This window comes from Opisthocomus hoazin, chromosome Z (genome assembly GCF_030867145.1).
Source record: "Opisthocomus hoazin isolate bOpiHoa1 chromosome Z, bOpiHoa1.hap1, whole genome shotgun sequence".
Classification (NCBI taxonomy): Eukaryota; Metazoa; Chordata; class Aves; order Opisthocomiformes; family Opisthocomidae; genus Opisthocomus; species Opisthocomus hoazin.
The window spans coordinates 37,426,471-37,714,828 of record NC_134454.1 but is presented as its reverse complement, the minus strand read 5'-3'; positions in this window follow the sequence as shown (position 1 = coordinate 37,714,828).

Sequence of the window (288,358 nt, the reverse complement as noted above, 5' to 3'; positions counted from 1 at the left end):
AGCTCTATTGGTATTATTAAACACTGAGGCAAAAAAACTTGTTGAATGCCTCCATTTTGTCTCCATTCTTATTTGGCAGGTGATGATCTTCAACAAGTACAGGTCCTATGTTTTCTGTAGATCTCCTTTTTCTTTAATATACTTTAAAAGGACTTTCCTGTTGTCTGACAAAACACTGGCCAGTTTTGACTCCAGCTGATCTTTAGCTGTAAGTGTCTTCCCTCTGAATATATGAACCACAGTGCAGAGGACAGGGAAAAGAGCAAATTGCAGCAATAAGCAGAAAAGCAAGAGCAGAGTGTTGAAGTAAACTAGATAAGAGGAAGAAAGGAGCATTCTGTTGCCAGAAACTGCAAGCTCTTGGACAACACATGATCAGCAATTACATTAACTTGCTAGCACGTGATGTATCTGCAGATTGGTTAGAAACTTAGTGGGAAAGCTTGTGCAAATATCTGTCTTATTGGGATGGAAAGTTCCCAGGGGACTAACATCCAGGCAAAGATGTATAAATCACTGCCTGCAAAATAAACTTTTTCTCACTTGCACCACAAGTTGAGTCCATGCTGTAATATGCCACACCACAGCTCTGTAATCTTCCTGCAAAGTCTGGCATTGCTTCTAGAGATTGTCCAATTTCTTTTTCCTCTTGAGCTTTATGAGGAGTTCCCTGTTGAGCCAAGCTGGTCTTCTGCCTTACTTGCTTGACTTGCGACACACTGAAATTGCCTGTTCCTGCGCTTCTAAAAGGTGGTGCTTAAAAACTGACCAGCATTCATGGACTCCTAAGCCCTCAGAGAGAGATTCCCAGGGGACACTCTTCAGAAGCTCCCTGAGTAGTTCGAAGTTTGCTTTCTGGAAATCCAGAGTCGCAACTCTGATGACCTTTTTTGTCATTACACCGAAAATTTTAAACTCAACCATTTTATGATCGCTGTGGCCAAGACAGCCACCTACCAACACATCGCCCACAAGTCCTTCTCATTTCACAATTAACAAGTCTAGGAGGGCATCTTTCCTAGCTGGCCCACTGGGTACTTGTGACAAGAAGTTAGCTCCAATAGATTTGAAGCATTTTCCAGACTGGCTTGTCATAGCTATATGATATTGCTCGTTGATGTCTGGGAAGTTGAAGTCTTCCATAATAACCAGTGCTACAGATCCAGAGATTTCTTTAATTGCTTGTAGAACAACTCATTGTGCTACGATCTTGGCTGGGTGATCAGACTGCAAGGTCTCCATGTAAGTAACAGTTAAATGTAACAACCCAAGGCAGTTCCTCTGAATTCAGGTTCTGTAAAGGTGCATAATCCTTGCACCACAGACTATATCGCCTACAAGAGAAATGAATTACTCACTTTGTTAATTGTGAGAGTAAATGGCATTAATTATTTATATTGTAGCGGAGGACTGAGACACAAACTCTCCTGGAAGTCTGGGGTTTTACATTTAGTTTTGAATCCACATGCTGAAATTTAAGTTTCTATTGATACCTATAGGTAGTGAATTGGGCACTATAGCCAGAATCTCTGGTATTTGTGTGACAGTCACAATGTTTTGCAATGGAATGCAATTTAGAGAAATATTTAAAATATTTCATTAAAATATTCCTCTATAAAACCTTAGAAACTATGAAACTTTTTTAGGGAGTAAAAAATACTTGAAAATATGTGTGTAATTTCCCTCTTCTTTAAGGGAGTAGCTGTGGGTTTATAAACCTAAATTCTTACTAAATTCCCAGCTGGTGTAAACTGCATTGCTTAAGTGAATTGGCATACACTTTGTTTGAGCATATCTAAGTCATGGTTGGGAGCTGGCTTGATAAATTTGGTCCTGTATAGACTGAGTGATTTGGAGTCATGTTGGAATAATTGAGTGGCACAAATAATGAAGAATGTCCCTTGTCCAGCAACACATTTCATTGGTTGTGTGAAGCAGGCGTATGAATGTATTTCCACAGTGAGCAGGAATACTTGTCTGTATTTACTTCTAACCTGGAGATTGAAACCGTATCTCCAGCTTCTCTATTTTTCAGTTGATAGGCAGAGGAGTGATCTCATGCCTGGATATTTTTGTACGTTCTGTGCTGACCCATCTAAATAGCCATATATCTTTTAACTCTTTTACTTGTAGGTAAACTTGCGATGGTACTGAAAATGATCTACCCGTTAACATACCAACAAGTCTTCATAACAGAAAGACATGTGTTTTCTATTTAAAACTTTGCCTACTTCCATGGATGCATGTCACAATATTCAGACAACTGATGGCTTCTCTTTGTGTGAAGTTTTTAAGAAAACTAACATCTGAATTAAAATTTTTTGAAAGTCCAGCAGCATCAGTAGTAAAACTACCACCACAGCTCTTACTTTTCCATGTAATATACAGAAGCTAAAATATCTAAGCATGGGAAGTTGGTCCGTTGGTCCTTGAATGATTCCAATTCTTCATTGTGATTCTTTCCCGTTCCTCAAACCGGAGGATGGATGGTGCATTGAAAGGGAGGATGCATTGCTGGTGCTTTGTGCTACTTCTGTTCAGGATGAGTAATAAATCTGTAGTTCAGGGAACCACCTCTCTAGGAGAACCTGCTTCAGCAGGGCGGTTGGACTACATGATCCACAGAGGTCCCTACTACTCTGTTCTTCTGTGATTCTGGGAGTTTATTTGATTGCTTGTTTCCAAATACTGCTAAAACATACTGTGACTATGTATGCTTGTTGCAAATAATGACTGTAGAGTGAAAGCACAGGTCTTTGCAAAATAAAATTTTTAGGATTAGTTTCAAGATTTAATTCTGTAGATTTCCAAGGCAGGAAAAAATTTTTTTTCAAATTATTTAAGAAGCTTTAATTTAGTCTTACACTATGAGTTTGAATAACTCTGTTCCATTTGGTCTCTTAGGGAATGAAAACATTTTGCATAATAAAAATCGACACATTTCCATTTGAATTTCAAATGTGGTGAAAGGGAAAAAAGAATAGGTGTTGCTACATAAATGAGTAGCACATGTTTAAAAAAACTTGGTTGTTCCCGTGAGGAATCTACAACAGATACGGTCGACATTATGTCGTTCTTTTTGCTGCATGCATTATTCTTTTTTATGATTCATCTGCAGCTGGATTTTCACAGCTTTTCTTCAGCTGCATAAGACTGTGTGTCTTTCAATCACATGTGCCACAGAAGGAAGAAATTAGTTGCCCTCCTGATGTGTTCCTCTGTGTGTAACAGAGTGGAATAAACAGGGAAAGAATAAGAAGCTCTGCCTGCCCTATATCCAGAGTCTTAGTGGCCAGAATATTTGGCTAGGTATACAAGTATGAGCAAGCTAAAATTAAAATGGGATAAAGAATCATCAAGTAACTGTACACTATAGATGATTTTTGTTGATGATATTTTTCGGTTCACAGGTATCCTTTTTATTCTCCTGTTGCACAAATAAATGGTCCTTTTACACAACTGTTTTTGCAACACTCTCTGCTCAGGAAAGACAGTACACCTTCTGGAAACTCCCACCTGAGGTTAGACACAGTATGCCAGTACAAACCAGGTAACACAGCCTCCTGACCTGCATTAGTAGGAGCATTGTCTGTAGGTCAAGGGAGGTGATCTTTCCTTCTATTCAGCACAGAGAAGACACATCTGAGGTGCTGTGCCCAGTTCTGGGCTTCCCAGCACAAAAATATGGACTTGCTGGAGAGTAATCCATGCAAGGACTGTGAAGATGATGAATGAACTAGAGCACGTCTTTGATGAGGAGAGGCTGAGTGACCTGGGACTTTTCAGCCTGGAGAAAAGAAGGCTCAGGTGGGATATTGTCGAAGTGAATAAATACCTGAAGGGACAGTGCAAAGAAGATGGAACCAGGCTCTTTCCAGTGCTGCCGAGAGACAGTGGGCAAAAAATAAAAGACACTAAATTCTATTTAAATACAAGAAAAAACATTTTTGCCGTGAAAGTTGTCAGATCATGGGACAGGTTGCCCAGACAAATTGTGAGGTCTCCACCCTTGGGAGAAACTAAAAGGCCTTCTGGACAGTCCTGGGCAACCTGCCTATGCCAGAGTAGAGTTGAACTACATGATATTCAGAGGAGCCATTTTGTGATCCCGTGAATATGCAGGTCAGCTGACATCACCGAAATATAAATGAGAAGGGAGAACAGTGACTTTGCAGTACATTATCTGAGTGTGGAGCACACCCAGGCTGCTTTCTGGTACAAAATGTCTCAGAAGTATGCTGAACTTCATAATACAGGAAGGAGAATAAAAAACAGCATTAAGAAGAACTGAAAACTCGTAGTGCTTCCTGGGGTAGAATATCCTTTGTGAAAGTCTCTGCACTACAGTGATTGCACCTTCACAGTTTTTGTTTAGTCTTTATTTATTTATAAGATTGAATTGTGATAGGACATGAGGAACATCTAAAAGAGAAAAGAAAACAAAACAAATGAAAAAACAGGGAGGATAATAATTCTGAAATAGCTCTTTTTTTTCCTAGGTATGGTCTGTGATAGTTAAGAATTCAAATAACACATTTCAAATACTCCAGGACAGGGAATCTAATGCAAATGGATCCTTTTAATTTTAGTTCTGATATTTTCATGGCAACATCAGTGAAAGTCATGTGAAATAGACGCCTACTTAAAAGTAACAAGTTTTATAATGTGCTGTGTAATTATGAGAATGTCTTTGCAAGTGCCTGAATGAATAGAATTGAACTGTTCCTGAAAACTACAATTAAATCATATCTCTACAATTCACTTAACATCTTGATTTTTGTGAATTCTTTCAGAGAAAGGAAGATTCATGCACACAAGGAATTATTTGGGGGAGTGAAATATTGCTTATTTAAGTAATCATGCAATCCATTTATTAACTTTACAAAACTATTTCTTCTGTACAGCTTTCACATTTAGCCTGAATATGCTTAAAGAAGTCCTAAGTCAGCTAGAAAACCTCCTGGGTGTGTATTCTTCGGTCTCGTCTCTCTCTGAACAATGCACTCACTCGTTGCTAAAATACCTGTTCTCTTGCTTTCAGATCTTGGATTAAATTTTTTCCTTGTACTGGTTCAGTACAACTGGCAGCATTAGACCACTGCACCAGTTAAGTCAGCAGAATGAGAAGAGATGAGAGAACTAGGCTAAAATTTGTTACTCATTCTGTGCATAGCTTTTCAATGTGTAAAGTGAAAATGATTCTCACTTTTCTCAATACATCTGTGGCATTTTTAAATTGCACACCTTAATGGGCAAGACTGCTTCTTCATGTGATTTGGAATAGTTCTCCACAAAATAAGCTTCTGATGCATGTTTGAAATATAAGTCCAGGATGCTTCTTATACATCATTTGGAATTTGATTCGCACACCTACTTAGTTTTCTTATAGTTGTCCAGTGGTAAAATCATATCAAAAGGTCAAAAACCTGTGATGCTGTTGGCGAAATTTTATTAGGGTATTCATTGGACTAAAGATGTAGACTAGCAATTCTCAAGTATTTTCTAGATGCCTAAATTATGATTTTCCCACTTCTGTTATGAGAAGTAATTTTATGTTCATTCTGGACTGCTGCTCAGACCCCATTTTCACAAGTGACAATGGGAAGTAAGAACTAATTGCTGAATTAAAGGTGTAAGTTACTATGATCAGCAGATACCCATGAAAGAATATTAAGCTGGGAAGGTCATGCCTTTGAAGTCTGTATCAATGGGGAATATTGCTGGCTTAGAGCTAAGAAACACTTTTTGCCCCAAGGCTATGATCAAATGCTGAATCTATTCCAATAACTTTTTGTAAACAGCAAATATTTAGAAAATAAATATATCTTCTTGCATTTGTACTGTGCGGTTTCTCACACTTTAGGCAGCGCTTTTGGTGACCATTCTAAGACTGTTGATTTCAGGCCTCCTCCAGAAGCCATACGTATCATGAGTGATTTGGTGGGCCTTTAGTTGCAGAAGGTAAAAAAAAAGAGTTAATGTGGGGTAGGTGGTAGGAGAGGAAAATAATCCTTTTGTTTTGAAAGGAAAGAGTTGCCTCATCCCAAGGATATCATGATTAAGCATAACAACCCAGAAGTTGTTGAATGAAAATAAGAAGTTATTCCCAGCTATTGCAGGCAGCTGGAGTCTTGTAATGCATCTCCGCATGCTAGCAGTTTGTGGTCTTCAGCAGAGTTTAACAAGCGTTGTCTGAAGAGCTACCTAATGTTAGCAACCGCAAGGGCAGAAGAACTAACGAAATGACAGAAAGAGTCTTTAGCATTTAATTTGAAGTGGTGATAGTTCCCATAAAACTGCTGGAGCAGTTTGCATTTTTACTACCACATTGCTATACCACCATGCCTCAGTACTCTGTAGGAATTTAGAAGTTATTTGGAAAAATATAGAAGCAATAGTATTTTACAGACCCCCCCCCCCCCCCCCCCTTGATTTCTTTGGTTTTGCTCCAGGGCTTTCAGTAGCTCATGGTGAAAATACAGGAACAAATTTTCATTTATGTTTCATTAATATAAGTAGAATACATAGTCTAGTTTAAATTACTGTGATTACAGTGCTAAGTTTAGCATCTTTTAAGTATTGGTAGGAGAGTGAGACTGTAGATACACTTACTTGGTGAATAACTTCTAATGTATGCAGTCTCCAGGTCACAGGTGATTATTCAGCACTGAAGTTATTACCTCTTTCAAGGTGAGTATAAAGTAATCTAAAGCGGGGAACTAGAATATGACATTTTGTCAAGGCTCAGTACTGTGTCCCTTGCACATCCAATTTGGAGGATATCAGGTAATTTAACTAGGTAGATTCACTGAAGCTAAAAAGTTTAACACATCTAGCAGATTCAGTCTCAAAATACGCTTGCATCTACACAGATTGATTAGAGTCTGGTGGTATTTCTACGGGGTATGATTAACTCTAGTGTATTTCTCTTAAGGAAAGATTATACTATATTTTCTATAATATTCTTTCTGATTATGCAATGAAATGTTTCTCGGGGAGCTTTAGATTTCTGGCATACTCATTTGTCTCACAGCTAGGGATCAAAATTTATGAAGAACTCAGTGGAGTGAAATGCTGTGTATTACAGAAATATATGTACACTTGGGAGAAATAAAAAACAGGATGAGGAAAAGAGGTTTTTTGCCACTCTAAATCTTTAGATAACCGTGAAAAGGTGTTGTAGCCTAAGGTTACCTCTGTCTGGGAGTCCTGTCCCATAGGGGCTATATGACATTGACAGAAGACTCTACAAACAGTATGAAATCAGTTTTGCCATTTAAACTTGCTATGTAGTGGGAAGTTTGCATCTTAAAGACTACAAAGGAAAAACAGGAATGAGTGAACAAGTGGCTTTGATTTCTGAGCGCTAGACTGCTTATTTTCTGAATAGCTGAATAGTATGTTACAGTCCTTGGGTAGTGTACTATAGCATACACGAACTCATATCTTACTGATCTTCTGGAAAACATGTATCCATATTTGCCTAAGTGCAAAAATAATTCTTGAAGCTGCTTGGTAAAGCTGGAAACAAATTAGACATTTTTAACCATTATTAGTCTTCATCTGCACTGAAAATATGAATCTTGCATGTTGGTCTTCCTGCAGCCTATTGTTTCATTCAGTAAACAAATTAATTTCTAGCTGGAGTAGCAGCATTTTTTTTTAGACTAACTTCAATTAATTTTAATAAAAATGGGCTTACATTCTTCGCTGGCACAGACAGGAGTAATGCTGTCAGAGGCAGTGCAACAGGGTTGGTTAGTAAGTAGTGAACGCCTTGCCCATGGCTATCTTCTGTGCCACACAGCCCTGGTCAAACTGAATTAGAGGTCTGGTGACTTTATCCAAAGACCACCTAGAAAAGAGCAGTAAGACAAAACTTCATCAATGCAATGATTGCCCTTGGAGCAGAAGTTTAGTTCATTTCTCATTCATCTTCAGAGTGCCTGTGCCAAATCTACAGCTGCTGTTAATCAGTATAGCTGCACTGAGTTAAAAGTATAGTTAGGGGGATTTATGCCAGCTAAAGACACAGGCCTCCTGATATAACTTTTAGTGCATCAGATATTTGTGTAGGAGCTGGCTTGGCATCAGGAAATCAGTTTTTACTCGCAGATGATAACAGTGGCTAATGATACTGTACCTGGCCTTCAACTGAATTTTGGAGGATAAAAATGTAGATATAAAAAACAGGTTCCTCCACTACGTTTTCTGTTTTTTATTATGCCCATTTATTATGCTTATTTAGGTCATTTTCAACTAGTCATAATGAATCATATTTCATAGAGCTCTAGCTTTTGAAAAAAAACACAATATGATGCAGGAAAAGAGTTGGGCTCTCAATCTAGCTAGCCTCCAAAGTGACTTGCATGCCTCCTCTCTGTGACTGTACTACCAAAATAGGAAGAACATCCAGTCAATACCTTCATGTCCAAAGGATGGGATTTGGATGTCACTCTTCCGTGTTTATTTTGATAGTTTTATTCTTTCTGGAATGCCAGCATGCTTCTTTAGAAATTCAGAAGTTTCCTTAAGGGTTCAGACACTTTTAACCGTATAATTAGTAGCAATATAAATCATCAATAACAATCTCTCAATTCCTTTGTTTTCAAGGACTACTTGCACATACTATTCTTGCTTCTGCTGTCACCTTTTAAATAAAGTAAACATTTTTTACACACTGTTCAAAGACAACAGTGAGCTTCTGCAATGACAGTCATGTACACATACAGTGCAATTCCTTGAAAGGCTGTCCTTCAGGAATCAGCTTGGGGTAAAGGCATCTCTGGAAAAAGGTCAAAGGCAGGTAATAAGAGGTCAGATCATACTCTTCTGTATGTTGATGTGTATTTCCAATAGTTGGGTATTTGGAATAGTGTGTTTAAGAGTCTAGATATTATCTTTGTATCCATCTTTAATGAAATAATTTTTTTTAACTTGGTGTAAGCCATGACTCCTGCAAAGATGGAACACAATGTGTGTAAATAGATATGAACTATGTTTTTCTTTCTCACTTTTCCTCCCTAAGTTTTCTTTTCTATTTTCTCTCTGCACACAAATATAATAGAGTAATTAATCATATGATATTTTAGGTTTGACAGCTTTAGCCTTTTGAATATATTTATATCATCAGCCAGAGCTTCTTTATGCCACATCCTTTGGCTTCCTAAAGCTTTCCCAGTAATTCTTAGTGCCATCTACTATTCGCCTCAGACAGCGTCGTACAGCCACTCAGGAATGATTATCTATCTGGGAAATCAATAAAGTGAAGCTCTATTAATAACACACATTATAAGGCATATGTCAAAATGACTGTCATGTTCTCTGTGTGTAAGCTGTCTTAACACAGAGGAAGCTGTCAGAAACCCATTAGAAATAAATCATTCTGACACCATTGTTCTGCCTTTTCTAATAGCGGGGTGTCAGCACCTCAATATTTCCCTGTGTTAACAGACTGGGGAGGGGTGTGGGGGAAATAAAGTTCACCATTAGCAGCAAGAGATTTTCAAAGCTTGAGTTTTGGTAAGACATAAAATGAAAGCAACAGACCAACTTACTATCTCTTGCCCCAGGGTCGCTGTTACAGACTAGTGATTCAAACACATTGATATGAGAGGCATTTGGAAGCATACCTGTTTAGTTGCAGTGAGGGACTCTTGAAAAGATTCGTATCAGAATAAAATTGAAAATTACTGACAGAAATCACAGCAATTTAAATTAATCCCTATCCCTGGATGTTGTATGTGTGCTCACAAAACATGATGCCACAGGATCATACTGCATCTTGGGTAAGAGAAGCCTTCTCCTTCTGACCTTAGTAGCTGTATATCTTGATTTGAAAAAAACAGCTCCTTTCAATTTATACCTCCATCATCCATTTCATGGGATAATACAAGTGAAGTGTCATGATTTCCTGGTCTGCTCTGAATATTACTTGACTCTCACAGCAACCAGCTGCAATCAAGGGTACGGGATTTTTGAAAATAACACTTAAGAAGCGATCCAGGTTGCCCTGTAAAATAAGTACTACAGGTAAAGAGAAACGGAAGGAAAATAACTGTAGTGTTTTCAAGCATTCTTGGGGCTACATTTCACAGCAGATGGCTGTAGATTTTCAGATATGCCCTACTCTCTTTCCACTTTTGACATAGGTTTTCAAGAGTGAGTGATGTCCTATAATCCTTATGGAAGAAATCCTGTCATTTAGCCGTATCAGTTTACTTAATGTTGTGGGTTTGCATGGCAAGGTTTTGGTAGTGGGGGGGCTATAGGGGTGGTTTCTCTGAGAAGCTGCCAGAAACTTCCTCCATGTCTGATAGAGCCAGTGCCAGCTGGCTCTAAAACAGACCCGCTGCTGGCCAAGGCCAAGCCAATCAGCGATAGTGGTAGCACCTCTGGGATAACATATTTAAGAAGGGGAAAAAAACCTGTTTGGATACTGAAGTCGAGGGAGAGGAGTGAGACTACCTAAGGTCAGTGAAAAAGGAGGGGGAGGAGGTGTTCCAGGTGCTGGAGCAGAGATCTTTCCCCTGCAGCTTGTGATAAAGACCATGGTGAGGCAAGCTGTCCCGCTGCAGTCCATGGAGTTCCACAGTGGAGCAGATATCCACCTTTAGCCTGTGGAAGAGACCCCATGTTGGAGCAGATGTATGCCTGAAGGAAGCTGTGACCCTGTGGGAAGCCCGTGCTGAAGCAGGCTCCTGCCAGGACCTGTGGACGCATGGAGAGAGAGAAAGATGCCCACTCTGGAGCAGGTTTGCTGGCAGGGCTTGTGAACCCATGGGGGACCCTTGCTAGAGCAGCCTGTTCCTGAAGGACTGGACCCCGTGGGAAGGACCCACGCTGGGGCAGTTCGCGAAGAGCTGCAGCCCGTGAGAAGGGCTCACGTTGGAGAAGTCTGTGGAGAACTGTCTCCCATGACAGGGACCTCATGCTGGAGCAGGGGAAGAGTGTGAGGAGTCCTCCCCTGAGGAGGAAGGAGAAGCAGAGACGTGTGAAGAAGTGACCGCAACCCCCATTCCCCGTCCCACTGCACCACTTGGGGTGGAGGAGATAGAGAAAAGGGAGTGAAGTTGAGCCTGGGAAGAAGGGAGGGGTGGGGGGAAGGTGTTTTAAGATTTGATTTTATTTCTTATTGTCCTACTCTGTTCTGGTTGGGGATAAATTAAACTTTTTTCTTCTCCCCAAGTTCAGTCTGTTTTGTCCATGACAGTAATTGGTGAGTGATCTCTTCCTGTTCTTATCTTAACCCTTGAGCCTTTCATCATATTTGCTCTCCCCTGTCCAGTTGAGGAGAGGGAGTGATAGAGCGGTTTTGGTGGGTACCTGGCATTTATCCTGGCTAAATCACAACAATTATCTTATCACCAGACAAGGCACATGCAGGAAAAAAATAATTACCATTCAGGTCCTTGGGTAACTGAAACTTATGCATTCCCGCATAAAGCTTGTCCTGGGTTTGGCCAGGACAGTGTTAATTTTCACCGGAATCCAGCAAGGCACACAGCCGGGCGGGCTGACCCCACCTGGCCAAAGAGAGCAGGGTATTCCATACCATGTGCCTCATGATGGGTTCCGGGGGAGGGGGGGGGTGATGGGTTGCGGGGGGGGAGGGGAGGTGTGGCGGGGGGGGAGGGGAGGTGTGGCGGGGGGGGGGTGTGGCGCGGCGGGAACTCTCGCACAGATCTGGAGGGCTCAGCGGGGTTCGGTCCGAGGGAGAGGTTCTGTTCTGCGGGCTCTGTTCTGCTGGTTTGTTTTGTATATTCTCCTGTTTTTCGGTATCGTTGTTGTTCCTGTTGCCTTTGTTCGCTGTTCTGTTAAACTGCCCTTATCCCAACCCACCAGTTTCTGCCTGTTTCTTTCCGTTCTCCTCTGCACCCCGGCAGGGGGAGGGGCGGCCACGTGGCACTTTTGTTGCCGGCTGCAGCCGAACCAGAACAAAGCTGAATATATGCTCTCCATTCCTGTGGGAGAAAGATGGCTCCTTAGGCGCTTCCAAGAGAGAGACAGCTCTGTACAGAAGATCATATAGGAGATAACAACACCTGCCACCCCCACGTGGAGATCTCTTTTGCTAGGTAGATGTGTTTCCAGATGCCTGCCCACAGGACTTCACAATGTGAAGACAGAAGACAAAGCTGTTTCCAGTTTGTGCATGGAGGTCTCAAGTAACTGTGCGTCCCAGAACTTGAGCCACAGTGTTGTCCTGTCCCCACATTTGCTAAAATTACACATGGAGGTTTCAAGGACTTGAAGCAATTTATAAGAAGTTTATTTAAAGATCTGAGTGAGTCTGAGGTTTGAAACACTGTTGGGGATTTGGGGACTTCAACAGATTTTCGATGAAATGCAGAAAATAATTTGTTTCTACTGGGAGAATTTTGTGCAGGATTAACTGCTTTTAAGCTACTACAAGTACACGAATGACAGTTTCAGGTGTTACTAGCTACGAAATGCAAGAGACGCTGAAACCCCAGACTCCCTGAGACAGAGGACAATTGAAACAACGAAGAAAATTATACACCTGCGTCTACGTGCAAAAAATGTGAAAATTTACCTAGCAAGTAGCAACCATAGATGCTAGTGAAATAACAATGGCAATAGAGGAAATGTAACTCAAATTCAGAAGAAGAGTTTTGATAGGTCATTCAGTGAAATGCAGACTTATAGGGAGTTTAGCCCCCGAAGTTCTTGCCCTGCTGTCAACTTGCTGTTACCTTCTGTTTCTCTGTTGTGGTATAGACTACAAGATGAGCAACACTTTTCCAATGGGGTGCTGTGGCTTCTCTCCAGTGTATGAAGCTGACATGTTAGACATGGTCTGATGGCTTGGAAGTTCAGCGTGCATATTTTCTCAGCCCCTGAAGCAGAGAAAACCCTGTAACACTGCACAAAGGCAGGACAAATTTGCTTCTTGCTGAAATGAGAAGTAGGAGTGGGGGTGAGGAAGTTAATGACATACAAGCTTATTTCTGCATTCATATCTATCCTCCTCTGACTTACACATTTCTGTGCTTTTCCTTAGCAGCAACAAATAATGCATTCTGGGATACCACAAAAGAGCTTAGGTAAACTTTGGTTGGTTACCTCTTTGCACTTTATAAATCCTAACATAAAAGAAACTTTGAAGTTATGTGTATGACATAAATTTTGGGACCATAGGACTTCTTTCAGAAGGAATTTAATATTTAGTTACTGACTTTATATAGATTTTATGTATCTTTAACATGTTCTATCTCTGCTTGATAGAATGTTTACAGGTTTGATTTCTGTGCCTCTGAATATTTGAAGAAGCACTATTATTCCTTACAGGCAATAGCAAGTTCACAAATACCATGTATTTTTCCCATATCCCACAAGGATCTGTGAGAGATGAGAAGAAAAGCCTTTTTCTCCCTCTCCTTTTTTTACTTTTCCTCCTTTCTTCTTTTCTTTAGTTGCTGCATCTCATTAGTACTGTTGGTACAAAAAGACTTAATGTCATCACTGATATGGCAGATTAAAATCTATGAGCTATTTTTTCCTTCCACTGGATAACACTGAATAAAGAAAAGTTGTAGAAGCCTGACTAGTTAGGAATCTGCTCAAGGTTATTATTTACATTAGCTTTTCATAATTTCTTTTTTCTTCTTTTTTTACAAAGCAGAAGCTGTAGAGGTAGGAAAGGAATTCTGCTCCTGGCAACAAGGATTGCCCCACCACACAGGCAAACACTGCAGGGCATTGTTAAGAAAGGTAGCAGAAGAGCTGATGTGACAGATTCTAGGTGCAAGCAAGATGTAGCATCAGAGTTACAAACTTGAAGAAAATGTGAGGAATCATGTAATGGGTTGTATTTTCCATCAGGAAATAAGTTTTGTTCTTATGGTGAGAAGCATATCTTACTGTGTACAGAACTCCTATAAGTATGAATGGGACTGTTCGAAGTAAAATATTGCTTAGTTGAAGTAAAAGAGAACATTTTGTTACACACATCCTGGAACCTCGAGAAAATGTGGATTTGTTTGTTTATTTGTTACTTCTGTTACTTAAAAAATCTAAAATTATCATAAGACTTCTGCTTTTTAGAGCTTTGCTACAAAGAATAAAGCAAGGATCTATGCATTGCTTAGGAATGTTAACTGTGCTCTATTCCCAGGAGAGAGGTGCCGCTGGTGATGTTTAAGCTGAAGTCTTTAAAAGAAATACCACTTTGTGCAGATGTAGAAAGCAAAATGGAAAATGGAACAAAGCCTAAAGAAAGAATGTTAGCATCCTCACAGAAGAGAACAATAGAAAGAAAAAATGGAAGAGATGAATGACAGGCAAGCTGCGGCTGGCCAACAATGGGTAGGATGGCAAGTAAGCTGAATGTAGAAGGGCGTGAGCACTGACGTGTGTGGATGAACATGCCTGAGGTGATATTAACGGTTTGTTTGTTTGTCTGAAGCCTTAATTAACTGCCATAATTTTGGGGGAAGAAAACAAAATAAGTGGTCGTTTGGTCTATTTGATATTCCTTTTATGCAGTTTGTCATTGTGCCTTCAATACGATACTGGCATTTTGCAGTGTGTTACAGTTTGCAGGGGAAGGTGATAAGTTTTGTTATATCACCTGACAGAGTTGGAAAATAAACAAGCCTTCAGGCCCACTAGTGTGTTAAGTCTTCCATCAACATGTCTACTACGTCCTATTTTATTTATTTCTAGAAAACCAGCAAATGTGATTTGCCAACTATTATTAAAAACAAAACATATACAACATGTGTGTTTGCATTTGAAATAAACTTCTGAGAGTCTACATGCAGTTTGTTGCTTAAAATATGTTAAACAAGGGTAGTGAAAGAAAGGTATTTAGAAGAAAGAACTTGTATAAAACTGCTACATGAAGAGTGATAACTCTAGAAGTTCATTGTGCAGCTCTGTGGGAAATTTTGTGTATATTTCTTCTCCTGATATCACTAATACAAACACTATGAATTTTGTTAAAACATTTTTTTTAATTAGGAAGAAGACAGAAACAGTGATATACATATTTACATGTATGTTTGGATGACAAAGACTGTCAAGTGTTCCATACTAGATAATGCAAAACAGTTTTATGCTACTTGCTGAAGAGCCTATGTCAAAAGTACCCAGATCTTGCAATAAGGGTGTTTTAGATCTCTGCTTCTGTGATCCTGAGTCAACAAGAGAAAAACCTTGGTAGGATCTCACACACACACAAGCTCCCACTTACACAATCCAGCTTGCCAGCAGTAGTATGGCTTTGGTCTCATACAATAATGTTTTAGCTGTGGATCTCAGATGTTATTAAAAACATGCAAAGAATTGTTGAGTGTGTTGAACAGATGGAAAACCTGAAGTACTTGGATAAGGACTTATCCAAGCTCAGCAAAACCACATTAAAAATCAGGTATTTCCCACCAGTATTTAGAACCTGTTTTAACTCCAAATGGAAGAGTCTCATATTGCATAATTGACATCCTGACAATTAGTTGTGTAAAGTACATTATTAATATCGAACAATAAACCTGCTTTTGTCTATGTATTATTTTAAATCTACTTCCCTTCTTTTCTTAAGACTTCATATTTCAAGTTATTTTTTACTTAAAATATTACTACTTCAAGCCCTCCCTCCTGAAAAATATTGATCTGAAAAATGAATGATTCATGTGCCAACAGGTTTGATTTTTTCAAAGTGACTGAATTAGAGGAACAGGTGAGTTTTCTGAGTTATCAAAGAGTGATTAGGGATAATTCCATTGAAACCTGACAGATTCTTTTCTCCTGCAAATTGAAGTATTGTTGTCAATGTCCGAACAGCTCTTAGTTTTTAGGCTAAAATCATTCATAGATGTAAATTGGTGTAGCTCCAATGACAGTGATAGGGCTAAGCTGTTCCTGTATTGCCTTAGGATCTGGGACAACCAAGGTTGTTATGGAAGTAAACTATGTTTCAGAGCCTGAAAATTGTCAGGAAGTAGCCTTTAGTATACAGTACACTTAAGAAAGCAATGAGAATCTCAATGTGTACACACACTAAAAAAGAAATCTGGGAACAAATTCAAACCTTCAAAAACTACAAAAATTTTGAATGAAGACTGCCTGTGGAAATTTATTGTGCCTTCCTTGATGTATGCATGTGATGCAAAGCTAAAACATTTTGTTATCCCCACCCACTTGCGTACAGCTTCAGAACAAATGGTAGTAAAAACCCCTGGTTTGCTGTGCTACATTTTGTTCTTTTCCTCATCAGTCAGCGTGTGGTCAAAGTCTTGTTTTCCACACGTTGTTTAGATGCCCCCCGATGACAGATTTAGCCGTCTCCTCCTCGAATCTGAGTGCTTCAGGGATGAGCAGTCCATTTATATTCACAGTGCCCTTGGGAGGTCAGAGGGTGTTACAGCCATTTCAGGATCTCCATCTGAGACCATAGACCTTTATTTTTCTCTCTTTTCACAGCACTTTCACACTGTTTAGCATCTTTACCTCTGTTTGACTTCAGTTCAAAGGTGAGTGATTGGCTCGACCTCAAAATGGGACCCTGCTAATTCATACGGTGTGTTAGAAAACTGGGAAGGCAGATGGGACAGTTGCTGTGAATCATCGGTTGAAACAATTTGGTCAACATCGCTGAAGAAATCTAGAGGGGAGGGAGAGGGAAAGCCAGTTCTGTACAGCAACATCCTGTTGTCTTCACTGTGAAAGAGACTGTGTTCCCCTTCACCGGCTGGTAACCATGGTGCTGCTTTCCAAAAGAAAAAGTACGTTGTAAAAGTTTAACTGTATCCAGATGAGAGCTTAATATTTTATACAAGAGACATCAAATGCCTAATGTAGATGCCACTGACAGTTTTGTTGCAGGAATCACTCAAAATGGGTATTGGACAAAACCCACTACTTTGTTCATACCCTGATTTTTGTTTTGCCTACCTTTCTTATTAAGAGAAGGAGCTGTACTGGATTCCTTTTGAAATAGTATGTGGGATGGGTTGGCCAAGGATATGTTGTCCATCAGTCTGCTGGGTCCCCAGAAGCGATGTGAGATTCCCTCTTTGCATATGTACATGGAGGCTCTCATGGGAGAGGTTTACCAACAGATGTGACAAAACTATCACTGGTCCATAAGCTGGCCAGGTTCTGGGCTTAAGGTCAGGTAGGACTTTGTTTCTGAAAGCTGCCTTTAACATTTGACTGAGAGTTCTCACTGCTGTTTTATCACATTCTCATCCCAGGCACAGGCAGACACGTCTGTTACAATTAAATCAACACGGCTGCAACTGGAAAAGTAGTGGGAAAAAACTATGTAGCCCAGCACTTATAAACTCTTTATTATCTTACAACAGAGTTTTTTCAACAAGCAAACATAAAGGGAGAAAGAGTGAGAACTATTGTAGCAGACAAGATTACGCTAATTAAATTTAATTAATATACTTTGCACTGCAGCATTTAAAATTTGAACTAATTTAATAAATACATTATTCATGTCAGTTAGATGGAAATGAATAGGTAAATCAGTATGCCCTTCAGTTTCAAGAAAAGTATTAGATCTTTTACCAAATTATATGCCTAGCACAAAGGACATTGGGGAAAAATATTACATTTGCCAACATTTTTGTCCTCTCAAAAGTCCTCATGGTTAATAACTGCTTTTCTAGAGCAGTGTTACTCAACCTTTTATTACTGAAGAACCACTTCACCTTTAAAAAAACGATCTATAGATCTTTTCCCCAGTATTGTTTGGTAGCTGGAAGGAAAGGCAATTAGTAGATTATGTGGCATTTATGTATTCCAAATTCTCTTTTGTACAAAGATGTAATGTGCTGTTATGATTAAGCATGATGTAGCTAAGCCTCCTGATAATTAAAAAAATAGTGACCTTATATATGTGTTCAGAAACTCTTATCTATTGTCAACGTTCAGTACATATGTATATTTTCTTTTTGTTACTTTTCTTCCCAGTTCTTTCACAAGCTTTTTGGGAGGGGAAATAGTTATTTCACAAGGCCCTTTGGGAGACCACCAAAAGACAGAACAGTGTTTTTTTAGAGAGTTGATTTCTAGTCATTAAATTTACATGTGAATATGAATCTAAATATTGAATTTGGGTGGATTATTGATGTAATAGTCTACTGAAAAGAAAGTGTGCTAATATGTGTTAATACTGCATTCAAAACTAACCTAGATATTTAGGTCCAGTTCTTCGGTCAATAAAAGTGGCTAAATCCTGTTGTTTCAATGGTATTTATGAAGTAGATCTGGTCCATCAGATAATATCTTCTGTTGAAAGCTGGCAACTATGCCTATTCTATGTGCAATGCACGTGCTGTTTTGCATCTTTCAGTCCTGGCCTTTGCACTATTCAAAACAGTGGACATTTTGGCTGACTCTCTGCTTGTGCATTTAAGTTTCCTTCCAAGGAAAGCAGGGTACATGCACAAGGATCTCATCCAGCTGTGCAGCCAACATGTGGCCGTTATATATACACTGAAAATAGATTTCTAGGGCACTCCAAACCTCTATTGCACAGTGGATGCACCAACTCGAGCTTTGATCACTAAATTAATGATATTGGAAAAGTCTTCTCTGACTTGAAATTTGAAATATTTAACCCATAACACATTTCAGGGAACCATAGACTGGGAAGTATGTTTATGTTTCCTGAAATGTGAGTGCACGCCTCACCAGGCAATCTGAAATAAGAGAAAAGAACAATTGGGACAGAAGATTTGTATTTCTCTTGATTAACTCATGCCTGACAATGAAATGGACAATAGGAAATCTCTGTTCTGTGCTTTAATAAATCAGTCTTCTGGCTTCCAGAACAACTGTCAACTTAAGCTAAGCTAAGCAGTTTCAAAGTTATGGAGCCATGTAAAAATCAAAACATCTTCTCTTCTCAAATATCCCCTCTAGATCTTTGCCAGGTATTTTCAATACAGTGTGGAAGTGCCTGCAGTTAAGACCCACTAGCCAGAGTTATCTGGCAGTTGTGTGACCTGCTGTCCTGGTTTTGACTGGGGTATTTATTTTCTTCCTAGTAGCTAGTATAGTGCTATGTTTTGGATTTAGTATGAGAAGAACGTTGATAATAAAGAGATGTTTTAGTTATTGCTGAGCAGTGCTTACACAGACTCAAGGCCTTTTATGCTTCTCACACCACCTCACCAGTGAGCAGACTGGGCATGGAAAAGAGTTTGAGAGGGGACAAAGCTGGGACAGCTGACCTCAATTGACCAAAGGTATATTCCATGCCATATGACAGCAAGTGCATCTCATAAAGCAGGAGGAAGAAGGAAGAAGAGGATGGTCATTCAGAGTGATAGAATTTTGTTCCCCAGGGAACCACTACACACAATGGAGCCCTGCTTTCCCGGAGATGGCTAAACACCTGCCTGCTGATAACAGAATCACAGAATCACAGAATGGCAGGGGTTGGAAGGGACCTCTGTGGGTCATCTAGTCCAACCCCCCTGCCGAAGCAGGGTCACCTACAGTAGGCTGTACAGGATCTTGTCCAGGCGGGTCTTGAATATCTCCAGAGAAGGAGACTCCACAACCTCCCTGGGCAGCCTGTTCCAGTGCTCCGTCACCCTCAGAGGGAAAAAGTTCTTCCTCATGTTCAGACGGAACTTCCTGTGCCTCAGTTTGTGCCCATTGCCCCTTGTCCTGTCACTGGGCACCACTGAAAAGAGCTTGGCCCCATCCTCCTGACACCCACCCTTCAGATATTTGTAGGCATTTATAAGGTCCCCTCGCAGCCTTCTCTTCTTCAGGCTGAACAAGCCCAGTTCCCTCAACCTCTCCTCGTAGTGGAGATGCTCCAGTCCCCTCACCATTCTTGTAGCCCTCCGCTGGACTCTCTCCAGTAGCTCTTCATCTTTCTTGAACTGGGGAGCCCAGAACTAGACACAGTACTCCAGATGAGGCCTCACCAGGGCAGTGTAGAGGGGAAGGAGAACCTCCCTCGTCCTGCTGGCCACACTCTTCTTGATGCACCCCAGGATCCCATTGGCTTTCTTGGCAGCCAGGGCACACTGCTGGCTCATGGTTAACCTGTCGTCCACCAGGACACCCAGGTCCCTCTCCGCAGAGCTGCTCTCCAGCAGGTCCACCCCAAGCCTGTACTGGTGCATGAGGTTGTTCCTCCCCAGGTGCAGGACCCTGCACTTGCCCTTGTTGAACCTCATCAGGTTCCTCTCTGCCCAGCTTTCCAGCCTGTCCAGGTCACGCTGAATGGCAGCACAGCCTTCTGGTGTATCTACCACACCTCCCAGTTTGGTGTCGTCAGCAAACTTGCTGAGGGTACATTCTAACTCTTCATCCAGGTCATTGATGAAGAAGTTAAACAAGACTGGGCCCAGTACTGACCCCTGAGGGACACCACTTGTCACCAGCCTCGAACTAGACTCAGAGCCGCTGATGACAACCCTCTGAGTTCTGCCATTCAGCCAGTTCTCTATCCACTTCACTGACCACTCATCCAGCCCACACTTCCTCAGCTTCCCTAGGAGGATATCATGGGAGACTGTGTCGAAAGCCTTGCTGAAGTGAAGGTAGATAACATCCACGGCTCTCCCTTCGTCTACCCAGCCAGTCATGTCATCGTAGAAAGCTATCAGATTGGTCAGGCATGATTTCCCCTTGGTGAATCCATGCTGACTACTCCTGATAACCTTCTTTTCTTCCACTTGCTTCATGATGGCCTCCAGGATACGCTGCTCCATCACCTTACCCGGGATGGAGGTGAGGCTGACCGGCCTGTAGTTCCCTGGGTCCTCCTTCTTGCCCTTTTTGAAGATTGGAGTGACATTGGCCTTTCTCCAGTCCTCGCGCACCTCTCCTGTCCTCCAGGACCTCTCAAAGATGATGGAGAGTGGCTCAGCAATGACATCCGCCAGCTCCCTCAGCACTCGTGGGTGCATTCCATCGGGGCCCATGGATTTGTGGACATCCAGATCACTTAAGTGATCCCTCACACAGTCCTCCTCGACGAAGGGAAAGTCGTCCTTTTTGTAGGCTTCTTCTCATACCTCCAGGGCCTGGGATTCCTGAGGGCCAGTCTTAGCACTGAAGACTGAAGCAAAGAAGGCATTCATTAGCTCTGCCTTCTCCGCATCCTCCGTCACCAGGACACCCGCCTCATTCAGCAGCGGCCCCACGTTGTCCCTAGCCTTCCTTTTGCTGCTGATGTAGTTGAAGAAGCCCTTCTTGTTGTTTTTGACATCCCTTGCCATCTTCAATTCCAAGTGAGCCTTGGCCTTCCTCGTCGCATCCCTGCATGCTCTCACTACGTTTCTGTACTCTTCCCAAGTGGCCTGCCCCTCTTTCCACATTCCATGGACCTCTCTCTTCTGCCTGATCTCCGCTAGAAGCTCCTTGTTTAACCATGCAGGTCTCCTGCCTCCTTTGCTAAATTTCTTTCTCAGGGGGATGCGTTGCTCCTGTGCATGGAAGAAGTGTTGTTTAAAGAGCGACCAGCACTCATGGACCCCCCTGATGGAAAGTAGTGAATGAATTCCTTATTATGCTTTGCTCATGTGCATGTCTTTTTCTTTCTGTATCAAACAATTTTTATCTCAACCCATGAATTTTCTCACTTTTCCCCTCTGATTCTCTCCCCCATCCCACCAGAGTGGAGTGAGTAAGCAGCTGTGTGGTGCTTAGTTTCTGGCTGGGGCTAAAGCATCACACATGCGACAGCAGAACTTCTTGTAATGAAAAGCCAGCAGCAGAGCTCTCCGAGACAGGACTTGCAGAGCGCTCTCAAGTCCAGGGGTCAGAGTCAGGAAGGTGGATCAAGAGCATTCTGCTCATGTTTAATGTCTGTTCTGAATCTGTAAAGGATCTGTGTTTCTATTGCCTGTAGGATCAGATTTCTCACAGAGAAGACAAAATGTGGTGGGTGAATCAATAATACAAAAAAGTGAAAAACAGGAAAAAAATTCTGTAACTGTACCACAAACAATTACTTGACTATGATTTTATATAAACATATGATTATATGTATCTGTATTTACGCATATAGTTATACATACTATGGAGATATGGATTACGTCTAAAATACCACATTTTCCTTGAACTGTGTCCTGATAAAGTTATTTTTCAACATATATTTACAAGTTTACTTTAAAGAGTAAATAAAATTTTTTTTTAAAGCATATTTTAGGATAGAAAGATTCCACGTACCACTCTTCATAAATGCATCACCATTTGCCTTTCGTCTACTCCCCGTATTTTGACTATACCCACTAAAAAAGTCATGCATTTAAATTTAGCCTCCTAGATTATCTGACTGTGCTGAGGACTTTAGGATCAATTTCATGAAGCTGGATTAATATCACTCGAGTTTATCCATGGTTGCAAGCTGTACTAATACTTTGTAAATTCAGGCTAACTGCATTATAATGGCCACTTAAGTGACTTTATTTTTTTGCAGTATTTGTAGCAAGACCCTCGTTTTCCAATAACGTTTTTGTTCTTAGGCTCCCCAGTAACCAAAAATCTTGTATTTCTTATTGCCTCTTCTACATGTGTGTTTCCCCATGTGTTCTCTCTCTTGTTCTTGATGCAGTCCAAATTCATAATACAACACATGAAATCCCAAAGTAACAGTGTACAAACGTATCTATGCTGGTTCTATTATGGTAAGCAACTTTGTTGTTACACCTGTTTCCTCATCCTGCGTCTTGGAGGATACAGAGTTACCACAGGTCACTTTGAGACTGAGAGGTAATGTTGACATAAGAGGTATTTCATAGAATCATAGAATCGTAACATGGTTTGGGTTCGAAGGGACTTTATAGCTCATCAAGTTCCAACCCCCCAGCCACAGGTAGGGACACCTGCCACTGGACCAGGTTGTTCAAAGCCCCAACCAACCTAGCCTTGAACACTTCCAGGGACGGGACATGCACCACTTCTCTGGGCAACTTGTTCCAGTGCCTCACCACCCTCACAGTAAAGAATTTCCTTCTTATAGCTAATCTGAATCTTCCCTCTTTTAGTTTAAAACCATTGTCCCTTGTCTAAGCCCTACATGCCCTGACAAAAAGTCCAGAAATTAAAGTTATGTGATTATATGACCAAAACTTCATTTTCTGGTTGACAGAAGAACAGTATAGTTAAGTCTTGCTTACCCTCTGACTGGATTTGATAGACATAAAGATACGCTTATGCATCCTGAGACAACTTTAATTTTCTCAAAAAGTAAGTCAGGGTTTAAACATCAAGCTGAAGGAAAGCATTTATTTAATGCTTATCCATAGATAGTCATTTAAACATTTCAATACAATTCAGTAATTCTGGAAACGAGCAGTATTGCCACTACTGTTGGGAGCTGCAAACCAGCCTTTTTTCTTCAGGAAATAAGTCTGTGATTATGAGATCTGTCAGTGTCCTAGCACTCCCTTTGGGAGCCCTAGCTGGGACTGAGGGCTCTAAGCAGGATGCAAGCTTGATGAAGAACAATAACATCACATGGGTAATTCCTGTTTAGGAACCACTGCCCATATCAGACTACATAGAAACATTTCTAAAAACTGCCTACATACAACAGGCTGTCCACATGGAGATCAATCTCCATATTGATTGACAGATCTATTAATAGTGGATTTCATATGCTTTTTGTGTATAAGGCTGTATTTCTTTCATGAAACGTATAATAGTTTGAAATGTGCCTTTTAAAAATTGGAAGCCAGTAACAGTGAGGGAGCTGGTTTGTGCTGTAATGAATACATCTTCTTGACCGGTGAAATGTTCTCTATGAAAAAGACTGTTGGGAAAGTTCATAAATGATACATTCCATGCCCTCAGTTTATTACACATCAAATTTCATTCCTCATATAGCACAGATCTATAAAAGTTATTACAGCTGTTTGCCACATTAGAAAGGCACCCACTAATTATCTTTAATTAAGGCTTTTGTGAAGGTCTCTGTTTTAATATTGTATTAAAGAAAGATAAAAATACGTTCATCTCCTAACAACCTGCAGTTTATACTGACAGCTGAACACTGCTAGACAAACTATTAAAAAGTAAAAAAAATTCTAAAACAATTTGTTCTGGGGCTATTTAGCTTTTTTATCTGGTAAAAAAGAAATAATTTGTCTTGGTCTTTAATTTATCCTATCTCTTCCCCTAGTTTCACGTTGACTTTTTGTTTTGTTTTTTTTTTAATCTAACGGAAGAAATCTTTTAAGAACCACCTGGCATTCGTTTTTTTGAGCTACATGCCAACTGTCATGAAAATAATTGTAGCATTCTGAATAAGACAGCTGTTGCAGCATTGTTTTTCCCAAAATCATCTAACAATTACCGAGATATTATGATAGAGTCCATTAACTGCAGGAAGTTGTGTACTTCTTGATAATCTCCTTTTTAAGGCCATATGGTACTTAAAATCCTCTTTGCTTAAGCCACTAGACCCAGGCAGCAGAACTTTTTTTCCCAGTTCTTTTGTTTCATGTGATGATTGTTTAATGAAAGAGATATTAACAGCAGGGTCAGCAGGGACCAGAACACAGGACTCTTCCTTTCCAAATCACTGAGTTACACTCATGTCAGCATCTTTTCCCTGTGAGAAACCAATATTCTTTGCTGCACCAATGAAAATGCTTCAGTAGAAGGGGTTTTTTTTTCTTTTTGTGACTAAGCAGAGCAGTAAATCACTTCTTTTCTGGGATGAAGAGAGGGAATATTATCTGACAGTCAAGAAAAGACCATAGAAGGTGGAAAAGGAAGATCAATAAAACAGAGAATATGTCGTCTCTCTCAAGAAAATGTCCAAACCGCAGAAAGAGGCAATTTGTCTTTTCCTTTCACTTGTAAACCTGCGAGGGGTTTGCTTCCATCAACTTCTTTCTGTTCTACTAGGGTAAAAACAGTGGACACCACTTTAATCATCCTTCAGGAAAAAAAAAAAGACCCAGCACTTCATTGAAACAATCTTTTTCTTACTTTAAAACAATCTGTTTCCTATATGGCCCCTGCCAATCTTCTTTCCTGTAAGTTATAACGTGTATGAAGGACTAAGCCTGAGTGATGTCTTCCATATAGTCACAGCTAAATATAAAGTCAAGCATTTTCAAAGGCATTCCTATGACTCAGGACCCTCCAGTTCTTTTCAAAAATAATACTGGCAAATTTTAAAAAAGCCTTCTTTCGGCTTGTAACTGATATGTCAGATTTGAGTCAAAAGCCTTTAGAGTACTTCTCACGGCATTTAAGGTCCTAGAAGTTACCATATACAATGCCATTTTACATGCAGATGGGAATCTGAAATGGTCTCTAAACACTAAAGCCCATAAATACAGATTCAAGACTGAAGCTAGAGGTCATAGCATAACTCACTTTTTTGCCATATTTGAAGGATATTTTTTTCCACTCATGAAAAGAATGGTTTGTTTCTATGGGGTTTAGGCTTCCAATTCCACCTTCTGGACTTGCTTTAGTGCTTTTCAGAATTTTACTGAAGACTGACTGTGTGTCAGAACTATATGATAGAAAGAAAAAAGAATGGCATAAAAATACACAACTATTAAAAAAGCAAAATCACAATAAATAAAACAGCCAAGCTGCTCCAAAATTATTTTTTTCTGAAGAGCTGGTAAGCAATATTTTTAATATTGAAGGTTACTAATGATGATTAGATACGTGTTTGTCTGGTTCATAGTTTTGTAGATAGAAGTTCCTTCAGATTAACCCTTTGCTTTACCGCTAGTTAGGAACACTCTGCCCAGAAGCTGCACATGGCAAGCTGTGCATGGCTTAGCTAGCTGCAGAAGATTAATTGTGCCTTTCTGCATGTGCTTATGGACATGCCTCCTCATCACTCTCTACACTCATCACATCGTTCTCTATAACTGCCTGAAAGGAGGTTGTAGTGAGGCAGGTGTTGGTCTCTTCTCCCAGGTAACTAGCGATAGGACAAGAGGCAATGGCCTCAAGTTACATCAGGGGCTGTTTAGATAGGATATTAGGAAAAATGTCTTTACTGCAAGAGTGGTCAGACATTGGAACAGGCTGCCCAGGGAGGTGGTGGAGACCCCATCCCTGGAGGTGTTTAAAAAACGTGTAGATATGGCACTTCAGGAAATGGTTTAGTAGGCAAGGTGTTGTTTTTGTGTGGATGATTGGACTTGGTGATCTTAGAAGTCTTTTCTAACCTATGATTCTGTGATTGTGTGATTCTGCGATCACTGCAAATGCTGACACTCCGGCTAGTCACACTTGCACCTGACACCAGTTTGCTTCCTCCTGGAGGGCCACATAGACAAGCCTAGTGCCTTTCACTCATCTTGAATTTTATGGGGTCGTGCCCCACCAGCAAAAGGACATTTCTTGTCAGTTTCCTTCGTTATTTACTTCTTTCCTGGTAATAATTTAAGATATTCAGATACTTTATTTCCTTTTTCTTTCTGAATGAGGACTTTATATTCTGTGTGACACTAAAAGAAAAAAGAAGTCATTCTCTCAGACAGAATTATACAACGATTTGATTTTATTTTTGAATTGTTTTGCAGAGCATTATGATCACATAAGATATCTCTTTTGTGATTGCTAAATATTCAACACATGTCTACATCATTACAGTAACAAGATTATAGGTATTTGGTCAATGGCAGAGTGGAATAGACATAGTTTAGCAGATGTGTCCCATAGGAAATGAATAGCATCCCATTAAATCGTGCAATAACAGAATAGAGGTGCTAGTAGTCATCATTTTTTGTGGTGGATTATTGCCCAGTAGAACACATCATACTGCCTTCTTAAAGCAAATAGAGCTCCACATCTCCAGTAAGCATATGTGTGTACCTCACTAACAGAAGATATACGAGTGCACTGAGAGAGGAGTGCTCCCTGAAGAAACAGGAGGTTATTTTACTATAGTCCCTCTTTTCCATTAAGCACAATAATTAATAAAGTACCTAGACTGACATAACAACATTCAACAGCTGTTCTCTAACCTCTACAGAGCAGTAAAATGTGCATTACAATAAAATTAGGTATTAACATCAACACCTGCAGTTCCCTACTTTTTCACAATATAAAAAACCTGCAACAAGAAAGTAATTAGAAATGCAAATAGAAAACTGTGAGTGATACTCTGACTGTATATGAGTAATACAGGACAAATCATGAATGAGGCTGTGCTTAGGACAAATTTAGGACAAATGTTGGGGAAAAAAATGAAAGAGAAAAGAGACGGAAAAAGAGTGAAGAAAGCAAGTTTAAAAAATAAATTTTTAATGTCCTAAAACACCAAAGTATCAAAGTTCTCTTTAAACTACTCAATGGCTCATCTCCAAATTTCCAAAATTTATTTTCTTCTTTACAGTGAAGTTAATCTATTTTTGAATAAAAGTACTGTTTCTTAAATTACTACTCAATTGCTCTCTGAGAAATAATAAAAAAAATCTGTTGGAAATTAGTATGACTTTTTAAAATTTTCTTTTTGCTTTGGAAAAAGTTTAGGCCTTAGGTTGTAGATTTTCTATTTCAGTAAAGTCACTAACTACAGAATCAGCGTCAAGTAACCTCAAAAATTCATTTCAGTCCTTGGCTAAAATGTGTAATATTATTTTAGGTTTAATTAGTTAATATATTGGATTGTCATTTTTATTAAAACTTCATGCATTGTGACTGTAATAAATATCATTTGAGATAATAAATTAAATAAATGTGTCTCCATCTGTAGAAAACACTAAATGTATATGCTTTTAAGCATACAAATCTTCTGTGATAGAAACATATAATTGACGTAAGAGTAACTATCAGATGAGAGATAAAAGAATTGTTTGGACTCTAAACTTGTCTGACTGGGTGACTATACTGAACTGGGTCTCATCTTGCCTGGGTGCTTATGTATAGTTTTCGTTCGTATGCTCGGTGCCAAAGGTACGACCAGAGCCAGTGGGAATTTTTTGGATTGTGAGTGATTTTGTTTACTCATCTATTTGCTTTTTGTATTTTTCTGCAGTATGATTATTTCATCTGCAGTAACTAATCACCATAACAGTCATCCATATCTCATATAATTAGTTGCCTACCTTGTATTACTGATATTTCAGATATGGTGAAGAAACAGAACATACCTGAAAACTAGGGTTTGGAATAAGTTTTTTTTTCATTGTGATATGTATTTGGAGGCAGACATAGATAATATGCTTATACACAAAGTAAAGTCTGACTGGGAGTTAGATAACGCATACATTCACGCACAAAAGGAATTTCAGTTTTCTGAAAGCTCTGTATTCTTTGGTGATAGCCAAAAATTTTTACTTTTACTATTTATTTATTATTTTTTTAGAATAATCTCCTGAACAGATAAGGTATGCTTTAAAAGCACTGGTGTTCTATTGGAAGGAAAGAGCTCAAAATGTTTAGGAAAAATCTACAGAAATAGTGGGATTGTAATGGGAATAAAAGCAGAGCTGGTATGACAGTGAGGGAATTTTTTTATCACATGATACGTTTTTGAGCTTTTTTTTTTCTATGTGAGCAACCCACATTTCATAAAAAAAGAATCTACTGAAAGGCAGAGTTTAAAGTGATTGAAGATGGTGCACTATTGTAACGAATAGTGATGTAATGGTGTTACTACAGCACAAGTGCCTCTCTCCAAGTTCTTATCATTGATAGGTCTAACTTTTTCACCTCTGTAGTGGTTAATAGAAAAAAATCATCAAATTAAAGTTTTCCAAGGGATCTTTGTTCTGTTCACATCGATCATATAGCCATAAGTATTATTCTGTGTTTGAATTATTATAAGGACTTAATTGTGTATTGATGTCGTACTGAAAGCTTACACACGTGTACTCAGATTTGTTCGATTAGTTTCCTGCATTCAAGTTGATGGTTTGGTTTTATTTCTTTTTTTCTGTTGAGTCGAATTTATAGCCAGAGTGTCTGAAAGGTTGTTTCTGACTTGTGGCTAGAGACCAACTTGCGTCATGCTCTGAACTTTATTGACAGTGTATGTCAATGAGCAGAACCATTCTGAAGAGGTGCAGCTGACAGCTGCCGTTAGACTTTATCTGTATTTGCAAACAGTAGATGATATAATTATCTTTCATGAGCACAAAGGCCAATTTAAAGGAGAAAATATAAACCCCAACAATACAACATCTGAAATGTCTCTTTTTCAGACATGAAAGATAAAAGAATATGTTAGCCACTGAGAAGCTGAAGTATTTCATAGGTACTGTAGAGAGAGTGCATGTGAAAATACTTCAAAGAAGAAAAATGCATACAGCTATAAGATTTCTCATGTATGATTAGTACTCAGATCTGGGAATGATTTAATCATACTGTGAATCTAAAATAGTATCATGATTTTGATTTTCACATCATGCAGGTTTTCAAAGATGTTACATTGTTCGAAACAAGAATTTAATATGCGAGCTCCTTGACACAGCTCTGTTCAGGGTTGAGCTGCTGGTTTAAAAATTATGCTCATTATAGCTTCTGACTCATGAAAGCACCCTTGGATATATTTGGCTTAAGACTGTGACCCCTCTGGTCTGAAATTTTATAAAAAATTGCTTAATCTTCTATAATTTCTCTGTTGTATACAATTTTGCAATATTTTTAAAATGAATACTGAGAAGTAGACCTATGATAGTGCATGGCCAGGGTTGGTTTGTGAATGGACTTTTCAGCCTGCAATTATTTCTTTCTGTGAGTTTAATCATGTATCTATGTCTTCCCCATTATTGATGAAATAACTGATTGGAGCAATTTGCTATATTCACCCAGCTCCAGCATTTGCCGTAACAGACCCTGTAAGGCTAGCAATTTAAGTGCCAGCTAGAGTTTTTGGAGGTAGAACTATGTTCAGTATGCTTATTTATTTTTTTTTTCTTCTACACAGTCTTTTTCTGGTTGGTTCTGTCAAGAACTACTTGCTAGAAGATTAACTTTGCAAAGGTATTGAAGGTCTTTGTGATAGTGACCTTTTTATTAGGTGGGGAAAAAAAAGAAAAAGACTTACTATCATAGCACCTGACATTTTTAATTCCATCTTAGAGCTGATACCACAAAATGTTTTTCCTAATTTAAATGTTTTCTCACCAGGAAGAGATAAATTTGCATAATACAAGAGATGGGTTTCAGATGAGGATAGAGGAAGGAGAAGAAAAGGTGAGAACTAGGTTTTCAATTTTCAATGAATATGCTTTTCCTCAATTTTTAATGAAAAAAATATTCAGGACTGAAGTGCTTTTGGTGCCAGTTTTTGTATTTTTTGTGACTTTGAAAGGAATGGCAAGACACAAGGAATGTTGTATAAAGAAAGTCATTTAAGGGTGTAACTTCAATTCAGTGACTGTCTTCCCTCCTCTTGCAGCCATGGCTTTTTAGTACTGATTATTCTTTGTACTGCACTATTGAAATGAAGACCTACAAGACATATGGTTGCTAGGAGCGAATCATTTCAGTAATATTTATAGCAGAACTAGCAAAATTAATTCCTGTTTCAAAGGGATGTCTTTAAATGTCAAGGGCACTTTGATATGGTTGTGGGGTCTCAAGTACATTACAGTGTCATAAAATCATGTGGAGTTTTCATTCTGAGCTTTTCTATTTTTCCTTCCATACTGTACTGTGTCTGGCTGGGATGAAGTTAATTTTCTTCCAAGAAGCCTGTATGATGCTGTGTTTGGATTGTGACTGAAGCAGTGTTGATAATACACTGAAATTTTGGTTATTGTTGAACAGTCCCTGCACAGTGTCAGGATTTTCTTTTTCCACACTCTGTACCCACAGTGAGTAGGCTAGGGAGACACAAGAATTTGGGAGGGGACACACCTGGGACAGCTCACCCCAAGTCACCAAAGGGATATTCCACACTGTATGTTGTCAAGAAATGTGTGTTGAGCTAAGCAGTAAGAAAGAGAATGTATATCTTATTAAATAGCTTTCTTTTGTACAATGTATCATATTTGTTGAGTCTGTGGTGTGCCTCCCATGGGTAGACTGATGCCTAGCCAGTGCCTGAGCAAATGATGGCTAATTCCACTAAAGTCCACAGTTTCACACAGTGTTAACATTTGCTTTGCTCCAAAGAAATCTTTTCTCCAACACCTCAGACCAAGTAGACGAATGAATATCTTAATGTTGAGTTATAACAAGGTACTTGGCCTGGCTAGGATAGAATTAAATTTCTTTGCAAAAGCTCATATCATGCTGTGTTTTAAATTTTTGAACAAACCAGTATAGAAAACACACTAATGCTCTAACTTTTGTTGACAGTGTTTGCATCAAGGCCTTCTCTGTTTCTCACTCTACCCCACCAGTGAAGAGATTGGACATTGTGTGATAGACTGGGAGGGGACACAATTGGGCAGCTGACCCAAAGAGATATTCCATAACATAGTGTTATTCTCAGCAATAAAAGGGAAAAGAGGGGGCTTTAGGGGGATTAACCATCATTTGCTCAGGAACTGGCTGGGCACCAGTCTACCCATGGAGGTGGTAAGTGATTGCTTTTGCAACACTTGTTTTGTTTCATTTTATTCTCTCTTTTTCCACTTATCCTTCACTTATTAAACAATTTGTTTGTATGGTTTTTTGTTTGTTTGTTTTATCTTTACTTGCTTTTATTTTTACTTCCCTCTTCTCCATCCCAATGGGGATGGAGGGAGATGTGAGCAAGCAGCTGTGTGATGCTTAGCTGCCCACCAAGGCTTAACCACAACAAAAAATAATTCTTTATAATGTAAATACTCTATGAGAGATCCTTGACTTAAACATGAAACTGAAATTTATGAAAACGGGTGACTAGATGTTCATATGCAATTCTTAAAAAAAAAAGAAACAATGAATGATTTATTTAATTCTTCAGCTGATTAGAGTCACACAGGCAGGAGTAACTAAACCATTTTTATAACTACACAGAAAAAAAAATTTCCGGGAAGATAAAATGCAATTCAAAACAGAGAAAGAAATGAGCAGCTCAAGGAAATACTTTGACTTTTCCCCACTGTAGAAAGGATGACTAATGAGTGTTCAAGTCTGCTTCTGAAAACAGGTCATTCAGCTGCAGGTCTACAAAGTTTACATCATTTTTTATCTCTTCTTTATTTCATTTTGAGAATTTTAGATTCACAAATGTCTTGAAATATTCAACAAATGTAGAGTTGGTGCCTGCTATCGTACTGCTTGTCTGTATTACTTGTCTATGTTACTCATCTTTCTTTCCTCCTCTGGCGTCATCATTACTGCTGTACTTACTAGGGATCCATGCAGGAAATTAAAGTACCCTCAGATCTATAAGGGATTTGATGACTGCCAGGAAATGCAAGACCAGCTGGCAGAATGATAAATATGCATTGTTTTTAGGAAAACTGTTTTTTTAGGTTAATGTTTTTAGGAAAACCTATTTAGAATAATTTTTTTAGGAGAAATCATTTGGCTTGATATTTGATAATGTCAGGCTGTCACTGCTGACAATGTGAGTGGTAGCAAAACGTTGTGGGAGTGTGAAGTTCAGTTGGACATTAGAAGCATTCCAGCTTAGGCTGATAAAATTGATTTCCAGGCTCACAGTAGGCACAGATGCTTGATTAAATGTTTATAGACACAGTCTACAAATGTTAAATGGATTTTTGAAGCCAGTATATACAGATCTATTCAGGTCACAGACAGCTAATTTTTGCTCAGACTAGAGATTCAAGAGTGTTAAAGAGCAGCGGTTCCAAATCCTGCTTAACTAGGACAGCATGTTGGCTGAAAAAGTAAACGGAGCGTTAGGAATGCAAGGCTCTGTACCAAAGTCCATCAAGGATCTGAAGAAACACAGAAATGGCCAGAGATATCAATATTATATTTCAGTGGCTCCCATGTTACATCGTTAGGACTTTCCTGCCCTTTTGTCACCTGGAATGAGGAGTTTTTTCCAGTAAGAATGAGGCACAGCAGACCGTAAGATTCAGAGACTCATCAGAAATGGCATTTATTCTGTGACACAGTGAAAAGCTAGACCCCACATGTAAAGCTTACCCCCTCACTTTCTTTCTTTCTTTATCACTGCTAAATTAATAATTTACATTAAAACAATCACTGTTTTGTCCTTTCTTAGGTTTAATTGTGAAAGCTGTGCACTCATGATGTGTATGTTGCCCAGCATTATAAGTGAAGAAAAGGGCAAAGTGGATCAATTTTTTTACTTCAAATTTTGTAAATTATGTTAGGCAGTTTTTCAGATTCTCCAGTTCTTGATATCCTGGCATGTATTCAGACTTTTCCTACTACAAATATAACAATTCAAGTATTTTTATATGGATACCTTCTACCTGCTAAAACATAGCATTGCTGTCCTACAGCTTGGAGTTAATGGAAGAGGGTTTTTTGCTGACTCATTTAAGTTGCTTAAATCTTAAAAAGCATTTTGCTCTGAAACAAACAGGAATCTGTGTTATGTAGCATCAGAACCATGTCCCAGATAATCTTACTGACGAATAACTGCTACCAGTGCAGAAAACAAAGGTGAGGTTATTGTAATTGCGTTTAGAAAAAAGATCCATGTGAGAACACAAACAAAGCCACAAAAGTTGAAAATTTGGTCTTCAGATATTTTATCAGAGAATGTGAAGAAAAAAAAAATGTTACTGGATACCAGACTGGATTTGATAAAATATTGTTTTTTGCCTGGGACACAATCAAAATAATTTTAGAAATGATGCCTTATTATTCAACATAAAACAGTAGTCACAGAATTTGTCTTACCTTAGCATTTAAGCACATTGAACTGAAAGGGAACACATACAAAAAAAAAAAAATTAATAAATGACTACTCAGTCTTTGGGACATCTATTATTACGGATAATAATACATATATTACATAATATGCATAATATATGTAATATATATTTTTATGATTATAATAATATATAATTATATATTATAGAGATATATCTCCTTCATCTTCCTTACTCTCCCTATTCGATGACAGTTGTAGTTGCTGCCCTTCTAATCGCAATGCAGTAATTTTCTGTAACTCACTCTTAGACATGCCTAGTTTTGAAACTACAAAGCTATTAATATTGCACACTTGTAAGAATCAAAGGCTTTGCCTGCAAACTGGAGCATGCATGACTAAAGGTGGTGTTAAACAAACGTAAGTTGTTAAGAGAACGTAAGGGAAACACAAAAAACCCCAGAAATATAACTATTATGTAAAAACCATCTTATTCTGGAAGTGGCAAGAAATTGGTTTTAGAAGTCTTATAATGACAATAATCAGATGGATAGGTGATACAGGAAAGAAATGTCACACGAAAGATCATTACAAAAACAGGCCAGCTTGAAATATTTACAGGTTTCCAGATGCTAGAGGATTAAATGTTATGTCAGCATGCTACTGGGGTATTTGAGCTCTGGAGTGGTACCAACATGAAAGATGATCTCCTTTGTGCCTACTCATGTGCATAGGGTGACCTTTTAGTTTCACTTCTCCATTGTGCATTAAATGCTGAGAGTCTTAAAATGTGTGTCTGAAATTCTTAAAATTTTGGCTCATGAAAAATTAGAAAAGTTGACATGAGTTTGATTTTGGGCATTCATATGGGACTCTGGAAACTTAGTAAACCAAGAATAGACCAGTGGATTTTTTCCTATACTGTTTTGATAATCTGTTTATACTGTTCCTTCTTTGACATCTGAAGACAGTAATTCCACGCTCCTATTCTTTTTTCTCTATAAATTTTAGGCTCTTTGGTAGGCATGGTTTTTTATACAACTTCTTTCACATATAGTTTCTTGAATATGGCTATGGCACAAATAGTCTGTGTTCCCATTAATATATTTTATCAGTATCTGTTCTTAAGTACCTCTTATGTCATATAGAGAATGGACATGGGGCAAATCATTAACCTTCATTCACCTTGTCTGTTAAGCAGAATATACCTGATAAAGGGATACAGGGTGCTCAGGTGCTGGCTATATAACCTCCCACCACTTGCACAAAACTAATGACCAAGAGAAAACTAACAATATCTAATGTCTCAGTCATTTTAAGCCTTTGATTTACAGTGCTCATTAGGATAAGGACATTTTGTTTTTCTGGTGCAAGGTATAAGAAACCATGGAAATACAGCGGTCACAGAGAGCCTTTGGAATAACATAGCTGTCACTCAGCCCATGAATGTTAAGCTGCTGTACCTTTTTGGCTTTTCTTTTTACTGTCCGGTTGTGTCCTTTAGTACTACTGAGAGACATGGATTTATGGTGTTTTTTAATCTATTCCTTCATAGGAAGAAGAAATTTGCCAAGATAGTTTTTGTTTCTGTCCTTTATTTTTCATTATTCTCTGACTGCAACACCTATAGTTACTAAGCTGTTTTAGTCTGCTGTCTGTATGTCCTGAACCCAAAGAGTTCTTCTGTTTGCTGCTTTCCATAGGCTTTAGTATAGACTGTAATTTAGTCTAGTCTGGGAATTCTTCTGAGAGGGACTTGCTGCTTAATTTGGAATGGCAACCTCTGGTCCCAAACCAAGCGGTCTTTCCATTTCTAAGTGCTTGGTTCCCTCCTGCTATCTCAGGCTTTCATTTCTGTTTGTGCTTTTCATGTGAAAAGACCTTCAGTCTTTTAAAACATTACTTTCTTATAAGATGTTATATACCATAACTGAAGCTTTGCAAAGTCACTTTTACTAACATAGAAAATTGTTAAAATTTACGAGACAATTTGTAAAGCGATGAATGAAAAGGTATTTTGCTGTCTCTTGCTGTCTTGTCAGGTGCCTATTGCTTAGCTAAAAAATTGTAGCAATTGTACATCAGCTTTGTCCTGATGGCTGATGAAGTCAGACCATCTTGGTTTCATTTGCTTGCATTGATGGAGGCGCTGGACTTGAGCACTCTTTCTGTCTTACTGTCTTATAACACTGAATCAGCACTCTATGTTTTGAACACAAACTTCTCAGGGAACAATGTTTCAGTCATAAAAAGATGAATAGACAAACAAAACACTGACTTTATTCTGTTCAAACTGAACAATATCTGAACTGCTGTCTTTGGAGAACATATAGTTTTGGTCTGGAAACACAGAACCAGCTTTTCAGTCTTCTAATTTTAGAGACAGTACATTGCAAAGGTCTGCTTAACTTCCAGCAATCAAAACATTTTCATTAATATGGAAATTCCCTCAATATGGAAAATTACACCAATATGGAAAACAGGCCTTGCTTCTCTCTCAGCTCCTATTTCACACGCATATCTTTCGGATTTATTCTTTCTTGTATATTTAACTTTCATGTGCAGTTACAGACTATATAACAAACACCACTTGTTGAAGATAAATTCCCCCCACATGGGGGAATGCTGCCTGGACATAGATACAGGTTACTGTCGAAGGAAACTAACTTTAAAACCAAAAAAACCTGAGTAGATTTTTTTTTTTTAAATGGTACTCTTCCCTTTTTTCTTCCGGAAATCTTCTGAATTGTAACTCTCCCTCCTGCTTGTTTTTAGTTCTTGCTGAACTGTACATACTACAAATGCAGGATGAATTAGTGTAGCGTAATGCATGTAGCATGTTTACTTACATTGTTGTTTTGCTACAGCAATGGCTTTTATATCATTGTACAACTTCTTATTCAGTAGACTGTGGTATTTGCTTCCCTTCACCCATATTTGTGACTCAATAGCTTAACACACAATAGAGATTTACCAAAAAACATTTTGGTTTTCTTCTTTTTCCTCGAGAGATGAGATCCTAACTTAATATGATTTCTGCCTCTTTTACTTGCTCACTACCAAGAAAAACTTTCAATCTCTTTATATAGGTCCGTCTTTCAAAGCTTTAAAACTCATTTTAATCATAACATCATAGAATCAGAAGTTGGAAAAGACCTCTAAGATCATCAAGTCCAACCATCCATCCAACACCACCATGCCTACTAAACCATATCCCAAAGTGCCATATCTACAGGTTTTTTAAACACCTCCAGGTATGGTGACTCAACCACCTCCCTGGGCAGCCTGTTCCAATGTCTGACCACTCTTTCAGTAAAGAAATTTTTCCTAATATCTAACCTAAACCTCTCCTGATGCAACTTGAAGTCATTGCCTCTTGTCCTATCGCTAGTTACCTGGGAGAAGAGACCAACACCTGCCTCACTACAACCTCCTTTCAGGAAGTTGTAGAGACCGATAAGGTTTCCCCTCAGCCTCCTCTTCTCCAGACTAAAGAGCCCCAGTTCCTTCAGCTGCTCCTCATAAGACTTGTTCTCTAAACCCTTTACCAGCCTTGTTGCTCTTCTCTGGACACGCTCCAGCAACTCAATGTCTCTCTTGTTGTGAGGTGCCCAAAACTGAACATGGTACTTGAGATGCGGCCTTACCAGTGCCCAGTACATGGGCACGATCACCTCCTACTCCTGCTGGACACACTATTCGTGATACGAGCCAGGATGTCGTTGGCCTTCTTGGCACTGCTGGCTCATGTTCAGACAGCTCTCGACCAACACCCCGACAACTTCTTCCACCTGACATCTTCCCATCCACTCCTCCCCAAGCCTGTAGCATTGCATAGGGTTCTTGTGACCCAAGTGCAGGACCTGGCATTTGGCCTTATTGAATCTCATACCTCTGGCCTCACCCCATCGATCCAGTCTGTTCAGATCCCTCTGCAGAGCCTTTCCACCCTCAAGCAGATCGACACTCACACCCAGCTTGGTGTCATCTGCAAACTTACTGTGGGAGCACTCAATCTCCTCATCCAGATCATTGCTAAAGATGTGAAACAATATCAGACCCAAAACTGAGCCCTGGGGAACACCACTCGTGACTGGCTATCAGCTAGATTTAACTCCATTCACCACCGCTCTCTGCACTTGGCCATTCAGCCAGTTCTTTATCCAGCAGAGAGTACACTCATACAAACCATGGGCAGCTAGTTTCTCCAGGAGGGTGCAGTGGGAAATAGTGTCAAAAGCCTTACTAAAGTCCTGGTAGATGACATCCACAGCCTTTCCCTCGTCCACTGGGTGGGTCACCTGGTCATAGAAGGAGATCAGATTGGTCAAGCAGGACGTGCCTTTCTTGAAACCATGCTGGCTGGGACTGATCCTATGGTTGTCCTTCACACGCCCGGTGAGCGCACTCAGGATGAGTTGCTCCATAATCTTGCTGGTGCCGAGGTCAGGCTGACAGGCCTGTAGTTCCCAGGATTCTTCTTCTGTGTTACACTGGTGATCATCCAGTCATCTGGAACCTCGCCTGTTAGCTAGGACTGCTGATAGGTGATGGAGAGTGGCTTGGCCAGCTCCTCCGCCAGTTCCCTCAGCACTCTTTGGTGGATCCCATTAGGCCCCATAGACATGTAAGCATCCAGGTGGCATAGCAGGTCATTGACTGCTTCCTCCTGGACCATCAGAGGTTTATTCTGCTCTCCTTCCCTATCTTCTGGCACTGGGGGATGACTGGTAGATACACCAGAAGGCTGTGCTGCCATTCAGTGTGACCTGGACAGGCTGGAATGTTGGGCAGAGAGGAACCTGATGAGGTTCAACAAGGGCAAATGCAGGGTCCTGCACCTGGGGAGGAACAACCCCATGCATCAGTACAGGCTTGGGGCGGACCTGCTGCAGAGCAGCTGTGCGGAGAGGGACCTGGGTGTCCTAGTGGACGACAGGTTGACCATGAGCCAGCAGTGTGCCCTCATTGCCAAGAAGGCCAATGGTGTCCTGGGTTACATTAGGAAGAGTGTGGCCAGCAGGTCGAGGGAGGTTCTCCTTCGCCTCTACACTGCCCTAGTGAGGAGGCCTCATCTGGAGTACTGTGTTCAGTTCTGGGCTCCCCACTTCAAGAAAGATGAGGAACTACTGGAGAGAGTCCAGCGGAGGGCTACGAGGATGATGAGGGGACTGGAGCATCTGTCCTATGAAGAGAGGCTGAGGGAGCTGGGCTTGTTTAGCCTGAAGAAGAGAAGGCTGCGAGGGGACCTAATAAATGCCTATAAATATCTCCAGGGTGGGTGTCAGGAGGATGGGGCCAAACTCTTTTCAGTGGTGCCGAGAGACAGGACAAGGGGCAATGGGCACAAACTGAAGCACAGGAAGTTCCGTCTGAACATGAGGAAGAATTTCTTCCCTCTGAGGGTGACGGAGCGCTGGAACAGGCTGCCCAGGGAGGTTGTGGATTCTCCTTCTCTGGAGATATTTAAGACCCACCTGGACGCCGTGCTGTGCAGCCTGCTGTAGGTGACCCTGCTTCGGCAGGGGGTTGGACTAGATGACCCACGGAGGTCCCTTCCAACCCCTACCATTCTGTGATTCTGTGATACCCTGGAAATAACAAGTGTGACTATTAAGCATTGAAGTGAAGAAGGCTTTAAGTACCTTAGCCTTTTCCTCATCTTTGCTGGCAGTATTCCCCCTCACACCCAATAAGAGATGGAGACTCTCCTTGGCCCTCTTTTTGTTGTTGATGTATTTGTAAAAACACTTTTTATTGCCCCTTATAACCGTGGCCAGCCTGACTTCTACCTGGGCTTTTGCCTTTCTAATTTCATCTCTGCATGACCTAACTAGAACCCTGTACTCCTGTGGAGTTGCCTGCCCTTTCTTCCATAGTTGGTAGACCCTCATTTTTTTTCTGAATCCCAGCAAGAGCTCCCTGTTTAGCCAGGACTGTGGTCTTCCCTGTCGGTTTGACTTGCAGCACGTGGGGGACAGCCTGGTCCTGTGCCTTTAAGACTTTCTCCTTGAAGAAAGTACAGCCTGCCTGGACCCCTTTTCCCTTTGTGACTGTCTCCCAGGGGACCCTCTCGACCAGTGTCCTGAACAGGCCAAAGTCTGCCCTCTGAAAGCCCATGGTAGTGGTTTTGCTGGTCCCCCTTTTAACTTCACCTCAAACCAAGAACTCTGTCATTTCATGGTCGCTATGTCCAAGATGGCCTCTGACCACTCCGTCCCCCACCAGTCCTTCTCTGTTAGCAAACAGTAGGTCTAGTGAGGCACCTGCCCTTGTAGGCTAACTTACCAGCTGTGTCAGGAAGTTATCTTCCACACACTCCAGGAACCTCCTAGGCTGTTTCCTCTCTGCCGTGTTGCATTTCCAGCAGATGTCTGGTAAGTTTAAGTCCCTCATGAGAACAAGGGCTAGCAGTTGTGAGACTTCTGCCAGCTTCTTGTAGAAACATTCATCTGCCTTTTCATCCTGGTTGTGTGCTCTATAACCCACCCCCAGCAAGATGTCTGCCTTGTGAGCTTTCCCCCTCATCTTTACCTATAAGCATTAAATTTTCTCTTCACAGTCTTTGACCTCTGTAAAATCAAAGCTGTCCCCAACATACAGAGCCACCCCACTGCCTCTTTTTCTTCCCCTATCCCTTCTGAAGATCTTGTAGCCATCCATCGCAGTACTCCAGATATGAGAGTCATCCCACCACATTTCTGTGATGGCGACCAAGTCAGAGCTGTCCTGTTATACAGAGGCTTCCAGTTTCTCCTGTTTATTGCCCATGCTATGTGCATTGGTGCAGATGCACTTGAGCTGGGCTGTCGGTGTCACTTCTGGCACAGGCATGCGATGCCTGGGCTCATCTCTAGATGAGCCCGGCCAGCTCGTAGACAAGAATCCTTTTTCCCCTCTGAGACAGCTGGACTCCGTCTGTTGCCAGCAGGCCCAGTGCCGTGTAAACCTCACCATGATGAAAGAAACCAAAATTCCACTGACGGCACCAGTCTCTGAACCACCTGTTAATCAGGTGAGTTTTCCTGTCCCTTTCAGTGCTCTTCACTGTCACTGATGAGATTGAAGAGAACACCACCTGTGCCCCTGATCTTCCTTCAACCAGTCGCCTCAGTGCCCTGAAGTCCCTTTTGATGGCCTTGGGACTTCTTTTCATGATCTTATCACTGCCAACCTTCATTACCAACAGTGGGTAATAATCAGAGGGCCGCACCAGACCAGTGAGCTTCCTCGCAACATCCCTAACCCGGGCTCCAGGGAGGCAGCAGACTTCCCTGTGGGATGGGTCCAGTCGGCATATCGGGCCTTCTGTTCCCCTCAGAACGGAATCACCTATGACAATTACTCTCCTTTTTTCCTTAGCCGGGGCAGTCGTAGTATGTGGGGCTGACTTACTCATCCGAGGCAACCCCCTGAATGGACCTTCACCTGCATCCTCTTTTGCTGGTCCCTCACATTTCAAAGCCCTGTATCTGTTGCTTAAGGGCAACTGGGAAGGTGAGGGAGCCCAGGAGGGGATTCACTTGCTGTCCGAGCAGGGACCTGTTTCCATTCCACCCTGTCTCTTAGGTACCCTCTTTCTGCTTGGTGGCAAGAGGGTAGGGGGTTCTCTACTTCTTGTGCAGGTGCCTCCTAATGCCTTGGCCTCAGGGAGGGCAGGGAGTGGCTCCACCAGTCTATCCTTCTCTCTCAATTCCTGATTCTCTTTAACCTCTCCACTTCCTCCTTCAGCTCTGCCACTAGGATGAGCAGATCATTTACAAGGTCGCACCAAACACAGCTGTTGTCTCTGCTGTCCTCCGGTACGAATGCTAGGCTCAGGCACTCCCTGCAGCCAGAGACCTGGACAGCTGTGTGTTTGTGTGGGACCTCTGTCTGGGTCCCCACGCTCCTTCTAGCAATGGTGTTTCTGCAATTGGAAAATGAGAAGCTCTTTTCTTAGAAAGAACAACAGATTGGACACTCTGATGACTAGTTTTGTGTGTGTTTCAGGAGGCAAGGGGAATGTTCTCAAATTGCAAGAACTAAATGTATCTCTGTAAAAGGACAATGCCTTCAGTTTCAAAAGGTTCTTCATTTTCCATTGCACCACATAATGGAATCCTTTACAAACTTCTAGTAAAGCAACATTAATTAGGCTCCAAAGGAGTATATGAAAATGCCAGACATCAAAGTAGAAATATTAGCAAAGCAGTTAAATTCATGAACAGAGGCAGGAATAACTCTTAGCATAAAATATTATGTGTTTAACTCACTGACAGGAATTGCAGAAATGGGAGGTTTATTTTAGTTGAAGATGTGCCTTGGACAAATGATTCTACTAGTGAAGGCTAGAAATCATTCCATAAATCCCAAGAGAAAATATGTATTTTCTTTTTCCTCAGTTATTAAATTATTTTTATTGTATGTTTTTATAAAATGCTGTTGCTAACAATGAAGTGAAATTAAAGCATCTGCAGTATTGCAAAATTCAGCCAAAGTCAAATCCTAGTTTTACATAAACATGTTGAGCTCTAGAGGAGCATTGAAACTGTGCCTTTTTACACAAGATTCATGCTTAATATGCAATACCTGTATTACTTTTTTGTTTTTAAGGATCTGTAAATACTTCGCCATTACCAGTTATCCCACAATGATTTCTTAAGCAGACAGGACCTTAATAAGATCCATGCAGAATTTCAGTATGCTTTTGTCCCGTTTGGTTGCCTACAAAATTTATCTGTCTGACTTGCTGAGGGATACATATCTAGTACTGCTGCCATTCACATAGATTATATCCTTTAGAAGAATAAGATAAGTAGGAAAGTCACTCTGGATTCTGTCCACTTCACAAAAGCTTTCCTGTTTCAAGGTTATTGCTGAGTTGTGGTGGTCCCCTTCTGGCCATTATCAGGAACCCCTGTGTGAGTTCACCTCACCCATAGACCTACTTCTGTCAAAAAGGATACCTACACAAGTAATCCTTTGTGGAGCGTAAGTCTGAGGTGCATCTTTGCAGCTTAGAACTGCATAAGAATATTGAAAACTTAGAACTACATGGGAATACTGAAAACCAGAATCTGTCATAAAACTTTCTGTGACCACAGATTTGGATTAATAAAAATCTGCCTAGATGATGGTAAGCTCTGTTCGACTATCACCAAATACAATGTAAGGACAGGAAATGCAAATTCTGTCTGTGAATGCTCAGAACATTAAAACAAAATCGCACATTCATGGAATGGCTGCATTTGCAGACAGCTTTATACTGTGTACAACAACCCCCTGCTGAAGCAGAGTCATGGTGATCAGATTGTCCAGGATTGTGTTCAAACAGCTTTTGAATATCTCCAAGGATGAAGAATCCACAGTGTCTCTGGGCAACAATGTTCAGTCACTCTCACAGTGAAAAAATGCTTCTTGATGTTCATAGGAACTTTCCTGGATTTTTTTGCCTATTGCCTCTTGCCCTGTCGATAGACATCAGTGGAAAAGACAACGGTTTTGTCTTCTTTACTCCCATTTGTGAGGTATGTGTATCTCACAGATAAGATCCCCCTCAAGCCTTCTTTTCTGCAGGCTACACAGTCTGAAATCTCTCAGCCTTTTCGCATATGAGAGGTGCTGCAGTGCAACCTTAATCCTCATGGCCATATGCTGGAGTAGGAGGAAGGATCACCTCCCTCAGCCTGCTGGCAGCACCCTTCTAATGCACACCAGGATACTGTTAGCTTTCTTTGCTGCAAAGGCACATTACTGTGTCATGTTCAACTCGGTGTCTGCCAATCCTTTTCTGCAAAGATTCTTTCCAGCTGGTCTGACCCAGCCTGATCTGGTGCCTGGAGTCACTGCTTCCCAAGTGCAGGATTTTGCATTTCTCTTTGCTGAACTTCAAGAGGTTCCTGCCAGCCCATTTCTTCAGACTGTTGAGGACCCTCTGAATGACAGCAGAACTGTCTGATCTAGCAACCACTTCTCCAAATTTCTATTGTCAGTGAACTTGCCGAGGATACACTCTAACCCGCCTTCCATGTGATTCATGAAAATGTTAGGCATTACTGGCCCCAGTACCCTCCCCTGGGATGCACCCCAGATTATTAGCCTCTGGCTGGACTTTGTGCCATTGATCACTACCCTTTAAGCCCAACAGTTCATCCAGCTTCCAAGCCACCTCCATGCCCAGTTATCTATCCCATACTTCATCAACCGGTAACAAAGTTAAAGTAAAGAAGAATACAAGGAAAAACTTTTCACAGCAGTGGACCAAAGTCCACTTTTCGCAAGTGGAAGAAAAGAAGGTTATCAGGAGTAGTCAGCATGGATTCACCAAGGGGAAATCATGCCTGACCAATCTGATAGCTTTCTACGATGACATGACTGGCTGGGTAGACGAAGGGAGAGCCGTGGATGTTATCTACCTTGACTTCAGCAAGGCTTTCGACACAGTCTCCCATGATATCCTCCTAGGGAAGCTGAGGAAGTGTGGGCTGGATGAGTGGTCAGTGAAGTGGATAGAGAACTGGCTGAATGGCAGAACTCAGAGGGTTGTCATCAGCGGCTCTGAGTCTAGTTGGAGGCTGGTGACAAGTGGTGTCCCCCAGGGGTCAGTACTGGGCCCAGTCTTGTTTAACTTCTTCATCAATGACCTGGATGAAGAGTTAGAATGTACCCTCAGCAAGTTTGCTGACGACACCAAACTGGGAGGTGTGGTAGATACACCAGAAGGCTGTGCTGCCATTCAGCGTGACCTGGATAGGCTGGAAAGCTGGGCAGAGAGGAACCTGATGAGGTTCAACAAGGGCAAGTGCAGGGTCCTGCACCTGGGGAGGAACAACCTCATGCACCAGTACAGGCTTGGGGTGGACCTGCTGGAGAGCAGCTCTGCGGAGAGGGACCTGGGTGTCCTGGTGGACGACAGGTTAACCATGAGCCAGCAGTGTGCCCTGGCTGCCAAGAAAGCCAATGGGATCCTGGGGTGCATCAAGAAGAGCGTGGCCAGCAGGACGAGGGAGGTTCTCCTTCCCCTCTACACTGCCCTGGTGAGGCCTCATCTGGAGTACTGTGTCCAGTTCTGGGCTCCCCAGTTCAAGAAGGATGAAGAGCTACTGGAGAGAGTCCAGCGGAGGGCTACAAGGATGGTGAGGGGACTGGAGCATCTCCACTACGAGGAGAGGCTGAGGGAACTGGGCTTGTTCAGCCTGAAGAAGAGAAGGCTGCGAGGGGACCTTATAAATGCCTACAAATATCTGAAGGGTGGGTGTCAGGAGGATGGGGCCAAGCTCTTTTCAGTGGTGCCCAGTGACAGGAGAAGGGGCAACGGGCACAAACTGAGGCACAGGAAGTTCCGTCTGAACATGAGGAAGAACTTCTTCCCTCTGAGGGTGACAGAGCAGTGGAACAGGCTGCCCAGGGAGGCTGTGGATTCTCCTTCTCTGGAGATATTCAAGACCCGCCTGGACAAGATCCTGTACAGCCTACTGTGACCCTGCTTCGGCAGGGGGGTTGGACTAGATGACCCACAGAGGTCCCTTCCAACCCCTACTATTCTGTGATTCTGTGATTCTGTGACCATCTTTAATATTCTTACTTACTGAAATCTATTGTATCAAGAGATTAGAAGCTGGTATAAGGATTAACATGTTAATATATATAAAATGCGTAAATCAGCTTTTGGAAGCCTTTCTTTTCTGGCATTCTGAGGATTCATGGTTCTTAGCTAGAACTGTTCAGTATGATGAACAATTTTTAAAGCCATATGTCTGACTCTTGACATTTGCTTATTATGCAGAAGGTATGATATATTTCCCATGCAACAAACAGACATCAATAAAGTGTTCTCCCTCAAACAATGCAATTTAATAAGCCAGTTATATTGCATTAACTTGTGTGATTAACCTTTAAAAGTTCTAACAATGGGGCTTTAAATATGAGCTTTACATTGACAGGCACTTCATGGTAGGTTCTTTATGTAATTTAAGAGGGACTACATTGTCTAATGCACTTAAGTCCTTTGTGTGTTATGAGGAACATTAATGCATTTGGATAGAAATGTAAATTCCCGTCATTACCATACCTTTTTTTGGGGTGGGGTATTATTATTTAATTATTTTGCAAGAACAAAGTGACAGAATTTTCCAGTGTGGTGTTATTTATTTTGTTGTACTAAGGGTGGACAAGTGTTTGTATTCTAAAATTCAAATGTACAATTATTTTTCACTCAGGTATTTACTGGATTGAGACTGATTTGCCCATATTCATTTTCTCTTGATGAAGCACTTCTTTCTGAACAAAGCAATATGGCTTTGTCTGTTGAGAAGAACGTAATGTTCAGCTTAAAATCATTTAGTGCTTGTTGGCTTTGAAATTAAATTACCTATTGCACATGAGAGTGTTGTTCTTACACATATTAAGGAGAAAAATTTGAGACCATCAGAGATGCTTTTTATTTAAACTATGATTTTTCAAATGCATTTCTGTCATTGTTATGGTGATCAGTAGTGCTGCCACCTGGAACTTTACTTCATGTCTCATTTCTCATTTTTCTCAGAAATCCACATCTAAAGTTACATGAAGAAATTACTTAGGGGTATATATATTGAAAAATTTCCCTAGCCATCATAGGCTGTTAATAAAGAAAGAAAATACTGAAAAGCATGAACGGGGAGGTTCCAGTGGGAAGGCAATTTTGAAAGACAGAAAAAGCAGCATGTATCTTTAATATACTGATACATTTAAATCGAGCTATATGGTACTGGATCATTTGATTCTAATTCTTATGTGCTTGAAACTGACAATACTCATTGTTTTTTAGAAACGTTTTAGAAATTCCATTTCTGTTGTGCTATTCTTTCACTGAACAATCTGCCTCTCTCTTCAGGTTAAGAAAAAAAGAAGAGGGGGGAGCTTATATAACTATGTCCTCTTGCCTTATGCAAATGTTTAGAATAGCTTTGTGGAACTAGGGCTCAGAGTTCCTGGATTTCTTTCATGTAGAAACTAGATTATATGGAAACATTTTTCAAAAGGTTCTGTGATAGAACAGTATAGCAAATAGCTTTTTACCTATCGTACTCTCTTGTCAGTCTGTATTACCAGCAAGTATGACAGATTCCATCAGTTTGTGTCTACAAAACTGGATCTAGATTATTTTATGTTGCAAATTTGTTTTGCAATTAACCTGGCCAAATGCAAAATTGTATGGCAAAACTTCAATTCTCTGTTTTGTTGCATATACTAAAAATGTTCATTTTCTGCCTGGCATTGATGACCTTAAATCCAGATGGAAGAGTGATAGAAAATAATTTACAAAAGCATCATCTTTTCTTCTCCTGAAAAAAGAAAGTATCTTTGCTTCACTGTCTTTCTTTTCAAAGATTTTGACCCTCAGTATTATTTGAGGACATAGCCTAGCACTTGAGGAAATAGATGTAAAGTTTCCTGCTACCATAGGTACTGGAATGTTCACTTAATTGGAAGGCAGCAAGTATTCAGGGATGTCTGGATTCATGATATTCTGGAATATATCCATGTGGTGCTTTGTTTTGTTGCAGAAATAAATCAATGCTCATTTAATGCTTGCTCCAAACGCTACCAAAGTTAGTGTAACAATGATATTGATTTCAGTATTCTTTGAATGAGAACCTGCAACACCAAATTAGTCATAGAACCACACAAGATGACTGTGAATCTACCTTTGCTTGGGGTCCACTCTGTAGTGGCTAGAAATATCAGACCTCTGTTTGGAGTGAAGCAGTAATTTCAGTTTTTAAGTGGCCAAGCTTCAAAAGCAACTAAGTAATTACTAACTTTTCTTTTGAAGTGATTCACTGAAAGGAATATTTTACCTTTAAGAAGACAGTGTCTTCAGTCCAAGAAAGAAGCCAGTTAATTGACATTTCTTCTGTTTGTTTCTTTCCCCCCCCCCCCCCATCGTTTTCAAAAACTTTTCTTGCATTTTTGTGAAGCTGAACCTAGCTCTGGTAGACAAGTAGTAATCTCATGCAGTGAGAGTCAGTTTCATTTTTAATGCAATTAATGGATGACACCAAGAGTGTGTATATTTTCCTCCTAATGCAAGAGAGATCCAGCTACACGTTTGATCAGTTCTAGCCTTTCTTTGCCTCTGGCTCTGTGGAGATGAGAGGAGTAGTGGACCATGAAAAGAAGGAGGTGACACACCAGAAAATGACAAGATGTACACTATTTCCCTTGTCCCGCCTCTTGGCAAATGTCTATCAGGATAAGTAAATATGTGCAACTTCTATTAGCCCTTCAAATAGTCAGTTGACAGAGTTGAAAGTCTCTAAATCAACATAGCCTGCCCATTCTATCTTGAAGGTAAGAAAAAGTTCCCATTTAAAAGAAGATCAGCAGCCAGAACTGAGGGCTGTGGTCACCGTGCTGTTCCAAGATTTTGAATTTCATCTAGAAATTCACAGTCATCTGCCTACCTGCTCAAGAATCTGTATGAGCATCTGTCTCATGAACAAACACAGACTCCAATAAAAAAGTACATCTAAAATACATGCTAAAAGTTGAGTTCTTGGATGACTAGAAGTACAAATCTCTCTCTAATGTGACTGCAGATAGACCGACAGTTCTGTGAAATTAAATTTTCTTTTTACCTTTTAAAGCCTAAGAGGTGATGATACAGGTTTTCGTTATGCAGTTTTGCCATGGCACTTCAAAAAAATTCAAGAAAGCTTGTTTGGGAGGAAATGTTCATCAGTACAGTATAGATATGCACTGAATCTGTTTGATTGAGACGGATAATCTAGCTCTTATTAAACAGAAAAATCTAAAACTGCCTCTGATATGGAAGTTGTATTTCTTTAAACATCTCTCTGAAATCAGTTCCCTATTCTTGAAGACAAGAGTCTATAATAAACAGAATTGTTTTTCTCTAGAAAGTCCCTCTAGAATTTCCCCCAAAATCACATGCTACATGAGAATTTTATACAGATTTGACTATTTGCACTTTTACGTTTATTCTGTCCTTTTCACTCTTTGCACATTGTAGGCACATGCCGAACAACACATTTGTATTTATCTCCTTCTGATACAGTGGTGTTCAATCTTAGAAACATTGACATTTCTTGAGAAAAATGTAAACAAGGGGAAAGAAATTTTTTATAATGAGGGTGGTGAAATGCTGAAACAGGTTGCCCAGAACAGTGGTAGATTCCCCACGCCTGGAAACATTGAAGGTGAGGCTCTGAGCAAATTGTTCTAGTTGAAGATGTCACTGCTCACTGCAGGGGAATTGGACTAGATGACATTTACAAATCCCTTCCAATCCAAACTATTCTCTGATTCTGTGATTCTGTGTTAATCACTGTGAGTAAATAAACCAAAAGACAATGCAAATATGGTTCACTGTGCATGAAAGGTGCAAAAGCTTTGCATAAGACAGGCAACATGCAAGGGATATATCAAACTGATTCTTTACACACCGTGAAATTTCTTAATGTGTTGAAATTCTGTGGCAGGAATGTTAAGGATGCTCAGAACCCCAGATACTCTGGTGGTGAGGACTATCGGAATAGTTGGAATATTTGGATTATAATGTTTATTGGGAAAAAACAAGACTATTGCACAATAATACCTTCCTCATAGATGAAATGATGATGACAGTGTTCTCCAATTATTGTGTTCTAAATCAAAATGGTGAAGGAGTGAGAGACTTTTAAGATCATAAATATTAAGGTAGCTCTGTCTGAGTGGGATATGAACATTGCAAGGGGACAAGTGGTGCCAAAAATAAACTGATGATGACGTGCAGCTGAAATTGTTCAGTGTTTTGGATCAAGTTTATGTGTTTCTGGAGAGATTACTGCATTGATTAGCAGCACCTATTTCCGGGAGAGAGAGTAGCTGGTACTTGCTCAATAAAATATGCTTCTACTGTTGTTTCCATTTCTGCCAATGCCAGTAATCCTCTGCTATTCTAGCTTCTTAGAAAAAGCAATAAATTTGCTCATCTGAATTCAGCAGATATTAGGTTGTCACAGTTTAGGATTTCATTGTCAGCAGGGAACAGCTGATATATTGCTTTTATGAAGACATTAAGGAATCATTTTCTCTGCATCCTGATGGTTATACAATATTTTAACATATTCTTAGCAGAAAAGGACTTCTGAGACTCCAGTCTTGTGACTCCACCGAAAATTAATGTCAGGCTTGTACAGTTATTTCTTATTTGGAAATAATCAAGTTTTTTGTGGTTGTGTGTTTTTTGTTGTTGTTGTTTTGTTGTGGGGTTTTTTGTGGCCGATACTCAGTATGGGATTTTGAACCTGCAGTCTGAAGGAGTACAGTGAATTGTTGAATTCACTGAATAAGCTTGATTTCAGGCACTTTTAACTTTCCTAGCTGTCACCATTTGTTTGGTAACTTTCTGGATTTGATTTATGTATAGAGAGATGCTATGTAGAATTCTTGTAGAAAGTTACAAATCATTTGTAATGAGAGCAGTTCCATACAGAATGCACTGGACTTGCTTAATCCTGAAGTGGAAAAGAAGTGAGTAAACACAGTAAGGTTTTAGGCTAAAAAGGAGTAGAGTCCTATAGGAAAAATGTAAATAAAGTTATTGTCACGTTCTACACAGACTTCTTCAACAGTAAACTTTTAAGAACTTTAAAACTGAAAGCTTTGTTAAAAGAAATATCAGATACCCTTTTACGACCTTTGGCAAATTCTTGTTTCATCCAGGTCAATAAAATAATCTTTCCTTTCTAGTGCCAAGGTCCCAGCACTGATAATCTTTCCTTGAATGCTACTACACAAAAAAGACAAATATTCATGCATACCTGTCTGTTTGAGAACAGTGGATATTAGCTATCTAAACTATCTCTGCATAAATAATATCAAGAAAACCTGGGAGTAAGTAAACAAAAGTATTATTACAATAAGCTTGATAGCAGTTCATGTGATACAGAGACCAGCTGTATTATAGCAAAGTAGAATGTAAAATTATGACGTGTTAATATGATGACCTATTTTCACGGTGGCCCCTTTCATTTGCCGACAAAATATCAAAAAATTTCAGAAATAGGAAGGTTCATACCCCTTTGGAAAATGATGCTTAAAAATACTTCACATAAACTTGACATTTAGATTGTTGTAAAAATACACAATTACCACATAATTTTGAGTGAATATGTAACTAGTAAATTACATTGATAGGCAATACAAGCAACAAAACTTCTAGGGTGTATGTTACGACATAATTGGCTCTCCACAGAGCCTCCTCTAATTCAATTCATCTGCATGCTAATTATCTCATCAGAGGCTTTTACTTTACAGAACCATGACAGCAATGACTTAAATTATTAAAGAATAAATCTCAAAGTATCTTTTTTTTTTTCCTGTTGAAATACAACAAGTTAGTTGGGTTGTAGTCTCTGATGTATCTAAAGTGTTTTAAGGTATCCATTGAACTTAAATTAATATTTATTAGCTGGGTGGGTTCTTTTCTTCAGATTCCTTCACCTTTTCATTTCTAATTTTGAAGTCAGACTGTTGCTGAGGTTAACAGAAATCTGTTCAGCAGCTTTTTGTGGTTTTTTTTGGAAACAGTTCATATCTTTTCTAGAGTTCAGTATAATTTTGGTGCAGATGTATATCACACATAGTTGCATTTGAAACAAGTACACTTTCCATTTCTAAATATGCTGACATTGAGATAAGGTTGCTCTGTTCATTACTGCTACAGGGAGTACAAAAGGCACCTGAAAGATATATTCTGAAAGAGAAATAACTTATACTTCGTGTTAGTCATTAGTTGGACAATGCTAGCTGAGTAGAAAAAGAAACTACTCAAGGGAAAATTTTACACTGGAAAAAAAATATCCCTTTCCTGAAGGTTTAGCAAGAACCAGATATTATGATAGCAGAGCTTCACATAACTAAAGTTCAAGAAATAGAAAAGAAATTGTCAGTGCTGTGACAAGAAAGCATATGAGGCCCCAGAGTTAAATTCTTCAGTGCCTGCTTGCGAATTTTTGACATCCACCTGATTTTCTGAATTTTGGTGAGCTCAGACTCTTCTTCCAGTTGTGTAAGTTATGGAGTCAGGTAGCACAGCTGATTATATCATGGAGCTGTCACAGGTAAGAGACATCTAGTGTAGGCCTAGTTTTACCAATGGCATAAACCGGAATATGTCCTAAGGCAGACGCTTGTAATTTGCAACACAGACCAGTACTATTTTTCACAGGACAGTATTCACCTCCATGCCTAATTATGTGTCAAATTAACATTAATAGAGTTTCATTTCTGCTTTACTTTTTTCTTCAGTAAATTTGGGTTCCAGATGATGCTCACTATACATGACAAATTGTAGATGAAGTGTGCATGTGAGTGTGTACACACATGCAACATCTATGTAATACACTTACATTGTGAAAGGCCTAGATGAAAAACATAATGCTTAAGATGCTAGAATAAACTTCAGGAAAATAGTTTTCAATTTGGTAATTAGTTGTATCGAAACATTGCTGTGTGACAGGTTCCTTGTCTGCGTTATTCAGTTTAGCCAAACAAAGCGAATTTCAGAACCACCCAGAATCAAATATGAATTTGTTGCTGGAATTGATTATGTTGGTTTTGAACCCCAGACTCAACCTCCCTCCTTTCCCCAGTGGTCTCTACCACATTTTTCATCCATTTTCTCAAGCTGATTGAGAAAATATGCAGCCCAATATGACAGTACACTTTTCAAATACTTAAAATCTATGATCTCAGTAGGTTACTCTGAGTGCTACAAATTGCATAAGTCACTGTTCTTGTGTAGCGTGTACCTTAAAGAACACTTGTTGCATGAGCACATAGGCAGCACTTTCCCTGCAGTATTCTGAATAGAATCAAACAACTTTGGCCTTGGTTTTGGTTATATTTTTGTGGTGATTATTATTCTGCATGTATGTGATGTTGTGTCACTTTGAATTGTCAAAGGTTTTGGCAGTAATCAATTGATTTTCAGTTCTTTGCCTGAAAGGTTTACTAATTTAAAAAAAAAAAAAAAAGAAATTATAAGCTTTTTCCATTTCTTCATCTCCTTGTGGTGGTCTGAAAAATGGCATTTCCAGCAGCGCTCTTCTGGTTGCCGTAAAAGCCTTGTTTGATTTATGATAAATGTTAATTGCCTTCATTTAGCTTCCAGCCTGTCCAAGTAAGTGCTCTAGGACAGTAAATGCCACGCTCGTTGAAGCACACTGTGTTCAGAGTACTATCTATTAAACCCACTGTGGATTAAATGAAGCAGATAATATGTGATGAAATGTTTATTTTCTTCTTTTGGCTCACAAGACAAGTATGCATTACTGCATTACTAGATGTCTTGCCTGAAGGAAGAGAGTTCCTTTGCAATTGTGTGGCTCTAATGCACTGCTTTGTTTCCTTGCACTGCATATACATCACTTTTTTACTGGTGAGCAGGAAGACAAACACTTAGCTGGAGAAGAAATACATTTTCTCAGGGCAAAATATTATTGCAATCTGAGGTGAAGCAAACTAGGAAAGCATTAAATTCAAATGAAGAATGCACTTTTAAAGTCAACAGCAGTGCCCCAAAAGCAGAGAAACGATACTATCAATGTATTTTCAAACTCACTAAACACACCCAATACCCACTTAGAATTCTGAAAACTTACAATATGACCCTTTCAAGTTCTTTTTTTTTGTAAATATTTTACCTCAAGGGACTTGGCTTCAAGTAAATCCATCACAGAAAAGTATCAGCAGTGACACCTCCACTACTGCATTACATGGTGAAAGATTACAGGCTGTGATCATCGCAACTTCCTCACAGTGTCATTACCAGCACTGTCCCCCCCCCGCCAGCATCACGCAAACTCAGAGACATCATTTAACCTCGTGATTCCCTATAGGGTATTCTTAGAATATTTTAATTATCTTTTTTCTAAGGAAGGCACAGAATTTCAGTATCTGCATCTGTACCCCCATCTGCATCTGTACCTGCATCTGCGTCTGTGTGTATATCCATCTCTCAATCTCCCCTCATCTAATCTCTTCTCTCTCTCTCTCTCTATCATCTATCTATCTATCTATCTATCTATCTATCTATCTATCTATCTATCTATCTATCTATCTATCTATCTATCTATCTATCTATCTATCTATATCTGTATGTAATCTATATCTCATCTATATCTATCTATATCTAATCCACATAACTTCTACCTCTCTCATCTATATGTGCCTGTATATATACACATCTAACTATAGCATCTCTATTTCTCTATCTACCTCTATCTCTATCTCTATCTCATCTATTTATGCATGTATACATACATGTATCTATAGCATCTATATGCATATCTATGCATCTCTGTCTACATATTGCTGTATTTTCTTTTTCATTCTTGGACCACGTTCACACATTAAGTAAACGGGCGTTAGTGAAACACAGAGAAATTAGCAGTCAATACAAAAACAGACAAGTCAGTTTGGCAAGTATCTGTATGAGTGATTATAACACAAAAAGTATTATTTATTTCTACCCAAGAGATAAGATTGGTCCTTTTCTTAATCTATCTGTCATTTCTTCAAAATAAGCAAGTTAAAAGGAAACAATGGGATTTTAGTTGCTGAGTTTCATGTAGTTGGTGGTTCACCGCTGCTGTTCTCAAATTAGAAATGCTGAAAACTCAGGTCTCCATTTAAAAAATATGAAACATAAATGGAAACGACAAAAGACAAAAGTAAACAAACTGGATTCCTATATATGTATGTACAGAAGTCCTGGGTCTGGTGGGAGAAATTCAGTTGTAATGTACCTTGATTTTTGCATGCAGAATAAATATTTTTTTAAAATTTATTTTTTAGTATATTTCCCATTCTCCTTTTCTGCCTAAGGGTAATCCCCCAAAAAAACCCTCAACTCTTAAAGACTGTGGTATGTTTCACAATGCTATTGTCATGAAAGAAATAATTAAGAAGACTTTTTACCTAACTATTTAAAAAGCTTGTTGACATGATTAAAGATCCCTCTTTTTTTTTTTTTTTTTTTTTTTTTTAATTCAGAGGGGAATTAACTGCCACTTTGAAGCATATGGGATCTGAAATTTTGCATATGTACCTTTGCTCACTATATTCAGCTTTTCTCAATGTTCTCTCCACCTTTGCAGACTGATGTGTGTATTAGTATTCTTAGTTCCCATAATAAGGTAATTAATGATACAAACCTGTCTATGATCTTTTCTTGCAGTGTATCTTCTTTCTCTATGCAAGTGCATTCAAGACTTTTTACAAAAAAGAAAGGTCTTTTTTTCCCAGAAAGTGTTTTACCAAAAGCTAATTTTCCTCCTGTGCAAATTTAACACTCCAGTCAGTCTGTGCTCAGAGGTGCAAAATACTATGGAAGAGGTTAGAATGATAGATCGTGGTCTATGCCATAGTCATTATAGAATGTGCTTGAACACTTTGTAAATTTAGCAGCATTTTTCTGGCAAGCTAAAAAAAATCTATAGCACACCTTGTCTTTCAGAAAGTGAGACAGAATGTCGTCTGACTTTATCATTCGTAGGAAAAGAATGTTGTTACATTTTTTTAAATAGATATGTAATAGATCTTGTGTTTTATATTTTCTCTACCAGATGGTGCATACTAATACTGCAGTTGTTTCATTCTGTGCAAGAACATACATTTTATTGTGAGGTTTGGGTGTTTGTCTGTTTTTCACTTTTTTCAGTGAAAATATGTTTGATACAACATTAAAGTTATTATTTTTTAAAAAAGAGCATATATAATATAGCTCAAAATGCAGCTGTTTGTGTGATCTACTGCCCTCACAATAGGTGTTAATGACAAACCCCTGGCAGGATTTGATTGATGTGCTTTGGCATTTTCCTGTAAAATACACTACGTAAGATTTTCCAGCATTGAAATCCCACTGTTCAAGGTTTCGTTCAATTGAGATATCTAGATAAAGCCAACTCAATTCTCAGATGTAGTCAATAGTTTTAGAGAGCATAAGTTTATTTTTGAGCTTTGAGTCCTATTCCTCTAGTGCCTTATTATACAGCAAATGCGTTTCGCATAAATCAAGATTTTTCTTCATGTCTCTGACAAACACATAGTGCTATTGTTAAAACATGTTATTAAGTAAGACCAAAAGTCTTTTCACAGGATTCTTTTTTGTGTGTGTTTTCGCAACATTTGCATAATAAGATATATTGATTCATGGTTTTGGCTTTCTGTCTTACACTGACATTATATCAAAAACTTATCTACCTATGCTTCGCTTTAATCATACTTCAGCATACATGCTTAAGTGTCACCGTTTAGAGTAGGACAGCAAGAAAGTGAGTGGCAGAAGCTCTCTATTAGCCCCTACCCTCCCACCAGAGGAAGGGAAAAAGGAGGAAAAGGGGAGAGAGACTTACAAATTAAGTACTAAAACAGTTTTACTAATATTACTAATAATATTACTATTATTAATAATACTAGAAATAAGGCAAAATTTACATAAACTGAAACTGAGTTTCCCTGAGTTGGCTACTGTGGGCACTGGAGTCCCACCAGAATGTGCCAGGCAGTACCGTGAATTCCCAGACTGGACTCAGAAATGGACTGGAACTGGACTCAGGAATGCACGAATCGGAATCTGGATCAGGATTGCAGGCAGGAAAACAAGCAGTGTCCTCTTCAGAAGCCAGCTATGAACGAAGAGAGTGAGACTCTCATGATCCCCCAGCTTTAAATTGAGTGTGATGTGCATGGCCTGGAATATCTCTTTGGCCAATATCGAGTCCCCTGTTGTGTCCACCAGTCCCTGCAAGTGCAACGTTTTATGACTCCTCATTTGCGGGACGTAAGAGGTCTACCGATGACCTTAACCGCTACAGCAATAGTTGTAAGCAGGGGCCTTTTTCTGCATTCCACTACTACCATTAGCTCAGTAAAGCTGTAAACCTTAGGTGTTACTAGCTTTGGAGTGCACACTGTAAAATATGCAGCCGATTTCAGAAAAATGCAGTTACTGAGAAGAAATTAACTGAAAGCAAGATTAATTGAAAGAGAATCGGTTCTGTTTTAACGATAATCAAGACAGAAGACAACCTCACATTTGGTGTTTGAATGCCTTCTGACAGGTAGACTGAAAGGTAAAAGATTTTATTCAAATTTTAATATAAACTCAAAAGATAATGCATGAAATTAATATGAATAAAATTTGTTTTCGTGATCCTACTCTTTAGTAAGACTTATGCTTATCCTTATTAACTTGTCTTCTTTAAAAAGGACAAACTGGGAATATGTTTTACAGTATTTTTAATTTTATTTTTTACACAATTTTTAAGTTTTTCAGACCTTCATATTCTGGATTATTTTTGTGGCACATGAGAGTAGAATTGAGGTATGTTTTTAATTTCTGAAAGAAAAAATAAGAGGGAGAAATGTACTCTGCACACATTGATAGCTTTGTCATTACTGCACTGATCTGGATTTGAGTTTTTAGCTCAACCCATGCAGCACAAGTGTTCCTGTGTCCCAGTCACTAGAACTCAGATTCTTCTAGACTCCTTACCAGCCAGAAGATATTTTCATAATGAAACTGATGTGAAGTCTTGGCAAAAAAGACCTAATGTGATGAGGAGAAAATACAGCTCCTGTGAAAAGTTCCCAGGAGGTGTAGCAGCACTGCTTCTTAAAGAAAATAATTTTGATTACTTTGTGTACTTGGGTTTGGGTGACTGATTTTCAGGCTTTTAAATGTTAACAGCTAAAGAGAAGCATAAACAGTCTAGAACCTTGGAAGCTCTTGTAAAAATTTGTGGATGTGGATGGAAGGCATTTGGGAACCAAATCACAGGATTTGTACTGAGTTTTAGATAAATGATTTAGTTTCTCTCTGCATCCCAATTAAACATCTGTAATATTTGTCAAATTCTCTCACTTTTAATTTATGTGTTGTGTGATTAATGATACATATGACTGTGAAGTACTTCAGCACTATGGGAAGGGAGTGACAAATTTGTAGTGCCAAGCCTTACTATCAGAAAAAAGAAACAGCAGAAATTTCTTATCTGCCATGAGCTCTGGATTATAGAGTGACTCTGCAGAAGAATATCTCCCTCAATCTCAAAGCCAAATTTACCTACAACAATTAATTTCCTTTCATGTATACGCACATAATTCATGCTACGACCAGAAATCAGAGAAGGGAGGTTCTCAGGTATGTATGCATTGGATAGATTTTCTTTTCTAGAGAGCTGTCCTTTCATTTCCAGTGGTAGCTGAGTGGTACTGAACATGTGGGGTGAGCAAATCCAGTAATTTCTGTTCACTAGTGAGCAACTTAGAAATATAACTTTAAGAAATGAAGTAGCTATGCCTAGCTATGTACAAACTATAATCTCAGTTTTGCAGGATCTGGATTTTGGTGAACTGGCTTTCCATGATGGTACTGTTAATATTGTTCTTACTCTATACTATGAAACTATGGGGACTTACTTTTTTTTTTTTAATCCCATGACTCAGAAATTTTCTCCTTCCCAATTACTTTGTACATTAGCATGACACTACAAAGGACAAAATATCTCAACAAAATCAACAAATATTTTTTTATCTATCATGTAGGTACTGTCAGTGGAAGTCCGTTTATGCTCAGAGTTACTCCTTTTAGAAGGTAATTCTTTTTTTATACACACTTTCCTACATCCCAATTTATGTGACTGTAGGGCTTGGCATGTGCATTGGGGACAGATTAACATTTGAAAGATAAAATCTGGGAGATTGCTTCGAGATATGAAATCCAAATACTGGAATTCTATTTGTGCATCTCAAGATTTCTTTTGATTCCACTAAGTATTTAAGTTATCTGAAGGAATTCAGATAATAATTTTACAAAATTTAATGATTAAAAAGATAACTTTAAAATTGGATGCTAAATTAGAAATATTCATTTTTAGCAATCTGTGTTTTCTGTAAACTACATTCTTTCAGAAAGTTTGTACTATTACTATTATTACTATTTGCTTCACGCTACTGTAGCCATAGCTTATATGTTTATACAAGTTTGAATGACCATTCTATTTTATCTTGTGGCAATTGATTCCAGCCACTTGTTGTCTGTTTCCTATACCTCATTGTGCTTTCAGTAGTGTTTTTAAAGTGTTTTGACAAACAGGTGCTACTGTATGTAAACCAAACAAAGTTTGAAGGGATAACTGCTGTTATAGTTCGCACTGCAAATTTTATGAAAAAAATCTGTCTGAGGTAGATGGCCAGTAACATAGTTGCAAGCAAAGCCCACTTTCAAGAGGAATTCTTATAGTGCTTTTGCATAACATTTCAGTCTATAATGCTGACAAATAAAAACAGAGAAGCTCACTAAAGTCTAACAGTATAATGTATAGCTTGTACAAAAGTTTTACCTGATGAACAACACAAATATTAGTGTTGCAGCTAGCCAGACGTGTTTTCATATAAATGACTTATCTTTGGAAATTAACATATTCTGTTCCCTAATAAATATTTTCCACTTTTTATATAACTAGTGAAAGCTGGTATTTGGATGCTTTTTGAAACTGGAATTATCTGGTGTTTACCAAAAGACCAAATTTCTTGAAAATTACTATTTTGTGCCTACTTTGGAAAAACATGTGGGGTTTTGACCAGCTTATCAAGTGCTCATCTACACTGTAATCCTTGTAATAAGCAGGTAACTTCTATCTTTTAGAAGCAAACACTGTCCTAAAGTACATTTCATTTTCAAGGGGCTAGAAAATGTGATGACAATGCCAAATACTGCAAGCATAGTGCATATACATAAAATGACACAGGAATAAGAACAAACAGAATAAAAATACTTGCAGTTGTACTCAGGACAACATGCTTGCTGAACTGAATAGAAGTGTCATTTGTGGGATGTTCACAGATGAAACTATTTTTCATGCAGCCAAATCTGCATAAGAGTTGTACGCAACTGCTCCAATTGTCTTGTTTATTTTGTCACCAGCCATATTTTTTACCACTGTTATGGTCTGGCTTTGGCCGGCAACAAAAGCGCCACGCGGTCGCCCCCCCTGCCCCGCTGGGGTGTGGAGGAGAATGTGAAGAAACAGGCAAAACACTGGTGGGTCGGGATAAGGGCAGTTTAACGGAAGAGCAAACAAAGGGAACAGCAACAAAAAGGATACAGATAAGGAGAAAAAACAACACAAACCGCACAACCCACAGAGCCTCTCTCCCAGACCGGTGTCAGCTGCTACAGAGCCACGAGTGAGTTCCCGCTTCTCAACTCCCCCTCACCGGAACCCAGCATGACGGCACATGGTATAGAATACCCTACTCTGGCAAGGTGGGGTCAGCCCGCCCGGCTGTGTCCCTTCCTGAATTCCAGTGAAAATTAACCCTGTCCTGGCCGAACCCAGGACATTATTCCATACCATCTAAGTCATGCTCAGGTCCCCCATTGTCCAGTTGATCACCACCACTTCTCTTGTCTCCAGATATCATCACCTTAGTCTATGGATCATCACTCTAAAGTGTCCGTTGAGTTCATTTAATTCATGACTTTGGGCTCCATCTGTCGTAATGGTCTTCCGTGGCAGGAGAGGTGGTGTGTGGTGATGGGCGGTCACTTGCTGCATTCAGAGATCACAGCTGATGTATCTGGTGTGGCCCGTGCCCACAGTTTGCAGGAGATGTTGATCTTGATGAAATTGCTGGGTACTAGTTTCTGAAAACCAGGTCCAGTCCCATCATCGCTGTGCTCTGCTAGGTTTCATCAAAAAGTCCATCCTTCTTTAATCTGGATGATTCTTACTATGCTACTACTGGTATAACACATAACAATTATAACAGTGATAACAGACAGTGATAGGGTTATTCAACAATTAACTTTATACAATGTATTTATGGCCTATTCTCCCCCAAAATGAAATCCCTATGAGGTACACATTGGACATCCCCATCCTTCTGCATTACCCACCAGGTACACCCAGGTCCTTGAGCAAAAGCAATCCCATGGACGGGCTTGCCTTTGCCCGAGGCAGTACTAACCCTGACTGTCTTCCCTAAAATGTTCCGCATGTGCACTACAGGGACTTTATCCCCTTTTATGCGGCACTGAGGTTTTGACTGGGCAGGACCAGCCCGGTTGGTGGACCCTCAGGTGTTAACCAACCAGGTGGCCTTTGCTAAATCAGTATTCCAGTTCTTGAAAGTCCCACCGCCCATTGCTCTCAAAGTGGATTTTAGCAGCCCATTGTACCGTTCAATCTTCCCCGACGCTGGTGCATGGTAGGGGATGCGATACACCCACTCAATACTGTGTTCTTTGGCCCAGGTGTCTATGAGGCTGTAAAGAAAAAGAGTCCCGTTGTCTGACTCAGTTCTTTCGGTGGTGCCATGTCACCACAGGACTTGTTTTTCAAGGCCCAGGATGGTATTCCGGGTGGTGGCATGGGGCACAGGGTAGTTTTCCAGCCATCTGGTGGTGGCCTTCACCATTGTGAGCACATAGTGCTTGCCTTGGCGGGTTTGTGGCAGTGTGATGTAGTCAATCTGCCAAACCTCCCCATATATATAATTTAGTCATTCTCCTCCATACCCATGAGGCTTTACCCGCTTGTCTTGCTTGATTGGAGCGCATGTTTCACATTCATGGATATCCTGTGCAATGGTGTCCATGGTCAAGTCCACCCCTCAGTCACAAGCACATCTGTATGTCGCGTCTCTTCTTTGGTGACCCGAGGTGTCATGGGCCCACCGAGCTATAAAGACTTCACGCTTATGTTGCCAGTCCAGAGCCACCTGAGCCACTTCAATCTTGGCAGCCTGATCTACCTGCTGGTTGTTTTGATGTTCCACAGTGGCCAGACTCCTAGAGATTTGGGCGTCCACGTGACGGACTTTTACAGCCAACTGCTCCAGCCGGGCAGCAATATCTTGCCACAATGGGGCAGCCCAGATAGGTTTGCTTCTGCACTGCCAGTTGTTCTTCTTCCATTGCTGCAGCCACCCCCACAAGGCATTGGCCACCATCCAGGAGTTGGTGTAAAGATAGAGCACTGGCCACATCTCTCGACTGTCAATGTCTAAAGCCAGCTGGATGGCTTTCACCTCTGCAAACTGGCTGGACTCACGTTCTCCCTCGGCAGTTTCCACGACTTGTCGTGTAGGGCTCCATACAGCAGCCTTCCACCTTCACTGCTTCCCCACAATGCGACAGGACCCATCCGTGAACAGGGCATGCTCTTTCTTATATTCTGGCAGCTGGTTATACAGTGAGGCCTCTTCAGCATGTGTCACCTCCTCCTCTGGTGATGCTCCAAAATCTTTGCCTACTGCCCAGTCCATGATTACCTCCAGAATTACTGGGCGACTGGGGTTTCCCATTCGGGCGCACTGGGTGATCAGAGCGACCCACTTACTCCACGTAGCATCGGTGGCATGATGCGTAGAGGGGACCCTCTCTTTGAACATCCAGCCCAGGACCGGCAATCGTGGTGCTAGGAGGAGCTGTGCTTTAGTGCCGACCACTTCTGAAGCAGCTCGAACGCTTTCATATGCTGCCAGAATCTCTTTTTCAGTGGGAGTATAGCGGGCCTCGGATCCTTTGTATCCACAGCTCCAAAACCCCAGGGGTTGACCTCGAGTCTCCCCTGGTGCTTTCTGCCAGAGACTCCAGGTTGGGCCATTCTCCCCGGCTGCGGTGTAAAACACGTTTTTAACATCTCGCTCTGACCGGAATGGACCAAGGGCTACGGCATTAACTATCTCCCGTTTAATTTGTTCAAATGCCTGTCGTTTCTCAGGGCCCCATTCAAAATCATTCTTCTTCCGGGTCACGTGGTACAGAGGACTTACAACTTGGCTGTAATTTGCGATGTGCATCCTCCAAAAACCCACAACACCTAAGAAGGCCTGTGCTTCCTTTTTGCTGGTTGGTGGAGACATAGCTGCTATTTTGTTGATGACATCCATTGGGATTTGATGGCGCCCATCCTGCCATTTTATCCCCCAAAACTGGATCACTTGCGCAGGTCCCTTGACTTTACTTTTCTTAATGACGAAAGCGACTTTCAGAAGGATCTGAACTATTTTCTCCCCTTTCTCAAAAACTTCCTCTGCTGTGTCACCCCATACAATGATGTCATGGATGTACTGCAGATGTTCTGGAGCTTCACCCTTTTCCAGTGCAGTCTGGATTAGTCCATGGCAGATGGTGGGACTGTGTTTCCACTCCTGGGACAGTCGATTCCAGGTGTACTGGATGCCCCTCCAGGTGAAAGCAAACTGTGGCCTGCACTCTGCTGCCAAAGGGATGGAGAAGAATGCATTAGCGATGTCAATTGTCGCATACCACTTGGCTGCCTTTGACTCCAACTGATATTGAAGTTCTAACATGTCTGGCACGGCAGCACTCAGTGGTGGTGTGACTTCATTCAGGCCACGGTAGTCTATTGTCAGTCTCCACTCTCCAGTAGATTTTCTCACTGGCCATATGGGACTATTAAAGGGTGAGCGAGTTTTGCTGATCATTCCTTGCCTCTCCAGCTGGCGGATCAGCTGATGAATGGGTATAAATTAATGTCGTTTTGTGCAATATTGTCGCTGGTGCACTGTTCTGGTCGCGATTGGCACCTGTTGTTCTTCAACCCTCAGCAACCCCACAACGGAAGGATCCTCCGAGAGACCAGGCAAAATGGACAGCTATTTAATTTCTTCCGTCTCCAAAGCAGCTCTTCCAAAAGCCCACCGATACCCCTTTGGGTCCTTGAAATAGCCTCTGCTAAGATAGTCTATACCAAGGATGAACGGAGCCTTGGGGCCAGTCACAATGGGGTGCTTCTTCCACTCCTGCCCAGTGAGGCTCACTTCAGCCTCCAGTACACTTAGGTCTTGGGACACCCCTGTCACTTCCGAAATGCAAATGGACTCTGACCCTTGCAAATCTGATGGCATTAAAGTACACTGTGCACCAGTGTCCACTAGAGCTTTGTACTCTTGTGGATCTGACGTGCCAGGCCACTGAATCCACAACGTCCAATAAACGCGGTTGTCCCTTTCCTCCACCTGGCTGGAGGCAGGGCCCCTCTAATCCTGGTCTTAGAATTTTCTGCTCACCTGCTGTAAAAATGACTTGGAGGTCTCCTCCAGAGGATCAGAATCAAGATCAAACTGTCTACCTGGTCTGGAGAGCTGGCTACTGGAAACTGGAGTGACATTTTTCCTAACAGAATCCCCTTTTGTGATTGCTTTACCTCACAACTCATGCACTCGTGCCTCTAGACTTGAGGTAAGTTTTATATCCCAATTCCTCATGTCCTCTCCGTGGTCACGCAGGTAAAACCACAGGGTGCCCCGTGGTGTGTAGCTTCTGTACTCTCTCTCCTGAGCAGAGGAACGCTTGCCCCTAATAGCCGAGACACTGCCCGTACAGATGGCGAGTAGGAAATACTCGGTTCGAGTCACTGGACCTTCTGGGACAATTTCTCTATGGATGAAACGAGGGAGGAAGAGAAAATTTCCTCATATTGCTGGAGTCAGACAGCCACCTCATCCACTGTTGGTGCCTCTTCACCTTTCCAGTCTACCACTGCCAGTGAGTTGGCATATGAGGATGGTGCGCTCCGCACAAACTTACTGCACATGTGCCGGGTGCACTGAACTTCATCTGGGTCTGTGAGTACCGGCTCATCGTCTGGTTCATAGTAAACCAGCTCCCGCACAGCTAATTCCCTCAAGTACTGAATGCCCCTTTCCATATTGGTCCACTTGCCAGGACAGCACACAAAATCGTCACTGAAGGGGTACAGAATCACAGAATCACAGAATAGTAGGGTTTGGAAGGGACCTCTGTGGGTCATCTAGTCCAACCCTCCTGCCGAAGCAGGGTCACTTACAGCAGGCTGCACAGGATCTTTTCCAGGCGGGTCTTGAATATCTCCAGAGAAGGAGACTCCACAACCTCCCTGGGCAGCCTGTTCCAGTGCTCCGTCACCCTCAGAGGGAAGAAGTTCTTCCTCATGTTCAGACGGAACTTCCTGTGCCTCAGTTTATGCCCATTGACCCTTGTCCTGTCACTGGGCACCACTGAAAAGAGTCTGGCCCCATCCTCCTGACACCCACCCTTCAGATATTGATAAGCATTTATAAGGTCCTCTCTCAGCCTTCTCTTCTTCAGGCTGAAAAAGCCCAGCTCCCTCAGCCTCTCCTCATAGGGGAGACGTTCCAGTACCCTCATCATCCTTGTAACCCTCTGCTGGACTCTCTCCAGTAGCTCTTAATCTTTCTTGAAGTGGGGAGCCCAGAACCGGACACAGTACTCCATATGAGGCCTCACTAGGGCAGTGTAGGGGGGAAGGAGAACCTCCCTCGTCCTCCTGGCCACGCTCTTCTCGATGCACCCCAGGATCCACCGGGGCAACAGGGGCCTTCCCTGCGATTGTGGCAGTGGCTGTGGTGGTGCCGGTTCGGGGGTCTGTGACTGCCTGCTGGGCTGGAGGGGCTGCAGGGCCGGCTGGGGGGGCAGCGCCAGTCGCAGTGCCTGCTGCTTCATTTTCCCCCCTTTCCCCTTTAGGGCACTGAACAGTGTTGAACAGGGCAGCTCGGTAGGCATGGGCCAGACCCCAGGACATAGAGGTGATTTGTGTCTCTCTGGAGTTCCCAGGGTGGCAGCACAATTTTTGCAGATATTTTTCTAGTTTTCAGGATTCTGTAATTGCTCAGGGGTGATTTTCAAAGACACCGGGGGTGCCCACTGCCCTAGGTACTTGCCCATGCTGTCCCACATACCCAGCCACTCACAGCAATCCGGCCCCGGGGCAGATCTCTGCACGATGTTCTTAACTACTTGCTTAATCCTAAACAAAACCTGCAACCCTTTCAGGAGGCAGAACAATAGAAGCGTGCTGGCCTGATCATCCCAGGGGTACTCGAAGTTCTCAAAAGCCATTAGGACTAGCCTGGAGGAGAGAGGGGGAGTTACAGTGGGGGAAGGTATCCCCTTTGGTTTTCCCCACAGATTGGGTTTGATTGTTAGGAAATTCTAAGACATAGGATCCGAGGTACGGAAATGACCGCAGTGCCGCATGAAAATACAAGCCTAATTTCATGCACAGTGATTTTACCATGTCATAAGTCGATATCATACAATAATGCAAGATTGTCATCCTGATCCTTTTCCTCGAGGTAATGAACACCACCACAGGGAATACGTACACCAGGTACGGATTTACATACCACAGCCATTTGATCAAAGTCAGCAACATTTTTACCAGTGACTGTTTAACTAACACAGTGAATGCTTACAACAAAATCTAAGAAAGCTGTTTTAACACCTGCTGCTCAGCCCCACCCCAGGCGGAGTGCCAAATTTAATGTTATGGTTTGGCTGCGGCCGGCAACAAAAGCGCCACGCGGCTGCCCCTCCCCCCCCGGGCTGCGGAGGACAATGAGAAGAAGACAGGCAGAAACTGGTGGGTCAGGATAAGGGCAGTTTAACAGAACAGCAAACAAAAGGAACAGTAACAAAAAAGATACAGAAAAGGAGAAAACACAACACAAACCGCACAAGCCAGAGAGCCGCTCTCCCGGACCGCCTCGCACGCTCCCAAGACGCGAGTGAGTTCCCGCCACTCAGCTCCCCCCCACTGGAACCCAGCATGACGGCACATGGTATGGAATACCTGGCTCTGTTTGGCCAGGTGGGGTCAGCCCGCCCGGCTGTCTCTCTTCCTGGATTGCAGTGAAAATTAACCCTGTCCTGGCCGAACCCAGGACAACCAGGAATTCCAATAGCCACTGGTATGGAGACTACTGAGGATGCTTTAATTCAGGAGATCTAGGAGATCGTGTACTGGTAGAAGGATTGGGGACACACCATGCACTTTTACATAACTGCTGAGTAGATAAAGTACAGCCAAAGCCTTGCTTGCAAGTCTAATACTCTTTCATCACGCTACCTCTTCAGAAAAGGCATGAAAACTGAAGATCAGTGGGGACTTGTGTGTGGGCTATGAAATCCAGAACCCTGCTGCATCAATCACATTGCTCTGGAGTCCTCTACAGTGGAGTTCAGTGGAGTTTGGAAAGCAGCCACTTTCCCACTGCACCCAAGTTTTACATAACAACTTAATGTACGCAAGAAAGTGCCTGCAAACGTGGTTATGCAGAAATCCTCAAAATTCTTTGTGGGAAGTCAACAACGTGATGTGCCTCTGTGAAGTGCCTGTATATTCAAGCATGCCGTGTGATGAGTTAGAGATTTGGGTGTAGATAGGAGCTACCATCCTGTGGGGATCAAGCAGACATGGTGGAATGGCACATATAACTGGAGTGTTACAATGAAGGTGATGCCATGAACAGCTGGAGATGAAGGCTCAATAGCTGGAAGGCTACTAAGCAGGTATTCTTTATTACAGTGTCAAACACATGGGGAATCTTGCCTCCAAACGTGTATGGCAAACACTTTACCATTTCAGGTTAACTACAATCACAACATACATATTCATTATAAGTCTGAGAAATGCTTAGCATATTCATGACTTTTCCAAGACCTAAATAGCATATGCTAATGTCTTTCACACAAATCTGTTAGCGTCCCCGTGTGGTCATTAGGGCTCTTCAGATGAAGGCTTGTACTCTTCCTCACAGTGTCCACTGGTTGACCTTTATTTCTGTGCAAACTCCATTCTAAGATTACATATACCGTGTCCTTCCACATTGTTTTGCTCTGGTCTTGTTGCCCTTTTGGTGCATCTCTGTAGTCTGGTGCCTCTACCATCCCAAGGCCAAGCTGTCTAAATAACATTATTTAGGAGTCTCTCTATTCCAGACCTTTCCTGTTCCCCCCCAAAACAGCAAGTCAAGCTTGTCTAAGTAGCGTTATTTAGGACCCTCTTTATGTTAGAGCTTTCCTGTCTTCTCAAAACAGCAAGGATCTTCTTTAGTTTAATTACAATCACTCTAGTAAGTGGAAATTTTACATTTGCTGGTATCAAATGGATACAGGCTTATCAGGAAGAACATGCTGGGAAGACGAGGAGGGGGAGTTGCTCCTTATGTGAGAGCAGCTGGAGTGCATGAATCTCTGCACTCCAAAGTGGATGAGGAGGGATGGATGAGGAGCGAACTGAGAGCTGGGTTATGATTAAAGAGATGACAGGTATAGGGAGCATTATAGTGGGCGTCCTCTATAGGCCACCTGACCAAAAAGAACAAGTAGATAGGGCCCTCTACAGATAGGAGCAGCCTCACATTTGCAGACTATGGTCCTCATGGAGGTCTTCAACCAACGCAGTATCTGCCAGCAAGACAACACAGCGTGACATAAGCAATCCAAGCGGTTCATGGAGTGCATCAGTGACAACTTCCTGACCTGTGATAGAGGAGAGGAGGTCTGCTGGACTTCATACTCACCATCAAGCAGGCACCCGTTGGGAGCGTGAAGATCAAAAACATCCTTGGATGCAGTGATCATGAAATCAGCATCCTCCTGAAGAAATAAGCTGCTCATGGCTTGGACGGGTGTACACTTTGCTGGATAAAGAACTGGCTGAATGGCTGAGCCCAGAGAGTTGTGGTCAATCAAGTTAAACTCATTTGGTGGTCTGGTGTTCCCCAGCGCTCAGTGTTGGGTCCGGTCTTGTTTAACATCTTTATCAATGTTCTGGATGAGGGGATTGAGTGCTCCCTCCATAATTTTCCAGATGACACCAAGTTGGGTGGGAGTTTGATCTCCTTGAGGGTAGGGAGGCTCTGCAGATGGATCTGGACAGGTTGGATCAATGAACCGAGATCAGTTGTACGGCTTGTATCAGGAATAGTGTGGCCAGCAGGAGTAGGGAGGTGTTTGTGCTCCTGTACTCAGCACTGGTGAGGCAGCACCTCGAATACGGTGTTCAGTTTTGAGCCCCTCAGTACAAGAAGGACATAGAGGTGCTGGAGCATATCCAGAGAAGAGCAATGAAGCTGTTAATGGGTCTAGAGCAAAAGTCTTATGGGGAGTAATCGAGGGAACTGGGGCTGTTTAGTCTGGAGAAGAGGAGGCTGAGGGGAGACCTTATCACTCTCTACAACTACCTGAAAGGAGGCTGTAGTGAGGTAGGTGTTCGTTTCTTGTCCCAAGTAACTAGTTATAGGACAAGAGGCAATGACCTCAAGTTGCGTCAGGGGAGGTTTAAGTTAGATATTAGAAAAAATTTTTTTACTGAAAGGTGGTCAGACATTGGAATAGTCTGCCCAGGGAGGTGGTGGAGTCCACATCCCTGGAGGTGTTTAAAAAGCATGTAGATGTGGCACTTTGGGATATGTTTTGGCAGACTTGTTGCTCATGTATTGATGGTTGGACTTGATGACCTTAGAGGTCTTTTCCAGCCTTAATGATTCTATGATTTTATGAAATTATAAAAGCTAAAGCTCAGCTGGAGCTGAATGTGACCAAGGATGTCAAAGAAAACAAGAGGGGTTTCTATAAGCACACAGGCAACCAAGGAAGGCTAGGGAAAATGTGGGCTCATTGCTAAAAGGAACAAGGGACCTGGTTACACAGGACATGGAAAAATCTTTTGGAATCCCAGATCCCAGAGACTAAGGGAGAAGTCTGGAGCCAGGAAGATATACCCTTGGTGGAAGAGGATCAGGTCAGGGAAGACTTAAACAAAGACGTTATACTGGCAGCTGGGGAAGTGCCTGAAGTCTGGAGGAAAGCAAATGTCATGCCTATCTTCAAGAAGGGCAAGAAGCTGGATCCAGGAAATTACAGGCTGGTCAGCCTTACCACAATCCCTGGGAAAGTGACGGAGTAGCTAATCCTGCAAACCATTTCCAGACACGTCCACAACAGGAAAATCATCAGTAGTAGTCAGCATGGCTTCGCCAAGGGGAAGTCATGCTTGACCAACTCAATAAACAGTTACAATTAAATGACTGGCCTGGTAGATGAGGAAAGAGCAGTGGATCTTGTCTGCCTAGACCTGAGTAAGTCCTTTGACATTGTCTCCCAGAGAACTGGCTGAATGGCCGAACTCAGAGGGTTGTCATCAGCGGCGCTGAGTCTAGTAGGAGGCCTGTAACTAGTGGTGTCCCCCAAGGGTCAGTACTCGGCCCAGTCTTGTTCAACTTCTTCATCAATAACCTGGATGAAGAGTTAGAGTGTACCCTCAGCAAGTTTGCTGATGACACCAAACTGGGAGGAGTGGTGGATACACCAGAAGGCTGTGCTGCCATTCAGTGAGAACTGGATAGGCTGGAAAGCTGGGCAGAGAGGAACCTGATGAAGTTCAACAAGGGCAAGTGCAAGGTCCTGCACCTGAGGAGGAGCCTGCATCAACACAGGCTGGGGGTGGACCTGCTGCAGAGCAGCTCTGCAGAGAGTGACCTGGGAGTGCTGGTGGACGACAACTTAACCATGAGCCAGCAGTGTGCCCTTGTTGCCAAGAAGGCCAGGATCCTGAGGTGCATTAGGAGGACTGTGGCCAGCAGGTCAAGGGAGGTTCTCCTTCCCCTCTACTCTGCCCTAGTGAGGCTGCATCTGGAGTACTGTGTCCAGTTCTGGACTCTGCAGTTCAAGAAAGATGAGCTACTGGAGAGAGTCCAGCAGAGGGCTATGAGGATGATGAGGGAACTAGAGCATCTGTCCTGTGAGGAAAGGCTGAGGGAGTTGGGCTTATTCAGTCTGAAGAAGAGAAGACTGCGAGGGGACCTTGTAAATGCTGATAAGTATCTTAAGGGTGGGTGTCAGGAGGATGTGGCCAAACTCTTTTCAGTGGTGCCCAGCGACAGGACAAGGGGCAATGGGCACAAAGTGAAGCATAGGAAGTTCCATCTGAATATGAGGAAGAACTTCTTCCCTCTGAGGGTGACGGAGCACTGGAACAGGTTGCCCAGGAGGCTGTAGATTCTCCTCTGGAGATATTCAAGACCCTCCTGGACGCGGTGCTGTGCAGCCTGCTCTAGGTGACCCTGCCTCGGTGGGGGTATTTGACTAGATGACCCACAGAGGTCCCTTCCAACCTCTAACATTCTGTGATTCTATTATTCTGTGATAAGATCTGCACAGAGAAGTGGTTAGTGTGTGGTCTGGATAAACAGACAGTGAGGTGGACCGAGAAAGAGCTGAATGGCCAGGCCCAAAGGGTGGCCACATGTGGCACAATGTCTATTTTGAGGCCAATAAACAGCAGTGTACCCCAGAGGTCAGTACTGGCTCCATTCCCCATCGATATCTTCATTAATCATCTTGATGATGGGACAGAATGTACCCTGATCAAGTTTACAGATGACACAAAAGTGGGAGTAGTTGCTGATAAGCCAGATGACTGTGCTGCCAGCCAGAGGCACCTAGACTAGGTGAGGAAAAGGGCTGACAGGAACATTATGACGTTCAACAAGGGCAAGTGCAAAGTTCTACACTTACTATCTGCTGGGGCTGGTCCAACTCGAAAGCAGCTTTGCAAAAAAGGACCTGAGGGTCCTAGTGGACACCAAGTTGAACATGAGCCAATAAAGTGCCCTTGCTGCAAAGACAGCTAAAGGTATCCTGGGCTGTGTTAGGAGGGGTGTTGACAGCAGGTTGAGGCAGGTGGTCCTTCATCTCTAGTCAGATACCACTCCTAGAGTAATTCGTCGAGTTCTGAGGCCTCCATTAAAAAAGAGACATGGACATACTGGAGTGAGTCCAGGGAAGGGCCATGAGGATGATGAGACTAAAGTGCATCTCCTAAGAGGAAAGGCTGAGAGAGTTCCAGGGTTCAGCATGGAGAAGAGCAGGCTTGGTGAGGATACAAATACCTGAAAGGCAGGTTCAAAGAAGAAGTTAGGTTGTTTCCAGTGGCGCCCAGTCATAGGACAAGAGGCAATGGTCACAAACTGAAATACAGGATATTCCTCTTAAATATCACAGAACACTTTGACAGTGAGGGTGACCCAGTATTGGCACAGATTGCGCAGAGATGTTGTGGAGTCTCTGTCCTTGGAGATAATGCAAAAGCCATTTGGACACAGTCCTAGGCCACCAGTTCAAGGTGGTCATGCATGAACAGGTGGCTTGGACAAAATTACTTCTGGACAAAGTCCCTTCCAACCTCACCTGTTCTGTGATTCTGTGATTCTATGATTCTGTGACTTCATGATGATGGTTAGCAGCCTTGTAACAGCTGGGAATGTTTTCTGCTTCCAGCCTTTTTGAATTCTTTGCCCATTTTCCCCTTTCTGTGCTGGCATAAGTGTTTCTTTTCAAATGTCTTTTCTCCCTCTTTACTTCAGTCTCCTCCCTTGTCACTCCCCATCTTTTATTTGAAGAAATGTGACATCCTTAACACAGCCCTATTTCTATTGTCTTTGAAAACTTGGTTCTCTTTCTTAGCTTTCTTTCAAATAAATTTTTGTATAATATCTAATTAGCTTCTTTTCCTCCACCTGTTCACATTCCAGGTCAGCTTTTTCAAAAACATGTCTTCAGAACTGTGAATAGTATTCTATATGAGGTCTTAGCAAGAATTTGATCAGTAACTTCCAATAATACCCTCTTTCTGTGAGAATTAACTAATAAATTCTATATATGCCTGTTTTTAGGCACACCGTGTTGTTGACTTGTTCCTCTTACGATCACTCATAGTTTATTATAGTAAGTTTTCTTACTAATTCCTGAGAGTGTGCACTGTATTTTCTAGAACATATTTAATTCTGTCTTATTCCTCAACCTATCCTCAAGGCAATCATAATCTCATCCTCAAGGCAATTCAATTATTTCTGTGTCTGTGTTTCAGTATGACTCGGATCCTTTTCTGTACTGTGGATACTTTGTATAATCAGAAAATTTAATCAGCATGTGCCTCTTTTACTGAAAGCTTACTAAAGAAATTAAGCAAGACTGATTCCAAAGCAAGCCCTAAGGAGCTCTGCTTGTGAGTCTGTTTCACTCTTCTGACTACACTTTTCAGTGTTATTTTTATGTTCTCTTTTTTTTATGCAGACCCCTAGTCACTCTGCAATTCCTTAACTAGTGTCTTCTAATGTTTTCTTCAGTGTGTTTTACTGAAGATACTGAAAACACAGCTTTGGCTGGATTTCTTAGGCATATGCAGGTGCTGTGTATCTAAGAGTTAAACAAAATGAGGGTAGCTAGGCTTGTGACAACAAGCTAAGCTGACAGGACAGTAGGTGTATCCTAGCTGCTTGTTGGAACAAATAGGTACTTAGTAACTGAATTTCTCAAAGAAAAGCTCCAAGCCCACCTGCAAAATTATTATTCTGAGAATTAATTTCTCAATGGAGATAGTGCTTTCTCATGCAGTGACCTAGTGGAAACAGGAAAGAAGGGAAAATCACCCCTTGCTAATTGAGGAAGAAAGAATTTTCAGAGTTTTACAAGCAGAACAAGTGGAAATGTAAATGGTGATAACTGGTACCTAATTATTCCCAGTAGCACTTTTTGTATTCTCTGAGATGCATGCATGGAAAGAGACTGGAAACAAGACATGGTTACTTCATTTTGTCCTTTAAGTAAAGATGTAAGTAAAAATATCCCAAATACAATATAAAACACAGTTTAATGCTCTGCTCCTGAAGGGATATAATTTAACCTTGGAGTTTCATATAACAGAAGTATAAGGTTGATTTTTATATATCAGTTGTATCTTACTTCTCTTTTTCCTTGTCTCTGTGCCCAGGAAAAGAGTTTCTGCAGTCTTTTGAAATATATTTTAAAATAATTCATTCACATAGCATTTGGTCTTGTGGATGTTGATAAACCAGAAGAACTTACCCAGTGAATCAGTTCATGACATGTAAATAATCATTTATTTGTTTGCTGAAACTCAAACAGAAAGCCTAAGGATGACGGTCTCACATAGGATTTTGGTGTTAAACTGTAAACATGCCTATTCTGTTAACTGAAGGCCTGACAAAAATTGGTGTTCCTAAAGAATTTCCTTGTTAACCTCTACAATAGCATCTACAACTGAGTGATGCTTTGATTTTGCAAGGTATGAGGAAAGCAGTGGACACACAGCTCATTTCAGCAGAAGCATATGAGCACCCGCTGCTGTGTAACTCTAAAGGTAAAATCATTTCAGGTGGAGGGCCAATAGGAAGGCCATTAGTTTATCCTAAAGAGAAAGCTCAGACTAAAAAAGTTAAGAACTACATTTTTTAACAAGTACTTACATTAAAAAACTATTTAAACTCAAAACTGTACCACTGAAAGTTAACAGACACCTAGAAGGATTTTAGTACAAGCAGTCTTCCTGTCTGGGTACTTGACTTCCCTGGTGGTGTGACTTCCATTTTGTGAAGTGGTGATGTTTTGGCAATTCTTTTTGTTGCACATTTTTGAAAGAGGAAGGAGGCGGGAGAGAAAAGAACTCACTTTGTAGCAGCCACCTGTGCAAAGTGTAGAAACTCTTCTGCTTTGTGGGAAACTCTGACAGCATTATCTTCTCTGATTGATTAGAAACTGCTTAATCACAGAGTTAGAATAAATTATTTTTCTTATGTTTTTAAAATTATACCAAATTCATCTAAATAATTACTTCACATGAGAGAGAGAGAAAGAGGAATTAATTCACGATAGAAAATAGTCTTCCTCATATCATGTAAGTGGACAAACCCGATCTGATAGGTTCCCAAGAAAATGTTTAGGAAACTTGCATTTACTGATACCTCTCCTTATATATTTTTTCTTGACTTCTTTTTCCTTTTGCTATTAATGTTGTACTGAACTAATATACAGCAGTGATTACAGCCATGTGCCATATACTTTCTTTTTAATATTACAGAGAAGGAAGTACTTAAAAACTCAGAAGTGCACTCATAAGTTCTTTGATACAACCACAGTTGGGAAGATGTGAACATTTGTGGTAGGATTTGAGGTGATGTCTGGAAAACTAAGCGTATAAGCTAGGTAAAGGCAGCTATACGGTGCCTAAGGCTGTGACATTCGCGTTGTACAGTGCATCATTTTTTCTCCTATTCTCTTGATATTTTCACTGACCCTTTTCTTTAAAAGTAGTTAGCAAGGTACTTTTTCTGTTGTTCGCTGAAGTGAATATTTTTCCACTGTGGTGTTTTCAGATGCAAAGTGCTTTATCATGGCAAGGGATATTTTAAGCCTGATATTGCAGTCAGAGAGAAAGAAACAATGGGAGGTTAATGACTGCTGTTTCAAAGGTGGTGGTAATCACAGAAGTCAAGGTGGGAGGTGATTTCGTTTTTTCCAATGTATTATAGATATATCTTACTGGAATTTGGAGTCAGATGATAAGAAAAAAATGTCCTATTATTCTCTGAAAAAAGTGATTGAACTGCTCTGTCTTTCTGATGTAACAAATTATGCAGATGCTCTGCATTTTGTTTAAGGGCAAACTTTAACACAGAAACTGAATAATTGCCTATTTTGTCTTTCTGGAGTGTTGAAGAGCCGAGAAGAGATGAGAAATGTAGAAAGAAAAAGAAGATTACAGAGCAACAGAAATTAATGGGATAAATGTGGTCAGATTTTTTGCATATTTAGCTAAAAGTCAAGTCACTGAAAATTTAATACAATAATTTTAGGTCATCATCAGAAGGTGAAATGTACATTTACAACAGAATAAATGAAACTCTCTGGATAATATGATGTTTTCTTTCACTGTATAAACACACAAAAAATCTGCCTCTAACAGATGTAAGTTTTATATAAAATCATGAGTACTATTATTCTACAGAACACTATTACTGTGATAATACATGCACCTATAATCTCAAAAAGTTTAAGAGAGGGATTTTTTTAAAATTACTTCCTTAAATTTAGAAGTTTAATCAATAACAACACACCCTAAAAAAATGTGCTTTAAAAATCTGGTTATGAGTTGAGGAGAACAGTTTTGGTTGACTTAAACTTTGGTTGGCATCATTTTTTCAATGCTTCTTAAAGTTAGAAGAACATAATTCTTAGCTATAGAAGAGATTGAACAAAACTAAACCAGTTAAAAGTGTCTTATAAATATGGAGACAGCAATAGGTAACAAAAATGAATTTATCCAAGGTCATAACAAAAAGTTTCACAAGTATTAGTCTACAAGAGAAAACTGTCTGCTGTGGCGTTGATTAGAATGCACGAGTTTGGGCTAGTACATTTCTTACAGTTCTCAGTAGTGTCATGTAGTTCAGTACCATTGTTCAGACTAAGTTTCTGGATTGCTGTGGATGTGAACGTAAATGCCACTTAATATGGGCAAATAGCTTAATGCTGCTTTTTGTCAAACATGTTCTCGGAAAAACTTTTGACTGAACTGTTCAAAGACTGAGATATCCTACATCTCAACATGCAAGACCCTAAACAATTAGATTTTTATGCTTGTGCTCCACGTGTAAAAACAACTTCCAGTACTGAAGTATTTCAATTTGCTCATTTTGACTTTTTTTTCTTCCTTTTTTTAATGTAGTGAAGAAAACATCCTAAAGTAAACATTCAGAAAAGCTGTGTTTCATTTAACAAAAGGTTTGAAGACCTTGTCTGTTAAAGACAGCAGCATGGTTTTCCCGAGTCACCTTTTCTATACCTGTACTTTATTCCTTAGATCGTACTGAGCAGTAAGTGACTGCAAAGATAAGAAATTGATCAGATTTAGAGCCTGCCTCCTAGGTGGCAATGTGTGTGTGGAATGGGAATGACAGAAAAGAAAAATACACAATATGACAAGACATGAACTGAGATTGGACTCTGCGTAAAGAGATCTTGAAGTACAAAATCATAGGATCCACATGTAGTTGAGCCTTCCATTCTAGGATTGGGCTGCCAGTTTTACCTGTGTTTGCAAAACTCCAGCCCTTACTTACAGATACCTGAACAACTTTTTTTAGTCCCTGTATGGCAGTATCCTCCAAGCACAAACACAGTAATATTTGATGCTTTGAAAGTGAAGACTGTAGGGGTCTGTTCTGAGATGTGTCCTGTTTAGTGTCTTTACAGGAGACTTGGGAAAGTGACCGAATGCATTCTGTCACTTTTTCAGGTGACACTAAGTCTGCAGGGCTGAGGCTGGTTTGGTCGGGATCAGGGACATCTTTGGGGTACCTAACAGCACCCTGGGGTTTACAGGGAGAGGATCGAGGGGATGAGGATGGACTAGGGGGTGAGACTGCAGCTGAAACAGAAGAGGTTCAGACTACATATATTACAATCAACATGTGACTCTGAGAATAACTAAGAGGTGGAACAGATTGCACAGAGTGGCTGTGGACTCCCCATCTCTGGAGATTTTCGTGCTGCCTTTCAATAAATCCCTGTGCCTCCCCACCTGAGTTTGGGGTTCGCCCTGCTTGGAGCAGGGGATGACACACAAGATGTCCTGAGGCTCCCTCAAATCCACATGATACAGTGATTCTGTGTAGAAAAGAGACACTGCAAGAAACATTTGTGCCTTCAAACAACACTTCTGAAAAGGCTTTTATGGACTGTGTAATAATGAAGGCTTACTTTGACAGCAAAACAGGTCTGAATGCGCTATTTCTGTTTTCAGTCTTCCTTTGCTGTTTTTAATATTCTTTTAGGCACCTGTTCTGAACAGATGGGCTTCATCATAAGTGATTTGAGAAAGGCCTTTCAGTTCCATCAACATCCCTGTATATTTCCTATTATATTTCTTCCTTTTTCAGAAGCTGTTCCTTCTCCCAGCTGTGTAGGAGTTGCAGTTTGGCCATGGCCGGCAACAAAGGGCCACGTGGTTGCTCTGTCACCCCTCCGCCCCCCCCCCCCCGTTGGCGTGGAGAGGAAAATGGAAAGAGTAAAGCAAAAACTGGTGGGTTGGGATACGGTCAGTGTAACTGAACAGCAAACAAAGCGAACAGTAATAACAATAATACTGATAAGAAGAATATACAAAACAAACAGCAACTGCACAGAGCTACTCTCACCGCTCACTGCGCCCTCCCAAGCCGCGACTAAATCCACCCCACCTAAGCCAGCTCCCCCACCGGAACCCAGCATAACAGCACATGCTATGGTATAGCACGGTATACCCTGTTTTACTTGTCCAGTTTGCGTCAGCCCTCCAGTCTGTGTCCCCTCCTGGCTCCTGATGAAAATTAAACCTTTCCTGGCCAAACCCAGGACAATTATTCATCTTCCTCAACAGAAGAAATTTTAATCTTTTTTCACTCTGTTTTACAGTCTCTGAGTAATTCGTTGTTCTTTCATACAATTTTTCAAAAGAAAAGCAAGTAGGAAAAGGGTGTGAGGAGTATACACTCTTCTAATTTTTGTAGCCACATGGCTTTGAACAGAACCATAAAAATGTTTTCTGTTTGTTTTTCTTTCTGATAATTTCTGACTTTTTAGTTTCTTTTCTGCTGCTGCTAAGTGCTAAGGTGGTATATCCAGTGAACTATCCACAAAGGCACCAGGATCTCTTCCCAGAGTGGCCACAGCTGATCAGAGTGTATTTCAAGTAAACTTGTTTTCTCTCTCCTTTCTGTTTTACTTTGCATATAAGGGTACTGAGTTTCATATCTCATTTTCTGGCCCGACCCTCATGTTTTGCCTGTTTGGAAGAGTTTTTTCACTTATAAGCTTTGTCATATTACAGTTTGTTTCCTTTCTGGGATTTACAGAATAAGTTGGAATTGAAATGGGGGAAGGGAGAGAAGCAAAAAAACACCTTCTTGTGATATGTGGCTATATATTACTGCAGATTAGTAGCAATAACAACAGTAATAACAGTAACGTATCGTTCTGTGGTTAAGAGTTAAGAGTGTACCCTCAGCAAGTTTGCTGATGACACAAAACTGGGAGGGGCGGTGGATACACCAGAAGGCTGTGCTACCATCCAGCGAGACCTGGACAGGCTGGAGAGTTGGGCACAGAGGAACCTGATGAAGTTCAACAGAGGCAGGTGCAGGGTCCTGCACCTGGGGAGGAACAACCTCATGCACCAGTACAGGCTTGGGGTGGATGGGCTGGAGAGCAGCTGTGCGGAGATAGACCTGGGTGGGCTCGTGGATGACAAGTTGACCATGAGCCAGCAGTGTGCCCTGGCTGCCAAGAAGGCCAATGGGATTCTGAGGTGCATTAAGAAGACTGTGTCCAGTAGGTCGAGAGAGGGTCTACTCCCCCTCTACTCTGCCCTAGTGAGGCCCCTTCTGGAGTACTGCATTCAGTTCTGGACTCTGCAGTTCAAGAAAGATGAGGAGCTACTGGAGAGAGTCCAGTGGAGGGCTACGAGGATGATGAGGGGACTGGAGAATCTTTCCTATGAGGAAAGGCTGAGGGAGCTGGGCTTGTTCAGCCTGAAGAAGAGAAGGCTGAGAGGGGACCTTATAAATGCTTATAAATATCTGAAGGGTGGGTGTCAGAAGGATGGCCAAACTCTTTTCAGTGGCGCCCAGCAACAGGACAAGGGACAACAGACACGAAGTGAAACATAGGAAGTTCCATCTGAATATGAGGAAGAACTTCTTCCCTCTGAGGGTGATGGAGCACTGGCACAGGCTGCCCAGAGGGGTTGTGGATTCTCCTTCTCTGGAGATATTCAAGACCTGCCTGGACGTGGTGTTTTGCAGCCTGCTGTAGGTGACCCTGCTTTGACAGGGGTATTGGACTAGATGACCCACAGAGGTCCCTTCCAAACCGTAACATTCGGTGTGATTCTGTGTGTGCGAGATTAATCCTCTGTCGACTTTTTCTTCTTATTGTCCTCAAGGTCTCTCCTTAAGAAAGCTTTCTAAAAATCCAGGTGTATTCCATCAGACAGAACCTGTGAACTGTGACCTTTCTAACTTCTGCAAGGTACTCAAACATATTTGTGAGCTAGGACTTCCTTCTGTAAAAATCATGCTTACTCATACCCAATATATCACATTTATACATTCCTATTATTTATAGATTTTCTGCAACCATTTAAAAGGTTGGGAAATCTTTTCAGCTTCAGTAAAACACTGTGTTTTCCCCACCTGGAAGTTTCATTTTCAGTAATGTCTGGATCTTTGCTTAGATGAAAATTTTCAGCCACAACAAAATGGAAGAATTAACTTCTGTATAGAAAGGTAGTAATGAGATAACACTTCCTATCATGTATAGCTGCCTACGTTGTATCATTTAGAGAAAACAAACACAAAATATTTAGCTTTAAAGTACTATACTCCCTCAGCACACAAGGAAACTATTGCCAGTCTCTCTGCGCAAGGTTAATATGCTAAACCAACAGAAACATTCTGGAGTTTTCAGCCAGTTTTAAAGCAGTATCTTCAGTTAAGAAGCTAAAAATTAAATTTTTGTATATATATCCCTGTCACCATTTAGAGTAGGGCGACAATAAACAGAGCGGCAGATGCTCTCTGTTAACCCCTGCCCTCCCCACCACAGGAAGGGAAAAAGGAGGAAAAGGAAGAGAGACTCACAAATTGGAAATTAAAACACTTTTACTAATAACACTAATAATAACAGAAATCATGTGAAATATACATAACCAAGTTTCCCAAAGTTTCAAATTGTGAGGACTGGCGTCCCACCAGAAGCTGTCAGGCAGGCACCAGGAAGTCCCAGACTGGACTCAGCAGTGGACAGGAACCGGACTGAGGAACTCACGGAGCGGAATCTGGATTGCAGGCAGGAAAATAAGCAGGGTCCTCTTCAGAAGCCAGCTCTGGATGAAGAGAGTGAGACCCTTGTGATCCCCCAGGTTTAAAATGAGTATGACTCGTATGGCATGGAATACCTCTTTGGCCAATGTTGGGTCCCCTGTTGTGTCCACCAGTCCCTGCAAGTGCAATCCTTTACAACTCCTCATTTGCAGGACCTAAGAGGTCTGTTGCTGACCTTAGCTGCTATAGAAATAATTATAAACTTGGTGCTTTTTCTGCATTCCATTCCAACCATTAGCTCAGTAAAACTATAAGCACTAGCTGTTATCAGCTCTGGAGTGGACACTGTCTGAAGAACATGCAGCCAACTTCAGAAAAATGCAGTTACTTAGAAGAACATAGCTGAAAGGAAAATTCACTCAAAGACAATTTGTTCTGTTTAAACAAAAACCAGGACTTCCCCAAATAAGATTAAGTGATGACTGATAAACTCATTTTGCTACTGAAGTTGACCGCCAGATGACCAAATTTGCTTTGTACTTAAGAGACAAAATTGTGCCATGAATGGAAAATCAGAAGGCACTTTTGCCCTCGTTGTAACCCAAAAGAAAATCTGCTTTGCACTTGGCTGTTTCTGTGCATGTTAAGTATTCATGACCAGATTTACCCTTTATAGAAATACTCACTCATTTCATTATGCCATGGAATGGATTGCTTCCCCTGTTGAAAATAGTCATTATAACTTGATATCTCATCCAACCAAGTATCAAGTTTTCCCCCTTCCACACTTCTATAACTCTTTTTGTTTGCTGAGGATTTTTGAAAAATAAGTGTACGGTTGATACCTTACAGGATTAATTACAAGCTGCATTACAAAGTTATAGGTGCCTTACACCACGTCTGTTAGGTTTTCTGAGGTCAAACAACTATGTAGCAGATCACAGACTGCATATTAAAATCTGTCTTTTCACATGAAAGTGAGCAATGCCTTCCAAATATCCCTCATGACACTAATAATCTCTTTGACTATCTCCATGATCAATTAAGCCTAATGCTTTATTCTGGTGAGGCGCCTTCTGTGCCCACAGAGTTTACCACTTCCTCCCCGTTCTCAGAGAAGGGAACCCACAGTTCCTGTCTCTTGGTTCAGTGATGGGATATTACAGCAGGAAACAGAGGAGGAAACAGGAGGAAGAGAAGTCCAGACTAAGGTGGGTTTTCTCCCTTCCCTCCATTCTCAGATGCAAGGGTGCCGGTCACCACTCAGGGGACATTGCTAACCACACTCTCACTGACACAGAAGGAACAGAAAAACCCTAAGAATTCTCACAGTGAAGAGAAAGCAAAAACCACTAGGAATCTTCACTTTGAAGAGGAAACAATATGTTTCTACAACTTTTAGTTGCCCTAAAGACTTTGAGATCTGGAGCTATGGGAAAGTGAGGTTTGAGTTCTAACCTGGTTTTCACAGCAAGTGCATCTCATAAAGCAGGAGGAAGAAGGAAGAAGAGGATGGTCATTCAGAGTGATAGAATTTTGTTCTCCCGAGCAACCACTACACACAATGGAGCCCTGCTTTCCCGGAGATGGCTAAACACCTGCCTGCTGATCACAGAATCACAGAATCACAGAATGGTAGGGGTTGGAAGGGACCTCTGTGGGTCATCTAGTCCAACCCCTCTGCCGAAGCAGGGTCACCTACAGCAGGCTGCACAGGACCTTGTCCAGGCGGGTCTTGAATATCTCCAGAGAAGGAGACTCCACAACCTCCCTGGGCAGCCTGTTCCAGTGCTCTGTCACCCTCAGAGGGAAGAAGTTCTTCCTCATGTTCAGACGGAACTTCCTGTGCCTCAGTTTATGCCCATTGCCCCTTGTCCTGTCGCTGGGCACCACTGAAAAGAGCTTGGCCCCATCCTCCTGACACCCACCCTTCAGATATTTGTAGGCATTTATAAGGTCCCCTCGCAGCCTTCTCTTCTTCAGGCTGAACAAGCCCAGCTCCCTCAACCTCTCCTCGTAGGGGAGATGCTCCAGTCCCCTCACCATCCTCGTAGCCCTCCGCTGGACTCTCTCCAGTAGCTCTTCATCTTTCTTGAAGTGGGGAGCCCAGAACTGGACACGGTACTCCAGATGCAGCCTCACTAGGGCAGTGTAGAGGGGGAGGAGAACCTCCCTCGACCTTCTGACCACACTCTTCCTAATGCACCTCAGGATCCCGCTGGCTTTCTTGGCAGCTAGGGCACACTGCTGGCTCATGGTCAACCTGTCGTCCACTAGGACACCCAGATTCCTCTCCACAGAGCTGCTCTCCAGCAGCTGTGCCCCAAGCCTGTACTGATGCATGAGGTTGTTCCTCCTCAGGTGCAGGACCCTGCACTTGCCCTTGTTGAACTTCATCAGGTTCCTCTCTGCCCAACATCTCAGCCTGTCCAGGTCACGCTGAATGGCAGCACAGCCTTCTGGTGTATCTACCACTCCTCCCAGTTTTGTGTCATCAGCACATGTGCTGAGGATATACCCTAACTCTTCATCCAGGTCATTGATGAAGAAGTTGAATAAGTTGAATAAGAGTGGGCCAAGTACTGACCCCTGAGGGACACCACTAGTTACAGGCCTCCAACTAGACTCAGCGCCTCATCAGGTTCCTCTCTGCCCAGCTTTCCAGCCTATCCAGGTCACGCTGAATGGCAGCACAGCCTTCTGGTGTATCTACCACACCTCCCAGTTTGGTGTCGTCAGCAAACTTGCTGAGGGTACATTCTAACTCTTCATCCAGGTCATTGATGAAGAAGTTAAACACGACTGGGCCCAGTACTGACCCCTGAGGGACACCACTTGTCACCAGCCTCCAACTAGACTCAGAGCCGCTGATGACAACCCTCTGAGTTCTGCCATTCAGCCAGTTCTCTATCCACTTCACCGACCACTCATCCAGCCCACACTTCCTCAGCTTCCCTAGGAGGATATCATGGGAGACTGTGTCGAAAGCCTTGCTGAAGTCAAGGTAGACAACATCCACGGCTCTCCCTTCGTCTACTCAGCCAGTCATGTCGCCGTAGAAAGCTATCAGATTGGTCAGGCATGATTTCCCCTTGGTGAATCCATGCTGACTACTCCTGATAACCTTCTTTTCTTCCACTTGCTTCATGATGGCCTCCAGGATAAGCTGCTCCATCACCTTACCCGGGATGGAGGTGAGGCTGACCGGCCTGTAGTTCCCTGGGTCCTCCTTCTTGCCCTTTTTGAAGATTGGAGTGATATTGGCCTTTCTCCAGTCCTCGGGCACCTCTCCTGTCCTCCAGGACCTCTCAAAGATGATGGAGAGTGGCTCAGCAATGACATCCGCCAGCTCCCTCAGCACTCGTGGGTGCATTCCATCGGGGTCCATGGATTTGTGGGCATCCAGATTGCTTAAACGATCCCTCACACAGTCCTCCTCGACCAAGGGAAAGTCGTTCTCTTTGTAGGCTTCTTCTCTTACCTCCGGAGCCTGGGATTCCTGAGGGCCAGTCTTAGCACTGAAGACTGAAGCAAGGAAGGCATTCATTAGCTCTGCCTTCTCCGCATCCTCCGTCACCAGGACACCTGCCTCATTCAGCAGCGGCCCCACGTTGTCCCTAGCCTTCCTTTTGCTGCTGATGTAGTTGAAGAAGCCCTTCTTGTTGTTTTTGACATCCCTTGCCAGCTTCAATTCCAGGTGAGCCTTGGCCTTCCTCGTCGCATCCCTGCATGCTCTCACCACGTTTCTGTACTCTTCCCAAGTGGCCTGTGCCTCTTTCCACATTCCATGGACCTTTCTCTTCTGCCTGATCTCCGCTAGAAGCTCCTTGTTCAACATGCAGGTCTTCTGCCTCATTTGCTAAATTTCTTGCTCAGGGGGATGCATTGCTCCTGTGCATGGAAGAAGTGTTGTTTAAAGAGCAACCAGCACTCATGGACCCCCCTGCCTTCGAGAGCCCTGGCTCACGGGATTCCTCCCAGTAGCTCCTTGAAGAGGGCAAAGTCAGCCCTCCTGAGGTCCAGGGTTTTGATCCTGCTTATCGCCCTGCTTCCTCCACGCAGGATCCTGAACTCCACCATTTCATGGTCACTGCAGCCGAGTCTACCTCCAACCTTCACATCCTCCACCAGTCCCTCCTTGTTTGTTAACACGAGGTCCAGCAGAGCGCCTTTCCTTGTTGGTTCCTCCACCACTTGCATCAGAAAGTTATCATCGATGTTCTGTAGGAACCTCCTGGATTGCGCCTGCCTAGCTGTATGGTCTTCCCAGCTGATGTCAGCGTGGTTGAAGAACCACCTTGAGAACCAGGGCCTGTGACTGTGAGGCTGCTTGCAGCTGCCTGTAGAAGGCCTCATCAGCCTCCTCCTCCTGGTCAGGTGGCCTGTAGTATACACCCACCGTAATGTCACCCTTATGAGCCTGTCCCTTAATTCTAACCCACAAGCTCTCAACGTGTTCCTCATATCCCCCCAGGCCAAGCTCAATGCATTCCAGTTGCTCCCTCACATATAGAGCAACTCCCCCACCTCTCCTTGTTGGTCTGTCTTTCCTAAAGAGTCTGTAGCCATCTATGACAGCATGCCAGTCATGCGAGTTGTCCCACCACGTTTCTGTGATGGCGACCAAGTCGTAGCCGTCCTGCTGTATAATGGCTTCCAGCTCCTCCTGTTTATTGCCCATGCTATGTGCATTGGTGTAAACACACTTGACCTGGGCTGTCAATCTCACCCCTGGCCTTTGCACTCCAAGCCTAGGCTCATCCCTCGTGAGCTGGGCAAAATCCCCTTCCCCCGTCGAACCTAGTTTAAAGCCCTCTGGATGAGCCTGGCCAGCTCGTGGCCAAGAATTCTTTTTCCCCTTTGTGATAGCTGAGTTCCACTTGTTGCCAGCAGGCCCGGTGCTGTGTAAACCTCCCCATGATCAAAGAAGCCAAAATTTGACCGATGGCACCAGTCCCTGAGCCACCTGTTAAGCAGGTGAGTTTTCCTGCCCCTTTCAGTGCTGTTCCCTGCCACTGATGGGACGGAGGAAAACACCACCTGCACCCCTGATCCCTCAACCAATCGCCCCAGTGCCCTGAAGTCCCTTTTGATGGCCTTGGGACTTCTTTCTGCAATCTCGTCCCCTCCAACCTGCATTACCAAGAGGGTGTAGTAATCAGAAGGCCGCACCAGACCAGGGAGTTTCTTCGCAACATCCCTAACCCGGGCCCCAGGGAGGCAGCAGACTTCCCTGTGGGATGGGTCCGGTCGGCAGATCGGGCCCTCTGTTTCCTTCAGAAGGGAATCACCTATGACAATGACCCTCCTTTTTTTCTTAGCCAAGGCAGTCGTAATTCTTGGGGCTGTCTGACTCGTTCTAGGCAACCCCCTGGATGGAGCCTCACCTTCACCCACATCCTCTGTGGCCGGTCCCTCACATTCCAGAGCCCCATACCTGTTGCTTAAGGGCAACTGGGCAGGTGAGGGAGGCCAGGGGGAGAATCGCTTGCCTCCCCGATCAGGGACCTGTTTCCATTCCCCCCCATCTCTTAGGCCCCCTCTTTCTGCTTGGTAGCAAGAGGGTTGGGGGTTCTCTGCTGTCTGTGGAGCCTCCTCCTGCCGCCTCTGCCTCAGGGAGGCAGGGTGCGGCTCCACCAGCCGATCTCCCTCTCACACTCCCGGATGCTCCTCAGCCTCTCCACTTCCTCCTTCAGCTGTGCCACCAGGCTGAGCAGGTCATTCACCTGCTCGCACCAAACACAGCCGTTGTCTCTGCTGTCCTCTGGTATGAGCGCCAGGCTCAGGCACTCCCTGCAGCCAGAGACCTGGACACCCGCGTTCTTGCGTGGGGCCTCCGTCTGCGTCCCCACACTCCTTCGAGCAACAGCTTTACCACAGGTGGTAACCATGGCTAGAATATCTCCTGGAAGAGCGATGCCCACTACTTGAGTTGCCAGAAGGGGCAGCTGTACCCTGCCAGTCGCCTTCCCCGCTCGCCCTGCCTGAGTGAACTGCAGCGCAAACTGCTGCGCCACTCCCGGGCTGCTGCGCCGGCTCTGTTTGCCGGCTCTGTTTGCTGGCTCTGTTTGCCGGCTCTGTTTGCTGGCTCTGTTCGCCCGCGCTCCTGGTCGCTCGCGCTCCCTGGGAGCTGCTCTTATCCGTGAGGGGGTTTGGCCGCTGTCACACTCGACTCCGCCCCCGCTGAGTCAGAGCTGCCGCTCGTTGGCACTTCCTGCTTTCCCGCTGGGGGGGGGGGGGGGGGGGGGCTGGGGTCTCCTCTCTCTCTCTCAGTGCTTTTTGCCGCCTCGCCGCTGCGGTTTTGCCACCGGATTTTAACCATTTGCACAGGACTCACATTATGGCTCAGACACAAATTTCTGACTTGATGTAAATCCTGTGCACTCTAAGAAACCGTGAATCACCTCTGCTAGCATCTTGATTTTGCCTTCCCTTGCCTCCCCATAACCCTAGAGTACTTGCTTTGCACGTAAATGATTTGAGTGAGTTGTGTCATTTTGAACAGAAGGTACAAGCCTTGGTCATTGAAAAATGTTCAGAGTAACAATGCCAAGCAATTCCTTATGGACAGGGATATTGAATGCAATATATGCTTTTTTCACACCACACCAAATAGAAAAAAGTCAAATAATGCTTTTGTTTGTGTTGTTCTGTAACTTCTCTACCTGTGGCAGGTATTTTTCTTTTAGGATCGAAAATATATTTCCCTTACTCTGCTTATCAGTAGAGAAAACTTTAATCAGAGCCTTGACACAGATACACAAGTATCCTGAACTCTCCAGTGTCTGATTTTATGACATAAATATCCACCTCTAACAAGAATATCTCTTCAAAGTGAGGTTGTCCGTGTTTTCTGAAAAAAGTTTTACTGTTACTGCTGAATCACTATGAAAAATTAATCTAACAGAATCGCCCGGAAGATGGGTAGGCTGGGAAAATGTATTTCATTGCCACAATTTTTGAATGCTGCATTTCATTAATTTGGGACTGGGAAGATAGGTGAAGTCATGTGTATGTGTATGTCTACTTGCCTCTGTGCCTTCATATGCCTGAATTATAGAAATTAGCACGCTTTCAAAGGGATTACAGAGAAGAAGTTTTAGAAAGCACAAACTTACGTGAGACACTTGATAATTTGCTTATTTTAATGAAAGTGGAGAATTTTGTTTATATAAGCTCTAACAACATGTTAGTACTAATAGTTCAGGCATTGTATTTAATATTATTTATTTTGATTGAAACTCTTCAGAAATGCCCAGCACAAAAATAATATTTTCTTCTCTTTGAGTGTCTCAGTAGCAAACTAGGAACATGAACTTTCCAGGACCATCAAGCACAAGCCTCTGCAGCCCTCAACCTCCTTCTGTGATGTGTGCATATCTGCATGAAAAGCAGCCCTTCTCACATCCATTGTCAGACTGAGCTGGATCACACGCCAGATGGAGAAGTCTGAAGCACGGTTTGTTGCTAATTTTGCCCACCACAACAAAATGCTTTAGGGTAGTACGCAGGTATACGTATGGACAGATAAATTGTTTTATGTTTCCTCTTCTTATGTCTAAATTGAAGTTTACAAGAATCCAGCCCATTTTAATGATCAGACTGTTCATATCCATGATTTTATGCTGATTTGAGAGAAGGGTGGGGTATTTTGTCACGAATAGCAGCACCTTTTCTGGTTCAAATGGTGATCTGGTTCATTACTAAAGTAGTTTCTGTGGCATCTTTTCCTGAATGAAGTTTCCGCAGTCCTGGTCTTTCTGGCTTACCGAATAGGTGAATGGAGATTTTGTTTTTCCGAAGAACAACAGTCCAGCTTCATCCTTAAATATGGCAATGAGTAACTCCTTGTGCTGTAGCCCCAGCAGTCTATCTCTTTATGGCTTGACGTGCTCTAGCCTGCTGTAGACTTGACAGTCTGAAACCAAGAGAAACAAAGACATTATAGACAAGAAGATAACATATTTATATTTTTATGTTATTTTTTAAAATACAACCAATTTCTTGAGGTGGGTATTCCAGCAGAAATGTTTTAATTCAGTGACAGAGAATTATTGAAAGTATGATTGTACACTTTATGTGTGTACTCATCATAGAAATTTTGTTAACATTATAGAAAATGTAAAAGTAAATACTAATTTTTATACATAATTTTCATTCACAGATTTCAGAGAATTTTGCCAAACAAGTTAGTGTCACAGGAAAGTTAGCAACTTTTCTTAAGGTCATGGGAAAGGTTATTGGCAGAGTGAATGACTAAAGCAAACATCTTGACTGGTGCCCTGTTTAACTTTTTATATTGTTTCTCTTGCAGGAATTCACCTTGACTTCATCTGTCAAGAGGCATTTGCACATTCATTAGCTTAGTCTGAAATAAATCTTGAGTCAGAACTTCCACTCTATTAGTCTGCATAGCTCTTTTGACACTAGTAGAGATGTATTTTAAAAGACCATACATTATAGCACTGTTGCTTACAATTTTTAAAATACTGTCCTCTAATATGGGTATTGCCTGCTGTCTAACAGTTTCATTTGAAAATGAAATTTCAAAAATGACACTGGTGTGAGAAGCTTAAATGTTTAGCAAATTGATGCATCGCTTAGCAGACTTGGTTCTCAGCTAACGAATGATCCGTGTACTCATCCCTGAAATCAAGACTAAGGACACAACCTCTCAATTCATACAAACTTAACAGATATACCAAATCACTGTAAAAAATACATGTCAGAATGCTTAGATGCTTGTAGAAGTATCTAGCTGTGAGAGAGCTGTGTAGAAAAACAATACTTATGCATATGGGAGCCTGGAGAAAAATCAGAATGAGTTTTTTCAGTCCCTTGGAAGACTGTAATTCTGCTTGGTAAGTTATTTAGTAATTAAAAATCCAACTGTATTCAGCTTGTGTGGCAAGGTTTTGGTATTAGGGGGGGCTACAGGAGTGGCTTCTGTGAGAAGCTGATGGAAGCTTCTCCCTTATCTGATAGAGCCAATGCCAACCGTCTCCAGGAAGGACCAGCCGCTGGCCAAGGCCAAGCCCATCAGTGATGGTAGTAGTGCCTCTGTGATAACATATTTAAGAAGGGGAAAAAAAACTTTGCCACAGCAGCCAGAGAGAGGACTGAGAATGTGTGAGAGAAACAACTGTGCAAGCACCAAGATAAGTGAAGAAGGAGGGGGACAAGCTGTTCTAGGTGCCGGATCAGAGATTCCCCTGCAGTCTGTGGAAAAGACTATGGCGAGGCAGGCTGTTTCCGTACAGCCCATGGAGGTTCATAGTGGAGCAAATATCCACCTGCAGCCTGTGGAAGACCCCACGCCGGAGCAAGCAGATGCCCAGAGGAGGCTGGGACCCCTAGGAGAACCCATGCTGAATCAGGCTCCTGGCAGGACCTGTGGGCCTGTGCAGCGAGGAGCCCATGCTGGAGCAGGTTTGTTGGCAGGACTTGTGAACCCATGGGGGATCCAGGCAGGAGCAGTCAGTTTTTGAAGGACTGCACCCTGTGGGAAAGGACCCACACTGGAGCAGTTCGTGTAGAACTGAAGCCCATGGGAAGGACTCATGTTGGAGCAGTTCATGGAGAACTGCCTCCCATGTGTGGGACCCCATGATGGAGCAGCGAAGTGTGTGAGGAGTCATTCCCTGAGGAGCAAGAAGCATCACAGACAACGTGTGAGGAACTGACCCACAACCACCATTCCCCATCCTCCTGAGCCACTTGGGGGGGGGGAATGAGATGGAGAAAATTGGGAGTAAAGTTAAGCCTCGAAAGAAGGGAGGGGTGGGAGGAAGATGTTTTAAGATTTAGGTTTTTAACTCTCATTAACCTGCTCTGTTTTGATTGGTAATAAACTGAACTAATTTTCCCAAGTTGAGTCTGTTTTACCCATAACTGTAGTTGCTGAGTGATCTCTCCCTGCTGTTATCTCAACCCATAAGCCTTTTGTTGTATTTTCCCTCCCCTGTCCAGCTGAGGAGAGGGACTAATAAGGCAGCTTTGGCGGGCACCTGGCATCCATCCAGGGTCAACCCATCACACCAACTGACACACCAACCTTCCTGCAGTCAATATGTACCCACTATGAAAGTCAATGCAATTCGTGTGAGCAGAGCTGCCATCCCGAGTACTGCTGTGATCATAGCCTTTATTTTTAATGGAAGTAGAATTAACCGTATCCTATGCTTGGTGTATAATAGATTACCCTAGTGTAAAGGTCTGATGATATACTAAAGCTGCATTGCTCCAAAATGGGACAAAAAGGAGTCAGTAACACTGTTTCTTGACGTGAAATATGAGATAGTCACAGTCATGTTCAACAACTGTTTCAGCAGGGTGTGGTATGTTATAGAACATTATTAATTAATTTGATTTTTCCATTAAAATATCTCTGTTAAAAATTTAAATATAAATTAGATGGACAATTAGATTTATAAATAGAGAATCTTATTCAAATAAGTTTTTATGGGTTTGCGTGGAATCACCAAGGGGAAATCATGCTTGACCAAAATGACAGCTTTCCACGATGACATGACTGGCTGGACAGATGAGAGGAGAGCAGTGGATGCTCTCTACCTAGACTTCAGCAAGGCTTTTGACACAGTCTCTCATAACATCCTCCTCAAGAAGCTCAGGAAGTGTAGGCTGGATGAGTGGTTGGTGAGGTGGATTGAGAACTAGCTGAATGGCAGAACTCGGAGGGTTGTCATCAGCAGCGCTGAGTCTAGTTGGAGGCCTGTAACTAGTGGTGTCCCTCAGGGGTCAGTACTTGGCCCACTCTTATTCAACTTATTCAACTTCTTCATCAATGACCTGGATGAAGAGTTAGGGTATATCCTCAGCACATGTGCTGATGACACAAAACTGGGAGGAGTGGTAGATACACCAGAAGGCTGTGCTGCCATTCAGCGTGACCTGGACAGGCTGAGATGTTGGGCAGAGAGGAACCTGATGAAGTTCAACAAGGGCAAGTGCAGGGTCCTGCACCTGAGGAGGAACAACCTCATGCATCAGTACAGGCTTGGGGCACAGCTGCTGGAGAGCAGCTCTGTGGAGAGGGATCTGGGTGTCCTAGTGGACGACAGGTTGACCATGAGCCAGCAGTGTGCCCTAGCTGCCAAGAAAGCCAGCGGGATCCTGAGGTGCATTAGGAAGAGTGTGGTCAGAAGGTCGAGGGAGGTTCTCCTCCCCCTCTACACTGCCCTAGTGAGGCTGCATCTGGAGTACCGTGTCCAGTTCTGGGCTCCCCAATTCAAGAAAGATGAGGAACTCCTGGAGAGAGTCCAGCAGAGGGCTATGAGGATGATGAGGGGACTGAAGAATCTGTCCTGTGAGGAAAGGCTGAGGGAGTTGGACTTGTTCAGCCTGAAGAAGAGAAGGCTGAGAGGGGACCTAATATATACTTATAAATATCTGAAGGGTGGGTGTCAGGAGGATGTGGCCAAACTCTTTCCAGTGGTGCCCAGCGACAGGACAATGGGCACTGGGCACAAAGTGGAGCATAGGAAGTTCAGTCTGAAGATGAGGAAGAACTTTTTCCCTCTGAGGGTGATGGAGCACTGGAACAGGCTGCCCAGGGAGGTTGTGGAGTCTCCTTCTCTGGAGATATTCAACACCTGCCTAGACGCAGTCCTGTGCAACTTGGTCTAGGTGACCCTGCTTTGGCAGGGGAGGTGGACTAGATGATCCACAGAGGTCCCTTCCAACCCCTAACACTCTGAAATTCTGTGATTCTGTTTTGGTAGTGGGTAGCTCTGGGGGTGGCTTCTGTGAGAAGCTGATGGAAGCTTCCACCACATCTGATCAAGCCAGTGCTAGCTGGCTCTAAGACTGACCTGCCGCTGGCAAAGGCCAAGCCAGTCAGTGACTGTGGTAGCTCCTCTGTGATAACATATTTGAGACGGCAGTTAGAGAGAGGAATCGGCCCAAGTGAGAGAAACAACCCTGCAGACACCAATGTCAGTGAAAAAGGAGGGGGGAGAAGGTGTTCCAGGTGCCAGAGTACAGATCTTTCCCCTGCAGCCTGTGATGAAGACCATGGTGAGGCAAGCTGTCCTGCTGCAGACCATGGAGTTCCACAGTGGATCAGATATCCACCTTTAGCCTGTGGAAGATACCCCATGTTGGAGCAGATGTATGCCTGAAGGAAGCTGTGACCCTGTGGGAAGCCCATGTTGAAGGAGGCTTCTGCCAGGATCTGTGGACCCATGGAGAGAGAGAGAGATGCCCACTCTGGAGCAGGTTTGCTGGCAGGGCTTGTGATGCCATGGGGGACCCTTGCTAGAGCAGCCTGTTGCTGAAGTACTGCACCCTTTGGGAAGGGAACCACACTGGGGCAGTTCGTGAAGAGCTGCAGCCTGTGGGAAGGGCTCACTTTGGAGAAGTTTGTGGAGAACTATCTGTGAGAGGAACCTCATGCTGAAGCAGGGGAAGAGTGTGAGGAGTCTTCCCCCTGAGGGACAAGGAGCAGCAGACACAGCATGTGATGAATTGACCACAACCCTCATTCCCTGTACCCCTGTGCTGCTCAGGGCAGGGAGGCAGAGAAATGAGAGTGAAGTTCAGCCCAGGAAGAAAGGAGGGGTGGGTAGAAGGTGTTTTAACCTCTGCATTTGTTTCTCACTATCCTACACTGATTTGATTGCTGATGAATTAAACTCCCTTTTCTCCCCCAGTCCAGTCTGTTTTGTCCATGACAGTAACTGGTGAGTGATCTGTCCCTGTCCTTGTCTCGACCTTTGAACCTTTCATCATATTTCCTCTCCCCTGTCCGGTTGAGGAGAGAGAGTGATAGAGTGGTTTTGGTGGGTACCTGGCATTTATCCAGCCCAAACCAAAACAAAAGTTAATCCAGATTTTTGTTTATTACTGTTAAATAAGGTGTTTCAGATGGCCCTGGGTTGCTTTACTCAACCATATAATCAGAACTATAGTCTGCTCTTTTTGAAGGAACTAACTTGTTGCTCTATGACAGAATGAGACAACATGAGCAGCTCCTGTATTTTTTTTTATTTTCTTGTGTGGAGGTCTCTGCTAATTGGTGTTAAGAGCTCACTTGGTGAGAAATGGGGCCTTGCTGCTATTATGGCCAAGTGGAAAAGCTGGGTAACCTCCTGAACTTCTTTACCTGCCTTAATACCTTTGTTTTTTCCATTACCACAAGTAACTGTCTCTGCTGATGTTTTCACGTTACGCTGGGTGATATAAGAAGTTTTAAATCACTAACAACAAGTACTGCATGGACTAATGTCTACTCAGAGGTGATGGAGGTGCTGTGTATAGTATTGACCCTTTGTGTCAGGGAGGCAGAGAACTGTACATGAAAAAATGATGAAGACACTGAACACCTTGAAATAGATTTACCTTCAGTAATAAGCAGCAGTTGCAAAAGCAAGCCGATCCCATGTGAACCAGTTCAGTTCCTTCCTCTGCCCAAATTTTTGCCCTCCTTATCTGCTTTCAGAGATAATACCCAATTTTCTAGAAAGTTTCTCACTTTCATGGTTTAACCCAGCAGCCAGCAACTAGGATCAGACAGCCACCAGCTCACCCTTCCCCTTTCCCCCACCCAGTGGGCTGGGGAGGAGAAATGACAAAAGGTAAAACTTGTGGGTAGAGATAAAGACAACAAAGGAATCAATCATGCTGATAAATGCTGATAATACTAATGATACTAATAATGAATATTCAAAACAAGCTATACACAATACAGTTTTTTTCCTCACCATGTCATGACCAATTTGAAGACAGTCCCCAAGAGCAATTGTAGAACATGGAACTCACGGATTTTGTGGAACTCCCAAAAAAGATCAATATCCCAGAAAAGTTTGAACTCCTGGAAAAATAAGAGTGTTTTGGTTTCGGCTGATGCCAGCAACAAAAGCACCACGCGGCCGCCCCTCCCCCCGCCGCAGTGCGGAGGAGAATGAAAAGGAACAGGCAGAAAACTGGTGGGTCGGGATAAGGGCAGTTTAACAGAACAGCAAACAAAGGGAACAGCAACAACAACGATACAGATACGGAGAAAATACGACACAAACTTGCACAACAGACCCTCTCTCCCGGACAGGACCAGCACCGCAAACTCCCGAGCCGCGAGTGAGTTCCCCCTCCGCCGCCCCCCCCACCGGAACCCAGCGTGTGGCACATGTTATGTAATACCGGGTTCTGTTTGGCCAGGTGGGGTCAGCCCCTAACCCCTGGCCGTGCCCCTTCCTGGAGTCCGGTGAAAATTAACCCTGTCCTGGCCAAACCCAGGACAAGGAGGTAACAAAAGAGCATTCCTGCCCCCTGGCCAACCCCCATTTGTATACTGAGCATGACACCTACTGTACGGAAGATTTCGATCATCCAGTTTTGGTTAGCTGCCTGGCTGTCTTCCTCCCAGCTCCTGCATACTTGCTCATTAGCTGACTATGGGAAACTGAAAAAAGTCCTTGATTTCTTAGCAACAACTGAAAACATCACTGTATTATGAACCTTCATGTTGTATTGAATCAAAAACACAGCAGCTACTGTTAGAAAACTAAAATGAACTAAACTTTAACTAAATTTTACTAAATTAACAAAAATTAACTCTATCCCATCCAAAACCAGGACAGTCATAGCATGAAAATGAAAGCTATACACATTTACAATGACAGTAAATGTGGCTGTGGGAGAGGACATAAAAGGTATTTGTTTCTCAAAGCAGAAGGGAGATTGTTACTGGTAAAGTGAGTGAATAAAAATAATATTCAGGGAAATTGAGCTTCTCTTGTACCCCAAGCCTAAAAACAGATCTGAGGTATACTGTAGTTATTGCCATAACTGTAAATCAAGATGCCAAGATTTCTTTGCATAATCATAATCTATAGTGTTATACTTCATAACTATCCCCAACTACTGCTATCGCAGTCCAGATCAGGGGAAGGGCAAACTGCAGCCATATATGTAGGGTGCTTTTTCACGCAGTGCTTTTATTTGTTCAGCTAGATTAGGGATAATTAACTGCTCTATTGATAGTGGTAGTAGTGATAGAGATAGTAGACAGATGTAAAATTTTCTGGAAGGTTTTGTGAACTGTAATCAGGAGTGTGTCCAGGGCAATGAGAGTCTAGAACCATGATGTGGTTCTCCAAGTTGGACTACTTGATGGTTTGACAAGAGGATGATAGTGTACATTGGTGATAACTTAATTATTGCATTATTTCCCTGATGGACATCAGAAGATCACCATCATACAGACTGCATGACTGCTGTTATCCAAGCTAGCAAAAGTAAAGCAGAAATAAGGAATCAATAACTGTCTTTGGGAAGTAGCCTTCAGTTTGAACTCTTATTGTCAAAGGAGTTGCAACACGAGGAAAGAAGAAGAAAAAAGGGAGGGTAATTGTCATAGGTGATTCCCTTCTGATAGGAACACAGGGCCCGACATGTCGACCAGACCCATCCCACATGGAAGTCTGCTGCCTCCCTGGGGCTGGGGTTAGGGGTGTTGCTAGGGAGCTCCTTGGTCTGGTGCGGTCTTCTGATTATGTGTAATTGTGACTTTCTGTGTTCATGGAATGATTCTGCAAGGGTGAAGAAGTTTGCTAAAATTCTGTATTGGTGCTGCTAAAATTCTGTATTGGTGTACTCTGCAAAGTCAATTGTCTTAGGCATTTCAATACTAAGCCTGAAAAAATAAGCTCTTTGAGAGACGGCTTTTGACCTCTCCTTCCTCTAATGTCACCTAGAAATCACACAGAAATGTAAAAATTTTCAAGAAAAACGGTATCACTGAAAGAATGTGCTCCACAGAGTAGAAAACTTTGTCTCTAAATCTGAGCTATAATGTTCTCCTGCATAGTCAGAAAGTAGGAACCATCTGCAAGGACCTGAAAGAAGTACACAACACACACATCATCTTGTCAGATTCTGGGAGGAATGTCTGACAAAGGGTGTGCTGTGGTCTTCGGTGTGCAAGTAAAAAGCCCTTGAACTTCTTTTGTATGTGACTAATGATTTCAAAGCTGAATTGCAACCTAAACCTACTTGGATACCAAACTGAGCTGTGCATTGCAGGTAGTAAAACTTACTTCTTACATGCTACTGATCAAGTTACTTACATGTTACTGATTAAAAAGTTCAGAGACCAACTAAAATGGGAGAATGTGAAAAAAGCTGTTTTGTTCTGGATTTTGGACAGAACATGAATTTTTATAAATATATTTAATAATAATTTCTAAATTCAGTTATAGGTAATTCGTACTGAGAAAATCAAAAGGAATAATTTTTTCTTTTACAGGTTTCTGTTTATGAATCACAGAATCACAGAATCACAGAATAGTAGGGGTTGGAAGGGACCTTTGTGGGTCATCTAGTCCAACCCCCCTGCCGAAGCAGGGTCACTTACAGCAGGCTGCACAGGACCTTGTCCAGGCGGGTCTTGAATATCTCCAGAGAAGGAGACTCCACAACCTCCCTGGGCAGCCTGTTCCAGTGCTCCGTCACCCTCAGAGGGAAGAAGTTCTTCCTCATGTTCAGACGGAACTTCCTGTGCCTCAGTTTGTGCCCATTGACCCTTGTCCTGTCACTGGGCACCACTGAAAAGAGCTTGGCCCCATCCTCCTGACACCCACCCTTCAGATATTTATAAGCCTTTATTAGGTCCCCTCGCAGCCTGCTCTTCTTCAGGCTGAACAAGCCCAGCTAAATTTAATTTAATTTCTTAAATCTATTGATCAGATTTACTTCTATTAAACTCTTTATTTACTTACGATGTTAGAATAGCTCTATTTCACACAAACCGTCTTTCTAATAATGCTTAGGTTCAAAAGTACAGAATTACCAGGAAAGAAGCTTTACTTCTAAACCATAGGCTAAATCTATGATTTAGTGGGCTTTCCTCTCATCATAACAAGCAAATTTTCTCTTCTTAACTTTGCTGGCTGAATCTATGAATATATGAATCCTTCATTCTCATAGTATAAAATACCATTGGAGGGATTAAATGCTCTATGGAAAATCATTTTAGCTTTGTAGAAAGTTGTCCTTTGAAGTACATGTGTTTTCATGTGTGTCTTAACATTTTCTGCTTGTGTTAGTTAACAAATTTTAATTCTATTGATCTACTGAAAAATTATCTGACTGTATAAGTTCTGTTAACACAGAAGTTTCATAACATTTTGGGATAAATTAGTTATGTATGCAGAAGGTTTGTTGTGCGCCTCCCCAGGGACTCTCTAAAACTTCACTACTGATATAATTTGTATTCCGATAGGCTATTTTCTCTTAATTGTGAAATTCTGGTAAGTGTTACAACTTGAACTTTGATAGATACTGAGGAAGATGATGTGAAATATGGTCAGTTAAAGCTTCTTTAAAAACTACCTATTGCATGTGGTATTTTTGTAATTTCATATCAGTCAGCTGTATATGAGCTCTACCTAAACCAGAAAACAAGACTTCTCCAGATGTCTATGGGCAGCTGCAGATCTAATCTTTCAAGTCAACTGCAGATGCTTTATCACAAAATAAAAATCAAAGACATAGGTAGCCTTTGTTTTTGACCACTACCGTTAATTTTACTTTTGTTTTCTGTACTGTGGAATAGTTGTGATTTACAGTTAGTAGTCAGTAAAATGTATTTCTACATCAGTGGAAATCACTAGAAAGAACAAAGTGCATTACTTCCTGAGAAGATAAAGAGGTCCACAAGGCCAATTATCAGCTTCAATTGTCTCTAAAACAGATTTATATATATGTATGTTGCTCAAGTTTTGCACCAGCTCTTGATCTTACTGACGGTTAGTTTTACTAGTAATAGTACTACTACTGCGAATACTATTACTACAGCCTTTACTACTACTACTACTACTACTGCTACTGTTCTTGTTGTCATTGTTATAGATGTTTCTAAATTATTTGGCAGCATTTTAGAATAACACTTATACCAAATTCTGTTTCTAAGTTGTCTGCGGTTGGGAACTGAAGACAGGATTTTTTTGATTTTCTCAGACCTATCTCTAAATGAGTCAGGTGCTTTTTAAACTACAAGACAAATGATGCAAAATAAACTCATTTCTTTACATTCTTCCCACACATTAATTCCTGACATATTCCTTTACTTGTATGAGTTTTGTATTCTCTTGGAAAGATAGTAGTGACAACCCTTACATAGAGACATTTGAAGTACATATATGTCCTTGACAGATCCAGGAATAATGAAATTGAGGAAACTCTATTCTCAGGAGATGTTGCAGAACTGCTCTCTCAGCTTTATGGCCCATGATGTCCTTACTCTGTTAAAAGGAGAATCAAAGGGCAAATATTAAGATTACACACACTAACTGAAATGAGTGTTGAAACAAATTTAAACAAAACTATCCTAACCACAATTTAAAATCTTTGTTGCCAAAGCGTTAAGAGGAGCATGGTGTTCTCCTAAACATAAGTAGTTTATAAAGTTGTGGCTAACACCAGAACTCGGGTGTGGAATAGTTATATTCGGTTATTTTAAATTGCATTGTTTCTGTCATAGTAAATCAGTGGATGTGCGAAACAATCACTTGGCAGAAAAATTGTTTCAAATCCTGCTTGCCAGTGTTACCTTACTTACAGTGGTCTAGGCAGAAATTCTTCTGGCTTCTGTTGCTGTAACTCAGGGAAAGTTCTCCATTCCTCTGTTTTCACCTTCTCATGTTCGTTTGCTTCCGTTTTACCTGTATGCAGAAAGCAAAATTCAGATATTTGTACACATTTATAGATTAAATCCAGGGCCTTATTGAGAATTACCTTTCACATGACATCTGGCAAGGTTTTAATTGCTAACAGCCTAAGAGGAGATAATGTTCTACGGTTTATTCATTCTGAATATTTAAAGTCTCTGTAAAATTATAATTAGAAATTTGCAAAGAGTAAATCATTTTACACATATATCATTGCATTCATTAGTATGAGAATAAGTGAAGGAAATAGCTGCCACTATTCACCAAAACTTCTCTGCCAGAATTTTCTATTACTATATTACTGACTTCATTTAATTTAATCTGTTTAATGTACAATCAACCAAACAATAACCATGAAAGAAGATTCTGACTACTCTTTTTTAATAGCTGTCTTCTAGGGGAGAGTTTTCTTCAATGAATTTCTCTCAGTAATTGTTTAAAACATAAGCCATACTATTCCTAAAACAAAAATAAAACTTAGAGAAAACAAGAAAGACCTAATTTTTTCAAAGATCTAGTGACCACTTCACGGCAGACTTAGTAACAAATTTTTCTTCAGTCCTGGTACAACCCAAAGATCAGAAATGGTGTTTATTTTCTTAAGTATTGAGTACTAGATGTGGTCTCTGACAGTGGGATTTGTCTGTTTCGAATAACATAAGGATAGACTGACTGCCTTATTGCAAGTGTTTAGAATTGCTCTAACACAGAGTATATCTAGACAAGAGTAGAGGTGGGCATTACCTTATTTTTCATGTGGATAGCAAAGACACTTTCACTATCAATATTGCTTTCATTAATTATTAAAGCAACAAATCATCAAGGCCATGTTTCACAAACCTGTTGTGGATATTAGGTACCATCAGTCAGCAAAACTAACCTAATGAGAAATAGAAAGAGAAGTGGCTAAATACAGTGTTTTCAACATGCACATTTTTCTCTAAGCAAAGATAGATAGAAAGTGAGCACTCAGAATTATCATCTAGCTCAATTGGCAATCTTTGGTTTTGCACCATTTAGTTTGGCTGAGTATAGAAATGACAATGCCAATGCACTACATTTTTATTCCATAGTGAGTTGGTGTATATGAAATCACTTTTAGGAGTTTGCATATACTGCTGGTTTAATTTTTTCACTGAAATCTTCATGTGAGTTAAAATATTGAGTTCTTGTCCTTCCCAGTTTTATTGAGGCTAAATGGTTTCATTCAAACTGAGTATGCGATTAAGCGTGTAATGTTGCTTTCATTTCTGAAAGGAAGAAAATCGTGTAAAAGTAGATTATTCTCAAAATCAGAATTCAAAATCAGAAGTCTATACTGTAAATGACTAAATCACTTGAAAATCAAATATGTTACATAATATTAAAAACAAAACCAATTTGATTTTATTCGCTATTTAGAATATACAGTGACATATATATATAAATACAAACACAAATATGAACATAAATGTAAAAATAATTATGTTCCCCTTAGGTTAAAAAAATTTTACTTTTAGAAATCTGAGGTTATTGCCTTTTCCATAAATGTTTTTTCTTACAGAAAAAAACAAATTACCAGTATATATCACCTTTATTTTTATTCCAATAAACAATATCTTTCTCTTGCGACTTAAGAAGATGTGTTATGACTTGTGTCAGATGACCAGGAAGCAAAAATATTTCTAGAATACATTTGGCACTTCAGAAGAAGTAAAAAACGTTAGGTTTTCCATCCAGCAGGACAGAAATACCTCTGCTCACATTTCTTGTTAGGGTTTCTATAAAAAATTAAGTTTCTTCTGAAAAGAAAGTAAATTGTTAATACTGTCACTTCTGTTCAGGTGTTGCTCTGGTACACTAGATGTGAGAAATTAAACAGTATAGTTGAGAATGACTGGGCAATGACAGGTCGAAGATTTCTTCTCAGGTATTCTGATTCTTGACATATTTATTTTTTTAAAAATACTATTATTTTCAAATGACTCATATTTCTTCCAGGACAATAACATGTGACTAAGAAGTCTGATTCTTAAAAGAAACAGGTGGTTATAAAACTTTAAAGTTTGAAGAGATGAGATTTCTGAATACTTTACATCTCTTCAAATAATCAGATAAAAATAAATGTAAATATACTGGCTCATAGCTTTATGTGAAATAGTTTTGACTGTTAAGGAGCTGTTCTTAAGGATGAAATAAAAGCAAAAGCAAAGGCAAAGGTAAAAGAAAAACGCGAATTAAAAGGAAAATTGAAACAAAAAGCAAAAGGAGAAAGAAAATAAATTGCAGAAAGAAAATAAAACACAAAAAAAGAAAAAAGAAGAAAAAACAAAAAATAAAAGTAAAAAAGGACAAGAAAAAGAACAAAAGGAAAAGGAAATAGAAAAGTGAAAAGTAAAAACAAAAGGAAAAGTAAAAGCAGAAGAAAAATAAAGAGAAATAAAAAAGAAGAAAAAGAAGAAGAAAAAGAAGCAAAAAAACAAAAAGAAAAAGAAAAAAAAAGAAAAAGAAAAAGAAAAAGAAAAAGAAAAAGAAAAAGAAAAAGAAAAAAAGAAAAAGAAAAAGAAAAAGAAAAAGAAAAAGAAAAAGAAAAAGAAAAAAAACAAAAAAGAAAAAGAAAAAGAAAAACAAAAAAAGAAAAAGAAAAAGAAATAGGAGAAAAGAAAAAGAAAAAGAAAAAGAAAAAAGAAAAAGAAAAAAAAAGAGGAAGAAAAAGAAGAAGAAAAAGAAAAAAGAAAAAGAAAAAGAAAAAAAAAGAAAAAGAAAAAGAAAAAGAAAAAGAAAAAGAAAAAGAAAAAGAAAAAGAAAAAGAAAAAGAAAAGGAAAAAGAAAGAGAAAAAGAAAAAGAAAGAGAAAAAGAAAAGGAAAAGGAAAAAGAAAAAGAAAAAGAAAAAGAAAAAGAAAAAGAAAAAGCTTGGTCTCCTGCTTTGCTGTATTGTGGCCGCCATGTCTATTTTTAGAACGAGCCCTAATGACAGTTTCTTACCCATGAAAACATACAAAACTAGATTCATACTGAATAATTTTAAATAAGTAAGGAATCATAATATTGCTATCTGCTGCATGTAGAGTTCTCTTGTTGGAATAGAAGAGTATGTGGCAATGGATCCAGCAAATGACTTTGTTGCATGTAGGACAGGAAATACAAGAGTAGACATTCATGAAATACGTGTAATTCATGGTGTTTCAAGAATAACCAAAGGTCTGTTGCTGTTTTAATACAGGATTCCTGTTTGTACAAAGATTCTCACCTTGATGTGTATATTGAATATATTTTCTTTCTTTATAATGGCGATAATGTTCAATTTAGTCTAAGTTTTTAGCATAAGCATAGTCCTCAGTAGGAGAAATAGATTCTTTAAGTTGATTGAAGTCCTAGGTTTCACTGTCTTCCTGAGTTACGTATTACTGATGTGGTTTGTCTTTAAATTGCATGAGCAGTTCCCAAGGGAACACTTCTTTTTATAATTCACAATACTTTAGTAACAATAAGAAACTTATAAAGAGGAAGAAGACAGTCTGACTTTTTACATTCCTATTTGATCTGATGTGCCTGACTTAAGCGGCTTACTGAATTAATCTGCTAAACTAAGTGAGAAAATCTGGGTTTGAAACATTGGTCGTAGAGAGTGTAAACACTTCATAAAACCATTTTTTAATAGGCAGCAGCTCTTACCATTAGAGCGATTCTTCATGAAATGTACAGGCTAATTCTCCCATACGTGAGGCGCTCAAGTTAAATGTGGAAGACTGGTGTTCCCATGCTGTTGTCTCATCTTTGTAAGAACAGGTCTTACGAGGAGCGGCTGAGGGAGCTGGGGCTGTTTAGTCTGGAGAAAAGGAGGCTGAGGGTGGACCTTATTGCTCTCTACCACTACCTGAAAGGAGGTTGTAGTGAGGCAGGTGTTGGTCTCTTCTCCCAGGTAACTAGCGATAGTGTGAGAGGCAATGGCTTCAAGTTGCATCAGAGGAGGTTCACGTTAAATATTAGCATAAATTTCTTTACTGCAGAAGTGATCAGACATCAGAATAGGCTGTCCAGGGAGGTGGTGGAGTCCCCATTCCTGGAGGTGTTTAAAAAACGTGTCGATGTGGCACTTCAGGATGTGGTTTACTAGGCATGGTGTTGTTGGGCAGATGGTTGTACTCTATGATCTTAGAGGTTTTTTGCAACCTATGATTCTATGATCTTTTTGCTGGTTTTAACCATCATGACTTGTTTTTCATTTCTGCAAAAGCAAAACATCAAGAAATTTGTTTCAATTTGTTACCTCTGTGATTCTAGAAACCTTCACAGAATGTGAATTTCTCTGACTAGCTGTCCCCACAGCTATCCTCCCAAGTAAATCTGACATCCTTTGCTTTATAAAAAGAACCCGGATCTACTTCTGCCTGTCAATGTTCATTGTAAAATGGCTTTGAGACATATTGTTCCATTGACCTTTTTACTGCAGATAGTTTTTGGATCATTCCACAGCTTCTCTCCTCATAGAAATTTCCAGTTCTTTTTTCCATTATAACAACAGAAAAAAAGACTTTTTATCCCACTCAGATAAGTTTGCCCATATCATAAAAATTTAGTCATACCTGACTCTTCATAACTCTGCATGAGTATGAGGGTTGGGGTATGTATATACACAATTATTGCTGAACATGAAACAAGAAAGTCAGAGATTCCATGGCTGGATGAGATGTGTGTCAAAAAATGGTAAGCAGAATTCGTGAGTATTACGAAAAGTTTTGTGTCATGTTTGAAATTACAAGAAACAACTATTTATCTGATATTTTAAATGTACTAGATTGAAGTTCATTGGACTTTTTTTTCAATCGTATAGAAAGGTATGGATAATGCCAGGTCTTTGGAACTGGATATTACCAGAGACATGATCTTTAAGTTTGATCTTATATTGCAGCACTTCTGGTCATATGACTATGCACGAAATGGCATGTCTTTTATACCAAATTGCCTTCCTCCCTTTAAAGAAACAGAATGTCAGTAGCATATATCTGATACAAAGAGTGAAACAAAACACCTCTCATATGTCATCTTATGGGTTTTTTTTGTGTTGGAGACAGCTTCTTTGTATGGCTTATGATATGGCCTTTATGGTTAATTTTGTCAAAAACATGAGTTCAGTTTTCTTTGTCTTTCAGAATTCTGACCCTGATGCAATGTTATTCAGGTCTACTTTAGGCTCTTACAATTTATTTTGTGCAGGTTAATGTCTAAGCCTTCTTTATAGCATCAGATTTTCATAAATTCTTGTCAAAGCAACCTCTTTTTATTGTTTCCATGATTTGAACACTTTTTTTGGTTTTAATTTTCCCTACATACTGCACTTACCTATGGCATTACAGCACCTGTTGGTTAGTGCATTCTGACAAATGCTTAGCTTTTAGCATATATTCTTCTCATTGATTCCAGTCTTCTAGTTCTTTTGGTTAAGCTACTATTGAAGTTTTAACTTGCTGAAGTGGAAACTTAGGGAGTCATTTTCAGGATTGTTTTTCCAGATTTTTTGTTCCATCAACAACTACATATAACTTGATGGAACTGAGTTGAAGAGAGAAATCTTAGGGAATTTTCTGCCAAAAAAAGTTTAAAAATCTATCTTTTGTTCTATTGATGCCCTTTATCCATGTGTTCCAAGGCTAATTTAACAATAGAGTAAAAACACTGACACATCTAAATATAAAATTTAGATTTTCAGTATGACCCTGAAAATGCTGCACAAATCTCAGTCCGCAAAATACAAAATGTTCATCAATATCATCCCTCTGGCTGCCTCCAGCTTTTGTGACAGGCATACACTAGACTGTATAATCTCACCTGTGCTGAACAGTTTAGCACGTGTTTTCGTCCATGTGTGGCCTGACTAATTTGTACATGAGGTCTCATCTGGTAAAAGTGCAAACTGTAGCTGTCTCCCAAGAGCTTATTTAGAAAATCAAGCAAGGTCTGCCTGAGAAACTATCACTTCCCTCCTCAAAGGACATCCTAAACCATTATGAACAGTGTATTTATTTTACAAACGGTGGTGACAAAGAAAACTATTTCACAGTTCAGAGATATGGACTTTTTCTGCAGATGTTAATTGCTCCTGCCCTGCCAGCACAGGCTACCCGGGTGCCTTGCCAGGGTCGTGGCACCAAGGCTTAGCTAAATAGCTTGTCACAACCAGTTACCTTCTGTCTGTGTTGTCAAGCAAAAAATAATTTATAATTCTAACTGGTGCATACCCCACTTCCAATCTCTCTCCATATGACTGATCATGTCCAAACAAATATATACCCACCTCTGTAAAACTTTGACCGCTTACAGTCTGTTGGTTTCAATCTTTATTTTAACCTCTTTGCACAACACCAGGTCAGAATTGCAAGATGCAGTACAGACTGCCACAAAATGAGCCTATTCCTTGTCAAACCTTCTAGCGCTAATCATTTTGCCTTTGAATGATTATTATGTGTCTACAGTCTTTTTAATTCCCAAGCTACTGTTACTATATAATTTATTAACGTATCTCAGCAGCCAACAGTGTTACTGGCAATTTAAAACATTTTCTTGAATTGAGTCTTTTAAATGACTGTACTTATCTTAAGGTTGCTTGGTTTGTTGGTGAAATTGTTAGTAAGTCTTCATCTCTGTTAGATCACAACATAAGCACAGTGTATTACACACACTTTGCAAGGGATATTTCTTACAGAAAGTATGGTTTATAGCTATGTAATTATATTTCCTCTACTGTGGTACATTAATGATTTATCACTTAGTTTCAGATAGTTTAAAATCATAAAATCTCTCTGTACTATGTCTTCTTAACTTTTTTATTTTTCATAAAATTAGTCCACATCTCATTTAATGTCTTTGTAATTAAAATGGTTTGTGTTTATCATTTAGTTAGAAAAAAATCTTGAGATGTGAAGTACTACCTTGGTCTTGTCCAGAAGGATGATTTTTTGAAACATAACATAAACCAGCTGATGTCAGCTGCTCTCATGATGTTAACAGTATTCATTTCTTATCCTGGATTAAATGATTGGATGAAAGCAATTTAACAAGAAAGAATATAGAGACAAGAACCGTTATGCACAAAAGACTACTGTGAGATTTTGCACAGATTTGTGAGATTCAATATTGTTCATTTATGTCCTGAAATGATGGAAAATTGTAACCCACTCTAAGATTCATTTTGTCACTCTCCTCTCCTTTCCTGCACATCTTCTGCAGCTCCATCCCTAAAATTCTTCACTGGGGAGTCAACAGTCCCCAACACTAACACTAAAAAAAGTAGATCTCACTTCACACAGCTGTATTCAAATACTCAAAGAAAAATGTCAGTAAATAAAATCCCCTTTTGCTCAGTGGGACTTTTTCCATTAAAGATGTTCTGATTTCAAGAAAAAAAAGAATCAACGAGATCTGCTTGAAGTTTTGATTTGTTTCTTGCTGTGTTGACACCACAGTAATAGGTAGTATGACAGAAAGAAGTGAAGAGTAGATGAAAGGAAAAGTAAAGTAGCATAAATGTTTTTAAAGAGCCTGGAATTCACTCTTCACACAAAATGTTCTCTAACATACCAGAAAGCTGGGCCAGTATTTTACTTTTGCTTTTTTATCAGACTGTGACTTCAAGGTAACCTTTCCTAAGCAGACTCTTCTGAGTGAACTTGACATGTAACCAATGGCTAATTATCCTGTCCCACATATACACTGTGCTTGTCAATGGCATACATTATGCCTTTGATTTGTAAAAGCTTGAGAAACAAGTGCATAAAACCACCGTGTTGAGAAGGTTGACATTTGGGTTTTTTCTCTATCCATTTGCAAGGTTGGAGGAATTTAAAAAAACTGGAAGAAACAATGATGCATACTTCACTGGAAATTGATTGTGGTGGGCAGTGAATCACCTGTCTTCAGACACTGCTGCACTGCTGAAGAATGGATAACTTTATCAGTAATGCACTGGATTAGTATACAGGCATTCTGAGTGCAATTTCATTCTCTGCTTATTTCTAGTTCCTTAGGGAAGTATTGTAATCTCTGTCTCATTCACCCTTTTGTAAATTAGAAATAATATTATTTAATGTAGCTGGATGGAGGGGAATTCTGTAGTTGACTCAGACTTAGAAGTTTGTAGTGATTAGGTAGGAAATATTAGATAACCTGATAGCAGGGCACAGAGTAGCTCCAGAAAGTTTCAGGAAGAGACAAATACAGATGTTTGAAGCATCTACAACAGGAAAATATATTTAAAAATATTTTTTTTCTTGGAGAGCATCACATGCACTTATATTCCACTTTTTTCCTTCTTTTGGTTTCCTTACTCCTTTACTGCTTTTTTTTTTTCCAGCCCATCACTTCTTCTGTGTTTTTTATTAGTTTTCCTTTTCCACTGCCCACGTCTTTCACTCATTTGACTTCTCCTTTACCCAGCCAATTTCATGTCTGCAGTTATCAACTCTCAGCTCTACATTTGCCTTCTTCCTTCTCTGTATGTCCTTTTTCTTTTGTTATACCACTCTCTAATCTTCACAGTTTGCTCTACCGCCATGTTTGCTGATCCTGCACTTGTTTTTATATCACAGAGTATCTCTCAGAATTTGAATTACAGGAATATTCCAAGGCTGCTGTTTCAATGTGAGTTTCAGACTTTCCTCTGAATACTTGGAGAAGTCACTCTGAGCAAGGTGTATGCCATTTGTCTGATGTGGACATTGATCTCATTTGTGGTTTCAACAAAACAGTAAGATCCCTGCCGATGCATGTGTTTATCTTTATACATATTTAGTATTTTGTAGGATTGTACAACTAAGGGGAAAAAAGCTTAATTCAGAGAGAAGAATTATCTTTTTTAATACTTCCGAAGCTGCAAACCAAAACATGTTTTCAATGTCCAAATTGTTTTTGAGTTCTTTTAAGCAGCGTTAGAGAAACTACATTTTTATTCTTACCTGAAGTACTGCTCATACAGAATGAGACAGTAATTTTATAACCCAGCAAAAATAGGGAAATACAGTAGTCAAATAATTCAGATTCTTATCTCTCACAATAAGTGAAAAACAGCATATCCCAACCATGTTTTCATTCGTCTACAGTTTTATCCCTCCTTACTCTTTCCACAGAGCAGTGATATCCTACTCTATCTGTGTCATCCAGATGTGCAACCAAACAACTGCCCATGGCTTGTGAGATCTGAATGGTGAAAGATGTCTGAACATATCCTTCTCAGAGGAGACAATATAATATAGTGGACCAGAAATTTTAAATGGGAAAGAGATAGCCCTCATGTAATAGCTTGAATAGCATATTGCTGTGACTTGTGTTCTCAGAAAGACTCAGCAAAAGCATTGGGGTTTGGTGTGATAGCAGCCCAGTTAATTCCTTTCCGAAAAGACAGTTCACCTTCTCATAGCTTTCCTCATTTGTGTGCAAAGTCAAATAAAACAGTTTTCTTTATCTTACAGATCCTGCCCTTGTTCCATTAGTATATCATTCTATTACACAGCTAGCAGTCTGGAATCCAGAACTTTAGGACTTTAGTTTCTCATTGGGCCAAAATAATTGATTAGTCATTTCCTGGGGAAAAAAAAAGAAAGTCAGACTTCTTTTGTTTGTTTTGGGTTCTGGGTTTTTTGTTGTTTTATGTTTTTCTTTTTCTCTCCCTGCACACAATAAACATGAATGCATTTCTAAAATGCAGATGAAATTATTTGACTGCCACTTGAAAGAGAGCACAAAAATATATAGGATCTGGGGAAATGTTCCTTACCCACTAAAATTTCTATGTACTGCAGCTGCAATTTTGGCTGATTTCTATTCACTGCATGATCAGAACAAATCAGGTCCAAAAGTTGATCTGTCCTCCTTCGTTTAGTACATTCAAAACTAAAACTAACATATCATGTTTAATATCAATTTCCAAGCACTCAGTTTGCAAGACAACTCTTCTATGTGCTTGGGTTATCTGGAGGGATCTAGTTCAAATTTTGGGGTATAGTTTCCCGAAAACGAACTTGACTACCTTAGTTCCTTAACTTGATTTCACTCCATTCCACTTACAAAATGGGCTATGACAAGGCAGCTTTCTTTCTGAAAGAATGTAAGATTTCTGGAGGAAGAAATTGGTATTACCTCTGTGCTGTGATTTTTTTTAACCATGCATCTCAATGAGTGCTCTAACAGCAGGACCATTTGAATAGTAAGATCTTGGTAAAATTAGGCAACATCTGACCTTTGATTAAAGTATCAGTCTTAGTTTTAAAAAATGGCATTGGTACATTCACTCCAGGGATATATTCATTCCAAGTATTAAAAAAAAAGATGAAACAAATTAATTGGAATAGATGATACAAGCTGTAGTTACCAAACCGGTTAATGTAAAACCAAACTACAAATATTCATTCTTCGTAGTAATCTCAAATTAGAAACTGGCAAGTATATTCAAAATTACCTCTATTTTTACTCAATAATAATGAAGTTTACTCTACACTTTGCATGCAATAACAGAACTGGAATCCCATTGTTCAGATTGCCTAGCAGCTAAGAATGCTGCAGATACATTTAAAGGCTAGAATGAAGCAAACTCATTCAAATAGTAGAACGAAAATAACCTTGGTGATGACCAGTTAAGGATGCTGCTGACTAAAAGCAGTCATTGAACCTTGTTCTCAGACTTTTAATTATCACCTATGACAAACAAAATTATATTACTTAACCTTACAAAGCCTGAATGATTTGCCGTGTTCCATATATACATGCACATGTTCCTGTTTTCATGCTTCCTAGAGGGGAAACCATTACACAGCTCAGTATGTATTTTTCTCCATCTGTGTGAAAATCAACCTTTTATTTAGATATTATTAATGAGGGAATAAGGCCAAAAAGTATAAATAAACTATTTCTGCTGCTTTTATTTCCCAATCATCCTCATATTATTGCTAATTTCACACTAAACCCAAGGCATTTGCGAGTGCTGTGATGATCACTGACTTCTGCAGCAATCCCTTTGAAGCATCACTGGTTTTGATCACTTCAATCATAATTAGTGGATAAATAAATTGACCACAGCTGTGGACAGTTACTTGAGTGTATTGTCCAGATAGCACTACTGTGGAAGTGGTGTTGACAATTTAAATGTCTGGTTAAATTAGACATTTTTGATTAAGCACCTCTGTGCTACAAGATGCTGAAGCTATGATAATGACTGATTGAGAGAAACTGTGTTCCAGGATTAGGAAATCTTCTTAGCTTTTTCACACACTAAAAGGAGCAGTAATCTGCAGCAAAGCTGCCATATGGATATGTTGTGTTAATTATCATCTCTTTGATTTTTTTTTTTCCCCTCATAAGAAGCTCTGAGAAGAATTTGCTGGAACATTATTATATCGTCTGTGATCCTCTGAAAAAACACGAGACACAAGCAGTGGATGCAAGTTATAAGTTGCTTAAAGGGAGTGTCAGTGATTTACTACTGCTGAGATGTAGACCTATAACCTGTAAAACAGTATTATTGATTTAAGGCTTATCTCTTAACACCATGATATAGAAATCTTCGTAGACATACACATAAGATTTCAGAACACAGATAAGTAAAGCTAGAAAAATCCATTTTGGTGATCTCATCTGACAAGTCCTCAAGAGATATTAACACTTTTTCAGAGGTCAGTCACTGACGGATAAATGGCAACTTTGTGGTCTAGCCCCAGCCCGTGCAGTGCTTGAAGAAGCTCTTATCAAGCTGGACTTAGAGCATGCCTCTGTCTGAGTCACACTTCCACTTTGATTCTAGTTGATGTTTTGAAAGAGGAGGAAAAAGGGTTGGTGTAATCTGCATTAGTTATCCCTCTTCTATCTGTAATTCCTGTGTTCTAGTCCAAAACCAGGCAACATAATTGCATTGTTATTCTGTACCAGAGTATAAACATCACATTGGAGTTAGGTTAGAAAACCAGTATGCTTTATAAATATACAAAAAGTCCTTAAATTACAAATGAGACAACCACTTTCTTCAAGACACCATCTGTCCACCATTGCCACTTTATTGTATTGTAAATGTGCTCATGACAGAAAAAGAAGATGCAATATTTTTCCTTCCAAAAACTCCAGAAAAAATTATTAAATACTTCTTCATGCAGACCATTTGATCATGTTTTTTCCTTCATTATCATCTATGTGACTAAGCTAGGATCTGATATTACGGTGATGTAGTCTGGCATAATTTAACAGGCATTTTTTGGACCTATACTGCTTCACATTGCTGAAGTTCACAGCTTGTGCCCTTGTAGCTTCCTTAAGTTATTTTGCAGTTTCCAAAGTTCTCTAAGTTGGAAGAGACCTCTTATCTTTGCCAAAAATTCATAAAACTGTCTGGTGCTTTCCTGATCCATTCCTGTGAACACTGATCACTTTATATGTGTGATACTTGCAGCCTCAAGTAAAGAATGCTGGAAGGGTAAGTTTCAATTTCTTCAGTTACTGGAAATTTGTTGGACTGAATATATCAAAATAAAAAGATCATATAATCCAATCACTATCTCTGTGCACTGCTAAGGTCTTTATAAGCCTTCAGCAAGTCATATTTACTTTGACCCTGGGCAAATAAAAACAGCAAGTACAGTTTAACAAGAAAGCAGAATATGGTATTTCTTGTTGTTTTTATAGTACATTCGTAGAATCATAGAATCATATGTGCGAAAAGACCTCTAAGATCATTGAGTCCAACCACCCGCCCAACAACACCATGCCTACTAAACCATATCCTGAAACGTGACATCTATGCGTCTTTTAAACACCTCCAGGGATGGGGACTCCACCTCCTCCCTGGACAGCCTATTCCAATGCCTGACCACTCTTGCAGTAAAGAAAATTTTGCTGATATCTAATGCGAACCTCCCCTGATGCAACTTGAGGCCATTGCCTCTTGTCCTATTGCTAGTTACCTGGGAGAAGAGACAAATACCTGCCTCACTACAACCTCCTTTCAGGTAGTTGTAGAGAGCAATAAGGTCCGCCCTCAGCCTCCTCTTCTCCAGACTTAACAGCCCCAGCTCCCTCAGCCGCTCCCCATAAAACTTGTTCTCCAAACCCTTCACCAGCCTCTTTCCTCTTCTCTGGTCAAGCTCCAGCAACTCAGTGTCTTTCTTGTAGTGAGGGGCCCAAAACTGCACACAGTACTCAAGGTGTGGCCTCACCAGTGCCGAGTACAGGGACACGATCACCTCCCTATTGCTGCTGGCCACACTATTCCTGATACAAGCCAGGATGCTGTTGGCCTTCTTGGCCACCTGGGCACACTGCTGGCTCATGTTCAGCTGGCTGTCAGCCAGCACCCCAAGATCCTTTTCTGCCAGGCAGCTTTCCAGCCACTCCTCCCCAAGCCTGTAGCATTGCATGAGGTTGTTGTGACTGAAGTGCGGGAGCTGGCACTTGGCCTTGTTGAATCTCGTACAGTTGGCCTCGGCCCATCAATCCAGTCTGTCTAGATCCATCTGCAGAGCCTTACTTCCCTCAAGCGGATCGACACTCCCACCCTACTTGGTGTCATCTGCAAACTCAATCCCCTCATCCAGATCATTGGTGAAGATGTTAAACAAGACTAGACCCAACACCGAGCCCTGGGGAATACCATTTAAAACCGGCCACCAACTGAATTTAGTTCCATTCACCACCACTCTCTGCACTCGGCCCTTCAGCCAGTTCTTTATCCAGCGAAGGGTACACCCATCCAAACCATGGGCAGCTAGTTTCTCCAGGAGGATACTGTGGGGAACAGTCTCAAAGGCCGTTCTAAAGTCCAGGTAGGTGACACCCACAGCCTTTCCCTTGTGCACTAGGCAGTTCACCTGGTCATAGCAGGAGATCAGGTTGTTCAAGCAGGACCTGCCTTTCATGAACCCATGCTGGCTGGGCCTGATCCCCTGGTTGTCCTTCATATGCCTGCTGAGCGCACTCAGGATGAATGGCTCCATAATCTTCCCTGGCACCGAGGTCAGGCTGATATGCCTGTAGTTCCCAGGACCCTTCTTCTGGCCCTTCTTGTAGATGGGTGTTACATTGGTGATCCTCCAGTCATCCTGGACCTCCCTTGTTAGCCAGGACTGCTGATAGATGATGGAGAGTGACTTGCTCAGCTCCTCCGCCAGTTCCCTCAGCACTCTTTGGTGGATCCCATCAGGCCCCATAGACCTACAAGTGTCCAGATGGCATAGCAGGTCGTTAACTGCTTCCTCCTGGACCATCAGAGGTTTATTCTGCTCTCCTTCCCTAGTTTACAGCACTGGGGGATAATTACCCTGGGAATAACCAGTCTGACTATTAAACATTGAGGTAAAGAAGGCTTTAAGTACCTTAGATTTTTCTTCGTCCTTGGTGGCAGTATTCCCTTTCACATCCAATCAAGGATGGAGATTCTCCTTGGCCCTTTTTTTGTTCTTGATGTATTTGTAAAAACACTTTTTGTTCCTTACAAAAGTCACAAGCTAGAGTTCTAGCTGTGCTTTTACCTTACTGATTTCTTTCTGCATGACCTAACCAGACCCCTGTACTCCTTTGGAGTTTCCTGCCCTTTCTTCTGTAGTTGGTAGACCCTCTTTTTTTTCCTGAATCCCAGCAAGAGGTCCCCGTTCAACCAGGATAGTGGCGTTCCCCAGCAGTTTGTCTTGGGGCACATGGGGACAGCCTGGTGCCAATACACCGCCCCCGCTGGGGTGAGGAGGAGAATGGAAAGAAACAGGCAGAAACTGGTGGGTCGGAATAAGGGCAGTTTAACAGAACAGCAAACAAAGGGAACAGGAACAACAACGGTACAGATAAGGAGAAAACACAACACAAACCGCATGACCCACAGAGCCATTCTCCCGGACTGGTGCCCGCGCTCCCCAGCCGCGAGTCAGTTCCCACTGCCCAGATGCCCCCACCAGAACCCGGCATGACGGCACATGGTATGGAATATCCTGCTCTGTTTGGCCAGGTTGGGGTTGGGTCAGCCCACCCGGCTGTGCCCCTTCCTGCATTCTGGTGAAAATTAACCCTGTCCTGGCCGAAACCAGGACTTTATCCACCCCTTATTCCATACCATCTACATCATGCCCAGGTCCCCCATTGTCCAGTTGATCACCACCACTTCTCCTGTCTCCAGATATCATTCCCTTAGTCTATGGATCATCAGTCTAAAGTGTCCATTGAGTTCCTTTAATCCATGACTTTGGGCTCCATCTGTCGTAATGGTCTTCCGTGGCAGGAGAGGTGGTGTGTGGTGATGGGCGGTCACTTGCTGCATCCGCAGTTCACAGCTGATGAATCTGGTGTGGCCCGTGCCCACAGTCTGCAGGTTGGAGATGTCGATCTCGATGAAGTTGCTGGATGCCAGTTGTTGAAAAACAGTTCCAGTCCTATCATTGCTGTGCTCTGCTAGGTTTTCATCAAAAAGTCCATCCTACTTTAATCTGGATGATTCTTACTATGCTACTACTGGTATAACACATAACAATTATAACAGTGATAACAGACAGTGACAGGGTTATATAACAATTAACTTTATACGATTTATTTTTTTATGGACTATTCTAACCCAAAATCAAATCCCCATGAGGTACACATCGGACTTCCCCATCCTTCCGCATTACCCACCAGGTACACCCAGGTCCTTGAGCAAAAGCAATCCCGCGGACGGGCTTCCCTTTACCCGAGGCAGGACTGACCCAAACTGTCTTCCTTAACATGTTCCACATGTGCACTACAGGGACTTTATGCCCTTCTACAGGACGCTGAGTTTTTGACTGGGCAGGACCAGCCCGGTTGGTGGACCCTCAGGTGTTAACCAACCAGGTGGCCTTTGCTAAACGGGTATCCCAATTTTTGAAAGTCCCACGCCCCATTGCCCTCAAAGTGGTTTTTAGCAGCCCATTGTACCGTTCAGTCTTTCCCGAGGCTGGTGCACAGTAGGGGATGTGATACACCCACTCAATACTGTGCTCTTTGGCCCAGGTGTCTGTGAGGCTGTTGCGAAAGTGAGTCCCGTTGTCCGACACACTTCTTTGGGGAGTGCCATGTCGCCACAGGACTGGTTTTTCCAGGCCCAGGATGGTATTCCGGGCGGTGGCATGAGGCACAGGGTAGGTTTCCAGCCATCTGGTGGTGGCTTCCACCATTGTGAGCACATAGCGCTTGCCTTGGCGGGTTTGTGGCAGTGTGATGTAGTCAATCTGCCAAACCTCCCCATATTTATATTTTAGCCATCGTCCTCCATACCACTGAGGCTTTACCCGCTTGTCTTGCTTGATTGCAGTGCATGTTTCGCATTCATGGATAACCTGTGCAATGGTGTCCATGGTCAAATCCACCCCTTGGTCACGAGCCCATCGGTATGTCGCATATGTTCCTTGGTGGCCCGAGGTATCATGGGCCCACCGAGCTATAAAGAGTTCACCCTTATGTTGCCAGTCCAGATCCACCTCAGCCACTTCAATCTTAGCAGCCTGATCTACCTGGTGCTTGTTTTGATGTTCCTCAGTGGCCCGACCCTTAGGGATGTGGGCGTTCATATGACGGACTTTTACAACAAACTACTCCAACCGGGCAGCAATATCTTGCCACAGTGGGGCAGCCCAGATAGGTTTGCCTCTGCGCTGCCAGTTGTTCTTCTTCCATTGCTGCAGCCACCCCCACAAGGCATTGGCCACCACCCAGGAGTCGGTGTGAAGACAGAGCATCTCGAATGGTGATGTCTAAAGCCAGCTGGATGGCTTTCACATCTGCAAACTGGCTGCACTCATGTTCTCCCTCGGCAGTTTCCGCGACTTGTTGTGTAGGACTCCATACAGCAGCCTTCCACCTCTGCTGGGTCCCCACAATGCAACAGGAGCCATCCGTGAACAGGGCATACTCTTTCTTATGTTGTGGCAGCTGGTTATACAGTGGAGCCTCTTCAGCATGTCTCACCTCCTCCTCTGGTGATGCTCCAAAATCTTTGCCTTCTGGCCAGTCCATGATTACCTCCAAAAATCCTGGCTGACTGGGGTTTCCCTTTCAGGCCCGCTGCGTGATCAGTGTGACCCACTTACTCTACGTAGCATCGGTGGCATGATGCGTAGAGGGGACCCTCTCTTTGAACATCCAGCCCAGGACCGGCAATCGTGGTGCTAGGAGGAGCTGTGCTTCAGTGCTGACCACTTCTGAAGCAGCTCGAAAGCCTTCATATGTTGCCAGAATCTCTTTTTCAGTGGGAGTATAGCGGGCCTCAGATCCTTTGTATCCCTGGCTCCAAAACCCCAGGGGTCGACCTCGAGTCTCTCCTGGTGCTTTCTGCCAGAGACTCCAGGTTGGGCCATTGTCCCCGGCTGCGGTGTGGAGCATGTTTTGACATCTCACTCTGACCGGACTGGACCAAGGACCACTGCATGAACTGTCTCCCGTTTAATTTGTTCAAATGCCTGTTGTTGCTGAAGGCCCCATTCAAAATCATTCTTCTTCCGGGTCACGTGGTACAGAGGACTTAAAACTTGGCTGTAATTTGGGATGTGCATCCTCCAAAAACCCACAACACCTAAGAAGGCCTGTGCTTTGTTTTTGCTGGTTGGTTGAGACACAGCTGCCATTTTGTTAATGACATCCATTGGGACATGGTATTCTATTGTCAGTCTCCGCTCTCCAGTAGATTTTCTCACTGGCCATATGGGACTGTTGAAGGGTGAGAGAGTTTTGGTGATCACTTCTTGACTGTCCAGCTGGCGGATCAGCTGACGAACGGCTACAAAGGAGTGTCAGTTGGTGCAATGTTGTCGCCGGTGCACCGTTGTGGTCGCGATTGACACCTGTTGTTCTTCAACCCTCAGCAACCCCACAACGGAAGGATCCTCTGAGAGACCACGCAAATGGACAGCTGTTTAATTTCTTCCGTCTCCAAAGCAGCTATGCCAAAAGCCCACCGATACCTCTTTTAGGTCCTTGAAATAGCCTCTCCTAAGATAGTCTATACCAAGGATGCACAGAGCCTTGGGGCCAGTTACAATGGGGTGCTTCTGCCACTCCTGCCCAGTGAGGCTCACTTCAGCCTCCAATACACTCAGCTCTTGAGAACCCCCTGTCACTCCCGAAATGCAAATGGACTCTGACCCTTGCAAATCTGATGGCATTAAAGTACACTGTGCACCAGTGTCCACTAGAGCTTTATACTCTTGTGGATCTGACGTGCCAGGCCACTGAATCCACACTGTCCAATAAACGCGGTTGTCCCTTTCCTCCACCTGGCTGGAGGCAGGGCCCCTCTTGTCCTGGTCAGAGAATTTTCCGCTCACCTGTTGTAAAAATGACTTGGAAGTTCACTCCAGAGGATCGGAATCAAGATCAAACTGTCTACCTGGTCTGGAGAGCTGGCTGCTGTAAAGTGGAGGATATTTTTCCTAACAGAATCCGCTTTTGTGATTGTTTTACCTCGCAACTCACGCACTCGTGCCTCTAGACTTGAGGTGGGTTTTCCATCCCACTTCCTCATGTCCTCTCTGTGGTCACGCAGGTAAAACCACGGGGTGCCCCGTGGTGTATAGCCTCTGTATTCTCTCTCCTGAGCAGAAAATCGCCAGTCCCTAATAGCTGATATACTTGCCCATATAGGTGTGAAGTAAGTTATATTCTCTTTGATTTGCCACACCTCCCGAGACAGTTCCTCCACAGTTGAGACGAGGGAGAAAGAGAGACTTTCCTCATATTGCTGGAGTCGGATAGCCACCTCATCCACTGTTGGTGCCTCCTTACCTTTCCAGTTTACCACTGCCAGTGAGTTGGCATATGAGGATGGTGCGCTCTGCACAAACTTCCTCCACATAGAGGCTGTGCACTGGACTTCGTCCACTTTACTCCTTTCTTTCTTTTACCCTTTCTTTCCTTTAATGTTTTTTTCTTTCATTCTCATGTCCTCTCCCGCTGCCGTCCACTCCTGACCTTCGATTCCCTGCTTACTGAAGTAAAGTTTACAAAGTTGCACGTTATCTGTCTCTGTTTGCGACTTAATCTCAGCCTTGGGATCACGCTAAAACCTCCCCGACATCGGATCGGGACACCTTCCTGGACCCCTTTACCCTTCAGGACTTTGTTCCTGGGGACCCTCTCGACCAGTGTCCTGAACAGGCCAAAGTCTGTGCTCCGAAAGCCCATGGTGGTTGTTTTGCTGGCCCCCCTCTAAACTACATCTCAAACCAAGAACTCTGTCCTTTTAAGGTCGCTAAGCCCAAGACGACCTCTGACCACCACATCTCCCACCAGTCTTTTTCTGTTAGCAAACAGCAGGTTGCACTGCAACAGCGATGTACCTTCCCTTGTAGGCTCACTTACCAGCTGTGTCAGGAAGTTATCTTCTACACACTCCAGGAACCTCCTAGGCTGTTTCCTCTCTGCTGTGTTGTATTTCCAGCAGGTGTCTGGTAAGTTAAAGTCCCCCACAAGAACAAGGGCTAGCGATTGTGAGACTTCTGCTGGTCTCTTGTGTAAAACTTCATCTACCTCTTCATCCTGGTTGGATGCTCTATAACAGACCTCCAGCAGGATTTTTGCCTTGTGAGCTTTCCCCCTCATCTTTACCTATAAGCATTCAACCTTATCATCACAAGCGTTGAGCTCTATATAATCAAAGCAGTCCCTAACACACAGAGCCACCCCACTGCCTCTTTTATTCTTGGCCATCCCATCTGAAGAGCTTGTAGCCATCCATCACAGCAATCTAGTCATGAGAGTCATCCCACCACATTTCTGTGATGACGACCAAGTCATAGCCTTCCTGCTGTTCAGAGGCTTCCAGTTTCTCCTGTTTATTGCCCATGCTGAGTGCATTGGTGTAGATGCACTTGAGCTAGGCTGTCAGTCTCACCTCTGACACTGACATACGATGCCTGGGCTCATCGCTAGTGAACCTGGTTCTATCCCTTTCCCTCTTCGAACCTACTTTAAAGCCCTCTCAATGAGCCCTGCCAGCTCGTGGGCAAGAATCCTTTTTCCCCTTTGAGACAGCTGGACTCCGTCTGTTGCCAGCAGGCCCAGTGCTGTGTAAATCTCCCCATGATCAAAGAAACCAAAATTCCACTGACTGCACCAGTCTCTGAACCACCTGTTAATCAGGTGAGTTCTCCTGCCCCTTTCAGTGCTCTTCCCTGCCAGTGACGGGACTGAGGAGAACACCACCTGTGCCCCTGATCATCCTTCAACCAGTTGCCCCAGTGCCCTGAAGTCCCTTTTGATGGCCTTGGGACTTCTTTTCATGATCTTATCACTGCCAACCTTCATTACCAACAGCGGGAAACAATCAGAGGGCCGCACCAGACCAGGGAGCTTCTTAGCAACACCCCTAACCCAGGCCTCAGGGAGGCAGCAGACTTCGTGTGGAATGGGTCTGGTCAGCATATAATATGGTAGCTTGCTATGTCTGTCCGTATCAAATTCCAAATGTAATGAATTTCAGTTCCAAGAGTTGGATTTTTTTTGTTTCTTGTAATCTAAGCAATTAGGTATGTGTGTTTCAGTCAGAAGAAACCTCAGAAGAACATTATATTGTAGTAATTCAAAAGAAAAAAGAAAGAGGGGAAAAAAAAGATCAGTTAACATTGGAGTTCCTGACACCAAGAAGGGGAGAAATTCTTTCTCAAGCTTGAAACTGCATTTATGATGGTGCACTATTGATCATACATACAATCATGTAGTCTTTCTTCCTGAGATCTGCAAAATTAATCTTGCAAAATAGTTGACATGAATTAGGTGTTTGTTCGGATGTTTTCCTGGTGTGGTAGGAAGACTGATCCCATATTAGTATCAGACTTTACACACTGAAGTCTAACTGATACCTGCAGCCTTTTTCCATAGCTGGAGCAGTCCTGACAGTAGCACTGCTACTGTAGCAGGTAGCATTGCAAGCAAGAGACCAGTAATATTTTCACTGTTGTAGCTACAGCTCTTGCCTCAGTGGGTGCTGAAAGGGGGATATGGCTTCAGGATAAAAGTCCTAAAGCTCCAGGAAAGTAATGGAGAAGATGGTTGCAACAGCTTCAGTGCTGCCTTTCACTTCAGTCATGAACACCAATGTCTCCAAATGAAGCTAACAGCTTCTAAATGTTTTATGGAAAAATAAGACAGAAACTGACTTTTCCCCCTTTGCCTTTCTCTCTCCTTTAGCTTTGGAACTCCACTGCCCAAAAGCTTAAAAAGCATTTTAACAGCTACTGAGATCACTATACTGTTTCGGGTAGTCAGATACAGTCATCACTGAACAGTTACTTTGCCTTGATAATCTTTTCTTTGATGGCTAGATTATGACTACATAATTCCATTATGATTAAAACAGTATGTTCTTTGGAGTTAAGTACAGAAGTTCAGTGAAACTTCTATTCCCCACTTTATCTGCTGCTTCTTTTACCTGTCTATATGTTGTGTTTAGAGATTAGGAGGCTTTTTATATTTCTTGTAAATGGTTTTATAGCTGAGATAACCCAAATTAAAACCTATTCCTTCCCCAGCAAGCTCTCTCACATTATCAAAAAAATGCATGTGAATTTATGTCTTCAGATTCCTTTTAGTTCATATTTTCATACCTTAAGTGCAGCTTCAAGATGCCCTGTTTTAGTTAATGAGTTCTGCAGGCAGCATTTAACATTGCAGATTTACATAAGTTGTACTTTGTTGATATTTTGGTAAATGTTAAATGTTCTGATCCCATCTATCACTGAGACACAAAACCAATAAGGATAACCTACATTATTGTTGTTTGTCCAAGTATTCACTAATTACTATTAATTTGATTAGTACAGCAAATTAAAGCAGATAAGAGTCAGAGTTTATTCACAGCTAAATTACAGAAATCCGTGGGATATACAGTATTTGTGTTTTAATAAAGTCATGAATATTTGATGCTATGTGCTGGAAATACAGATGGATTCTTTGGCTTCATTGAAATCTAGCATTCATCTCATATTGTTTAATTTTTGAAGAATTTTATATCTGTGTGTCTGCAAATATCCACAGGTGTAAGCACGCAGTCTTGTTACTAATACAAGTTGTCGCGTTCCAATTAAGGTTTTGCCAGCACAAGGTTTCAGTGGTTGCGTGGTCCTTGGCCCCTGGTAGCAACCCAAAAATCAAGACAATGCACTCAGCCCCTTTCAAAGCCTATCTAACCTGGACTCTAGTCAGGCCTATGGCACTGTTCCCCACAGCACCCTCCCACAGTAACTAGCTGTTCATGGTTTGGATGGTTTGAATGAGTTGTTAGGTTGCTTAAATGATCACTCACAGGTTTTGCAAGAAAAGATTACGCTGAAAATTTAGAAAATGTGATCTTACAGAGTTCTTTGGCAAGATTCACTCTATTACTTATCATATGAATGGAATACAAGATCAAAAGAATTTTTGGGTGGAAAATGGTTTATACAGAATAAAAGAAACTGTAAGGGGTAAGGGAGACCCTCCTGTTGAGTCACTAGGTTCGGACTGGACCCCTTGCTCTGTAAACTCATCCTTAGAGAGCAGCTTAGGTGCGACTGGACCCTGAACTGGCCTTAGACCACATCAGTTTACGTCTAAGGAATGTTTTTAGTAGAAGTTCAGGGTGTGCTCACAGTTTAAAAAGAGAGAGAGTCACAGGAAGTTAGCAGTTACTAATCACTGGTTAACTTAACATTTACAAAGTGATTAGAAAGAATTTGCTATTACAATCACGTCAATAGAATATTATGTTTTGAATCGATTCACACACACACAGACACATGCAATCCTCAAACTTACCCTCAAGTTCAGTGAAATACTCACTTCAAACCAAATGATTTCTCAGTGGGCAAAGGTTGAGTCTCAAGCAGATCAGCCCAGGTAGTTCACGAGTTACTCTGAGAAGCGTCCCACTCAGAGGGCGTTACTGGGCACAGCCCGCTGTGGACCACATGAACTCAAAGGGCGTTCCTTGGCACCTCTTGTTTATAGGGTCTCAAGATGATTGATAGGCATCAGTAATTTTCCATCTTTGTCACAATCAACATGATGCAGACATCAACTATACAATTCCAGTAATACCCAGAACGTAGTTCTTCAGATAGTGGCAACTCCAGGCATCAGGACTTTCAGATGCGGTCAGGGTGCTCCTGATTGGCCAAACTCAATGCTCTTGTACAAAGAAAAGGAAAGTGCCAAGTCGTTTCAGTTCAGTGCACACCAGCTAACTATTCTTGCAGTGTAAACAAGAATACAATTTTAGCTGGTTCTGAGATTGTCAGGTGGGGGGGGGGTGGGATAGACCACTACACTTGGATGTGTGTACACTTCACTGGGTAAAAAACTGGCTGGATGGCTGAGCCCAGAGAGTTGTGGTGAATGGAGTTAAATCCAGTCAGTGGCTGATCATGAGCTGTGTACCCCAGGGTTCAGTTTTGGGGCCAGCCTTGTTTAATATCTTTGTCATTGATTTGGATGAGGGGATTGAGTGCTCCCTCAGTAAATTTGCAGATGACACCAAGTTGGGAGGGATTGTCAATCTGCTTCAGGGCAGGAAGGCTTTGCAGAGGGATCTGAACAGACTGAATCAATGGGACAAGTCCAACAGTATGAGATTCAACAAGACCCCAAGTGCCAGCTCCTGCATTTCACTCACAACAACCTCATGCAACGCTACAAGCTTGGAGAGGAGTGACTGGAAAGCTGCCTGGCAGAAAAGACCTTGGGGTGTTGGTTGACAGCCAGCTGAACATGAGCCAGCAGTGTGCCCAGGTGGCCAAGAAGGCCAACGGCATCCTGGCTTGTATCAGGAATAGTGTGGCCAGCAGCAATAGGGAGGTGATCGTGTCCCTGTACTCGGCACTGGTGAGGCCACACCTTGAGTACTGTGTGCAGTTTTGGGCCCCTCACTACAAGAAAGACACTGAGTTGCTGGAGCATGCCCAGAGAAGAGGAAAGAGGCTGGTGAAGGGTTTGGAGAACAAGTTTTATGGGGAGCGGCTGAGGGAGCTGGGGCTGTTAAGTCTGGAGAAGAGGAGGCTGAGGGCGGACCTTATTGCTCTCTACAACTACCTGAAAGGAGGTTTCAAGCTTATGGTACAGTAATTGCCTTCTCCACTCTGTGGGAAAACTACTGAAGTCAAACATACAGAGAAAAGAAAGCTGCAGAAAGTACTGAACATTACTGAGCTTCAGTGCAAGCTCTGTCTGCCCTTGCTGCTGTTCTCATTGGTATGTTACACGCACAGCATTCAGAGTGCTGGCTTTAAAAGATTTGAACAGAATAAACGTCATTACTAAATAAATCCTATTTCCAGCTACCTGAATGGAAGTTGTAGTGGGGCAGGTGTTGGTCTCTTCTCCCAGCTAACTAGCAAAAGTATGAGAGGCAATGACCTCAACTTGCAACAGGGGAAGATTAGAATGGGTATTAGGAAAAATTTCTTTACTGAAAGATTTGTGAAACATTGGAATATGCTTCCCAGGGAGGTGGTTGAGTCACCGTCCCTGGAGGTGTTCAAAAAACATGTAGATGTGGCACGTCAGGACATTGTTTAGTAGGCATGGTGGTGTTAGCTTGACGTTTGCACTTAATGATCTTGGAGGTCTTTTCCAACTTTAATGGTTCTCTGACTATTTTATGATAAAACCAATCCTAAATCTGCACCACAAGTCATGAGATAATTTGGTTTTATTATCACAAAATAAACTGCAATGTGGCCCTTGATGCTTGACTGTTCATCTTACAGGCTAGGAGCTGAGGCAACCTTAGATTTGGAACACTCCAGTGCGTGAAGTGCTGTTAAACTTCAGGCCAGACAAGTTCTTCATCTTAGAGTCTGTGTAATGTGAATTCCAAGTAATAACATTTAGGCTTCTGGTATCTGTTCTCAAATTCAGTACAAAATGCTTTCTAGGCTGTCTTTACATAATATGCTGGGGAAGTTAAGGATCTCCCAGGTTAATTCACAGTAGCCATACAGCAGTGCAGAGAGAAAACCCTCTGTCCAGACTGACAGCCCTTGCTGAGCCTTGTACCTCTAACTAAAGGCATTTCAAGCCCAAACATAAAGTAGAAGCCTGCAGTCTTTCTTTAAAATAACTTTTTACTTTTGGCTTGTTTGTTTTTGATGGATATGAGGAGAATGTAATACCACTCACTCTTTTCTGTACAAAAGCCAGAATTAATTATTTCTGCTGAAAGGAAGGGGGACATGCAAGTTTCAGTATCTCCTCAACTTGAGGGAAATCTAACCTGTAATCTTCCATTTCTAAAACATACTCGCTAGTGATATTTCAGGTGAGGAAACTGCTCTTACCCACTACATTCTCTTAAACCGAAAGCTAGAACAGGAAAGCTAGACCTTCACCTAGGTCCATTTTATGAGGCAATTGTCCTAACATCATATTTTTTACATTGGTGGAGGAGTAATTCTTGTTATCCCATGAAGGCTGGAAAAGAGAGACTGAGAGTTAAAACATTCTTTAGGCAATTCTTTGTCAGTCTCCTCTGATGGAAGGGAAGACCTTGATCCAAACTGCAGCTCTGAATTGGCTGCCAAGCAGACACTCTTTTGTTACTCACACAGGCAGAAGCTGACACAACGGCCCCTAGAGAGACCTGAACTTTTCTATTACCCTAATGAGAAAAGATGTCCTGAAGATACATCACTTTCAGCTTGGCTCCTTGTAGCTACTTGATGAATCTGGGAGGTCTTGACTTGTGAGCAGGTACCAGGAAATTCAAGGCTATGCAATAATGTGCTTCACCCAAGTTCAAAATCTATTATCAGATTACATGAACAGTAAGGAACATGCTGGGGGATTTTGTTTTACATCTTTCATTTACATTAATGAAAGCTGTGTGACTAAATCCCTGTGTTCAGCAATGAAATTCTATCCCTTAAATGAACATATTAGGAGAAATAAGGAATTAATTCAGAGTCTGAATGAAACTTTTGCAAGCTTATGGTGCAGTGATTGCCTTCTCCACTCTGCAGGAAAACTACTGAAGTCAAACATACAGAAAAATGTAAGCTGCAGAAAGTACTGAACATTACTGAGCTTCAGTCCAGGCTCTGTCTCCCCTTGCTGCTGTTCTCATTGGTATGTTACACGCACAGCATTCAGAGTGCTGGCTTTAAAAGATTTGAATAGAATAAATGTCATTACTAAATAAATCATATGCCAACAAGCTGCCAGGAAACGTTTATCACTCTTCTGGTAATGTTCAAAATAGTTACTGCACAATGATGAATCATGCCTTATATTGCACACATGTTGATCATAAACATTTATCAGACTTCTGGCAATTTCCACGATGTTGAAAAGACACTGCAGTTTGTTGCAGAGAATGTCTCTCTTCTACACAGCAGGTAGATTTCTTGACTTAAAGTACAAGCAAAACAGGTTTACCTAGCTTTCGGTGGGTTTGCCAGAAAGAAAGGGAAAATTGATCTGTTTTTGATATAGTGTACAAATGTAGAAATCTAGATATGTATTATTTTTACTGTATTCTGACAATAATATTTTATTGTCTGCTTATTTTTTTTAAACTTTGATTTTATATTTTCTGACGTTCCAAGTCATAAGGTTTTCATGGTATCAGTGCCACAGTAAACATCACGTGAATTCCTGCAGCTCTTATTTATGGGACTTTGAAGTTAATGAAGCCTTGGTTATGGTTTAAATGAGTACAGACACAGGCTGTAGTGTCTACTGTTATAGCAGATACATGCTTCAATTATTAATTTTGAAGCACATACATAGATCCCACCATACAAAGGTCATAGTAAACAGAATGAAGTACATTGCTGTCTGGTATATCAGTGTTACATTGATGACTATCACGATGGTTTATCTGTTTTGAGAAGGAAGAAATGTACCAGCTTGGAAAAAAAGCAAAAAAAATTTAAGCATTAAGATGCTTCTCTTCCCTTCCTCTACTACATCATGTAAAATGTAGCATGGGTTCTGAAATATAGTACTGAAAATTAAATAATGGCACAAATACACTTTTTACATTTTAGTGTTTTATATCTCGATGATTTTGTCCTCTAAGTTCTGATGTGTGCCAGGCATATAATGTTATGTTGCTGATGGGAAATGAAGGAACAACTTTGTGGCCTATGACAGAAGAAAATGAACTTTCATCCATTTTTATAGCCAGACTCATGCCCTATTCGTCAAATCATTCTTTCATTTTGATCTTGCCATCTGATCCAATGCTTGCTGCAATATTGCTATGATGGATCAGGAGCAGGGAGAATTCAAAGGCATCACCCTCTGAGGGCAAAATGGGACTAATAGTCTATATTTTCTCCAGTCTGAGAAGAAAGATAAAGCCTCCTCCCCATCCGTTGTTTTGATTAGAGCAGTGGGTTCAAGATGCTTTTCCCTTTAGGGATAAATTATTTTCTGTTTTTATATTCTGTGTAAACAAAACGGATTTAAGAACAGGACTACATTAGGAAAAAAAGCCCCAAAGTGCTCCGGTCTCACAATAAAAAATGATTGCACACAGTCTTATACGGGGCATAAATCAGAGAATTTTAGTATACTTCACCAGTGATTTTAAAGGGCTACATCGTAATACAAGATAATTTCCATTATTAATGAAGAATTACTAGCTGACAACTTATTTATGCAAAACTTAGCATTCTTATAAATGTCATTCTGAGAATTTCTCCCTCCTTCAGCAATAAGGGCCAGTTTTAAGACATTAGAAATGGAAATTTCAAGATGGATAAGGGTTTGTGGGGTATTTTTTATTCACTTAGCTGCTAAAACTTTTCACTTTGGGAGTGCTCTGGGCTGTTATGGAGAAGTCTCTTTTAATGAGGTATGTGCTTGTAATAAGATCGAAGGATTTTTCAGGAAATAAAATGAAACTGAGGTCTCACAAAGAATTAGCACTGAAAATAAAAACACCCCAAGAGTCCATCATCCAGTTACTAACCAACTCGTGAATTACCTCTGAAATCAGAGCATCCTTTATTGTACTATTTATAAAAATTAATCACTCTGGAACCAAGACTGTATAGTCACAGAATCACAGAATCACAGAATCACAGAATAGTAGGGGTTGGAAGGGACCTCCGTGGGTCATCTAGTCCAACCCCCCTGCCGAAGCAGGGTCACCTACAGTAGGCTGCACAGGTTCTTGTCCAGGCGGGTCTTGAATATCTCCAGAGAAGGAGACTCCACAACCTCCCTGGGCAGCCTGTTCCAGTGCTCCGTCACCCTCAGAGGGAAGAAGTTCTTCCTCATGTTCAGACGGAACTTCCTATGCTTCAGTTTGTGCCCATTGCCCCTTGTCCTGTCACTGGGCACCACTGAAAAGAGCTTGGCCCCATCCTCCTGACACCCACCCTTCAGATATTTGTAGGCATTTATAAGGTCCCCTCGCAGCCTTCTCTTCTGCAGGCTGAACAAGCCCAGTTCCCTCAACCTCTCCTCGTAGTGGAGATGCTCCAGTCCCCTCACCATCCTTGTAGCCCTCCGCTGGACTCTCTCCAGTAGCTCTTCATTTTTCTTGAAGTGGGGAGCCCAGAACTGGACACAGTACTCCAGATGAGGCCTCACCAGGGCAGTGTAGAGGGGAAGGAGAACCTCCCTCGTCCTGCTGGCCACACTCTTCTTGATGCACCCCAGGATCCCACTGGCTTTCTTGGCAGCCAGGGCACACTGCTGGCTCATGGTTAACCTGTCGTCCACCAGGACACCCAGGTCCCTCTCCGCAGAGCTGCTCTCCAGCAGGTCCACCCCAAGCCTGTACTGGTGCATGAGGTTGTTCCTCCCCAGGTGCAGGACCCTGCACTTGCCCTTGTTGAATCTCATCAGGTTCCTCTCTGCCCAGCTTTCCAGCCTATCCAGGTCACGCTGAATGGCAGCACAGCCTTCCGGTGTATCTACCACTGCTCCCAGTTTGGTGTCATCAGCAAACTTGCTGAGGGTACATTCTAACTCTTCATCCAGGTCGTTGATGAAGAAAAGTCAGTTCTATGACAGCGCTATGCAAAGTTTTACACAACAGTGTGACCATGTATTAGAAGTCTTTAGACTCAGAATAACCTTTACCTTCTGCAAAAGGAACTTCTTGCAGCAATGAGGTAAAATTACCATGTTCCCTTACTACTTTCCTATTCTAGTTACTATAGAAAGGAATGATTTAGTAATGGCTCTGGTAATGAGCCAAAATGCCTTTTAGAAAGTTACAAAAATACGTGCTAAGATTTACCTGCCACAGCTGAAAAGTGTAAGGTAATGGAACCTAAAGGGTTTCAGTGTGGAAAGAGCTCTCACACTTCCTCTTCAACAGGATGAAAGAAAGAAGACAGAAGGTTGTATTTTAGGAGCGACATTTTTTGTGTCTTCAAGGGTTTCAAGTTCCATATGAAGGATTTTTCCATACCTTTGTATTTTTTGTGTTACTTCATTTACTACAGCAGCCGCACTGAATATACATGGTAAAGTAAGTCAGTCATGCCGCAAAGGGCTTACAAGCTGAAAAGTATGAAGCAAAAGGCAAAGAGAAAGAACTGGTGTCTGTTATTGCAGGTCAAGAAATAAGGCCCAGATAAATTAGGAACAAGCCTTACAAATTACTTAGACAAAATCATCATGTATAAGAGTTAAACTGACTTTAGTAGAAAATAAGCACTTCTGAAAATACCTGCTACATGCTTTCCTGCACCTGAAGGAGGCTGGATCCTATTACCTATTGGCTTGCCAGGATTATATACAGGAAATATACACGTTGGCTCAGAGAACCATGTAAAAAATTCATGATTTGTGATACGTGCCATAAAAGTCACACGCAGAATTGCATAAAAAGACTGGGATGATTGCTAATCACATTCAGTTCAATCCCTAGTTGCATAAGGAATGCAGGCTAGCAGTCTTTATATGGACATTTATACACATCCTGAAAAAAACACTACAGAACAGAAGAATTCGCTTTGCAAAGAACTTGTAAAGTGGGGTTTCAGCCATCATCAAGACTGTGTTTCTTAGATGATCTTGTGCAGCTTGAAAATCAGCTATCTGAATTTCACCTTTATTCAGAGTATTAAATACCACCTCAGACTTAAGGGTTCTTTGTTTCTTTTTTCTTGGTTTTCTGCTTCATAACTCTGGTGTTAATTCAGTATAACCTAGCTGTGTTCACTGTATATCTGTATTAAGCTGCTCAGTAAGTGCTTCTTTTTTTTTCTGTATTTTACTAAATACTCTCGGCTTCTACATCAAAAAGTAGTTCATGAATGAGTTGCCATGGTGATTGCAGGGGTCTGGAAAATGTCAAGATACAATGTGTTGTGCATGTAAAGCTACAAATATGAAAACAAAACCAAAAGTAATTTTTTTGAGCACAATAGGGTAACAAAGTAACTACATGGTTATCTAGGTGAAACTGAAAAAGAGAACTACTTACCTTGTAACCGTTACAAAAGGTACACCATCTGTCAAACATAAAATAGTGAGCTCACATAGAACATTCAGAGTAAAAATATGCAGATATCAATTTTGACACTTCACATTGTCAAGTGTCCTGAAGGCCGTATGTCACCTCACACCTTAGCATTGCAGCCTCTGGGTACAAATGCATTTTTGTAGAACACTGCAGATATGGACAATATATTAGTCCAAAAAATTAGCATCTTCAAGTGACAGCTTGGGTCTTTTTATTTGTTCTTGCATGTACAGATTTACACACCATCACTTACACATACATAGATACAAAAGATACTTTGTCTCTGCTCAGTTCATCATGAAGTTGGAAGTGAGATGGAAGAGAGAAGGGGCAGATTGGAAATCGAATGAAAACTCTGCCTTAAAACTGGAGATCAACAGAGTTTATGGAGGTGCCTTCACAATGAGTTGATTAAGCTATTTAGAATATAAGGTAGATTCTGGATATTTAGGAAGATATTGATATTTCTAGAGAGGACAAATTTTCAATTGCTTCTTCAACTCTGCTTCTCCAAATGTACTGGTAGAGGCTCGGGGCAGACCTGCTGGAGAGCAGCTCTGCAGAGCGAGACCTGGGAGTACTGGTGAACAACCTTGTGCAGTGTGCCCTTGTTGCCAAGAAGGCCAGTGGTATCCTGGGATGTATTAAGAGGAGTGAGAAGTGTGGCCAGCAGGTCAAGGGAGCTCCACCCCCTCCACTCTGCCCTAGTGAGGCCCCATCTGGAGTACTGTGTCCAGTTCTGGGCTCCCCAGCTCAAGAAAGTTGAGTAACTACTGGAGAGAGTCCAGCGGAGTGCTATGAAGATGCTTAGGGAACTGGAGTATCTGTCCTACGAGGAAAGGCTGAGGGAGCAGGGCTTGTTTAGCCCGAAGAAGAGAAAGTTGAGAGGGAATCTTATAAATGCTTATAAATATCTTAAGGGTGGGTGTCAAGAGGAAGGGGCCAAACTCTTTACAGTGGTGCCCAGCGACAGGACAAGGGGCAATGGGCACAAACTGAAGCACGGGAATTTGCATCTGAACACAAGGAAGAACTTCTTTACCTTGAAAGTGAACAGTCTGCCCAGGGAGGTTGTGGAGTCTCCTTCTCTGGAGATATTCAAAACCTGCCTGGAAGTGGTCCTGTGCAACCTGCTCTAGGTGAGCCTGCTTTGACAGGGGGGTTGGACTAGATGATCCACAGAGATCCCTTCCAACCTCTACCCTTCTCTGATTCTGTGATGCTGTGAATATCTTTCTTTAGAGAATTTGCATCTGTCTGGGTAAGCCTAAAGAATAAAGTAAGCTTGCTTATGTGAGAAATGGATTTTCAGAACAGAGATAATATTTTAAGAAAACAAAACAGATAAATATCATTCAAAGAACAATTTATTTCTCCAGAGAACAGAAACAAGATTTTAGTTGTGAATTTCAACTTCTTATATAATGGCTCAATGTCCAGATGGACACCAGTGACGAGTGGAGTCCCTCAGGGGTCCGTACTGGGACCGGTGCTGTTCAATATATTCATCAATGACATGGACAGTGACATCGAGTGTACCCTCAGCAAGTTTGCAGATGACACCAAGGTGAGTGGTACGATCGAGACACCAGAAGGATGGGATGCCATCCAGAGGGACCTGGACAAGCTGGAGAGGTGGGCCTGTGTGAACCTCATGAGGTTCAACACGGCCAAGTGCAAGGTCCTGCACCTGGGTCGGGGTAATCGCCGCTGTCAATACAGGCTGGGGGATAAAAGGATCGAGAGTAGCTCTGCTGAGAGGGACTTGGGGGTACTGATAGACGAAAGGCTGGACATGAGCCGGCAATGTGCGCTGGCAGCCCAGAGGGCCAACCGTGTCCTGGACTGCATCAAGAGAAGCGCGTCAGTCACAGTCAGTATGGACACATCACCCTTGTTCATGTCCTTTAAACCTTCTTTAATTTTAAGGGCGTATCGGTCAGTCACAATATGAAGAGTATGTACACAAATATAGAAAAAGGTCACATATGATAGGGGGATCAGCAACATTAAAAGCAATAGGAAGAAAATCAAATCGACAGTGTGGAGAAACCCATACACAGTAAAGCAAATGTTGCAGATGAGGTGTTAACAACAAATATAACCTAGGTTTTTAAAGGTCTGTGTCGCAACACTTCATTTATATACACATTGATATCCTATTTCTAAACAATTTTGACATGCAAATACTTCTTTCATGGTGGCATAACTTTAACTGTTGTGCTAATACAGGAATAGTGTTCGGAAGAGGACTCTGGGTCTTACTCAGAGCATGACCTGATGACTGTGGGGAAACTTTCATTTTGTGCTTCTGAAGAACTGCTTTCTGTAAATGTCATACTGAGCTACTTGGGGAACTTTCTTCATATATAAAAGAATCCTTTAAAACATAACCATGGAGCTATGTAAAAAATGAATCAAGCAAAAGAAAGCAAGAAACTATTGTTAATGCTGAATTACTGTCTAATTCTATGTTTTTAAACATTAGTTTGCAGTGTGAACAATACAACTGAAGGTCTTCAAATAGCTTTATGTTTGTTAGTGGCACACAAGCAGTTTTTCAGAGGCTCGAGCTATGAACAGTGGTTTCTCCCTTTTATCCTGTATCGAGTACTGAGAAAATTACTTTCAATAGCATCAGGTTCTCAGGTCAGGCAGTTAACCTCTTACAACCTGTGTTGTCTGTGTATTGCTATTAGCTCCTACCACCTGTGTGCTGTTACGAGGTGTTTTCTTTTGATGAGCCTGTCTTTTATTTGCAATATGTTTACTTTATCTAAATGATCTGTTTTTTACATTTCAAACGATTGCATTCGATGGAAAAATATTACAATTTTTACTCAGTTCTCCCACCTGGGTCTGTTGAATGAAAAATCTTGCTATATTCACCAAAGATAATAAAAATAGCAATTGCAACATAGGAGATTATATTTTTTAGGCTGCATCTTAGAGCTCTAATTTTACTTTGTCTTCATCCCAAACTCCACTTTCTAATTGTCTCGTGAAAGGGGGGGTAAGGGGAGTCTGATAAGCGGCAAAAGGAGAGCCCTCCCATAGAGTCACGACATTCAAAGAAGATCCCCTTACTTTCCAAACTCTCTCTCAGAGGAAAGTCTAGGTGTGGCTGGATCAACTCCTAGTCCCAGACTTGGTCAACAGTGTATGTCTAAAGGGTTAAGTGTGTAGCCACTTCTCACGTTCAACTTGCCTGCCAGAGCCCTTCCAAGGACTTTCACTGAAACAGTTTTGCAAAGCTGAAGCAATAGGTAATTTATTCAAGCGACAGGTATCACAGATTCAGAACTGCCGTTGATAAATGCACTGTCTACAAAAGTTGATCTCAAAGTAATAGTTTAGTGCTTTAGTTAACAATGTGTTCCTGGGGATACGTCTGACAAAGTCAGAGGTGCGACTCTTACCAAAAAGGCGTCCCTTCTTGGGGCGAGAAGAGAGGTTCAGGCCCGTCGACCCATCCGTCAGGTGAAGTTCTTGCTTGGCTCCTCCTCCTAAAGAGAGTTTTCAAGTGCCAATTTTTATATGTTTGGAAATCTTTTTGCAAGGTGGGACGAAGTCAATTATTCATATCGATTGGCTCTTGGCATGGAATTTGATGTCGTCAGAAGCATGAGAAGTGGGACTCAGCAGTGTGTCACGCCTTCGGAGCGGGCATCTCGGTATGTGCATCTGGAGGCCATCTGTGCTTTATCTGAAGCAATCTTTGAAGCAATCTCTGGCTGCGCAGCCTTCGCAGCGCCCCACAGATCACTTGGTTTACAGTGGTGGTCTATCCCCCCTTTCTTTTGTCTGATAGATATGTACCAGTTAATTACTTCCTTTGTTAGCTCTTTGGTTCGGCTCTTGACACCTCGGTCGAGAGATGCCTCAGTCTGAGTTTGTCTTTGGTCTTGCATTTGACAAGTCCAGCAAGGCCATCGATTACACTAGTAACATTCACCATAGGAAGAAAAGAGTTTTAAGATCTGTCCATAGCAGCGGGAAAGAGCGCTTAATCAGCTATAAATTAGTTCTAGTCATTCACAAACATTTAGAGTAGGCTCATTATGTGGAAAGTAATCATAAAAAAGCTACTCTTTTTGCAGAATTTAATTTAGTTAGCAGAAACTACTATGAATGATATGCCAGAAAAGGCTGAGATAGTCCACTGTACAAAATGTTAGGCTATTTTTTCTCCTTTTAAGATTTTAAGGTTGACTGCCTAAGATGCCAAATTAAAGATAGTTAAGGGGGCGTGATTTTTCAGAAAGGGTCCATTACTGAAAGCTTACTGTTTCTCATGATGGATTTTCAGACTTCAGAGTACCACCGTAAACGACCTCTAAATACTTTGTTTTGACTGACTCTAGTTTATATTTCAAAGTGTAGTTTGTGAAGTTTTGTTAAGTTCCTGCAAAATATAATACCCGAGTATTTATACTCTTTGTCACAGATGGGAAAATGATGTTGCGTTTCCATGATTTTTCTAGTAGTTTTTAACAGGACTTTTGATTTCCATGGAACTGTAAGGAAAGAATCAAAGAAATATACTTTTAGCTTTAATAAAATATACTTTTGTCGGAGCGGGAACTCGGAAACAGTAGAAACAATAGAGTCCCAATGTGAGTAAGATCGTTCTTCTTTATTAGTCATCAAAACAGGGTATACATAGCAAAGCAATTACGGCTTCTAATTGGTTAGTTACTCTTCACTATATATAGTCAAAACTGCTGCAATTTGTGCAAAGCTTCATCTCTCGATGCGGAAGCAGCACTGTGGCAGGGAGCGTCACTGTGGCAGGAAGCGGCGACGTGGCCGGACGCAGCGCTGTGGCAGGAAGCGGTGACGTGGCCGGACTCAGCTAAGGCAGGAAGCAACAACGTGGCAGTCCCCCTGCTCCAGCGTTCCATGTTCACCACTCTACTTCTGTAGCAGTGTTCCGTGTTCGCTACTTTCAAGGTCTATCTCCGTTACCAAGCCTGGGTTGCTCAACAGCACCAAACTATGTCCCCTCTCGTCCAGCCAGGACTCCACAATTCCCCCTTTTTGTTTTTTGAGCAAGCCAGGTATAGTTGATGAGGTTGTTGATGATGATGAGAGCTGACATAATTTTGGTCTTCAGCTTGCTACCACTTTTTCAGAGGCTCACACAAACTACAATACTAACAGATATAAGAACACAAATGCTAATCGAAGACATAGAGATGTGAAGTGCATACCATAACCTGCTGGATATAAAGAAAGATCAAATTAACTTGAGAATGATACATACTGATGGTATCTCTGTTACCTGGCATATGGGTGTAGATTGATTTACTTGCATTCAATTTTCTTGCTGGATTTACTTGTATCCAATTTTCTTCCTGTGTGGACGGTGGGACTAAAGTACCGCTTGACCACAACATATCATTATTGTCAGTTGGAGGGGATGCATCTCACCGCATTAGGCGTCGAAATACCAGTGTATCAATAATATGAGCTCAGTAAATTTGCACTTGGGTTATAGGTATACATATCACATATACAAACATCCATAACATTTTTTATTGGCTATCCATATTAATCACCTAGGTTAAGATCAATATATCTAGAACTATGACTCATTAACTATATAGACTAAAATTAATGTACATAAAAGCATAAAGCTGCAAACATCACCACATCTATTCCCTGCTGCATCAAATGCTTCCGAAGTCTTGATATATCAGAGTCCAAATACAACAGTCAAAAGTCAAAAACCAGAAATAATCAATACCTGCAGAACTTACCAAACCAGAAGACACAAAACAGTTACTTTGTCCAGACAAATCCGTTAGATCACAGAAACCAAATAAATCCATCAGATCACAGAAATGCAAACAGTGTAACATAAAACCACACGTTCACGGTCGTGACCACACACACACACACAGGCACACCAAGTTTTCAGCATAAATCCAGATACTGCAAAGACAGGACTTACAATAATATTCAACATTTAACAGACAAATTCCCAAGCTTCAGTTTCAAGAAGAGTACTTTCTTTTCAATTCTGGATTAGAAAGGACACTTTCCCTTCTCGTCAGGGATATAGCTCAATGCTGTGAAGCTTTTACTATGACTAACAAGCAGGCAACAAGAAACAATACTGGAAGAGTGCCTTTGCCTTATTAATGGTTCGTGCTCAGAACTTTTTGGTCCAGTGATCAGAGGTTCTCCCTGAGAATCCCTCGGTGCTGGCTGGAGGTCCTGCAATCCCTCGGACCATTGAAGTTCAAGAGCAGCGTCCTACCTGGGTACCCAAAATCTATTACTAGAAAGCAGCAAAATAATTAACTTTCTAAAACTTAATGTTGGACTTCTAGAAAGCAGACATTCTTTACTGCAGTACTGAACGCACAGGGAATAGTTCTCCTCAAATGCATGTACCAAAAAGACCCTCCTATTAGATATTTATGCCATGCTAACATAAGTAATCATTACATTTCTGCGACGTACTTATTCTCCATTTCTCCCCCCCCCCTTTTTTTTTTTTTCTTTTTTAAAATATATTAATGTCTTTTGTACATGCATATTGGCACCTCTGGGCAGTTGTTGGGAGCCCTCAGGTGAAGGTTCATACTTTTCCTCATGGTGTCTGCTAATTGACCTTTGCTCTTGTGCAGATGCAGTTCTAAAATCACGTATACCGTGTCCTCCAAGATTGCTTCATTATACAAAAGCTGTTGTGGGAGATAATTGCCAAATATGCAAGGAATGTATTAATTGGAGTGGGTGGTGCACCCACTGCAGTCATCAGAGTACTTGCGTTTGCTGTAATTTTTTCAGTGTTTCCTGTGTAATTGGATCATCCAGAGTGGATCTCTTCTGCTTCCATGTCAGAGGTTGCTCCCTGAGAGTGAGCGTGGTCACCTCTGGCATCGGATTCTGTGTTACATTCTTTCAGCTCATGATATGGCTTCACATATTTTGCCGGTAACCATCGAGGGTCTGTTGAAAGAAGAACACACGCATACCCTCTTCCCCACGTTTTTAGTTCTACAGGACCTGTCCATTGTGATTCCCAAAATTCTTTATACCATACCTTTGGTCGAACTACAAATGGAGGGACCATCCCGAATTGACGGTCAGCTGCTGTTGTAAATAATTGATCATCGGAACGATTTAAAAAATTAAGTACATATAATGCTTTATCTAACTGTTCCTGTGGGGTAACACTGCCCATAGGACTCCCCCTTTTTTGTTTATTTAGCATAGCTTTAAGGGTCCCGTGGACACTTTCGACAATGGCTTGTGCAGTAGAACAATGTGGTATACCTGTAACATGTTGTATACTCCAGTTCTGTAGGAAAACAGAAATTGTCTGTGAAAAGTTCCTTTTCTCCCGTATGTGCCATGGCTACCAGAAATCCTGAGAAAGTATCCACACTAACATGTACACAATGCAGTCGACCAAATGTTGATATATGTGTAACGTCACTTTGCCACAACTCATCAGCTCGTAAACCGCTAGGGTTCACTCTTGCACACGATGGTACGGCTGTAATACATTGACAATCAGGGCATGCATGAACATTTTCTGTGGCTTGCCCCTGGGACAAAGCAAATTGTTTATGCAAGGAAGAGGCATTTTGATGAAAGAAGTCATGAGATAATCGGGCTTGCTCAAAACTGCGTGGCAGTACTTTTGCCATTGTCAATCTGTTTGCTACAGCTTTTCCTTCAGTTATTGGTCCTGGTAGAGTAGTATGTGACCATATATGCATTATAAAATATACATGTAAGCGATTTTTAAGTAGTGTAGCTTATTTTAATAGCAAGGAAAAAAGTTGTTTGTTATTGACCTCTTTTATCATTGCAACTTCGATGCGTTGAACAATACCCACAACGTATGCAGAATCTACGACAGCATTGAGTAGTTCAGTCGAAAACAATTCAAAGGCGTGCAAGGCCGCTGATAGCTTAACAATTTGTGTGGATCCTTCAACGACTAAAATAGATGATTGCCAATCTGATGAATCTGTTTGTTTCCACACAACTACAGCTTTATGTGTTTTTCCTTGATCCGTCCAGAAACACTGTTCGTGCTCCTTTAATAGGAACAGGAACACATTGGTTTTCTGGCTGCAATGAAATTTGAGAGAGGGAATGTAACAGCTTATGTTGTGGAAGGGTATAATGTATGTCATTCAAATAATCAGCTAGAGCGGCTTGCCCCGATAAGCATTCTCTGTTTAATACCACAAAGTCATCTTTAGCCAGCAGCAGGCAAACAGTATCAACTTGCTGACAGTGATTCCAGCCTTGTGCTATTAAGGACACTATCATGTCTACCTTTGTGGTAAATACTTTCATGGGAGTATGAGACAAAAAGATCCATTCCAGAGTCTTCAACTCCTGCGTGTTAACACACCACTGATCGAAAAGAGGATAAGGCTGGAAAACAAAACCCTCATAAATTATATACAAATTTGTTGGCAATTCGACATTAATTCCGGAGGTAAAGGTAGTTGCAATTTTATCTGAAACCTTTTGTAAAACAGTTTTTGCTTTTGTCATTGATCTTCAGGAAAATAATAAATCTGAGTCCCTTTTAACAGAGTAAATAGAGGGGACAAGTCTTCAGCCGTGAAGTCAATATTTTCACCTTTCAGCAGAGTGAATAACATCATCTGGATAGACCATCTGAACCCTGGAAAGATAATAAAGTCCAGCTGTTTGTTCACAAGGAGTTCTACTACAGTAATTGAATGGTATACATTTTTTCTAACCAAGTCCTTGAATGGCAGAAAGATGGTTCTCGCCGTGCCGCTTCTGGGCTGGCCGGAACGGGCTGGCACGATGGGATCGAGGGAAGGGGGCGAGGGGTGGGGTGGGGTGGGGGGGAACCGCGCCACCGGTTGCCCAGGGGGCGCCATGTACCCCACCAGGTGTAATGTTTGCTGACCCGTTCAATGCGGTGGCTGCTGGCATGGAGGTTGTACAGTGTCTGAGGGACTGTGCAGTTTTATGTTGGAATTCACCTTGTTTTGATCTCAGGTCGGGTACGCCAATTGCTGTAGAGGGACCCTGTTGTACACTTTTGGGGTGCCGGATTTTGCACCCCACTTCCCATTTCTGTGGATTTAAAAGATCGTCAGGTTCTGGCAGATTTACTTCCCACATTTCTCATGTTTGGTAGGAATTTTGTCGTACGTAGGGTTAAATTTCAACAGACTGCTGCTCTGTCCTTGCTTTTGAGATAAGGGTGGAGGAGTAGCAGCTGCTTCTAAGATAGTCTCTGTAAGTTTTAGAGCATTTAAAGCTGTATGCACTGATTTCCAAGTAATGATTTCCTCAGGGATTTTAAACTGCAAGACTTTGTTCTTTCAAACTTCACTGTAAAAGTATTTTGATGGAGCTTTCGCTCCTTTCTAGGTGACTGTCCCATCCTCCAGCGAGCTGGAGCGGCAGGGCAGACCTGATTCCTGCTCAGGGTCTGTTAGACCCAGCCCCTACGCACGGCTTTTTTCAGGTGGTACATTTGCAACAAAAGGACTTTTCTGAATGACTCAGGCCAGTTTTTTTTCTGCTAACACATCTTTTAACTCTTCATAAACCAAACGCCAAGTTGTTAATACTCGACTTGCATTCACATCACCCCTTGAAGTATGTTTAAAAGGTATCTCTCCTGACACCTTCCAAGTTAAATCATCAAAAACAAGTGGTGATTCCGTGGGCACTCCATTACTTCTAACAACAGCTCAAAAAACAGCAGCTAATTATCGCTGCTCTTTGTTGCCGACCTGCGTGCACAGAGTCCACGATTCTATGCCACACATCCAAGTCGAGCAACTAATCTGTTTTCCAATTTTTTACACTCGCTGGTATTGTGGTTATCTCGCTTATAGTTCACACCCCACTTCAGCTATCCCTCTCCACCGTACCCCCGACCTTCCCCTGGTTCCCAACCCCCCATTCCATGGAACAGCGCAAGGTGGGGCTGGAAGAGAAAACGGGTTATATGGGTTAGGGACTGGTGGCTCTGGCAGCAAAGTATCCGTAACCTTCTCATCTGTACAACGAGTCACTGAAGTCCTTGGAGATGGCGACGTAGGCGGAGGAAGTGGAGGATACCGTGGTATAGGATTCTGGGACATGGGACGATCGGAAGGGGCAGTGGCGGCGCCCGGCTGATCTGCGGGCCGTGGCACCTCAGTGCATCCCTCTCCGCGGCGCTGTGGCGGTGGTGGTGACGCAGGCGGTGGGGGTGGAAACCCCTGTGCCAGTGGGCCTTGCTGACCGTACTCCTTTTCTTGGACCGTAGGTTTCCCTGCCTCCACGGGCTGCCGACTCGGACCCCCTCCTTCTTTCACAGGTGGCATAGGGAGGCTAGGACCCTGAAACCGCAGAGTTGTCGCCAAGCAGGTCCCTCCCTTGGGTGTTAATGTAGCGAAAGCAAAAGTAACGGCTTAAGTCCTTTCTCCGTGCCGCAGCAACAGAAACTTCAAGGTAGCTGAGTCATATTGTAACCCTCTCACAGAGAGGATGAGTTGAAGGAGCTTAACCAGTGCTGACTCTTCCTATGTCAGTGTGGACCCCATCTCCTCCCCGACCCAATCAACTTCATGAGTTGCTTTGCTGTTGCGTCTATTCCTCTCTTAGAGAGCATACCGACGAGTAACTTTGCTGTAGCGTCCACCCCCATGCCTGCGGCTCCAGCCTCCACCTTAAATTGTGCCTGCGCCAGGCAGCACCAGTGGGCCCCTTTTCTCTGGGAGGCGGCCGTACGTGACTGCCTGCTTAGGCAGCACCACTCCCAGCCGACGTATCCCACTCCCTCCTTTCACTGCTTACCGCAGTCTTGGAGACCCGGCAGGGAAATCGCCCATCCTCTGCCGCAGAGAGGTTAATCCATAAATCATCAAACCATCCTTTGCTACCATTTGTCGGAGTGGGAACTCGGAAACAGTAGACACAATACAATCCCAATGTGAGTAAGATCATTCTTCTTTATTAGTCATCAAAACAGGGTATATATAGCAAAGCAATTACGGCTTCTAATTGGTTAGTTACTCTTAACTATATATAGTCAAAACTGCTGCAATTGGTGCAAAGCTTCATCTCTCGATGCTGAAGCAGCACTGTGGCAGGGAGCGTCACTGTGGCAGGAAGCGGCGACGTGGCCGGACGCAGCGCTGTGGCAGAAAGCGGTGACGTGGCCGGACTCAGCTAAGGCAGGAAGCAACAACGTGGCAGTACCCCTGCTCCAGCGTTCCGTGTTCACCACTCTACTTCTGTAGCAGTGTTCCGTGTTCGCTACTTTCAAGGTCTATCTCCGTTACCAAGCCTGGGTTGCTCAACAGCACCAAACTATGTCCCCTCTCGTCCAGCCAGGACTCCACACACTTTTCATCTCAACTAAGAACCAAAGCAATAACTTTAGAGCTTTTGCTACCTTTTTTGTACTAGTACTTCACACTTTTACATTAGATCATTATCTATGTAAGTACCAAAAAAATGCACAGTTTTTAAAGTTTAAAATATTCAGATCTCCTTTTTGGTTAGAAAAGCATGTTTAAATACTCAGCATGGTGGAAAATTTGGGCATTTTATTCAAATACATGTCACAGGATTGTGCTTTAAAAAACTGATTTGTATATGTGTTGAAGCACAATTTTCCACTATTGACATAGAGTCATGTGAATGTATCTAACTAAAAATATGAATGACACTAATACACATAAAATATCATTTGATCACATCTGGTTTTGGCTTCTACAGTATGAGAAAGATAATGACACATCAGAGAAACTCACCAGAGGACTTTCAAAGTTGCTGGGTGCCGGAGCACTGGATGAACAAGTGGAAACTGAAAGAGCATGGCTTTCTAAGTCTGGAACAAAAGAAGGTGAAAGAGAGCCTTTATGTAACGGGAAAATGTGGAAAGGATGAAGACTGGACTTTTCTTGGAGAAGTACAGCAGAAGGGCAAAATGCAACAGACACTGGTTGCAAGAATGTGAATTCAAATATCTTCTTTTTCTCTACGTGGGTAACACAACATCAGAGCAAGATGCCAGGGAGGTGGTGGAATTTTGCTGGAGATGTTCCAAACTCAGGTGGACAAGGCCTGAGCAACACCATCTCACTGGAATTTCACTGTGTAGGAGGTTGGCACAGATAACTTCAAGAGGTCATTTCCAACCTTCATTACTAGTATTCTATGTTTCTTCATAATGAAGGCTGCTGAAGGGTTTTACAAGAATTTGTAGCCTATTCAAAGGTGATGGGGCATATCCAAAGAAAAGCAACGAGACTGATGAAGGATCTGAGGAGCAAATATTGTGAGAAGTGGCTGAGGGAACTGGGATCATTTAGTCAGGAGAAGAGCAGGCTGAGGGGGGACCTTATCACTCTCTACAACTACCTGAAAGGAGGTTGTAGTGAGGCAGGTATTGGTCTCTTCTCCCAACTAACTAGAAACAGGATGAGAGGAAATGGCCTAAAGTTTTGTCAGGGGAGATTCACATTAGATATTAGGAAAATTTTCTTTACTGAGAGACTGGTCAGACATTGGAACAGGCTGCCCAGTGAGTGGTGGAGTCACCATCCCTGGAGGTGTTGAAAAAACTTTTATATATGTCACTTCAAGACATGGTTTAACAGACATGGTGGTGTTGGGTTGATGGTTGGACTTGATGATTTTTGAGGCCTTTTCCAGATTTAATGGTTCTTTGGTTCTATTCTGGTGAACTATTACAGTTCTGCATACAAAAATATTTTCTCTTTTCTATGATATGAGCTGGAAGTTCTTCCTAGGCATTGACGGCATAGAGTGTATTGCAAAGTATATGAATGTGTGTTTGTATATCTCTCTGTCTGTCTGTTTATCTGTCTATGTACCTGTCTATCTGTCTATCTATCCACACAATTATACATGCATTTCATGTTCTGGGCCTACACAATGTGACCATTAAGCAATACAGTCTTATTATCGTTAAAGTAATTGAGCACTTCTTATGACAGTCCAAATCCTTTAAAACAGTGAATGCTGTTTATTTTCTCTGGTTAATAAAAGAGGAAAATAGTTAGAATAGCATCCCGGTTTAGTCCATGTGCTTGTAGATTCTTAACTTTGGTTTGCAATGTGTAAACTTTCTGAGTGACAGATAATTAATCCATGAGGATCTCAGGCGTACTGATTCAGAAAAGGTATTTTGGCCTTCTAATGGATATTATTATGTTTTATTTTTAACATATGTATTTGAAAATTCTTGTGGTGTACCATGGAGCACATTTCCTCCTCAGGCTCGTACTCTGAATGGGCAAATTGTTTTAATATGCAAGCTACCATTCCAGTATATATCAACCATGGAAATGAAAAATGACTACATTATTTCAAATAGCCTGATACCTAGTAAAGTACAAATGGTTCAACAATTCGTCACTGACTGGAGAGGCGTATCTGGGTAATATTTATATTGGTACTATTAGAAAAGCTTAATGTGTCAACAGAGAAATCTTCAAGTCAATGTATATGTATATACATTTGAAAAAGAAAGAAAATATTATTTCTATGACTAATACTCTGCTGCTCTGGCCAATGGTATCCACACCTGGATCTACCAAATACTGAACAGAAAAACAACTTGCTGGAGGTATTTTTCTTCTTGATAAAATATGAGTAGTAAACACACACAAAAAATATTTATTAATGGTGCCATCTACTTAGTCTGGAACACTCATTTCAGAGTTTAATGGCAAATTACAGCAGTATTTTACTTTTCTAAAAGTTCACACAAGAAAGACTAAAAGTTTCTTATTACAGGGAAAAGTGAAAATAAACCTAAATTCCATCTTCATTTCCTCCATTAGCCAAGCACCAAGAGACTTGATTTCCAGCACAGTTCTTTCACTTAGCGGTTTCCGTCAGTGCTAGCTTTCCTGTGAATTAGACATGGCCACTCAAGAAGCACCATGACACTACTCTCTCAGAAAGCATTGTCACTCCTCCTACACAGAAAAAGTTCCAATGAATTTAGAGAAAATGTTTCTCTTAATCCATATTTCTCAGTCTATGATCTGGGGTTGACACAACAGCATTGTTTAATAGTAGTCTACTAGAAGGCAAAGAGGTCCTCAATTTTGAAATTTTACTTTAAAAAAAGTACCTGAGTTAGTGTTGCAACTCCCACTTCCTGCTAGACATACCTGTTGCCTGCAGCATTCTACTTTCTGAACTTTACTTATCTTCATTTAGTCAGTAAATTGAAGCCACTTTGTGTGGCTGACAACTGTGAGACTGTAATGGCCCGCCATGCTGTCCATTTGGGACTGTGATAAGAAAACAGAATGAAGACTTCCATAGGAAGTCCTATAGAAATTCCTTTCTGGGACAGTCATTGTTCTCCAAGACCTTTGTTTCCTGCCTGATGACTTTCAGGCAAAAAATTAAGGTACAATTTTTCATATATTAAGGCCAACTCCATGCTTCAACTTTTCAAACCCACTGCTTTACCTGTTGCACCTTTCTGCCACACTCTCAGTCAAATGACACTAGATTAATTTTAAAAGAGAGTTTGGTAGATAAAGCCTCCAAACCACCTACCTCAAAGTCTCTTTTAAAACAGATCTTCTCTGTCATCTTGAGGATGTACTGCAAAGAACTTCTAGGCTCCTTATTCCCTCCCTGAGGAAGAATAGACTATTTCTATTTTAGAAATACAGTGTTACTTAAAAAAGAAAGTCTAGGGAATTTTTTACCTAAATATTTTTGGTATATTTAAACAATGACAATGACATTTTCCACACCTCAAATATAAGCAAATAAATAACAACCAGCTGTTAGTAAAAAAAGGCACCTTAGCAATGAAAAGTGTTTAATAGCAGATCCAGGGTTTTTAAAAATAAGAGAATGCTATCAGAATCCCATCCCTCTGGACTCCATTTAAGGGTTCAGTTATTTCAAGAACATGCCATTTAATTTAGCCCCCTCACGACTCATTGTGGATGGAGATCAGACAGAACTTATGGAAGTGTCTTCACCTCTGAAAAAAAATGTGACCTTCTTGTACATAAAAGTTTGCATGAAAGATCTTTGAATATAATCCCCTATTTGTAAATGTACTGTCATGTACACTCACATTGTAGTTACTTTATTATCTGGAAATTTGTTGACAAATTTTCAGAACAGACAGGTACATCATATGGTATGATGGCTTATGTATATAGCATACTTAATATGCTATTATCTCCAAGTATATTTTTCAAGAATCTTCGAATCTGGTTTTCTGATGGGTAGAAAGAGATGAAGCATTACTTGAAAAGCCATTGAGATGATGTCTGAGCATACCAAAAAATGCAGGGGTCACCAGGTGCTGCCAAATGTGGAGCACAAATCTGATAAAATGATGAAATTATGAACTTAAAAATGAAAACTGAAGACCAGAGTTCCGAATTATAAGCATATTTTTGGAGAGTAAAACTTCGTACAGCAATATTGTTATGGTTTGGCTGCGGCCAGCAACAAAAGCACCACGTGGCCGCCCCTCCCCCGGCTGGGATGCGGAGGAGAATGGAAAGAAACAGGCAGAAACTGGTGAGTCGGGATAAGGGCAGTTTAACAGAACAGCAAACAAAAGGAACAGGAACAACAATGATATAGATAAGGAGAAAACACAACACAGACCGCACAACCCACAGAGCCGCTCTCCCGGACCGGACTGGTGCCGCGTGCTCCCGAGCCGTGAGAGAATTCCCGCCGCCCCGCTCCCTCCCACTAGAACCCAGCATGACGGCACATGGTATGGAATACCCTGCTCTGTTTAGCCAGGTGGGGTTAGCCCGCCAGGCTGTGTCCCTTCCTAGATTCTGGTGAAAATTAACCCTGTCCTGGCCGAACCCAGGACTAATATTCAAGTAAGAGCTGTCTTAGCTTTGTAATACAGGTTGGCTAAACAGAGGTTACTTTGTAGTCTTTCAGATGCAGTGGCCTCTGCAAAAAAAAAGCAAAAAAACAGTGATTTCTGCATCTTTATGCCATGTGTTTTTCTTCCACATCATAAGCATAGTGAGAAAAGGCTGCAGAATCTACACAGTATAGACTTTTATGATGCAGGGTTCGTGTACAGTATCTGTACATTGGCTTCCCTTCAGCTACTCCTGACTGATCAACACGAGTCCTGTCTGCAGTAATTTTTTTTTTTTTAAAGACAGAATAACTGAATCTTCCTCTTCATACTCACTGGCTGAAGGCTCATGAATCCATTTATCAACAGACTGACAAAATACTGACATATACACCAGACATAATTTGGCATTGGCCAGAAAATGTATCACATGATCAAGTGAGTCACTTTCACTTCTAACTTTTCTGATTCTTACTAGAGTCAAACTTCTTGATTTTTTTTTACCCTTTAAGGAATGCATTTTGCTTTTGATTTGGTTCTCTGTCTGGCACAGAAAAAGCTATCATGATCAAGAAGAAAGTACAGTCTGGGGACAGAAAATGAAATATTTTCTTATTAAATAGAAGAATTTTCAAAATAAAGTACTTTGAATGCAATCTTTTCAAGTACTTCTCGGTGATTAGATCCGTCCTCTAAGGAAAGTAAGGATATCTCCTCTGACTCTTTCCTGATATAAGTATTCCTCATCACATATATTTAAAAATCTATCTTTTTTCTTTTTTCTTTTTAATTTGTAATTGTCATTCTGATTTTAGCTATCTTCCCCAGATTAATCGTCTCACAAATTAAATACTTTTGTTGATCTTTTTTCTTTTATAGTTTTAAGAAATAATCTGCCTATGATTCAACAAATCCTCATGCAGAGTTATTTTCTGGACTATTTCTCACTGGCCACTCCTGCTGTCCATTATGTCTTATCAAATAAAAGGACCACAGTTCCAATCAGGAAGTTTGTACATTTCAGTAGACCAGATACCAAAGCCTGTACAGCCTACTCTTTTTAGTATCATGACACAAATTATCCGTATAGTTTCCGCACATGTACTTTCCTGTTTATAGCACTTACACATCAGATATGTAAACAGTAACCAGATGAGTAACAAAGATGTATAGATAATATTACAATTGTGAAGTTGTAGCACAAACATAGCAAGCTGTCCAGTTTTCTGCCTCTGCGGATGGGGTTTCCCTACTCGTGATTTTGATGAGGTCATGGCATTAGCGGGTTAGTGGATTGCAGGGCATCATCTGCTTTTTTCAGTTTTTTTTTCACTCTCCCCAGGATACCTTTGTTCTTCTGTCTGTGCACCTTATTCATATCTTTTCCTGTTATCATATGCCATTTGTTTATTCTCTTCTTACTTCACATGGCACTCACGTTATCAAAGATGCCATCTTACTGTGTTACTTTCCCCCTCCACCTCATTTGCCTGTGGACACTAGTCTATCACACAGAAAAGGCAGTCATCTTCTATTACTAATGTAACAAGAATATGGTAGTAGGGATACAAGGTTATGCCAAAAGGAAATTTATGGAATTCAAGTTTTTTCTGTGGAACAACCAGTCACAGGAGGGTAGTAACGCAAAATGAACTTTTTGTCCAGTTTAAACATGAAGTAGACCTGCTGAAAATTCAAGACTGAAATGGACTCTGTAGTTAGCTGAGAATTATCCCAAAATAGATGTCCTTACCTTTTATTGTTGTCATTGAAATCATTGTACATGTTCTGAGCTGTTCACAAGACCAGAACTGTTTTCTCCATGGTGTAGAAGAGAGGCTCACTCTCCAAGGACACCCAAAGCACTCAGCTACCCCCCAGAGAATCCCCACTGTAAAACTTATACATCATCAATACTCAAATCTTTATTCAAAACATGTCTTAGCCTTGACTACTGCATGAGACTTTAACCAAGCTGGATGGTCATGATGAGTCTGCTATTTATTGTATCATATACCCCGTTATTACCCTTCCCCCTTCATCAACTTTGGTGTCTGCAGGGCTGTTTGTCTCAATTTTCTTATTCCTTTCTACCACAGGTGCTGTACAGCTTTTTTCGCCCTTTCTTAAACCTGTTCTTGCAGAGGCACCACCAATACGGCTGAGGCGCCCACCTGTCCTCGGTGGTGGGTCTCTTTTGGTGCTGACTAGAACTATCTGGAACTGGCTATGTTCAGCACGGGCAACCCCTGGCCTCTCCGCACAAGGGCCACTCACACAGCCCCCAGCTGCCAGCACCTTGGCACCTAAATCCAATATAGGTTAATTGGTTACATGAAATAAAAAAAGGTGAAAAATTACTGTTCTAATTTTCAAGGATAGCAATATCATAATAAGCTTCTTTTTTTATCCATGGATGTTATAGCATGCTCTTAGGAAGGTGGCAGTATCATTTTCAGCATTACTAGTGACTAAGATAGCCAAAACACTGAAATACCAGACAGCAGGTGAGTAACATTGTTCTCTCGGCAAAGATTAGAGTTTCAGAAAAGATGGACAATGAATTAAGACAATGCTTCACCTACCTATTGTCAAAATGTTTAATTAATTGCCAGAAGGTTCTTCTAAGGCTTGGTAACTTTTCCCCTTTGATTTGTGCCAGAGCAGGTACATCTCCTGTCATTGCAGGAGATGATGCCACCATCAATACAGACGTGCACACTGAACAGATCTACTACCAGCTTAGGCAGTGCATAGCTCATCACATTCTTACTTGTTAACTGATGTGATTTAACCTTATAGAAGCCAACTGATTATGAATAGTATGGTCTTTCGTCTTCCCCCCCTCTTTCACACGGATGTACATGTGCACACTTACACACACAAAAGAATTGATAGCTATACACACCTTCAAACCCAAGTATTTTACATTATATTTGTTACATGAAAGTCTTTAATTCATAGGAAATAGCCCTGTGGCATACAAGGCAAAAGCAGAGTTCTTTTCTGTCGTGATTATTTTAAATGGGAATTGCTTTAGCTGTTTTTATGTATTTTTGTTATATAGAAATGATCTACATTAAGGTATCTAAGGAACTTTTTCTTACTTTGGAGAAAAATTTTGCAGCAGGTACAATTTTCGTACTGCTATATGTGGACAGTGAATTTGCTGTGAATTAAAGAAATGTAAGAAATTGTTTTTCTTGCTTGATTTCATAAGGCTTTGAAAAGGGAAGATTCCTAATTTTGTTTTCTGATCCTTCCCTGTGAGCCAGTTCCAGATGTCTACTGACAGTCCAAACCGCATGAGGTCTGTGAGACCACTCAAAAAAAAAAGTTACAGCCCCAAGCTATGCCATATGAGAAAGGAAGGCTTACTCACTTTTTATGTGTGTTCAAGATCTTTCAATTCATTTATTTTGGTGTTAGTTTCAGCCTGAATAATCCAAAAGCATACATGCATTGACTAAAGGTAGCATACTAAAGTTTTGTAGGCTGTTTTCTACCACACAGCAGTTGGGAAAGGGGAATAAACATATGAAGAGAAATAACCAATAGCTTCACGCAGGTATCAATACCCTCTTCCTCTAGTCAGGCCAAAGACATCTATCAGCCAAAGCTTAGTGTATGGGACTGAGTCCAGCAATCCACTTTCATTTGCCTTAATGGGAATCAGCTCATAAGAATTCTTGTATTTGTCCTTAGCACCCAGGACTGTGACAGGAAATATCCTAATGGAGACATCATAAATGGAAAGTTCTTACTGCATCCTATGTCACTTTGCTAGTACATGAAAAACATGGCATTTCTGGTCCTTATTATGGAACTTCAGATATGTGCCCAGTATTCTGTTAGTTTGAGAGCAGAGCTTAGTATATCTCTCCATATGTCCTCACTGAACATTCAGGACAGAAATTAACAGTGGGAAAAGAGTGACAAAACCAGACCCTGTAATGCTTTTACATTACAGTCATCCTGAAATGAAAATAGTTCAGTCTTCTTGTCAAAAGGCCAGATTCTGATATGCTTATGAGTATTAAATATCTGCTTGACTCTACAGGGAGACTTAATTTTATTGCAATGATTTTCTGCAATGATTATCTTCTATTTTGTTTGATGGATGACATTAAGCCCTTATAAAAAAAAAGGTAACGGAAATTTTTTAAAGTCTGAAGACGTGCAGCAAGTATACATATTCATCCAAAGACTATATTCATACTTGCATATCTAGAAACCGGTGGCTGCCTGGTCCTCCAGGTTCAGTCACGGCAAGAGGAGCTAAGTATTCCCACTGTATACAGTTAATAAAAGAGAAAGTCAGAGGAGCCAAATACATAGTGCATAAACCAGTATTTGTTTATCCATCTGCCTTATTTTGCTTCTCTATCCAGAGATTAAGGCATGTACACTTGCTACATTAAACATGCTAGAGGAACAGTTGCAAGTAGCTATCTTTTTCTAAGCATTGTTGATTTCTTTTTCTAATTAGAATTTGTGACAGTAATGTTCTGAATTAATGACAAAGAAATGAGCTGTAACACATAAAGTGCTCTGTTCCATCACCTACAACATGCTTTGGGAGAATTATTTGTATTATGTTTATGCTCATTTCTGCAAATAGCACAAACGTAACTGGGTGCAGTGATAATTAAAGAGTGAGGAAACTTACCTATTTGGGTCATGTGAGAAGAAAAGAAACTCTAAATTGCCCAACTTAAAAGTGTTTATACTTCATTTACTACCATATGATGTTGGCTAGGCATTGCATGTTCATATAGGGAAAGCAGGAATACTCTCAAAGTAAGCCATGTTTCTGCAGAAGGATTAAGCACATTGTGGGAGATAAGTATGTAAACAAGGGAATTGATTATAGTTGAGATTTATTTTTTAATTGTTTTTTTGTAGTTAAAAGACCAAATCTTTCTTTAAAGAACTATCTGGCACTTTGCAATCTCTGGCTAGTTCTTTGCCCTTCCTTTGATGGCAAAAACTTAGAATTAAAGCCAATTCCTGTGCAATCTTTTTGCCATGGCTTTAAGGTCTGAATGAAATGTACCTTGCCAGATGCTGAAGATAGTTATCCCTATTGGTTGTTTTGGTGATATTGGAACTGGAAGGGAAGCAGAGTCCTCTGTTGGAAGATACATATATTTTTGTTGCAAGTCCTTCTCAGTTGCCTAGGAACATTTTCTTTTTATATCCCTTGCTGAAGTGAAAGAGGAAATTCACCAAGTCAGCAACTGTTTATCCTTCTGAAAGCAAAAACTGTCAAACAGAAAGATTACAAAATGGGGGTTTTTTTGCTCAGAATTGTTAGCCACTAATCACATATGCCTAAGCAGATACCTTAAAATGAGGATGAGATACAAACTGCTGAAAATAAAATGATATTTTAGTGGAGAAATGTTACAAACTAAGACAGACGTATTGTTGACATTTGCTGATGCGCAGTTGGAAAGGAATTCGTGAGGCTAACTTCATGGCCCTTGAAATTCTGGAATGACAGTGAGTCTGTTGTCTTCTGACAGAATGAAAATCTAAGTTTTGCTGAAGACATTAATGCCTTGTGATTTCAGAAGTAACTTCACATTCGTAGAGAATAATGAGTGCTTTACACAGCTGAGTACAGGTTGGGAGTAGAAGCAGAAGTCTGGAAAATGAGAGGGAAGGTCCAGCCAACTGGCTTTATGCGAAGAAAGTATCAATAGATCTGTGGAAAAGTTACTGAAAAATACCATCCAAATACTTCCCTTTAGGCTGAGGAATAATAACATTTCCTTGTCTCTAAAAGTCATACCACATTAACAAAGTCAAATAATTTCAGAACATAAAGCCAAGGATTTTGCTGAATAAAATATTTCATTAACATATAAATTATTATACTGACCTTATCACTCCTTAGTGCTGAAGGCCCATTAAGGTGTATTTATGCCTTTGCCTACACCACACTTCCAAGTTAGAGAAGACAGACTTAGATCCAGCATGCTTGTCGACGTAATTACTGGGATTTAGGTCATACAGTTATCTCTGCCTTTGACTGTTACACTTAATACTGACCTCAAGAATAAGCACAAGAATGTCTTTGTACCACACCCTTCCACTGGGAAAGAGTACTTTAGACCCCAAGATTCAGAGTCTGGAGAAACTAATCACTGTAATCCGTTTCAATACAACTTATTACATGTAAGAATTAGTATTGCTGTTAGACCTTTCAGAGGCCTTCTTATTATACACATTAAATTTAGTGGAAATACGTTACCCTATATTTTCCTAGCATTAATACCCTTCTACAGTTTCTAGTAAAATTAAGTTATTTAACACTAAATGGCGGCACTATTTTTCTCTTTAGAAGAAATATGAAAGCTGTGTGTGTTCTAAATGGAGTTTTTGGTGGTGGAGGTAGGATGTTCTGAGTTTTTGCCATTCAGTATGAAATCTGTAATTTTATTGGAAAGACATCTACATTTTTAAACTCACTGAGTCTGGCTTTGCATCCACTCAGTATCCATTTACATTCTGATACACTGCCATCATTACACAGAAAAAAACCCACTTAGACTTCTTGAGCATAGATGACAGATTGCAGAAGCCAATCTTAATGAAATATGGAAGAAGTGCAAAATTATGATCTACCTTCCAAGCTGTCAGCTCTGGAATTATAGGAAAAGAGGATAGGAAACAGCTATTTATCCACTCTGATTTAGTAATGCTCTTCCTGTTTTGTACCTGTCTACACACTGTTGAGGATTAGCATATAGAGGGTAAATATGAAAAAACATTGCTAATCATTCCAAAATGATCCTTCTGAGGAAAAAAAAATTGCAAAACCAAAATAAACAATAATAAACCTGAAACTTTCCAGTTCTTGAAGGAATAAGGGAAAGTGGGTTCTCAACTCACTACTGTTCATGGAGCTACAAAAAATGACTGCTGCTATCTCCAGTTAATCACCAGAGCAGAAAGAAAGCAACAAAAGATTTATGCACCCAAAGAATCAATGACCTCTAGGAGTAGGTATGTATCACCTTATTAAAACCATAACAGCCCTTTCTGAACCATATATGTGAATCGCATGCTTTAGGGGATAGTTCTCCACATAAAACAGGGACTTCTATTGATCTATTGACTGTAAATACGTCTACAGAGGAGTGGTAAGAGTTGTTATGTGAGTGAATTGTGCACAGAATTATTATTCTTTTTAATATTTATTTTTCCCTGATTCATGTCTTCTCAGGTCTTCAGATTACACCTAAAATTAGTTTCCCTCATGAAGCAAATTTCAGCAACCTGTTCAAGATAACCTTTGATCAAATCCAGTGAAAATGATACTGAAACAGCTGGTAAAATTTGATCTTCTCTGTTGTCATTAGTTGCTGTTATTGTCTTACCTCTACCAAACACACGATCTGAAAATATGCTCTAATATTCTGCAGGATTGGCTCTGCATATCAATGTCACAGGTTTACGGGGAGAGAAATCAAACATCGTGAGGAAAAATGTCAAGGCACATTTTTGTTTGGAAAGCAGAATAATCAGTTCACAAAGTGGTTGGAGTATTGTAGATTCCAGTCTTTTGGGAAGTACTTAATGCACTTTGATCGATATGATGGATAAATGGTGTCCCTCCAGCATATCTTGGTGAAAAATTCTCAAGTGAAATAGAAGTTACGTTCTTTGACTATCCAGTAAGGCTTGCACTGCAATTTCTGAGATAAAAGAAAACCAAAAAACTTACCACCCTCCAACTCCCAAACCAAATCCAAACCAAACAACAAAGAAAAAAAAGCCACCAAAAAAACCCAAAACCAAAGCTATGAGCAGTATATGGCTTTTTTATTTCATTTTTGAATTTAAATTTAATTTAACCACTGAAGTTTGATTGATGGCTTCCAGTAGAAAAAATGATCATCAGCAGCTGTCACTGCAAACAGAAGAATTTAAAAGCAAACAAGCAGAAGTTAGGAAAGAAGTCTAGAGTATATTCCCTTAGGTAACAATTTGATCATTCATCCTAGAGACAAAATAATGTCCCAGGTTCACCTTTTATTATAAGAGCAAGCAGTAGTGAGGTACGAGGAAGAAAATATTACAAGCAAACTGCATATTAATGCCTTCCAATTGTGTTTAGAGTACCTTAGACAATATTTTAAAATACCTGCAAACTGCTACCAGCCCTGTTTTGACTCCCTCCACCACTTTATTTCTGGACTTTCCATTAACATTACTGAGATCATCCCCAGACCATGAGAGACCTGTGTTTATTTTTGCAGTCTAAATGTGATACATTTTCTCAGTCATATTTATTAGTTATTTCCACTTCCTGACCTTAGAATAGAAAAATTAAGAAACATGATTTAATACAGAAAACACAGATACTCAGAAGAGATAAAACTCCAGAAACTATTCAAAATCTTTTTTAGGATCATCGGCATTACAGGTTGAAAATAATTTGTATCTAAAAATATAATTCAGATCTCCTCTGTTCTGCTCAGAAAATCAGATAGTGTTGTTTATTGCCGCTCACATTAAATATTAACTGTTTTCTGCAACAAAACTAGACTAGGAGTAGCACAAACACAAACATTTTGTAAATTATTCATGTGTAAATTCATACATTACACCGAAAACCAGATATATGACAGAAGCTTTAAAAAGAATAATTTAAAGCTTTAAAAGAAAGGTTATTTTTTTTCTTTTTGAGCTTTCTTTTTTTTGGCAGATAACTCTTGAAAAGAAAGGTATTTTGTACCTGATTTACTTGTCTGGTTATATTTTAATGATTTCCTTAATGATTTTTATTTTTCAAAATTTCACTAACTCATTAACGAATTTTCAAACTGAAATGTGAAATTCCACCTCATTTAGGTCTATTTTGCTACTGACCAGTACCTGTTATTTTAATGTTTGCATCTTTTACTGGTCTGTATCTATATTACTTTCTTTGAGTCAATAAATCCTGCATTTAGCTTCACCCTAGTTCCTAATGAAAGTAAGTGATCTCTATTTATCAATGGGTAGGTAATAGGGATTTTAACAATATTTAGATGCATAACTTCTAAAGTGTTACAGAATTAAAAAAAAAGAGAATAGTTTAATTATCTACTTATCTTGTATTACCTTTGCTCATTTAGATATTTGAATGTCCTAATAATCTGGCCCTTCGAGTTTCCATTTAATCCACCCACTCAAGAGACATATATTTCTATGTTGGTTCCAAAAGAATTTGCACATGAAACCTAGAAATTAAACCATATATTCCATTTCTGATTGCTTAAGCTTTCCCAAGTTATTTTTTGACAATAATTTGTAATTCTCTCTTTATTTGAGTTTGTACCAAACACACATATCAGAAAATAGCAACACAATAGGGGTAGGAAAATGCAAGTAAATGTTACAGTGCTACAGAAGTGTATTGTTGACCACTAACCTCTGCAGTTTACTTTTGCCAGTCAAACAATGATCATAATACTGTATGAATGGCACACGGGGTTAAAACACATTTATATAAAGCTCTGAATATTATTTAAATGTATCTGCCAGCAACTTATTCTGAAAACTAGATCACTAAAAAACAGTCTAGAGATTAAAAAAAGGAGTTAGAAAGACACTCTGTAAAACCAGCAATAGAGGTTGAAATGTAGAATGTGATCATATCTTTTGGAGGCAGAGACTTGAAGTGATACAGCACTGGTTTGTGGCAAGTAGAGGCAATGGGCATCAGCCGTGCAGTAGGGGACCTACTACCAAAACCTGCACAAGAAAGCAAAATTTATTTTCATTTTCAAGATTGAGTACTTTTTATTCAGGAATGCTCTTGCATCTCCCCACAAACCAATGGATAATATCAATGAGTGGTAAGCAAAAACATAAAGTGATTTTAGGAAGAGGTGATTTCACTTAGAATGACCTGGGAACGAAGTCAGACTTTTGCTGCAGTCCACTCTTGCCTGTCTTCCGCCAATCTACCGCAACACTGTCAGAGAATGCAATTCTAGTTCTGCTGCGGAAAATGTGATTTTGGCATTCATCTTTGTCAGGCCAGAGTTCCAACACAAGTAAGCAGTGGGATACAGTAATAGTTTTTCAAGTTTTTGTCTTGTTCATCTCTTATTCATAGTGAGCACACACCTCAATAAAAGAAATTTCCAGAGAGGGATGGCCTAATGCATCTGAATTTATAACCTTAATTTGAAATTAGAGTGTGCCAAGCAGTGTATACCCAGACAAGTTCTGAGAAAACTTATTGGCGAACTCAAAATTTCTTTCCCACTTTCTAAGAAGATGAACTTAATAAAGTCTTGCAGAGCACTGAAAATATGTTTTAAAGAAGTGTAGGGAGAAGTTATTTGAAAAAAGGAAAAGATTTCAGGAAAAATCCGAAGCACTTTTCTACAGTAATTTAGGTGACTCATTCTCTTTTACAGACTGTGTTTCTATATTGCATTAGAGCTCTTGAAGAGAAGAAGTAGTTCCTAAGAGTACTCATATTAATGTCGTGCTGAGGCAATCTAGTTCAGCCAGACACTTTTGCCTCATGATAAACAACAAAATTTGGAAGAACTAAATGAATAGTATAATATAATATCACAGCACAGTATGAAATATAGTGTTTGGAGGTTTAGTGCTTTAGCGAGGAGACTTGAGGGGTAACCTTGTTGTCTACAACTTCTTTATGAGGGAGAAGATGTCTGGTAACAGGAAGTGAGGGAATGACTTAAAGCTGCTTCAGAGGAAGTTTAGGTTGCATATTATGAAAAAATTCTTCACTGAGGAGGTCGTGCATTGGAACAAGCTCCCCAGGGAAGTGATCATTGTCACAAGCTTGTTGGTGTTTAAGAGGTATTTTGACAATGCCCTTATATATGTGGTTTAACTTCTAAGTTGCCCTGTGTGGAACCAGGAGTTGGACTCAATGATGCTCATAAGTTCATTGCAAGTCAGGGTGTTCTATGATTCTACGATCTAATTTTTTGTTAAGGAATGACCTTCCTGCATAAAGCAGTTGTTTTTCACAAACTGATAAATGAAACTCTACTAGTAGACATTTTTCATTTGATACGTAACACAAGCAAATGCTCAAAAATTAAATTTAATTTTTAGTTTCTCTTTTTAACTTGTTTAGCTATAAGAGCAAAGACAATTCACCAAAAGAATTATGGATTTACTCCATTTTAGGGGAAAGAAAAAAAAATCCTTAGAGGTTTTAAATTTTTCAAAGCTTTTGGGAACTTTTATTTTTATTTGGAAATCTGCCTTCTGATTTCTGCAGAAAAAAAATACTTCATGAAATGCCTGTATACTTGTCATGCTTGTGAGGGATACTTAGTTCTTTCCTCAATATGTTAAAAATTATTACCAATAGGTGAGCTTTCTGTATCACCTCCATAACTGCAGTATATACATTACCAACGTTATATATGGGAAGTTTGAGTTTACTAAGCAGAATAATTTTTCTCAGTTTTTTTAATATCCTTTTTATCTGCTGCAAAGTAACAGTATATAATCCTTAAATTACTTTTTTTCAGAAAATATTTGTTTCTGGACCAGATAACCAAATTCCCTGTTAGTTTGAATCCATGTTACTCATAATATGACCTTTTTTAAGAAACCAAAGAATGCGTCTAGGAATAAAAAATCTAATAAAAGCAGACACGTATAATAAGACAAAATGTAAGTACTTCAATTCATGCCAAACTTTTTGTTCTCCCTGTATGAAATAATAGAACAATTTTTGTGAGTTTATGTCATATTTGAGATTATTTAACAATTGGATAATTCCCAAGTGGACCACAGTGAGCTCCTATGGCTGCTGTGCTACTGCATTTTTGTGTGCTCCTAAATCTGGCTTCCAACAGCAAATTCAAACGCATAAGAATAATTTTAACTTCTATACTATCACACTTCTCCACTACAAAGACTGACAGGAAGCTTGCTCCACTTTCAGCATAGAAAAAATTATTTTTTTGGAGGTTCTTCTAATTATTTTTATAGTAAGATGTGCTCATCAGGTGGATTTTGAAGAACATAACTTACATAAAACTATGTGCTTGTGGGTAACTAGTCGCTTGTAGCTACCTCAGAAATGTACTAATTACTAAACTGACCAAAATAAACACATTCACATGTCTACACCTTCACAGTAGCAAGAGGTTATTCTCAAAAATACTGTGATGACATAAACACGCTAGACTTCATCCTGAAGCATTACTGCTGCTTACAGCTGTCCTTCCCCTTTGCCTCAGGCAGGTAATCAACACTCACCTTCTTGGAGACATGAAAAACTGGAGATAAAGTATAGGAATATTCTTCATATGAATACTGTTTACTTATCAGGAAAAAAAGAGAAAAAAAAAAGAAAAAAACAAGAAAAAAAGAAAAAATAAAAGAAAAACCAAACATGATTCCTGTTCATTCAAGCCTCAAATATGCCATTTTAGTGAGTTCCTGACCAATATCTTCTCTCTCTTTCTGTTTTCTCTCAGGGCTGTACAACTTGTTCTCTAATATTTTTGCCTTCATAATATGGATTTTGATCTCAGGAACCATTGCCTTTCAGCCCTTGCCTTTTCAGTTTTCCAAGGAGAACGAAGTTTCTCAATCCTATTTTGGGTTGTGAAGGAAATAATCTGGTTTAAAAATAGCTCTTTGGTTAACTTTTAATTACTGGTACAGCTTTTTACTGTAGTCCTGAGCTGAGAAGGATGTTTTATTTTGTCTGAATGGACTTTCAGGCAAGCGTATTGGGTTAAGCTCCTGTTCAGTTCAAAGGTAACTTGACAGAGAAGAGTAGATCATTTCTGAAAATGTATTCTCCTTAATCACCACGAGAACCTCAGTAATGAAGTGAGGTTTTGGTGGTTCAGATACCAACATAAACCTGACACGAACACAGCTTGGGTGCTACAGTTTTTCAGGAGAAATGCCCTAATCCCATAGGACTATGCAAGCATCTAGTGTTTGATTGTCTAGGCTGAATATACCCTGATAAAAGCACATGCTTTATTCATAGCTAGTTTTTTAAAATGAGACTGTTTAATTGGTTCATAACAATTTTTTCTTCAATATAGTTAATTAAACAAAATAGCCTAGATAGCTATATCCACTGTCACAAGTGCAGTTCAGGAAATTGAGAGTTGCAGGTAACTTTTGAAAACAATCTGTCTCTTGAAAAAGGTAGACTGTGTAGTTTCTTTTGAAGCATAAATATCCTAATTAGACAGACTTAATAAGCAATCTTCCTAGGACATAGGCAAAGGCACACTGCAACATTTGAAGCTCAGTTATAACATTTTATGTACACTTTACAGCATGTTTACAATGCTGTTAAGTATTATATAGTACAACTTAAAACTCGTAAAATTAAATGTAAGTTCGAAATGGTTTTGTCACCTTTACAATTTTATTATGTTCTACATCAAATGAACTGTGCTTTTCACAGGTTTGTATAACATTTATAGCTATTAATTTGCCTTTCAAAAATTTATAGGATCTTGAAGGAAATCATGTATAGAAAAATGGCAATAATCCTATGCATAAAGCTGCCTCTCACCCCTGAAGTATAAGGTATACTTTGACAAAGAAACCACTGATGATTTTTCTTTGAATTTCGGCTTATCCATGGTGGTGATTATAGGTAAATACTTTCAAATCTCAAACTTTATCATGTTCATATTTAAACTTGATCTGTGATAAATGAGATTACTATTCTCACCATTGTTCAGGAAATTACTATGAAACAGTACTGCAGAAGAAAAACTTAAGAACCGAGAAAATACTGCAAAAACCAACACTGAAAATATCAGCACCACCACTAACAGTATTCAGTTAGTCCGTCTGTTTTAAAGACAAAAATTTTGTTCAAACTACTGTTGATGCTAAATTTAATGTTCATACACTTATATCTGTCTGCCTCTTTCCTCTTTCAGAACACACTAGTACATAAACATATAAACATTTTAAAGAAGCAAGTGGGTCTTTTGCAGAGACAATGAAATTTGATTAAATCACTATGTATATCAAAAATACTTCAATGTTTTTCTAGTCAGAGACCAGAACAATCCAATTAATTCTGACTTAGGTGTAATTCTGGTACTCAAACCCTATTTAGGACTGCAGTTTCATTCTTTATTTGTTTTCCCAGGCCCTCCCAGCCCACCCCACCCCTCACCTTCTGCCCAAAGAAACTACTAAAAATATCCTGATGCTTGAAATTCACAGAATTAAGAAGTACTTTGTGGAGATACCACTTAGGACAGGTTGAAAAACACTATCATAGCACTTTGTGCAACTGTTCTTCCTGTAACTCATGGGTTACAGGAATGTCATAAATAGACTTTGTACAGTCTATGGCATTTTATATTCTTAGAAAAGACATGAAGTACGTCTAGAAAACTTCTTCTGACTGTACATTTAGACATTGAACTAATCTCATAAATTTTCCATTAAAAAAATGACAAATTTAAAAGGCTTTAGAGAAAGAGCTTAAAGAATTATGTTTTTTTGTGAACTGATGCCTTTATTTTATAAATATACCTAATTTCAGTGATATTACATTCTGAGACAGTCATGTTACTTGCTTATTTATATCATAAAGCCTTGTCAGATGGAGCTAGTTGACAAAACTTCCATCAATTTAACTTTGTATTTCAGGTATTGAGTATCACCATAACCCACACATTTGAAACTTCAGTTCTGTGAAGTTACTGACCAACATCAAAGGGACAGCTCAACTTTTGGTAGTATTTTGATTTCTTAGTAGATTTTTTGGATCAAGAACCAAAAATAATTATTTCCAGTGCTAAAAATACACAATTTTCTCTCCTACTAAATGAATTAGAATTTCTGGATGGACAAAACTGGGACAGTTATTTCCAGCCTGAATACAGAATTAAACTGTATATAGACTCAGTAAAACAGTTTTTTGGGAACAGAAGGAGCAAGCCCTCCATGAACAGCAGAAGAAAAAGAATGAGATGCATACTAGTACGTAAAAAATGAATTTGCAACACCTTAAAAAAAAAAAAAGATACTACAGAATATATTTTGAAATAGAAATTATTTATATATATTATATAATGTTTCCATTATATTTAGCTGTGGGAATTCCAAAAACATGTGGCATGATTATACAGCCAGATACTCCAGAAACTCGTGAATCAAAATATGTGTTTCAATTTTACTGATATATTCTAGCATTTTAAGCTATTTTGTGTGACACCAGCTACCCATACATTCAGTGTGTGGATAAATGTAACTGGCCAGAAAAAAACAATTTAGAGCTTCTTTGAATCTCTAGGGACTAAAATTTGCCAGAAAATGCTAGATATTATGACTTTCAGTGTCTGAATAAGTGAGAATATCCCTTTCATTTTGAAATAATATATAGATTTCTGCGGGTCATTAATATGTATTCTGAAAGAACTGTCATTTTAAAATGATTTGGCCTAAAATATAAAAACATGCAAGAACAGGAGGAAGTAACAAAAATACTAGTGACTTATTTGTTTCCAAAACCAAAAATCCTACCATAGCTTCAAGAAGATCTGCAGTGCCAGTAAGAATGCATTATTGAAATGAGCAATAGAGGCTCGGATTTTATATTCCACAAAGATTAAACTGATGCACACTGGAAAATCACATAAATTTTGGAAATAAATGATACAGAAAAATTGACGGATAAAATAAAAAATTTTGAATATGAACACATTGCCTTAAACAGAAAGAACAACATCAAAAAAGATCATTATTAAAAATTACTTTTCTTTTTCATAAGGATGGTGAAGAAATTAAGAATAATTTAGGCTACTAGTATCGTAATGTCATTCAAGATCTGGTGTATAAAATTCTTACTCTATTGAACTTAGCATTTGTCTATGAGTTTAATAGCCATTACATTAAAGAAGGAAATGTATTTTGGATTAATTTCCTTAACTTTTGCTGATATAAGATGCTTGCAAAGAACTGACCTGAAGTGGGTGATTTTTTTGTTTCCTCAGGTTTCACACAGAATGATCAACCTACACTGTTTCTTCCACAGAAATGAATGAAAGTTTCCCTAAAAAGGGAAATCATAAATATTTTTTAATTTGTTTTTATGATTTGTTCATGCACCTGTGTTAGGAAACATTTCCATGGTTTACCTCTCCCTTTCCTTTGTGCAATAGGGTTTTATTGAAGAGATATTGAAGAGACTCCCATTTGTGTTTTCTGATCAGGATCCTGGATTACAACCCAATAATTGTACATTTTGTCCCTGGTTCTGGGTTAAATCTAAAGATTTGTACCTGGCTTCCACAGCTTTTATCATCCTTCTGGACTCTGCTTTTTTCAGGTCTTGTTTCTACAAACTCAGAGTGCTCTGCTTACACAGTATTTTCCATGATGTTAAATGGTTTTTTGCTAGTCCAAAGCAAGCAGATACATGCATACGGGTAGATGTCAAACCATCTTTAGCACCATTTAGTATTTCTGGAAAAGACTGGAACAATATAGACATGCCTTATTTCATCTGGAGAGGTTTAGTGTTCCGTTAGCCTTTATATTGACTACTAGAGTTGTCATTTTGACAATACCCTAAACCAGACAATCTCACCCAAAACTGAAAGTTTAGTTCTTCATGTTTATCTTCCCATTCATTGCAGAATACCCTATGTCTGAATAATATATGAACTATAGGAAAACCACTTTCAGATAGGTTAGAGGAGAACATTTCACTTCTTCACTTTTTAATTTTTCTTCTTCATTTGCTGTTCTGTTAAACTGTTTCTTTTTCCAACCCATGAGCTCTGACTTTTCCTTCCGATTCTCCTCCCCATCCCACCAGGGGGGAGGGATGAGTGAGAGAGTGATTACTTCATTCTTTGTTGCTGGTTTGGACTAAACCACAACAACTGCAATCCAAATCATGTCTGTGAGTATTTACAGAGTAGTAGGAGAAGCTTTTTAAAGTGTACATAGAACACAGTTGTGTATCAAAAATAAAGAAAATATTTTTGTCCTTTCCATGCTACTCTACATAAAATTTTAAGGAGATTTACATGACATCTAGATCCTTAAGTCTGGGTTCTGAGTAGTGATCTGTCCATTTTGACAAGCAGTATGTCAGTGGCAAAGCTGAAATGGGGACATCCAAGTACTTCAGTAGCTTCGTAGCTTATGAATTAGTAGAGCATCCATACTGGCACATGAAACCTAATCTGAACTGAGGCCATAGTATTAAATTTTCACTGCAAACAAGTCCTTCCAGACAACTGAAAGCAATGTAGCGCAAATGTAGCCTTATGGGCCATTCAGTTTATAAAATTATACAAGATACATCTGTTATTTTTAATGTGGTAGGTTTTGATGATTTTGTGATGGCTCTAAAGCTTCCTCTCATTAAGGACATTCTTGGGCACTACAGTAACTTTCAGAAGAGTACATACATCTCAAGATGAACATAAAATCTTACTGCCTAATTTACAAGATAGTTATGCCAGTATTTCTTCCCTAAACAGGCGAGGAGGTGATGCAGATATGTATGTTTAAACTGAAATGTGAAAGTGACTTTTTTTTTTAGTTTATGTAGACCAAATGTCATATTGGAAGAACTGTTCAACAAATTTCCAATCAATTGCCTTTATCAGAGTTCTTTAAGAGTGGATTTAGAACAAAGGGCGTTGCTAATCTTTGCATTTCATTGGGTAAAACAATAAATTTATAGAGCTTTATTTTTCATGTAAGAGGTAGCTTTTTCACTTTTGAAAGATAAAATACTGTGAACCACTTCACTGACATGTGAGCTTAATTCATATACAATACAGATCTAACCTCAGATGTTGGTAATGGAAATTGGCCAGTATAACCAGAAAACTCTACTCTTCTCAGTCCGAATTGTCCCTGGTCCAAGATTTAGTACTTGATATGGAAAGAGGGTGGTGCACACTGCTTTCACTAGTGAATCTTTGACCTTTTAACTTATTCTACTTTTTCATACATGTTTTGCCTCTATGCAATTTCTGCAACAGCAGGCAAAGCCTCAGATGAGTTAGTGATGTAGACCTAGTCCGAAAAGATGGACTGATTTCAAGCCTATTTCAGTTCTTAAAGGAAGTGGCACTACTAAAGTAGACTGTTACACTTGTCATGGTCTGAAGATATTAGTGTGGAGGAATAACCCAGTGTAGTTTCAGTATTATTGCCCAGTCAAATTTCAGTATGGTAAAGTCATTTAGATACTTTAAAAAATAGACAACAGAATTCTTTACATTCTGTCCTTCTGAGAAATAGTGTTTCATTAAAATATTCTCATACTAAATCAAAAACACAGCACTATAACAGCTACTAGGAAGAAAATGAAGTCTATCGCAGCTGAAAGTAGGAAAAATTTTTATTCTGTTTTTATGTGTAGATGTGAGAACATTGGTTTCATCTGAGTCAGTTCAGTGTACGGGTCCTGTGTGTATATTAAAGGGGTGTTAAGCTCTGCTTGAAGGGAGCTAGTGGAGAACCAGCGGTGCTGTGTGTTCTTCCAGAGGCCTTGTAGTCCATCTTTTCTTCTTTCTCTTTTGTCAGTGCAGCCACCTTGCAAGAGCTTGTGGTAAGGAATGGCATTTCAAGGAAGACTGAGTTCTAATTTTTTTCATCTTGTTCTGTTGTTATCGTCGTGGTAGATATGCAGGAATAACTTCTTATATCTAGGAAATCACAACTATAACCCTTCCAAGTAAACAAGCACAAATTTTTCAAGCCCTTTTAGCGTTGTTTGTAATGAGTCAGCTGTAGCAAGGCTACTTAAAATCCAGTTTCCACTGAATGAAGTGAGGGTTTTTGTTCAAATGCAGCTTTTATTAATGAAAATAGTGCTTTAATTCACATGTAGGTTGTTAATCTCCCTACCTTTTATTTGAGTGCTTTTCAACTTCTAGACAATCTTTTCAGTCACTGTCCAAAATCATATCTCTTTTAGGAGTTTCCATATTGATCTTACACATTTGTAGTCTAAACTAATATTTTATTTTGATGTCAAAACAGATTGTGAAAATAACAAATGAGGGATCCGATGAGTAGCTTCATGTTAGAAGTGCCATGTGGCTGACATATATTAATCTCACTGTTTGAATGTTTGTCACCGTGAAGAGTTTAGCTTGATGTCACTTTTGTTATTACAACATCACAGAATTCTGTATAATTGTTAAATACTTGGTATTCTCAAAAAAGCCTTATTTATGCTAATTACTTGCATTTTGATTTTTAGTTCTTTTGAATAATGTGAGTAGCCTGATTATTAGTTTCATTTTTTGACGTCCTAGTTCTCAAGTGCGGGGTTTTGCTTTGCATGTATGCCACCCCATCATACTCTGAGCGTGTATGAAAGAACCCAGGTAAGGCAGGAATGTTAAATCATGAGTTATCAACCACACTGTGAAAAAAATTTGCTATTCCATTATTATTTATTTAGCTTGCTGTTTCTAACAAGAAAATAGAAATTGAATGGCAGTATGTAACCTTCATGCAAAAAAGGCACATCTAAGGTTCTAAAGCTGGTCTTGCATTTGTAAGCTACATTATGTATATAACAGTACTGTTGGCTTACTATTTCTTGTACTGCTGGATGGACGTCACAGCCTGTAACCGCAAAAATAACCCTGCTTTGTATGAAACTTAAAACACACCCCGATTACTAATTTTAACTGCATTATAATACATTCTTTTAAAGAAAAGGCAAATAATTATTGGAAGTTGCTAAAACTTCCTTTTTTTCAATACATCTCTCTGAAGAGATGCTGAGAAAGTTGAATTTATACTAAAGCTAAACTACTTAATAGTGTTATTATGTATCCAGCAAATATCTTCCCTAGAAAATTAACTAAGCTAAATATAGAATTTAGCTTCACTTACTGTATTAAATGGAATTTACTATAGACGTCACAAAAACAAGACTACTATCTCAGAACCTGGAGAAAAAATAGTCTGCACAGTAGCAGTGACTCATATATAAACATGAGTTCAGGGGCAGCTGAGATGCCCCATGATATCAAAGACTAGCAGATATAGACAACTTGAAGCATTCCTGCCTTCTGGAGCTGATGGTGGAGGCTGTGTGGTATACATACTATGCCTAACATGATAAGAGAGCCATCACACAGCAGAAAGTAAAACTGTCGTATAAATATTTTTTTTAAAGTCTTTATAATGAATGGAAATGCTTCTGAACCTTGAAAGCCAAAGGCTTCTGTTACTGATTCTCATAAATAAGGCAGAGCTTCTCATAGTTTGATTTTCTAAAAAGGTTTGTAATTTCTTCCTGACAGGGATTATGAATAGTTGGCTTACGAAACCTATATCAGCAAATACACTTTCATTACTAGGGTGCAGAAATGATTGTTTCTGATATGATGAGGAAAGAAGGGTGATATTTGCCTTGTCTGACATACTGCTTTGATATTACAGAAGAAACAGATTGGATCCCTTTAGGTGTCAACACGAAGGCTATCTGAAGCACTGGATGAACTATATGAAAGGTTTTTGCTGTAAATCAGAAGAAAATATTAAGAAGCTGAGCATTGTCTGTGACCATATTTAAGGATGTTTACATGTAAATATGCATCTATATGTACCATAACTTCATTACTGCTCATGCATTAGTCTCTTGACTTTGCTCATAGACAGTCAAATTTTACAGTTGTTGGTCCTTTCTTTTATCAGCACTTCTCATACTTCACTAGAGTGGCACTTTTTCTGAAATGCTTTTAGCTTTGATCTTATGGTTTAGACTTTGTCAAGAGAAAGTCCAAAAAAGCAAGTGAGGAACAGCACATATCTGGACATAACTGCTATCTTACTTCTTGTACCGTAATGGAACAGACCAAACTATTTCCTAATTTTGGAGACAAAACCCTAGTTCAGGCTTAGAGATAGGGATGCATGTCTTACAGACTAAGCCCTGCAAAGCTGTTGCATTGGGCAGTGCCAAAATGATGAACATTCATCACTGCAGTTGCATATATCTCATGCAAAAAAATACATCACAATTCACAGGGTATATTCTCAAAAATAATTGAAACACAGTTAGTGACAGCAATTGGCCTTTGAGAAAAAATGAGGCCTATCAGATCAAAAGAAGCCAGAGAAAACACTTCTAGTTATATACTTACAGAAAACTCAGTCCTTGATGAAACCCCTACCACATTTCTCTCTGTGCGAGTTCCTCAAGTAAAGCTATTGTGATTTCAGCTAACGACAGAAACATGGCTAATATACCAGCACATTTTCCTTCTCTCATATGGCAGCTATCCAAGGAGAAAGGTCGGAGGACTTCTTGAATAATGAATCATTTCAATTCCTTGTATTTCTCTGACTTTAAGTTAACCTACCTGTTCTGTAAGCTGTTAGTCTACAGGTAATTTTGAGTGTCTGTATTCACTCTTGAGGTGGACAAAAATTTTGAAATATGCTCTGCAAGCAGGCCAGTTAGTTTTTACTCATCACCATATAACTCTATTAGCTTTTACTTGTCTGTTTTACAGCTTATCTTCTTTTCCTCTATAGGTATAAGAAAAACATTGTTTTTTCTTAAGAGAAGTTATTACCTGCCATTCACTGAACAGAAAATTTTTGCTTGCATGATAATGTTCAGTGATACACTTAAGCGCCTTGCTGAAGGAACCGGCTCAAATGGACAGTTTGTGACATTACACTGATAATAGACAGGAATTAAAAATATTTTAAAAATACTGAAGCAAATGCTGAAGATAAACTACAGGAGTTAGAACACATGCTTAAGAAATATCTTGAACTAAGCCGTGGAGAATGGTGTTCATAAGTGATCCCTTAGTAACAAGATATATTAAATAATTTTGAATTAGAGTTTAAAGTAAGACTGTCAAGGAGATGGCAAAAGCTGTTTCTAGAACCACTATAACCAAAGGGATAAAAGAAGGAGAGGGGGAGGTAGCTAGGACAGTAAAATGTCTGTACTGTGCCCTGTGAAACTCTTACTCAGTTCGGCTTCTGTGATTCATTGCTTTTGTGTGGCAGTGGTCTCCCAATTTCTTAATTAAGTCTTACCAATACATAGATTTGCAATTCTGACTTAATGATTTCTTCAAATCATAGAGTAGAGCAATGGATCACGTAATGAAAGGCCTTTTTTGAAGGATATAGAGCTCACAATTAGGCTGTTGGTCTACAGACGACCAAGGACAAAAGAAAGGCAATGAAAAGGTAAAATATTAAAGTACCTATTTATTCTTAGCCAAATTCTATTCTGTAAACAAGGGAAGTTACTTCATCTTTCTGCATTTTTGTCCTCTCTTCCAGTAGCCTGTAAGTATTTAACTTCTATTGCATTTTTGTGGGCAGAAATAGTTTCCCAGGTAAAATTTGCACTTCATGAAACACAAGATTTGTCGTATGTGGGTTCCACACATGCATAAAATAATAAAAAATTTGTCTCAGACTGAGATAAATGTATCAACGTATAGTGTTTGAATATACTGTCCCAAAGTAGCTCCATAATATAAAGAATATGCAAGTACCCCTCAGTGAGCGGGCAAATGTCTCTGCTGCAGTAGTGACAGAACCTGATTAATTAATCTTTGTGTTTTAGTTGTAGTATTGCCAGATTGTTCACCTTGGTTTTATCATAGTGTATACAATGGTATTGAAAAGATGCTGCCTGTCCACCTGAAATATCTTCAGGTTTTCAGCTTTGTGTGTAGCTGTTCACAAGGCCAGAAATCAGTGCCTCACATGTGCTATCTTTCAGAAAACCTTGAATTGGTTTATTTTTTTTTCCAAACATTTCCAGGTTTCTAGTCTCATATCATTGAAACTATCACTGGAACTTTAAATAAAGACTGTTCCATGCCACTATGCAGTATATTGATTAAATAAAAAGAAAGAATTTTTAATAAATGAATTTAACAAATCCTAGAGATTAGCTGTTACTAGGCATAGTTCTAAATCTCTCAAAGGTATGCTACGATATTACACTTTATAAGCACACAGACATTGTTAGCCTGAATGCTGCTCTGGATCTGTCACTGAGCTTTGATCTACCTTCTCTCTTCTGCCCCACAGTGTTCCCTGTATATCTGACTTCTGCCAGAAAAGAGCTCCTTCATCTTCCACTGTTAACCTGAGAAATTAAAGATTTAGAAAACTTGCTTAATTACTGTTCCTTCGTTATGTCCACCATTCATTGCAATAAACTGTACATTATATAGCTTGCATTTATAGTCATGAGGGGATTGAAGCTGTGTAATTCAATACAGCAAATTTTAATGATTTATACCGATGTGTGTGTTAATTAGATCAAACCAGCCTTTGGAACATTTAAGTGAAGAAGGAAATACCAGTGCTCAAAGGTCTACATCCCTTTTGCCCGTAAAACACTTCACTAACTTGATATGCAGCAGCACCATCAAAGGTTAATCACGTCCTCAGATGTGTAGAAAACTCTCCTATAAAACTGGCTGCAAAGTTTAAGTGCAAATTTAGGTGTAAATGATGTATGTGGGAGTGGAGAAAAAGACCATTAATAAACAAATATGTTTCTATCAGGTAACTGATGAACTTAGTAAAACTAGATCTGTAACTTATGTCTGGAGGAGGGAAAAAAAACCCCAAATACCAAATTCAGTAGCAGCTACTTAAAAGCCATCAAAAAGACTTGAAACAAGGATCCTATATAAGGTCCAGCCATATTCTCCTCCATGTGATCCCTCTACAAGAAGCACTGTGCTGGCCAGCAGCGCTTCTTGGCTAGGAACACGTAGGGTATCTTCTTGAGTCCGCTGATTGCTCCTCAAGAAGGAGTGAAGTGGTAGCAGCGGAAGATATGTCTAAACTGATGCATCAGTCTGTAGTATGCTTGATCATCTAGACTGGACAGCTGGTTGGAGTATAAGTCAGCTACTTTTTGGGTTACTTACTCATTTAACAAAGTGCTCCTTCTAATTGTAGTGGCACTACCTTGATCATATCTTCACAGATTTTTCTCTCCACTTTAACAGAACTTTGTCTTCTAGATAGAGAGATTCCTTTCTTGCTCTATCTACCTAAAAGCAAATCTGTTTGGTCTGAAAAGCCTGCTGGAGGGGCTCTGCATAGGCTGTTTCCTATTTCTGAACCAAACCATGAGAAATATTTTCGTGAAAGAGAAAACTCTGACATCAGAGATTTTTTTGGCGGGAGGGGTGGTGGTGGTGGTGTTTAGAATATGCTAATATTCAAATCTTCTTATTAACCCATACAGAAAACATTTCACACTTCTGTGGTGCTCCTCTGTTCTCATTCACCAAGAGACAGAGCAAGGTGAAAGAACATCGATCAACTGGGTAAGATACATTATCCCCTTCTGATATGTGATTTAAGCTATCTATCAAACCCTATATAAAACTTGCTGGACAGTTTTAGTATGAAAACCTTGAGCTTTACTGTATAGCATTTATCACATTTTCAAAGTTAGCACTCTAAAAATACAAGTGCATTGTTTTGCTCTATCACCTCTTCTCTCTCTGAACTGTTTTAGATTTTTCATGAACTCTAGTGATATTCAAGCCCCAAGAGAATCAATATATCATGCTAGCCCAACAGAAGATCCACATTTATCATTGAAATAATTCATTGAGAGCATTTGTGTCTTTGCAGATATTCTTTTATCTTTTATGTACACATCCTGTACATTGTTAAATATATTTCATTGAATGATTCTCTGCAAGTGATGGCACTTCACTAGAAGCATTTAATTTTTTTCAGTGGATGAAGAGGAATTTATATTTTACCTTCACCACAGTAAAACAAACAAGTTAAATATTAGTGAAAAAGCTACAGTTCAGTCCTACTTAATATAAGGTCTATAGCTCTTCCTATCACAACTGCATGACGAATGAACTGTAGTTGGTTTTGCAGAATTTATTTCAGTGTAAGGCTTTCTTAAATTCAGGCTTTCTTAAAGAGTTTGTGAAACACCTTAAAACATGCCCCTGGTAAAATGTTGTTGGAGGGTAGTTCGCATATATCAGGTAAACAAGTAGTGAATTGCTTATAGCCATAAACAGACACAGCTCATTTTGATCACTTTTGCTGTGGGGGGAGGTTAAAAAATTCCTTGGTTATAAGTTATTTTTCTCCTTCAGAGATTCTTGCATAACCAACACATTGTGTAAAAGAAACATTTAGTGAAGTTAAATAAGCTAGTGCTTTCTGCATTTGAAATACATGATATCAGGAGTGATGGAAACATTGCCCAATAGATCTCATAACGCAAGAATCAAATTAAGGTACTAAATAATTTGATTAGGCAGCAGGTTTAAAACTTGTTAAGTAAAGCAAATTTTTATAATGAAAATTGATCTTTGGAACACACTGCGACAGGACACGGTCGAAGCCAAAAGTTTAATCCAGTTCAAAAAAAGATTAAATCATCTAATGGAACAAAAATCTACCAGAGGCCAGGAAGTGTAAGAATGTGAATGAGATCTTCAGCATCTGAACACGTATTTTCAGAATCAGAGAGCATATATCATGGAAACATGACTGTGCTCTTACAGCTACTGTCAGGAGCTTGATAATTGTGCTGTAGAGCTTTGGTTTTATCAAACACTGTTTTTTTTTTCCCACTCCACAGTGGAAAAGTTAGCCCATATTATCTCATTTAGGTACTTCCTATGTACCTCCACAATGGCTATAAATTACTGTTTCTCTTGTGAAATACTATTTAATCATCCATTCTCCTTTCTTAAACCTGAAGATGAAGCTTGCTGTTTAGAATGTATTTTCTAGCCAAATTTCTAGTTAGTTGCTTATTTTATTTTATTTTCCTATGCAAAATTTACAGAGAAGTAATATAGATAACAGTATCTTTATTACTTTTGATGACAAATTAAATTTTCAGGTAAAAGCAGGAATTTATATGCTTATATTCTAGATGGAAAGAAATATTTTTTAAAAGAAAGTCAAAATTAAAGAGTAAAAAGTGAGAAGATTATCTTTTCGTGCAAAATCACTAATGAGGATGTAACCACACTGTAAAATATTTCTCAGATGCGCAGCTCAGGGAAGATGTTCATCGTTTTGGTTGTTCTCTAACAAATAGCTTTTCATGTGTCTGTGACCAGTGTAATCATCCAAGGAAATTACTATTTCTGAAAATATTAAGAAAAATTCCTTTCAATTTCAGTATGAAGGATTCACCTGTCAATAATGTGTGAGCTGCTGGGAAACAGAGATTGAAGAAGTATATAGAAACAAAAGGAACAGAGAATGTGAAAGTGGATGGTGACATCTTTTTCTTCTTAAGTAGTTATAATAATATTGACTGTTAATGCAATTAATTTAAACAGTCAACCAAAAAAACAGACTGTTTATTTGTGCTGTCTTTCCTTTTTTTGTCTTAAACATTTTCTCCGAGTTTAAACAGCCCACTTCTTTTATATCTCTTTCTCTTACAATCAAGAGAAAATATGAAGAAACACACATGCATGTGCACAGCTGAGCATTGTAAGCTTCAAACACTGGAATCGACGCTTCATCATCAGTGCTCCTGGAATACAGAAGTGTAGTTTTCCATGAATAAAATCATTTAGATGCAGCTTGAAATGTGGTTCATAAGTGTAAAAATTTTAAAATTTCCTTGGGATGTTAGTTCTTTAGGGACATTTATGGTATCAGATATAGCAGGGAGTTTGATTGCCCTGAGACATTAATTCAAGAAGGTTGTTGTGGTTTAACATGGCTGTACACCAGGTGCCACCCAAAGCCACTTTATCACTCCTCATCAGCTAGCCAGGGGAGAAAAAAGATATGATGGAAGGCTCGTGGGTTGAGGTAAGGGTGGGCAAAGATCACTCAGCAATTACTGTCACAGGCAAAACAGTCTTAACTTGGGGAATTTAATTTAATGTATTACCGATCAAAACAGAGTAGGGTAAAGACAAGTAAAAACCTAAATTTTCAGTAACCTTCCTCCCACCCCTCCCTTCTTTTGATGTTTAACTTTACCCCAAATTTTTTTTCACTTCTCTCGAGCTGCTCAGGGGTGCAAGGAATGGGGGTTGCAGTCAGTTCATCACATGTTGTCTCTGCTGCTTCTTGCTCCTCAGGAGAAGGACTAGTCACACACTTCCTCACTACAGAGTGGGGTCCATGGGAGACAGTCATCCATGAACTGCTCCAAGATGAGTCCTTCCCACGGGCTGCAGTTCCTTACGAATGGCTCCAGTGTGGGTCCCTGTGGGTCGATGGCCTTGCTGGACTTTCCACCTTGCTGGAGAGGTGGTGGAGTTGCTCTATATGTGAGGGAGCAACTGGAATGCATTGAGCTTGGCCTGGGGGCAAAAGAGGAACGAGTTGAGAGCTTCTGGGTTAGAATTAAGGGACAGGCTCCTAAGGGTGATATTATGGTGGGTGTGTTCTACAGGCCACCTGACCAGGAGGAGGACGTTGATGAGGCCTTCTACAGGCAGCTGCAAGCAGCCTCACAGTCACAGGCCCTGGTTCTCATGGAGGACTTCAACCACCCTGACATCAGCTGGGAAGACCATACAGCTAGGCAGGCGCAATCCAGGAGGTTCCTACAGAGCATCAATGATAACTTTCTGATGCAAGTGGTGGAGGAACCAACAAGGAAAGGTGCTCTGCTGGACCTTATATTAACAAACAAGGATGGACTAGTGGAGGATGTGAAGTCTGGAGGTTGACTTGGCTGCAGTGCCCATGAAATGGTGGAGTTCAGGATCCTGCGTGGAGGAAGCAGGGCGATAAGCAGGATCAAAACCTTGGACCTCAGGAGGGCTAACTTTGCCCTCTTCAAGGAGCTACTTGGAGGAATCCCGTGGGCCAGGGCTCTCAAAGGCAGGGGGGTCCATGAGTGCTGGTCGCTCTTTAAACATCACTTCCTCCATGCTCAGGAGTGGTGCATCCCCCTGAGAAAGAAATCAAGCAAAGGAGGCAGGAGACCTGCATGGTTCAACAAGGAGCTTCTAGCGAAGATCAGGTGGAAGAGAAAGTTCCATGGAATGTGGAAAGAGGGGCAGGCCACTTGGGAAGAGTACAGGAATATGGTGAGAGCATGCAGGGAAGCGATGAGGAAGGCCAAAGCCCACCTGGAATTGAAGCTGGCAAGGGATGTCAAAAACAACAAGAAGGGCTTCTTCAACTACATCAGCAGCAAAAGGAAGGCTAGGGACAATGTGGGGCCGCTGCTGAATGAGGCGGGTGTCCTGATGACGGAGGATGCAGAGAAGGCAGAGCTACTGAATGCCTTCTTTGTTTCAGTCTTCAGTGCCAAGGCAGGCCCTCAGGAATCCCAGGCCCCGGAGGTAAGAGAGGAAGCCAAAAGAGAGGATGACTTTCCCTTGGTGGAGGAGGACTGTGTGAGGGATCGCTTAAGCAATCTGAACGTCCACAAATCCATGTGCCCTGATGGAATGCACTCATGAGTGCTGAGAGAGCTGGCAGATGTCACTGCTGAACTACTCTCCATCATCTTTGAAAGGTAGTTGAGGACAGGAGAGGTGCGCGAGGACTGGAGAAAGGCCAATGTCACTCCAGTCTTCAAAAAGGGCAAGAAGGAGGACCCAGGGAACTACAGGCCAGTCAGCCTCACCTCCATCCCGGGAAAGGTGATGGAGCAGCTTATCCTGGAGGCCATCATGAAGCAAGTGAAGGAAAAAAAGGTTATCAGGAGTAGTCAGCATGGATTCACTAAAGGGAAATCATGCTTGACCAATCTGATAGCTTTCTACGATGACATGACTGACTGGGTAGATGAAGGGAGAGCCATGGATGTTGTCTACCTCGGCTTCAGCAAGGCTTTCGACACAGTCTCCCATAACATCCTTCTAGGGAAGCTCAGGAAGTATGGGCTGGATGAGTGGTCGGTGAAGTGGATTGAGAACTGGCTGAACGGCAGAACTCAGAGGGCTGTCGTCAGCAGCACTGAGTCTAGTTGGAGGCTGGTAACTAGTGGTGTCCCTCATGGCTCAGTACTGGGCCCAGCCTTGTTTAACTTCTTCATCAGCGACCTGGATGAAGAGTTAGAATGTACCCTCAGCAAGTTTGCTGACGACACCAAACTGGGAGCAGTGGTAGATACACCGGAAGGCTGTGTTGCCATTCAGCGTGACCTGGATAGGCTGGAAGGTTGGGCAGAGAGGAACATTATGAAGTTCAACAAAGGCAAATGCAGGGTCCTGCACCTGGGGAGGAACAACCCCATGCATCAGTACAGGCTTGGGGTGTACCTGTTGGAGAGCAGCTCTGTGGAGAGGGACCTGGGTGTCCTGGTGGACGACAGGTTGACCATTAGCCAGCAGTGTGCCCTAGCTGCCAAGAAAGCCAATGGGATCCTGTGGTGCATCAAGAAGAGTGTGGCCAGCAGGTCGAGGGACGTTCTCCTTCTCCTCTACACTTCCCTAGTGAGGCCCCATCTGGAATACTGCATCCAGTTCTGGGCTCCCCACTTCAAGAAAGATGAAGAGCTACTGGAGAGAGTCCAGCGGAGGGCTGCAAGGATGGTGAAGGGACTGGAACATCCCTCCTGTGAGGGGAGGCTGAGGGAGCTGGGCTTGTTCAGCCTGAGGAAGAGAAGGCTGAGAGGGGACCTAATATATACTTACAACTATCTCAAGCGTGGGTGTCAGGAGGATGGGGTCAAGCTCTTTTCAGTAGTGCCCAGCGACAGGACAAGGGGCAATGGGCACAAACTGCAGCACAGGAAGTTCCGTCTGAACATGAGGAAGAACTTCTTTCCTCTGAGGGTGATGGAGCACTGGAACAGGCTGCCCAGGGAGGTTGTGGAGTCTCCTTCTCTGGAGATATTCAAGATCCGCCTGGACAAGATCCTCTACAGCCTACTGTAGGTGCTTTGGCGGGGGGCTGGACTAGATGACCCACAGAGGTCCCTTCCAACCCCTAACATTCTGTGATTCTGTGATGCTGTGATTCTGTGATTCTGTGATTCTGTGATTCTGACTTGTCGATGCCAGAGAAGGACTAGCTCGGTCTTGTGTGTCGAACACTGAAGAGTTAACAAAAGGCAGTGGTTCCACTTGAATAGCAATCTTCACTTATCAGGCAGAAGTAACGGGTGATGGCCAAACACTATGAACTGTCTGACATCTGGGGTTCAAAGCAGGCCACAAAGCTAGATGTTGCTTGAGTTAAAAATCAGAAGGCCCCTGTAAGCATGTACTAAGCTCCTCGCCATGAGGGCATGCTGAATCACTGAGTCCTGCTTCTAATGACACAACATGCTATGCCAAGAGCCAGTCGACACATAATAATTTACTGAGTCCCACCTCACCAAGATCTGCCACAACATCTGTCAAAATTATAAAAAATGACACTTGAAAACCCTCTTTTGTAGGAGGAGTCACACGAAAATCCTACCTAACGGACAGGACAACAGACCTAAACCCGTCTTTCACCCCAAGATGGAACGCCTTTTTGTTAAGAGTCATGCCTCTGACTTTGTTGGATGTATTCTCCAGGAAAATATTGTTAACTAAAGCACTGAATTATTAACTTGAGCTCAATTTTTGTAGATAATGCATTTATCAATGGCAATCCCGAATCTGTGATAACTGTCTCTTGAACAAATTCTCTATCATTTCAACTTTGCGAAATTGTTTCTGTGAAAGTCCCTGGGAGAGCTCTGACAAGAAAATATCGACTCTGATATCAAAGGGCTGCATACTTAACTGCTTAGACATAAACAATTGACCAAGTCTGGGACCAGGAGTGGATCCTGCCACACCTAGGCTCCTCTTTGAGAAGGAGTTTAGAAAGTAAGGGGGTGGGCTCTGAACCTTGTGGCCCAACGGAAGAGCTTTCCCCCCTTGCTGCTTATCAGACTCCTTGAAACCGTTCAGTCCTTTAACGTGGCAGTCCCTTCCCATGGGGTGCAGTCCTTCAGGAACAGACTACTCCAGTGTGGGTCCTTAAGGGGTTCACAAGTCCTGCCAGCAAACCTGCTCCAGCTTGGGCTCCTCTCTCCACAGGCCTACAGGTCCAGCCAGAAGCCTGCTCCTTTGACAGCTCTCCATGGGGTCACAACATCCTTTGGGCATCCGCCTGCTCTGGTGTGGGGTCCTCCATGGCTACAGTTGCAGATCTGCTCCACCGTGGACCTCCATGGGCTGCGGTGGGACAGCCTACCTCACCACGGTCTTCTCCAGAAGCTGCAGGGGAATTTTTGCTCTAGTGGCTGGAGCACTTTCTTCCCCTCCTCCTTCACTGACCTTGTGCAGAGTCGTTTGTCTCATGTATTCTTAGTCCTCTCTCCCAGGTACTATGTGCAGCGGTTTTCCCCTTAAATACTTCATCCCAGAGGTGCTACCACCATCACTGATGGGCTTGGCCTTGGCCAGCACTGGGTTCATCTTGGATTCGGCTGGCATTGGCTCTGTGGATATAAGGGAAGCTTCTAGCAGCTTTTCACAGAAGCCACTCCTGTAGCTCTCCTGGTACCAAAACCTTGCCATGAAAACTCAGTTCAAAGTTTTCTGAGCACATGGTTTTGAACAATACTTCTGATCTTTACTAAAATATTAAGTATATTCTTAAACATTTGACTTGCTTATAGGCTGGGATAATTTGCAGAACTTCTGACCTCACAGGTCTTCTATTTATGATGGCTCTAAAAACGGACACCACCCAGCAATGTGTACTCAAGGGCAAGAAAGACAAATGTATCCTGGGCTGCATCAAAAGAAACGTGGTCAGAAGGCTAAGGGAGGGGGATCTGTCCCCTACTCTGCTCTGGTGAGACCTCACTTGGAGTCCTACATCCAGCCCTGGCACCCTCAGAACAGGAAAGACATGGACCTGTTGGAGCGGGTCCAGAGGAGGGCCACAAAAATGATCAGAGGCCTGGAGTACTTCTCCTATGAGGACAGGCTGAGAGACTTGGGGTTGTTCAGCCTGTGGAAGAGAAGGCTCTGGGGAGACCTTATTGTGGCCTTTCAATTCTTAAAGGGGGCTTATAAGAAGTTTGGAGACAGACTTTTTAGTAGAGCCTGTAGAGACAGAGCAAAGAGTACTGGTTTTAAACTAAAGTAAGGTAGATTCAGATCAGCTGTAAGGAAGAAATTTTTTGTGATGATGGTGGTGAAACACTGGAACAGGTTGCTCAGAGGGACTGTAGGTCTCCCATCCCTAGAAACTTTCATCGTCAGGTTGGACGGGGCTCTGAGCACCCTGGTCTCATTGGAGATTGGGCTGGACTAGATGGTCTTTAAAGTTCCCTTCAACCCAAACCATTCTGTTATTCTACATTTAAGTTCATAAACATGCTGGAATATCTCCTAATAATACATATTAGTGGCATTCTTCACCAGGATTATACCAAAATCTATCATAATTGCTCATGTATTTATAAAATGTTCACGTAGCCATGCAGCGTTTCTAGGCTCCTGCAACATTGCTTCAGCATTCTCATGGAGAAAAACTTTTCCTTACCTCCAAGCACTCTGATCCTACTCAGCTCACTGCCTGCCAGGGCAGCCTTCTCCCCAGAGCTGCTCCTGGCCCCACTGGCATCACTGCTGAGGCTCTTCTTGCGCAGATTAGAACTACACACTGCCCCTGCCTGATTTCTATGGGGTCCTAGTCTCTACACACAGAGGCCTGTGAGAACTTGCGGGTGAAAACCAAAGCAAAGAAGGCACTGTTCACCTTAGAACTGGTTGTGTTCATTGTCTTAAATCACCTTATGCTTTCCCTGCTCATCTTTTTACCTTTAGTTTAGCCATAAGATCTCTTCTCCTTGACCTTGAATTCCCTTGCCAATCTCAACTCTGGTTAGGCTCTGCCTTCTCTAACACCGCCCCTGCAATCCCAGCCAACATTTCCAAGTTTCTTTTTTGTCACCTTCCCCAACTTCTGCCTCCTGTGTGCTGCTGTTTTGTGTTGGAGCTCTGCGAATTCTCCACTCAGCCATGCTGGTCTCCTCATGTGTTAGCCTGAGTATGGGAGTTGCCTTCGCTCATCCCTGGAGAACATTGCCTTTAGAACCCTGCCAGCTATCCCACGCTCCCTAGTCCTTCAGATCTTCCTCCCTTGGGATCCCATCTACCCACTTGCAGAGTAATCCAAAAATTGCTCATCTGAAGTCCCTCTTCCGTGCTCTATAACTCACATCCCTCACCCTCTGCAGGATCCCACGTGCCTCTGTTTCATGGTCACTGCAGCTACGCTGGTCAGGGATTGTTTCATTCTGTCCTATTTCTCCTTCTTAGGGGGCAGCAGATCCAGTTTTGTGACAGCCTGGGCAGCCCATCCAGCACCTGAACTTAGCTGTTATCCCCAACACTCCCAAGAAATCAGCTTGTGTCCCACCACAGTGCCCAACAAGAAGATGTCAGGAAGGTGAAACCTTGTAATCGATGCCTTTCTGGACTTGTCAAATGCAAGACCAAAGATAAACTCAGACTGAGGCATCTCTCGACTGAGGTGTCAAGAGCCAAAGAGCTAAGAAAGGGAGTAATTAACTGGTGCTTATCTTATCAGTCAAAAGTAAGGGGGGATAGACCATCACGGTAAACCAAGTGATCTGTGGGGCGCTGCGGAGGCTGCGCAGTCAGAGATTGCTTCAGATATTGCTTCAGATAAAGCACAGATGGCCCCTGGATGCACATACCAAGATGCCTGCTCCGAAGGTATGTCACACTGCTGAGTCCCGCTTCTGACAACACGACATTCCATGCCAAGAGCCAACCAACACACAATAATTGACTTAGTCCCACCTCACAAAAAGATTTCTAAACATTTAAAAATTGGCACTTGAAAACTCTCTTTGGGAGGAGGAGCCAAGCAAGAACTTCACCTGACGGATGGGTCGACGGGCCTAAACCTCTCTTCCCCCCCCAAGAAAGGACGCCTTTTTGGTAAGAGTCACACCTCTGACTTTGTCATATATATCCCCAGGAACACATTGTTAACTAAAGCACTAAACTATTACTTTGAGATCAACTTTTGTAGACAGTGCATTTATCAACGGCAGTTCTGAATCTGTGATACCTGTCGCTTGAATAAATTACTATTGCTTCAACTTTGCGAAACTGTTTCAGTGAAAGTCCTTGGAAGGGCTCTGGCAGGCAAGTTGAATCTGAGAAGTGGCTACACACTTAACCCTTTAGACATACACGATTGACCAAGTCTGGAACTAGGAGTTGATCCAGCTCCACCTAGACTTTCCTCTGAGAGAGAGTTTGGAAAGTAAGGGGATCTTCTTTGAATGTCGTGACTCAATAGGAAGGTTCCCCTTTTGCCGCTTATCAGACTCCCCTTACCTCCCCCTTTAACGTGACAAACCTCCAAGACAGCTGGTGTCAGTGACCCAGAGACTTATTGAGGTTGTTGAAGTTGGTCCACTACCCTTCCCCGAGCAGGTGGTTGGTAACACACTCCCACCATGGTGTCATCTGTTTCACTGTTCCATTCTCTGAATCTGACCTCTAGCTCTCACCCTGTACTGCCTGTCCCACAGAGAAGCCCTGGATGTCCGATCTACTCCATCATGATAAGGACCAACCGGTCCTCCTCTTCCTCCCTGCCCACCTGTACTGAGGAGCTTTTACCCACCCAGTGCTCTCCCTAATTTTGCAAGCTGTCTCACCACGTCTCAATTTTTGCAACAACTTCCCAGTAATGCTCTCCTTCCATTGAGTGCTAGTGAGTGTCAGGACGTATACCTATCTAGGTGCTTTGGAAAGAAATGGAATTATTCAGGAACTAACATGTGTCAATGAAACATGGAGCCCTTTGCTGTAACAGCAGGATGCTATTTGCTCTCTAAACTAAGGCATCAAATGTTTCTCTTGTATTTGATTTGCCCCGGTAATACAACCTTACTCCCAGGGCCTCTAGAGGATGTCAAGTCAATTCCAATCCTCTTGGAATTGTGGATGCTGTGTGAATGTTCCCAAGTGCCTCCAGCTTTAATATTTCTCACAGCTACACACACAAGTTAAAAACTGTAAGAGAATATATTTTTTTCACACGCATACATTAATTGTTTTAGAAGACACAGAAGCTTTCAGGTAACAAAAATATTCAGATGATACCTGATATACCATGGAAAATACTGAGAGTAATTCATGAGTATTATGTTTGTCAGTCCATAGTGAATAATTTTAAATATAATTTTTAGCATGCTCACTCTCAGGTGATGGTAGTTTCAGGATATAACACTGAAGTACTGAAAATAATTTCAATGGATGTCAGAGTCTGCTGAGTAGCTGTGTGATGTGTGTTTTTAATGACCAGAAGAAGTAGCTTGCAAGTGATAGATGATCATCCCGTCCCTCTTCATCACCTTACATTTTACTTCATTTTTTTTTAACTTAAAAGCCACTAATTAACATCATTTTTGCTGCTGGGCACAATGTATTGGTATTTAGAGAGCTAGTATTCTGAATGAGGATGCCTGGGATTTTTGCGTTGCCACCTATCTGTTAATTGATTTTGACAACCTCATTGAATCTCTTGGTGTCTCTCTATGCCTGCCTGTCATCTTAAGGCAGGAGATAATTCTTCTGAAGTCCTTAAATTACTCAAGAGCCCAAGTGAAGTTTGTCAAAAACATGGTAGGTTCCTACAGCCTAAGTGCCACTAAAAGTAATAGGAGCAAAACAGGTAATTTCACCCCTCAGTTGCAAGTACTCATGATGGCATCTTCTACATACATGTGGATGCTGCTGCAGTTTTTTAATGCCAAGCAAACATTAGCTTTTGCCACTGTCATCGTCTTCTGAAAAGAATTATGTCAGATGTGTTCCTGTTAAAGTGCTCCCCTTTCTTATGAAATTTCTAAGGAAAACAAGTGTCAAAAAAAAGAAAATCTAAACTGGATCAAAACATGGGTTCCCTAACTTAGTATCAATCACTAGCTTTGGCTGCTGTAGAAAAAAAAAAAAACATCTCACGTGAAAATCTTGGGTGTTAGTAAACCTGTTTATTTAGGTGTGTTGTACAAATTCCACCTACATCTTCCAGGCACAAGAAAGTATGTACATTACTTTCTTGTGTGTTTCTGGATAAAATGTATTTACTGATGTTCAGGATTTGAGAAGAGTACAATTCTCTAGGCAGGACCATCTCACTGTGTGTTCATACACCTCTCTTTAATGTGTATAAGTGCTGCAATTCTGCTTGTGATCTCAGCAATTACAGAACTTTAAACATTAAGACCAACAGTCTGCTGGTGCTCCAGGCCATTATCTTGTCAAGCAAACAGTGTAGTGATTATGTCCTAGCTACTGTTGTTGCACACTGTGCAATACTTAGTCAATATTATAAGGGTGCCTGTTGCCTCTAAATAAAAAAATCTCATAAAATAGATACCTATTCATTCAGCCGTGTGTTTCCTCATGTATCTGTCTCTTTGGGTGCAGAAAATACAGTTGGAAGTTGGTTTGTTTAACCAATCTTGTACTTAAATTAGAGATGTGAGCTGAATGTCACAATATTTATAATTATCTTGGAAACAAAAATTTATGAGAGTAAACATCTTGACATGAGCTACAGAGATCTTGGGTTCAAAACAAATGCCATCAATTAATTCTTGAGACTACGATACTTAATCTTCTGAGTATGTTCCCTGAATTTCCAATCATGTCAGGAAGTTAGCACTGATATCTTGGACATTTTTCAGCCTTTTGATTCTTCTCTTTCTGTTTATTTTTCTGGGTTTTAAATCTACCAGTACAACACTAGGTAACTTGGCAATAGTACATTTTGGAAGAACACAGGCATGCTGTAGTCAATAGTAATGTGTGTATGCGCTGACCTAAATGAAGGTTACTTGCTATGAATATTTGCTGTAGGTGTGTTGTCTCCTTCTTTTCATTCCTGCTCCCACCTGCAGCAGTAACATCTTGATGAGTAAATAAAGAGAGAAGATTTTTCAGTTCTTGCAAAAAATTTCTGTGGAGACCAGCAGGTTATAAAACAATAATAAGTAAACAGCCCAAAGCATATACAGAATTATTTTAAGCTTGATGGAATTACAGAATATCTGTTGCTTGTAAAGAGTGTTTTTGCTTTGCATGGGGCAACCTGGGAAGGAAAAATTCATCCTGATATCTTTGTCAGGCTGTCAGGACGATTTCTTTGAGCCTGTATAACTATATTAAAAAGCTATCATGTAGCTTCTTAATGGAATCCAAACTATAGTGCAATCTGCAATAGAAATTTGAGTCTGGGAAAGGTAACACGCAGGGAAGAGTAAGGAAAAACTGACTGTATCATACCTGTCAAGAAAAATCATAGCTGTTTTAATAGTATATGACAATCTCTGCTGTTTTTCCATTTTCTTATTAACTTCATGACTCACCACTAATATCACAAACTGCATGAAACCTCAAGGGATGGTTGTAGTTTCCAGGAAGGAGTTTATACTACCACAGCTCTCGCTTGGTATAAATTGCTCTTGAATATGATACACAAGTAGCTGATTTGTTAAGGATACAGCTTCTTTTATTTATATCATTCTGTGCTACTAATCCCACAGAAGTAGAACATCAAAGTCAAGCAGAGAGTTTTAAGCAGAAAAGAAACTCCACAGATTGACCTACACAAGGATTGTGACTTGCCAAGAGCATGATCACTCTAACGTACATGCATGCTTGCTTTTAAAACCTATCCCTCTGCTTGGCTGTGGCCCTAGTACCGCCCTGATTTTGTTTAAGACTAAAAATAGCAGTACAGTAGTTTAAAAATTAAACCACTACAAGTGCAGAAAGCAGCTGAGATACTCAAAAGTTTGTGGCATTCAATATCTAAACTGTAGGTTGAAATGTCGATTTGAATACAACATTATGCTACAGATTTTGCTGGCATACTCGTTCATGCACATTCCATCTCTGCAAGGTTACTTTAGCTTTCCTGCATGTTTCAGTTGTATAAGGCATGTCTGGTAAAAACAAACAGAGAAGCCAAGAAAAATTATTTTGAAATAACATTGGGTATTCACTATGCTAGTTCTAGTATTGCAGTGCTTTTGCTCATAGGGAGAAATTAGATGGACAATTCAGAATCCTCTAGGCACAATCATTTGGATCACCTTCTCTGATATTCAGGAGAAGATGATCTCCTTGGGGGATTCTGAAGCCTTAATGTGTAGTTTCACAATTTCACACGAGGACAAAAGAACAGCCACCCTGGTTCAGGTCAATGGCCCCTTTAGACAACGACCATCTTTGACAGTAGTCTGTGCAATGTTTAGGAAAAGAAAGAGTAGAGCAGGTGTGTGTTTCTCTCAGAAACATTCTCGTTGTTTTTTGTAATTTTAACATAGGGACTTCCTGAGTTAGATCTGATTTCAGTCTTGTCCTTTCCCAGTTTCTCTTTGAACCCATGTAAACATTTTGCATCTACACCCACTTTCGACAAGGAGTTCTACAGGTCTATTGCACATTACGTGTTGAATCACCTTGTCAAATTTTTTCATTTGGTTGTCACTATTTTCATTGGTGATCCGTTTCCTACACCAGAAGAATCTGTCCACAGTTAACCCATTTTTCTGCGATCTCCCTAACACTAGATTTTGTAGAATTATGTTTATAACAGAACAAAATTCCTAAGTTCAGAGATTTTTTTTTTCAATTGTTCCTTAAGTTTAAGTGATTTTTAGAATTCCATAGGATCGACAGCTGTACATGCAGACAGATACTCAAGCACAAATCTTTTTAGTGACCAGGATCATGTTAAGCCCTCTAATGTTGTAAATAAGCAGAAGACTACCATAAGGAAATGTGCTTTCATAGATGCAAACTTTGTTTATTAGCTGCTTATTTGTTGTTCTTAAAAACATTTGGAAGCACTTAGAATTAGTATTCATTAACTTACATATGACTAAAAGACCTTGAAATCTCTGATACATTCATTGTCTTGCTTCATTCCCAGTGCTAATTAATAAGCAAAAAAAAAAGAAAACAGAAGTGGGATTTATTATCTGCTACAAAAGCCAAATAGAAATCTGGTTTTGCTTCTGAAAGTGGTCTCCAGGTAATGGTTCTGCCTTGCCTGTATGACAAGAACTTCCTCAGCTACAAGGGAGGACAGAGGGAATCATTTTTAGAGGAAAATAGCTAACTTGAGAAAGTTTCCAAGTTTTTTCATGTCTACTGAATGATTTTTGTGGTGTCATACGAAATCACAAATTGTTAACTTGGTTGTGATTATGTCTTCAATGTGTCTTTCACCAGTATTTCAGAAAGTATTTCACAGATCAGTGACTTCTTGGGCTTTTGTCAATGCTAACGTGGCTACATTGATATCTCCCTCTTCAGTGAAAGAGTTGATTTCAAGTTGTAGTGTACAGATGGTGGACAGACAGCAGTCTTTACCAAGAAAATATGTACTTGTTTATCTAATAATTGTGAAACTAGTTTCCACAGCTAGTATCTGTACCTATACTATAAATAAAAACTGGCAATATGGTTTGTGCATCTGAGACAGTGGTTCTACAAGAGCAAACACTTACAACATTGGACTTCCTGGATAGTCCCACTAATGTTAGATGTATCACTCTGTATGATTAACTGATCACCAAAATAGGATTTTGCAGTGTCACTACATTAGCTTTGAATTCTGCCTCCCTTTTGATTGTTAAGTAATGATTTAGTATTGATTTCATTTTGATTTGTTCTTGTTGTGGTGATCCATTTCAAAATTTTTAAATGGTTTGTAGGCCAAGAATTAGTTACCATTACTACAGCAGACTTTGTTTTAGTTATGTCAAACCCTACAGATTCTGTTCATATATGAGAAAGTGTATTATATAACTTTACCTTTAAAAGCTTCACCTGGCAATATTAACAGGTCTCTATTAGCACAAGTCATGATACACCAGATCTAAGTGCAAGATTGGACCCAAAATATGGTTGTTGTAGCTAATATCTCCCATTACACTAGATGCAGTACTTCTCTACCATGTTTGCAGATTTCTATTATCATTTGATCCCACAAAATTCCCCTATACAACAGTTAGTTATGGGTCTGTGTGTTCCAACAATGTCTCTATGTAAATAAATTCTACCAACAGGAATACAAATTCTCTATGTAAATAAATTCTACCAACAGGAATACGAATTCACACAGAAATTTTTAGATCATTGTCTCATTGATAACGTTTGGCAAATTAATTAACAGCTGCTGAAGACTTCAAATTTGATAAAGTTATGGAAAGTATGGGAGATTCATTATTAGAATGCAACAATTTATTTAATTTATAAGGTTTCATTTACAGTAGAATTGAAAGCCGATCTATGACATTAATGTAGAATCTGAACACACTTAAACTGTATTTACCTAACAAATACTGACTTACACTTCTATTTCTCAGAAAATACTGATATGCTAGTTATTGTCTACTATTTGATCATGTACTGTGGCCCTGAGATTTTTAAGTGAACTTGCAAAAACAGATTACTCTCTGCTTTTATTTTTCTGTTCTTTACTCTAGGCCTACTAAAGTCAAAATCATTGTTTTGCACACTGGCAGTCAAATTGCAGTTTTCTTTTTCTGTCTTTTCCTGGCCCTGCGAGACAATATGGATCAAGTGTATCACCACCAAGACTAACAATGGTCCTTCAAAGCCCACTTTGTGCTTAAAGATATAGTTAGTAATGTTGAAAGGGATATAGAGTTACACTAAGATTTCATGTACCATTGATCTTTTGATGATAGTGTTTAACCTACGGATACATTCTAAATTCAATCTTTTCCTGATAAACAGGACATAAATTTTTCTGCTGCATGCTTTACTCTAGTGGCTCCTACCTTAATGAGTTTATTGATTCAAAATTCTTCTCAATTCTTCTCTGTTGCACATTATCACTGACAGTGGAAAACAAGCAAGGTCAGACTTTGCTTTTGCTTCTCCAGGCTGGATGCATGAATGACCTTGTTGCACATGTTCTAGGATGGATGTACAAAAGACAGATGGACATCCACTTGCTGTATCACTTGCCTCAAAATTTGTCATCTTCATTAAACAGAAAAAAAAAAAGGAGAGGGATAAAAGTGTATCAGTACTGTTGTTATGACACAGTTTAGGTCTGGAAATTTGGAACTAAAATTGGAAGATTGCTCTACTAGGTCAGGATTCAGTTAAAAGATGAAAAAATTCTTTGTTGGTGCTGTTAACTAAATTGAATTTTCACAGTCTTCTAGTTCTCAGCTTCTCTCTCTCAGCTACGTTATGAGTCCAGAAATATTTCTTCTTATGGACTTGGAAGTTAGAAACAAATAGCTATATAAAAAGCATCAGCTTTCATTTTTAACATTTGTTCTAGCAAAGTTGCAATGCAAAGCTTGTAAACATACATCTTAAAGAATGAAAAGGCAAGAGGCAAATAAATAATAATTTCTTCTCTGATTATGTTTTAAGAAAAAGTTAAGATATTTGGATTGTTTTGGTTGAGAATTACTTTAAAACACTGTCATCTGGCATTTATATTATAAGTTTTTGTCTCTGATAACCTCATCAGTTGATCTGCCAGACATTTTCTTTGTTAGTGACACAGACTTATTACTATCTCTTCGGTAAAACACTACAGGATTCTCAATACAATAATATGATTCATCTGGGTTCTCTTAACTAATGTATTTTATAGCTTAGAGAACATACCTATCTACAGGAAAATAGAGATATATAGAAACAATTATGAATATTTCTCTGGTGGTTCTCAGAATTAGCAAAGATTTTAAATAATTTATTAATTGCCCAATTTTATGGGTAATTAAAAAATAAATTCAGGATGGTTTGTTAGGTATATGATTCCGGTTTAAAATACCAAGTAGAGGGAGGTCTTAGGTAGCATGGGTAATCTAACCATGGAAACATTTTTCTTGAGGATATATAGATGAATGCAGGAGCAGGCTGGGGTCAGAGGACCTACTATCCTTTAAATGAAAACGTTTAAAAATTTCTCACGAAAATAATAGTTTCTGATCCCATTTAATCTATAGCCTGATTCAACAGGCAGAGGATTTCTACCATAATGCACTGGTACATAGACGCCACAAAGTACCAATTCCTTTCACAAAAAGCTAAAGAAACAGTATTTTCCTTGAGAAACTGGGTAGTCTGCTTCATCCACCAAAGCCAGTCTGCAGCTCTCAGACAGAGGTTCTAAAGCAGGATATTTTTACCTTTTAATTTCTGTCAAAATCATCAGTAACTTAAATAGGGAAAATTAACATTTTAAAAAAGCTTCAGAAGGAAGAAACAACTGTGATGATCAAAGCCTAAAGAACAGAAGAAAGGACTGCCAGCATATACAATCCACGTGCAAGTAGTGACTCTGCAAGCAGTGCGTGAAAGATTTTTAGCTGGTCAGAACCAGAAGAAAGTTAAATCCTCTTCCCCGAAGGCTCATGAAAGTACATCTGTGCTTAAGGCAGTTCAGTAATTATGTGATAGGAATACTTTTTGTGATTATAATGCATAATGGCCTCCTACAAAATTCTGGCATTCAGTAGAATGAAAAGCACAGCCAAGGGGAAGAAACTAGATGTACTGAAGAAAAAAATCTCCATTGGTTATAAAATTTTACCGACTAGTAATCACTACTATAAGAAAACTGACTAGTGTGGGTTTGCTTTATTTTATATTCTAAGATAATCGGCTATGAAAGTTCTGGTTTAGTCTCCTTTGTTCTTTTTTCCCCCATTTTTCCATGTCAGAATACAGCACCTAAATCCCATTAATATTCTATATTCTTGTACAGAATGTGTGAAAGATTACATGATTTATTAAAAAATGGTGCAAATTATGTTCTAGTGGCTGCATTTCCAGTTGCTCCAAAGGGAATTACAAAATTAGTTCAAGCAGTGTAGATGATTTCTATTTTATCTTGCTTTTTCTTCCCTGCACGTCTCATTTGGTTTAGTAATTCATGAGGGAAGGCAAACAAATTGTTCCAAACCTATTAATCACTTCTGTCTGTCCTGCTAATCACTCAATTACTTTATTATGTAGGAAATACTTTCTAGTTTTAGGTTCATTGCTACCTCAGATTGTTACATATTTCAGGGTTAGCAAGAAAGAGTCCTGCTAAAAAGTGATCTCTTTGCTGTAACTGTTACAATAGAAAGTTGGTACCTCTAAAAGTAAGAAAGAATTTATATTGGTGTACTATCGATACTTATTTTGGTGTAATACCTTAAGGAAAGCTTTTCCATCTGAATCTTCTCCACAACACAAAGACATAGTGCATAGTGACACCCATATAGACAGATATTACACTAGCCAGCGTTTTTTTTTAAAATCGCTGTCAGAGAGATCTGCTTTGCTACTGTATTAGCAAAACCTACATAAGAAAGTTGGACTTCCACCCTGGAGAACCTCACACAACCTGCCATTCAGGTTAGATAAAATCCTCTAACCAGCTGGGAGAAAGATGAAGCCTAGACAATACCCATCACTGCTGTGCCTCAAGAAGTAAGAGGCCTTGCACAGACTTCTTTGTTAAACAGATGTCTTCTGCAGGTTTTATGTGCAAGGAATAAAGTAATCTCAGAAACCGTGATATGATGTTAATGGTATCATATTTTATACTACTCCTCACTTAAACTTCTTGCTTTGAGTTTAGGAGGATATAAAGTAAAGCCAATTAAAGATAAAGCACCTTTTATTATTTTATGCACTTTAATAGCATTTGAAGACCTGTGCCAAGATTTTGTTACACACTATGCAAATGTATTAAAATTGGTCTATGCCCTAAAGAATTCACAGTCTATACAACAAAATTAGGGCGAGTAAGTGTTATTAACCTTATCTTGCAGCTGAGGAAGCTCAGATTGAAGAAAATAAAATAAACTCCCAAAGTCACATGGAAAACTCTGAAACGGACAGGAATGAAATGCACATCTGCATCTGAATGAGCTACTTAAAGTACGCGTTCTCCTCAGGACAATGTTCAAGGAAGCTTGTTGACAGAATTTCCTTCTGCAAAACTAATTGTTTAATACTTGAACCATTGGACATAAGACTCTTAAGAGTGGAATGAAAACTTACGCTGGGATATGGAAACAGATAGTGACTGGTGGGACAACTTTTGTTTCGCTTTTGTGCCGCTTTCTGGGTAGAGCCATTAAAAAGTTATATAGACACTGCGGTCTGCAACATTCTTCCCTACTCTTCTTCCTGTTGCAAGGTTCTGCTGAGTTCTCCAGCCCTGCCCAAACCTACAGATAAACCAATAGGAGCAAGTACTTAAACAGCATCATCAACACTCATTGTTTCTCACCAGGTCTTTCTTTTAGTAATTAGTCTTACAAAATCTCTGCTTATCATTGCAACATATTTGAGGCGAAGTGAAATGTCAGGTAGAATGCAAACACGGTAGCCAAACTGTGGGCTGGATTTGGAAGAATACAGTCTAGCTGATTTTCCCTCTTGAAATATTCAATTATATGCAAACTAAGTGCAGTGTTTTTCAGTTGAAGGTGGTGGAGTACACAAAAACTAAGTGTGATGGCAATTAAATTTGGTAATATAAAGTTAAATGTCTTCACAGATTTTCTTAATCTGACTTCCACTGATGTCAGTGGGTTTTAGGTGTATTGGTCTTCTCCTAAAGCAAGCAACATGGTACAGGAATTTGAAAGAGTAACTTGTTTAATCAAAGTAACATAAAATGCTGGTTTGCATCAAATATAGCCTCACTGAGAAAGCAATAAAGTACACAGTTAAGTAATTTCTTACCTAAGCTAGCATTTAATTGTGTCATTCATTTTAATGGGGTGTAGATGTGTGACTAAAAAACAGCACGTTCTTGAAAAAGGTTTTTCTGAGTTACACTAAAAGCAGATATCATTGGATGGGTTTCTTTGAGTCAAGCTCTTGTAGATCCATTCAAATTTTTTACGTTTAAGAGATGAAATCAAGCATGCAATTTTCTTGTTAACAGCAGGTATATATTTATATTAAAATATTTATGAGAAATGTTATCTGAATGTCTTGAAACAACAGACATAAATTCAGTCTTGCACTTTGTTATTAAAGAATCATAAAATTCTGAAAGTACTGGTAGATAACCATAAAACAAAACAAAACAAAACAAAACAAAACAAAACAAAACAAAACAAAACAAAACAAAACAAAATAAAATAAAATAAAATAAAATAAAATAAAATAAAATAAAATAAAATAAAATAAAATAAAATAAAATAAAATAAAATAAAATAAAGTGGTGTGTGGTAGTATTTGATGATGTAGCAAATTGCAACTAATACAGAAACTGTTGTTTGTTTTGAATCCTCACTGAAAGAATGATGAGGGAGAAGAAATCAAGACTTTAATGAAATAAATTCCATTTTTCATTGGACATTTTTTGCCTTCTTATGGTAAACATTTTTCCTACTGCTACTACCAAGAATGGTGGCAACATAGGCTGCTTTTGGCTGGGACAGAGTTAATTTTCTTTTTAGTAGCTAGTATTGGGCTATGTTTCGGATTTGTGCTGAAAACAGTGTTGATACCTTTGAGTCGATGGCCTTGCTTGACTTGTCGATGCCAAGGACTTGCTTGGACTCATGTATCAAACAGCAAAGAGTTAACAAAAGGCGGTGGTTTCACTTAAACAACAAGCTTTGCTTACCTTATCGGACAGAAGTAACAGGAGATGGCCTAACATTGTCAAATGTGTGATACCTAGGGTGTGATGAAGGCCACAAAGCTAGATGTTGCTTCAGTTAAAAATCAGAAGGCCCCTGTAAGCATGCACTAAGTTCGTTGCCGAATCGTTGAGTCAAATCACTGAGTCCTGCTTCTAATGACACAACATGATATGCCAAGTGCCAATCGACACATAATAATTGATTTAGCCCCACCTCACCAATATCTGCCAAACCATCTGTAAAAAATAGAAAAAATGGCACTTGAAAACCCTCTTTTGGAGGAGGAGTCACACGAAAACCCTACCTAATGGACAGGTCAACAATCACAGAATCACAGAATCACAGAATCACAGAATCACAGAATGATAGGGGTTGGAAGGGACCTCTGTGGGTCATCTAGTCCAACCCCCCCGCCGAAGCAGGGTCACCTACAGCAGGCTGCACAGGACCTTGTCCAGGCGGGTCTTGAATATCTCCAGAGAAGGAGACTCCACAACCTCCCTGGGCAGCCTGTTCCAGTGCTTCGTCACCCTCAGAGGGAAGAAGTTCTTCCTCATCTTCAGACAGAACTTCCTGTGCCTCAGTTTGTGCCCATTGCCCCTTGTCCTGTCACTGGGCACCACTGAAAAGAGTTTGGCCACATCCTCCTGACACCCACCCTGAAGATATTTCTAAGCATATATTAGGTCCTCTCTCAGCCTTCTCTTCTTCAGGTTGAACAAGCCCAGCTCCCTCAGCCTTTCCTCATAGGAGAGATGACCTGGTCCCCTCATCATCCTCGTAGCCCTCCGCTGGACTCTTTTCAGTAGCTCCTCATCTTTCTTGAAGTGGGGAGCCCAGAACTGGATGCAGTATTCCAGATGAGGCCTCACTAGGGAAGTGTAGAGGGGAAGGAGAGCCTCCCACGACCTGCCGACCACACTCCTCTTGGTGCATCCCAGGATCCCATTAGCTTTCTTGGCAGCTAGGGCACACTGCTGGCTCATGGTTAACCTGTCGTCCACCAGGACATCCAGGTCCCTCTCCACAGAGCTGCGCTCCAGCAGCTGTGCCCCAAGCCTGTACTGATGCATGGGGTTGTTCCTCCCCAGGTGCAGGACCCTGCGTTTGCCTTTGTTGAACCTCATCAGGTTCCTTCCTGCCCAACTTTTCAACCTGTCCAGGTCACGCTGAATGGCAACACAGCCTTGTGGTGTATCTACCACTGCTCCCAGTGTGGTGTAATCAGCAAACTTGCTGAGGGTACATTCTAACTCTTCATCCAGGTTAAGTCAGGGGCAGAACAAAGATTTCCAAACCTTGAGAAAAAATAAAATGTTGGGTAGGGATTACTTCTTGTAGATGCTTCCAACATACATACCATAACAGAAAGACTTTAAATTAAAGTAAATAAATAAAGCAAGCAAAAATTCATAAAAAAAAAAAAAAAGCAACACAGAGGGGAAGTAAATACATTAAATAGGAACTGTGGGTTCCAAACAAAGATATATAGGAATAATCACACCACTTCCTGTGCATGGATCACAGGCAGGAATCAGACAGAGCTAAAGAAGTGAATGAGCTGACAATGCCATATAGAGCAGATTACAACCTCCCACAGGCCAGTTGCTAGAGGGGAGTTTAACTGCATATTAAAGAACCTCAAATACCTGTTTATTTGGAAGACACTATTGTAGTCTTGAACGTCATAGTCCATTCAGTGAATTCATAGACATTCTTTCTGTATTGTTTAGACGGAAGGCAAGTCCCATGTCATGGTAATGTGAGATCAGGGAATGGGAAGGAATATTCTTAGAGAAGAACAAAGATCTTTCTACTGCAGAAGAAAACCTGTCTTTAATCTACAAGTATAAACTCTAAATATTTTATCTAGTAGTTTATGAAAGTGTTAAGAATCTGAGACCTATCATTTAATTACAAAATATACACTGCTGAGGAGCTGATAATGAACAACAAAATCTTTTTGACAATGATCCAAATCCATATGAAACTGGCAAAAGTCCATGATATTGTTAGTCCTTCTGTTTTAGCAGGTTTTCTAGCATTTCTAATGTACTAATATTCTATTATTGAGACTAATGAATTATTTTATTTAAGATGTATAAATAAATGGGCATGGAAAAGGATAAGAAGTGTATTCTTACTCAGGCTCATATATATTTAGTGTGCAGTAGAGCCCTGGATAATCACAGATTTAGAATCCAAGTAGGTATCCGGTGTACACATACCTCAGCACATTTCACTGCAGCAGCAATAAACAAGATAGCTAATTTAAAAATGGTCTAATATTGTGTGCGCGAGCTATAGTTTCTGCGGTGGTTTCTTGTAGATGAACCTAATTCCTTTATATCTGCAGAATTCTGTTTCTAGAATTATGTTTAATTCTATGAATTAAACATATAATATACCAGAAAAAGCTAAAATCTTATTTCTTTGTCAAAATCTAGATCTACAAATTTGAGCAAGTTGTATATACCTATTTAATTCTTGTCTGCCTTTCCATTCTTGCCTATAACTTTTTTGAGGTTTCTTTAACCTGTTTGATATTGTCAAAACATAACCATTTTCTCCAGTCTTCTAGAATTTCCCTGGAGATGAAGATTTATTGAAATTGACCAAATGGGTGTTCTCTAACCCAACTGTTAAATATAAATGAGCAAAGCTTTTCTGCATAAAAAAAAAAACTGAAAAAAAGCTTTATGTATTTGTGTCATATTCCTATTTCTGTGGCAAATGAGTCATCACAGATTCTTCTGGCTATCATCGTTTATGCACAGACATATGTCCCATCTTTTACAAGCTATAAGGTAAATTAATTGTTCTGTGACATGCACAAAACTTGAAGCAATGATTTTATAGTGTATGTCCACATCCTTTTATTATTGAAGAACTAAGGATGATATCAGAGTTTTGGTACAGGAATCTAAGAACTTCAAGGTAGCTTACACACCTTTTTTTATAGACATGCGAGTTGAAACTTGACTTAGTAAATTACTTTCCCCTTTTCCACATACTTTTACCAATTTACATTCACCAGTATTTTTAAGACAACTTCCTTCACTCCGACGCTTGTTCAAATACAGACAGCGTGAGGGACAGCAAATCCCATTAAATCCTCCTGGAATGCAGTCAGTCTGCACAATCATGGAATCACAGAACCATAGAATAATTTATGTTGGAAGTGACATTTAAAGGTCATCTAGTCCAACCCCCATGCAGTGAGCAGGGACATCTTCCACTAGAACAACTTGCTCAGTGTTCCTTCCAACCTGACCTTGAATGTTTCCAGGGATGGAGCATTTATCATCTCCCTGGGCAACCTGTGCCAGTGTTTCATCACCCTCATTGTAAAAAATGTCTTCCTTATATCCAATCCAAATCTACCCTCTTTTAGTTTAAAACCATTACCCCTTGTCCTATTGCAACAGGCCTTGCTAAAATGTTTATGCCCATCTTTCTTGTAAGCCCCCTTTAAGTACAGAAAGGCCATAATAAAGCCTCCCTGGAGCCTTCTCTTTAGGCTGAACAACCCCAACTCTCCCAGCCGTTCTTCATAGGTACGATCCAGGCAAGCAATATTTATTGGTTGTTAAATTTGCTGTGGGAGTGGAGGGAAGGCCTTCATCCCAACAACAAATTTAAAAAGACATGTGTGACTCTAGAAGGCTTTGAGGTAAATAATTTCCAACAACGAAAGGAGGTCAAAATTGCAAGGATAGATTGTGCTTTGGACCTTAATGATTGAGTACCTCACCCTGAAATGTCATACACTGTGGGCAACCCAAGAATCTGTGCTGTAGGATTACTGACTGTGTCATAGGGATTCATTTTATAAACAGATTAACATCACTGTTCACTGGCAATTATTGCCTAATGTGACTTTACAACTAGAGCTAACCATAAAAATCAGTACAGATATACTGTTACAAATAAAACCAAAAGTGATCTCTGTGTGTTTTAGTTACATTTTTAGTGATACAGGTTAGAAAGCCAATTTGAATTCAATTTTAGAACTTTAAACTCCAACCTCTCTAGCAAAAATAAAATTAAATATTACCAAAAGGCTGGTCATATATTCTAGAGGATAGATAGTCACAAGAAACAGAAATTCAGATTCATTCAGTAATATAGGACTGAGGGAAATAATGATTATTTAATTCCTTCTGGACAAGATTATGCGATAATGGTACTCAAGTATTACACTCAGCTTTTTATATTTTTGTGAGTTTTTGTTAAACTTAAATGGAACATTGACGCATATTGTCATTCTTCAGTCAACAGATTTATTTTATTTATCTTGCCTGTCTTATTTATCTTGTTCTCAACGATACCTGTAGTAGTATTGACCAGTGCTGGGATGCCCATTCAGTTTATAGCTACAGCTAGTGTCGTGGATTTATGAATTTAATTCAGTTAAGTCTGTGATTTTTGTGTCAACAGAATGGCACCTTGGCAGTAAGTGTTACAGTATCATTAAAATAATTGCAAATAATTCCATCACACTCTCCTCTTTTTGAGGTCTGAAATGAGACTGAAAAAAAAGAAAAGGAAGGGAGGATCATGTTAATATAACTGACACTTGCTTTAATTTCTTCTGGTTCTCACTCTTGCAGGTGAGAGGCAGGAGTACTGTATACAGGATCTTCCTGCACAAGCATATTGTACAAAATGAGGCTACCCTTTCTGACATCCCTTTGTTGAGTTTCCTTGCTTCCTAGGGCGAAGCCACCAGCACACTTCTGTATGCCCACAGCTAATAGCTGAGAGATGGGGGAATTCAACAATCTTCTTACACGTCTTCTAATCTTGCAAAGGAGTAAGGAGACAGGCAAATCACAGAAAAGCAGGATTCAGCTTCAAAATGTGCACACTGATTCTTTTGGTAGTCTTCGTCTTCTTTTTATTGAAGGTGTTTAACTAAACTATGGAGTGTCAACATTAATTTCTAACTTCGTTTATCTAAGATGTTTAGCTGAAACTAGATTGTCTTCATAGCATGGGCTAATGGTTTAGATGAGTTTACTTCAGTTAAGAGCAAAAATGTGTCAAAATAACCCACTTCTTTTATCAAAACTTCTGACAAAATTTAGTAAGGTAATTTGAAATCCTGTTTAGGCTTTGCTAAATAATCAGGCAGTTTCCTATCTGCCCTGCCCCCCGTAATGTGCCAATTAGAGTTACACTTGATGGCTGATGTTTCTCCTAATTTTGTCTGTAGGGATTACCAGGACATTTACATAGAAATAGAATATAGGAAACAAAACAATTTCTTTTAAAGTATATAATTCCTGAAAAAAAAATCTCCCAAAGATTATTACAATCAAACAACTTTTTTTTTTTTTTAAAGTCTGGCCAGTACATAGCAATAGAAATAGTTTAAGAGTTATTGATTAAAGATTAAATGAGAAGATTCAGCACTGACCTGGAGGAAGCTGTAACTATGCATTGCCCAGATGAAATCTGGGAAGCGTGTGGCTAGATACTCACATCGTGGGGATGAATCGCTGATGTGTTTCCACATTCAGAAGAATTACGTTCTTTCCGCTTAGTTCTAGTGCTAGAGGCAAAGGTCACAACAGCTGATGATAATGTCCACTAACTATGAATTTTAGTTCAGAGATTTCCTGTTCATCTTTTCCAGCATCTGTGGGATGGTTGTTCTCCGCACAGCTGCAGGTAGCTTTACATATATATCTTTGCAATAAAATGTCAGGAGATCCATGATCAGTTCGACCGGAGTCATGGGTTGATGGTATTCTGCCAACAGAAAGCGGACATAAATGCGTCTCTGCTGACTGGTTTATGTCTTAAAAGCTGCTCAGGATATCTGGAAAAAATCAACAAATTTTCTTACAGCTGTAGAAGTGCTTTCTAGAAAAGATAATTTCTTCCTGGGTTAAAGATAAGGATTTCTACTTCAACATAACAAATCAATTATTTAGTAAGTGATTTTGCTCCTCTTAGAAAGTGTTCCTGTATAGTGCCTTATTTTTTGTGTACCAGACAGGTTTAATTGTTTTTTTAAGTCTCACCAGTGTTTTGCTAACTTCATTTAAAACTGGAGTTTCAGACAAATTTTTCTTAGTCCCTTTGCACATATAGTTACCCTTGATCCAGACACTTAGTGAAAAAAAAATCTCCCAAAGATTATTACAATCAAACAACTTTTTTTTTTTTTAAAGTCTGGCCAGTACATAGCAATAGAAATAGTTTAAGAGTTATTGATTAAAGATTAAATGAGAAGATTCAGCACTGACCTGGAGGAAGCTGTAACTATGCATCTATACTTCTATCTCAGGTAATAAACCTATGCTCATTTACATCAGCTAAATGTCTGTCACTTAGGTTTAACAAGTGACTTACCATGAAGTATTCCAAAACCCCACAGGGTGGAACATTCAGACTTGTGATCCCAAATGAACATCTTAGTGTGTCTTCAGAAGTTACTAACTGGCAATAGCAGATTGTGTGTTCACTTCTAGTCTCATGTTGTGAAGTAAAATGCATTAGTCTGACGGAAATTCAAGGTGTTCCGTTGCAATTGTGGTGCCTAATAACACGCATGTTTTCTGTTACTGCATTGAAGCTAAGAGATGGCAATTTCTTTCAAGAAGGTGAGTCATGATTTCTGTTCGCATGAACAAACTTTAAGGGTGTAAACTCATACATAAAAGGGGATTAGAGTCAGATCATTGAAGCAATTACTACCCACTGTCAGCCTTACCCTTCTTTAAGAAGACATCTCTCCAAAGTAGGGGCAAATGGACCATGAAGGAGATTGATGGCCAATCCCCAGCATATGGAGCAAGGTATATTAAAGTAAAACCTGAACTGAAATCAGATTTAATGATAAAACATGTTGACTGGTGCCATACAAGTTGAGTATTCCTCCAATTTTAGGTTAACGCTCTGTCTTCACTTTGTATAGGATGCCCTTTAGAGCCACAGAGGTCTCATGGATCACCATGAGAGTTTGTCTGTCCACTACCCAGAGACACGTGGTGGGTCCCTCCATCTGTTAGCTGTGTGATCTGGCTGGAAACAAATGACTTATATTTCCAAGCCTTTTAGACATGTGTATTGAGATAATCTATAAATAGTTCTGTATAAGAGTAATTTCCACTTTATATATACTTTTATAAAAAGAAATATTTACCTTAGAATGAGAGAGCTTTCAAAAGATCAGAAATGTGAGTCTGTACTCTGAACCGTCATTATTATTTGTACATGATATCATCAAGCTTTATATTCACTTTCTGAGCAAGTCAGCCATACTATTCTGTATCATTTCATATCCAACAGTTTCACAACAATTAATAAAGTAGGGTGAGCACTATGATCCTTGTTTTCCAGCAATCTAAATTTAGCTACTCAAAATCAACAAATTTCAGTGATTGCTGTTTTAAAGAAATGTATTACCAATGATACTCAGAACTGAAACCAGTGAGAGTTTATGCAGAGCTATAGTGCAAGCAGTGAAGGATTTAGAAGTAAAATGTAACAAGCTTGCTTCAAGAATTCCAGAATTTGGTGAGCTATTTTACTCACAGACTGTAGGTGCAAAATAATCCTGATATAGAAGACGGGGTGTATAAGTACAACATTACAACACAAAAGAGAAATAAAGCCTGAAAGAACTCTGTTTGTATAAATTTATTTAAATGAAGCTCTCTAGTAAACACTACTCTTAGGCTTTTATTTGTCAGTTTGCTCTTGGTGATCACTCTAGCCCATGCACAGTGTCACAGGGCTTTCCACAGGTTTCTTTTCGAATGTGAACTATTCCAGCTCTCATTGATACCCCTGCCAATTTAACCTCTCAGTATAATGGTCTTTTTAAAGTAAGAAGGTTATTCTATTCCTACATGAACCAGAAACTGTGTACAGTGACTGAAGGACAACGTTTAAAGACCCCTCAGTACACTCTGTTCTGCACCTGGAAGACAAGCTGTTGTTGTGGGGCAGGTCATATAGACAATTTAGAATTTTCATTTCTTTAGCTGACATAGAAATCAAAAGCTGTGAATCTGTAGCAAATGCTCCCTGTAAGAATCATGTAAAATCACCTGCAGTCTTGGCTGTATATTCTGTAACTGAAGCCACAACCATCGAGCCTCACTTCTACAAGTACCTGAAGTCTTTTAGCTAGTACTTCCTCACTCCTGTTAGTATATGTTGTATTCATAGTTTCGATTTCAAATTAAGCATTGCTGCTACTGAATATATATGTATCTATCAATAAGTGAGTCAGAAATTATTAACAACACAGTCATCATGGTTACACATTATTAGTCTTTATGACTACATGTACAAAATTCTCCTTATCACTGATATTTTTAATCAGTTTTATGCATGCAGTACTACAGAGCTAGTGCCATGTGGCTGGGGCTGACGATTGTGTCGTTGGTGGCCTCAGTCACAGAGGTTGAGGTGATCAGGCTTGAGAGCTCTTCGACAAGGGAAGTCCAAACAGACATCGATTTGTCCTTCTGTGTTGTCAGTCTTTCCACCTGACACACTTGTGTTACTTGCACCCCATCCAGCAAGTGAGATCTGGTTTGCTCCTGATCTGATTGGCTTGGTTTTGCTTCTTCCTTCTTGTTTGCTCAGAGGATGTCCTGCTTGTTTGCAGTTGTGCTTATCTTGCTCTGCTTTTTCCTCTTGTGAAGTTCGGTACTTGAGCTGCTTCTTAACACTGCTTAACTGCAACTATACAAGTCTTTGTTTAACCCCTTGGTGGTAATGTTACTCTCTTAAGTAAATACCTGGTGTTTATAGATGGTGTTTGATTATGCTACCACAGTGTTACATGCTGCTTTTAGTTATACTATTTTAGTAGACTTGCACTTGGTGTCAAAGCAACTTAATATTGATTATATTGGCAAATGAGAAATGTACTTAGAGTTTGTACAGGTTTGTAAGTTTTACAGGCCACTGTTTTAGTTGTCATAGGTAATAGGACAAGATCATGTTGTTTATGATTACTTAAAGGAATAATATTTGGATGCATGAGTGCCGTCTCCATTTCAGCGTGCATTAAATCTCATTTTTTGATGTTGAACGATAAAGATGTAATATCTACAGAATCCACAGTCAAGCCATTCAAATATTCCTATTCTCTTTCTTCTGTAATTTTTTCATCTTTACTTGTTTCTCTTGTCTGCAGTAGTGATGCAGAAGTATAGTGTAGCAGGTATTATTCCCCCCCAATTCCTTTTTGCTCAGACAATCCTACGTGTTGACCTCTTTTGCCTCTGAAGAGCCACTTGGTACAGTTACAGAGATTTTAAAGACATACATCTATTCCTCCAGCATTCCTTTAAACGTTGCTACTCTTGGCTGTGGGAAAGAGTTTGGAATGAAAATGCGTTCTTAATGAATTTCATCCAGTTGAGCCTGAATTCTCATGGTCAGCAGCAGCAATGAATGTTACCATAGCAGTGAATGTTACCATAGCAGTGAATGCTTGACTCCCAAGTAATCGCCTCTTACCTGTCACTGAAGAAACTAACACATCCCCTTAGAACACTGCTTGCTTTTGTCTTCTTGTATTATTCTTTTATTCAATTTTTTTTATGTGCATTTGTAACTGATGAAACTGACACTGAAAAGTGTTCCCTCTCTAAGTTTGCAGACTTGTTTCTCATGCTTTGAATAGAGCTACTGTACAAATCAAAACTGGACTTCATATTCATCTTGAGACTGCATCCTGTGGCATCTGATATTGCGTGTTGAAGAGTGGGATTGCTGTGGTCCAGCTGGTCACAAACAACAGCAGTACTGACAGTCACAGTGCTTATATCTGGTAATTTCAATGTAGTCCTTCACTATAGGAAGAAGTCTGTTCCTCTTGTTGTTTTGAATGAATGCAGTAAAAACAAGTATCTCAAAAAAAGCTGAGTCAGTGAAACTAGTGCTGATACCGGTCATTTTCATTTAGGGAAATGATCAAAGTCCTTTGCTGCATCACCTGCTGTGTCTGACTGTCATCCTTTTTCTCAAATGTCACTTTATAGTCTCAAATGTCTATTTTTAGATGGTCACTCATACAAGATTATGTTGTAGGACCCATACAATGACTCAACCAGTGAATCTTTTTCTGAAGACATGTTATAAAAATAACTGTGAGGCAGACAATTTTACAAAATGGAAATGTATCAAGAAGGTGCTATGTGGGTCTTGGTTAGAATTAAGAAAGTAACTGGGAGCTCAAGTCTCTGTTTTGCCTCACATTACTTTTGCAGTACTGGATGAACTGAACTTTGTTGGTAGGGAGTATACCAGCAGATTCAGGTGGTTTAGGGAAATCTCCAGTGGCCTTTGAAAACACACAGTTACAGTCCAAATACAAAAAAAAAAAATAATCAGCCAAAGATGATTAGAAACAATATTTCACAGGAGAGAAGATGACAAAATGCAGAGGATGGCTGCAGCATAAAGCAAGTAGAATGTAGTTCTTTGTGTCCAGATGCACAGAAGCATAGGAGCAATAGCTGTGCAGTCTTGCAGAGAACTAACTGGAGGAGTCACCAGTCAGCCTGTGCAGTAAGCTCTGCTATAGCCATTGCTGGTCAGACGCTTGAGTGCTGAGGCTTCTCAAGGATTCACCAGAAGTTTAAACACAGAAATAATGTAGGTGACAATAATTAAATGTTTTCAATCCGTTTTATTGTTTGCTCATTAGCCTGTCCTCTGGTGCAGCTCCTATTCTTTCTTTCTAGTAATAAATAAATGAATGCTGTTAATAATCTGGGAAATAATAAGCGAGTCTCCGCTTAGGGATTTTAAGAAAATTATCAAAATGGGAAATGTAAGAATGTGATTTCACTTGGGGCTTATTCTTATTCTTAAATGTGAAATGGGTCTGGATTCACTGATCTTGTCAGTATAATCAATAAGTAGCATTTTGTAGTGACACAAAAACTTTCACACAGAAATATTAAATATGAAGACTGAGCTGTAGAACCATGCCAGAAGTATTTGTGATGTCTGTTGACTGCTCAAAGAGATACACATCAGCCAGGAAAGGAATATTTCTCCTTCAGAATTATGGTAAGCTTTTAAAAATTTTAAACTTAGATATTCAGCTTCTTTCTCTTTCACTCTTTCACACAGACACACATGCACACACACATATACGCACACACAGACACACAGATACACACACTCACTCAGAAGTGTGGAGACCATGCAAAATAAATTATCATGGAAACAGTGCCACACAGAAAAACATTTCGTGATATTTGGAGGAAACGGCTGTGACATTTTCGGCTTGTTAAAAAGCAATGAAACGAGTAAAGATATTGCCATACTGGGAGAAAATGAGCCTTTGAAGCACTGAACTTCTAAAATCTCATATAACATCTCTATATTTTTCTGTGACAATACGCTAGAAAGACAGAGAAATGTCCTTTGGGCTTTCCCAAACAAGATGTGTGTTATCAGAGATTTACTGAGCTAAAGATCAAGAAACAGCTATAGCTCATCCCATTTTCCACCCCATGTTTCAGACACTTTCGGTTTCCCTCAATTACTCCTGCATGGACTCCATCATATTTTTGACCGGTGTAATTTCTGTAAAGGTGCCAGCTCAATATGAAGTTACCAGAAATGGAAAATATTCTACCTTTCCTTTGATATTTTGTTAGGTTTAGTCACCCTTACATTCAAAAAGATATTCCTCAGTTCTAATTTGAATATGTTCAATGTTATCTTTAAACCATTGCTTCTGTGCTTTGATCAAAGGACCCTTGCAAGCTTTATGTATTCTTCTTACGAAGAACTATAAGAGTAACTATTCCTTGTTATTACTTACTAACAAATTTCATTTTAATGTTCTTAACTTATAAATCTCTCTCAGTTTCTTCAGTCCTTGAAGATATTGAGAGCCTTCAGGTCTTTTGCATCCCTTCTCTTTCAAAGGTTTTATCAACGTGCAGCTATCCGAATATTATCTTATTAGGCAGAATGCCTTACTTGGAGGCAAGGTCCATTCCTTAACTCTAGACAGTATTCTTCTGCTTTGTGGTCTGTTTACCACAGCAGTTCATCGGGAGAACCTACTGAGCTGCATATTAAGTGCATCCTTGGACTATTTTCAGAATCACCATTTTCTGTATGTAGTCTCCACTTCTATACATATAGCATGATGCACACTCAAAAAATAAAAATATTTGCATGTATGTTAACGTCTTGTTTTTTCACTAACACTGCCTATTGAGCAAGCTTTCACCTTCTGTCTGAATGTCAAATTTTTCTTGTTGATAATTCTGAAAAATCTTTGTGCCATGCTATTTTTATTTTCTTCTGCAGTTTTGTATTATCTTCTAAATCATTGGTGAAAATAGTAAGGTATGGTATCGACTTCTATAGAAACACAGATGTTGTCACCACCAGTCCTTTCTGACTTCCCCCATGTTACCTACCTGCCCTTCAAATGTGCAAAAGGCTTGCTTTACTGTCAGTCACTGGACAGGGTGATTAGCTGCATGTCAGTGAAGTATGTATCACGGTATTGCTATCCACATACCTGAAAAAGAACTTGATGTAGGAAAAAGCCTTAAGAAGAATCTAAAACAATGGTTGCAGTAGCATTTTGAAAAGCAAAATCTTAAAGGCAAGGATAATAAAAACCTCTCAAAAGCAGGGGATAAAAAAATCCAACCAATTAACCAAGCCTAATGGAAATATTTCACATGCTTTCCAAAGATGCCTCTTCATAGTGTATTCATTATAGCTGGGAAACATTTTCTTCATTTCACTATTCCGAATAACTCTTTCAGGAACATTCCAAATCTAGGCTGAAAATGACACCATTTGTATTTTGCAGCATGAGTGTATTTTCAACCAGATATAGAGCTTGCAAAGGCACACTGAAGGTCAGATACTCCTTTCCTCATCCTGTATAAAGTTCATTACCGTTTCCAATGTAACACACATTCTTTTGATGAATATTCTTAATTTTTATGCTTTTATCAAATGTTCCTGGAAACTGTACTGAATATTCCTCAATCTTTGTAATTTACTCTTTCTCTAAATAACCCAGTGGATCAGTATTTGGACTTTAGATTACCTTTGAATGACTAAATTTTCAACTTCACTCTCTAGCAGTGTGCCAAATTCCTCATTACCGTAACCATGGAGAATTTATGAGCTGTCTAATGAAGCATTGCTCAACAGGCCTGATGCTGTGGTGTTGATAACAATGGCAGTATTCCTTACTATGGTATCAGAGCCTACATATACAAAGTAATGATTTGAAAGTGTTAAAAGAAAGTTATTTTAAGCTGACACCTTTTCTCTCCTGTTAGAGCCTTGCTTTCCTGTTATTGCCTTTTAATTTGACAGAGTTTCGCTGCAAGCATTCTTTTGCAGCTACTGAGCAATGTTCCCATCAGTCCTTCTGTAACTAAAATGAGGGCCCCAAATTAGTTTATTATAGTCCAGATACTGGAATCACTCTCTTCTTTGTCTTTCATAATTTCTGTAATTTAATCCACATGCTTTTACTCTCAGCTTGCTTTTTTTTTTTTCTTTCAGTGATAGCTCGATAGATGGCATCTCAGTTGAATGCCTGATATAAGGACCTGTAGATTTCATCCTTTGTTTTATCTCAAAGAGTGTTATTGTACTCTAATTGTGCTCCATTTAAACTGGGACTTGTACAAATATGGCCTGGAATACTAAAATGAATATTGTTATAGTTTTTCTATACTATGATAAATAATGTTTTTTTAATTACTGTAGTTAATTTTTTTCCCCTCAAGGATCACTCACTTCAGAACAACAAATGTTCGGGAAGAAAAAGAGCTGGCAATGAAGACAGATGATCACAGAATGACACATTAATTAATATTAATAAATTATCTCTCAAAAACAGGATGAGCTTAAACAAATCTTTCATATAAGGAAGAGACTCTGCCCAGTCAACCAGATCACAGAATAATAGAATAGTTTAAGTTGGAAGGAACATTTAAAGATCCTCTAGTCCAACCTCAATGCAGTGAGCAAGCGCATCTTTCACTATAGCTTCTTGCTCAGTGTCCTGTCCAACCTGACACTAAATGCTTCCAGTCATGGGGCATTTATCATCTCTCTGGAGAACCTGTTCCAGAGTTTCACCACTCTCAATATGAATAACTTTTTCCTTATACCCGGTCTGAACTAGTTGGTATAAATCAATTACCCATTGCCCTCTTGCAGCACACTCTTGTAAAAAGTCTGTCTCCATCTTTCTTATAAGCCCCCTTCAAGAACTGCAAGGCCGTAATAAGGTGTATCTGCCGCTGTCTCTTCTCCAGGCTGGACAATCCCAACTCTCTCAGCCTTTCCTCCCACAAGAGTAGTTTCAGCCCTCGGATCATTTTTGTGGCCCTCCTACAGACCTTCTCCAACAGCTCCATGTCCTTCTTGCGCTGAGGGCTCTAGAGCTAGACACAGGACCCCAGCTGTGGTCTCACCAGAGTGGAGTAGAGGGGCAGAATCCCCTCCCTCGACCTGCTGGCCACACTTCCCCTGAAGCAGACCAGTATACGGCTGGTCTTCTGGACTGTGAGCGCACACTGTTGGCTCATGTCCAGCTTTTCATCCATCAGTACCCCCAAGTCCTTCTCGGCAGGTCTGTTCCCAATCCCTTAATCTCCCAGCGTGTGCAGGACCTTGCATTTAGCCTTGCTGAACTTCATGAGCTCTTGCACTCTGCAGAAAGCGTCCTTGAGGTCTGCCAGTTCTGTTCTGCTCCCTTGTCCCAGAGGGCAATTTCCAGAGGGTCTTCCTGACCAACTCTTTAAACAGCTGGAATTTTGCTTTGCTAAAAGTCAAGGTGTTGACTGTACTCTTTGCCTGACCCTTATCCCTCAGGACTGTGAAATCCACCAGAGCATGATCATGGAATCACAGAATCAGAGAATCACAGCATGGTGGGTTGGAAGGGACCTCTGTGGGTTATCTAGTCCAACCATCCTGCTGAAGCAGGGTCACCTACAGCAGGCTGTAGAGGACCGTGTCCAGGCGGGTCTTGAATATCTCCAGAGAAGGAGACTTCACAACCTCCCTGGGCAGCCTGTTCCAGTGCTCCGTCACCCTCAGAGGGAAGAAGTTCTTCCTCATGTTCAGACGGAACTTCCTGTGCTGCAGTTTGTGCCCATTGCCCCTTGTGCTGTCGCTGGGCACTACTGAAAAGAGTTTGGTCACATCCTCCTGACACCCATGCTTGAGATATTTGTAAGTATATATTAGGTCCCCTCGCAGCCTTCTCTTCTTCAGAGTGAACAAGCCCAGCTCCCTCAGCCTCTGTTCATAGGAGAGATGCTCCAGTCCCCTCACCATCCTTGCAGCCCTCCACTGGATTCTCTCCAGTAGCTCTTCGTCTTTCTTGAAGTGGGGAGCCCAGAACTGGACAGAGTAATCTAGATGAGGCCTCACTAGGGCAGTGTAGAGGGGAAGGAGAACCTCCTTCGACCTGCTGGCCACAATCCTCATAATGCATCCTAGGATCCCATTAGATTTCTTGGCAGCAAGGGCACACTGCTGGCTCATGGTTAACCTGTCGTTCACCACGACATCCAGGTCGCTCTCCACAGAGTTGCTCTCCAGCAGGTCTGCCCCAAGCCTGTACTGATGCATGGGGTTATTCCTCCCCAGGTGCAGGACCCTGCATTTGCCTTTGTTGAACCTCATCAGGTTCCTCTCTGCCCAAACTTCCAATCTATCCAGGTCACGCTGAATGGCAGCACAGCCTTCCGGTGTATCTACCACACCTTCCAGTTTGGTGTCATCAGCTAACTTGCTGAGGGTATATTCTAACTCTTCATCCAGGTCGCTGATGAAGAAGATTATAAACAAGACTGGGCCCAGTACTGACCCCTGGGGGACACCACTAGTTACAGGCCTCCAACTAGACTCAACACCGCTGACGACAACCCTCTGAGTTCTGCCATTCAGCCGGTTCTCAATCCACTTCACTGAGCATGCATACAGCCCATACTTCCTGAGCTTCCCTAGGAGGATATTATGGGAGACTGTGTCAAAAGCCTTGCTGCAGTCTAGATAAACAACATCCACAGCTCTCCCTTCATCTACTCAGCCAGTCATATCATCGTAGAAAGCTATCAGATTCGTCAGGCACGATTTCCCATTGGTGAATCCATGCTGACTACTCGTGATAACCCAGGCTGCCTCCAATCTCCATTACTGAATCCTCTCTTGAAAGACTCTGTATTACCTGTCTTAAGAAGTTATCTTCCATAAATTCCAGGCATTTCTTGGATATCCTACAGTTTGCCATGCTAGTTTCCCAGCAGATATCTGGGTGGTTGAAGTCCTCCAGCAGGACGAGAGCCTGCGATCACGATGCCTTCTGTGCTGGAGTAAGAAGGCTTCATCAAGAAGCTCCCCTTGACTGGCTGGTCTTTATTAGACACCATGTAGACAGATGATGTCAAAGTTTTTAATAGTGAAACAGGTTCTAATAGTCAAGCTGATTTCTCAGAAAAGACATCTCTGAGCTCAGCAAGTGTGAGCTGGATGAGTGGTCAGTGAGGTGGATTGAGAACTGGCTGAATGACAGAACTCAGAGGGTTGTCGTCAGCAGTGCTGAGTCTAGTTGGAGGCCTGTAACTAGTGGTGTCCCCCAGGGGTCAGTACTGGGCCCAGTTTTGTTTCACTTCTTCATCAAATACTTGGATGAAGAGTTAGAATGTACCCTCAGCAAGTTTGCTGATTACACCACACTGGGAGCAGTGGTAGATACACCGGAAGGCTGTGCTGCCATTCAGCGTGACCTGGACAGGCTGGAAAGCTGGGCAGAGAGGAACCTGATGAGCTTCAACAAGGGCAAATGCAGGGTCCTGCACCTGGGGAGGAACAACCCCATGCATCAGTACAGGCTTGGGGCGCAGCCGCTGGAGAGCAACTCTGTGGAAAGGGACCTGGGTGTCCTAGTGGATGACAGGTTGACCATGAGCCAGCAGTGTGCCCTTGCTGCCAAGAAATCTAATGGGATCCTAAGATGTATTATGAGGAGTGTGGCCAGCAGGTCGAAGGAGGTTCTCCTTCCCCTCTACACTGCCCTAGTGAGGCCTCATCTGGATTACTCTGTCCAGTTCTGGGCTCCCCACTTCAAGAAAGATGAAGAGCTACTGGAGAGTGTCCAGTGGAGGGCTGTGAAGATGATGAGGGGACTAGAGCAACTCTCCTATGAAGAGAGGCTGAGGGAGCTGGGCTTGTTCACTCTGAAGAAGAGAAGGCTACGAGGGGACCTAATATATGCTTAGAAATATCTTCAGGGTGGGTGTCAGGAGGATGTGGCCAACCTCTTTTCAGTGGTTCCTAGCGACAGGACAAGGGGCAATGGGCACAAACTGCAGCACAGGAAGTTCCATCTGAACATGAGGAAGAACTTTTTCCCTCTGAGGGTGACGGAGCACTGGAACAGGCTGCCCAGGGAGGTTGTGGAGTCTCCTTCTCTGGAGATATTCAAGACCCGCCTAGACAAGGTCCTGTGCAGCCTGCTGTAGGTGACCCTGCTTCGGCAGGGGGGTTAGACTAGATGACCTGTAGGTGTGGGTAACGGACCGTTGTAACGATGTGACCCCAATATGAGTATGATCGTACAGCTTTATTAGTCAGCAAAACAAGGTTTATATAGCAAAACTATTACAGCATCTGAATGGTTAAAACCCCAAGCCATATATAGGCAAAACTACTGCAACTCGTTGTGATTGGTGCAGAGCTGCATCTCGAAGTGAAAACAGTACTGTGGCAGGAAACAGCAACGTGGCAGGAAGGAAGTGACAGTGTGGCAGGAAACGGTGACGTTCCCCCTGCTCCAGTGTCCCGTGCTCGTCGCTCTGCCTTCCCAGCAGGGTTCCGTGTCAGCCGCTCCCAAGGCTCACCTCCGGATCAGAACCTGGGTTGCTCAGCGCACCAAACCATGTCCCCTCTCGTCCAGCCAGGACTCCACAATTCCCCCTTTTTGTTTTTTGAGCAAGCCAGGTTTGCTTCGTCATCTTGGAGAGAGCCTTTTTAAGACAGCTAAAGCAAATACATATTATAACTCCAACAGCAAGTAACACGATACACATGCGCAAAATTTCTATAATTAAACCGTTAAGCCAAGCGGGCAGATTACCAAAGAGCGAGGTGAGAAATCCATCAAAAAATCCCTGGCTTTGTTGTATTTGATTGGCGTGCTGTTCAAGCCATTATAATTGCTTGTGGATGGACTTACTATGATCGGACAAGTTCATACAGCACATGCCTTCAAAATCCTCACAACCATGTCCCTGGGCCAGCAGTAAAAAATCAATTGCGGCTCTATTTTGCAATACTGCATGTCGTAGACTACTCTGATCTTCTAGCAGGGATTGCAAAACTTTTGTGGTAACACTGGCTTGCTTCTCTGCCCAGCGTTCCGTGTTCACCAATCTACTTCTGTAGCAGTGTTCCGTGTTCGCTACTTTCAAGGTCTATCTCCATTACCAAGCCTGGGTTGCTCAACAGCACCAAACTATGTCCCCTCTCGTCCAGCCAGGACTCCACAATTCCCCCTTTTTGTTTTTTGAGCAAGCCAGGTATAGTTGATGAGGTTGTTGATGATGATGAGAGCTGACACTAATTTTGGTCTTCAGCTTGCTACCACTCTTTCAGAGGCCCACACAAACTACAATACTAACAGTATAAGAACACAAATGCTAATTGAAGACATAGAGATGTGAAGTGCATACCACAACCTGCTGGATATAAAGAAAGATTAAATTAACTTGAGAATGATACATACTGATGGTAAATCTGTTACCTAGCATATTGGTGTAGATTGATTTACTTGTATTCAATTTTCTTGCTGGATTTACTTGTATCCAATTTTCTTCCTGTGTGGATGGTGGGACTAAAGTACCGCTTGACCACAACATATCATTATCGTCAATGGGAGGGAATGCATCTCACTGCGTTTGGCATCGAAATACCAGTGTATCAATAATATGAGCTCAGTAAATTTGCACTTGGGTTATAGGTATACATATCATATATACAAACATCCATAACATTTAGTATTGGCTATCGATATTAATTACCTAGGTTAAGATCAATGTACCTAGAACTATGACTCATTAACTATATAGGCTAAAATTAATGTACATAAAAGCATAAAGCTGCAAACATCACCACATCTATTCCCTGCTGCATCAAATGCTTCCGAAGTTTTGATAAATCAGAGTCCAAATACAACAATCTAAAGTCAAAAACCAGAAATAGTCAATACCTTCAGAACTTACCAAACCAAAAGACACAAAACAGTTACTTAGTCCAGACAAATCCGTTAGATCACAGAAACCAAATAAATCCATCAGATCACAGAAATGCAAACAGTGTAACATAAAACCACACGTTCATGGTCGCGACCACACACACACACAGGCACACCAAGTTTTCAGCATAAATCCAGATACTGCAAAGACAGGACTTACAATAATATTCAACATTTAACAGACAAATTCCCAAGCTTCAGTTTCAGGAAGAGTACTCTCTTTTCAATTCAGGATTAGAAAGGACACTTTCCCTTCTCGTCAGGGATATAGCTCAATGCTGTGAAGCTTTTACTATGACTAACAAATAGGCAACAAAAAACAATACTGGAAGACTGCCTTTGCCTTATTAATGGTTCACGCTCAGAACTTTTTGGTCCAGTGATCAGAGGTTCTCCCCGAGAATCCCTCGGTGCCGGCTGGAGGTCCTGCAATCCCTCGGACCATTGAAGTTCAAGAGCAGCGTCCTACCTGGGTACCCAAAATCTATTACTAGAAAGCAGCAAAATAATTAACTTCCTAAAACTTAATGTTGGAGTTCTAGAAAGCAGGCATTGTTTACTGCAGTACTGAACGCACAGGGAATAGTTCTACTCAAATGTGTGTACCGAAAAGACACTCTTACTAGATATTTATGCCATGTTAACATACATAATCATTACATTTCTGCAAAGTACTTATCATTCTCCATTCCCCCCCCCTTTTTTTTTTTTTTTTTTTTTTTTCTTTTTATATTAATGTCTTTTGTACATGCATATTGGCACCTCTGGGCAGTTGTTGGGAGCCCTCAGGTGAAGGTTTATACTTTTCCTCACGGTGTCTGCTAGTTGACCTTTGCTCTTGTGCAGACGCAGTTCTGAAATCGCGTATACCGTGTCCTCCAAGATTGCTTCGTTATACAAAAGCTGTTGTGGGAGATAATTGCCAAATATGCAAGGAATGTATTAATTGGTGTGGGTGGTGCACCCACTGCAGTCATCAGAGTACTTGCGTTTGCTGTAATTTTTTCAGTGTTCCCTGTGTAATAGGATCATCCAGAGTGGGTCTCTTCTGCTTCCATGTCAGAGGTTGCTCCCTGAGAGTGAGTGTGGTCACCTCTGGCATCGTATTCTGCGTTACTTTCTTTCAGCTCATGATATAGCTTCACATATTTTGCTGGTAACCATCAAGGGCCTGTTGAAAGAAGAACACACGCATACCCTCTTCCCCACATTATTAGTTCTATAGGACTTGTCCATTGTGATTCCCGAAATTCTTTATACCATACTTTTGGTCGAACCACAAATGGAGGGACCATCCCGAATTGACGGTCAGCTGCTATTGTAAATAATTGATCATCAGAACGATTTTAAAAATTAAGTACATTAACTGTTCCTGTGGGGTAACACTGCCCATAGGATTCCCCCTTTTTTGTTTATTTAGCATAGCTTTGAGGGTCCCGTGGACACTTTCGACAATGGCTTGTGCAGTAGAAGAATGTTGTATACCTGTAACATGTTGTATACTCCAGTCCTGTAGGAAAACAGAAATTGTCCGTGAAACGTTCCTTTTCTCCCGTATGTGCCGTGGCTACCAGAAATCCTGAGAAAGTATCCACATTAACATGTACACAATGCAGTCGACCAAATGTTGATATATGTGTAACATCACTTTGCCACAACTCATCAGCTCGTAAACCGCTAGGGTTCCCTTCTGCACACGATGGTACAGGTGTAATACATTGACAATCAGGGCATGCATGAACATTTTTTGTGGCTTGCCCCTGGGGCAAAGCAAATTGTTTATGCAAGGAAGAAGCATTTTGATGAAAGAAGTCATGAGATAATCGGGCTTGCTTGAAACGGTGTGGCAATACTGCTGCCATTGTCAATTGATCTGCTACAACTTTTTCTTCAGTTATTAGTTTTAGTAGAGTAGTATGTAACTATATATGCATTATAAAATATACACGTACACGGTTTTCTAATTTCAATAACAATTGCATCTGCAATGCATTGAACAATATTCACAACATGCAGAATTTGTGACAACATTGAGTGGTTCAGTCGAAAACAATTCAAAAAACGTGCAAGGCCGCTGATAGCTTAAAAATTTGTGTGGATCCTTCAACGACTAAAATAGATGATTGCTAATCTGATGAATTTGTTTGTTTCTGAAACACTGTTCATGCTCCTTTAATAGGAACAGAAACACGTCAGTTTTTTGGCTGCAATGAAATTTGAGAGAGGGAATGTAACAGCTTATGTTGTGGAAGGGTATAACGTATGTTATTTAAATAATCAGCTAGAGCGCCTTGCAGTGATAAGGATTCACTGTTTAAAGCCACAAAGTCATCTTTAGCCAGCAGCAGGCAAATAGTATCAACTTGCTGACAGTGATTCCAACCTTGTGCTATTAAGGACACTATGATGTGTACCTTTGAAGTCAATGTTTTCATGGGCGTATGAGACAAAAAGATTCATTCCAGAGTCTTCAACTTCTGCGTGTTAACACACCACTGATCGAAAAGAGGGTAAGGCTGTAAAACAAAACCTTCATAAATGATATACAAATTTGTTGGCAATTCGACATTAATTCTGAAGGTAAAGGCAATTGCAATTCTATCTGAAATCTTTTGTAAAACAGTTTTTGCTTTTGGCATTGATCTTCGGGAAAATAATAAATCTGAGTCCTTTTTGACAAAGTAAATAGAGGGGACAAATCTTCAGCTGTAAAGTCAATATTTTCACTTTTCAGCAGAGTGAATAACATCATCTAGGTAGAATATCTGAACCTTGGAAAGATAATAAAGTCCAGCTGTTTGTTCACAAGGAATTCTACTGCAGTAATTGAATTGTATACATTTTTTGTAACCAAGTCCTTGAATGTTAGAAATGATGGTTCTCGCCGCGCAGCTTCTGGGCTGGCCGGAACGGGCCGGTGCGCTGGGATCGAGGAAAGGGGGGGGGAAAAAAGGGGGGGGTGGGGGAGGAACCGTGCCGCCGGTTGCCCGGGGGGGGCCATGTGCCCCACCAGGTGTAAGGTTTGCTGACCCATTCGATGCGGTGACTGCTGGCTCGGTGACTGTACAGCGTCTGAGGGACTGTGCAGTTTTATGTTGGAATTCACCTCGTTTTGATCTCAGGTCGGGTACGCCAATTGCTGTCGAGAGACCCTGTTGTACACTTTCGGGATGCCGGATTTTTACACCCCACTTCCCGTTTCTCTGGATTCAAAGGATCGTCAGGTTTTGGCAGATTTACTTCCCGCACTTCTCATGTTCGGTAGGAATTTCGTCGTATGTAGGGTTAAATTTCAGCAGACTGCTGCTCTGTCCTTGCTTTTGAGATAAGGACAGAGCTATAGCAGCTGCTTCTGAGATAGTCTCTGTAAGTTTTAGAGCATTTAAAGCTGTATGTACTGATTTCCAAGTAATGATTTCCTCAGGTATTTTAAACTGCAAGACTTTGTTCTTTCAAACTTCACTGTAAAAAAAATTCTTTAACGGAGCCTTCTCTCCTTTTCTCAGTGACTGTCCCATTCTCCAGCGAGCTGGGGGAGGGGGGGGGGAAAACAGACCTGATTCCTGCTCAGGGTCTGTTAGACCCAGCCCCTGCTCACGGCTTTCTTCACGTGGTAACTTAGTGGCCACTCCTCTGGCCAAACACCTGTACTTACGATTGTCATCCATTAACCTGTTCCACAGGACAGGCTGAGGCTTGTGTACCTCAGATAATGGTGGCAACGTTCCACTGTCCATCTAGGATGGCATCTCTTGTAACACCGCTCCAGCGGGTAGGTGTGATCTGTGCCAGAGGCCCAGCTAAACATCTCGGAGAGGAAGCCTCATTTTCCCGGTGGGGGGGTTGGTAACGATTGACATATGCTGGAACTGCGAGCTCTTGTCTTGAAGATGCTGCAAAACTGACTGCAACAGATCGCACGGTTTTTGGTTGGTTTTTTTTTTTTTTTTTGAGTAAGTCGTTCTGGCCGGCATCAGAGGGCGTCGGGAGTGGAGACGCCTCGCTGGAATGTGGCAAGGGTGGATAGAGAGGAGGGGCCGATGTTGCAGGCCGCGCCCCAGGAGGGGCCGATGTCGTAAGCCGCACCCCTTCTCCCTCCCCCTCTGGGGCTGGTACTAGCCGCTCCTCCCCTCTTCCGAAAGACAGTCGCAGTTCCGCGCCCGACTCCTCCCCGCTCCCTGGGAGCGGTCGTACTACCGCGTCCGGCTCGCATTTCGAGTTGATGTCTCTGGCAGCAACTGCCGGTGGGCCACCCCCCTCTACGCTGAGACTGGAACCGCACGCTGCACTTGCTCGAATCTCGGCAATTGTGTTACAAGTGATCCCAGTCATCCCTCTAACAGCAGGTAGCCTGAAAACCCGTGCTAATGCCCCAGGCTTAGGCGCGTGATCCTTCCCAGGCTCCGGAGCTAGCATCTGAGCTGCAGCACACGCCACCTCTCGTTCAGCTTTCATGGCTTTTAAAGTGTGTAATACTGTTCGCCAGAGCTCGCGGACGGCTTTTATCTCCTTTTCCTCCTTGTCCTCCCCCGTTATTGTCCTTTCCCACATCATCTCTCCTAACTCTTGCCATTCCGAGACGGAAATCAGTACCGGGGTATCCGCAAAGTGACCCCATCGTTGCCCCAGTTTAATCAACTTCATGAGTTGGTTTGCCGTTGCGTCTATTCCTCTCTTAGAGAGAATACCGACTAGCAACGTTGCCGCAGCATCCACCTCCATGCCTGCGACCACGGCCTCCACGTTAAAATTTAGCTGCGCCAGGCAGCCCCAGTGTGGCTCAAAAATCCCTGGGAGTCGGCCGTCCGTGTCTGCCCTGCGCGTTCGCACCCAGGCAGGACCCTCCCAGCCGTTACTCCCACGCCCCCCTCTCTAGCTGCTCACCGCAGACCGAGGGCCTCCTGCAGGGAAACCATCCATCCTCTGCTACCAAATGTAGGCGTGGGTAACGGACCGTTGTAATGATGTGACCCCAATATGAGTATGATCGTACAGCTTTATTAGTCAGCAAAACAAGGTTTATATAGCAAAACTATTACAGCATCTGAATGGTTAAAACCCCAAGCCGTATATAGGCAAAACTACTGCAACTCGTTGTGATTGGTGCAGAGCTGCATCTCGAAGTGAAAACAGTACTGTGGCAGGAAACAGCAACGTGGCAGGAAGGAAGTGACAGTGTGGCAGGAAACGGTGACGTTCCCCCTGCTCCAGTGTCCCGTGCTCGTCGCTCTGCCTTCCCAGCAGGGTTCCGTGTCAGCCGCTCCCAAGGCTCACCTCCGGATCAGAACCTGGGTTGCTCAGCGCACCAAACCATGTCCCCTCTCGTCCAGCCAGGACTCCACAATGACCCACTGAGGTCCCTTCCAACCCCTACCATTCTGTGATTGTGTGATTCTGTGATTCTGTGATTCTGTGACTGCCTCCAGATGAGTTCTGATTGTCATTGAACTTTGGCCTAAACCTATGTAGACACCTTTCTATGTTAATAGCATCAATAAAAAATCTGTACCTCTCACTGGTTTTATTTTTCACCTTCGTAGCAGAGATGCAGTCATGGTTGCGTTGCACCAGTCCAGTAAAAGAGCTGATCATCACATACCACTAAATGGTATTGTCTGATAGAGGAGGAAGCTCTGTCCAGTCTATATCTCTTGAGGGAACAGGAGACTGGTGAGTTCTATTTGGCGCCTTGCATAATTTTAAATTTCAAAATAACTTATACTAGTTTTCAGTATTTCCCTCCATATATTGTAAGCAATTAGTTTCTAAAATTTGAAATAATTTTTAGCATGTCTAGCAAGATAGCTAGGGATGACAATAACTGTAAGAGCCTTTATCATGCTTCACTACACAGCTGAGATACACCATTATTGCAAGTTTTGAAACCCTAGCCAAGATGCCTTTCTCTATCTGTAGGAAAAGAAATTCTCTTTTAGTTTTCAATATCTATCTCTTTGTTTGGTGCCAAGTTCTGGGAAGCACTGTGATGCAGAGCTACACTAATAATCCTATTAGAATTATTATATAAATATAGTAATGCAGGAAAAATAGAACCTTTAATATTTAAAAGCTGTATTAATCAAATTTTGTACTAAAAATGTGAGAAACAAAATCTCTCAAGAAAGCTACTACTGAAAGGTAACTCTCTTTGGAAACCAGAAACATTAAAAGTGTTATTTTATTTTATTTTCCCTGTTTTGATACATTTTTACCTTATTGTTTCCTTTCCCCACCCTCCCTGCACCCTGTTGTGCTAGGACATATCAGAAAGATATCAATTTATCATTGAGGTAACACCAAAATCAGTCTGAATTCCCAGTCCACTTGCATTTTCATCTCTTCTTCCATTCATAAAGCATTGTGTGCTTTTACTTGCATGAGAAGAGAGCAGGTTATGTTTTGTCTTAAGTGCCTCGTCCTTTAGCAGGTAACAATGAACAAGTCGCACTCATTCTTTTGCTGTGATATGGGTGCTGTGTGACTCAGCAGTTAACTTATGTTCACAGTAAAACAATTTAGAACAAATTTTATTGGTTTACCTAATGTTTTGGTATATTATATCTCCATTTTTAATTAAGACTAACGTGGAGATAATCCACGAAATTGTTTCCCCACACCAGGATTTTATATTTTTTTCTATAACCTTTTGTTGCTTTTTTTGAACAATGATATTGTCATTCAGGGATGGGGATAGCCTGGTTTTGGTAATAGCCTTAATAAGCAATCCCATAGCCAATAACTTTGAAATTGAATTCTTAGAAGCTGAAAGCATGAGAAATGGATATGTTAGTGTTGGTATTTTTAACAGCTAAATGCAAAAGGTCCAGTTTTACAGAGAGGGGGTACGAAGAATGCTGCCCTAGAGAATCTAGATCACTTTTATCACACAGTATGCATATAACATTTTTTTAACAGTATCAAGTAAGTCTTGAAAATGGGGAGAACAAGGAACGTATGGAAATCACGAAGAGGCCAAGTACAAGGTCCTGCACATAGGTCGGGGTAATGCCAAGCACAAATACAGGCTAGGCACAGAATGGATTGAGAGCTGCCCTGCAGAGAAGGACTTGGGGGTGCTACTGAATGAGAAGCTCAACACCGCCTGTTAACGAGTGCTCGAAGCCCAGGGGGCCAAGCATATCCTGGGCTGCATCAAAAGAAACATGGGTAGCAGACTAAGGGAGGGGGTTCTGTCCCCTACTCTGCTCTGGTGAGACCTCACTTGGAGTCCTGCATTCAGCCCTGGAGCCCTCAACACAGGAAAGACATGGACCTGTTGGAGCAGGTCCAGAGGAGGGCCACAAAAATGATCAGAGGGCTGGAACACCTCTGCTATGAGGACAGACTGAAAGAGTTGGGGTTGTTCAGCCTGTGGAAAAGAAGGCTCTGGGGAGACCTTAAAGCAGCCTTCCAGTACCTGAAGGGCGCCTACAAGAAAGATGAAGAGGGGCTTTTTGCAATGGTATGTAGGGATAGGACAAAGGATAATGGCTTTAAAGCAAAAGAGGGTAGATTTAGATTAGACATAAGACGTTCCTTACTATGAGTGTGGTACTGGAACAGGTTGCCCAGAGAAGCTGTGGATGCTCTCTTCCTGGAAGTGTTCAAGGCCACTTTGGATGGGGCCTGAGCAACCTGGTCTAGTGGAAGGTGTTCCTGCCCATGGCAGGAAGGCTGGAACTAGATGACCTTTAGGGTCCCTTCCAACCCAAACCATTCTATGATTCTGTGATTCTATGACTCTGTGATTCTATAATGTTATCAATCAAGATTTTGCACTTACTTTCATGTGTTTTGTGCAGGTGAGTAGTACATATTCAACTTCTACATAATGTGTTCATGAATAGAGCTTGTCACTTTTGAAAAAGAGATTAGCACCATCAACCTATTGTGTGGTAGGGGAAACCGTACAATGGAGAGGTTAGAGGTTTATCTACATTCACCCAGAGGCCAGTGGCAAAAAACAGGATCTGCACTAAGGGTTAGATGCCTTACAGTATGACCTCACTTGCATAAAACAGTAAAAATTTGACCATGTTGGCAGACTTAACAATAGCTTTTTGCTTCAGATATACTGACAACTGCTGAACTGAAACCCATGAAATCAATGGTGGTTTGAGTCTGAAGATCATTGGACAAAGTCCATTTTTTAAAATTTTAGCAAAATGTGCAGGTCTTTTGCCAAATTACAGTCAATATTTTTCTGTCAGTCTGCCTTTTAGGAAACACAGACAAATAGTATTAGGATTTTTTAGGAAGATATAAGTTACAACACGTTCAGATCCACTGATATTATAAACTGCAGGTGTGGTATTCAACTCTTCTTAAAATTGCTATATTTATGATAGACAGACTGGCAAAATTGTCACTGGTAAGGGAAGACAAGCTCTTCATTTTTTGTTCTGACGGGATTCAGGCTGACTCTATTTATATACATTTAAATGGATGTTATAGTTAAACTCTAAAAAGTCATGAAGGACAACAGTCTGTATTGATGTTTTGTCACTGTTATTAGTTTCTATCAGGAAGCAGTTTGTTTGAAGTAGCTACAGTAAAGTCAAGAGAAAAATTAGCTACCAAAATATTTCACATTTCAGATTAATGTAACTCAAATCTTTTTCTACATATGACAGTCAGGTGTTAAAGGATCTAATACTTTGTTTGCAACTAGAAGCAAAAATTTCTATATAAATACAATTATACTATAAAACTCTTCAAGAACAATCCACCAGTGTTCCTGTTCAACATAAACGGTGTGATATATGGCATTGCTCTGCTAGTTCTTCTGGACATTCCCCTGATTATTTCATCATGGAATGAAAAAAAGACTCTGCTGCCTACTAAAGAAATAAAAACTTTCAGAATAATCTTCTCATTCATAGGGTCTTTCATCGAATCTACCCCTTATAATAACTGTTTACCTAACAGGCTCACACTTTACATTTGGGAATGTGTTCATCTGGCAACATTCTTCAGTTGACATCATCTTATTCTGGTCTTAGATGTTAAAACATCTTCGTTTTTACTATGTGCATTTTTCTGTGTTTTTCCATGCTCCTTTCTTTCCCTCTCTCCAGACAAGATGTGAATCATCTGCTTTCCTCACCTCCCTCTTAATTTAGTTCTTCTCTAAAACCTAGCCTAAACCTATGCCTTTTTTTTTTTTTTCCTTTTCTTCTTTAAATTCACATTTCTTACTCTCCCATTAGTATGGAAAGAACTACTTGTCAACATTTAGTTTGAATTTGTTAACCCAACTTTATCCATTTCAATACCAGTCAAATGGAGAATGCTGAACTGAATTCACTTGACGTAGTCCCCTGTGGGCTGGACTGCCTAGATAGCCTACATCCTCTGCCCAACTGTACATCAAGCCTCCCAGGTTAGGAAGAAAGTTGCAATGCTGCTGCACAAATAAGTCTGATTTATACGTTGTAGAATCTTAGAAAAGTCCTGAGGCTCATGACTGGTTACTAACAATACTGACAAAACAGGTTCTCCAGACCTTCTTTTCTTCTGTATTTATCAGTACACCTGGACTTCAGATCACAGGATCATGTAGCTACGACAATGTATGTGTCGAACCAACAGTAGTGGATGAAGAGCTGTTCTGCAGCCTCTTGCAAGGGCTCAACCCACATAAAACCATGGGCCTGGACAGAGTCCGCCCCAGAGTGGTAAGAGAAGAGGTTGACGTTGTTGCGAGGCCACTGTCTATAATACCTAAAATGTTGCAGATATCAGGGGTTGTTGCTGATGAATAGAAGAGGACAAACGATATATCCACCTACAAGAAGGTCCCAAAAGAGGACACTGAAAACTACAGTCCTATTAGTCTTATTTCAGTCCCTGGGAAATTAAGGGAACAAGTCTTGAAAACTATTACAAACTAAATGAAGCAGGTGACTGGGAAAAGACAGCACAGATTTACCAGCAGGTATTGCAGATCACCTTCTACAAGAAAATAACGTCTTTTGTTAATATGGGGAGAGCAAAGGGTATTGTTTACCTGCACTTCAACAAAGTGTTTGATGCTGTTTCCCACACCCTTCTCTGGACAGACTGGCCAGTTTCAGATTGGATGGGTGAACTGCAAGATGGGGGAGAAATTCATAAGTGATTTGGTTGAAGGAATTGAAAGCACCTTCACCAAGTTTGCTGGTGACACTGAAGTGAGTGGTGGGGTAGACAAGTCAGAAGATGAAGCCGTCTCATGGATAGAGCTGGACAAACTGGAAGAGTGGGCTAACAAGAATATATGAAGTTTAACAAAGAGTAGTGAAAAATCCCACACCAGGGACTAAATAACCAAAAAGCACAGTAGAGGCTAGGACCTGTGAGGCTAGCGAGCAACATTGCAGAGAGGGACCTGGGGTTCCTAGTGAACAATCAGCTGAACACAAGTCAGCAGTGAACCATTGCAACAACACAGGTAAGTTGGATTCAGGGCTGCATCTACAGGCACATTACTAGCAGAGATAGAGATATCTTCCTCCCACTCTGCTCAGTGCTTCTCAGGCTGCACCTGCAGTACTGTGTCTAGTTCTGGTCCCCATAATTCAGGCAAGACACAGACAGACTGTGGTCCAAAGAAGGGCCAGAAAGATAACCAAAAGGCTGGAAAACCTGTAATATAAAGAAAGGCTGAAGGAGCTAGGTCTTTTCTCCCTGGGAAGACAAGGCTCATGGGGGCACCTCCACATGATATTCCAGTACTCAAAGGGCAGCTACAAACAGGATGGAGGCTCTCTTTTCAGAAGGAGCCAAATGGACAAGACAACAGGTAACACAGGTTGCACAGGGAGAGGTTTCAGCTCAGCATAAGAAAGAATTTTTTACAGTAAGAGCTATCATTCATTGGAACAGTCTCCCCAGGGACATGCTATGGTCCCCATCACTGGAGGTTTTCAAGATGCTATTGGTTTTCAAGATCCTAGCGATATCAGGCAGAAATATTTAGGGCATAGTAATGCTTAGGTCGTAGTGACGTAGTTTTGTTTTAGGCCTGACTACTTTGTGTAAAAAATGCATGTCTTACTAACAATTATGCCCTTGAAGAGGAGTTAGCAGACTGATAAAGGGGAACTTCCATCCCAGAAGGCGTTAAAAAGCTGGACAAATGCCAAAGAAGCATGAAATTAACAAAGATCAAGGGTAACTAGGGAAAAGGTAAAGGCGGCAGGGGGACATCGTGACCACCAACTCAATCCAGAACCAACAAGACTGTACCCCTCCAGTGTGAAAGCATGCGTAGTTAAGTAAAGAAGGACTACAACCCTAAGATCAGCAGGTAACGTGATGAACCAATCAGAATGGATTGAGTAATTTATTTGTTTTCGTAAGAGTATATATTCCTTGGGACTCCGCTAAGCAGTGTTCTGGCCTTGTGCAATTATTACCTAGCACCCATATCTGCACAAATATGCAATAAAGACAATACCTCTGCTCTGTGCGTATATTGGTGTATCATACACCGGGTAAATGATCCCACTTTTGAGAAAACACAACACTAGATAATCTCATCCAGGATTCCTTTCCCACAAAAGGTTTAATCAGATGACCTTTCAAAGTCCCTTCCAACCTGGGCTGTTCTATACTTCCATTATTGTGTGACTGTGGTCTGTTCGCAGAGCTAGAACCTGCATGTCAAATGCTTAAGGAGAATCAGTAAATGTGTGCAGTAGAGGCACAGCTGAATTTTAAGAACAGGAACTGGGAAGTAAACTGTAATGACGCTGTCAGAAATTCTTGCATATTTGTGGAAACATAACATAAAAATGGACACAAAATCAGGATACCAGAATTAAAGCTATGGTCGGTGTGGTAGTGTTTATACTCAGGAATTACGGGAAAAGTTGATAATGCTGTCTTAAAGCAACACATCCTGGAGACTTGGGATTGTATTTTAATTTTTAGGGGTGTAGAAAAACCCAAGCAAAAATCAAAAAATAGGTTGTTAATTTCAGAGTTTCACAAGAAAAACACCCCCAAATCATCAAACCCCCAAACAACAAAAAAGCCCATGCTAATGTAGGCTCTGAAATTCATTCATTTCTCTGCTATATGCACAAGGCAGCCGGTCATGCTGAGTGTAACTACTTAACAAACATCTGTAAAAAAGTACGGGAAAATCAAGCTGAGGGTCTGTCCCCTCATCTTACTTCTAAAATTGATTTTCCTATCAAATTCACCTTTCCCTTTTCTTTCTTTTTTTTTTTTTTCAAATGTATCACCAGGATTTGAAAGTATACATGGTTTGAAGATTTTCACGCAGGGCCTTACATCACCTGCATTGCTGCTCAAATTGTTTCATGGTGAAAATACAATTTTTCAGGTCACATTTTTGTATTGCATATATAGAGTTTTTTCTTTCTATTTCAATGAACCCTAATCTCCATATAATTAAAACAAATGTGCATCCTTCTGATCTTATGTGACGATCTACAGAGAATTTTCAAATTCTTTTAAAGAGAAAGACCTGGTTCAGATCTTCAGGATACAAAGGGGGATTGAGAACTGGCTGAATGGTAGAGCTCAGAGGGTTGTCATCAGCGGCACCGAGTCTAGATGAAGGCCTGTAACTACTGGTATCCCCCAGGGTTCAGTACTTGGCCCAGTCTTGTTCAACTTCTTCATCAATGACCTGAATGAAGAGTTGGAGTTTACGCTCAGAAGTTCACTGATGACACAAACTGGGAGGAGTGGCAGATACACCAAAAGGCTGTACTGCCATTCACTGAGACCTGGACAGGCTGGAGACTTGGGCAGAGAGGAACCTGATGAGGTTCAACAAGGGCAACTGCAGGGCACTGCACCTGGGCAGGAACAACCCCATGAACCAGTACAGGCACGGGCCAGAGCTGCTGGAGAGCAGCTCTGCGGAGAGGGACCTGGGTGTCCTGGTGGGTGACGGGTTAACATTGAGCCAGCAGTGTACCCTTGTTGCCAAGAAGACCAATGGCATCTTGGGGTCCATTAGGAGCAAGAGTGGCCAGAAGGTCAAGGGAGATTCTCCTTCCCATCTACTCTGCCCTAGTGAGGCCCCATCTGGAGTACTCTGTCCAGTTCTGGGCTCCCCACTTCAAGAAAGATGAGGATCTACGGGAAAGAGTCCAGCGGAGGGCTATGAGGATGACGAGGGGACTGGAGCATTTGTCCTATGAGGAAAGGCTGAGGGAGCTGGGCTTGTTTAGCCTGAAGAAGAGAAGGTTGAGAGGGGACCTTATAAATGCTTATAAATATCTTAAGTGTGGGTGGCCAGAGGATGAGGCCAGACTCTTTTCAATGGTGCCCAGTGACAGGACAAGGGGCAATGGACACAAACTGAAGCACAGGAAGTTCCGTCTGAACATGAGGAAGAACTTCTTCACTCTGAGGGTGATGAAGCACTGGAACAGGCTGCCCAGAGAGCTAGTGGAGTCTCCTTCTCTGGAGATATTCAAGACCCGCGTGGACAAGGTCCTGTGCAGCCTACTGTAGGTGACTCTGCTTCGGCAAGGGGGTTGGACTAGATGATCCCCAGAGGTCACTTCCAACCCCCATCATTCCGTGATTCTGAGATTCTGTGAAATAACAAACAAAAGTCACTTCTATGGAGAAAAATTCAAACACCCACACCCACACCTTCCTTTTCTATTTCTTCCTTTGCTGGTTTAGCCAGAATAGTTCAAACTGATCTGAAAACTCTTTACAAAAACACAAACTAATGCAAAGCAAATGGAAATGTCCCCAGAATTCAGATAATTTACTACACCTTTGGAATAATTTCTTTGCAAATGAGAAATGTTCACTTATTTTTATATAAATTAAGGTTGTTTATACAGGTTGTGGATTCTTCTCCTCTATTCTATCTATAGAGTTTGTGGATTGTTATTTAGAAAGGTTGTGGATTCTTCTTCTCTGGATATATTCAAGACCCACCTGGATGCGGTCCTGTGCAGCCTGCTGTAGGTGACCCTGCTTCGGCAGGGGGCTTGGACTAGATGACCCACAGAGGTCCCTTCCAACCCCTAACATTCTGTGTGGTTCTGTGATATCTCGGAATGTGTTAACTCAATCCAGGATTGTAACCTGGTTTAATTCTAACTACTTTGTCTATAAACCATCTGGTCTCTAATGGGTAAACTAGAGACATGATGCTCTGAACTCTCCTTATTTCTATCGCAAAAAGATAATTTAAACTCTTTTTATTAAAGGAGCTATAGTCAATTCTCCGGAAAAGTCGTAAATTTAGTATAGCAGTAAATGAAAGATTGTGAAGAAAACTCCACTTTCCTTGCCTTTTCTCCCTAAACGCCATCACATTGCTCTTTCCCCAGCTATATTTGAAAAGGGAAGGTAATGCTTAAGAAGGTAAGATGCGAGGTAAAGCTTAGGAATATTCTTCACATTCCTTGGGAAAATAACTTTCTCATATAACTTTCTATTATAGAATTACATTATCCTAGTTATTATTATAACTTTATATATCATGAATTTATTATTATGATTAATAAAATATGATATAATGAAATACAATATTTTGTCTTAAAAATAGAATTTTATGTCACAAAACAATATCTGGTACTTGCAATGAGCAGTTAGATCACTGTATGGAAAATCTGCTGTATTGCCATCCTTTCCTGTCTTTCTTTTTCTGGGACTGGATGGGAGCCCTCTGACTCCAAACTTGAATGAGAACAGAAAAGAGATGTTTTGTTTAGATAGATGTACATTTTTCTTTCTCTTCTTTTTAAATTATATGAAGATAAACATATAATTCATAAAGGAGTGGGATGATAAATATTCAGATATCCTCTTTGGACAGTCTTAAATGACCTGAGGGAGGCTGAAGGCAGACAGTACCAAAGAAAGACACTAGATGTTGGACTTCATTTTTTCTGCTATTAACAGGAACTTTTCAAGGAAGTGTTCTGGAATGTGCTACATACTGGGGGTCAATGGGAAGGTAAGAAACACAAAAGAAATTATTTTAATTTCTTACTTGACAGTCTTTCTCTTGCATAATAAGAACTTTTGTGACTTGTGACAGACAATGCCTGCATCCCTGTGAAATGCTGGGTGTAGCATTTTGTCCACACTCGCATTGAATAAATAGCTGATTGTCTTTAGCAGTAGAGATGGGTCATGTGGGGGTGCCCCTGAAGAGGTTTCTGTCAAACATTTCTGAAGAGATTGAGTAAAAATATGAAACTTCATTTAAAAGACCTATTTTTCCTCACCACTAGAAGTCTTCATCTTGTGGCCAAGTTCCTTGACAGAAAGCATTATATTTAGTAAACAAGATAAAACTATACAGGCTTGGTTACAGAGCTTATGTTGATTGCCTAAAGATTTATATTAACATAAAAGCAGTAAGAAAAAAAGGTCAGATATATCATGTTTTCTTTATCTGTCTTGTTTAATGAATCTAAGCCATATTGAAAAAAATCTATTTGTCACAAGAAAATATTCACACTCATTCTGCGCAAAGTTCAGCAGCAATAGAAAATATCTTATTCATAAGGAAAATATTACCTTGCCGAAAACACCCAACTGCTCTCAGCTTCTTTTTTGAGTACTGTACAGTGACTTTAAACAGACCAAGGCCTTGGTAGATGTGAACAACAAAAATTCTCTTTCGGCAGGTAGAATTGGATCAGTTTACAGCAGACAAAATCTTTTGCCCTGCTCCCTAATTCCACTCAAGACACATCCTCATACACTTTCTTTCTAAACCGGCACTGAATGATTAGCGGAGATGCTAATGCCTATTTATGGCCACCTCACAGGCCGTTTGATGTGAAAAGATCTAAAGAAGGTGAATTTCAACTGTACATTCTGACAGCTGGATGAAACACAGATATAAAATATTCTTTTCTCTTACGCCAAGCAGTCACATCAGTGTAGAGCACTTGACTTTGCATCTAGTGCAAATGTTCTCAGGATAAAGCAAAGAACACCACTTCTTAGTTTTAATTCATGATTCCTACCTGTTTAGATACATATGAAAGAGGAGCAACTTCTCAGAGATAGGTTTACCTCATCTTTCCAGAAATATTCAATCAGCAGAGCCTATAAGTTTTGCCTAGGTTTGCCTTCAGAAAACATGTAACTCCAGATGAATTTCCACTGGCAATTTCTGAAGGGAGTCATAATATGATGTTCAGTGTAATTTTAGACCATCAGTTTAGAGGAGCCATCAGCAGCTGGAGCAATTTCCTCAGGCTGGGTTAGACCACTGCCAATTTTTCTGCGGCTATGACAATTTCCATTCCATGTTCACTTACAGAATCATAGAATCATAGGTTGGAAAAGATCTCTAAGATGATCAAGTCCAAACATCAACCCAACACTATTATGCCTACTTAACCATATCCCGAAGTGCCATATCTACACATTTTCTAAACACCTTCAGGGATGGGAACTCCACCATTTCCCTAGGCAGCCTTTTCCAACGTCTGACCACTCTTTCAGTAAATAAACTTTTCCTAATATCCAATCTAAACCTCCCCTGACACAGCTTGAGCCCTTTGCCTCTTACCCTATCGCTAGTTAGAAAAGACCAACACCTGCCTCACTACAACCTGCTTTCAGGCATTTGTAGAAAGCAATAAGGTCCACTCTCAGCCTCCTCTTCTCTGGACTACATAGCCCCAATTCCCTCAGCCACTCCTTGTAAGACTTATTCTCCAGACCCCTCAACAGCCTCATTGCCCTTCTCTGGACACACTCCAGCAACTTAATGTCTTTCTTGTAGTGAGGGATCTAAAACTGAACGCAGTACTCCAGGTGTGACCTCACCAGTGTTGAGTACAGGGGCACGATGACCTCCCTGCTCCTGCTGGCCACACTATTCCTGATCCAAGCCAGGATGCCGTTGGCCTTCTTGGCCACCTGGGCATATTGCTGGCTCATGTTCAGCTGGCTGTCAGCCAACACCCTAAGGTCCTTTTCCGCCTGGCAGCTTTCCAGCCACTCCTCCCCAAGCCTGTAGCATTGCATGGGGTTGTTGTGACCCAAGTGCAGGAGCTGACATTTGGACTTTCTGAATCTCATGCAGCTGGCCTCGGCCCATTGATCCAGTGTGTCCAGATTGCTCTGCAGAGCCTTCCTGCCCACAAGCAGATCAACACTCCCACCCAACTTGTGTCATCTGTAAACTTACTGAGGGTGCACTCAATCCCCTCATCCACATCATTGATAAAGATACTAAACAAGGCCAGACCCAAAACAGCCCTGGGGAACACCACTCGTGACTGGCCACCAGCTGGATTTAATGCCATTCACCATCACTCTCTATGCTCAGCCCTTTAGCAGTTCTTAATCCAGCGAAGAGTACACCCATCCAAACCATGGCCAGCTAGTTTCTCCAAGAGGACACTGTGGTGAACAGTGTCAAAGGCCTTACTAAAGTCCAGGTAGACGACATCCACAAACTTTCCCTCATCCACTAGGCGGGTCACCTGGTCATAGAAGGAGATCAGGTCAGTAAAGCAGGATCTGCCTTTCATGAACCCATGCTGGCTGGGCCTGATCCTATGATTGTCCTTCACATGCCCGGTGAGTGCACTCAGGATGAATCGCTCCATTATCTTGCCTGGCACCGAGGTCAGGCTGACAGGCCTGTAGTTCCCAGGATTCTCCTTCCGGCCGTTCTTGTACATGGATGTTATATTGGCCAGCCTGTAGACTTATATTCTTTGTCCCCTGTCCCAGTTTTAAATCGCAGAATCATAGAATGTTTAGGGTTGGAAGGGACCTTTAGAGGTCTTCTAGTCCAAATCCCCTGCAGTGAGAAAGAACATCTTTAACTAGAGTAGATTTCTCAGGGCCCCATACAAGAAGATCTTGAATGTTTCCAGGGATGGGATCTCCACTAACTCTCTGGGCAACCTGTTCTAGTGTTTCACCACCCTCACTGTAAAAAATGTCTTCCTCATATCCAGTCTAAATCTACCATCCCTTAGTTTAAAACCATTACTCTTTGTCCTGTCACAACAGGCCTTGCTAAAAAGATTTTCCCTGTCCTTCCTATAGGCCCCCTTTTAGTACTGAAAGGCTGAAATAAGATCTCCCCGGAGTCTTCTCTTCCAAAGGCTGAACAACCACTACTCTCTCAGCCTTTCTTCCCATGAGAGTAGTTTCAGCCCTTCTCTGGACCTACTCCAACTGCTCCATGTCCTTCTTGTGCTGAGGGTTCTAGAGGTGGACACAGTACTCCAGGTGCAGTCTCACTATAGCAGAGTAGAGGGGCAGAATCCCCCCCCCCCCAACCTGCTGACCACACTTCTCTTCATACAGCCCAGCATATGGTTGTTCTTCTGGGCTGTGAGCGCACTTTGTTGGCTCATGTCCAGTTTTTCATCCATCAGTAGCCCCAAGTCCTTCTCAGCAGGTCTGCTCCCAATCCCTTCATCTCCCAACCTTTATTGATATTGGGAGTTGCCCCAACCTGTGTGAAGGACCTTGCACTTGGCCTTGTTGAACTTCTTGAGGTTCACACAAGGCCACTTCTTGAGCTTGCCCAGGTCCCCCTGGATGGCATCCCATCCCTCATGTGTGTCAACTGCACCACTCATGTCATCTGCAAACTCGCTGCCGGTCCACTTGATCTCTCTGTCAATGTCATTGATGAAGATATTAAACAGCACAGGTCCCAGTACGGACCCCTGAGGGATATCACTTCTCACTGGCATCCATTTGGACATCCAGCTGTTAACCACTGCCCTCTAGATGCAACCATCTAACCAGTTCTTCATCCACTGAACACTTCACCCATCAAATCTGTATCTCCCTTATTTAGAGAGATGGATGTTGTTGGGCAATGGTGTCAAAGGCCTTACAGAATTCTAGACAGATGGCTCCCATTGCTTTTCCCTCGTCCACTGATGTAGTCATGCCATCATAGAAGGCTACCAGACTGGTCAGGCAGGACTTGCCCTTGGTGAAGCCATGCTGGCTGTCTCAAAACCACTCCCCTGTCCTCCATGTGCCTTAGCATAGCTTCTAGGAGGATCTGTTCCATGACCTTCCCAGGCAATGTGGTGAGGCTGACAGGTTGGTAATTCCCAGGGTCCTCCTTTCTACCGTTTCTAAAAACAGGTGCAATATTTCCTTTTTTCGAGTCTGGGAACTTCACTTGTCTGCCATGACTTTTCAAATATCATGGAGAGTGGCTTGACAACTACATCAGCCAATGCCCTCAGGATTCTTGGATGTCGCTCATCAGGTCCCGTAGATTTCTGTATGTTCACGTTCCTCAAGTGGTCATGAACCTGATCTTCCCTTACAGTGGGAGTGGCTTTACCCCCTTGGTCCCCGTCTTGTGGTCCACCAGCTCAGGATAGGTGGGAAGAGAGATTGCCAGTGAAGCCTGAGGCAAGATATTTGTTGAGTACCTCAGCCTTCTCCTCGTCTGTTGATACTAGGTCACAATTCTGGTTGATTGGAGTGGTACGCTTTCTTTAGCCTGCCTTTTCTGGTTGACATACCTGTAGAAGCCCTTCTTGTTATTCTTTGCATCCCTTGCCAAATTCATCTCCAGCCATGCTGTGGCCCTCCTGACCCCATCCCTACACTACTGGGCTGCTTCCCTATAATCTTCCCAGGATACGTTTCCCTGCTTCCACTGCCCATGCAGTTCCCTCTTGCTCTTCGGTTCAACCAATGTGTCTCATCTCAGCCATGCGGATCTCCTCCCTTCCTTACCTGATTTCTTACACCTGGGAACTGAGAGCTCTTGCACTCTATGGAATGACCCCCTAGGATAGGGTGTGAGAAGGAATTCTTAAAAAGCAGATTATCTTCCAAGACAGATTGAAGGTGTTTTCAGTTACTCTAGTGTTCAACCATGTAACACGACCATTCCCAATCTGTCCCCTTTTGCGTTCCCCTTGTTTTCGAATTACTGACTTCTGTTCTGCTTTATTTTGATTTGGAGTAATCAGTACATCTGCAGGGATAGTTGTTACTCTGTGCTGTTAGCTGATGATCAGACATTGAGAGTTTTTCTAAAACCATATATGTACCTGTCCTGCAAGTGAGGTAAAGCCAGAAACACCACTGATACAAGCAGCAGGGAGAAGTGTCTACACATAGCAAATGACTAATGTGCAGGCTCTGCTGCTCTCAGGTTGGGCATCATGCATACTCTCACCCTTCTGATACACTCGGTCAGAAAAATCCATATTCTTAGCCAAACTATCAGCTTTTTAAAGAGGCAATAAAAGTACCTGAGAGTTTTGACAGGAATTCCCTCTTGGTGAGCCTTTCACGTAGAGGAACTTTGCCTTTCATGTGTTTCTCATGGTTCTCATTCAAGAACCTCATTCCTTTCGTCATTGTGTTAAATGCTGTATTAACTTTTCCAGATATGTTAAAGCCCTGCCAGGATTTTTCTGGATTTTCTTGTAAAGCCTACTTGATAGAAACTCTTTTGCTTCTTCTGCAAACAGTCCTTTCCAATTAGTATGATATTGTTACTAAGAGACATTCTTAAGTTGAAGGTCACCTTACCATCTGATAAAATGAAGAAAAATTCTTCAAAATTACTAAACACATCTCCCTGTATTTTCTTTTTTTTTTTCCTTTTCCTTTTATATAGACCACATGTATAAGAAATATCTTGCAAAAGTTCCCAGAAAATACAGTAAACATCCTGGCAAACAGTAAGAATTTCCCTTTCTTCTTCTTCGCTTACCCACACTCCTCCATCTTTTCTTCTGTCCCCTTTTTCTCTCCATTTCCTCTTTTCTCTTTCGCTTTTCCTTTTCCCTTTTTCCCTATTGGGTTTGCTTGGCAAGGTTTTTGTAGTGAGTGGGTTACAGGGGTGGCTTCTGTGGGAAGCTGTGAGAAGCTTTCCCCTGTCCAATAGAGCCAATGCCAGCCATCTCCAAGACAGACCCGCCGCTGGCCAAGTCTGAGCCCATCAGTGATGGCGGTAACACTTCTGTGATAACATATTTAAGAAGGAGGAAAAAAACCTGCAGCAGGAAAGAGAAATGAGAATATGTGAGAGAAACAAGTCTGAAGACACCAAGGTTGGTGAAGAACAAGGGGGAGGAGGTGCTCCAGGCACCGGAGAAGAGTTTCCCCTGCTGCCTGTGGAGAAGACCATAGTGATGCAGACTGTCCCACTGCAGCCCATGGAGGTCAACTGTGGAGCAGATATCCACTGCAGCCTATGGAGGACCCCACAATGGAGTAGGTGGATGCCTGAAGGAGGCTGTGAATTCACAGAGAGCCGGCACTGGAGCAGGATCCTGGTTGGACCTGCAGAGTTGTAGAGAGAGGAGACCCCACTGGAGAAAGTTTGCTGGCAGGACTTAAGACCCCATGGAGGACCCATACTGGAGCAGTCTGTTCCTGAAGGACTACACCCTGCCGGAAGGACCCACACTGGAGCAGTTTGTGAAGAGCTGTAGCCCACAGGAAGGACTCACATTGAAGTTCACAGAGAACTATCTCCAGTGTGAGGGACCCCACACTGGACCAGGGGAAGAGTGTGAGGAGGAAGGAGTGGCAGAGACAATGTGTGATGAACTGACCACAATCCCCATTCCCCATTCCTCTGTGCCACTCGGGGGGAGGAGGGAGAGAAATCAGGAGAGAAGTCAAGCCTGGGAAGAAGGGAGGGGTGGGGGGAAGGAGTTTTAAGTTTTCATTTTATTTCTCTATTTTTACTGGTGATAAATTAATCTAATTTCATCAAGTGGAGTCTGTTTTGCTCATGACTGTAACAGGTGAGTGATCTATCCCTGTCCTTATCTCAACCCATGTGTCTTTTTGTCACGCTTTCTCTCCCCTGTCCAGCTGAGGAGAGGGAGTGGTAGAGCAGCTTTGATGGGCACCTGGTGTCCAGCCAGGCTAAACCACAACACCTTCTGACTACCTGATAACAAGTGGAAGCATAAGCCTGTCTTGCAGGGAAATCTTTGGCACTTGCTGCCAGTTCAGGGAATACTGGAGGCTCTACTGGCACATAGAAGGCTCCTGCAGTGGGATCATAAGTTCTGCAGCTCTTCCTCACTCTTGGTTTCTTTCATAAGCAATACAACTACACTGAGGTGACATAAATATAATTTTATCCCAGAAGTGACAGACTTTCTGCACGAAAGAGTTAACCTGAGGCTGTCCTGGTACATGCTGACAGAAAAATGATTGTTATAGGACAAGTAGAAAGTGGGTTGCAGAACTGCAATATTCCCTACTTTGGTGTACATCCCATCTCTGCTCCTTTATCTGTGAGGATCTCCAAAGTGTAATGTGCCTAGAGCAGTAAGTAATTTTTCATTCAGGAAAGCTGAAAATCCTGGATTTTCTGAGGATGGGGTCCACTGTTTTGTAATGCAGCATAGCTGGGGAATTAAGTATATGGTCTGCAATGCCTGTTATTTAAGCCATAGCTAAGAGTTAAAAATTTTTAGGGACATTCATTCTTTGGCTACAGGGTATTCACATATCTATATGTGATGTCTTGAGTTTACTGAGAATTTATTCGGTAGAAACAGTACAAGAAACTGCTGTGTAAGTCATCGTAAGAGAGCTGGGAATCCTCAGCTCGTTTGTCTCTACTAATTGCACTGATTTAGTAATAATTAATAACCTTCAGCATTTTTATTACACTTTTCATTCACAGAATTCAAAACTGAGTTGCAAACACTAATTAAGATTCAGGGTATCTGTAAAACAGAACCTTAGATTGATCAAAATTTAAATTCTGTAGTTGTATAAACATTGTGTGTGAATTGAAAGGATAAGGAAAACAGCCTTTGTCATTTCCCTCTTTCTCATTTTGTGGTCAAATGGTGAGATCCAGCCATAAGGGGGCATCCTGTTATTTATTATTAGAAGAAAAGCATGACACCTCTCTAAGAGTTGAGTTACTAATGTTGTAGTTTAATTCTCAGGGCTACAGATTTATGTCTGCCATATATGAACTGGAAACCAGAGCTCTTTTTACAATATCATGTGACAAACTCTTAAACAACTGCCTTTGTTTGTAGATACCTTATGCTATCTCTGCAAGCGCTACTTCTAACTCAGAAAAGAGCAGCTGTCAACAAGGATCTCAAGAGCATGAAACATGGAGAAGATTTCCTGGAGGACATCAAAAAGCAAGACTTAGGATGAAAGAGGAGCAAAAAGCACAGGAGAGAGCCCTTCAGGAAGAGGATAACTGGAACTTATTGACATTATAGGAAAGCTATTGAGGGGAAAGATTTGGGAGCAAAAGGTAATGACAGAGGTGACTGGGAGAAGAAAAGAGTTCTGAAATCAGTGTATGAGGTTTTACCTGTAAGTGTTCAGTGAAATGGTTCCTGCTGTGAAGTTTAAAATATATTGTGAAATATCTTGAAAAAAGAAAATTGGGTTTTGACTCTTCATTGTTAGCATATAAGGTTCTTTACATATATGATACACACACGCTATTTTCTTTCTGTTTTCTTAATATGCACCATTATTTGTATTAAAACATTCCTATCTGCAAGTACCTTATCTGTTAGTACTAAAAATGATATTTAGTAGTTTAATTTACTGATGTGTTAAATACATTCACAACTACTTATCTTTAAATTTGTCATTGGCTTTATATTCTATGTATTTTTTTTTTAGTGTACATTATCTACTTTCTGTCCTTCACTTTCTCCATGTATGAGTAATGGTTTCATTTCTTCAGAAATCTTTTGTAAGAAAAATTTCATTGTCTAAGCTTTTGACCAGTGACTGACTTTCTTTGATCTAATCTCAAGGTGCAAAGAGAGCAAGCCACAGAGACAGAAGATGCTTTCCTATAGACGCGGCAAGTACTCATCCATCACTTCAAGCATTTGAAGTGCATTCACTCTCTCATAATTATCTGTCTTTTCTGACTGATGCCTTGTCAAAATGCCATCTTTTCCAAATTAAACCTGTTTTGACTAACATAGGTGAAATAAAAGCCTCTTCTGTAAATACTTTTAAAATATTTGTGTAATATTAAAAATTGCTAATCTTTTTTTCTTTTCCTTTAAAAACATGAATGGCAAAAGCTTTCTTTCTAGGAGGTGTTTACAACAGACGCGCTCTAATGAAACAAACTTTACGACAGTAGCTCTTTTGAAAGGTAAAAAAGGTATGAAAAGCACAAGGTAATGCTCTTAGCATGAAACCTGGGACCATAAGTATGCGGAGCAGGGAACAAATTGTGCTAACGGCAGTTGAGATTCATTTTGTAAAGTACAGAGAGAAATACTTTATTATAATATCTTCTGATAGTCATGAACCATGGGCTTTAGGGGTATGCTTTATGTGTGTGTGGTTGGAGGGTTTTAGCGCCACATTTAAAGAAATTTCAGTTATTGTTCATGCACCTGTTTGAAGTATATTCCTATGACTGAAGACCTGCATAGTCACAGAAAAGGCTGCAGCTAGAAGCTGGATTGCTTTGTGCAGGTGCTTCGGGACCATCCCTGTAGGTGAGCCAGCCTTGTATCATGTAGTCTCTATGTCTCACTCTCTCCTTTGCTGAGACCTCCAAATGCCATTTTTGAAAACAAGCAGAAGGGGAGATAAAGTCCAGACAGATGTCTATGTCTTTGTTCAGGTAATACTCATTTACCTTGTATATACTACATTATATAACGTGTTATGTATGCAGACAATATTCACACTGGTAGGTGGAAATTGCCAAGTCCAGAGTGATAAGTGGTGGAAGCGTAAATGAACCCAATACTTATGTTTCCTAAGAAGAAACTGAGGTTCATTAGGACATTGTCCTGGGTTTGGCCAGGACAGGGTTAATTTTCACCGGAATCCAGGAAGGGAATCCAGGAAGGGACACAGCCGGTTGGGCTGACCCAACCTGGCCAAACAGAGTAGGGTATTCCATAACATGTGCCATCATGCTGGGTTTCGGTGGGGGGGGGTGGCGCAGCGGGAACTCACTCGCGGTTCGGGAGTTGGCGGTGGCGGTCGTGGAGGGTGGCTCTCCAGGTTGTGCAGTTTGTGTTGGGTTTTCTCCTTATCTGTATTGTTGTTGTTACTGTTCCTTTTGTTTGCTGTTCTGTTAAACTGCCGTTATCAAGACTCACCGGTTTCTGCCTGCTTCTTTCCATTCTCCTCCACACCACGGTGGGGGGAGGGGCGGCCGCATGGCGCTTTTGTTGCCAGCGGCAGCCAAACCAAAACATTAAATTGGCACCCAAGTGTGGGGTGGGGATAACGGCAGGACTGAGCAGCGTGTGTTAAAACTGCTTTCTTAGATTTTGTTAAATTTTGTTATACGCATTTTTCTCTGTTAAATAGTCGCCGGTAAAAATGTTTCTGACTTTGATCAGATGGTTGTGGTTTTTGAATCTGTACTTTCTGTATTTGTTCCCTGTGGTGCTGTTGATCATCACAGGGAAAAGGATCAGGATGATGATTTTACTGTACTGTACCATGTCGACTTATGACATGATAACATCACTGTGAATGAAATTAGGCTTGTATTTGCTTGCTGCACTGCGATTATTTCCGTACCTCGGATCCTATGTCTTGGAATTCATTAAAAATCGAACCCAGGCTGTGGGGAAAACCAGAGGGGATACCTTCCCCCATTCTTTCGCCCCCCCTCTCTCCTTCAGGCTGGTCCTAACGGCTTTTGAGAATTTCGAGTACCCGTGGGATGCTCAGGCCAGCGGGTTTCTATTGTTATGCCTTGTGAATGGGTTTCAGGTTTTGTTTAGGGTTAAACAAGTAGTTAAGAACATCGTGCAGAGACCTGGCCTGGGGCCGGATAGCTGTGAGTGGCTGGGTGTGTGGGACAGCACGGGCAGGCGTCTAGAGCAGTGGGCAACCCCGGTGTGTTTTAAACTCACCCCTGAACAAGTACAGAATCCGGACAATCTAGTAAAATATCTGCAAAAAGTGTGCTGCCACCCTGGGAACTCCAGAGAGACACAGATCACCGCAATGTGCTGGGGTCTGGCCCATGCCTACCAAGCCCTGTTCAACCTGATTCAGTGCCCTAAAGGGGAAGGGGGAGGAAGTGAAGCGGCAGGCACTGTGGATGGCGCTGCCCCCCCAGCTGGCCCTGCAGCCCCTCCAGCCCAGCAGGAAGTCACAGCCCCCCCAACCGGCACCACCACTGCCACTGGCGTTGTCCCGGCTCCCCCAGCAGGCACGGCAGTTGCTGCAGCTCCAGCTCCAGTCACAGGTACAGTGATTGAGCCCAATGACCAACCTGTGACAGTAGCAGTCGCCCCTGTAAAACTAAAGAAAGACGCAAAGAGAGCAGATCACTCCGGGAGGGATGACAATGACCCAGGGTCATCACAGGGGATAGAGACAGAGATCATCACCCGGTCCCTGTCCCTGAGCGAGCTGCGAGACATGAGGAAAGATTTCAGCCACCACCCAGGCGAGCACATTGTCACCTGGCTGCTGCGGTGCTGGGATAACGGGGCCAGCAGCTTGTAATTAGAGGTCAAGGAAGCCAAGCAGCTGGGATCCCTGGCTAGGGAAGGGGGCATTGACAAGGCCATGGGGAAAAAGGACCAAGTCCTGAGCCTCTGGAGGAGACTTCTGTCAGGTGTGAGGGAGAGGTACCCCTTCAGTGACGATTTTGTATGCTACCCTGGCAAGTGGACAAATAAGGAGAGGGGTATTCAGTGCTTGAGGGAATTAGCTGTGCGGGAGCTGATTTACTGTGAACCAGACGATGAGCAGGTACCCACAAACCCAGATGAAGTCCAGTGCACAGCACCTATGTGGAGGAAGTTTGTGCGGAGCGCACCATCCTCATATGCCAACTCACTGGCAATAGTAGACTGGAAAGGTAAAGAGGCACCAACAGTGGATGAGGTAGCTGTCAGACTCCGGCAATATGAGGAAAGTCTCTCTTCCTCCCTTGTCTCAGCTGTGGAGAAACTGGCTCGGGAGGTCCAGCAAATGAAAGAGAATAGGTCTTACTGCCTACCTGTATGGGCCAGTGTCTCAGCTATTAGGGGCAAGTGTTTCTCTGCTCAGGAGAGGGAATAAAGAGGCTACACACCACGGGGCACCCTGTGGTTCTACCTGCATGACCACGGAGAGGACATGAGGAAGTGGGATGGAAAACGCATCTCAAGTCTAGAGGCATGAGTGCGTGAGTTGCGAAGTAAAACAATCACAAAAGGGGATTCTGTCAGGGAAAATTGTCGCTCCAGTTTCCAGCAGCCAGCTCTCCAGACCAGGTAGACAGTTTGATCTTGATTCCGATCCTCTGGAGGGGACCTCCAAGTCATTTTTACAGCAGGTGAGCAGCAAATTCTCTGACGAGGATTAGAGGGGCCCTGCCTCCAGCCAGGTGGAGGAAAGGGACAACCGCGTTTATTGGATGGTGTGGATTCGGTGTCCTGGCATGTCAGATCCACAAGAGTATAAAGCTCTAGTGGACACTGGTGCACAGTGTATTTTAATGCCATCAGATTTCAAAGGGACAGAGTCCATTTGTAATTCTGGAGTGACAGGGGGTCCCAAGAGCTGAGTGTATTGGAGGCTGAAGTGAGCCTCACTGGGCAGGAGTGGCAGAAGCACCCCATTGTAACTGGCCCTGAGGCTCCATGCATCCTTGGGATAGACTATCTTAGGAGAGGGTATTTCAAGGACCCAAAGGGGTATCGGTGGGCTTTTGGAATAGCTGCTTTGGAGACGGAAGAAATTAAACAGCTGTCCATTTCGCCTGGTCTCTCGGAGGATCCTTCCGTTGTGGGGTTTCTGAAGGTTGAAGAACAACAGGTACCAATCGCGACCACAACGGTGCACCAGTGACAATATCGTACCAATCGAGACTCCCTTCTCCCCATTCGTCAGCTGATCCGCCAGCTGGACAGTCAAGGAGTGATCACCAAAACTCGCTCACCCTTTAATAGTCCCATATGGCCAGTGAGAAAATCTAGTGGAGAGTGGAGACTGACAATAGACTATTGTGGCCTGAATGAAGTCACACCACCACTGAGTGCTGCCGTGCCAGACATGTTAGAACTTCAATATCAGCTGGAGTCAAAGGCAGCCAAGTGGTATGCGACAACTGACATTGCTAATGCATTCTTCTCCATCCCTTTGGCAGCAGAGTGCAAGCCACAGTTTGCTTGCACCTGGAGGGGCATCCAGTACACCTGGAATCGACTGCCCCAGGGGTGGAAACACAGTCCCACCATTTGCCATGGACTAATCCAGACTGCACTGGAAAAGGGTGAAGCCACAGAACATCTGCAGTACATCCATGACATCATTGTATGGGGTGACACAGCGGAGGAAGATTTTGAGAAAGGGGAGAAAATATTTCATATCCTTCTGAAAGCCAGTTTCGCCATTGAGTGAAGTAAAGTCAAGGGACCTGCGCAAGAGATCCAGTTTTTGGGAATAAAATGGCAGGATGGGCGCCGTCAAATCCCAATGGATGTCATCAACAAAATAGCAGCTATGTCCCCACCAACCAGTGAAAAGGAAGCACAGGCCTTCTTAGGTTTTTGGAGGATGCATGTCCCAAAGTACAGCCAAGTTGTAAGTCCTCTGTACCACGTGACCCGGAAGAAGAATGATTTTGAATGAGGCCCTGAGCAACGACAGGCATTTGAACAAATTAAACGGGAGATAGTTCATGCTGTAGCCCTTGGCCCAGTCCGCTCAGGGCAAGATGTTAAAACCGTGCTCTACACCGCAGCCGGGGACAATGGCCCAACCTGGAGTCTCTGGCAGAAAGCATCAGGGGAGACTCGAGGTCGACCCCTGGGGTTTTGGAGCCAGGGATACAAAGGATCCGAGGCCCGCTATACTCCCACTGCAAAAGAGATTCTGGCAGCATATGAAGGCGTTCGAGCTGCTTCAGAAGTGGTTGGCACTGAAGCATAGCTCCTCCTAGCACCACAATTGCCGTTCCTGGGCTGGATGTTTAAAGAGAGGGTCCCCTCTATGCATCATGCCACCGATGCTACGTGGAGTAGGTGGGTTGCGCTGATCACGCGGTGCGCCCAAAGGGGAAACCCCAGTCGCCCAGGAATTCTGGAAGTTATCATGGACTGACCAGAAGGCAAAAATTTTGGAGCATCGCCTGAGAAGGAGGTGACACGTGCTGAAGAGCCCCGACTGTATAACCAGCTGCCAGAAGATAAGAAACAGTATGCCCTGTTCATGGATGGGTCCTGTCACATTGTGGGGAAGCAGTGGAGGTGGAAGGCTGCTGTATGGAGTCCTACATGGCAAGTCGTGGAAACTGCCGAGGGAGAACGTGAGTCCAGCCAGTTTGCAGATGTGAAAGCCATCCAGCTGGCTTTAGACATCGCCAGTCGAGAGAAGTGGCCAGTGCTCTGTCTTTACACTGAGTGTTGGATGGTGGCCAATGCCTTGTGGGGGTGGCTGCAGCAATGGAAGAAGAACAACTGGCAGCGCAGAGGCAAACCTATCTGGGCTGCCCCATTGTGACAAGATATTGCTGCCCGGTTAGAGCAGCTGGTTGTAAAAGTCCGTCATGTGGACGCCCACATCCCGAAGGGTCGGACCACTGAGGAACATGAAAACAACCAGCAGGTGGATCAGGCTGCCAAGATTGAAGTGGCTCAGGTGGATATGGACTGGCAACATAAGAGTGAACTATTTATAGCTCGGTGGACCCATGACACCTCAGGCCACCAAGGAACATATGCGACATACAGATGTGCTTGTACAAGACTGAGGGGTGGACTTGACCATGGATTCCATCGCACAGATTATCCATGAATGTGAAACATGCACTGCAATCAAGCAAGCCAAGTGGGTAAAGCCTCATTGGTATGGAGGACGATGGCTAAAATATAAATACGGGGAGGCTTGGAAGACTGACTACATCACACAGCCACAAACCCGCCAAGGCAAGCGCTATGTGCTCACAATGGTGGAGGCCACCACCGGATGGCTGGAAACTTACCCTGTGCCCCATGCCACCACCTGGAATACCATCCTGGGCCTGGTAAAGCAAGTCGTGTAGCGACATGGCACTCTTGAAAGAACTGAGTGGGACAACGGGACTCACTTTCGTAACAGCTTCATAGATACCTGGGCCAAAGAACCTAGTATCGAGTGGGTGTGTCACATCCCCTACCATGCACCATCCTCTGGAAAGATCGAATGGTACAATGGGCTGTTAAAAACCACTTTGAGGGCAATGGGGGGTGGGACTTTGAAAAATTGGGATACCCATTAAGCAAAGGCCACCTGGCTGGTTAACACCAGAGGATTCACCACGCAGGCTGGTCCTGTCCAGTCAAAAACCTCAGCGCCCCGTAGAAGGAGATAAAGTCCCTGTAGTGCACACGCGGAACATGTTAGGGAAGACAGTTTGGGTTAGTCCTGCCTCGGGAAAGGGAAGCCCGTCCGCGGGATTGCTTTTGCTCAAGGACCTGGGTGTACCTGATGGGTAATGCAGAAGGATGGGGAAGTCTGATGTGTACCTCATGTGGATTTGATTTTTGGGGAAGAATAGTCCATAAATAAATTAATTGTATAAAGTTAATTGTTAAATAACCCTGTCACTATCTGTTATCACTGTTATAATTGTTATGTCTTGTACCACTAGTATTGTAGTAAGAATCATCCAGATTAAAGAAGGATGGACTTTTTGATGAAAACCTAGCAGAGCACAGAGATGATGAAACTGGACCTGGTTTTCAACAACTGGCACCCACCGACTTCATCAAGATCAACATCTCCTGCAGACTGTGGGCACGGGCCGCACCAGATACATCAGCTGTGAGCTCCGGATGCAGCAAGTGACCGCCCATCACCACACATCACCTCTCCTGCCACGGAAGACCATTACTACAGATGGAGCCCAAAGTCATGTATTAAATGAACTCAACGGGCACTTTAGAGTGATGATCCATAAACTAAGGGAATGATATCTGGAGACAGGAGAAGTGGTGGTGATCAACTGGACAATGGGGGACCTGGGCATGACGTAGATGGTATGGAATAAGGGGTGGATAATGTCCTGGGTTAGGCCAGGACAGGGTTAATTTCACCGGAATCCAGGAAGGGAATCCAGGAAGGGACAAAGCCGGTTGGGCTGACCCAACCCCAACTTGGCCAAACAGAGCCGGGTATTCCATACCATGTGCCGTCATGCTGGGTTCCGGTGGGGGAGGGAGGGGCGGCTGGAACTCACTCATGGTTCGGGAGTTGGCGGTGGCTGTCGTGGAGGGTGGCTCTCCAGGTTGTGTGGTTTGTGTCGGGTTTTCTCCTTATCTGTATCGTTGTTGTTCCTGTTCCTTTTGTTTGCTGTTCTGTTAAACTGCCCTTATCTGGACCCACCAGTTTTCTGCCTGTTTCTTTCCATTCTCCTCCGCACCCCGGTGCGGGGAGGGGAGGCTGCGTGGCGCTTTTTTTGCCGGCGACAGCCAAACCAGAACAGACATTTTGACTCCTTTCATGAAAAAGCTGACAAAAGCAGACTCAAGTTACAAAAGAATTATTTTACTAATCCATGTGTTTGAATGCGAAAGTTTTGAAATGGCATAGATACTGGTTTAAATATGCAGACAGCAAACAAATCTTTTTTTGGTTCTCATATAAATACATCTGGCATGCAAGGAACCTGTACTATTCAGTCTTTTAGATATATCTACAAGGAAACATGATTAGGAGAGGGAACCTAAAATAGGACAAGCTGTTCTGAATGTCGTTATGCTCTTGATGTTTACGACCACACGAAAATGAATCTGACATGGTTTGGTGCAGAACTGTGATGGAGCAACATTTGAGGAAGCAGGAAAATCTTTAGCTTGCTATCATGCTGTTACAGCTGAGCAGTAATTGAAAATGAATGTAAAATGAAAGCTGAAATCACCTTTCCTAAAAACCTTTGTATGAAGAAGTGTAACTAAGGTATTCTGCGATTATGAGGAGGAAAAACCATTAATGACGTATTTTCTAGCATCTGCCTGCTCAAACAAATGACATTGCAATGGTAATAGTATATTTCTAAGGTCTTGTTACAATCACAGAACTGAAAACTCACAAAGGTTTTCACTTGACTGGGTCTAAAATGTGCAAATCTTCTAAGTAACTGTTAGATACATAAAAAATCTCTTGGATGGGAAAGTGTTTTTGTAATTTTCTTCTGTTTTATCATTTATATACTTAAGCAATGGAAATCCTGGCTCTGTGATAACACTGGAATCAAATGGGTCTTGAGTCTCATGACTATTCTTTTATAAGTTTGTTTAAGGAAGATTTCAGGATATACAAAGTGTAAGCCTCACTCTCTGTAACACCTAGTGTAAGCCCCACTGTGGATTTAGGTCCTTGTGTATCAAGGGTTGAAGTCCAGCTTTACTATAGTACAAAGGGTGAATGGAGCAGATACATGAAAAGTATTATTACATGCAAAAAAATAAAAATCAGATTGCCAAAAGACGCACTGCACGAGCAACTACAGATATGGTCAGAATGTAGAGTCATATGTGCGAGCTCTGTTTCTCTTATATCACACAGTATTAGCTTTGCAGCTAAGAGATTTTGATTACTGCTGACTTATACTTATTGTAAAAATAGATGTAAAACAAAAACTCTAAATGCAACAGTAATCTCCTGTATACAACTAAAAAAAATCCAAACAGAAATTATTTTTTCTACATGACAATCCCAAAACTCTAAAGAAAATAAAAATGATAAAATAATTTCTTTATAAAAAATTCACATTCTAGTAATTCTTTAAATGTTGTCTGGATGCTTAGGGGTAGCAGTAAGAATAGTAAATACAGCTGTGGATAAAGAATGATGGACTTTTATATATATGAGCTAAAATATGAATTGCTTCAAGCACTGTGGTTGGGACCCTTCAGCTGTTCAACTGCTAAGGGAGAAGTGGCCAAGAGAAGAAGTCTCTCTCAAAAACTCTTTCTTCTAGTGTTTGTTGGTTTACCTGTTTCATTACAGACCTATCTAATTTGTAGGTTTTCCACTGGATTTTTGCAGTTGCATCTCATGACTCTATGTTCTACAGTGTGGAAATCTCACTGAGGTGTTTTTATCCTCGGCTGCCTTCCTGTCCCTTTGTCAATGTTCACCTCTTTGTTTTGATACAGCGGTTTGAGGGACCAAGTTGTTTTCTTTGGGTGTATGAAATTGTCAACTTCAAGTGTAGACTCTCCTGCAATAGAACTAATACTGTGGAGCTCGTGGGCTGAGCAACCTTCTAGTTTTCAAAGTAAGGCACAAAAATGAGGACTCCAGTTTTGTTTTTTCACCTGTTGACAAATGGCAAGAAAACAGCAGAGAAGGGAGAGCTGGAACGTGAAAGAGTCTTATAAATTTATTTGACTGCATTGGGCTGCAGGTCAACTTTGATTAATGGAATCTTCCATGCTAAAATGAACGAATCCTTTTAGTATGTTCTAAAAATCAAAACCCTCTACCAGAAAACAAGCCGGTCATATTCCACCACTTTACTGAAAAACAAAATAGTCTTTAAGGATATTGACTTTCTTGTGCTATATATTGGGCTCTTACACTTGGACATAATGCTGAGGAAAGACTGATCGTAAGAAATTAAGAAAAATGACAGTCAAGGTAAGTTGCAGCTAGTTCTGGATGTAATTTACATTCTCAGGGCCTTAAGTGCCCAATTTTATTTGAGAGTTTAGTTTTCAATTGCAAAGGGTGGACACAGTGAAAAAAATATGTGTTTCCGGATGTCTGTCAACATAGAAAACTTTGTACGGTATCAAGTTAAATTTTCTCTTCTGATTTAAGAGCATTTGATGGATTCAGAAAAACACATTTAGAAAAAAGTGATTTTTCTTTTGAAAGCACTGTTTTCATTAGTTCACTCAAATGCATATTTTGTTAACTATCTGGGGCCGTTCAGCCTTGAGAAAAGAAGGCTCCAGGGAGACCATATTGCTGCCTTCCAGTACCTGAAGGGGGCCTATAGGAAAGCTGGAAAAGAATTTTTTACAAGGACATGTAGTGACAGGACCAGGGAAAACAGCTTTAAACTAAAAGAGGGCAGATTTAGATTAGATGTAAGAAAGAAGTTCTTTACTCTGAGGGTGGTGAAACACTGAAACAGGTTGCCCAGAGAAGCCGTGGCTGCCCCCTCCCTGGAAGTGTTCAAAGCCAGGTTGGATGAGGCTTTGAGCAATGTGGTCTAGTGGAAGTTGTACCTGCCTGTGGCAGGGGAGATTGGAACTAGACGAACTACTTGGTCCCTTTCAACCCAAACCATTGATTCTATATTCTTCCTGTGCTTCCTGATGCATTTTACATTATAAAGACAAGGATTTTCTTCTGGAAAGTGCTGATCCTGGAATTAAATAAGGTAACACATAGCTTTAAGTTTGTGTTCAGACCCAAGTCATAAAACGCACAGGCACAGGAGTCTTTGCTGTATAACACAAAGTGAAAGGCAGTAAGCAAGTCTTTCGCGCTAGTAGTCTTAGAAATTCTCTCATCTGACTTTGCACTGTATAACTATTTATCAGGTTACTTTGTATGTAAGTGGTTAATTTATAAAAACATAGCTGTGAAAGTATTATTGAAAGCTACTTATCACACTACAGGTAAGCGGGATAGCCCATCACTGTAAACCAAGCGATCTGTGGGGCGCTGTGGAGGCTGCGCAGCCAGAGATTGCTTCAGATATTACTTTGGATAAAGTACAGATGCCCCCAGATGCACATACCAAAATGCCTGCTCTGAAGGCGTGTCACACTGCTGAGTCCTGCTTCTGACAACATGACATTCCATGCCAAGAGCCAATCGATACACAATAATTGACTTAGTCCCACCTCGCCAAAAGATTTCTAAACATATAAAAATTGGCACTTGAAAACTCTCTTTGGGAGGAGGAGCCAAGCAAGAACTTCACCTGACGGATGGATCGACGGGCCTAAACCTCTCTTGCCCCCCCCAAGAAGGGACGCCTCTTTGGTAAGAGTTCCACGTCTGACTTTGTCAGACGTATCCCCAGGAACACATTGTTAACTAAAGCACTAAACTATTACTTTGAGACCAGCTTTTGCTGACAGTGCATTTATCAATGGCAGTTCCGAATCTGTGATACCTGTTGCTTGAATAAATTACCTATTGCTTCAACTTTGCAAAACTGTTTCAGTGAAAGTCCTTGGAAGGGCTCTGACAGGCAAGTTGAACGTGAGAAGTGGCTACACACTTAACCCTTTAGACATACACCGTTGACCAAGTCTGGGACTAGGAGTTGATCCAGCTGCACCTAGACTTTCCTCTGAGAGAGAGTTTAGAATGCAAGGCGGTCTTCTCTGAATGTTGTGACTCTATGGGAGGGCTCTCCTTTTGCCGCTTATCAGATTCCCCTCACCCCCCCTTTTAACATGACACAAACATATGAAAAGAGTTTTGCCAGCAGAAAGACGGAGACCTAATTTTCAAACTGACAGCTTGTGTTCACTGAATTTGATCATACTGACTGTCACAAAAGCACTGTGAAAAGACCCATACCAGAAATACTCATTTTTTCTTCCAAGTTTTGTAAACCTTTGTCCAGCAATTTTCACAGAACTGTTTTGCAAACAGTTCCATGTGAGTTTTTCTCTTGAAAATATTAATAAAGTTTTCACCGTTGCTGGATACTAGTTCTTATTATTTGCAACATATGGGCATTGCACTTCACCTGACTTGTCACAACGTATATGCACTACAGTGCTCTATGCAACACCAATCAGTGAAGCCACCAGTCAAAGAATTAGAGAACTAAGAAACGTCTTTGCTATTTATTCAAAAGTTTTCTAAACTAGTCAGGCTGGGAAGAGTTGAACAGCAGAATAATCTCCAAGAAAAAAAAGAAAATAAGCCAAGATATGTTATTTTGTCTTGGTTAACAAAGTGTTATTCTTTTTTTGTAACTGTTTTCATTTTCAGATTAAACAACTGCATAAAATGAATCAACAATGGGAGCTTTCATTCTTGTATTCTAGTAGGAAAAATTGGTGAGTTTGCAAGGTTTTCTAAATGAGCTTTGATATGTTATTTACATGTGTCTGAATTTCTTTCTAACCATATTATTTTTTTTTCCTTTTCCAGAATTCATACACATGATGTGTGCATGATCATAATTCTACACTAATGCACACAGAGTGGGGTGAGATGAATGTGTGGAAAAAAATAGACCAGTCTTAGACTTTAGGAAAATCCTTGGAAGGAGTAAACATGTGGACCATCTGTCCAGTCAGAAGTCTCTGGTATGTTCACTTGCCCATTTATATTTGTATTAGACGGCACCTGCTGACAGGCTTGACTCTTTTCAAGTAAGCATAGGAAAACTTCAGTATTAGCCTCTGTATTTCTTCATTTTTCACATTTAAAAAATAATCTTCCTATCCATGTCCTCCTAATAAAATCTAGAAGTTACTATCTAATAGAAGATGGAGAGATGAGAGAAAAAAATGTGAATAAATAAATGCTATCAGCCTGAATGAACTCCTAAACCATTAGATAAAATATGTGTGAGGATAGTTAGCTCATGTCAGTTAAAATGTCTTTGTCTATATCATTGACACTATACCTATTAATCTTAGCTGAGGATCCTGTTGTAAATTACTTTCAGAAGACTAAATTACACTCCTTTGACTATTAAGGGAAGGCGCTTTTGCCTATTTCTTTGATATACATTTTAAAAGATGTATTGTGTACGGGCTATATGCTTATCATCCTACAAACTGCATGCAAGCATAGATATTTTATTAGGTATATGTCAAAATAAATACTAGATTAGAAATCTCCGGGTACCAAACAATCTTTGTCCCCGGACATATCCCTGCAAATAAGAGCCCATAATTTCTTCACAGATGAGGTATTACAGATTCAGGCACTAATAATGAAAACTTTCCATTGTCTCAAACCAGATTTGTCATTAACATCGGTCCAAAGCGGTCCTTAGCCCTCTGACTGAGGTTTTTGCATGATTAGTGCAGGAAGCTGGTTCAGCTGATTTTAACTGAGCTACTGAGGCAAAAGAGAAAATTAGTGGAGATCAAAACAAACTGCTGGCTTATATGGCGGATAGATGTTTGCTTATTTACACACATGTAACTTTTTAAACAAGGTAGGTTGACCTTCCATTACCATATTGCATGACGGAAAATAAACAGAATACTGAATAGCCTAACCCAGCTCCGGGAATACTTCATATTACCTCCTGAGTCTCATTCCCCATGCAAAGGGGGTGCAACAGTAAAAAAGAAATTTACTTAACAAATGTAGTTAGTATCTCTCGTTGCTTAGAAGATCCCTCTAGACAAATAGTTGGTCCTTTTATACTTGACTGTGATTTTGCTATTGACTTCAAAGAGTCCCAGGTTTACATGTAATTTAGCCAAACATATCTTTATTATATACTTTTCTCTGGAGGCACCATTGACATTTTTTAAACCTCTGTGTGTTAATTTAATTTATACACCCATAGCAATTTTTTACAGAAAGAAAAAATAATACTCATTTACTTCCTCCTTGTAAATAGTCTTCTGCTACACTAAAATTTCTGTTAGGCTACTAATGCAGTCTATTGTACTCGACATTAGTGGGACCTTCCATGCTCTCAAAACAGTGACTGTTTAAACAGTGAACTGCTGTATTTACCAGCAAAATTGATGGTTGGGTGTTAATTTGCTTCCTATACAGTTGCTTTTGTGAAGTACACAGTTACAAACTGCTGATGAGATATTTGGGTGATGAACTTCTTGCTATTCCTTAGGTTTTCAAAACTTCCTTTTTCCCTTTTCTCTCTTTTTTTTTTTTTTTTTTTTTTTTTTTAATTAGACAAGAGTAAAAAAGAGGTTTTATCTTGACATTTGACTCCATGGTGAGATCTATGAGATTTTATCATGGGCAGGCTCACCATGTATTCAGCCTCAAACATATGTCAGAGAAATCAGTGTAAGTTACTAACTGTAAGTTAAGAATAAGGTCTGCAACACGTACCTTACTAGAAGTAGCACAGTACAAGCAATCATTTTCATTTCAGGAATACAAATTTTTGCATCGGAGCATGTTGCAATGGTCAGTAAATGCAGAAAATCATCTTCCTGTGGAAAAGGTTGCAATAATTCTTTTAAAATATGTTTTTCAATCCCGTGACAATTTTTGTTCTGCTGTAGGACCTCTCTTTACAACTTACGCTGTTTCTCTATCTCTGGCTTCTAGTTATTTAAGTAAAGAAAGAATATTGCATCCTTCAGACAAAAACTATGCATATTCCCTTGATAATGTTATATTTAGAAAACAGGAGATTAGGAAAGCAGACAAGCTACACAATATCTAATTTGAAAATCTGTCATTTGCAGCTTTCTCTGCACCTGTTGCCATAGACTGGAGTCCAATGCTTTTTAACTGTGAACTGCCAATTATCTCAAGAGTCTCATCTCAGAATTACAGAACACCACCAAGGTGTCGATGTCTACCTGAGTAGGCAGACATCTTGAAATAATGATCTCTTCTTCAGCTCAATAAAATATTAGCTCAGATCTTCAGTCACGATCTGACTATTTTCCTGCTGATTCCTGGTATGCAGGGACTGGAAAACCATATTGAAGAGGTCCCCAAGAAATGGAGCATGTTATTTCATTTAGGTGCTACTAGTGACAGTCATTGTTTCCTTACAATCACCACCAACATACCTGTCAAAATCCCCATTTATCTCAAAACTCGTCTTCTGAAAATTTTAGTTTTGTAAGAGAAGGAATATGGAAAATCTCTTTCTGCTGTGTTTGATTGTCAAACAGTTTCTTTCTCTGCAATGGTGATTGAAGATATGTTAACAGCACATGTATTTGAGGAATTAATTTACTGACGATTTGCAACAGGATGACATTAACTAGTACCTGGTTGAAGGGTAGCATTTTGTTTAATAGTGATGTATTACATTAAAACATTCCTGGAGAGATAGCTCTGTTGGTGGCACATTACACTGATATTATAGCTTACCACAGTGACAGAGTGCTCTGAGGATGCATTGCAGACTTTTGTTGTCAGAGCACTGGCGTAGTCTTTACACTCACTAATCCAAACTATGTCCACGTCTATGCTGAGAATACAACTGTACTGAATCTTTTAGTACAAAGTTTAGGATTTTGTTCTTTTTGAAGGATTTACAAGTGAGGTTGAAAACTATAGTATTTTAGATGAAATAAGAAATGTTCTGTCCAAAGAGCATATTTAGCCCCATAAAGGAAAAAACTTTTTCCCACTTTTCTGTCTGAGGGCCCTACTTCATTCTACTTACTTCACAGCCCTATGCAAAGAGAGGGAGAAACAAAGCAATGACTCAGCAGAAAGCACTTTTAAGCAACCTACTTTTTGTACTGTGAGTCTAGGCATTCCTAGAAAGCATACTAAAGTATGAATTAGATTCATTACAAACTTCCTGAGACTGCACACCTGCTCTGCAGATCTCTGGAGAACAAGTTACTGAGGTTTCAGTATTTTTTTGAATTCTCAGTTTGCTACTCCAAGTTCAAAATTCCAGCTAAGCCAAAAATTCATTAAAGTGACAAGGAGACCCTAAAGAGTTTGGATGAAATCAGGATGTGGTGTTTGCCAGGACAACAGGACAGGACATTCAAACCAGCAAACCTACCTCCAAGTTTTAAAAAAAACTGTTATGGTCAAAATCTTGTAGGGAAGTACAAAGTTGGAATGAATCCAGTGTCCTGTCCCAGAGAAAGTAATGCAGGATCATCAAGGAAAATATTCAGAAAGATTTCTCCAGAGGTAAAATAAGCTAAAGGTTTCTTCCTTCTCAGCTAAACTAAATGGTCCGTGGGAATTGCACAGAAAAAGCTGGAGAAGCAACACAAAGCCTAAAACTGATGGACGCCTCATTTTATTATTATCTGGATAATTATCTGAAACATGCTTAATTCCACGATAATTTTTTTTCAACTGCCCCAAATTCCCAGTGGTTTCCATCTTATTAATTATTTTGCCCTCAATTTCCAGAGCCCCAGAGTCCCATTTCATCCTGAAGCATGCTATATGAAACTGGATTGCAATGCATTCATTTAAAGTGCTTGGCACTGCAATGCTTATCAAACACGTCAAAAATGCTGCTAGAAGCTGAAACAAACAGATGAATACCTTGTAGGACACTGTTGAATAAAATACTGCCCACCAATGACTCAGTTCACTGCAAAACAAAGCAAGTAGGAATCATTCATTGCAGATAATGATCCTGGAGGTGAAAGGCCCGTTTGGAAAAAGTTCATATATTTGGTCTCTGTGTAGCTCATTTGCCCAGCAGGGAAAGAGTATTTGCAAGCACAGCAGAAAAAGACCATAAAGAAACTGTGGTGGTTTTGGTGCAAAAATTTAAAACTGTAGTTTAGAAGTTGAACATATGAAGTACAAGTTCACCAAAATCTCAGAAGAATTTATTTTATACCAAAAGATTTTAAAATATGTGTAAGACTTTAAAGGCTCCTAGAGTTTAAAAGTCATCAGCCATGACACAGTCACACAGCTTGCTTGATTGCTTTTATTGACACCTCCTGTCCGCCCCCCCCCCATCGAATTGTGAATTATTAACAGTAAGGATAGTTCACATTTTGTATTAAATTATTGAATATTGTCACCATTTAGAGCAGGGCAGAAATAAAGTGAGTGACAGATGCTCTCTGTTAACCCCCACCCTCCCACCAGAGGAAGGGAAAAGCAGGAAAAAGGAGAGAGACTTACAAATTTAATATAAAACCAGCTTTACTAATAACACTAATAACATCAATAATATTAATAATAAGAGAAATAAGTCAAAATATACAAAACCAATACTGAGTTTCACAGAGCTGGCATCCTGCCAGCAGCTGCCAGGCAGCACCTGGCAGTCCTGGACTGGCCTTGGCGGTAGACAGGAACTGGACCCATGAATGCACGGATCGGAATATGGAGCAGGGTCCTGGTCAGAAGGTGGCCATGGACAAAGAGAGCGAGACCTTAGTGATCCCCCAGCTTTAAACTGAGTATGACATTCATGTCAAGGAATATCTAGTTGGTCAATATCGGATCACCTGTCCTGTCCGCCCCTCCCCACAAGTACGACCCCTTTCGACTCCTCACTTGTGGGACCCAAGAGATCTGTCGGTGACCTTGGCTGCTGTAGTAATAATTATTAATAGTGGCGTTTTTCTGCGTTCCTTTCCTACCACTAGCTCATTATAACTACAAACATTAGGTGTTATCAGCTTTGGAGAGGACACTGTCTGTAAAATAAGCAGCCTGTTTCAGAAAAATGCAGTTATTTAGCAGAACTTATCTCTAAGGAAGATTCACTAAACGAGAAATGGTTCTGTTTTAACCAAAACCAGGACAAATACACACCGTGAATAAAAAGTTCCTTAGTCATCCATGCAGCAGTTTTAAACCTAGGAAAAGAAACAGAAAGCAAATAAGGAGAGGTGTTATGAAAATTCATACCACTGTAAATGAATGTAGAAAAAGTAGAGCTGGGGATTTAAAACTGAAAGGAAGCAGATGGACACTGGGATACCTTCCTCCCTGAGATGAATCAACAATAAGCATCTGCCTCTGGAGGCCTGAATTGAAAGCTCATAATAAGTTAATTATCGTGGTCTTTGACTTCCTGATTTAGTTAGCATTTGCACCATTAAACAATAAAAAAAAATTAGCATAATTACTTGACATGACTGACAGGAAGCAGAGGACTAACAATAGCATGGCAACAGAATAGGAGGAGTATGACAGGCCAAAACTGAGGATTATTGGCAAGGCTGTATGGGGAGACATACTATGCAGCTGTCTGCGGTGAGCAGAGCTCTAATTAGTGCCATTAGTTTCTCATTTTCAGGAGTCAGACATCCAGCACACAGACGTGTACTACAAACCCGACATCACGCCAAAAGCAAAGCTTTTGTGTGTGGACAGGAGAGGAGCTGTGGTGTGTTCTGCTAGGGATGGCCAGCGGCTGGCGGGGACGATGGCCGAGGAATCTGGCTGCTTGCCTGTTGATGCAACGGCTGCTGTGTTGGGTTACTGCAACTGCTCATCCTAGGTGAGACTGCTGCAACACCACCTTGAAGTGAGAAAGGCAGTGACCTTCCAATGAAGGTTCCTGTGTATAGGTGGCCCTGAGTGGCTATGTCTGACCCCTACAGCCTTAGTCACTGAATGGCGGTATGGAATGTGTTAAGCTTCTCTTGCATTGGGTTCTTCAGATCACAATTTATGATATGAAAAACTGTAACTATTTTTAAAGATCATATAATACTTTGCCTCATCATAAAATTTCCCTGCAGTAGCTCTCTCCTGGAAACCCTGCTGGCTTTCACATTCTATTCTTAGATATGACACTGAAAATGAAAAAAACTTCTGTTGCCTTTTCAGTCTATGAGAGACATGTCCCTTTGTCCAAGGGTGAGCCAGCATCTGCTTAAAAATTTTCTTGTCTTCAACCAAAAGGTGGGTGTGTGAATGTGCCCATTGCTATGGCACATTGCAGATCATGGAATAGTATTTATGATGTAACTATCATTGTGCAGCTGAGACGGAATTGCTGAGCACCCGTTTAATTGTTAGAAGGCAGCATATTAAATGGTTCAGCATCTGAGGGAGTCAGCTGATAAAGAGCAGATTTTGTTGAAATATAATTACACAAACAGACTGAAATAGATTTACAGAATGAAATGCTCTTTCTTGCAAAATGACAGAAGTGTGTATATTCGTAACAAAACATTTCTAAACATAAATAACCTAAGGATCAAGGGAAGAAGCAAGGAGATGCATATTATAATATGATAAGATGTACAGCACGGCATCTCCAAAGCGATATATGGAGAACTTCTCTGGCCTGGGACTTTATAATAATAATTTGTTCAACTAAGCTGTTATCTCTGCAGAGAAGCTAAAAATTATATTTGTTGTAATGTTCTTAACTGTCTTGAGTATTCCCTCTCTTAACAAATTACAACTAGGTTCAGTTTAATAAATTCATGATTGTGGGTAGAAAAAGAGACTCAATTGCAAGGTGAAGCAGATGACTATATTCTTCATATTATTGCATGTGTACTATTAATATTTTTGGAGACATAACACTAAACTAGCATAAAATCAGCACCCAAACCAACTACTCTGGAATAAGATGAATTGTGTGAGATGAAACCACTGCAAGTGAGTACCCAAAGTCCATAGCGTAGTAGAGCTGAAGAATGAAACCAATTCAGTTGCCCAATAGCTGTTCAGTGTGTCAAATAATGAAAAGGTTGTGGGTTTCTTTAAGATTCTTTTTTTATGCAGAGGAAACTGGCTCATACTGGGAAGTGAAAGTCTCAGTAACAAAACTCTTTTCATATCTATAAGATATGTCTCTTCAGACTGCTAGGTACTCTTCTGGAGGCACTAATTATGGACCCACAAATAAATTCCACAGTGGATGTTTCTTCTCCAACACATCCTTCTTCTCTCCCAGCTGTCTCAGTCACTGTCTTCATCTTGCCATAACATTTGAAATGGAAATAATATGGGTGGAGAAATCAGACCGTAAAGGCTTCTTCGTTGGCTCAACTTAGAAATACATGAAAAGATTTCCACCTAACCCTAGTCAATAACTGCCATTTTGTATGTATATCCAAGCTGTAACCACCACAAGAAAAATATTCACACTAAGCATTGAGAAACAATTAATCATGCAGGAAATACCAAAATATACGGTCATAGCAATCATGCGAAGTTAATTAATCAACAGGTAAAATGGGAATAGTTTTGATGCTCACTTTTCTAGTAAGATGAAATTCATTTGCTTACTATTAAAAACTACTCATTAAACAAAGAAGGAAACCTGCATAAGACAAGAGACACAACCAAGAGAGCTTTTATTTTGCTAGGTGTGGGGCAGAAACAGTGAAGGCATGATAGCAAGGATTTAACCCTTACTAACTGCCCACATTACCTGTCAGGCTTGTGTTACTGTACTGAACACTATTCTTCTATGTTTTTTGAGGTAAAATGAGGTTTGTCGCTGGTGGTGTACACATGCTGCAAGTCATTCTGTTCCCAAAATCAAATTTTTTGAGAATCCCCACCTGCCCCTTTGATAAAGACTGCTAATAGTTGCAATTAACAGTATGCATTTCAGAATGAGTAGTTCAGAATAAGCATGATTTTGAATCCTGTTTTCTTACTCTGACAAGAGTATTTTCTTACCCTGACAGAATATTTTCTTACACTGTTGGTCAGACTGTGCTTACTGTACACTGTACTGCTTACTTTGCAGTGGTGGAGCTGTGCAGCAAGGATCTGGCTATCTCAGACTCCACAGTGAATTAATTTCTGAATCTCATGAATATCTACTCTTTTTGTAGCTATGAGATACAAAAATATATCACAGTGAATTAAACACCTGATCTCTATTATTCCAGTCTTGGAATGAAAGAATTGAGACTGTTCAGGAAGGACAGGCAGAGGACATGAGGAGGGGGTGTCGCCCTCTGTGCCAATGAACAACTGGGAGTGCATGGAGCTCCACCAAGAGCTTATGGATCAGGTTAAAGGGAGGGCAGGGACAAGTAGTATTATAGTGGGGGTCTACTATAGACCATGCGATCAGGAAGACTGAACGGAGGAGGCCCTCTATAAACAGATAAGAACAGATTCTTGTTCACAGTCCCTGGTCCTCATGAGGGACTTCAATCACTCTGTTTTCAGTTTGTGGGACAACGCAGCAGGGCATAAGCAGTCCAGGAGATTGCTGGACTCAGTTAATGTTAGCTTCCTTCTCCAGGTGCCAATGTGGAGAGGTGTTATGCTGGACCTTGTACTCACCAACAAGGAGGGGCTGGTGGGGAATGTGAAGGTCAAAGGCAGCCTTGGCTGCAGTGGCCATGAAATGGTGGAGTTCAAGATCCGTAGTGCAGTGAGGAGGACACACAGCAAGCTCACTACCTCGGGCTTCAGGAGAATAGACCTTGTCCTCTTCAGGAATCTTTAAGTTGTGTACCATGGGATAAAGCCCTGGAGGGAAGAGGGGCCCAAGAAAGCTGGTTAACATTCAAAGATCCCCTCCTCCAACTTCAGCAGCAACGCATCCCAAAAAAATCAGTCAGACAAAAATGCCATGAAGCCTGCATGGCTGAACAAGGAGCTCCTGAACAATCGCAAACATGTAAAGCAAGCGTACGGAGGGTGGAACCAATAGCAGATAGCCTGGGAGAAATGCAGAGCAGCTGTCTGATCAGCCAGGGATCGGGTTAGGAAAGTTAAAGCCCTGACAGAATTTAGTCTGGCCAGTGTTGTCAAGAAGAACAAGAACTTCTATAGGTACGTCAGTGATAAAAGGAAGACTAGGGAAAATGCAGGTCCTCTCCTGAATGAATGCAGAGACTTGGTTACCTGGGATATGGAGAAGGCTGAGGTACTCAATGACTTTTTTGCCTCAGTCTTCACCAGCAAGTGTTCCAGCCTCACTGTCTGAATTGCAGACAGCAAAGGCAGGGACTGGGAGAATGAAGAACTGTCCACCATAGGAGAAGACCAGGTTCAAGACTGTCTAAGGAACCTGAAGGTGCACAAGTCCAGGGGACTTGAGGAGATGCTTCCAATGCACCCGATGACCGATTCACAGTCAGTCACAAAGTAGTGTTTGAGAATGCCAAACTTGAGAATTCTGCCAAATTTCCAAAAATGTTCAAACTCCAGACAAGAGAAGATTCGAACTCACAGAAACAAGAAGAGCAGGAAGCTTCCTGTCACTGGTCAACCCCCATTCATAAGCCGAGCATGATGTCTATGGTATGGAAGATTTCCATTGGTCAGCTTGGTTATCTGTCTGGCTATGCTCTCGTCCAGCTCCTGCACACCTCCTTGTTAGTTGATCATGAAAAACTGGGAAAAAGTCCTTGATCAATGTTATCAACATTCTTCTCATACTAAACCTAAAACACAGCAGCTGCTGAGAGGAAAAATGACTCTAACCCAGCTGAAACCACGAAACTTCATGAGATGTTACTATGGCTCCTGTGCGAAGTGGCAGTTGAAGTTGCTAAGCCACTATCCATCATACTTGAGAAGTGGCAGTCTGATGAAGTTCCCAGTGACTGGGAGACGGGAAACGTAATCACCTTTTTTAAGAGGGGAAAGAAAGAAGACTCAGGGAACTACAGACCAGTCAGTCTCACCTTTGTGTCCAACAAGATCATGGAGCAGATCCTACTGGAAACTACGCAAAGGCACATGAAACAAGAAGGTAACTGGTGACAGCCAATATGCCTTCACTACACGCAAATTATGCCTGAACAAATTTGTTGGCCTTCTAAGACAGGGTTACAGTGTTGGTGGATAAGTGGAGAGCAACTAATGTCACGTACCTGGACTTGAGCAAAGTATTGAATACTGTCCTGCATGACAACCTTCTCCCTAATTTGAAGAGATATAGATTTGTCAGATGTACCACTTGGTGAATAAAGAATAGTCTGGGTGTTTGCACTCAAAGAGTTGCAGTCAACGGCTAGATGTCCAAATGGAGACCAGTGATGAGTGATTTTCCTCAGGGGTCAGTACTGGGACTTCGCTGTTAAACATATTTGTCGACAACATGGACAGTGGGATAGAGAGCACCCTCAAAAAGTTTACCGATGATGCCAAGCTGTGTGGTGCCATCGCCACACTGGAGGGAAAGGATGCTGTACAGAGGGACCTGGACAAGCTGGAAAGGTGGCCCTGTGCAAACCTCACAAGGTTCAAACAGGTCAAGTGCAAGGTTGGGCATCGGGGTCAGGGCATCCCAAGCACAAAAACAGGCTGGGTGGAGAAGGAATTGAGAGCAGCACTGAGGAAAAGGAGTTGGGCATGCTGCTGGATGGGGAGCTCAACACGACCAGGCAATGTCTGCTCACAGCCCAGAAGGCCAACCGTATCCTGGGCTGCATCAAAAGAAGCATGGCTAGCAGGCTGAGTGAGGGGATTCCACCCCTCTACTCTGCCCTGGTGAGACTCCACCTGGAGTCCTGTGTGCAGCTCTAGAGCCTTTAGCACAGGACAGACATGGACCTGTTGGAGTGGGTCCAGAGGAGGGCCACAAAAATGATCAAAGGAGTGGAACACCTCTGCTATGAGGAAAGGCTGAAAGAGTTGGGGCTGTTCAACCTGGAGAAGAGAAGGCTCTGAGGAGACCATTCAGTACCTGAAGGAAGCCTACAAGAAAGCTAGAGAGGGACTTTCTGCAAGGGCATGTAGGGATAGGACAAGGGGTAATAGCTTTAAATTGAAAGAGGGAAGATTTAGATTAGCTACAGGAAAGAAACTGTTTACTACGAGGGTGGTGAGGCACCGGAAAACTTTGACCAGAGAAGTTGTGGATGCCCCATCCGTGGAAGAGTTCAAGGCCAGGCTGGATGAGGTTTTGAGGCACCTGTTCCAGTGGAAGGTGTTCCTGCCCACAGCAGAGGAGGTTGGAACTAGATGAGCTGTAAGGTCCCTTGTAAGCCAAACTATTCTAAATGTCCGTGATGTTAAGTAAGAAGGATCATTGGAAAGCGTAAAAATGAAGTAAGAAAATTACTCTGTCATCTAGCAGTTGTTCGACAATTCCTCTACCAAAACCAGCTAACAACCTCCTCTACAAAATTTATCAGGGATGAAGGCCTTTTATAAGGCTAACAAAGGCTAAAGTTCTATTAAAGAATTACACCACAAAGGACTTAGGAGGTACAGAATAGGTATATATACTAAACAAGAACAAAGAGATAAACATGAGATTTTAACTCATGCTAATTATAGATAAACTTAGGAGGAAATCTGAGTTTAGTTTGGAGATAAGATACCTTTGAATGCATTCTGGAATATCTTGTTACAAAGTCAAAACCAGAAAACCTTGAAGTTGAGGAAAAATCATATTCTTATATATGTAGAAGCATAGCACCTATTCATAAGTTAAAACCAGCCAAGAAATATCATGAAGGTGCTAATAAAATGAAAGGATGAGAGCCACAGTTCTTTTAAATTTGTTAAGCCATGACAGAAGTATACTTTCCTCTTTCCAGAAGAAAAGAATATAAAAAGTTCGTCAATGAACAAGCAGCAGCATGCTCTGATCCTACCACTCGACTTCACAGCGCAGCTCTTTCCTGTTCGTCCCTGCCAGCAAGCCACTAACAGCAATCAGACCAAACAAACAGAAGCAGAGAATAGCATTAAGAAAAAGAAGTATTCCACTTCAGTGCCACAGAGATTTGAATTTTGCCGTACAGCTGATAACAAATGGCATTAATGTTTTCAGTATCATTAATTTAATTTGATACTGAGTGGTTTATAGTATACTGGTGACTTACCCTGTTAGTAAACTGTCTTGGTCTTAGTTGTATGGACAGCAAGGCTTATGATAAACTTGACAAACGAAGAGAAATTATAAAACTGATTTGAATTCAGCATTCTTAATGATCATTTGTGGCCCAAGACCTTTCCTCAAATTATTCCTTCTGTGAAAACAGGATGGATCCCTTAACCTTAGAGACTTAAAAATTGTACAGCTAAGTTGTAGCCTTCTTTACTTTTGGGAATAAGGTTCTTGATTTTCCAGAAGCAAGTCAGCATGCAAAATGTCTAAGCACTACTGATGGCTTCCACACAGAAAGACATAAGAGAGATTGTAACTAAAGAAATATTTATGTGCCCATGTTCTTACTGCTTTTTCTTTTCTCTTTTAATAAGCATATAGTTATGATTAATGATCACGTGTTTATTTTCTTATGTTTATTCTTTTAATCACATTGTCTGCTGAAGTGTGATAGAGATCTTTCTTCAGCTTGTGCTTAAGTAGCATAAATCATTCCCTGGACCATTAAAATATGGCTCTCAATTTTTGCCTTTGTTTACAGTATGAATTATATTTGGTCTTTGCAGACAAAAGCGCTTATTAGCATGAGAAGCGAGAAATTCAGCTAAGGGGAGGGGGCCAGCTACCTATAAAAACTGAGAAAAACACTGTAAAAGTGGCATCCCCCAGGACCTGTACCTCCCCCACACCCCCCGCTGGCTGGATCAATGTTGGACCCAGAACTGGTGACATCTTTTTATTTCTTCTTCCTCTTTTCCTCTCTAACTTTTCTTTACTATGCCCCCTTATGTTCTTTTCATTCTCCGTTGAAACTATAAAAGCAAGGCTTATCATACTTGTGTCGAAGACCACTATGAACTGGTTTTGTCTCAACATTGCTGTTGTTATCTTCTTCCTGACCCCCGAAAATATTGCCACAACGACCCGCAGGAAAGCGCTTGTGTGCGGACTAGCACACGGACCAGCAAGAGAGCACTTGTCTAAGCGGGCAGCACATATGGCACAAACTGCATGTACACAGACACGCTCTGCGCGTGGGCAAATGCTCCTATAAAAGGGCAGCACATGCTCCTCTGAGCCCTCTTGCTCTCCTCCTCGCCGCCTTGCTACTGGACCTCGTCCTCACTGGAACCTCCGTGCCTGCACAGAGGCTGAGCAGACCGGACATCGCTGGACATCGTCGAATCCGTGGTGGTGGTAACCGATTCCCCCCCTGCACTCCTTTCCTCCCCGCCTTGGGTTGTTCGACTTTACTCCTTTCTTTCTTTCTCTTGCCCTTTCTTTCCTTTCTTTTTTCTTCTTTTCTTTCTCATGTCCTCCCCCAGCTGTCGTCCCGGCCCAACCTCCAATTCCTGGTTCACCAAAATAAAGTATACAAGTTTTCATGGCATGTGACTCCATTTGCGTCTTAATCTTGTCCCCTGGGATCACATTGAAAACCCTCCCGATATTGGATCAGGACATTTTATTGGTGTCATTGACAGGATCCCTCGAGACGAGAGTGCCGTGCCTCCTTGCTGTTGTGCGCTCTGTGATTGCCTGTGAATGACTGCGAACGAAGTGAGAGGAACGAGTGAATGGCGCTTTCTCATTTCCTTTTGTACTGCTTTTATCATGGACTCCTGTATTAGTATACGGCTTGGCCTCCTGGGAGTGAATAGCGGAAATTTGGACTTTAAGGTGTGACCGTCTCAGGACGATATCCGCTTTGTAGGAACTTTGTAAGAACTTTGTGGGAACTTTGTGCATTAGTTTACATTTTGGCCTCCCAGGAATGTGTAGCGGAAACTTGGATTTCAAAGCATGGCCCTTCTGGGACAATATCCCCTTTGTAGGAAAATGGCTGCCCAGAAGGCAGCCGACACTTATGATTTTGTGTCTGTGCGGGGTGAGGAAACAGAGAGACTGTATGATTTTCTAGAGGCTCACCGAGCTCGCCCCTCGCTCCAGGGGCGGGGCTGGGCGAGGGACAAGTGATTTCCTTTACAGGCTGTGGTAGACAGAATGAAAGTGTTGTGAAAGGAAGCTAAGGTTAGGAGGGGGAAGGGAAAAGAGATAATCTGTGCGGTGTTGGGAGTGAGTTTGGCTGCTGCGGTAGAGGAAAGGAATCGGAGGTCTGGTCAGGCAGAGGTGGTGGTAGATTCTCTGCAAGCGGCAATAGAAACGCTGCGGCAACAGGTGCGGGAAAACAAATGGCTGCTGGAGGAGGAGAGGTGGCAAAACGTAATATTGAAGGAGCAGTTAAGTAATCAGCTCCTGAGGGAGGCAGACTCCTTGGCGGAAACAGAAGTAGCGCTGGCAGAGAAAGGGATACGATCGATCTATCCCCAGGGGGACTTCAAGGGAGCAAAAGAGACCATAGGCAGCCCCACCCACATGTACCCGTTGGTTAAAACGGAATACATATATGAAGACAACAGCTACAATCGCCCCCAGATTATTACTAAAGAAATCCCTTTTGTGGCAACTGACTTGGCAAAACTACGAAAATATTTTGCGAGGACCACGAAAGAATCGGAGATGTGTCTGGAGGGTGTCCCTGTCGGGGGTGGATGGGATTTTGTTGTGGGAAAGGGAAGTGGAAGGGTACTGGGGCCTGGGCATGTTTTTAACCACTGGTGATTGTCAAGACCCGTGGTCACTGACTCAGAGGGTTACCTTCACACTTCAGATGATGTATGACCAGGAACTCAAGCCTATCTGAGCTCCCCAATGCTGTTGCCGGCAGACCCCGAAAGAATGACTCCCCTGACATGGGGGCTTCCCTATTTCCTGAAACCCATAGGGATCCAACTGCAGAGGAGAATTCAAAACACCCCCAGCGAGGAGAGAACCACGGCTGCTCTGGAGGGGGGGTCACCCCCTACCGTTGGGAGCCGGGGAGGAAAGTGTGGACACTGGGGGGAGATAGCCCAAGACCTGAATAACCATGGGAGGAAATATGGACCTGTTAACTGGCCATATCAAAGGGCTGAAACCAGAGCTGTGCGAGCTGCAGAACAAGGGAGAGGGCAGCCATTTTTCTCAGGAAGAAGCCCGTATCTGGCTGGGAAAGAAAAGCCCCTGAATCGTCAGGGGCTCTGGCAGTTAGGGCTTCAGAGGGACATTCCCCGGGACCTCATGGATGGAATACCTACCAAGTAGCTAGAACTGCTTGTGCAAACATGGTCAGGGCGAGAAATCACTTTTGGGCCAGGTCTTAATACCCCACCCTTGGTGAACCTGAAGGGGGAACAGAATAGGGAGAAGATGGCGGGAAACTAAATCCTCCGCTACCCCACGGTGAGGTGGGAGGCGGAGGGTGGATGTTTGTAAGACAACTCAACTGCGATAACAAGGGGCATTTATTGATTACGGTGGCGGTAGTGACAAAGAGGAGACCAGTAATTTTTTGATTGACACTGGAGCAATAATTACTGCACTAAGATGGATCAAGGTAGAACGGTGTGGAATTTCATTCCCGTCCAAACACCTGATAGTTTTAAATGCCTTGGGGAAGACGCAGACTGTGCCTATGACTCTGGTGATGTTATGGCTATCGGGAGAGGAAGACGCCGTGGACACCATGGTAGCTGTGGGACCTTTCCATATGAACCTTTTGAAGGACGGGGTTAAAAGGGATTTTAATAGAAGTGGCATTACCTAACAGTTGCTGTGCATTTAAAAAACTGATAGTGCTTATCTATTGTCTAAATTAACTGAAGCAGAGAGTCTTGCATCTCCATACAAAGGGAGTCGCCTAGAACCGGTCAAGACTGACCCTGCTGTATAGATGGGAGCCAGAAGAGAACTGAGTTTGCGCAGAAACAAAGGTCAATCAGCGGACACCGTGATGAAGAGGATGGACCTTCATCTTGGGATCCCTGATGACCACCACTAGGAGGCACTGTGCAAGTGCAGCTGGGAGGAGTCTACAGAAATTACTTCTTGGAACTAATTACAATACCGAAATTATTTCTCGGAACTGATTTTGATATGCAATGAGGATAGATGCATATGTATAGGTGTATTGGGAAATCTAATGTATATGTAATATTTGATTATATAAATTGAAGAGACACGTTGCTGCTCGGTGCGCACGACTTTGGTGGGACTACCCCCGTGCTGCCCGGCACTGAATAAACATACCTACTTTACAATCTTACAGATTGTGGAGTCTACTTTCCGCATGTGACTTTTAGGCATGGATGTTTTAAAGGGTAAACAGTGGCATGATACTCAGGGAAATTCATGGTCCTTCGGTGCCCCCCAAACTAGACAACTGGCTAAAACCCCCAGCGCGGAGATGCCTCTGTGACAAGTGGCGCCTGCCCTCGCCCCTTCTAAATTAAGGAATGTGAAACCCTGCCCGCTGCTGTTTGGAGCCAGGAAAGGCATAGCCCTTGTACTGGCAGAGCTGAAGAAACAAGGGGTCATAGCTCCCATTCACTCGCCTGACAATTCCCTGGTCTGGCCAGTGCGAAAACCTAATAGAAACTAGTGGTTAGTGGTCGATTACCGCCGTTTGAATGCTAATACGGGACCGTTAAACACTGCTGTAGTTAACACTGCCGAGCTCATTAGCACCATTCAGGAACACGGGCACCTGATTCTGGCAACTATTGATGTTAAGGACATGTTTTTTATGCTCCCCTTCAACCCAAAGATCAAACCCATTTCGCTTTCACCTGTGAGGGACAGCAGTACACTTTGAGGCACCTTCACCAGGGCTATAAGCACTCTCCCACGTTAGCTCACCACGCCCGAGCGCAGGAATTAGAAATGATCCCCATACAAGCGGGGGTGAAGATTTATCAATATGTAGACGATGTGTTTGTGGGGGCAGTCAGACAGAGGAAGTTAAGGAGGCGCAGTGAGACATTATTACCCATTTAAAAAGCACAGGGTTGATTATTCTGCCTGAAAAGATACAAGCCCCTTCTAGTGAAGTGAAATTTTTGGGAATCTGGTGGAGGGGGGGAATGACTTGTATCACCCCCAATACTCTGTCCTCCCTTGACTGAATTAAAATGCCAGAATCAAAGGAAGATCTACAACACACATTAAGACTACTCGTGTTCAGGAGAAAACAAATCCCTGATTTTTCAGTTATTGCTAGACTTTTGTATCACTTACTGAGGAAAAAGGCCCAATGGGAGTGGACCCAGGTCCATGATGAGGCATTACAACTGTTGGTGTTTGAGGCAAATGTCAACCAAGCCCTAGGACCTATCCATCCGACAGACCTAGTCCAAATCGAATAGGGGTTTGCCCGGAGCAGGCTCTCGATTAATTTGTGGCAAAAGGGGCCAGAGGGGCCCATTCGGCCCATTGGGTTCTTCTCGAGTAGTTTCAAAGTTGCTGAAAAAAGGTACACGATTTGGGAAAAGGGCCTGTTTGTAGTTAGTCTGGCTTTGAAAGAGGTTGAACAAACTAATTGACAGCAACCCAGAATCCCTCAGGGCCCATTTAAAGTGACCAAAGGAGTTTTAATGGGAACCCCAACCCTTAACAGGGTGACCCAAAGGGCCTCCGTACGAAAATGGTATGCCCAAATAGAGCATTATTGTGAGATCTTTTCTGTATCTGAAGGAGCTACTGAAGTGCTAAATATACAGGATGAGGCAGACCTAGATAAGGATGTCCCTCAGCTTTGTCCCGTGATACAAATAGCTCCCCCATTTTCCAAACAATTGCAGAATGTATGGTTTACAGATGCTTTGTCAAAGCAAGAAGGATAGATTTGGAAGTATCGAGCTGTGGCACTTCAGGTCGGGACTAAGGAACAAACCATTACTGAAGGGGAGGGCAGCGCGCAGGTGGGAGAGCTAACTGCAGTGTGGAGTGTATTCCAGCATGAGGCCCAAGCTACTTCCTCTGTATGTATTTATACTGACTCCTGTGTGGTATTTAAAGGTTGCACAGAGTCGCTACCATTCTGGGAACAAAATGAATGGGAGGTTAGTAGGTTACTGATATGGCAGAGGGAAAAATGGCAAGACATTCTTGCAACTTCTGAATGTGGGAAATTTGCAGTGGTGTGGGTTGCATCCCACCAAAAAAGTTATACCCCAATGAACCGATAGAACGCTGAAGTAGATGAACTAGCTCAACTAGCTCCTCTACAGAGCACCCAAGTAATTTAAAATTGGAACATGTATTAGAATGGCTGCATTTAAAATGGAAACATTCAGGGATCAATTATTTATTTCATGAGGCACAAGCTCGAGGGTGGCCTGTTAGCAGGGAGGAATGCAAAACGTGTGTCCTCTTGTGAACAGTGTCGTGTCCGTTTGGGACACCTGGAAAGCCATCCCCTGCACTTGAGAGAAGCAAACGGTTTGTGGGAGGCCTGGCAGGTTGATTATTATTCCTCCTTTCTGACCTGAAAAGCAAATTTGTTTCTGCTCTTATTTTCCAGGCAGGAGCAACTGACCTGGATACACCCTCCCAGGGGAAGTAAAACTGACACAGATTGCAACTTAATCGGAATGCGCATGTTATGTCTGACCATACTAGTTCGGGGATGTATCTATGAAAGTGACAGAAGACCAATTCCTCCACCTCCCACTGATCCCTGTGATCCCTTTAGGGACAATGAGTTTGTGCTGTTAGCCAAAGCTGTAAATCAAACTTCTAATATGAGTCACTGTTGGGTCTGCGGTAGACCCCTGGGGTTATTGAGCTGGCCATAGACGTCCACACCCCTTACCCCAGCCCAGATTGTGAGCAATTATAGTGACACCACGAATGACACTTGAGGCAATAATGGAAAGTGGCGAATTCAATTTCCATCTGTCGGGCAATATTGCTTAAATCATGCTCAGGAAGGAGGGAGCCATGTTGGGGAAAGTGAGTGCAAATGAACACTAACCCGTAAGTTAGTTGATAGAGGTGTCCACATAAGGATTTAGCTTGATGAAGTCAGGTGCAGTCGTGGATTTAGAGGATACTGGTCAAACAAAAATTAAGCGTTCTGCCTCCAGTGTTCCAATTATTACCCCTATAGTCAAGAGTGTGTGTGGAAAAACAGTTCTGGTGCCTGGTACTGCACCAGCCGCATAAATGACAGCCCCACTGAGTTTTTTAGTCCTTTTGGCGAACAGGACAGAACCCATTTTGAATCTCTGAGGGAGACAGCTGGACCATTTGCTTATGGCACTAGGGCTAAAAGGGGTCACTATTGGATCTGGCTACACACTGCCTATAAACGTTTACCAGCAGAATGGTCAGGGACTTGTTATGTAGTGATTATCTGGCCCATGGTTCTCCTCCTTCCGGAGATGTGTGGACGTCATTTGGGGATAAGACTATATGATGATCTAGGGGATAGAAGGATTGCCCATAAGATGCGATCTATTGAGGTTAACCTGGGTGGAAAGCAAAAATGGGGAGTGATAAGTGGCCTCCTGAGTGAATAATTCAACATTACAGACCCCACACCTGAAACCCCAATGAACCAATATCAGGAGCAAGAGAATCAATTTACAATTTAAATAGCATAATTTGATTGCAAGCGGCTCTAGAAATCATCACTAATAAAACCACAAATGCCTTAGACCTTGTAATTCAGCAGTCTCAACAGATTCCCACGGTAATTCTCCAGCATCACGTGGTCTTGGATTACCTGTTAGCTGAAGAGAGGGGTGTGTGTGGGAATCTAAATATTTGTAACTGTTGCTTGAAGATAGATGACTTGGGTGAAGTGGTCCTCCAATTGACCAAAGACATTAGGAGAATTGCTCATGTTCCCGTCCAAACATGGAACAGTTCAACTGGTGATTTGTTGTCCTGGGTACCAGGGACATGATGGGTAAAACAATTGCTACTATTCCTGTTATGCGCAGTTGCAGTTTTAATGTTTTTACCATGTATTATCTCTTGTTTTGTTCAGTTAATCTGACATGTGGTATCCAATATGCAATTCATACCCATCACGTCACCTGATGGCGTAAGACAGATCCATGTCATTTGTCAACCATAACTGACCACTGTACCCATTTTTTAGACCCTTCAAATCTCTCAAATCATGAAAGGGAAGAGTTGCATACCTATACCTATGTCATACCCACCCTGATGTTCTATGTTTGTTATCGTGGATAGACTACCTCATACTTACCTGATTCCTCAAACTTGTTCAATAAGACATTGTTAAACTTAGCAGTGTTAAAAGAAACAGTGTTTACATTGTGTAATGTTTCTACTTGCCCGCAAGAGAGCATTTTCTATGCCATACATTTTTTTTGGTCTCTCCCTCCCCTGCTTTGTCACACTTCCCCTCTATCGCTGTTTCTACCTCTATTTCTCTCTCTCTCTCCCCCTCTCTCTCTCATTCTCTCTCTCTCCCTCTAGACCACCACCTCCCACACCACCGCAAAGGCAGCAATGCCAAGCAATAGGGTGGTTTAGAAGACTGCTAAGAACTGGTTTTGTCTCAACATTTCCGTTGTTATCTTCTTCCTGACCCCCGAAAATATTGCCACAATGACCCGCAGGAAAGCACTTGTGTGCGGACTAGCACACGGACAAGCAAGAGAGCACTTGTCTAAGCAGGCAGCACATATGGCACAAACTGCAAGTACACAGACACGCTCTGCGCGTGGGCAAATGCTCCTATAAAAGGGCAGCACATGCTCCTCTGAGCCCTCTTGCTCTCCTCCTCGCCGCCTTGCTGCTGGACCTCGTCCTCACTGGAACCTCCGTGCCTGCACAGAGACTGAGCAGACCGGACATCGCTGGACATCGTCGAATCCGTGGTGGTGGTAACCGATTCCCTCCCTGCACTCCTTTCCTCCCCGCCTTGGGTTGTTCGACTTTACTCCTTTCTTTCTTTCTCTTGCCCTTTCTTTCCTTTCTTTTTTCTTCTTTTCTTTCTCATGTCCTCCCCCAGCTGTCGTCCCGGCCCAACCTCCAATTCCTGGTTCACCAAAATAAAGTATACAAGTTTTCATGGCATGTGACTCCATTTGCGTCTTAATCTTGTCCCCTGGGATCACATTGAAACCCCCCCCGATATTGGATCAGGACATCTTGTACCACAGTAGCTTGTCTATCATGATTGTACTACTGTAGTTTGCTTGTTGTGATTGTACTACCATAGTTTGCTTGTAATTGTACCACCAAAGTTTGCTTACTGCAATTGTGACTATAATCATGCCTCAATAGTTTGCTTGTCAGTATCATGCGTAATTGTGCCTCAGTAGTTTGCCTGTCATAATCATGCCACTATAAGTTGATTTATCATAAATGTGAACAAACCTTGTAAAGTAATAGAGCACCTCTGGTGTCTTTTCACCCTAATTCAACTGAGGGGATAGGTGAATCTGAGTCACTGTCGTTTATGTAGTGGGGCATGTAATCACTGTCATTACTGGGGTGTGACAAATAGTTAATTACAATTGACAGTTCTAGTATCTGCAATTAATCATGGGATCTGTGATTGTTCACAGGTTACGAATACAAAGAACTTTTATGCTTTTGCACTGGATGCCATTGGCTGGGTTCTTCAGACCATTACACTTGAGTAAGAATAGTATGGCAATAAATTATCAGGCTTCGTGCTAGTATAGCTGAATTCAAGAGGACAATGAAAATAACAGTGGTGACTTCATGTACTTTGGCAGGTACGGTTTCTTCTAATACCAGTACTATGCATTTAGGTCGATACCTGGTAGAGACTTAAAAAGGTGTTTGGCAATTATTTCCTGCTTGAAGCTTTTATTTTAGGCATCCACACAAAATTGAAAAGTGATGGCACTTATTATCTCAGTACTTTTGTAGGCTTTTTACACTTTATTGAATGTTTAGATGGCATAAAGTAAAAGAAATAGTATGTTACCAAGCAGGAAGTTTTGTGAATGTTATTAAAATCATATCCAAGGAAGCAGTACTCCCTTCCCTAAAGGACACAGAGATAAAGGAAAACGAGTATGCAACCAATTAAACACACCTGGTAATAATAAAATTGGTTTTAAGTGTCTGTAAGTAGCTTTGGGTTCTCTGTCCCCATTAATAATTTATTTTCTGGTCAGGTGCACTATTGATTGTTCTGCACTGAAGCTATTTTTTCCTCATTAGCTTTCCAAACTTTTTCTGCCTCTGTTTTCTTCAGATACAAAAGCCAAGCAAGATTATGTGAGAGTGGTTGCTTAGCAACAGCCCTATTCCTAAAATGATAATGGCTGAGCACTCCATGTCATCTTCTCATGAAAGAAGTCAGATACTCCCCACTTTGCTCCACAGCATTTCAGAACCTTTCTCTCTCTCCCCCCTCCCTTCCCCCATTGAAAAAAGCAACATTAAAATGATAATTATTCACTGTTTCACAATTTATATTATGCTGCTCCATGCAACTCACGTGTTATTAAAATTTGAGATGTCGATATTTGTCTGTGTGAAAACAAGCTCTAGTGCTTTATCTCCCTGCAGAGTGGGAAAAAGTACCTAGAAGTATTGACCACCAGAAAAATGAATGGCGGGATGGGAGAAGGAAGGAGAGAAGCAGAAAGTTTTGGGGGAGAGGAAATCCGATCCTTTATTACCCTCAGAAATAATCTTACCCTTCAGAGGAGATTTTTGGCATTTCTAGGAATAATAGATGCCTGGCACTTGGAGTCCTACAGAGTTAGAGAGTGCAGAGGCCTACAGAAAAGTTAACTTTCTATATGACTACTGTTAAAATTTAGGGTTTTTTTTGAAAAAGAGCTAGTGATTCTTTCTTAATCCGTTCATCTCTCTTCACAACACAAAGAACAGTCCATTAACATTCATGCTATAATTGTCCATAAATAAAAATGCTTATTTTTTTAAACAAAATAACATGCTACTTAGGGGAATAGTGCACATACTGTACAGAACAGACAATAGGTCCTACAGGGGAATCATCTGAACAAACACTGAGAGAATATGAATGACAAGGAAAATCAACAGACATGGAACAGGTAAAAAGACTTGAGGATATTGAAAAGAGGTTGGCAAAAGAAAGCAAGTCACCTTCTTCTACAAGTCAGAGGCCTGAAATGGGAAAAAAGAATTATTCTGTGTATCAGGCCATGACTGTGTGAATGCAGGTGTTCATTGACTTCACCAATGGTGGGGATAGAGCAGCATACACCTTCATTTCTAGGGATATAAGATAAAGCAAGTCCTGTAGGAAAAAAGAAGAAAAAAAAAGAAACAGTGTCTAAAAACTGCAAAGTGTTTCTCATTATTGGAGAGTAAATTGATTTTAAACAGTAGCCCAGTGGTAACCAAAGAACTCTCATTTTCAAAGAGACCTCTTCTGCATACAGTTTTCAAATCATTCCTTGTTGTCCCATCTGCCCTGTGGTGGAAGAGTCAACATGCCACCACTTATGACCTTCTCCCAGCTCCATGTTATCAAGGACAGGTGACACAGAAGGAATATAGAGACGTTGTTCACCACTATAGGGAGAAAATTTGTGTAGCCAAAGGTCAATTAGAGTTCAAGCTGGCCAGCACTATGAAGGACAACAAAAAGGGCTGTTTTAAATAAGTTAACAGCAATAAGAGGGTCAGAAATAACATTGGTCTCTTACTTGATGAGGCTGGTCATCTCACAAATAGGGATGTAGATAAAGTGGTGTTATTTAAGGCCTTCTTTGCCTCTGTCTTCAGCACTGATGATGAGCCCTGGGACCCCTGTAGCCCTTTGTTGGGGGATCTTGACTGGGGGATGAGAAACTCCTAGCCAACTCAGAACTTGTTCGAGACTTGCTGGTTCAGCTGGGATGCACATAAGTCTGTGGCACCCAATAGGATTCATTCTAGGGTACTGAAAGAGCTGGCTAATGTTATCACAAGACTTGTCTTCATTATTTTTCAATGGTCTTGGGAGTCTGGAGAAGTTCCCATTGACTGGAAGTTGGCAAATGTTGTCCCAGTTTTCAGAAGGCTAAGAAGGAAGACCCTGGTAATTACAGGCCATCAGTTCCACTTCAGTGCTAGTAAAATTAAGGAGTAAGCTATTCTGAGAGTTATTGAAAAACACTGGAGAGACAACACAGTCATTGGCCATAGGCAACACAGGTTCTTGCGGAAGAAGTCCAGCTTAACCAACTTAGTTTCCTTTTACGACATGATCAACCATCTAGTTGAACAAGGGAAGCCAGTAGATGTGGCGTTTTGGGATTTCAGCAAAGCTTTTGATACGGTCTGTCACAGTATACTTCTGGACAAAATTTCTAGCGCGTAGCTAGACAAGTCCGTAAGAAGTTGGGTGAGAAATTGACTGATGGGTCAGGCTCCAAGAGTTACAGTAGATGGGGTTATGTCAGGCTGGCAACCAGTCACCAGTGGGTTTCCCCAGGGCTGTTTTAGCGCCAGTGTTCATTAATGTTTAGTAAAAGATCTGGTTGCAGGAATCGAATGCACATTAAGTAAGTTCTCAATGACACTAAATTAGGAGGGTGTATGGACTCCCTTGAAGGTAGAGTGGCCTTACAGAGAGATATGCGTAGACTAGAGAGCCAGGCAATCACCAACTATATGAAATTTAACAAGTGCCATATCGTCCACCTGAGATGGGGTAATCCTGGTTATATGTACAAATTGGAGTATGAGAGGCTGGAGAGCAGCCATGTGGAAAGACATCTGGGAGTCTGGTTTGATGGCAAGTTTAATATGAATCAACGGTGTGCACTGGTAGCTAAAAGGGCCAACTGTGTCCTGAGGTACATCAAGCATAGCATAGCTAGTGGGTCAAGGGAGGTGATTGTCCTACTCTACACTGCACTGATGCAACCCCACCTTGAGTCCTGTGTGCAATTTTGGATGTCTCAGTATAAGAAGGATGACAAACTATTGGAGTGTGTCAGAGGAGGGCGACCAAGGTGGTGAAAGGCCTCGAGGACACGACTTACGAGGAGCGGCTGAGCTCACTTGATTTTCAGCTTGGAGAAGAGAAGGCTGAGAAGTGCCCTTATCGTGGTCTACAACTTCCTCAAGGGTGGCAGTGGAGGGGGAGGTGCTGATTTCCTCTTCTGGTTACCTGTGATGGGACATGAGGAAACGGAACAAAGTTGTGTCAGGGGAAGTTGAGATTGGACATCAGGAGAGGGTTGTCAGTCACTGGAACAGGCTCACCGGGGAAGTGGTCATGGCACCAAGCCTGTTAGAGTTCAAGGAGTGTCTGGACCATGCTCTTAGTCATACGGTTTAGTTTTAGGCAGTCCTGAGCGGAGCAAAGAGCTGGACTTCATGATCCTTATGGGTCCATTCCAACCTGAGATGTACTATGATTCTATGATTTGTCTGCCCTGAGGGATGCAGCAAGCACCGAGGGGTGAACACTGAGACAGTGTTATGGTAAAGATGACATCTCTGTCTCTCTACTGCTAGTAATCCAAGTCCACAGGTGGGCAAGTTATTATGAGATCCTGTCTGGACAGTCTGACTCTTACAGTAGTGAAGAAAAGACTAAGGATGTTACTAGGGGCAACTCAGAGCCCTGGACTGTACTAGATTTTCATCTTCAATACCTTTTCATCCTACAGCTGTTAAACTGAGACTTGGCTCTGTATTCCCAGGACCTTGGTGATCCATAAGAATTTCGTATTTTCTTACACTTAACAGACAGCACACATCTTACACTGTTATAGAAGTTCCCTTTGTCCTATGTGGTGAGAATATCTCTGGCAGTTCACTTCTAGCCCCTTCTATAAAGGCACCTGAGAAATCAGACAGTTAGAAAAATGCATGCCTTGGAGGTTTAGTGAAAATAAATAAATCAAACAAGCAAAAATCAAACATTTAAATGCTTTCTTAGCCTGAAAACTCAAGGTCATGTCTTCTTAACATTGAATTATGATTATCTGTCTAGTCATCACTCTTACTAGTCTTCACTGCAAGTGTGAATATATCCTTTGAGTTTCTAGCTTTCCTAACAGATTCATGAAAGCACGGCTGCACATTATTCCCATTATTCCGCATTTCTTGGCTCAGGAGCATCACCTTATTAGCTACATAATTAACTCAGCAACTTTTTTTACTCATGGTCAAACTTCATTGCAAAATGCTTTTCTCAATGCCTTCCTGTCTGTGCCATAAAATTAACCTTTACCAAGGAGGAGTAGACTACCAGAAAAAGGAAGAGGTGCCTTTATATTGTGGGACTATGTCGGTGGCTGTGACACCCTATACTTCTGTGATGCTATTTAGCAGTATTTTACCGTATTGGTGGGTAGTACCTTTAGTGATTTTATCCTTTTACATTACATCTTTTGTCATGGCAAGAACAGGCAGTCCTTTCCTTCCACTATAATTACTTGCTGATGATATCCCAGATAATAAAAACATTTTCACCAACAAAAGAAGGTGTGAAATGCATATCATGTAAAGCTTATCTTTGGAGACTGTCCAAAACATGGTTCCAAATGCAACAAAAAATAACTTCTTTTTTCTGAAACAGCTCTACAGATAATTAAATTTTTAAACCATTTTTCTTTTTTTTTTTTTTTCATCTGTGTATATTTAGAATCAATCTATTTGAACTATTGAATTCACATGGTCCTTCTTACTTCTCTAAGGATTTCTAGCTTTCTTCAGTTACTCTCCTGTCTTAGAGGTGGATTACATAAACTTTCTCCCACCCTGCCACTGAGGGACAACTTGTCAGCCAGGGTCCGCAACAGGAAAGTAAGAAAGTGTGGTGGTTTTGGCTGGGTTAGAGTTATTTTTTTTCATAGTAGCTAGTATGGGACTGTGTTTTGTATTTGAAATGGAAATAGAGCTGATAATACAGGTATGTTTTTGTTATTGCTGAGCAGTGTTTACACAGAGTCAAGGCCTTTTCTACTCCTCATACTGCCCTGCCAGCAAGTAGGTTGGGAATGGGCAAGAAGATGGGAGGGCGCACAACTAGGACAGCTGAATCCAACTGACCAAAGGAACTCCACACCAAATGACGTCACGCTTAGCAAGTAAAGCAGAGGGAAGAGGAAGGAAGGGGGGAGTTTTGGAGTGATGGCATTTTTCTTCCCAAGTAACCATTATGTGTGACAGACCCCTGCTTTCCTGGAGATGGCTGAACATCTGCCTGCCAATGGGAAGCTGTGAATGAATTCCTTGTTTTCCTTTGCTTTTGTGTGTGGCTTTTGCTTTACCTACTGAAATGTCTTTGTCTCAACCCGGGAGTTTTCTCACTTTTACGCTTCTGATTCTCTTCCTCATCCCACACAAGAGGAAAGAGTGAGCTGCTGTGTGGTACTTAGTTCCCAGCTGGGCAATGCAGGATAAGGGTCTCTGGAAAGCAGAAGAAACTTCTCTGCAGATGAACCTCTACCAGAAATTTACTGTTTTAATGTAAAGAAAAATTTGCTCCAAAGACCAGTAGAATCCAGGGCTTGTAAAATCTCTTTCAATTAGTGTTTTATTTAGGTATTATTGTGGGGATGGAGGAGGAGCTCTCTTCATGGAAAGTTTGCTTTACTGGGTCGAGGAGGATGGAACTGCGTATGTGATGCAGATGCAGCAGTTGTGATTACGATGAGGTTTGGTCTTGAGCTTGGAAGGCACAGGTGATATCCTTCACTGTTATTCCACCTCCGATCCTTGTCCTTTGCTGATCACTGAGATGCCAAGATAAGTGGATGTGGCTGGAGGCAAGATCTGTTCGTCTGTCTTACAGAGCTTCAGTAAAGGATCCAGGGTCATAGTAGTCTGTCTCTGCTGCTGGCTTTCCAGCTATGCCCAAATGAACTTATCATGCAACCAGGTTATGCACACCTGACACGATGAAATTATGCATGAAGTGCTCACTTCAATGCTTCATGTGACCTACAGTTCTCCAGGCAGGGTATATGACCGAAGACACCAGAGATTATGCAACTTCAGCTGTGATGCAGACAGGTGTCTTCAAGCCAGCTAAAGTAGGAGCAATACAAGTACCAAATTCCCTTGACAGAGTCTTGAATACTTGCTAGATATCTTGAGGCCCTGACAATGTCCTTGCTAGGACAGGGGGTCCTGGTGACAGAAGGGAAATTTACTATCAAGGTAGTGTAGTGCTGGGTGATTCACTCTTTTCCACCTGACATAAACGCTTATTAATCACCTTAACCATTATTTTTTGGCCCTCTTCTGTACTTCCAGTAGAAAAGCTGTCCTCTTTTCTTCCATAGATTTGCCTTCACGCATCACCTTTTTTGTCTTCCTCTCTGTTAAAACAATGAATATAACTGCATGTGTGATATAATTCTTAGTCTAATGTAGCCCCAAAATCTTCTATTTATAAAAGCTACCAAGAAAAAAGCGTTTAAAATTATCTTCCACTGCCTTTCTGGAAGACTGAACCATGTGCTTTTCATGGTTTGCTCTCCTCATTTATTACAGAATCAGCCCAAGTCGACCGCTCTTTTCTAGCAGACACTAGCTACAGCAGCATACACAAAAAGAGGACTTTAAAAAGAGTGATGCTGCCTGTCTGATGTATTAAACAAAGGATGTCACAATAATATTAAAATCACCTTATGTACCAGGAACTTTGTATTCTGACAGAATTCATAATGTGTAAAATAAAAAAAAGAAAAAGGAATTATCACAAGTCTACTTAAGCTACTCAAATGAGCAGCTGCAAAACACATAGCATTTTGTATTTCAAAGTCAGAGAGAAGCAAGTCTTCCCCCTTTACTTGTTGATCTTTGCATCTTGTTGTACTCTGTATTTTTTTTTCTCCTTACTATTACCATGACCTTTCCTGCAGGGCTTTCACAGCTAATGTTTTCATTTTGGCTGTCTACACTCCTAACCTGTACTTACCCAAAGTCTCCTGTTGCTCAAATTAACATGGCTTGCTCTACCTAGCTATGTATTAAATGACAATATCATTAGTAGTTTAAGGTGTGAATGCCTTTCTTCTTTCACTGACATCTTCCTCACTGTCACCTTTCTCAACATTTCTAACACAACATTTCGCTGTAACAGGTATCCATTCAGCTGTACCAATTCCTTTTGTATCTATTCACACAAAAATAAAGAAAGCGAGTGGGAGGGTTGTGCTTTGGGGGAAGTTGTTTGGTGTAATTTGGTTTGGTCCAACCTCAGATAGAACTTTTGCTTGACTTAGTTCCCACTGCAATTGTACAAATAGTGTGCTGTGGTGCACTGATGGATGGATTGTAAAGAATGGGAAGCCAAGAGAGAAATTAGGGTTTGTGCTGTATGTGGGTGGTTCCTCGAGTCTGTGGTTGGCTTGTATGCATGATATAAACAGGTTTAAGAAGTCACAATTTCTCCCTCCCTGTTATTTCCCCAGAGTCAGTACATATTGAGTTGAATATTGAATAAACTCATACCTCTGCCAAACCTCTTGTCTGAGCACAAAGCATGAGTTATTGAAGTAGTCAAATGAGCTGGCAGGGAGAAGCAACGACAGTTTACACCATGACTGTGTCAAAAGGTTGTTTGTAAAACAGCACTTAAACACTAATCTTTCTAAATATGAAGTATATATAAAGCTGGTAGAAATGGTAATGTATCTAGTCCATCAGGCAGAAATCCTATATATTCAAAATAATTGCAAATAATGAGGAAACTTGGGCATCACCTGCACTTGCAGTACGTTTTGAACCAAAGGCCTTCTATAGAAAAAGTCATAAACTCTTGTTATGAAACTTTTGCTATCAGCCCCTAACAATACCATATTTGTCTTGTGGACAGCAAAGGGATTTGGAGAGGAGAAGTCACTCCACAGTATGGCTATGCAAATTTTGCTCTAGCTTCCCAACTTTTATAGCCAGATTGCACAGAAAAGACTTGACTATTACAGCAAATCAGACACCCAACCTGATTTTAGAGAGGTATGAAATTGTTAAGGACCCTACTTTTACCTTTAACTACCAAAAGTATTTGGCACATCTGGTTCCTGCATATGCAACCTTGGAAAACGATGCTGTTGGTTTTGAAACTGTGTGCTCTCTGCCTCCGTTTTGTTTCTTCCCTTTATAAACTTGTACCTGTGAAAACAAAATTGAACAAGATATTCTTGGTGTGTATAAAGCAGGTGAACATGTTGGTCATATACTTGAGCATTTCTGTACAGCTTCAATAATCTCATTTCTTTACACTTTAAAGTCAATCATGTTGTTCTTGGTGTTACTTCTGGGCATGTTAGTTTTATTGCATGTGGAATAAATCCTGCATTCATTATTTCTTAACACATTTTATGCATTTTCCTGTAGAACTGAGGAAGTATCTTCTTAATTTTATCTTCGTTTTTTTTTTAAATTATTATTTCATTTAACACATTTCCAACCTACTTTTTTAATTATTATTGAAATATTTTTTTCTTCCTTTAGGTTTGTTTTTACTAGAAGTCCTGCTTTATGTCTTCCTTATTATGTGGTTATTTTTTCCCCTTCTGGCTGTACAATAATAATTTTAGATTCATGCTTTCAAGGTTATTTGATTTAGTGGCTTGCTGAGAGTATTTTAGCACGGTTCGTTCACCAGGATATCTCTCGTATACATTCTTTTTTTTTTTTAATCGTTCCTCTCAGTTCTTATTCAGTTAACATTTCGCTCTCTCTTATCAGTAAAAATGCTATTACTTTCCTTATTACGATGGTCCTGCTGGTATCTCATAAAACCATGAATCATACTTATTTTAGAAGTGCAAATAGTTACCCAGTTATTCTCCTAATAATAAACATCAGATCCAAATAAAACGCATCCAGTCATCTGAATGTATATTTTCTCTTTTTTGAGTCACCGTTTAGAGTCCTAATTGTGTCATACTGCTCCATGTAAAAAGTTGCTCACAGATCTGGATATCTAACTCTAAACCTACATAGTGGTGAGGTCCTTTGTCCAGTCAGGACCAATACTCCTACCCTGTCTTCATGTGATCTGCATGGGGTCAGCAGACAGTGTGTGTTCACTCATTCTTCTTTCTGTGGAGCTGTACAGGAAATACTTAGTTTGAAGATACAGTAGAAATATTATGGATTCCCTTTTTTTCCATTTGCTTAAGAAAAAGTTTGGGGAGCATTACAATTAGTAAATACTGAACTTGGACAAAATAGAGAGGGAGAGAATTAGGAAAAGTTTTCCCTTTGTTTCTAAGATGAACATGGGTCAGGAAATTCCAAATCCGCTCTTGCTCCACACGAGAACACGTCTATACTCTCATAGCATGGCGGGGTTTACCCCAGCACCTAACAGCTAGGACCACACAGCCACTCACTCACTCTTCCCTCCCCCAGTGCAATGGGGAGGAGAATGAACAAAAAGTAAAACGTGTGGTTTGAGATAAAGATATTTTAATAAGACAACAAAGGAAATAAGAACAACAACAATAACAACAACAAGAGCAATAATAATAATAGAATGTACAAAACAAGAAATAGCACAGTTTTTTCACAAAATGACTGATCGCGCAGCCATTCACTAAGCAGCTATTGCGGAATTTGTGAATTTTGTGAATTTTGCGGGTTTTGCAGAACTCAAGAATTTCACCAAACTTGTGGAAGAAGACTGAACTCACAGGAAAGACAAAGTTGAAACTTATGGGAAAAGGAGTTCCTGCCCCCCCAGCCAACCCCTCTTTCTGTGCTGAGCATGATGTTTATAGTATGGAATATTTGCATGGGCCAGCTTGGCCTAGCTCCGTGGCTATGTTCCCTCCCAGCTCTTATGCACCTGCTCACTAGTGAAACGCAGGAAACTGAGAAGAAAGTCCTTAATTTCTCAGCAACAAGTGAAAATATCAGTGCATTATCAACATTATTCTCATAGTGAATCCAAAACACAGCAGTTACTGGGAAGAAAATTAACTCTGTCCTGGCTGAAACCGGGATATATCAGGAGACTCTGGAGGAGATCCAACCACTGATCTGCTTTTCCTGTGCTTTCTCTTTCAGGTTTTCAGATGAGACAATATGATCTGGCTACCTATCTGTAGGTTTTTATAGAAGCAAAAGAATTTTAACTGAGTTTAATATTCCAGGAGCTGCATGAAAACTGTCTGATGCTGCTACTAATTAATTCATCTCCATATGTCAACTCATCTGAAAGCAACAAAGAAATTAAAACTTTTTCTTATTGCAAGGCAGCTGCATTGAAGATTGTCCTCTGAATGACAGTGTGGGATTCTTAGGGAATTTTTGTGAAAGCTATGCAGAAACACAATTTACTTTTGCATTTCTTCCCTTCTCTCTCCCCCACAAAGGTGATTAAACTCTGAAAAGGTGTGTATATGCTTTCTCAGACCTGGTGAAGTTGAAAAGTCCAGGGGATATTCTGAAGAAGATACATTCACCTGCAACTCAGCTGCTGCAAGATTACCACAGAACAGGTAATTCGGGTTTCTAGAACACCTGAAAGACTATTCACTCCCAGCTGAATCTGGAGGTTTTCACTGTGGCCAAACAAGGAACAGGAGATGTCCCAGTTTAGTGGTATCACTTGCTTAAATTACAGTTTGAAACATGCTCAGTCCAGGTAACTATGGCCATTATAGTGGCTGTAAGGAAGGACAGACCACAGGAAATATCTTTGAGAATTATTTCACCCTTCCCTTCCCTTCCCTTCCCTTCCCTTCCCTTCCCTTCCCTTCCCTTCCCTTCCCTTCCCTTCCCTTCCCTTCCCTTCCCTTCCCTTCCCTTCCCTTCCCTTCCCTTCCCTTCCCTTCCCTTCCCTTCCCTTCCCTTCCCTTCCCTTCCCTTCCCTTCCCTTCCCTTCCCTTCCCTTCCCTTCCCTTCCCTTCCCTTCCCTTCCCTTCCCTTCCCTTCTTCTCACCGTCTCATCCCTCTTCTTCACTCATTTCTCTTTGTAAGCAAATTTTTTTCCTACACTGAAAGGTGCCACCCTCTTATTTCTCCAAACTCAACTGTTGAACTAACATTTCTTTCTTGGAGACAAGCAGCTGCCAATTTCTACCAGCACATTCCTCGAATTCTTGCACAGAGCTGAGTCCCAGGAGCACTGAGCAAGTTCTGTATATACTGGAATAATGCACCAAATAATGCTGTGCATCAGTGCAGAAAAGATGGAAAAACACAACTCTACACATCTGTTGTCAAGTTTCTTGTACCAGTGTTATCACAATAACCCCCCTACAGTTTTCCTGCTTTTCTTTGTCTTTCTCTAACCCCTGGTAGGGAACTTGAATCGAGTGACTTGCCAAGGCCTTATAACAAGATTACAACACTGTTTGAAATTCCCTGTGGCACAGTCTTGTTGATTGTCAATCTGTTGATCACGTTGAATACTCTCTTCCTCCACTATAGCTTGGTTTCTGGAAGACAAACACTCCAAGAAGCAAGAAGTCTTCTTTCTGTGATGAGCTTTGGAAACATGCTGCTAATTGCCATGGCAGTGATTCTCAGCTTGACTGATAGCTCTAGGAATCAAAGCGCTGTCTCTGGAGTTCACCGTGATTTACAAGTGAGCCCTCTGGCTTTCTTACCAAGTCATCATGCCAACCATTGGTAGCATTTCTCACTAAATGCAGAACAGTCTACAAGCTTTTCAACCTTCAGCACATGTGGCTGTAAATGGTTTACAATACACTAATTTCAGTTTACTGTAGAATACAATTTTCTTCCCCTCCTGTAGTTCAGGCTACGCACATATACATGAATTAAATGTGTATATAGAAATCATACTGTAGAAAAATGTCATTTGCACACTATAATTCTTTATGTGATTCACTGTGGTATTTTGGGTGTTTTTACTGATGCATATGCATTTAGTTGAATCATGTATTGCTTTTTAAATTAAAAGCTGGGCTTATTTTGTCTTCAGAATACACCCTATATAGCACTCAGGGTTTCCTTTGTCCAGAGGGTCTCAGGACTGGAACCATTTCTATAAAACAAAATCCCCACAGCATGTCACATATAAGAAAGGGAAGTTCTACTGTGAAAAAGATGGATCTCCTTATGATGATATGTGAGAACAAAAATATTTTTTGTTTGGTGAAACATATGGGGACTTATCAACATTTTTGTCAGAAAATTGGTATGTTTCCCAGTGTGAAGGTCTAGCACTGTTAAAGTGTATGGGTTATGTGTTTTATGTGCATATATATTCTCTATGTGTTCTATGTCTCTACAAAAAACACTGACTTCTTGTAGTACAGACTTTATTTAACAGAAAATATCATGTCAGAAAAGCCTCATGCTGTTGTTCCCTTGCAAATAAGCATCTAGTACATAAATAAATAAATAAATAAACAAACATATGAATGAAATCAGCCTTCACCAACACCTCCAAGGCCTCTGCGCTCAGAAAAAAACTTTTTAAGGAGAAGACGGACCAGCAGTAGAAGAGGGTTGATTCAGAGATTACCAACACAAACTCAATCCATACAGTTCTGTGAGGCCTAGAGGGTCTGCACATGAATGAACTGGCTGGTGTCCTATTAAGGCCACTGTCAAAATCTTTGAATGGCTGTGGAGATTAAGGGAAGTTATCAACAATTTCGGAAAGGCAAACATGACACTCCTCTTCAAAAAGGACCAGAAAAGTGGTGTGGGAAACAGCCAGCCGGTCAGTTTGACATTGATCCCTGAAAAAAATATGAAGTGGATCCACTTGGGGAACGTTTCTGAGCACATGAGAGAGAAGAAGGTGACGAGAGCAGTCAGTATGGTTTGAGTAGGAGTTAATGCCTGACCAGCCTTATTGCTTTAAGTGATAAAACGGCTGAAGTTGTGGTGAAGTGAAGAACAGGGGAAGTCAGTAAAGCTTCCATCACTCCCACAATGTCCTTGTAGCCAAGCTGGAAGTTAGGATGTTTGGGTGGGTAGCCTACCAGGTAGTTGAATACCTAGTTGGGCAGTGAAACTCAAAGGTGGTAGGTATTAGGCCATATCTGCCTGGAGGCTGGTGCCTCATGGAGTCCCACAGGGTATCTCCTGGGACCTCTCTTATTTAACATCTCTATCCATGACCTGGAGAGGTCACAAAGAGCACTCTGTCAGGGTTTCAAGTGATGCCAAGAGTGGAGACCAGTTGATATCCGTGAGGACAGGGCTGCTGTCTGGAGGGATTTGGACTAGTGGAAGGAAGGGGCCAATGGAACCCCCATGCACCTGGGGCAAGAGTAGTGGGCAGATGGCCAGTGGCAGCTTCATGGAGAAAGCTCTGGGCCCGCAAGGGAAGCCAGCTGAGCAAGGTCAGGGAGGCTGGCAATATGAGAATGGACAGACAGTAGCTCCTAAGCCCAAGGAATTGGTGATGTCTCCCTCCTTGGAGGATTTCCAGCCTGTATCAGGTAACGTCTTGAACAACCCAGTCTGACCCTGTGGCTCATCATGCTCTGGTCAGGGGGCTGGAACAGAGCTATTGTAAACACATCAGACAATCAGAAATATCGTTTTAGTTGGTAACCTATATGCCTTATAAAGGTAAAACTATGAACTTCCCCTTGAAAACGTTCTAAAGGTTCTGAAACACATGGTACCTGGAAGATATTTTAACTTGGTGTATGCTAGCTGTTTTCCAAGCTTCTGTAATTAAAATAAAACACCCAGAAGAGAAAAAGAGAACTGAGATCTCAGTAACAGGTTACATTCAACAAGCTGAGGTAGCTGACACAGTTTTTCAAATCCCTCTGGGATGAAGAATTAGAGAAAATGGCTTTATTTATTTGTTTTTTCAGAGTCTAAATTAACTGCTAAAAGCAACTTTTTTCAGTTGGCTGTAATCCAGGTAACCTCTAAAGAAACCAGCATTGTGAGTTTTAAGAGTGAATTTTGCTCTAACAGAAAAGCTCTTCAGACGATGAAAAGTCCTTGTCCTACCTCCTCATCAGCGCAAGGCTCCTTTACAGGGAGAGTCAACATTCATAAAGTAGGCACACAGCATTGCCAGGTGGGATGGGTCAGACCAGGGCACCTGAAAGGCATTGTAAAGAACATCAACTTTTAAAGCTGGGTCTTTTTTCTTTTTTTTCTTTTTAACACTTTGAATGATCTGTGGAAGTAATGATATGATGAACAGATTTATTGCTCCAAGAAAATCTCAATATATACATTGTTTTTTGAAAATTGTTTCCTTCTTCACTTGCGTAAAGTTCTTTCAATCTTAACATCTAGAATTTAGCAATGCAGATATTTTAATAAACAGAACAAGAATTTGAGGGGTTTTTTCATATTATTACGTTACTGAAGCATAGTTTTACATACATTTCCTCTCTCTTCCTAGGCAACATTGCCATTAATGAACTATTATAACACTTTTCTGAGTGAAATATTTTGCATATTTTTAAAGCACTCTTTGGTCTGAAATTTTGCTGGAATTCAAAGTCAGCTTATTCTTGGGACTTTGTCTGGGCTCATCGTATTGAAGGATTGTGAAGACATGACTCCTGACATTCAGGTTTTTATCTTACTATAATCACCATAGAATCACAGAAGGTTGGAAAAGATCTCTATGTTCATCAAGTCCAACTATCCTGCCAACAACACCATGCCTACTAAACCATGTCCTGAAGTGCCACATCTACACGTTTCTGGAACACCTCCAGGGATAGGGACTCCGCCACCTCCCGGGCAGCCTATTCCAATGTCTGACCACTCTTTCAGTAAAAAATTTTTCCTAATATCCAATCTAAACCTCCCCTGATGCAACTTAAAATCATTGCCTCTCATTCTATCTCTAATTACTTGGGAGAAGAGACCAACACCTATCTCACTACAACCTTCTTCCAGGTAGTGGTAGAGAGCAATAAGGTCCCCATCAGTCTCCCCTTCTCCGGACTACACGATGCCAGTTCCCTCAGCTGCTCCTCATAAGACATATTCTCCAGACCCTTCACCCGCTTTGTTGCTCTTCTCTGGACACACTCCAGCACCTCAATGTACGTCTTTCTTGTAGTGAGGGACCCAAAACTGAACACTGTACTTGAGGTGTGGCCTCACCAGTGCCGAGTACAGGGGCAAGATCACCTCCCTACTCCTGCTGGCAACACTGTCCCTGATACAAGCCAGGATGCCGTTGGCCTTCTTGGCCACCTGGGATCATTGCTGGTGCATGTTCAGCCAGCTGTCAGCCAACAACACAAGTTCCTTTCCTGCCGAGCAGCTCTCCAGCCACTCCTCTCCAAGCTTGTAACGTAGTGTGGGGTTGTGACCAAAGTGCAGGAGTTGGCATTTGGCCTTGCTGAACCTCATACAGTTAACCTTGGCCCATCAATCCAGTCTGTCCAGATCCCTCTGCAGAGCCTTCCTACCTTTGAGCAGACCAATAGTCCAATCCAACTTTGTGTCATCTGCAAACTTACTGAGGGAGCGCTCAATTCCCTCATTCAGATCATTGATAAAGATACACCTCCACCCGAGGAGGAACAACCCCATGCATCAGTACAGGCTTGGGGCGCAGGTGCTGGAGAGCAGCTCTGCGGAGAGAGACCTGGGTGTCCTGGTGGATGACAGGTTAACCATGAGCCAGCAGTGTGCCCTTGTTGCCATGAAGTCCAATGGTATTCTGGGGTGCATTAGGAGGAGCGTGGTCAGCAGGTCGAGGGAGGTTCTCCTTCCCCTCTACACTGCCCTGGTGAGGCCCCATCTGGAGTACTGTGTCCAATTCTGGGCTCCCCACTTCAAGAAAGATGAGGAGCTACTGGAGAGAGTCCAGCGGAGGGCTATAAGGATGGTGAGGGGACTGGAGCTTCTCTCCTACGAGGAGAGGCTGAGGGAGCTGGGCTTGTTCAGCCTGAAGAAGAGAAGGCTGCGAGGGGACCTAATATATACTTACAAATATCTGAAGGGTGGGTGTCAGGAGGATGTCACCAAACTCTTTTCAGTAGTGCCCAGCGACAGGACAAGGGGCAACGGGCACAAACTGAAGCAGAGGAAGTTCCGTCTGAACATGAGGAAGAATTTCTTCCCTCTGAGGGTGACGGAGCCCTGGAACAGGCTGCCCAGGGAGGTTGTGGAGTCTCCTTCTCTGGAGGTATTCAAGACCTGCCTGGACACAGTCCTGTGAATCCTACTGTAGGTGACCGTGCTTTGGCAGGGGGGTTGAACTTGAAGACCCACAGAGGTCCCTTCCAGCCCCTACCACTCTGTGATTCTGTGATATTAAACAAGATCAGACCCAAAACTGAGCCATGGGGAACACCACTCCTGATTGGCCACCAACTGGATTTAATGCCATTCACCACCACTCTCTGCACTCTGCCATTCAGCCATTTTTTTATCCAGCAGAGTGTACACCCATCCAAATCATGAGTAGCTACTGACACTCTTCAGAATGAGACACATTTGTATACACTTCCACATGCCATAGAAACTGTTGTTTTCTTCTAATAATGAGAAGGGAACCTTGTTAGAATAATGAAAACAATATTAGCTTTACAATTTCTCTCTCCGTTCATGAAAGTTTCTTTCTCTCTTGTTCCTTGAGAGATTTAAAGTCTAAAACACATTGTTATGCCCAGATTCTGAATACTATCGTCTCCTGTGATGGAGAAAACTTCACCTGGAATGTTATGAAAAAGCAACAAGTCTGTCCATATGGAAAGTGTTTCCACACCTGATCTGTAGAGTGTCATGAGATATAGCCCTGGAGGGAAGAGGGGTTCAAGAAAGCTGGTTAATAGTCAAAGATCCCCTCCTCCAAGTTCAGCAGCAATGTAACCCAGCAAAGAGGCAGTCAGGCAAAAATGCCATGAGGCCAGCATGAATGAACAAGGAGCTCCTGAACAAACTCAAACACGTAAAGGAAGCGTACAGAGGGTGGAACCAATAACAGCCTGGGAGAAATGCAGAGAATCTGTCTGATCAGCCAGGGATCAGGATAGGAACGGATGGAGAGGGACTTTTCACAAGGGTGTGTAGTGATAACACAAGGGGGAATGGCTGTAAACAAAATGAGAGCAGATTTAGATTAGATATTAGGAAGAAATTCTTCACTATGAGGGCAGTGAAACACTGGAACAGGTTGCCCAGAGAAGCTGTGGATGCCCCCTCCCTGGAAGTGTTCAAGGCCAGGTTGGATGGAGCTCTGAGCAACCTGGTCTAGTGGAAGGTATCCCTGACCATGGCAGGGGGATTGGAATCAGATGATCTTTAAGGTCCCTTCCAACCCTTACCTTCCTATGATTCTATGAGTCTATGATTCTGTGATTCTATGGCTGGAAGAGGGGAAAATTAACCCCAGTTTTGAAAAGGAGGAAGAAGGAACACCCAGGGACTACTAGCCAGCCAGTCTCAATTCTGTGCCCTCTGTATCACAGTTTAACCCAGCAGCTGGAAATGAAGCACTAGGCAGCTGTTTGCTCACCACTCCCTTTCTTTTTCCCTTGCAGGGGTATGGAGAGGAGAAATGCACAAAAAGTAAAATTCTTGGGCTGAGATAAAGACAGTGGAAGAAGACAACAAAGTAAAGAATAAAATTTCCAGCAACAATAACAATAATAGGGATTATAATAAATACACAAAACAAACTAAATACAAAGTAATTTTTCTCACCACCCAATGACCAATTCACAGTCAGTCACCAAGCAGTGACCTGGACAAGCTTGAGAGGTGGGCCTGTGCAAATCTCACAATGTTCAAACAGGTCAAGTGCAAGGTTGGGCACCTGGCTTGGCATCCCAAGCACAAAAACAGGCTGGGTGGAGAAGGAATTGAGAGCAGCACTGAGGAAAAGGAGTTGGGCATGCTGCTGGATGGGGAGCTCAACACGACCAGGCAATGTCTGCTCACAGCCCAGAAGGCCAACCGTATCCTGGGCTGCATCAAAAGAAGCATGGCTAGCAGGCTGAGTGAGGGGATTCCACCCCTCTACTCTGCCCTGGTGAGACTCCACCTGGAGTCCTGCGTGCAGCTCTAGAGCCTTTAGCACAGGACAGACATGGACCTGTTGGAGTGGGTCCAGAGGAGGGCCACAAAAATGATCAGAGGAGTGGAACACCTCTGCTATGAGGAAAGGCTGAAAGAGTTGGGGCTGTTCAACCTGGAGAAGAGAAGGCTCTGAGGAGACCATTCAGTACCTGAAGGAAGCCTACAAGAAAGCTAGAGAGGGACTTTCTGCAAGGGCATGTAGGGATAGGACAAGGGGTAATAGCTTTAAATTGAAAGAGGGAAGATTTAGATTAGCTACAGGAAAGAAACCGTTTACTACGAGGGTGGTGAGGCACTGGAAAATATTGTTGTTTGTGTTGAGAATCTGTGAATGCCCCCTCCCTGGAAGAGTTCAAGGCCAGACTGGATGAGTTTTGAGGCACCTGTTCCAGTGGAAGGTGTTCCTGTCCATAGCAGGGGAGGTTGGAACTAGGTGAATGGTAAAGTTCCTTCTAATCCACACCATTCATGATTCATTGCTTCTGTGATTCTATGATTCTAAAGACCAAGTAAAAAATCCTCTGACTTCTTCAAAACAGATTTTCCTATGTTAGAGACATATTAGTAGAGAAGGTTTGACCAAAAATCTTTCAAAACACAGACACTTATTGTGACATGATGGGTAATGCTTGGAAAGAAAAATCAAGTTGTACCAGACTCTGCAAGGAGAGAGAAAGGGTATGAGGGTCACTGGACTGAAAGTAGTTGCCAAGAATGTTTCTGGGGAAAAGTGATTATATAAAATAACTTTTCTGTTCCTGATTGTTATGGTTTTGGCCGGTGGCCAACAACAAAGGACCACGTAGTCGCTCTAGCATGTGGGAGGAGAATGGAAAGAAAAAGGCAAAAACTCGTGGGTTGGGATGAGGGCAGTTTAACGGAGCAACAAACGAAGTGAACAGTAGTAACAGTAATACTGAGAAGAAGAATGTACGAAACAAAGAGGGAAATGCACAGAGCAACTCTCACCACCTGGTGCCCTGCGCACTCCCAAGCCCTGACTGTCTTTGTCCCGCCCAGCTCCTCCCCTCAGAACACAGCATGGCGGCACACGGTATCGAAAAACCAGTTCTGTTTGACCAGTTTGTGTTAGCTGCCCATTTGTGTCCCCTCCTGGATTCTGGTGAAAATTAACCCTGTCCTTACTGAACCCAGGACACTGGTAAATAATTTTTGTTTTTTTTTCTCTGATTTGTTGAACTAGGAATCTTGAGGACAGGATTGTAGACAACCTGGATGACTTAAAACACAAAGTGAAGCATATAATTCCAGATATATTATTTTACTTTTGTCTCTTTTCTTTACATAAACTATTTGGAAATGAAACGTTGTAGAGTTCCATACTTCGGAATTACATGTAAAGTGCAGTAAGGTTTACAGTGCTTAAACAGTTTTAAAATGTAATTTAATAAATTTTATTTGTGTTATTTTCAAAATTTTTAGCTTGTTAAAAAGTATATTTTTTGTCTTTTTTTCATTAAAATATTGTTTCAGTGGAAAACTTCATTGCAAAGTAAAGAAGTCTTATCTATTACAAACGTGTATGTCTCCGTATGCCTATTCAAGATTCATGTCAAGGGAAGATGTGAGCAGTGAACAATTTTTTCCATTGGATAAAAATCATAGCTCTACAAAAAGCAGCCAGAGTTTTGAACAGTGTTATTTTAAAAGACAGGAGTTTAATAGTGTTCAGATTAGGCAGACATACAGTCCAAGCTGAAAATTATAATCTGTGGGTAAAAAAGAATGTGGTGTTTTGCCCAGTTATAAAGTAAGGTTACACGTTTAGCCCTTGGAATAATACTACAATCTTAGCAACAGGCTGCTAATGAAATCTAACAAACTTTGTCCACTTTTGCATGTATATTCATTTAGGATCAACCCTGGCACCTTGTACAGTACTCTGATATGCCACTTGGCCTTATCTCAGCTCTATAAGTGCAGATCAGTAATTATCTTATTGTTGCATTCACCCTCTTTCTGTCCATGACCAGAAGGTAGTTATTCAAATAATTAGATTCTCTGACCTCTTAAATTAATTTAGTAGCATTTTGCGACCTGTCTTGACCCACTTCTTCACCTAGCCCAAAATAAAACTAGAGACGGAAAATATCAGCTAACATAATATTTATTTGAAAAGTACCATGTGGGAGTTCTGTCTAATGCAGGTATTGTACAGCCTGACCCTTGGCTTCCAGAGATCCCATGAGTGCTTTATACTCCT